The sequence below is a fragment of the Lissotriton helveticus genome, chromosome 4_1, assembly GCF_964261635.1.
Source record: "Lissotriton helveticus chromosome 4_1, aLisHel1.1, whole genome shotgun sequence".
Taxonomy (NCBI): Eukaryota; Metazoa; Chordata; class Amphibia; order Caudata; family Salamandridae; genus Lissotriton; species Lissotriton helveticus.
The window spans coordinates 1,694,251,694-1,694,540,051 of NC_136063.1; the positions used below are offsets into that span (position 1 = coordinate 1,694,251,694).

General features: G+C 43.7%; 2 protein-coding genes across 7 annotated transcripts; one reads left to right on the forward strand and one right to left on the reverse strand.

Moving 5' to 3' along the window:
- Nucleotides 1-1,508: 1,508 nt before the first annotated feature.
- Nucleotides 1,509-129,313, reverse strand: LOC144829332 (uncharacterized). 6 transcript variants are annotated; one of them, XM_078688384.1, is made up of 6 exons: nt 128,933-129,313; nt 116,983-117,113; nt 103,674-103,800; nt 100,998-101,189; nt 68,844-68,954; nt 1,509-3,481 (listed from the first exon to the last, which is right to left on the reverse strand). In XM_078688384.1, exons 2-6 carry the CDS (start codon nt 117,004-117,006, stop codon nt 2,538-2,540), a joined length of 1,398 nt encoding a protein of 465 aa, XP_078544510.1. In that variant the 5' UTR covers nt 117,007-117,113; nt 128,933-129,313; the 3' UTR covers nt 1,509-2,537. The 6 variants fall into 6 exon arrangements, with proteins under 6 accessions (XP_078544510.1, XP_078544508.1, XP_078544507.1 ...); XM_078688381.1 differs by lacking the exon at nt 1,509-3,481 and adding an exon at nt 55,605-58,806; XM_078688380.1 differs by lacking the exon at nt 1,509-3,481 and adding an exon at nt 57,628-58,809.
- A 45-nt stretch (nt 129,314-129,358) lies between these two features.
- Nucleotides 129,359-234,132, forward strand: LOC144829331 (zinc finger protein 777-like). The gene is made up of 9 exons (XM_078688377.1): nt 129,359-129,824; nt 142,697-142,859; nt 148,252-148,378; nt 165,343-165,456; nt 168,539-168,652; nt 171,492-171,596; nt 220,497-220,604; nt 221,398-224,317; nt 233,753-234,132. The coding sequence occupies exons 2-8, from the start codon at nt 142,797-142,799 to the stop codon at nt 222,438-222,440; spliced, it is 1,674 nt and encodes a 557-aa protein (XP_078544503.1). The 5' UTR covers nt 129,359-129,824; nt 142,697-142,796; the 3' UTR covers nt 222,441-224,317; nt 233,753-234,132.
- Nucleotides 234,133-288,358: the final 54,226 nt, after the last annotated feature.

Genomic DNA, 288,358 nt, shown 5'->3' on the forward strand with positions numbered 1-288,358 from the left:
TAGCATCTGAAGGTGTGTTTTTCTTAAATGCACATTAGCAGCTGGTTTTCAATTAAAAGTGCTTTTTCGTGAGGCTCCTAAAAGTGTATTGGGCACCCTTTAGAGATCTTCATGGTAAGCAAAACAATTCATATTTTCCGTCTCTGAACAGAAGAGCCAGCACTTCTTTTTTCAGAGCCATATGCAGTTCAAGTCTCCTCAAGCCAGACACCTAAACTTACAGATGTCAAGAGCTGGGCAACAAATACATACTATTCACAGGACCCACTTAGAACACCTGGGCAAAACATAAATGGATTGTATTCCATAAATCTACGACCAATCAACTTGTAGAAATTAGATTTGATCAAAATTAATAAACATTTTCTCATAACATAGCCCAATTAATGAGGAAATATTTCCAAAGGGCAATGCCGAGACCAGTCACTGGCTCTTTGTCCAAAGATTTTCCACACGTCTTCAATGGTGGAAAAGAGGGAGCAGGTTCATGGGTCATTGGGAGCATTGGCAAAAAGATGGATGGAGACAGAGTAAACTCATTGAAAAAGTACATTTATGCCTAACCACTAGATGGCAAAAGTATTCAAGCTCTGGAATGCATAACTTTGTTCGACTCAAAACCTTTGTGTAAGTGTGGATTATAGTTGGTGAATATTTTAAAGTCCACTCAAAACTTGATCACACTTTTAGTATGGATATTATAATGAATTCTAATACCCACTGCAGTTTAAGAATCCAATATGAAACCTCTTGCAAGAAGATCATTTCAGTGGCATTTGAGAACCTTTTGGAGGCAACTAAAAATTACTTTAACAAAAAGGGTAGTTTTAGCATCACTGCCAGTCAATAGATCATTGGGAACGTTGCTCCCCATACAATTTTGAGTTATGGAAGTTGTGGAGTGAAGGAGAGAAACACACAATGAAAATGTGTTTACGAAGCATATGGTGGTTTTTGGACCGTACAGAAAACTAATTAAGATTCATAATACGATTGATTACCTAACCAAAGACAATTTTTCAGTTGTGTTGTATTGAATTTTTTTTGTGTATTTACTTTTTTCCATCTTTATGTGCTGGCCCAATAGCATACACTTCAACATTAGAATTTTTAAGAGGGGCATTTTTTAAATGAGTCTATGCCCCACTATCGGGACAATTTCAGTAGGAGTAGGTAGTTATGAAATAGTGCTATTAATAGTGTACTAACATCGGTTTACAAGAGGGACTTTGGCTAGTTTGTAAAGTGAAGCCAGGGAATTATGATGGAAGGGATCTTTATCTGCTATTATGAATAATGAGGCATGGCTGTCAGAGAAAACTAACTTGAGTTTAAATGTCAGCAGCCACAAGCCTATACAACGGAAACAATTGTACCACTAATTATGCACATGGAAACATATTTCTAGCGAATATTTGTATAGCATTTTTGATACTAACATTGGAGCCAAGTCCCCTGGAAATGCTCAGTCTGATCTTCATGTTCTTCCAATTTTACCACAAGGTAACTGCAGCAGTTGTTCATTTTTATTTCATTTTACAGAGTTCCATAATATAGATTTAAGGCGAGATTTCATGAACACTAGCTTACAATGGCACAAAACTTTAAGGGACAGTAACTATTCTGGTAAAATGAGGATCTGGGACACTTTGTAAAAACTCTAGCTACCACAAGTAGCACACGCAAAGCTCTATATTTCCATTCTGTCATACATACACAGCCAGTGACACATTTACTTTGAATATCTTACACATAATGCATCAAGAAATGATGTATAGAGAAAGATATTCAAAATAAGTTTGTCTCCACCAGTTCTTCGAACAAAGTAGTAACAAACTGATTGAGTGTATAACTGCCATGCATGATTCTTTCTAAAAAGGGAGTCGAAAAGCAATCCTGCCAGTAGGCATCTGCATGTATCATTATACAACACATGTTCTCTAAACTGGGAAACCAAAATCAAATCACAAGACAAACATGATCAAGGCCCATCAGCCTAAACAGTCAATACAAAAATGATAAAAGATGTTGAATGGGCAAATCTGCATGGCAACAGTTACAGAAACATAATGTGGCTCATGATAGCAGCATCTGTGAAGAAGACCAGGTTTCTATGCCAGACGGAAGAGCAAATCAGTTCTGAGCTCCTGGTTAGTTCTATCCTTGTATACTGTAATAGAAAGAGGAATAGGGGTCCACTGAGTAAATCTTTCTTCTCATAGCAAACTGAGAGTCTACCAGCCATGCTTCATAAGGCCATAAAAACATGGAGGGTTAACTATTATTCTTTTCTTCTTCTTCTTTTTTTAAAGTAAAGTAAATTCTTTCCTTATCCAAAATTGACACCTGGAGCAAGTAGATTAACCCTCGATAATAGTGTATTGCTAAAATATAATAGCCCAAAAATGACAAGGAGGGAACTGTTATTTAACGTTAGCTGTAGTCATTTCCCCTTGTCCTCAGCCAGGATAATGGTATTCAATCAATAGTAGAATGCTAAATACACATAATGACACATACAAAAAAAAATATGGCAATTACAGAACAGATACGTTTGAGTTTTGTAACTGCATTGTACTGCAACTGCTCGGCATTGTGCTTTGCAGATTTTGAGGGAGGCTTTTATTGTAGAGATTATCTGAGTTGTCACAGAAGGCGATGTCACATTCTTTACTTGGGCGTGGACTACCTCCTGTGTGCGTTTGTAGATGAGCATTAAGATCCGACATCTGGCAGAAGCTTTTATCACAAATATTGCAGTCATACTTATTCTCATGCTGTGTTAATGTCTCCAGATTGGGTTTTACGTCATCACTGGAATGATACTGTATCTGGTGTCTTACCAGATTGGATTTCCGACTGAATATTTTCTTACATTCATCACAAGAATATGTCTGGTCTCCTACATGTATTTTCTGATGTTTGTGAAGATCTGCTAACCTATCAAATCTTGACTCACATTCACAGCATTTAAATACTCTCTCTGTTGAGTGTGTTCTTTGGTGTCGAACAAGATTAGACTTCTTATTGAAGGTTTTATCACACAGATTACAACCATAAGGCCTGTCCCCAGTGTGTGTAGTACGATGTCTTATTAGATTTGATTTCTTATTGAAACACTTGAGACATTCAGGGCATGAAAAATATTCTACTGCTCCAGGTGATGCAACTGTAGTGATGCTTTCGCCTTTCTTGCTTGAGTTTTTCTTTGAATCATTTCCTTTGCATGGTTTCTCCCATGACTGGCCATTTTCCTGTTCTTCAGAATCACTATCTTTGGAATCGCCCACTCCATCTCTTGAAGGGGCTTTCTGTTTGTAAGCTGAATTATGCCCTCTACTGTGGCTTTTATCATCAGATACTTTGACAAAATCCCCTTTTACATTTTTTGTAAACTGCTTCAGTTGCTCTTGAGCTTCATTATAGCCTTCCATCACGGCTCCATAATACCAGTCATGATACTGGGTGATAGGTCTGTCATCTGTTTGATTTAAAAGATAATTAAATTACTACAAAAGCATTTTAGGCCTGTGCAATAGCAATGCAATAAATATTTCACTGCTGCAAGATAGTGTTCCACTCAACTCTTAATACTCTCACTTGATGTGCTGATATGTCAGTCATTCTTGTTTTAATCCAGATCACAAAGGATGGACTTTCCTTCAGAAAAAAAAAAAACTGCAAGTTGAAAATCCTAGAATTAGGGGGAAGGAGATAGACTGGGAGCCTATAACTTACCCAATGAGCTGGATTGAACTTTCTGCTTAAGTACATCCATATAATTAATCTTTAACTCTTCGGAACGAGGGCAAGCATTAAAAGTGGATGAAGACTTTTACCTGCTTTACCAATTCCCTTCCATCTTCTCAACATTTGGACATTTTAGGAGTGATTTAACATAAAATTATAGGACATAAGTTGTGGAAGAAGGCTCGTTAAAATTAGAGATTTACTTTAGATGACTAGAGTGGACACCAGGTTGTTTATGCAAAACAAAGAAAAACAATTCTTTCAGGAGTAGTTTAACCATACTATATATTTTATGACTACTAATTAATTTTGCTTCTTGTGGTAAGGAAAGTGGTTGTAAATGATTAGTCTGAGGAGTCAGATTATACGTGTTTGCACGTCACATATAATTAATTGTTCACACTTCTGAGAGAGGACAAGCTTTAAAAGCGAGTGAATCCTGCTTTCTGTTGTAATCATCCCTTTTCCCACCTCACCAATTGAAAGTTGTCAGAGTGCTTTCATATAACATTTTAGAAAATAAGTTGTAGTGGAAGAAAGAACATTAAATTCAGAGGTGAAATTTAGATGTATATGGTGGATAATAGGTTGGTTATATTAAGCATGGTTCAAACAGATAATTCAGGAGTAGGTTACCCACAACACACATGCTTTAGCCATTCATTCATTGTGCTTCTTGAGAAAACAATTTCTATTTAGCATGCTGAGTCACTGCTAATAACTTAATGTTCTAGTGTAGATCCCAAAGTATATTTGTACTGAAATTACAAGCTCTCATAGCTAGCATCACTACCATTCAGGGTGAAAACTGAGTCCACATTAGATATCCTGAGTGGGGCTAACATGAAATAGAAATGAATCACAGCCCACTCTAATACTGAAGAATGGAAAATCTTCCTTTACTGTGTTAAAGTAGTTTATTATTCTTTCTCACTTGGTTGTATGGCTGTTAGAATACCCTATGCACTTAGTGTTAATGTGAAAATGCATTGAAACTGAATTTGCCCCAACTGCAAGAGTGGGATCTGTAGGATACTTTTTTATATTCAGACATTTTATTACAATTTTGGGAAACATAAAGCACAAGGAAAGCTATATAAACGAGAAAGTAAGGACATAACAGAACACAAATCTCTCAGTCCCATCATTGGCCATACAAACAATATCACTGCACAGGGAACTATAACAAAAAAATAAGCACAACAATATGTAGAATGATGAGCATGTGTGTCCTGGTTATAATAAACGCCTTGCAGTCGGATACACAAAGTAAGAAAAAACATCATACTTGCTTAAAACACTTTTTGTATGATTGAGCAAGTTAAAGGAAAGCTGTGATGCGATATAACAGGTATTGTAATGATAAGTATGAAGACCTAGAGTGCGCACGCAGAGTATTTGATAATATTAGAGGAAAGAGGAATTTACTAAGGGGGTCAGAGATCCAACAAAGGGAGAGAAAGATGGGCAATTACTGGAACAGAGGACGATGTACCTAGAATAGTGTAATGGGGTTCAGTAAATTGGGGGTAATTTTACCTCTTAGTGTAATGGGGTTCAGTAAACTGGGGGTCATTTTACCTCTTAGTGTAATGGGGTTCAGTAAACTGGGGGTAATTTTACCTCCTTTCCAAGAATACACACAGCAAAATTAATCTGCACTTTTAATGAGTTTTAGTTGTAGAAAGACCCATCAAGCACGTATAAAGATCTTACCTGTGGACTTGAATACCAAAAGTATGATTTTCACTCCTAAAGCCAAGTAGAGGCCCAGTAAAATTAAATCTATCCCGAGGGAGGTGAGGTTGAGTATGGCATAGTGGTCTAAGCCGGCCACCTTAGGGTTAGGTGAACGGTCAGATTAAACATTTCTTTTATGCAGTTGGTGATTTCAATTCATAATGAATGGATAGACTGCCACTCAAAGATTATGAGAGAAATTTCCACTGGGTTTCTTACAGTTCCGACAGGCATCTATTGAATACTAATGTTAAGAGGAGCATCTGTTGAATACTAATAATTAACGGCTCTTAAGTGAAACTGGTAATTACATTTGAGTTTTTTTCCTTTTGAAGGAAACCTGACTTGCAGCCTTTGCAAAAAGCCTTGCAGGCCGCGTGAAACCCGTGATGCCAGGGCAGGCTGAAGCAGCTTACTTGTGGAAAGAAAAGGAAAGAAATCGGACCTTCGTCAACACCAACAGACGAAGCTGATGGCATTTCAGGACAAGACTGTTGGGTAAGTTAGTAGCATGCTTGTCTCTTCACATTTCTCTTGCTTTTTTCTCTCTATATCCTCGTTTTAAATCCTCTATGCCGCGGTTCACCCCTCCCTTACTGCCTCTTTACCCCCCTTCCTCTCCATTCTCCTTCATTTCTATTTCCCTCTTTCTGTTTCAGCAGCAGGCAATACAAGCACTTGGCATTTGGCAGACTTGCCAATTCTACCTGGCTGAGAAGAAACAAAGGGCCATATGTATCAAGCACTAATGCGTTCGCAAACGCCGAAATTTGCAGAATTTTGGCGTTTGCGAACGCATTAGTGCAAAATGGTATGTATCAAAGAAATCTGCGTGCAAAATAAGGAATCACTAAATTTGCGATTCCTTATTTTGCGATTGCATTTAAGGAATCACAAATTTTGCGATTCTTTAAATGCAATGTATGAAGCATAAAAAAAAAATCAAATTGGCCTTAAGGAATCGCAAATTACCACCAACTTCAAGTTGGTGGTAATTTGCAAATTCCTTGAAAAATGCACTTTTTTGCATTTTTCAAAGTGCAATGTGAGGCACATACATGCCTTTAAGGCATGTATGTGCGCCAGTATTTGCGCCACATGTGCACCCATGCTGATTTCAGGGGTGTACCTGCACCCTTGATATTATTCTCAATTTGCGATTCTCAAATTGCGAATCGCAATTTGAGAATAACTTCCCATTCATTCCTATGGGCCTCCTGACCCATAGAAATGAATGGGAAAGTATTCCTTAATTACGATTCGCAATTTGCTAATCGCAATTAACGAATACTAAGAAATCGCAAAAAAAATTGCGATTTTGTACATACATCCCTATTTGCGATTCTCAAATAGCGATTTCTAAAAAATCGTTATTTGAGAATCGCAAATCAGGTTGATGATACATATGGCCCCAAGACTATATATATATATTAGGCATGTTCTGTGTCTAGAAATCAACTTGCCTAATTAAATTGGCCAACTTTATTTCTAGACTCAGAATGCAAGTCTGGAAGCGAGGTTTCCGAAATGTAATAATTTATCCCAAATGTTTTACAAGTTGCCTAATTAGAACTTACGTATTGGCTATGTTACTACTTTTCAGAAACCTCGGATTTCTTTCTTCTCAGTTTGGCAGAATTTGGAAGGCTGCCTGCTAGCGTGATCACTGCTCTGTCCGCTCTGCTGAGAGGCCAAAGATCGGATGTCCACATAGTCTACACTATTTTGACCTAGGACATGCACTGTGAGAAAAGTGCACTACGTGTAGCATGAACTCCAGAGCTGTATATCATGGCCAATTAAAAAAAACCTTGCGGTGACTCCGTCCAAAATATGCACTATATATACACACACAAGCAATGTGCTACACGAAAAAAGCACAAAAACACCCCATCTTGAAAATAGCTAACACTCTTAGAGAATATAGATTAGGTAAAACGTGAATTAGAAACAGGAACTAAATCCCTGACATGTATTGCCTTAACTTTTTTATTCCTTGTTCAAAAATCAATTAGTGTTTTTTGACTGTAAAGTTAAGCACATGAATATAGGTTCCAACAGGGACCCATTTCACTGTTCGTTTTTAATTTCTCTTGGGCCTGAGACCCATAGGGACCTGGCCCACTTAAATGCCTGCAGAACTACAGCGACCAAATGAAAACAAAGAGCTGGATATTTTAATAGAAAAATAGAAAGCATGCTGTATGACGCAGGATCATTAAATAGCACCAGACTTACGTTCTTCGATGGTAGGAAAAACATAGTGAAATTACCATTCTACACATTTTGAATATTGGCAATGATTGATTGATTCTCTCAAACTAGTAGGATGACGACGAAAAAAAAGGACACAGCCTTGTACACAATTCCTTTATAAATGCCTGTATTTTTGGTCCTTTATCACATAAATAGTGCTGAAAATTACCCCCAAAATACACCAAGTTTTAAAAAAAGTTTCTCAACAGAAGACCCCCTCTCATAATAAATGTGGGCTCGCTCACATGCAAAAACTCATTCATTGCTCTTACGCCCTTACCACTTTCATAGTCCACCAGCCGCCGGTGCTCCTGCCAAGCCCTAGCACACACTGCTCCCCTTCTAGTAAGCAAGAGCAGAACATGCTCACTCACCCATAGAGCCCCTCACACATGCACTTACTAACCCATACAGCCACTGACTCACTCATCCTTACAGACACCCATACACATACTCAGACAACCAATCATTCACCCATACAGCCACTCGCGTACCCACTCACACACCCATACAGCCACTTAAGACACTAACTGATAGAGATATTCACATAAGCAGTCACTCACCCGTACATTCACTAAGACACCTAATCACTCACTTATACAGTCAGTTATGCACCCACTGAGTCATCCATACAGGCACTCATACACTCACTGATTTACCAGTACACCTTGCTTTATATATTTAACACTTATAAACGTTTTAAAAACACTCACAGTCACTGGATGATGTCATCAGTGATGTCATTTGAGATGTATTCAGTGATGTCACAGACCATGTCACGAGTGATGCAATATGTGAGGTCATAAGCAGTGCATTGTGGGGGCGCAAGTTCTAGTTAGCTCAGATAACTAGAGCGGCTGAATTTCACTGGTTTTGTGCGAGTGAAACCTGAGTCTAACTATAACGTCCCTGTAACCTTTGTTTTTTCTGTGAATACATAAAAAAAATATTACACCTACTGGCGGTCACCAGTAGGTAGTTATAGTTAGGACCATGTTTCCTTAGAAAAAAAACGTTTCTTGACTTGCCTATATCTTTCGCGTCTTCACAAATTATCATGAAATTTCCCAGGAAATAGTGTTATAGTGAGTCTTGCTGTGCATGGACAGTTTTGGGGTGATCCGTCAAGTGGGGGCTGGGAAAGGGGGGTGAGGTCAAAAAAGTGCATTTACCATGTTAATTTCCATAGACTCTTTAGACACGCCTGAAATCCGAACCGCTGAATAGAATTACACCAAATTTGCCAGAAAACTAGCTTTTGGGGTGCGGTTTGAGTTTTTTGGTATTTAATGTAAATCCATTCAGTAGTTGTGGAGAAATTTATGGAAATTCAAATGTGCTTATCTGCGATCGCGGCGAATTTGAAAATAATAAAGAGCTTGTGCAGAGATCTGCAGCACTCTGATTGGCTGCCAACACTTCAACCAGGAAGTGTTGCCAGTCATCTTGGGACTCTGCTTCAGCTGAGTCCCCCCCAAAAAGTGGAAAAAAAATAGAAAAGGGGGCAGGGTTGGAATACTTTGTTCCCCAAGCCTTGGTCTTCGGGTCCCAGAGGGACCCGATCATTGCACAAAAAGCATAAAAAAAAAAAAAAACTGCCTACAATTAGCAAAACTCGCAAATTTGTGGCAAAAATAAATAAAACCGTTTTTTTATAAACTAGCTCTGGCTCTTGCACTTGTTTGATAAAGGGTCAGTGGGGCATTTAAAAACAAAGGAGGGGGCGCACAGGGGCCACCCTCCAGGGACCACCACCGACTTAAAAGAAATTAATGTAGCGGGCCACAGACCTCTCCCTCATGGGCTGTTGCAAGGCCCGGAGACCACCTCCTCCCCTTGGCTAATACAATGAGAGAGAGGGGGACCGCACAGACCACCCACATTCCGGGGACCACCACCAACTCCCTAGGGCAATTTAAAAAATAAATAATAGAACAAGCATTGGCATAGCCAATAGGTCTCGCCTTTGGGACCTTATAAGTGTTTAGCCATGCAGCACATTATCTTTCCTGGGTGCTGTGCTGCCAGTGATGGAATAGCCATACAAGTACTACACACTTGCCTCTGCTGTGAGCTTCTTTTTCTTTGGTGGCATTTGGGAATTAAAAGCAACAACGGGGGGCTGAATGGAAAGCAACTAAGAGAGGGTGGAAGAGAACTGAAAGCAACGCTGGGAGGATGAGGGAAATTGAAAGTACCAATGGGTGGGTGGGGTATTATAAAACAACAATGGGGGGGTGGGAAGGGTTGAAAACATGGTTCCCAAAACTAATGGTCACACGTGCATCAGGGCAATCTTGTGATACGTAGGTAGTGCATAGCAATTAGTCCGGATATATATTATTAGCAAATATAGATACAATGCAACATATACACTTTAAAAAGTTTGCGGACTACATGTGAAAATCCTCACACGAAACTGATCCTACTAAGTGTTGATATTTATCTACAGTGACACTTGCCGGTCATTGGAAGGCCGTATGCAAAACTCGAATTGTCACCGTTCAATTACCTGTTTCAGCATTTCAGTGTTAAACTGATTCTAATGAAGTGGATCCTTTGTCGTTCACACAAGCAACCAGTCTTGTGGGAGTCTTGAGTTCATAAGCATAATGAATTTCAAGGCTGTAAGAGGTGGTGCTGTATTATGTTTTGAGGTAGTGATGTCCTGGGATAGAGTCTATATAAATCGAAATTAGGTAGGTGAGCCCTCTCCTATACACTGGTCAGTGTCAATGGAGGATACCATCATGCATGATGGGGCCCGCACTACAGAGGCTTCTAGGCGTGGGGAACAAGGGTTTACACCAGAAAGCAATCCTAAATGGGGTTTGTGGCGCTGCAAAACAGGTGCACATGTAACACAAATGCACCCACCAATACGGGAAATTAAGCCTCAGCACCGTTATCAGGCATCATCCTGTAGCCAAGCAGCAAGCCACGCACACCACTCACAAAGAGCATCCTCTTCTAGACTGACACTAACAGAGTACAAGGAGTGCCGGCGTTCCCTGCAGCTTTCGCATCCCATTCTTTGAGCACCACAGCTGGCACTCACCAAAGGAGGGGGGCATGGATGCTGTACAGTAGGGCACAGAGGCCCAACTGGAGCCACATTACAGGGGGGTGGGGGTTGGCCACACAAAAGTTCGGGGGGGGGTCTTATTCTTCCAGCAAAAGGCAGAGTGGAGATGCAGGGGCCCTAAGAAGGAGTGAAAAACAACAAAGCCTCATTAATAAGCAAATGGTATTTTAAAGACCTGTGAAGTGCTCGGGTGCGGCTTAGTGTGTGCCAGGGAAGCTGTCTCAGCCCGGACTGACACATACAACGGGGGGGGGGCCTGAAGCCCTGCTGGGCAAGAGGGTAGCTACACAAAGAGAGGGCAAAAGAAGGGTGGCGAAGGGATCTTTCCTGGAGCACAAATTGACTCGCTGTGCACCCCAACCCGTGGCTGACAAGCATGTAAAAATAAAGTGCAATGACACTCATCCTGGTGCACAAAAGGTACTTAGGAGGGATAGGAAAATGAATCACTTCGCCTCTGGGGTAGACTGGGATGCATTAAAAATATGTACAGCCCCACCTGAACATCCTGAGATTCTGTGCAAATCACTCAATCTCCCCATACCTAAAAAACATTATTAACTTCCCCTTGTTTAAAGTAAATGGTGACCATATCGAAGTTCCAATTCCTAGGGGCATATAAAACTGGAAAAAAACCTAAAATTTAGCCATCCACTCTAAATGCTGAACAAGACTCTAGGGCTGTTTGGTTATCAGAGTGGTCCATCGCCCCTTCTTAATCACAAATAGCTTCCCACTGGGCGTCAATAATGGGACAAGGAAACAATGAATACTGCAGGGCAAAAACTAACGTCGCTTGAGAGAAGCTGCCCGGGCAAGCCCAGGTCTCAACATCCCAGCAGGCAGCAGAGAGCACGTGCGAGAGGACTACAGGTTTAAGTCTGGTTGTAAAACTACTAGTCCATTCAGACATCAATTATAGTTAAATAGTAAAAGAATTGCACCGTCATGGGAGCCTCACCTCGAAGAACAGACAGCGGGAAGGTTAGCAGAATAAACGCTCGTGAAATAAAGTGCCATTCCTCAGGTTAGGTTAGAGGCACAACAAATTGTTCATGTGAATAAGGCATTGCGCAGGTCAATGAAGGGCTGCACATGACACCACTATGCAATCGCAAAACCTGATCCATTAAACTGACGGTGCGGCATGTGAAGGGAACTAGGCTCGCTCCCAAAACATGAATGGAAACCAGCGTGAGGAACGTGGTAATCAAAAACAGATGGTGGCTAGGGTGAGAGCGGAAGAAACAAGCGCGGCGAACACATTAATTAAAAAAAGATGGCGCCCCTGCTCGTAACCGCCAGCCATAGGCAGTGGGTGGATACATTTTCTGGGGAAGGTGGACATGCACCCGCCTTTGCACCAAATTGCGTGCTGTGTTTGTTAGAAAGACGCACGCAAAGACCTATAGAAAAAATACAAAAAAAAAAGTGTGAAAAGTCCTGAGTTATTCCAAGAGGTCGTATTACTAAAGCAGCGCATGCGTGCTGCGCTAGGCTCGAACTAAAAAGGTCCCCTGGATACTCGTGCCCCGGGGACCACCACCTCCCGGTGCTAATGTGACTATAGTGCGGGGGCTGCATGGACACCCGGGGCCAAAATCAGATTTTGAAGTTGGAGGGAGGCCACGCGGCCCCCTCCCATGCCATTTATAGCCCCAGGGACCACCACCCCCAAGGCCGGCACACTCACATCTGACCGCTCCCGTCAAGCAAAAGCAAACACTCTGGTTCCATCAGGTTGGAGCTATTATTGACCCCCTCCCACCCTTTTAAGTACATATATAGTGAGGCTGGGTCCCAGGGTACAGGGTCCCTAGGGCCGACATAGGCCCGGGGAGAGGGACATGCACCCCCTTCCTCAAATCAATTAAGGACAGGCCCTAGGAGAAGGGGTCCCTGGATCAAAAATCGCCGGGGGGGGGGGGAGGCAAGGCCCCCTTCCTCTAGCTCGTTAAGGCCGGACTCCAGGGGATGTGGTCCCTGGGCTAAAACAGTGCACGGAGGGGGAGCCACATGGCCCCCATCCCCATTCAAATGTAGCTCGACCCAGGATGAGAGAGAGACCAGGGGGCCAAAATCGGTCCAGGAGGGGGGGGGGGTGGCCCTCCCTCCCCATTCAGTCAAGGCTGGGCCCTGGGGGATGGGTTTCCAGAGGGTGAAATAATCCCCGGAGTGGGGCCGCACAGTCCCCCATCCCCATTAAATTTTGATCTGGACACTCACTGAGACACTTATCCACTCAGAGACACTCACACATCACCCACTCACAGACCCACTTAGGCCACACCCACTCAGAGTCTTACGCACCCATTCACAGACATACACAGATACTCACTCATTCACTCATAGACTGACTCACACACACACACATGCAGGCAGGTACAATCCCACTCAGACACTCTCAAACACTTACTCAGAAACGTATGCACTATCTCAGACACTTACACACCCATTCACATACCCAGTGAGACACTTATGCAGCCATTCCCAGGCCCACTCAGACACTCTACACACCCAATCACACACCCATTGAGACACTCATGCAATTACTCACAAGGTTACAGATTACAGTTTGGAAATAAAATTTAAAAATCTTAGAAATTCACTCAAAAAAACATAGGTTACAGGGAAGTTATAGTTAGGAAATAGAATTGAAAAAAACCTTGGAAATTCACTGAACAAACCAAACATAACAGGGACTTTATAGTTAAGCTCAGATTTCACTCATAGAAAACCAGTGAACTTCAGTAGTTATAGTTACCTAAACTAACTGTAACTTATGCCCCAGCAACGAACTGCATATGACCTCACATGTTACATCACTCATCACATCTTGTTGTGGACATGAGGGAGAGAGGTCTTTTGGTCAGAAGTAGTGTATGCCATTCACTGCAATCTTTATTACATAATTTCTTATTTGCAGAATACAGGTTGTCCTGTCTAAACGTGTCTGATTCCAAGAGATGAGCAGCGTCCTTCCTTGCTCCATAATTGTAAGTAATCAAAACCACACTTTCTGGATACAATGACATTTCAAGGGAGGCGTGAGATGAATAAGCAACACATGGCCATGAAGGAGAATACAACTAACAAGTAGGCCTACAGAGTCTAACATTGTAAGCCACATTCTGGAAGAGACACGCACCTCAATCGATATCCTCTTGAAATGTGAGTGCAGGTAAAAAGGCTTGTACTTTACAACTATATATCAAATGTCTATGTTATGTTATGTTATGTTATCTGTACTTATAAAGCGCACTGCTACCCTGGGGTGTCCTGGCGCTGAGTACTGGATTACCAGCGACATCTGTGAGCTGTTATTCAGAGAACAGCCAAGTTTTCAGACCCTTGCGGAAGGAGACTAAATCAGGAGCATTTCTTAGTTGGAACGGAAGTTCGTTCCATGCTTTGGAGGCATAGTGAAAGAAACTTCTGCCTCCCCAATTAGTCTTCTTAAACATAGATGTTTGAACTAGTTTGGAACCAGAGGAGCGCAAGGTTCTGCTAGGGACATATCACGTGAGTCTATGCTTGAGAAACTCCAGGCCAATACCATTCACTGCTTTGAAGACCACACAAAGGGCCTTGAACCGAGATCACAGTGGGATTGGGAGCCAGTGTAGTTTCCTCAGCTCACCGCTAACCGAAGCAAACCTAGCCGTTTCCGACAGCAATCTGACTGCCGCATTCTGGGCCAGTTGCAGCTTGTACATGTGTTGTTTCTGTACATTAAGATAAAGACTGTTGCAATAGTCCAGACGGGACAAAATCAGGGCCGTAACGACCGTCCTAAGGTTGCTGGCTGAGAGGAAGAGCTTGATTTTTTAAATTATTCTGAGGACCATGAAACAGGATGAAGTCACCTGGTTCACTTGGTCCCCCATGGTGAGTTTATTATCCACTAGGACTTCCAGATTCTTGGCTTTCCTGGAAGGTGTTGGGCAGGCCCCCAGCTCTTCCGGCCACCAGTCCGGTGTCTAAACCCGGGGATTATTGCAGAACTTTATCACCTCTGTTTTAGCTGAATTGAGCTTTAGACAGTTGGCTGACATCCAGATGGAAATAGAGCTCATACATTTCTGCACTGGACATGTCAATGTCATGGGCAGGATATGTAGCCAGTAGCTACTCATGTTAAAAGGCAGTCAAAACTGAGTGATACCCATTTTCAGCACATTTACATACACTCCCAATAAGCCACTTATTCTAAAAAAAGAAAACAAATGTGGCAGGACGTTTGTGGCACAAGTCACCTGGGCAGGATAACCAAACGAGTCAGAAATTTTGACATGAGGAGCATGACGGCACATGACCACTACGCCATGGACTCATCATGTACCCCGGATTCCCTGTGCAAACTCTCTGCTTAATGTTTCTGTGTATTCACTTAGCTATACACTTGCATGGTGGAGTTAACTTTACCAGAGCATTTGAATATTTATCAGCAACATGTGACGTGTGCAGTGCCTATTTAGGTTCCATCCCAGCTGGCTGATGTCAGTTTCTTTTCGTGACTTTCCACACAAGCTGAGCCATGAAGAATACTGGCCACTGGTGTGGTAAAGTAGAGACCTAAAAAGGGGAACAGCTCTGTCCCTAGAATACGTTTGTATAGCTGGGAGGATGGGTGGGCCTGTAGGGAGTCTGCAGCTAGATAGAGTCTCTAACACATAAGGTGTTAGCTAAGGTAGGTAACTTGTTCATCTGATAGGGACTTCTAACCACAGATTTCTTAACGTAAAATAGAATACAGAAGCAATACCTTCCTGGAGGTGGGTCCGCGAAACTGTTTCACACTAGTAAGTCTTGCAGGACCAAACTGGTAAAGTGCCTGCCCCGACGGACCCTACTGTCCAGACAGTAATGTTTCCTGAACGTGTATAGAGAATCTCACGTTGCTGCCTCGCAGATCTCCAGGACCGGAACGCCGCATGCTCACGCCGTAGTCGCAGCCTATGCTCTGGTGGAATGAGCACACAAACCCACATGGGGTAGCTTTCTGGCCATCGCATAGCAGATCTTAATGCAGAGCATGACCTATTGGGAGATGGTCTATTTCTGCAGGGTCTTTCCCTTCTTCGTTCCGACATACTCCACAAAGAGTAGGTCGTCCACCCAGATTTCTTCCGTGTGGTCAAGGTAGAACCACAATGCTCTTTTTGAGTCCAGTCGGTTAAGTCACTCCTTATCCTTAGAGATATGTGGCAGAGTATAATAGGTAGGCAGGGTGATGGACTGGCTGACACAAAAAGGAGTGACAACTTTCGGCAGAAAGGAAGCTCTAGTCTGAAGAACCAGCTTGTCTGGATAGAGGTTCTGTAAGGAGGCTTGGATGAAAATGCATCAAGCTCACTGTCCCTCCGAGCAGTGGCTCAAAGAGAGCGCACATCAGAAATGTAAGGATGAGATTGAGGTCTCATGTGGCATAATGAAGGGCGAACGTGGAAATGTGTTGCAAACTTTTCAAAAACCTATCCACTACAGTAGATTTGACCAAAGATGGCTGATCTGGCAACCACAGAAAGGCTGAGATGGCAGAAACATAGCCCTTTAAGGTGCCCAAAGTAGAGCCCTGCTGGTCGAGAGAACTGATAAGGAGAAGGACCTGAGAGAGGGAAGCAAAAAGAGAGTCCACCTGTTTCTCTGCATACTATTCCACAAACTTGCCCCAACAGCAGGCGTATACAGTCTTGGTAAAGGGATGCCTGGCTGCCAAGATAACAATGCAGACATTGGACGGAAGGTTGAAAGCGGTAAACTGTTACTGATCAATCTCCATGCATGAAGGTGAAGCTTTGATAAGTTTGGGTGGAAAACCCTCCCTCGCTGCTGTGACAGAAGAATCTCCCAAGGGGGCAGCTTCATCTGATGGTAATGCTCAACAGTCTAGACCAGTTCGGAGCTACAAGGATGATTTGGCCCAAGTTGTTTCTGATCTTCTTGTGGACTCTGCACAGTAGTGGTATGGGTGGAAAGACATACAGGAGGCCGGAGATCCACATGACATGAAAGGAGTCTCCGTGCAAGAGCTGCCATTTAAACTCCAGCACGCAAACCCGCTGACATTGCGCGCTCTGTGAGGTGGCGAACAGATCTAATCAAGCCTCTCTCCACTGCTGAAAGAGACCTCGAACCACTTCCGGACAGGATAGCATAAATGCAATTCATCCATATGAAATACTCATACATACTCATACATTCTTCCACTTTGCACTTCTCTCATATAAAATAATAAAGGTGAAATAAATTATAATCATATGCTAAACAAAAATAGTTTTTCTTGTACAATGACGGCCTGAGCACATTTGTGGCCTAACCAACGTAGAGATTTCTTTGTATGCGCATTCCGGCTGGTCACCTTCTTCAGGAAGCCACAGAATGAATAAATCAGAATAAAATCTGTAAATAATAAAACAATCTTTAATTCTAGTAGGTGCCTATACACCTATAAATATCTAACCTAATAAGAATGAAAAGTTGAAGCAATAGTTAAAACCGGTTTGTGCACAGGACAACCGCCAAACCCTGCCAGATAGTGTTCAATCAAGAATATTGCCCAGTGAACTAGGTGGCAAGCAGTCCTGTGGGCAAAAGATCACACCATGCCGAAAAGTTGTTAAACAGAACACCCATGTATAAACATGCATAATGTGCAATGGTGTACTGTATGCTCATATTAACAAGCATTGAAAATGCAATAGGTCTCGCCTTTGATTAAGTTAAAGCCATTTGCTTTGCTAATGGTATTATATAGCAAAGCAAATGGCTTTAACTTAATAAAAGGCGAGGCCTATTGCATTTTCAATGCTTGTTTTATTGGTGGGGCCATCACACTCCTGAAATGACGACTGCTCTAGTACTTTGGGAGTTGCGTCCCTGCCAGCCAATCCCTCCACGATCTCAATCAAGTGTCACGGCGACTCACGCCGCACCTCTGGCTCAGGCTATGAGTTATAACTATATGCAGGGCACGAGTCGGGGGTATACGTGGGTGGAGGGCGTCCATCCACTTTTATCACAGGGTGAACGTCGCCCACCCTGCCAAGAATTTTGGCCCCACTGAATATTGTGCTGAACTCGTCCCGGTGTAATTTCCAAATACCGGGACACTTTCAGAAGTGCCTGCACCTTGTCTGCTTTCCATCTGCAACAAGCAACAACGTGCAGGAGGGGACGGGGCTTTCTTATTTAACCCTCCTGCTGGGGTCATTACGAAGGCCTAATTTGAGGGGCCATCAGGCCTCCTTTTGTTCGACTCTCTAGGCTGGGAGCAGTCAGGAACCTCACACCTGATGTAAATGTAGCGGAGGGAAAACAAAGGCTCACACCTTATGAGCACTTCACACATACTTAAGAGAGGCAGCTTTTCACTTTCTTCAGTCCCTGTTTAGGAGATATGCCTGCACTGTAAGAATATCGGGTGTGTTGGTCTTTCCCAGTATTTACACCAAGCAAATTTCATTTATAGCAAGCTTACTTCACCTGAGGAGGCGTTGAAATAATTTAAGTACCACTATTTTTTCTTGTACAGCCCTACTCATTCCAATGCAGGGTATCAGAGCACTTTATATCAACACGTGCATATTACATGTACAATAAATTATGTTTGTAAATGAATGTACAGGATATGTTCCATAAAACCGGGGGATTGCAAGGTGCAGAAGTCACATATCATCTTCCATAGCTCACTGTGCTTTTATTCTCGCAATGCGCTCAAACGTACACATGATAGAACTGCTAAACATATATGTGAGGGCTTTCGATCTGATGTCACTTCGTGTGATGCCACTTCCTGTAAAGTCATGGGTGTGATACCAGTTTCTATGATGTCAATTCCTGTGATGCCATGTGTGATATCATGCGCCGTGATGTTGTGCGCTGTGATGTCATTCTCCGTGATCTCACTTGCATACTGCCTCACTAGGTTAGTCCCCCCACTTCTTCATTCCGGACTTGTGCCCTGACCATATGTAAGTCTCCCCCAAATTGGGGGAGCCTCTACGAATTACTTTGTTAAAGAATCTTGCTTCTGTGCTATCCACTTGGCACAGTTACATAAGCTGGTCCCTCGTGCGCCATTGTGAAGAACACTTGTACTGACTCTGTCCATTTTATATAGTGAAATAATCCACGCACTGGTGCTACCCATGTCCGATAGTGAGAAGCTTGCACTGGTGCTGCCCATGTGCCACAGTGAAGGCGGGGTGGTCAGAGGATGTGGTCTCATGGCTAGATTGCCGACTTTGGAGCTGGGAAACCAAGGCTCATGGCTCGAGCCTCGGGGTCGCGTCCACATCCTGTGATTCTGGGCAAATCACTTAATCTCCCCGTGCCTACAAAAAAAATGAATGTGTCCTTGTGTAACGTAACTGATGCTCATGTAAAGCGCTCCAATACCTTTGGGTGGAGTTTGCGATGGCCATCTGACAATATGATAGATGCTTGCACTAGTGCTGCTCACGTGACACTGAAGGAAACATGCACATGTCCTTCCCATGTGCCACTGTGAAATAAGTTTGCACTTGTGCTACTGTTTTGCGAATGAGAATGAATGTTTCTCTGACGCTGTCACATGATAAGGAATGATGCTCGCAATGCAGCTGCAATGTACCTCTGTAAAAGAAGCCTGCAGTACCACTGAAATGTGCCCTATAAAATAAGCCTGCACTGGTGCTATCCCATGATACAGGAAGCTCGCATTAACACGGCAGGCAACACTTTGCTGCTTGGCTTATCACCTTTCAGGCCTATTGGCTTTACCAATGCCTCTTGGTGATGCCAACAAAAAAGTGGTTGACAAAAAGTATTCCTTGGCGATGCTCTGCAGCATGGCCAAAGGGATAAAAAGGTGCAATGCGGGCAGCTACTATCTGCTTAAGCATGTGACCACGTAATGCGCAAGTGCCATTTTTATTTACAAATCTGAGGTGGATAATTAAATAAACAATTTAACAGAAGTAGTGCAAAAGTGTTCTTGTTTGATGAGCCAATTTGGCAGAGGTGCAGGTTTTGGGGGAATAAAACAAAAAACTATCCGATTGGAGGGGGGAGAGGTGAAAAGCAGCACACAAAGGAGAGAGCAACACGGAGGCAGGGGTGAAGGACAATAGGTCTTTCTCAACCAGGCAGCTAGTGCGTCTCATAGGCAAGAACTAAAAAGAACCTACAAGACTGAGGTAAAGTGACAGGAAATGTAGAGTCCTGGAGGAAAGAAGCATGATAAGGAAGCCCTGTTTTTCGGACATCCCTGTATTCAGCAGTGGAGAGTTGGGATGGCCTCCTAAAAAACTTTGGGCCTTTATTTATTTTAAAAATAAAGCTGTAGTCCCCAACCCCCTTGCATTCTTTCTCAATTCCCCTCAAGTAGTAAACATCCCTTTGATCCTCACACATGGCCACATCTGTCTTAACTATTCGCGGGGAGCAGTTTAACTGCTGGTTTTGTTATTTTACTCGCAAAAACATAACTTTTTTTTGTTCTGACTGAAAGCTGCAGAAAGCATAGAAAACACCCCCAGCGAAACAATTGAAATGACCATTAGTCGGTTGACGCGCAGAAGTGATAACAGGCCGGGGAGCATGGAGACAGGACAACTCCACACGCCAATGCGGTGCTCTCCGGAGTTTGTGTCGCACTGGCCATGATCCAAAACATGATGCAGGGGCGTGGGATTCACTACTCTTCGTCATTGATCTGCTGAGCCGCCCCCTCCCCCATCTGCATTCAGAAAACTATATCTCCATCATAAAGTGCGTTTTGCAATAACACGACGGGTGCCAGCAGGCTTCCCTCAGTCAGGCTGTCTCTGGGTGTGAAAGGTGTGGGCGGGAAACGGGGCACTTTCATTGCTCCCTCTGCCTTGCGGCCTCTTCAAAGAGAGAGCACAGGCCTTGCGCAGGAATCAATAAAGCATTTCCCTCACTTGAAGGCATAGCGCGTGCCTCACCTGCAGTACACAAACTAACTATGAGGACGGGGGGGGGGGAAGTGAAAATGAAAGCGCGCCAATGAGCGCGCAGCTTCAAACGCCAGCCCTACGTGGTGACAGGAGATGAGCTCGCGAACAGAGTGCACATCTCCTGTCCGTGCGCATGCCATCTCCTGTCCCACTTCGCTATCAAAACCGACGACTATAGGTCTCGCCAAGGCGAGCAGCGCGTGCACTACATCACTAGGCAAGACCTAAAAAGTGATAGTCGTGCAGTTCCAGTACTGAGTCCATCACCATGGCGTATATAAATATGATCTAAAAAATTATCTGGGTCTATCCTATTATATACCTGGTGGTGTTTCATATTCTGAGTCCTGGCGATGAAAAGAACACTTTTTTTTTTTACTCTTTATGTGTCAGGTGTTGAAAAAATGAAAAATTGAGAAAAAATTACGCAAAAGAATAGTTGGATTAGAGACATGAATATCCTAACATGTGCTTAACACTCAAGCTGGTGAGGCTAGAAAGGGCTGTACATCTTCAATATAATAATGAGAGCCTGTCTATTGATGCTTATGTTCTAGAAGAATCTATAGAAAGTGAAAAATAATAATAATCTACATTTGTAAAGCGTGAACAATCACTCGTAAGGGTCTCTAGGCGCTGTGGGGACATGGTGCTGGGCTAATCTGCAGCCGGCGCCGGGGATCGAACCGTGATCACCAGATTCCAGCGTCAGTCGCCCTGGCCGTGGCGCCACATCTCTCCCTGAGACAAATACTTAATACAGAAGACTATGAATGACAGAAAAAATGCGCTCACCCTAATGTGATGAAATTCTCAAGTGTCCGACTTAGCATTAGATTTTATTAAGTTTGTCCAAAGTCGAAATACTGTACATTTAGAAAAAAAGAAAAACAGGTTATAAGCGACAAACCAAGATAAAATATGTGTCCATAAAATGAACATATGTGTTCTGCACCTTTGCCTCAATATGATCTGTATATCACATCCTGCTTGGTCTATTGCTCTCTCGATGAAGGCCGCGGGAAATGGATGCAAAATAAGAAGCCGCCGCCGGAGAATATCAACACTCGTGAGGGACGAGTTCCCGCTTTATCGAGGCCAGCGTGGAAGTAAAGGGATCCTGTCACAGGAAATGAACTAAGTATGGTTACAGAACATAACACAGCGTGCGGCACGGTTTACATAAAGATTAAACAGGTGCCATGTTGGAACGGAATATGGAAAAAGACTATAACTATATTTGTTTGTTGGCAAAAAATAATAAAACTGTATAAACCTAGAAACAAAATGAGTAACCCAAGATGTGGTTAAAGCTCATGGACAGTGACCCAAAGGTTATAGAAGGTCATGACGGGGCTAGGAGAACACACTAGCAATGGGATATATAGCAAACTATCCAGGGTTGGTGCAAACCAATAAATGACAAATCCTGCCAATCAGAAGCTAATTTAAAATCTAAGTATTTGGAACTACAGAGTTCCAAAACATGTAAGATAACCATTACAGAACACTTTTGTACATTACAGTAATTGATGAAATGCTGTTTCTAGGCAAGCAACCCCGGTCCAAAGCTTCGTAGCATAAACATGGTGTTCATGGTTGAAGGATGGGTAAGGGAGGCAGCTTTGACGTATAAGCTGGAGTGTTAATATATATGTGTCCTGATTGACTGTTGTTCAAAGAACTTCAATGTAGTGGCATATGGTCAATATTTCAGGACCTGACAGAACGAACTGATAGGTGTGTTCAACAATATCAAGGCAATAAAAAAGAGAGGGAAGTGGTCGAGCAAAGATGTTATCAGGCAAAGAAGTGCTGTAGAAGGCTTCTCTAAATACGACGACGATCTAGAGCAAGGCAGAGTGATGGGTGAAAACAGACTAACTGTATAGAAGAAATCGATGGAAACCTTAACTAAAATAGGGGATCACAGAGGTATTAAAATTAGTTGTGGGGTCTTGTATGTAAATGTCGAACACAGAAACATGAGGTAATATCACATCTAGTTTGAATATCAGAATAAGACAGGGAAGTGTCAATGAATCCCATCAATGGTCTTTATTTCAGTCGAATGACCATAAAAGTGCAACTTGCAATACAGTACTGTACATGATAAAAAAAAGTTAAAATGTCTAATAGAATACATATTTACATGTTACATAATAAGGATGAGTTAAAAAACATAATACAATGTGTATGTTACAAAACACAAGAACAATTATCAAGTATTAAGTTTCAATCCTCCCTCCTAATTGGACAAGTAAAACCAATAGCAGTAAAAACCTCTAAAAAGCCCTAATAGTGGGCTAAAAAGGTTCCCCAGTCCAGCTGTAGATAAAATGGACCCTAATATCATATATATATATATATATATATATATATATATATATATATATATATTCACTGAAAAAACCATAGGTTATAGACCATATATAGTTAGGAATTAGCATTTAAAAAACCTTATTTTACTCACACAAAACCATTGAAATTCCATATATAGTTAGTTGCACTAACTATATATCGCGCACCCGCAATCCACTGCTGATCATGTCACATATTACATCATTCATGACATGGTCAGTGACATCACTGATGACATCACTGATGACATCTCAAATGACATCACTGATGACATCACTGATGACAACATCCAGTGACTGTATGTTTCTGTAAAGTTAAAATATGTCTTACATATTGAAGAATGAGTGGATGTATAAGTGTCTGGATGAAGGATTTAGTAGGTGCGTGACTGACTGTATGAGTGAGTGATTAAATGTGTCTCACTGAATGCATGGGTTAGTGACTAAACTGTCTTAATTTGTGCATCATTATGTCTGTTGTTCTGTAAACTGCTGCATGTGTTGATCATTAGCTATACGAGAGGCTATATGTGTTATTAATTGGTTGCCCAAGTATTTCTATGGGAGATTGAGTTTGTGTGGGGGTGGCTGGAAGGTGTGTGACTCTATGCATAGATGTGTGAGCAGTTTATTCACTAGGTGTATGAGTTCAAGAGTGCATGTGGAAACAGCTACATGGGCAGTTGACTGTGTGCATGAGTGTATTGATGAGTGAAGGGATATCTCAATGCTACATGTCATAGTAAGTACATATCTAAAACACAGTACATGTGAGAGTTGGCATATATAAATAACTGTGCATGAGAGCCACTGAATGAGTGAGTGGTTGTATCGATCATTGTGAACTTGTATCAGGGATTGTATAAGAGAGTAAATATGTGTTAGTATATGTTTCAATAAGTAAGGTGTGTTTAACTGTATAGTTGAAGAAATGGAGGTGAAATTGTTTCTTTGCATGACTGACTGGGTGTGTGAGTAACTCCATGGATGAGTGGCAGTGTGTGAGTGTCTGTATACACTGAGTGTATCTAAGGTTATATTAGAGTCTGAAGAGGTTTATCGTATTAGCACAAGAATGATGTCAAATGAGATGTCATCAGTGATGTCATCAGTGATGTCATTTGAGATGTCATCAGTGATGTCATCAGTGATGTCACTGACCATGTCATGAATGATGTAATATGTGACATGATCAGCAGTGGATTGCGGGTGCGCGATATATAGTTAGTGCAACTAACTATATATGGAATTTCAATGGTTTTGTGTGAGTAAAATAAGGCTTTTTAAATGCTAATTCCTAACTATATATGGTCTATAACCTATGGTTTTTTCAGTGAATTTTCAAGGTTTTGTAAATGCTAATTCCTAACTATATATGGTCTATAACCTATGGTTTTTTCAGTGAATTTCAATGGTTTTTTAATAGCAAATATCATAAGCTGTCGAATGTCAAGTACGTGGTAAGTGAAAACATTTTCGTGTTTATGCACACTGATCTGCTTTGAATGGTGCCCCCCCCCCCCTCATTTCTATTAGGAGTACTCTCTCTTTGCAGATAGTGAAAGGTAGTTAACGCAGGCCTTTGCCCCCGTTGTAATCCGTCGTGCCTGTTTCTCTCTCCATTTGATTGATTGTTATCCAAGTATTTACTGTTTTAGAATTAGTTCTCTTTGGTTCATTCTCTATTTACAAACAAACACAGAGTCGCAATACTCTGTTTAGTCTTTGCAGATAACGAAAAATCGTGTAAAAAAAAAGAAAAGGAATCGAGCAAAATCAGTAGGCCACTAATGGGATCTCTTTTTGACCTCGCTAAAATAGAAACATTAGGAACAACCCCTCATGACAAATACAAAACTAGTGAGATGAACTGAACTCCACACAATGATGGCTGCAAAACAGCTCGGCTCCGCCACCCACCCCGCCCAAAATAACGATAAAGAACGGCTGCCATGATTGGTTGCGGAATGACCACGACGGAGCTACGAAATGGTGCTGCTCTCATGCTAACCCCAGCTTCAGTCTGAAACATCCAGAAACACTGTAGACTACCAATTCGATCAGTTCCGGTAGCGCCCCAATGTAACCCGGTAGAGAAGAACTAGCCCTCCCCTCTTTGACTGATGGTTCTTGTTGCCTGTCCCTTCTGTTGTCATTTAACAGAACTATTTAGCCTGCTGAAAGGGGTTGTGTTCCGACCGCTGGTTGGTGGAGACATTTTGACTATATTCTGTACCTGCGTTGTCGCGTAATGCGTCATATGACGCGCCGCGTTAGCGCATCCGGAAGTCATCCGGGGCGCGCAGCGTGTAACGTAAGCATAACAAGCCATGTGACTTGTTAATAAAACTTTTCATTGGTTCATTTTACTTTTCTTATTGTAATGATGAAAGGCTTGCTCATATGACCTAAAAATTACGCTTTTCATTACTTCCGAACATTATTTTTTCTTAAATATATGTTATAATGTTCCAGGCTAATGTACTTTCCCGGAAATTTTACAACTGTCCTGCAAGTAAAATATATTCTTTTTTCGAGAAAAAGAGCGTTTCTTCGTCCCATGACGGAGCCGTTGAGCAAAAGAGGGTCGACCTGCTGTCTTAGTCGCCGATACGCCTGAATATGAGATTCTTATCGATCACTTTATGTTGCAGGAATAGAAAACACAACAGCCCTTGACCATTTATCTTTACTGCGTTCCTTCGTATTATACCTTTTACCCTTCATGTAATTGGTCTGCTTTATTTCACTTGCCTTTTAATGATTCTAAAACAGTCACTATTATTAAAAACTTTACCAATGTATATACTACTACCATGTTTTCTTTTAAAAACCTTTATTGTGAAAATTTCATTATACAAATACGAGCCTATAACCACGTGGGCCTGCCACAGAGCAAACTGTAATCGTATATGATGAATAGACATTTACACTGTAGAGGAACGTAACGGGCGGGCCATTAGGTTGCAAGAACTAAGGTGTCTAACAGTTACGGAATCGGTGGACGTACATTTTATAATTAAAATACGACAGGGCCAGTTACAATAAAATTATCTAGATATACATTTGCGGGCAAGTACCATGGGTGACGTTAATTCGAACTTTCAACAGTACAGTAATCAATAACACATCAGAACTTAATATCAATAGGGATGTCGAAATATTCAATCAATTCTCGTCCCCGCCCGCCATGTGCTTCAAAACTGCATACGTATCTCGTGATTTCAAGGTTCTGCAACCAGTACACAACAAGGAGTTACGAGTCCCATTTATTCCGGCGCCATTTTGGGCGAGGACGGGCAGGTCCAGGATATAGTCAAAATGTCTCTACCAACCATCGACTATGATGATGTTCATATGCTGTATTTATTAGAGTAACACTCATCTGTCCACATGAAATTAATTTGCCACAATCTAAACATGTCATTTTAATCTTTCCAAAGTTCTTCTAAATATTTGGGACCGTTTCCCTTGCCTCTGAAGCTCTCAGTGCCACTTCTTTGATGAATGTACTAGCAGGTCAGGGGTTCTCCTCCAAATCTCTCTTTTATGCAGCACTATAATTAATTGGTGCCACCTCTCCATATGACGATGCATGGTATAGTTACCACAACTATATTTTTTTTCGGTTCCTCTGGAGAGTCCATCGTGGCAGATGAAGCGTGTAACGTACCGGGCATTTACCTTTTTTTGCATGTACAGGAAAGGAAAAAAAAATCGAGCGTCCGAGTTCTAAGGTGTCCCAGGGCCATTTTAGTGGACCAGGCCCAAATCCAAAGAACAGGCCGCCATTTTGAGAGTCCTCTTGCAGCCGCCTGTCGCTGTAGCATCAAGAGCAGCCGAAACTCAGCTGAATGGCAACTGAAACGGTAAAGGGGCGCCCCACTACAGCAGACGAGCCTCCACCTAGGAAGGCCCATTCACGCCGGCTCCCCCCCCTTCGGGCACCCCACGCCGTTATTCGGAGCAGTATTGTAGGATGGCCACACCAGTGCGGCAACTTGCTAGACATCACCTCGGTGGTAACCGAATCTCAACGCCTTGTGGTGTCTTCTATTCAAAAAACATTGTTATGCTGCCTTCGACCTATTCGCCGCAAGTGCGCACACAACTCAACTGCATAGCTTGCTAGACACCACCTCGGTGCCATCCGGATCTTGGAATGTCAGCACCTTTTGGTGTCTTCTCTTCAGAAAATATTGTTGCGCTGCCTTTGGCCCCATTCGCACATCAGTCCGCTACTGACGCCATCTCACAGGCTAATGGGGCGCCCCACGCCGACTTTCAGCATTGTAGAATGACCACACCAGTACAGCAACTTGCTAGACATCACCTCGGTGCCATCCGGATCTCGGCGCCCCACTGCAGATGAAGTGCCTCTCAACTGTGAAACCACCACGGTGACATCCGGATCTTGGCGCGTTGTGCTGCCTTCGGCCTATTCGCACATCGGTCCGCTACTGACGCCATCTCACAGGCTAATGGGGCGACCCACGCCGAGTTTCAGCATTGTAGGATGACCACACCAGTACAGCAACTTGCTAGACATCACCTCGGTGCCATCCGAATCTTGGCATCTCAACGCCTAGTGGTATCTTCCATACAAAAAATATTGTTACGCTGCCTTTGGCCCCATTCGCACATCAGTCCGCAACTTAGACATCACCTCGGTGCCATCCGGATCTTGGCATCTCAGCGCCTTGTGGTGTCAGTCAGAAAATATTGTTGCGCTGCCTTTGGCCCCATTCGCACATCGGTCCGCTACTGACGCCATCTCACAGGCCAACGGGGCGCCCCACGCCGACTTTCAACATTGTAGGATGGCCACAGAAGTGCGACAACTTACTAGACACCACCTCGGTGCCATCCGGATCTTGGCGCGTTGTGCTGCCTTCGGCCTATTCGCACATCGGTCCGCTACTGACGCAAACTCACAGGCCAACGGGGCGCCCCACGCCGACTTTCAGCATTGTAGGATGGCCACACCAGTGCACCTTACTAGACACCACCTCGGTGCCATCCGGATCTTGGCGCGTTGTGCTGCCTTCGGCCTATTCGCACATCGGTCCGCTACTGACGCCATCTCACAGGCCAACGGGGCGCCCCACGCCGACTTTCAGCATTGTTGGATGGCCACACCAGTGCGGCAACTTACTAGACACCACCTCGGTGCCATCCGGATCTTGACGCGTTGTGCTGCCTTCGGCCTATTCGCACATCGGTCCGCTACTGACGCAAACTCACAGGCCAACGGGGCGCCCCACGCCGACTTTCAGCATTGTAGGATGGCCACACCAGTGCTGCAACTTGCTGGACACCACCTCGGTGCCATCCGGATCTTGGCGCGTTGTATTGCCTTCGGCCTATTCGCACATCGGTCCGCTACTGACGCCGCCTCACGTGCCAACGTATTTTCTCCGCATTTTATACCCTATGCCGCATAACAGGTCATGTGACTTGTTTATAAAACTTTTCATTGGTTCATTTTACTTTTGGTTTCCTAATGATGGAAGGCTTGATCATATGACCTAAAAACAACACTTTTCATTGGATGAAAACTTTTTTTTTTTCCCAAACGATGAAAGCCCCACCTTGTTTCTGGATGTTTCAGACTAAACTGGCGTCAGCATGAGAGCACCACCATCTCGTAGCTCCGTCGTGGTCATTCCGCGAGCAATCATGGCAGCCGCTCCCCACCAGAAGCCTGCAGGAGTCGGGGCCCCCAAAACTTTTGATGAATTCTCAAGGCGGAGGGGACGCTTTCGAGAATGGGGTCCAAGACCTAGCAGACAAGCGTCCGATTTCCAAGGTGTCCCAGGGCCATTTCAGTGGACCAGGCCCAAAAAGGAAAGAGCCTGCCGCCATTTTGAGAGTCCTGTGACAGCCGCCTATCGCTGCACCGCAAGAGTGGGCGCAACTCAGCTGAATTGCGGCTTTTGACACAGTGGACCAAAAACGGACGGAATGGCAACTGAAACGGTAAAGGGGCGCCCCACTACAACAGATGACACTCCACCTGGAGAGGCCCGTTCACGCCGCCTCCCCCGGGGCGCCCCACGCCGTTATTCGGAGCAGCATTGTAGGATACCAAAACCAGTGCGGCAACTTACTGGACATCACCTTGGTGCCATCGTTCTGCTGCCTTGGAACTATTCGCACAACAGTTTGCTACTGATGACCCACCCCCGCGACGCCCCACGCCGTTATTTGCTGGGTGGCAACTTACTAGACATCACTTTCGTGTCATCTAGATTTCGGCGCGTTCTGCTGCCTTGGAACTATTCGCACAACAGTTTGCTACTGATGACCCACCCCCCGCGACGCCCCACGCCGGAAATCTGGACGTTGTGCTGCGTTGGGACTATTCGCACAGCCGACCGCTACTTCGTTGTTTTTCCCTAAAAATGTTTATATGTTATTACTATTTTTGTTTTCTTGTATATATTTATAAATTATTAAAGTTTTATAATCTTACTACTTTGTCGGAGTGCTATATATTTTTAATGTGACACATAATTGTAAAAACTTTGATGTACAAAGAGTCATCCCTGGAATCTTCCGCTTCACGCTCGGTCCCCTCCCCAATCACAATACAGGATGGGTTTCAGATAATAGCAACGCTTCTGCTGTGACGGATCTCATCGAGTGTGGGCCTTGATCTACTATAACTCCTTTGAAGAGGGGTGATTCTTTACAGCTGTGGCCATAAACTACATCTGCAGGGCTAGCTGATAGCCTAGGACCGGCCTGGACAATCGGACACAGAGGAAAAGGAGTGTCAGAGGGTGCGGTAGTGAATAGGGCGAAAGGGAGGTGTCGGGCGGGCACAGGGTGTGATTCTCAGGGAAGAGCAGCGCAGATGGGGGGAGGTTTATTACCCATGCATAAGACAGAGAGCGGGGGTGACCACTGCCTGGGTGAGATGCTTGCGAGGGTGGGGAGCCATGCTAAGGATCGACAGCGTGCACAGAGTGGGTCTGGTCAAGGCATCTAAAATGGCTGCCGTGCACGACAAAAGTGTGGCATTTGAAAAAAGACAAGATGGCGCAGACAATGTTTTTCAACACTTCCTGATTTCCTTCGAATCGAACGTTAACAGACGTTGGGGCATATTACCAAAGTTAAGCGATATTTATCCCTAACGATGCATTGCAAAGATTTTTTTACCGTCAGAAATTATCGCAGATAAACCTTGCTATTATCAAGGTTTATCGCAAATACGATAAAAAACGACCGCAATGCATTAATATCGCTGAAAACTCAGCGATATTCATGCATTACCGAGCTAATGCTCTTAGCCATGTTATCCACCTCCCATTGGATAACATGGCTAAGAACTGCTCAGGGCAGCTGTTACTTTTTGGAGATATTCGCGCTTATCTCGAATATTTCCAAAAGTTGATAATAGGAGATAGCGATGTTAGCGACTGTTTCCAGTCGCTAACATCTTGGCATGCCCACTTTGCATGTCATTAGTGATAAATATCACTCACATGCAAAGTGGGGCCCAAGATGGTCGCTATCTCCTACTAGCCGTCGCTAACTGGTGTTAGCAACAGCTAGGTAATACAGATATAATTTTATCTCCGCGAAGCGGAGCGCTGTTACAGATATATATCTTGTTTTTGAACGTTAATTTCTCAAAATGCACTGAAGCACATATATTGAGACCTAGCAAAGGCACATCGGGCTACCAGTCCCTAATATTTTACCAAGTTTCGTGCAAATCCATTCAGCCTTTCGATTATTATTATTATATTTTTTTTTTTGCCCCGCGGGGCCCTTTTAAAACCTCCACATCAAACCTAGGGGGTCAGCGAGGATCTACTATGCCCCCTTATGGTCATTTGCCCCTTCGCTTTGGCCTCCTCTTGTCTCTCGATCCTACCGAGGGACAAGATGGCGGCCGCTATGTACTGTTTGGAATGTTTACAGACACCGGAGAGCCAATCAGCTTCGCTTCGCAAAGCTCCGTAACGCGAAAAGTACGCGAAGCGGTGCGCTGTTACAGATATATATCTTTTTTTGAACGTTAATTTCTCAAAATCCACTGAAGCACATATATTGAGACCTAGCAAAGGCACATCGGGCTACCAGTCCCTACAATTTTGCCAAGTTTCGTGCAAATCCATTCAGCCGTTCGATTATTATTATTATTTTTTTTTTTGCCCCGCGGGGCCCTTTTAAAACCTCCACATCAAACCTAGGGGGTCAGCGAGGATCTACTATTCCCCCTTATGGTCATTTGCCCCTTCGCATTGGCCTCCTCTTGTCTCTCGATCCTACCGAGAGACAAGATGGCGGCCGCTACGGACTGTTTGGAATGTTGACAGACGCCGGAGAACCAATCAGCTTCGCTTCACAAAGCTCCGTTGCGCGAAAAGTACGCGTCCTGGAGCGCTGCCCGGTCCGCTGTTACAGATATATATCTTTTTTTAAACGTTAATTTCTCAAAATCCACTGTAGCACATATATAGAGACCTACAAAAGGCACATCGGGCTACCAGTCCCTACAATTTTGCCAAGTTTCGTGCAAATCCATTCAGCCGTTCGGGCTAAAAGTGAGGCCAACCGCCCTATGGAAAACTCAATGTTAAAAACACGTTTTGGGACCCCCCTTTTTTCTCGACCCCCCCTGGACGAACCCCCCCCAATTTTCAGGGGCTGCTCAGAAACAAAATGTGCCATTTTCCTGAAAATTTCAGCCAATTCCGTCCACAAACGCCAAAGTTATTAGACATAGAATTTTCAAAAAACCCATAGAGAAAAAATCCTAACTATATATACCTACTGGCGACCGCCAGTAGGTAATATATATATATATATATATATATATATATATATATATATATCTCGTTATAAGCTTGTTACAAAAAGTAAAACATAATACAATCATTACTAGCTTGTGGAAGGACAGTAAATATCAGAATTTGGAAATCCCCGTAGCAACATTATGCATACATTGCAGCACATTTTTGGATGATTAATTGTAAAGGTACAAATTTGTCTTATGAATTTTAATCTCCTGAAGGGGATAGATTATTCTGTGACTCCTAAATGTGAACGTCTACTCAATCAACCACCACATCCCAGTTGTGCACAGGAATTTGAAATAAATACATGCATACACTTTAGGGGTTGGATGTTCACAAGGATTTAGGGGTTCCCCGAAGGCAACCTTTTCGATCCAATGTTCCATGCCCACTGTAGGAAAAGTGCCACTGTGAAGACTATCGATCTCTGTGGATCCCTTTTTATAATTCTTAAAGCCTTCCAGTGGTGCCTTATCTCTTCCAGCCTACAAACTGCAATTATAAATTTCTTACACGGGAGTGAATAGCTGGGGAAAAACAGAAATGGTCTACCGCTGCCTTTTTCTGCGGGCAAAATGGACAGTGATCTGGGGAGCAGCCTGATTTGACAGGGAAGAGTCAACTGTTGAACCGTATAGCCTGATCCCAAGGGATATCATTATTCACACCTTGCGTGAATGGATGGAGAGAAAAAAATCACAAAAACGGGTCTACTTTTCCAGATGTCATCAGTACTAATGCCTGATCTTGATTTTACTTTCCCCAAGATTATCCATCTTATGTCTTCTACTTTATGGTCAAGTTCTAATAAGTGTTTTACCAGAGGTGCTGTAGGTTTCTTGGTGCATATAACTGACCAATGGTCAGTAAGTTTGGTTGAAAATGACTGAGGTTTAACCAACATAGTCCATGTAGCAAGGACAAATAAGAAGATGTATCACGTTTCAGGTTTTGAATTAGTGAAGCTTGTTAACCCTTTCCATGCGGACGGTCCCCTGCCGTCCGACGTCACAGTGGGCGTGTGCGGAGGACAGCCGGGGGAGGCCGAACTCTGCCCACTCATTATTTTGCCCACACCGCGGCGGAATTTGCACCGCGGTCAACGGGTTAAGCTAAGATCGTATCTATTGAAGCTAAATTTAGCTGTTTCCAAAGCAATGTCACTTGCTTTGCACGATGTGCACTTAAAGATGCCAATTATGGGACTGCTGCCATTGATGTTCTTTTTATGAAACCTCTGTGCTGTCATTCTGGACTATACTATATGATCCCTCAAGTTCTTGTTCCTCCAGTGGGCAAACATGGGTCCTGGTATTTATTAATCCTTTTCTCTCTCTGTATTTAGAATATACCAATGTGACCAAATGATTTGGCATATTCCTATACATTTCATATATATTCACAGATTGTGCACAAAGGCAGTATCTCAGGAGGGTCCTCTTAGATTCATCTAAAAGGGATTACAGCGCGACTACAGAGGTCCAAGAAGGATTTTAAAAGACTGTCTACTTTACCACTATTTATTGCCCAGCAACTCTGGCCTTTCTGTACTTTACCAGGATTTCTTATTGACAGGGCTCATGGTGGGCTGGCATCACTCAATTTGATCAATGAAAACCAGTCTGTCCAATGTACTGTTTAGACATGATTCATATTATTTAAAAGGAAAACATAGGATATGTCCAAACCTGTTTGGGATTGTTGTAGTGCATTATGTCTATGGGTGCATGTGCCACAGTACAGTGCTAATCAATTCATCCACACAGGTGCACTACCTCACCTGAGAAGGCTGTTTTCTTGAGAGAGATCATGGTTTGTAAATTATACAGCTTTGATGCAATGCTGTGTGGTTGTGGTCTAGTTATGCTTGTGACCAGGTGGGTACCAAGATGTATGTTAGAGTGAGGAAAGTGATGTGTGCTGAGTGTGGCTTGGGGCCACGCCTGCATGAAAGTGCCAGAAGATCTGTCTAACGGGGTCTGTTGGGGCAAAGCCATCTCTAAATATATAGGGACAGGATTGATTTGTATGCATTGTTGAATGTTAACTGGTAACTGATCTGGGAGTCCTCTGCTGGCCAACATAAATATGTGTTTGGACTATTCTTTCACACGGAGTGCTGATGGAAACCTTTTGATAACGGTCTGAAAGGCAGATCTGTGCTTTTTTAGGTGTATTTTAAATGTTCTTGCTCATGTAATACATTCAAGAACATAGAAGACCGCTAGGTGAGTCTTAAAGTAGTGGAAAATACAATTGTGTCCATGAACAGATGCAAGGCGTGTTAAAACAAGCTCTGTCAAAGCAAATATGCATTTAAGACATAGCTGCAATAATAATTAAGAAGACCAATAAAGTTTTGTTCTAGGAGCGGATTTTTGGATTATTCAATTTGGTCCTGATAAAAAGCCTTAAGGGTAGGCTTGAAACATGTAGACCAGGAGACACACACCCATCACAGTGTGTTACTCCTCTCTCCCCCTTTTTAATAATATCAGCTACAGGAATCAATAAAAGCTATTTTCCACATAGCCAGATATTTTTTTAACTCACAAGTATGACCCTTCCACTCTTATCACTAATCACTTTATAGTCCACACCCTACAAAGAGCTCCCACGTCTCCATTGGTCGCAGCAGACCCCGTCCCGCAGCGGGCGGGAAGGACCAGAGGATGAAGCATGCCATCAAGTGACATTTTGGTGGGTGAAGGTTATTTTAAGAAAACATATCGCTTTTCTTAAATACTATAAATTTCCCTGGCAAGATAGCTAGTTTGTCTTTGCGTACAGGAGGACTCTTTTTTGCTTACTTATATAAGAAAGGAGGTTGAGTCCACATTAGAACCTTACCTCTCTCTTCCTTTTTGATTTGATTAGTAAACCTTTACAAAAGCAGAGTAAGGAAGCTCGATTCCACTGCAGTTAAGGTTAACTCAACAAAACTAAAAGAGAGAATTCTCAAAAATACAAGAGGTTGGAAGGCATACAATTAAGCAAGAGATCTCCTGATAGCTTTAAAAAATGACATAGGATCCGCATTAGTATTTGCCTTTGACAAATCAGATTCTGACGCTGTAAACATTGGTAATGCAGCAAAAACTGTTAAAAGGGACATGATGTAGAAACCTGAAACCTTCAAATGGAACAACTGAGTTTGTCATGGATTGAAAACTGAAAGGTAAATGAACTGCTTCCCATGTCATAAAACAAATAATTATTGTGGTTATTGGTATTTTAGATTGGAACTGTGATTTTCCAAACACAGATTGGCCATGACACATTGATATTATCCTTTCTGAAACTGTCATTGGATAGTGAATTTAGATGACAGATTACTAAAAGAACTGGGTGAAAAGTTTTTTTTTAATTGAGGAGAATAAAGTCAAATATTTAACACATTGTTAAGCAAACGTCTAAAGACTTTTTCATGTCTCAGATACTTGTGGTGGGTGAAAGTCTGGGCCAAAGAGCAAACTGGTGTTTGGACTAATATGCCTACCTCCCTACATAGTTGGATGATAAACTGGGTGGTCTGCAAAACACACAAGATGATGTACGGAATGTCGCACATTGGCAAAACATTCACCCCCAGTCACAGATCTGGGTTTAATCCATTGTTATTCTGCTCATCACGCCACCCCAGTTCAGACATGGCCATATGCAAATCAGCCTTGACCCTGTGCCTCATGGGTACAGTCCAGCTCGAACTGCCAAGCCAAGTCTTCCCTGGACCGGAATCAAGCATCCTAGGACTGGTTTCAGGCTATCAGCTGTCATCAGTCAGGATAGCTTGACTCCAATGGCGTAGTGAGCACGGGACCCACGTCTGGGCATACCCTTCCCACATAGGGCGAACAGCAAAACACACAAGATGATGGACGGAATGTTGCACATTGGCAAAACATTCACCCCAGTCACAGATCTGGGCTTAATCCATCGTTATTTTGCTCAACACACCACCCCAGTTCAGACATGGCCATATGCAAATCAGCCTTGACCCTGTGCCTCATGGGAACAATCCAGCCCGAACTGGGTGGTCTGCACAGGTACGATCGAGGACAGAGAATGAGAGACTCCCTTCGGAAAGTGGCCATGGAAAAGCTTATACAGATTAAGATTTTACACAAGGTATTTTTCCAGACAGCAAAATTGTTCAACAAGGGACTGACTCATAGAGTATATTATCTGTATCCACTGCCATACCAAGGAAGGTACCTTCAACCATACAATCAGGGGATATGTTATATCCACACTGTATTTGGAGACAGTAAAGAAAAAGCTTGCAACATATCTATAGGATATAAGGTGGGCTCATCATATCGTCGTGTTAGCAATATGGGGCAAGGCTGACCTGCCCGAAATAACTGATTCAACTTACAATTGATCTAATGGTAGTTCGAATAGTCTTGCCGTTGATTGGGGCAGAACCTGGGTTTGTAATTTCTATGTACACTTGGAAAAGGAGGTGTATTGGTGTGTCAACATGGAATAGTATAATACAGATGTGGGTGCTTGAAAAAAAATCGGGGAAAATGTGGGTATGGTGTAATGATGTTTTACCCTAGTGATGTATGGTGAACGATACTAGGAAACATGGTTCAGATACAGAAGTCGGGTTGGACCAACACTTTGTTAGAGGAAATCGGGGTCGGCAATCATCTTGATTTGATGTTGCCCATGTTTGCTAGTGTCAAGCACCGCTGCCACTTTTGTTACAGGGGGCCAATATTGCAGCAGTGCTACAAAAACTGCCTCCACGGGTCAAAAATCGCCCCGACCATTCCGGCCCATCAGGAAAATACCTAGTATGACAAGGTAAAGTCTAATACGTCAGTTCCATGTAATGAGCCTACTTTCTTTGTTTGTTCTGATTTTTGTCAATTCTTTAACACCTGCTGGTGCAAGTTTTGTTTCTGGAGTCCAGAAAGCTCAAATTAGTGTGGTGCAACCAAACACTCTTCCACACTTTGAAGGTCAATGCAGAGGAGTTGCGTAATCTGTGGTCTGAGTCTAGGGGCATTCTGCCTCTGATATAGACTGACAAGCTGATTGAAGAACTTAATGTTGCTAGGGAGAGGGAATAACAAGCATATGCAAAGACAATAGGTCTTACCTATGTGAGAGCTATTGGCTTTGGCAATGTGTTTTAGCCATTATGCACACCAGTTTGGCTGGTGTTAAGCATGGCTAAAAGTTAGTGGCATGAAGTGGGATACATTGGAGGTAGTAAATTAGGGTAGAGTGGAATGGGGTAGAGTAGACTGGAGTGTGGTAGATTAGCGTGGCATAGGGTAGAGTGGGGTAGAATGGAGTGGGGTGGATTAGAGTGGGGCAGTTGGGTAGATTACTGTGATAAGATTGGAGTGGGCTAGATTGCATTGGGGTGGAGGGGGGTAGATTGGAGTGCAGTAGATCAGACTGGGGTTAGATAAGAGTAGGGTAGATTGGAGTGGGGTAGGTTGGGAAGGAGTGTAGTGGATTGGGGTAGATTGGAGTGTAGTGGGGTAGATTACAGTGGAGTGGGGTAGACTGGAGCAGAATTGGGTAGATGGGGTGGAATATAGTAGGGTTGAATGGAATTGAGTGGGGTAGATTGGGGTAGTTTGTTGTGGGCAGATTAGACAGAGTGGTGTGAGATAGATTGGAGGGGTGTAGGGTAGATTGTGATGGAGTGGGGTGGAGAGGAGAGGATTAGATAGGAGTGAAGTGAGGTAGATTAGAGTGGGATAGTTTGGGGTGGATTATGGTAGGGTAGATTGGAGTAAACAAGGGTAGGGTAGACTGGGATAGGGTAGTTTGGGGTGGAGTGGGGTAGGATAGATTGGAGTGGGGTGGATTGGGTTAGACCGGACTGGAGTAGGGTAGATTTGGGTGGCATGTGGTAGACTGGAGTGCAGTGGAGTGGAGTAGATTGGGTTGAATGGAATGGATTCTGATTAACTGGGGTAGAGTGGAGTGAGGTAGATTGGAGTGGAGTCGAGAATGGAGTGAAGTGAGATAGATTGGGGAAGAGTGTAGTGGGGTGGATTAGAGTAGAGTGGGTAGGTTGGGTGGATTAGAGTAGGGTACTTTGGACTGGAGTGGGCTAGATTGGATTGGGGTAAATTGGGTAAAGTGGGTTAGACTGGATTGGAGCAGATTTGAGTGAAGTACGGTAGACTGGGGTAAAGTGAAGTGGGGTAGGTTTGGTAGCATGTGGTAGAGTGGAGTGGGTTAGACTAGGTGGATTGAAGTGGGGTAGATTGGAGTGTACTCCATTTGTACTAATTCTGATATATTCTGAAACATCAGCACAGTTCATTCAGATCTAGCCTGGGAAATACATGTGCGGTCTCTTTGAGACATGCTGTATCTACAATACGGCATTGAGCACCGCCCATCATTTTTAAAGTGTTCAACTTACAGTCTGTCGTACATTTTGGCTATTGTTTGATGAAATAGCATACTAGTCCCTTTTTTGAACGTTTATAACATCCCATACTGACTGACTGTTACATGGGTACTTACTCTTCATATTATTTATGATACTTTCAGAGCACTCTTTTTTTGGTAACTTTTCGCATCTTGTTTGCGAACCACAAGAACAACACACTTCCCACTCCTTACATACACACTCACACCAAGATGGATCAACAGCCGCTGTGCATAAAAAACATCAGGTGACCCGCGACCTCCCTGCAACGTGCATACACCTTCAGTCTGAGGCATTTCTTACTTTCCCTCGTATGCTGCTGCTCAGGCGCGTCTCCCTGCCTACAAGTAGGCTCCTCCAGTGGAAAAAAGCGAATCCCAGCCACAGCAAGCCATGGGTGTTAGGAGACCCTTGAGTCACTGCTGCTGTTTAGGTGTCTCTCTCCAAATGCAAGCAGGCTCCTCCAGCGGCATAATGCAAATCCGAGCCCAGGCGAGAAGTTGTGTATATAGCTCGCATGTGCACTTTGTTATCCCCCATGATTACTAATGATATTATAAATAAATGCTTGACACATGACATTCTGTCAGTTTGGCTAGCTTCTCTTTGGTGCTTTCGCTTACTCAAACTGTTTGAAACATAAATGGCAACCGGTATTATGTTTAGCTGTAAAGAAATTTTGCTTTAGGGTTGTGATTTTGTTTTGTCCATTCTGTTTATTCGGTCACTGCTAAATTACTTCAAACGTACATAATAGAGGTGTTGCAGGTTTGTTTTATGTGTACATTCAGATTCTTCAGCTTGTCTGCAATTTACGTTGCATGGACGCTTTGGCATACAGAAATCAATTTTAAACTAAATGGTGATCGGTTACATATGTGATTGTGAAGGCCTGTTATTTTGGATCAATGCAAGACTATTTGGGTAATTTTTGGACATTTGGGGCTCTTTACATACAAATCTATTGTCTTCTCTGCAAGTATGCTCAATTTCTGGCGCATGCCGGTGCTGCTTAAGCGTTATAGAGGCAGCCTCCTTTCCTAGTACATCACAAGTAGTCACTAGCTATGTCATGGACACAACTCAGCATCAGCATGCTTATCAGTCTAAAACGAAAACCTACCAGTTTCACTATTTTGCTAACGTATTTGTCTTTTCAAAACCCAATAAGGAGACATAATATACAGAAATACTACTTGCTGTTGAAACCTATGTTTATGCTGTAAGCCACTAATTTGTGTCAAAACATTTTGGTGTAGTGGATTTCTCAGTGCTTTCAAATCAAAGCACGTAGGGGCTACGCATGGAATTGGAAGACCTAGTATTAACATTTAGATACATTGCTGTTCTGCTACACATGGTACCTGCTTCCAAGAGACTATACTTCCACATAAATGACAGAAATATAGTGCACCTTTGCCTTTTACTGGCGTCACCTTCAGAGGCTACCAATGTCTTTGAGGAGACAAACAACGTTAGCCTTAGAACAGGCTAAATAGTTCATAATTATTTTTAAATCAATTTATAAGCACAAAGCTTCAAGCACACACACTTAAAATGTCCAGCAAACTACCTCTGTTATGCAAAATGCGACCGGTTGCTCCGTCTATTTTCTAACCGATGTAAACCAGCAGCTTATGTGCTGCATGGCTAAGTAATTATAAAGGTCAGAAAGGCGAGACCTAGTGTTTATGCCAATGCTTGGTTTTCTGCTGTCTGCTAGAAAAAAAAACATCCTACACCTTTTGCTCTTACATGGATACTGACCAGAATTGTCACAAATTCTCTCAATTGGAGGTCAAAAAAAGAAAAGCAAACACTGAGCCCCTTCGAAGAGAGAGCTTGACACTTGACCTCTGAATCGTGTTCTTATCTGTTCACATTTGTTGTGCATTCAAAGACAAAGGCATGTTTACAGAAAACGAGTTTGTGGAAGAAGACAGTAAACAAGGTCGAGCAAAGGGAGGGACGAACTGAACTGGACAGCTTAAAGCAAATAAAGCCGGAAAAAAGAAAGGCATAAAATGTGAGTCACAAACTACAAAGCCAATGGTAAGCAACAGGCTGAATGTATTCCTAGGTCAGATTTCTGAATGTCCTTAAGATGTCTTTAGCAAACCAGAAAGCTGCGCTGTTTGGTAGGCTTCGACCTAAAAATATAACATAATACCTTCCCAAAGAATTCAATCGGTCATCTCTTCCGATATACTGTGGTACTCAGTTCTTTTGTGTTGTTCTATTGTTTTTGACATTATGCTTTCATATAGTATTTGACAACTGGGTTGAAGGAGATAAAAGTAGGTGTGCATGCTTGGGGTGCTGAGGAGGTTAGCTTAAATGGTTGCTATCAGTGGCTAGTTTAAAGGAAAATTCTCCCTGAAGTGGGAGGCTTGCTAAGTTAGGGCCACTGTGGCAGTTGGAAAACATTGGAAGGGTAAAAGAGAGGAGTCAAAAAATACAAACATGGTAATTAAGGTGTTTGAGACAGACCATCTGGGAAGATCTATTGATGGCAGATAATGAGAGTAAGAAATGATGGGGGGGGGGGGTGTGTGAAAAAAACAACAGTGATGCACAATAATCTACGCGTTACAGCTTGGCACACTAAAGAGTTAAATGGAGTCATAAACCCTAGAATTAAAGAGGAGCTCTGACACTTTAAAGCTGCTATCACATATATTCAAAAGATACACCTCTGTCAAAAACCAGCGTTTGGAATATTTACTGTATAACCTGTGTTTATAAATCAGACTGGCGCAATGTGGGTGGTTGCAATCCTTATCAGAAGGACTGAGTGGGCAATTACCAAAAAACAGTGTGTGCCTGGTACTACTTGGCTAGTGCCTGACTTAACAAGTATCTGCAATGCAATAGGTCTCGCATTTACGAGAGTTTGAGCTAGTGACATTGTAAATGACAGTGCCTTTTCTATGTGGTGTTTTTAGAACATATAAATAAAAGATAAAAGGCATTGTAATTTACAATAGTTTCAACTCTCGCAAATGTCAGACCTATTGCTATTTGAGAAAATAGTGTTCAAAGGCTATAATTAAAGCCCACCGAGTAACAACACTCGTAAGAGGGGGTGTCGCCAAGGGAGGTTACAAAATGAGAAAAGGCGGTACTAAGGAGGGACTACTAAGCCTATTAACCAATGAACAGCCATAGTTTTACAGGGGATGATTACATAAGCCAATAAAAAATATGGGGGGGGGGGGGGGTTGAGGGGGGGTGGGGAAGTCAGCAGAGCTTCAAGTCCCTAACTGACTGCAGCATGCCTCACAAAGCAGAGCATGCACTGCCCAGGCACGACCTAACAAGGGACTCTAAGATTATTTGTGTGGGCCTTATATTGACATCGCCTCACTGATACATGAGTTTCTTTTACAGCTTCCTAAATGCAGTCATGCCTATTTAGTCTTTGAGGACTTTAATGTACTTCTAGACCACACAGTAAATTCCACCTGTTGTACATCTTGGGCGAGGACAATTCAGAGTAGAAAGGTGGCTATTAATGGTATAGACTCCTTTGGCTAGTTAAATAATAGAGACGTTTGCACTCTGATATTTTAAACATACTCTTCTTTTCCACAAACTCTTTATTACAGAATTGATATGATACAACTCATTAGAAATTACTATCTGGCGCTCAACCCTCCATGTATCCTGATCACACACCCGAATCATGGGAAACTGATTCTAAATCAATTAAAAAAAAATATTGATCTGTGGTCATCAGAGTGGACTGTCTTGAAACAGCACTAATGTATTGCTAAACTCAAATTAGGTTTATTAAAGACAGTGCCACTGTTGAGGCTATGCGTTTGGTAATAGTATAATCATGCTTAGGCGCAGGGACAAATTACCACATACACTACTCGTCTGACCAGTCAACAAGTTAACTACATCAATTCCCTCCCAATCCAATTTGGACTGTTTTAACCCCTTGGGCGCGGCCGCAAATCTGCGCCTGTGCGGCACTTCTGAAGAGTGGGTGGGTTCATGACGGCCCCCAGCCGTCATCAGCACACGCCCACCGTGTTGCATGACGGACAGGGGCTGTCATCAGCATGGAAGGGGTTAAGCCGGAGCATGTAGTAGCTTTATACACTGGTCAAGCGGTACACATAGTAATTACTATTTCTCAAATATCTTTAGTTAGGTCACAGATACAAGGAATATTGATAAATAAGCAGAAACGGTTGCGTTCAAGGAGAGGCAGAATGTTTATACTAAATCTTCCCTAATTTTGAGTCACTTCAAGCAGAAGTGATTAATCATTCGCAGGCCAAAAACTGACGAGTTTACAGCCCATGTTTAATTCGAGATGTATTTTCAACACTGACATCAGCTTTAAAACTAGGGGAGATAGGTGTTGCTACTTAATCTTTGTGGAATAACAAGTCAGCTTTAAAAGGAGCGCTATCATTAGAATTATACAGAGACTGAGATACTGAAGTTGCCACAATACTCCTTGAAAAGATAAAATATGTTAAGAAAGGTGGATCCATACCGAACACTAGAATAGAATTAACACTCTGGTATTGCCACAAAAAGTGAAACTACCTTCAGAGAGCAGATTCTACTGGTCACTCATGACTACATAAAGTTACTAAAATGTCTACTAAGATCCACTGATCCAAAGTGCATTCTCTGCAGGCAAACATGGGCTTGTGTGTGGATGGTACACGATGGACCATTTTAATCAAGACATTAAAATCTTTGCATTTGCTGTTGAAAAAAGTGCTCCTATTGGCTGTGGAAAAAGCAACTGACTAGCTAACATGATCAATGCAAGCTACTTTTCTGCTTTTGGGATAGGGAATATATTTATAGTTGGATTGCGGACACATTTACTGGGAAACAGCTTTACAATTAGGTTTTTACCATGCTGTGCCTTTACCACTTGTTTTTTAACCAGGTATATGCCTTCACAACACATGCCTTTACCACACACTTAAAGTAAGTTGGGAGTGTGGGGGGTCTCCCCCCACATATACATCTGTGTTGCATACTCAGCAATGATGCACATACCCCATGCTGCAGATAGACTGCGGGCATACTATACCGGGTACTGCATGACACAGGTTTTTTTTTCTTACGGTTGGTTATGGTAGTCCTTAAACCTGTACTGCATGGCATTATGCATGAACATATGAAAGCACTGGGCACACTGCAATGAATCGGTAATAACACTGCTGAAACCCCTGTTTTGAATACCATACCCACTTTATGCATGGCGTAAAACCTCCAAAAAGATCGCTTTGATCAGGAACATAGCCAGCCATTGCATGACCCTTTGTCCTCGGGCTCTACTGACCATGGGGGTCCCTGACATGTATGAGTTTCCAATGTTTTCAGGTTGCCTACATAAAATAAACTAGGTGTAGTGCATTATGAAAACTTGGCAAGGAGCTGCAAGGAAAATGGCAGTTTATGCTATGTCTACTGTTTGCAGGCATCACCCCTGAGCAGCACGGAAACATGCCACAAGCATGTGATTTTTAACAACTATACATTGTAAGGTGTTCATAGCTGGGTGCACGACTTCACAATTGTCTGTTGGTTAACATTTTACCCCCGATACATGGCTATGTCATTTAGTCTTCTTCACACAGGAACAAATACTTTCCAAGGCTTGACCCAAATCGGTGTTCCATTAGGGTTTAACATTTTTTTTTTATAAACTTAATTTTTCAGTTTACACCGCACAGTACAAATATCAAACCAACAAATCGGCATCAAATCAGCATATGTAGACATATCATTGACTGACATGCAGGACAGAGGGCAGCAGCCTGGGTGGAGAAGGTACAATGGGGCGAAACAAAATCCATTAGGGCTTTTGAGTGTAGTATGGTTGGGTAGGTTTTCCATTTGCTTGAGCATGGATCACCAAACTAGACACCAGGGAATGTTCTGATGTAGGAGATTCCACTGGGAATGTCTAAAGTAATTGTGTGCAGGGCTGGGAACACCCAGAGTAAGCTACCAACCTCATATATTTCCAAAAACCAGAGACGCAGTGGAATTTGGCTTGCTGAATTCAAACACATATTACCCAGAATCTCCTGCAAATGACAAAGTATGGGTAAAAGAAACCCCAAAATTCATAAAATTTCTGTGACAGAAAACTCCAGCAAACATCCTACCGTCCAACGTTCACACACTTACCCCAAAGGCAAGATATATAGCTTGGGCTTTCGCCTGGGACAGGAATAATATCAAAATGTTAACTGTGTGAAGACAACATTGACACTATTTTGACTACACATGGTCACACACTGACCTATTCCTGTCAGTTATAATAGGCCCACCCATAAGTAAAGTACTGTTTTTATTGATGTTAAACTCAACAGCCATAGGGTGGTCTTCCCCACACATTTTTCCTGTTTGCCTTACCCTTTTGCTGCATTGTTTTTGTTGACCTTATGACTCTTTGCACTTTACCACTGCCAACCAGTGCTAAAGTGCATGTTCTTCTCCCCTAAAACATGGTTTGATTGACTTATCCACAATTGGCATATCTGATTTATCTGGTAGTTCCTAGTAGAGTGTGCTACATGTGCCCAGAGCCAGTACATGAAATGCTACTAGTATGCCTGCAGCACTGATTGTGCCACCCACATAAATAGCACTTTAAACATGCCTCAGGCTTGTGGCTGCAGAGCCTGTGTGTGCAGATTTACTGCCACGTAGACTTGGCATTTGAAACCCCTTGCCAGCCCTAAAAATCCCCACTTATTACATCTAAGTCACCCCTAAGGTAGGCCCTAGGTAGCCCATAGGGCAGGGAGCTGTGTAGTTAAAAGGTAGGACATGTACGGTTAAGGTCTGCTTGTAGTGAAAAACACCCACATTTGTTTTTCACTACTGTAAGGGCTACCTCTCATGGGTTAACATTGGGATTTGCTAATTACACTTATAGGCTGTAATTTCTGATCGAGTAAGAGTAGCTCTGACGCGTTTCATATAATTGGAATGGTAATGATAAATCCTCTTTGCTGGCAAAGTTGTACTTATTTTATTTTAGAAATTATACTTTAAGAAAGATGGCACTTCTCTGATCTTAGCTCTGTGGGCATGCAGCCCATCTCCAATACACGCCTAGGGCGGGTGACAGCTGGACTTTGCGCATTCCCTCTAGACAGCCACACACAAAGGAACAATAGGTGTGACTGAGTGGCCATCCACATCCTGATGGGTCATCCTGGGCAGGATTAGGCAGTATCCTGTCCCCACAAAAAGGACTGCACACCCCTCTGTAGTAAGTTGAGCGCCAGACCTGGGAGAGAGGACCTATGTGCCCTTCAAATCTCGGCATAATTACTGAATCACAGACCCCACCAGATCGGACACTACTGGACCTGTGAAGAAACTCTGCCAGGAGGAAATACTGCTGTGCTGCTATAGAACTACCACTCTGCTGGACTATTGCTTTGAAATAATTGCTTTTCCGCTGTGCTGTCCTGCTGCCTGCTACCCTCTGCCCTGCTGAGGAAGAACTGGACTCTTGCTTGAACCCAGAGTGATCTCCAAAGGCCTGCTGGGTTGCCTGCTGGTCCAAGACTCAGGGATATCAAAGTGTTACCCCCTGCTCCTGTTCCTGGTCCATTGGAAGTAGATCCAGGTGCTTGCTACAGTGAATCTGATGAATACGCTGCTGCATGAGCAGAATCAACGCACTACCACTGTTGCAGGAACAGAACCAGCATATCACACTTGGAAACAGCACATCGTCATCGGAACCGGCGCATTGGAACCACTGCATCTCCGCCGCTGCAGGAGAGATGACCCCTGCATCCCCTCGACTGCGAGGAGAAACCTGGCACATCGCACTCGGAATAAACGCATCTCGGAACGGGCGCTTCATATTCAGAACATGGGCATCGCCTTTGTTGAGCGGAGAAAATTGACGTATCACCTTGTCTGCAGGATCGACACCACTCGGCTGCATCCCGCATCTTGCTTGCCACTAGGATTAAGGTACTTTAGTTCAGCATGCCTTGCTTGGCTCCTGTATCCTTGCCCGCGATCGGCCAGAACTCTTGACTTAGCCCCGGTCCAGCACTACCAAATCACCCCCATAGGCGCCTATTGCTTGTAAGCACTATTTTTACTTTTAATCTTTATAAAAAAAATCAGATCTTGACTTCTACTTATTGGATTGTCGTTGTTTTGGTCTAGTTTTATTGATAAAATAATAATCTATTTTTCTAGATCGATGTGCAGCCTTTTTGTAGTGTTTTCACTGTGTTACTGTTTGATGTGTTGCACAAATACTTTACACATTGTCTCTTAAGTTAAACTTGCTCAGTGCCGAACTACCAGAGGGTGAGCACAGGTGGGCAATGGTATTTTTGCTGTCCCCTATACATTCTGGAACTTTCGGTCACAGAAATCTGAAGTACTTTTTTAGGTTTCGCCTGGGGCACGGAGCTTTAGCTCCGCCCCCAGAGAAATCTATTGTTTACTATATGTGCTTCAGGAACGTCCCCCGGCTCCCATTGGCTAGCTCCATAAATGGAGGCTAGCCATTGGAAGCCAGATCTGTCCGTCAAGGCCGGACCAGATTCGGGGGCGTTCCCGCGATTTTTTCGCTCTCCACCCACTTCTGATCGTCATCGCGGCGGTGGGTGTGTGTTATTTTTTTTTTCCGAGTCGGCCTGTTTTCGTCTTTTTACAAGTGTCTGTTGTTGGAGTTGGCTGCAAGATTCGAGTTCCCACGAGGCGATCAGGTAAGGAGCATTTTGTTTATAAATGTGTTTTCACTTTGTAAGTTTATGCATTTTGTCCTGTGCCCGTTCCCGGCCCACCCCCCCGCTGTCCGTGCGCCATTCCCGCCCTATCCCCCCCTCGCTGTCCTGTGCCCGTTCCCGCCCCCACACACCACACGACACTAGCGGTAAACATGGTCAGCGTTTGCTCCCTGGAACTCTGGCCCCGGGTCGGTGAGTTCCCCACGAGTATTCATTCCGTCCCACCTTTAAGGAGCTCTGTTTGGGTAAGATCCTTGTGACCCCGGTAGTCTGTCTATGCGGGGGTCGGTAAAGTTCCGCGGTGCCCCTCTGTCTCGGGATCGGCCACATGACTATGCCCACCTCTGTTGTGCCCCCTGGTTGCGCCTCTCCTACTCTTCGCCTCGCAGCACTGCACGCCCTCTTCATCCTCCTCTGGCTGTTGCTTGTCCTTGAAGGAACGGCTTTGCTGATAACCCTGGTTACTCTTTAAGTGGTTTTGCCTGATAAGATCCCCCGGCGGCGCCCCCTCCCCCTCCTTACCCGATGCTCCCTCCTCCACACAACTGCCTACAGCAACTACTGTGGCTTCTGCCGGAAAGTTTGCTAGAAGGTGACAGACTATCTTAGAAAAGGTTCAAAAGTCACACACAAGGCTACTCACGAAGGGTTTGTCCTGCGCCGGTCGTATAGGTACTGGCCGTGCTGACCCTGTGCACAGACCATGCAGTCCGTGGAGGATTGGGGGTGGGTGGGGGCTGGTGATGGGAACAACGCATCGACTATTCTGTCCTTATGCACAGCCCCTCCGCTATATGGTGAGCCGAAGTGCCCGGCACCGAAGCAGTACTGCCCCGGTGCACTGGAGGGCGGTACAGAGAGTAGGACACACCCTGACTGTACTGGTAATGTGCAAGAAGTGTTGAAAGACATGCACATGGACAGCCGCCCTACCCCGAAGGTGCACGTGTCACACCCCTTGTGCACAGCCCGCACAGTACACTCTGCGGTGGCTGGGAGATGGGGTATCCAGCGCACCTGGGCAGTGCACGAGCAGTCGGACCCAGTCAACAGTGGTGCAGTCCATCCTCCTGAGGCCGGTGCCCGCCCACAGGGCACCGGGTGCGGCACGCGGCTAGTCTGAGACTACGCCGGCATCTCCCACTGCGGCTCCAGCCACGTGTCCTGAGAAGCCATCCGTCGAGGGCATCTCAAGCAGCCATCCGGCCTGCGGTGTTGGGACCAGCTCACGCCCAGGCAGCAGCCTCGGCGCACTTCAGTATCCCTGCAGCATCCGGCTCCAGAGCGACCCTGAGCACGGTGCTCCTGTGTAGCCTTCCCTGCCTCCCCATGTCTTCCTCGACCAGATCTGCGTGGTACACCTTTAGGCAAAGTTGAAGATTTATTTTTGTTTTTTTCCCCACCATTGTGAAAGTCTTTCAGGAATTTTTGCAGCTTTATATAGTTTGCAAAATGTTACACGCCAAAATGTCCGCGTGAAACTCTGGACTTTTGTGACAATTTGTTCCACATATCCTCTCATTCTCAAAGTGGTTCTAGAAAGGTATACTGAATTCTGCAGTGCAGTTTGTGCATGGAAAGCATCACACTTGACATGTTAAAGGATATTCTTGAAGACCTAAATGATGACATTTCAAACACCTAACTAGAACGTCATTTTGGTATTTGTTTTTCGAATTTCAAGTGTTTTTTAATTTATTTTTTATGTAAGGTAACATATTACCATACCAAACTATAAGGTCACTTCAACCTTCATATTTTTTCTGTGAATTCTTTTAAACATTCATCCCACTCAGAAAAGCTTTTGGACGTTTGTAGAGGTGGGCTCGGTGCTCAGGCACTGTGCGTGGAAGTTCCAGGCCCCTGGCCTGGAACTTCCTGACTGGGTTCAGGGGGAGGGGGCCTTCCACCATGTACTTTGCAGGTGGGTCCCTCAAGTTTCATTACGCCACTGGGTGGACTGAGCGTAGTTTTGGCCACGATCAGACTGGCCTATTTGGGCAATCGGGCAGCGCCCGAAGGGCTGGTGTGACTGGTCAGCATATAGGTTATTTTTGCTGTTTATGGGCCTGTTTTATGGTCTACTGGGTTGGTTTTAACTGTTGATTTTCCTGATTATTAAAACAAACCTTGCCGGTGTCAAGCTTAAATCCATGTAGCCATCGTTACCTTGTAAAGATTTGCAAGGCGTATCTTTACAAGTTCAAAACTCCCCCTATTGGCAAATCGGCTCTGTGTGTGTGTGTGTGTGTGTGTGTGTGTGTGGGGGGGGCTCTGTTTGTGTGTGTCTGTGTGTGTGTGGGTCTGTGTGTTTTTGTGTGTCATTTGCCAGAGATTAAACTATTGGCATTGTAAATGACAATGCCATTTATTTATCTGTTTTCAAAACCAACACATAAATAAAAATGTTGTCATTTACAATGCCAATAGCTCAAATTTTTCGAAAGGCGAAACCATTGCATTGTAAATGCTTGTTTTAATGGGTGTGTGTGTGTGTGGGGGGGGGTTTTCTTAATATCATTCCTCCAAAGCAGGACATAAATACTCAATTGATGGTTCTTATTCCCCTTTCTCTAGACATGCGGTTTAAATAATTAACTCTCTGATCAAGAAGGGCTGCGTATATGCACAATATATGATCAATAGTCTCTTCAGCTAGCTAGCACATAATCAGCATGTGGACGGACCACGGACAGTTTAATGGTAAGTTTTAAATTGCAAAACAGAAGAATAGAACATATTAAAGAAGTGGTTCTTAACCTTTTGACTTCTCAGGATGCCCATAATCATTACAGAAGTCCGGAGACCACTGCTGAATCATTTTTAGGTCGCGCCTAGCATTGCAGCACATGCGTTGCTTGCTCTGCGAGGCATGCTGTAGTAGGGTATGTTTTTAGAAGTGGAGTGGAAGCCCCGCCCATCTTTTTCATTGGCTGGCGTCATCGTCCAAGGTAAATGCTGGCCTCCGATTGATAATGAGTCATCTTAGTCCCTCCTTGTTACCGCCCTGTCTCCTTTTGTGACTGCCCATAAGGACTGGATCTTTTACTTGCGGCATTACACTGTCCCCTTCATTAGTCTTTAAGCACTATTTTTTTTCGTTCTATTTTTTTTCGTTCTGCTTTAGCAATGGCGACATCTTGTTATAATCAGATAATGGTTTTATTATGCCACTGAAGTTGCAATACAAAACTTAAGAGAATGCTCCTAGCTAATCTTTAACAAACTTTGAAGAATGTTTACACCCCAGACTTCTGGGAGGGCTGGAGAGCGCCTGTGGTGGTCTTGCGTACCTGCACTCTGTGACGATCTCTCAGTTAATAAACATGCCTTCATTGCATGGCAGCACGGCAGCTCGTTTATAGATCAGTATTTGTACGCTGGCTTCTATGTGAAATTCATATATCAGCAACGCATGTCCGTCTGCAGAGCGTGCAGTTAGGCTCGTGAAATGCCTGGTGTTAAGGTTCAGGCTCCACATATTTTCCCTAAAAAGGACATCGGCTCGTGAGCACTAAAAGACGGCGTTTTGCTGCCGATATTTACAGGGAGGAAGGGACCCGTTTTCAAGAACATCAATTATCTTGCACCAATTCCATTTGCGTTTCGTTTCAACCTAGAAACGAAATTTTTTTGTGTGTGTGCTGTGACTCCCATCTGGTAGTCAAATGAAGCAAAAACATTTGCGATGCAATAGGTCTTGCATTTATGCAAGTTTGAGCTAATAACATTACAAATAACAATGACCTTTATTTTTGTTTTCGTTTTTAAAACATAAATAAAAGGCATTGTCATTTACAATGCCAATAGCTCAAACTCGCGTAAATGCAAGACCTATTGCATTGCAAATGATTGTTGGAATATGAGAACCCCCACTGAGAGATTGTTGGAATCCAGGTACCGAGGCATAAGCAATTTTGATTATTTGAAAGGCAAAACAAAACACAAAAATCATCCATACTATATTCTGTTCAATAAACTTGCACTGCTCACATGAATCATCTGAGAATATCAACTTCATTTTAGCCTCTAAATTCTAATTCCTTCATTTTTCACAGAACCTTTAAACATTTTCAGCTTTACATTTTACTTCTCTATTGACATTATTTAGTTTTCTAAGCAGACGCGGACAACCCTGAGTAGGCATCCAAGACTCCAGGGGCCCCTGAACCACAGATTCAGAACACCACTGTTCTAAAGCATATAGGTCTGCATTGAGGAGCTTAGTGGTTAGTCAGAGAAGCTGTCGACTTTCTTCATTCTTGTTGTCCTCTGCTGCTCTTCCCTTTCTGCCTAACCCACAGAATCCACTGTAAAGCGAACAGTATGTTTCAGGTTGGAAATAACATTCACTTAAGTGAAACCTCAAGATACATTTTGTGTCCTATGTTACTAAACCGGAGCCTGGTCTGGCAGTCAGCCGGTAGCCTGAAATACTATGAAACTAGAAACACTTTCTCATTTTGATTTTAGGACTGTTTTGAAAGTGCAGCTAGTTTGAAAGATTCATTTTTTACCAGTTCTTTAAAATATACAAAGTGGGTACATCCAGGTGAGTATCACTTTCTCCCCTTATGGTATTAGCTATTTGGCTTATCATTCTGCCTCCTAGAAAGTGCCTACTTACCAATGAAGGAGAGAATGTTTTACACCTGAAAAGTACATTCATTCATTAATCGGTTTGTCACTTTTTATACAGGAAGTAACTATTTTTGCTACTTTTTTTCCCAAGCACTGGTAAAGCCAATAAGGAAGGCTTTAAGGTGATGCGGATGCCTGTATTTACATGGGTTGGCACATTAAAGGCAGGCTGATTTGCTTTGTCTATGCTTACCTACTTTTTAAGGAAACACTTCTAAGTTCAACTTTAGCATCTTCACTAAAGCAAAACTCGAATGTGTAAAATACATATGTAAAAGACCAAATTCTTGTGAATGCAACCGGTCAGTATTTTTTTTTTCCAAACCGTTCTGTACACATTGGAGTCACATTAACTAATAATGAAAAGTGGATAAAATGGTTTTCAGGCCTTAAGTTGCAGCCGTTTTGTTTTTTTAGGCATGCGCCTTTTTCATACACTGAAGTTAAAAAAAAAACTGCTTAAGAGTGGGCTCACAATTAAGAAAAAGAGTTACGCAAGGCCCATAAAGAATTAAACATAGTTCTACACACTGCTTGCAGTTCTCATAACTAATGGGTAAACATCTAGAAACCTGTTAATCCGGACCCTATGCCAGTATGAGTGTGTGGCGTACAGAATTAAAAATTATATGATTAATATGAATAGGCAAAAGCACATTAATTCATCCGATTTTCTATCCTTCCCCTAGCCCACATGAAATCTGGAAGCTGTTTGAGGAAAGTCCTTTACTCATTACACTTCTTAAGTCCCTTTGAAGTCAGCATACATTTAAGAAGTTCAAAGAGTGTGAGAAAAGGCATGGTAAATACTTGTTAATGCTCATGGGTCATATTTTGCATGTGATTACAACAGTCGTACTGCCACCTCCAATGAGCTTTTCTGGCAATATCCACTTCCCATTTTCTAACCACATTTTGTAGAAAGGTCTAGGTAGACATTGTTTATGTATGACTTGAGTGCATGCATAGCATTTACTATGGAACTGAATAATTAAAATGCTTAAAATAAAAGTACATTTCTTCAATTAAAATTCATTTGGAATCAAACTGAGAACAGGTGACCCGATTCTTGGGCAAATAAGTCGTACCGGCCTGGACTAAGAAATCGCCAGCAATCATATTGATAATGTCATATCACTCAACTATCTTAGGTCTTCCAGCACTCTTCTCATATCCTGTGAACTAGATGTCCTATTCCAGGAAATATTTATATGTATATCTATATGTTATTCAGTTGGCAATTGCCTAACTGTTATAAAAAATTTAGCTGCAACAACAAAATACAAAGCATCTGAAATAATCATTAAAATACTGTTTACTTCATTGAACAACACAGCACAAAAACAGAACAGGCAGGAAGTGAACAACAGACCAACAAATAATGGGTCACTAAGCTAACATGGCCATGTATGAAAGTGGTACAGGCAACAGTTTGAAGATAGTCTTCTCATCACAATGAAAAGTTGAAAGGTATTCTTTTTGCAACCGTACTGTACTTAAGTTACGCGTATATACTCTGGTGGATCATGGGAGACTCTGAAGACAAAGCTACTTGATAATTCTACTCTACTTGCTTTGTCTTTAGTTATTTCTGTGCCAATGATCTCAGAACCTCCTTAAGTCTTGAGTGTATCACAGTACAACATTTTTACAAAGAGAATCATACCCATAACATAACATCTTTTTGTGTTTCATTTTTCTTTGACGAAATTAAAATTCAATAGTAAATTCTCTGTTTGTTTGGGCTTTTAGTTTGCGGTCCGTAGAAAAGGCAATAATGTGCCACCAAGCTTCATGTTTCTTTAGGTCAGCAAAGATCGGGACTATTCCATTTTTTACAAGGTGCATTGGTCAATTTAACACCCGCTAAAACACTTACTATCACTTACTCATCAAGATAATATTCCATGCCGGAAGCAGGGTCTGAGGCAAATTATGCTTACAAATGGGGAGGCACTGACAAACTCAGCTTATGCAGAAGAACAGAATAACCACTTTATTTGTACAATAAGCAGCTCCATCAACAAGGGAAACAATATAACTTACAACACAAATACAATTTACATTTGTGGCACAGGGAATAAAACAATGTAAGTACAACCAAGGGTGGGAAAAAATAAAGCTTTCTTCCACAACTAGCTATACAAGACACAACTGATGTCGGGGGAAAGGGGAGAGGATTAAATTGGAGAATTTCAAATCTTGGCACTGTACTTGCTAATCGGAAAGGAGGGTAAGCCCCATATTCAAGGAGAGTAGGAAATGGCCTGGGCATCTAAGAGAATATGTGTCATTTTCTGCGACAAGTCAGCAATGCTTAAAAAAATAGTATTGCACAATGCCAGACTCAGCTTTGTAGTCATGGGTGTTCATCTGAAATAAAGCAGTTGTCATTACCACATTTCATATTGGTTTCTTGGCAAATAAATCACTTTTGCCATGCATCTGTGAAGGTAGCTGGAGTACTTCACAATGGTAATGAAAATGTATACAGAATAAGGTACAGAATGGCATCTATGGTAAAGGCAAAGTCAAGTTGTATGGTTGGAAATAATATCCTCTTCAATGAAGTCTGAAATTTTACATTCAACTTCACTGGTCTTAAGCCAGTTCTCGAGGGTCAACATGTGACCAGATAGAAGAAACATATTAACAGTCTGTGGCCTAGGGCATGCCAAGAGATGCACGCCTACACAAAGAGATGGGCTCCCTGCCCATCCTCCGCACCCAGTGAACAGACTTGCTGAAGAAGCAAGAGACCAGCAACAGTCTCTGACTGGGCAGGTCATCTATTTCCCTATCCACAATCTCTTGAGTGACAACTCTACTTAGTAAGTAGTTGCCATGGAGCCATAGGCACTTTGGAATGATTTCCTCTCTCCAAAAGGTTGAAGTCAATTTTGAATACAAGTGTCCAGTTGGCTGGATATATGTTAGTTGAGGAAGTTCTCTTTAAGAGTTTGCATAGTCTTATCCCCAAAGTGGCAGCATCAAAAGACTTCAGTTTCCCTGTTTTTTGTATGGCATCTTGGGATATTAATATTCAACAGATATACTAAGTCAGTGGATCTAAAGTTAGGAATAGAAGTGAAATAGCACAATGTTGTGCTTGTAAAACACACACAAACACACACACAATTAGAACACAGGATGTGAGAACAATTTCAGTCTAAATATGACTCCTCGGAAAGATACTTATTCTAATCTTGTGAACTAAGGTTATCGAGGAAACAGAAAGAGAGAGTTAATGTTGGGGGTAAAATGAGTAGTAGAACAAGAGAAACAGATTTGTAGTGAGAAAAATCTGCTGGATATCAGCTAGGGTTCATCTTTAAACCTAGTAAGAGGCAAGAAGCAGGGATGTGAAGCCAGTGGTGATATCACTGGCAAAGTATCGGCAATGCCAAGTCAACATGTCCCCAAAGTCCATGACAAGTACAGAATATGCAGAGAATGAATAGTAACCGATTATTAAGGAGAGTGAGACAATCTAAAAACAGCCTTTTTAAAATCCAAGCTACCAAACTCGATACAACCTGGAGCTCCCATACTATTCCAAGAGGGAACTCTTCATTAGCAACTTTTCTAAAATCAAGATAGAAATGGCTAAATAAAACTTGGGTTTTGAGAAAAATGAGCATATCTCTTCCTGCACAGTACATGGTTATGGTACAGACATTTCCACACCGGAGTTGCAGATTCAAACTTTTGATAAAACCAAAAAACATGAATATGCACATTTTACATCTGAGAGAGTGTACAGCTCAGTAATAAGTGGAATCTTTAAGGCTCCCTGACACAACAAAAGCAACTTTCTAGACGTGAGTGAAAAGGGATGAGAATCTACATTTATTTGTAAGTTTGCCAATGGAAAACAAAGATGCACATCAAACAATGTAAAGGTAATATACCTATATTCAGCCTGAAAATAATGTTCATTTAAAATTCGCGCTAGTCTTGATCAAGCATGAAAGGATATTTAAACAATCTATGCGTGTTTAGTAATGGTCATGTCCATATACACTGCCACAGCAAGCAAATAAAAGCCGTCAGAAATGCGCTCAGTGTTTTGAACTAACAATCTCGCTTTTACAAATGCTGTGCTCTACAACAAGTAAGTTGTTTACCATACTTTAAAATCCTGAAAAGGATGCTTTGCCCTAGATGGTAATCTTTCAAATTAACTTTTTCAGGTTTGATGCATTTCTCTTTTCATTGCACAATGTCAAGTTTGTGCTGAGTAGGGCATTTGCAGTTTTCATGCCATTTCAAAATGCCAACAATTAAACCAGCGTTTGAAGGGCACACAATACCTGTCTTGGTATAAAACACATCTGAAATGTGTTCATTAACTGAACTTTCTTAACCATAATTGTAACATATCAACCAAACACAAAACATGACCTGAACACAGCAATGCTTCAATAGCACTCACAGTGCTACTTTGCTACAGAGAAACTGAAATGGCTGCAGACTTTTGGTCGGTGCTTAATTTGTAATAGAATGAATGCCCAAAGCTCTGTTCAGAAATCAGAAGCCACTGCTTTAAAATGTTGGCACACCGAATACCAAGGTTCCATAGCCTTGAATCAACCTCATTGCTTATCCATCCACTATTAGAAACTCCCTGGCCCTTTCTCTCACTCATGCAGGTCCCTGCTTTCTCCATTTGCAACTGTTCTTCTGCCTTTCTCTTCTTACTTCTCTACCCTTTTTGTGTTTTTCTCTGTTCTTGCTTGCGGTCAATGTTTGATGAGGAAAAATAAGTGTTGGTCCCCATAAATGGGTGCTGGTGAGCACCACCGGCAACTACAGGCTCAAATTAAGCACTGCTCCTACTTCAACAAAACCCAACAACCAAATGTATGCTACTACATACTTATAAAACTGTGACCCACAACTTGCATACGGGTAGTAATTTCCTTACTACTGATCACTTACAACACACCTTCAATAACCCAACTAGAATAAAGAGATGGATAATCTCTATCCTATTAGGACTTATTGCAAAATGCATGGATACTCTTTAAGGTAGAATACATTACTTCATGTGTGTTCTTGAGGAGAAAACCAATGTCATGTGAAAAGATGCAGGGATTCTGTGATGTAAAAAGTGTCAAATCAAGATCAATGAAACAAGGCGGTTGGACATTTCTAGTAAAATTAGATTTCATCACAGAGTTAAATAAACATGATTGTCCAGATAATGTTTTTCAGGGCACAGTCACAACACCCGTCTGTGAATACAACTATCCAGGTAATGAGAACAATGAGTATACATCCAAGTTTAAAATCGACTTACACCAGTTGGTAACTAGTAATAAGGAAAAAAGTTATACAAATCTAAAATCTTCGGAAAAATATGAGTAATGATTTGTTTCTTAAAATCCTTCTTGCTACTTGTAGTGATGATACATAATTTATGTATGTGTTGTATTGTGAAGATATCAATTAAAGGGGTGGGCATGACCAGTTATCTAGTCAACTAAAGAAATGCTTTGTCCATCATCAACACTCCTCTGTCCCCATTCTTCTTCTCCATATGCTTCAAAGTCTTTTACAACAGCTACGCTGATGTATAGTCAGTCGTTCGAGCCTTAAAAAATGCCATGCACAGCTTTTTAATATTTTCCTACAGTTGCTGAAACTCGGACTGCAGCATCCAGTATCCTTTTGTGCATAATTACAACTTGTTGCCATTAAGGTTGATTCTCCGACGGTTGGGTAGTGCATGGCTGGAGTGCAAAACTAGTTTTCATCTTGTTGGTCTTTTTTGAAGTAGTTCATACATAAAAAAATTCATATTATACTACTTTGAGATGCGTTACCCTGTTTTGAGAATTTCAAATAATAAATAAATGTATCTCGAGTTAGGGTCTGAAAGAATAATGCTTTGCATTAATAATTTCTCATATTAGCTTCAAGTGCTATTTTCAGCGTATGTGGTGTGCCACACAGCTTCTTCAACTAATCCATCTGTTGTCACAGGTGCTGGATGAGATCTGGGCAACTGTTGAAGTTTTCATCACATTCATTAAATACATCAGTCTTTTTTCTTACATGGGTCTTTTGATGTTGAATGAGACCCGAGCTGTCTTTGAAACTTTTGCCACATTCATTGCAATGATACGGCCTTTCACCTGTATGAATTCTGTGGTGAATTTTGAGATTTTCTTTCACCCTGAATTTTTTTCCACACTCTGTACACTGATAGGGCTTTTCACCAGTATGGACTCTGTAATGATTTGTTAAAAGTTGCTTGTAACTGAATTCTCTGCCACACTCCGCACATTTGTACGGCCTCTCTCCAGTGTGTGTTCGTCTGTGAGCAGTAAGTGCAGACCTTAAAGGGAAACTTTTATCACATTCAGGACATGTGTATGGTTTCTCCCCCGTATGGGTTCTTTGATGCACAATTAAGGAGGAATGGTCATTGAAGCTTCTCTCACAATCTGTACATTTATGTGGTCTGTCACCAGTATGAATTCTCTGATGCCTAATAAGATCTCCATTTTGGCTGAAGCTTTTATCACAGTACGAGCACCTGTAAGGTCTTTCTCCTGTGTGTATTCTCTGGTGTCTGCTAAGATCACCTTTCTGAGTGAAGCATTTGCTGCAAATAACACATTTATATGGCTTCTCTCCAGTGTGAATTCTTTTATGCTTGTTAAGTGCAGAAGTGTAACCAAAGCTTTTTTCACATCCATCGCACTGATAAGGTCTCTCACCAGTGTGTGTTCTCATGTGCCTAATAAGAGATTCTTTCTGATTGAAGAATTTTTCACATTCAGTGCATGGGTACTTGCCCTCGTTTCCTTGGGATGTGTTGCTTAAGGATTTTACAGGTCTATTTGATGGATCTAGAGGGTGTCCAAAACGCTTTTTCCATTTCCGTTTTGAGTTTTCACTTTTACATATTTTTCCCTGAAGAACCTTCTTGGCTTTTTCCAACTGTGCATCACTGTTCAGTTTTTCTGGGCATTCTTCGATAGATGGTTCCCTCTTAATTATATTCACAGGTTCATCCTCTGCTGGATTAGAATGAAAATCCAGTCATTATTCATTACGTGCACTACAGAAAACAAATGATTTAAACATTTGGCTCGTGAAATCCAGTGAAGTTGTGGCTGTCAAATGCATACGTCTGGTAACTTAGCATGTTTGAAGATGTGAAGAACTGAAGTCATGCACGCGCTCTGAATATCTGCAATGATTGCAATGATGATTCTACTCAATGGAAAATAAACTGACTTATTAATAAAGCACAATTTAGTCTTTTAATCTCTAAACCTAAATGAACTGCAGAAACTAAACCACATTCCATGCGCATGAAATAAAGTGATACTTTCCATTTAAAGGTTTAACTAGCCAGCTTCAGAATGACGCATTGATCCCCCCTAAACGTAATCAGGAAACAGACAACCTCAATATGCCCCTACTGACAATATCATAAATTCTCACAATGTAAATAATTGATGAAGAACATGCTAATATCTAAACCCATCATGCAAACTCAGCATTAACAATTGAAAAAGCCCACAAACTAAATTAAATCACAAACAAAACTATGGATCTTAATGAAGTAATGCTGAATAATGAGTTCTAGCTGCTTATGTTTTGAGTCAGCAGGGAAGAGGAAAATGTCTCCCTAATGTGTCATTTTCCATTTCCCTTACACGTTCTGGTCACTGTGGACCTAGACAATGATGAGATAGAACAGTGAGTGATGTGACATGTTAATCTCAAAGCACTGCACAATAGTACTGACCACAACATTTTATCAAGGGCAATGTCACAGAATGTGGGTCTTCATCTGATTTCAAATTTTCAGCATGACTATAAATTATTCACTGTCAATAGATCATGTTCATTGGTGCTTTTGGCAGCCACAGTGTGCCTCCATTATGCCACTCATATTTCTTAATCACTAAAAACTCAAAGTGTGTGCTATTTGCCCTTCACCAATATGCAGTCAAATCTTCTTTCTCCCTGTATTAGGGAATTAACAGAAATTACAAAGAAACACTGGGAAAATGTTTATGTTTAAGCTGGCTTCAGTTACAATCTAAAAGAAACAGTCACTATGCGTGTGGCCAGTGAAAAAAGCAATATTATTAAACGTTTCACTGCAAAGGTCTGAAAGCTATTTTTTGGACATTTACAGTGTAGAGCTAAATAAAAAGGGAGATTAAACAGGACTGTCCTTTACTAGTCATCATGAATAATGGGATCAGGACCCCAACTCATGCATAAGAGTAGTGACTAATTCAGACATCAGCAAACAAGGCATCTGTAGATTAATCATCTGAAAAGATGTTAAATATTACAAATGCCTTCTGTTGAGGTCTCCTTCAGTTACATCATGTTGAAATTCTATTGTGATCAACAGAACCCCAAATATGTTAAAAAATACAGCTTTGAAAATCTTTGACCAAGATTACTACAAGCACTAATTTAATGCAGACCGAATTTGGGGTACTGCTTTTATATTTTATATTTTCGGTAAACTTTTGAGATTAAGGAAATCAGGCACTCGCAGTAGAGAATCATTTCAGCTTTTAATTTTAGCAGTTAAATCCAATTAAGCCAATCCCTAAGGAACAGTAATAAAAGGAATAGACCAGGTTTGGAGGGATGCAAAGGACTTCAAAACCAAAAGAATGTCAGAAACAATGCTGAATGTAGAGATGGAAAAGCAAAGACTGGGAAGGAAAAGAGTGGCCCAAGGGCATCACGTAATGGGAATGGGGGAAGAGATTAAAAATAGGAGAGAAATGTACTAGTGACAGAGGTGGGCTAGTAAACAGGAGAAAGAAGTGAAATGAGGGAAGACTAGAGAGAATGAACGGGTTGAGTAGGAAAAAGCATTGGCAAAGGCAATGCATCTACGTGAGAGATATTGGCTTTCCAGATGTTTTCTAGACATGTTATCCAGCAGCGTGGATTCTACGCAGCATGGCTAAATATTATTAAAAATAAGTGCTATAAGCAATATTTTTTTTACTTTCTCTCATCATAGCGCTTTCTTTTATTATAACTTTTATAACGTTTTTATAACTTTTAACCATGCTGCCCAGCAGTCACGCTGCTCTACTACATGGCTAAAAGATATTGTCAAAGCAAACAGCTCTCACATACATCAGACCTTTTGGTTTTACCAATGCTTGTATCTTTTTAAGCACATGGAGATTAAGTGATCTGGCCAGAATCACAGGTCAGGACTCAAACCTGGTTCCAGAGGCCCCAATTTTCAGCTCAGGACTTCAGGCCACATCTGACTGCAAAGTTGTGGGCTCCTTCCAGTTTTAACAGTTTTTAAGGGAAGGCCCAGTTGATGCTGGTGCAAAAACGAGAGACTCATTATCACTGCATGGACAAAAGCCGATCACTGGTGCCAGAGGAGTACAGAGACAACAGTCCTCAGGATGCACAACAGGTCTCTTCCTGACAGTATCAACCTAAGTTTCAAAGGAAAGATTGGAGTTGAAGGTGACTGAATTTTTTTATTTGGACACAATGCTCCAGGTGAGAACTTGAGAACTCCGCATTCAATACAAGAGCTACGGCACTACTAATGATTTGTATAGCTGTAACACAACGTACTGTTTCCTCGAGGTCTTGCTTGACTTCTGTAGTATTGCTGTATTGGTGGGGATTTTCTGTTGCACACCAGTAGGAGTGTATAGGCACAACAATGCAGTGGCAGTCACTTCAATTAAAGATTTCTTGGAAGACCAATGAATCCCTTTCTCATTCAGGTTGAATTGGCCAACCAGGTTCTGTGCAGTAACTCTTGGCCAACTGAGGCCCTGACACTCTTTAACTGATGGTAGACTCAAGATTTCCAATGGGAGCGGGCTTGGGGCATTTTGTCCTCTTAAAGACACGATTTGCAACAACCATATTTGATATAAAACTGGGCAAAGCTGACACAATAAATCAGAGCGGGGGGGGGGGGGAGTTAAAACATACCATTGCCTCTGGCAGGCTGCACAACACAGGGTAAGAGCATGTCTCATGCCTAGCTAGGGCATCTGAAAATCTGACAATGCTGGGCAGAATTGGTCACACATGAACATCGCCTCTGAATGAACAGTAAGGCTTGGGATGCAATGTGACTGAGGAAAACAAAACATAGTTGTTATGATTAATTCACAAATTCCTTTCTTCACATGTATTGTTCTTCTCAGTGAGTGGCATTGCACCCTGAATGGCATGAGGCTTGAATGCCAGTGTCCTGAGAAAACAGGGTGTTTGAGTAAACACTGCTGCACTGCACAAGTGAGTGACTAATTGAGCCTGATTAAATACCAGCACCAAAATAACAAGCAACAGCGAGGGATGGGTGTTAGATGAAGTGGGGGCAGAGGGGGAGGGGCATCGAGGAGGGAGGGGTGAGTGTGTGTCTAGCAAAATTAAACTAGTTGTTGTCGCTAACAAATGAAAAAAAAAAAAGTAACAAGAGTGCCAACCAATGGCAGGTAATGAGTAGGCTCCAAGGACTTTTTAGTTGTGTATTTTTTTTTATTTTTATTTAAGGTTTTTTTTCCAGCAGAGATCTAAGATGGGGAGAGACAGTGAATTCAGTACAGAGTGCAAACAGGATGAGAGCGAAGAAGACAATACTGATAGCCATGGCATACAAAAGGGCCAGCAAAGTAGAAGAAAAGAACGAGTGTGAGGGAAAAGGAAGGAAGATAAAGGTACACAGAAAGATATTTTCATATTGAAATTAATTCACAAGTTATCCCTTGATTACAACGTGCAGCAGTTATGTATCAACTGCATAGCATACTAAATTACAATCCCCAGCACACGTTTTCTATTTCAAAGACATGACAGCAGTAACATGCGAAAGTACACCCAATTACAGAAAACACAGTATTGAGGTTCTTCCTTTCTTTTATTCTTTTCCTCTTTTTTCTTTTTATTCATACAAGTTCTAAGCCAGCCAACACGTGTTTCATATTCGTATGGTACTCGAGGCACCGGAACTGAAACGTTGATATGGACGTTGCAACAACTCACACGACAACAGACCAGGAAAGTCGGTTATGAAATTGGACGAATATTGAAAGTGAATAGCGTAACATACGAATATCTTCGCCTACATACCCTGTTGGTTGGAATTATCACCACAATTGAAAAAGATCACGACAAGGGACTATTGAGCCTTGAAAAAAATCACAGGTCTATATTCCCAATGTGGCGCCAAAACAAACACATGTTGTACGAATAAAAAAGAAAAAAAAGAGGAAAAGAATAAAAGAAAAGAAGAACCGGATTGCTGTGTTTTTTGTAATTGCATCTGCTTTCGCATGTTACTGCTGTCATGTCTTTGAAATAAAAACGTGTGCTGGGGATTGTATTTTAGTTTATTTGTAGCCTAGGCCACAAGTTTTCGGGAGACCGGTAGCTCACTCAACCTTACAGCACCGTTGAATTTATACAGTCCTATATATTGATATTATGTGACATCACCCTTGTGGTGCCAGTTTTGCTACCATTATGCCACCGACCATTTGTTTTATGCATAGCATACTATGTTCCATTAACCCATATACCGCCCATAGTTTCTTTTAAAATGCATCTGGGATTTGGCAAACATCTAATGTTTTATTTAAAGGATTTATTGTGCAAAACCTAAGAGGATAGACTGGAGTGATTACAGCGCTTTTAAACGAATTGTATTACATCTGGCATCTTATGGTGCAGCTGCTCATATTTAGGTCATTTTAGTCTGTTGCTTGGCGAAAAAAGAAAAGGACAGAGAAATTTAGAGGTACGAGCAGTGATTGATGTGTGAGTGTGTGATGTATATGCTGGCTATTCATCTTGCAGACAGTGCCTGCTATTTCCACCAGCGCAAGACACAGTGCTGTGACTGACCAATGTCAGGATTACGAATTTCTGGAAGAGTGCTGAAACATAAATTCTAGTTAACAAAACAATCATTTGGATTTCTGCAAGAACACCATATGTCAGTACTTTTTCTTATCAAAATTCCCAATCTTTTCTTGCTATGCCCTTTACTCTGGGAGACTTTTTCATGCTTGTAATTGCAAAACATTGAAAAGCCAGTCCTTATTTGGGCTCAAAATGACCAACATTTTTGTCTCATGGAGTTACAGGTCAGGATGCATACAACCTTCTGCAGACTGACTCATCCAAAAACCCAATACTCAGGGTAGCATTGTGAAGTCAATAACGTATTGAGGACCGGTGAAAAAGGTCACACATTTTTTGATGCAGCATCTCTAATTTGACAAACAACTTGTCACAGTTGAAAGAACTTGTCATATCAATAGTGTTGAATAAAAGGGTGGTTTGTCTCAAATAAGGAACACTGGTCTACCCTTCCTCAACTTCTTTTTGAGTGGCATTGTGAAGATCAAATTACTATAGTGCAGATGCAGGCAGATATCGTAAACTTTCAGCCATAATGATGCAGACATGTTTACCTTCCGTGGCAACATTTGTCACATCATGACACTTCTGTGTGAAAGGAGTGATCAAATGATGAGCTACCAGGTAAAGAGTTACTCTTCTGAGGGTTGACTGGTGATACCCTTTGTCAACTGAAAAATGAAATCAAGGGTTGCCAAAATCACAGCTTCAAAGAGACTCACTGTCTTCAATCCACAAGGAGACAAGAAGGTACAGGTTCTTGGTCTGCATTGCTTCATAGAGCTGTCATTCCTTCTTCAAAGTTTCAGGCCTGCAGTTTTTTCAAACTGAAAATCCATGTAGAGAACAAACTAGTGGGCATTTCTGCCACAAACATAATTTATGCTTTCTCACGACTGAGCTCTGTAAGAGGGTGGAGGTACTTAACACACAGCCCACCAAGAGAGTTCTATACTGGCTTTGGAGGTCCTACGCTTTGAGGTCCAAATATAAAATAGTTTGTGCAATTTCTACCATTTACCTACCCTAACTCTCAATATTGTCATACATGGCTGGCTCCATGAAGCCAGGTGTCCCTACCATTCGCAAAAGAACTACTAGCCACTTTATTCATTTATTCATTTTAAATGTGCTTAATGTAAATGTATTGAATGGTACAACAGTGATCACTGATCTCTTCACTCTTCTGAATATAAGCTCATCCACAATCCAATGCCAGAAATCACCTTATGGACACAACGTAATGCAAATTTGCTGTTGCGGCTGATTTAAAGTACCTACCCTACCCAATGTTTTCCGATCATAAGGAAAACACACACAGACACCCAAACCGCTGTACAAAAAAAAGTACATTTCTAAACCTGGCCACTTGGTACAGTTGGAAATTTGTGACAAATTGCAAACAACACAAAAAAGACAGACCTCAACAAAAACATGGCAAACTTGAGTTAAAATTCAGACTATTTTTGATGTATTTGTCCACACCACAGTTACAATTCAACAAAAAATCCAGTTGGTTCATTGTATGCGCCTCTCTAAAAAATAGCAACTCTATTTAGATGGAACTAGCTAGATGTCTGCATCATTGCGAACAACCATTTTTGAATCTGATAGTTCAGTGCACGTTCCTTGATGTGACATAACAAATCACATGGCAGAGTCAAAGTGAAACGAAAAGGGCTCCTGTGCTGATGAAGTGCATCCCATGGACAAGAAAATAAGAAATGCAGCTAAATATCAGAAGATGTTAAGTGAAAAGTTAGGATAGACGCAAATCGGAATACCAATTCATGCATTTCTGAATAAACCAAATGTTCACTTTGGGCGAGCTATGAAAATTTGACTTAATATAACGCAAGGGATCGCCACCCAGCTTACCTTTTAAAATAGTGTGCTTTATTATCTATCATACCACAGAATATGCTTAGTTCCAAAAAAAGGAATTCTTATCGCGGTTTTAAAAAAACAAATACATACTATTAGTTAGATTTTCATAAGGAACTGACAGAGCAGATGAGAATTAATTTGAAGAGTTTCAGAAAGGAAAGGTAGGTGATGAGGGTGAATACTTAACTGGTGATATAAAGGTGATGTACTACTGAGAACTGACATTTTGAAATAGTTTTCAATATAGCTTGACTTCTAATAAAGTAACGCTCATTTTATAAAATAGTTGAGAGTCAAATGATTAATTGTGAGTTGTCCAACTCCGCATTAAGCTGTAAGACTTTACAGTAAACTTAACAGTCTACATTTATTTCTCTCAGGAACAGACTATTGAGCACATCTGCTGACCAATGCTAAGATTGACAGTAAAAAGCGTCCATCATGGAAATCTCTAATGAAGTCAAACACTTAATAATCTTGCCCCCATGCAAGATCGTGGTGCACATTTTATCAAGAGATAATATGGGTCATAAAGGTGTGTTCTTTTATTGAAGGGGAAAATGAGCATTAACAAGTGTTTCTCCGTTTTGAAGGCTCCGCCCCTCTGACTTTCAAACTGTCTATCCAAAATAAAGGGGCAATTATTTTGAAAATACATACAGTTTCTCTGTACCATTTTCTTTGGAAGTATTTTTTATTACTAGACTTTCTTGATTTTCCAACACGCACTCACACATACACCTATATAATAGTTGAGAGCACTGCAGGGGCAGGTCCATGTGACGTGCTGTGGTCGGACGGTGTTTGAAAAACTCAGTGAGTGTTTACCAACACAGTGAGGACTGGTTCCATCCACATTAAAAAACTAGGCATTATAAAAAGCGAACTAGCATTTGAAAATTATGGGTTTGTGTTTAACTTTTTTTTAACCAATGGCCAGTGAGACAAATATTCTGCCACAAGGTTACCATACCACTTCCTCTTAAACGAAAGATTCATTGCAGGATGGGAAAAGATACAATTATGGCTTTTAAAATGGTCCACATTTCTGACATAGGTAAAGTGGTTCATACACATTTACTAGACACTTCTGACTTGTCCAGAACTCTGTGGAGAGACAACTTTCAGAAGGGACATTGAAGAGTGACCAACAGTTGCTTTTAGACACCACTCACACTCATAGGAACCTGCAGGGAACTAATATCAAGGCATCTATGGCACAGTAACTGATGACAGGGATGTAATTTGGAAGTCAACAGAGGTTGCAACTTTGATCCCCACGTAATACCTTTCAGTTTCATGCTATTTTGAAATTATTTTTACTAGTTTTACACTAAATTTGTATCTTTTGTGTCTTCTTCCTGTGATTTCATCAGGTTACTTACTTTCATTTCATTAAGGGAGGAGACACAAAAGTGAATGTGGGGATCACTTTACTATACCTATGAATTTGTTGAAATGACACCAGGGCTCGTACTTCTATTGTTTTGCTATCTTGACTCTCTCAGTTGCTAAACACATCTAAACTGTGGTGAAGGGCCTTTTGTTACTAGCTGGTTGCAGCATACCTATGTCTTAAGTACAAATAACTTTAGTTACTATCTACTTAGGGTACTGTTGGTTTCAGTGGAACATACAACACATAATGGTATTTTAAAGAATGGCCAACGACTTAGTTTTGAAAACAACAAACCTGCAAGTATACTACTGGCTTGCTTTATGCGTTTAAGTGTCAATAAAGAAAACTATGAAAACTAGTAAATTCAATATGTTGAGATTCATTTTACTTTTCTGGACTAGGGTATAGTATGTGCAGTTTTATGACCAATGTCAAATAAAAACTAGAAAAATGTGTATCAAAGTGAGCATAAACATTCAACAAATATGTTAAGGATGTGCTGGACTATATCAGAGCAGTCCACACAATTTTTCTGGGGGAGATACAGGAGCCTAACAACTGTCTGGAGGCATACTTTGCAGGTGTTAAAATGTATCAATAAGTGTTCACGATGTCAGGTATAAGTAGTGATGCAAACTGGATAGCAAGAACGTGATTTAAGTGTATTCCATTTTATTTGCTTCCATATAAAATAGGGTTCTGTATTTCTCTCTTGCAGATTCTATAACTGTAATATGTGCCACTGAGATATTCTGTGGTTCTCTGAGTAAACTTAACATGGGCTAATCTCATTCCTAATGCAATAGTGCAACATGCTTTCTGCTAAAGATTACATACTGTGAGTTGCTCTGCCTAACCACCCAAATGTGAAATCTATACACATGATATTACCATCCTCGGGTGGTATTAATGTAATGCGGTAGGGAGGGTCCTTAAGTGCCAGGGTCCAAGAGGAATAGGCTATTCGGTAAAGCACTGCATACGTCTCACGTCATGCCCTGTGACAGTCACAGTTTTTAGGGGAGCCACATTGTAACTATTATACATTCAACATTTATTTGCAGGCCTAGATGAGGTCAGGTATGCGTTCAGGGTGCAATTCCAAATGTGAATATGCCAATCACATTCACCAAACCTCTATGTAACCATCATGCCACAGATTACTGAATGGGCTGACTGGGTAGTAGGGATAGTATTTCTGGTGCCAACACTTGATTTGTTACATTATTTCAAGATTCAGCACATAGCTCAAACATATTAAAGCACCAGTTTATACAATAGGCCCTTAATTCTGAACTTTCTTAAATGCTTTTCAATGCTCCCTTTATATTTTGCTTTTATTTGAGGGTCAACATTTAAGCTCATACGAGAAGCAAATCAGCAGCTAAATTATGAAGACAGCAAATCAATTCTGTCCTGGTGAAAAAGCTTTGGAGTTACAATGTTTATAACAGAAAGCAAACACGATCAGCACATAACTTTTATAAGGGAGTGACCAGTGTGTGAAAATTGTTAAAAATGTTGTGGCAGTTGTGACATTTCTTTAACAAGACTGCACCAAAACCTGCAGAGATATCAATCACACGATTTGTGCTCCTGCAGTGCTGTGAGTGCTGTGCAATCTATGAAATGATTTTGAAAAAAAAATAGGACAGTGACACTGGCTTTCAAATACATGTTTATGACATGGAATAATGAAATAAAGATTCCATGTACTTTAATTTCATTAAGACAAATGAACACAAATGAATTGAGGTATTCTATTTACCAGAAAACAAGTGAAACAGAGAGTGACACACAATGGTGATGCAGTGATACTAGGCATTTTATACATTTGAAAATGCGTGCGATAAATATGCTGCAAATACTCACTTGTGGGGCTGTCAATACTTTCTACCCCAGTCAACTCCTGATCTTGTACGTAGTATTGATTTTCCTCATGTTTAAGGCTCAAAGTGAAAACTGATGCAACATCTGGATGATCTAGAATTTTAAAAAGGCAATTATACCACGAAGTACAGCAGTAGAAATCACATAACAATTAATACAAATAAATACAAACTAGTACCCATTTAGCTACATTTTTTAAACCAAAAAATGTTTCTATAAATTTTGCATGAAATCTCGCAGGCCACTAGTAAAGGTTTGAAACTTTCTGTGCTGACACCCTTACTCCACTACTATCTTTAAAAGATTTCAATTCGCTGCAAGTACTTAGACTTGGAAAACTTGGTACCTGAAAAAAATATGTATGTTAATTGCCTCTTACCTTTCACAGACAAAGTTGGCAACTATGGCACCATTCACCTCTGCATCCCTTCAAACTCTGCTTTACCCCTCTACCATACCCGATCAAATCCTTCAAACTCAAATGCTACAACTAAGCAGACAACATGCAATTCATTTTAATAAAAGAAAATCCCATGGTTTAAATACATCTAGACCAGACACCTATATCTGTGCTATTGAAAAATGGATGTTGACAAATCACCTGAAACTCAACATCGCAAAAACGGATATCATGACCAACCGACACTGGCACAAACACCAGCCCACAACAATATGGCTCAAAGAACTTGAAGCTCTAACACTGTCTGAAGTAGACTCAGCCCTACAACTGATCCCACATGTTGATTAAGGTGAGCACCTTCCATACAATGGGAACCCTGATGTGCATCTTTCCTTACCTTGTGTACCACTGAAAAAGACCATTATCACCTTCATAATATCGAAGGTTGGTTACGCTAACAACTTGCACCTTGGTGCTCCTTCCTTCCTAATATGCAAATAACAAAGAATTCAGAACATTATAGCAGGAAAAATACTTCACTTACATCCAAGGAAGTGCGCAATACCAGTTCTCCAACTACAAAATTGCTTCCTGTCGCAAGGTGATTGGATTTCAAGACACTGTGCATCCTCCACAGAGACATCCAAGAAAAAGACTCAAAGTAAACTGAATTTCAAACGCTATTCTCAAAACAGAACCTTATGTTCAAGACTATCACCCAGGGTCACAATGCCTTTGTATAAGAAAAAGACCATTAGTCTGCCATCTCAGTACATGCGGCAAAAACATTTGAAATTCTTTGCCAGACAAAAAATGCAATATACACAACACCTAAAATTCAGAAATTATGTAAAAAGCCGGCCATTCTGGAGATAAAACACAATTTACTTGACTTGCTGATGTCAGCATCAAATGAGAGCCATTTGATTATTGAATACATAACCAAAGAAAATGAGACTTGCCTTGATCACTACAACTCACTCTACTCAAGAACGGCTACATATCCCCTGAAACCCATATTAGGATCCTTTCCAGACTGACAAATCGGCGTAGTCCTTTCATCTATAGTGTCCAAACTACCTTAGCAACCACTGCAACAATTAGACTGTTGCAGGCATTTGTAATCGGGGTAATACACAATTACACACCCAGAAACAATTGATACATAATAAATCTGTGACTCGCCACGTATTTATTACACACAGCATAAGAAATATACATACCACGCTGTCCAGACATAACTTTCGTAGCACACAGAACCACTGCAGTACTGGCTTTTATCATCAAAGCTCCATAACGGTCCAACATATCTAAACACTTAGTAGTAAATTAGTTGGCAAGCACTTGTTAAGAAGATCTGCCAGCTAATTTCAACCACAGCTTGTGCACCTATATCTTACACTTTGCTATGCCCCAAAACAAGACAGAGCACTTCAAGGGCCACTTCCCATATGGGCTGACAGGGAAGACAACACCATTGAACTGTACACACCCAGACAATATGGCATGCCACCAGCTGTGGTAATGTGCTTCAGTGTTCTACATTGAGGTGTTCAGTGCTATATAAATGCTGCTATGCTTCTTACCAATGTAGGGTTTCACAGAATGTTAGTTCTGTCTTGTCAATCTAAAAAGCTAATGACTGTCTCTGAAAATAAATATGCGTTAATATAGTTGCGATTTGAGGGCGTGGCTTCAACGCCGGCCAAGATGGCGGCGTAATCCCGGAGCTCCGACGCTGACCTCCATGCAGTGGCGAATTTTGGCAGCATTAAGAGGATTCTTTGGTGTTTTGAAGACTGCTCTGCGGACCGGAGCATGGGGTGAGCTTAATACCCTCATTGTTTCCCGGTTCCGCTACGTTTCCTGACAGACGCTCGTAGGTCCCGGCTCCTGCGACCTCAACCGCCATTTTGTTCGCCGGCCGCGATTCCTGTCGGCGGCCGACCTGCACATTGCCTGATATGCCTGCTTGATATCCCAGAGTTGTGACCAAAGCCCTACACAAGAGGTGAACCTCCCGTCTTCCTTTGGATGCGTTCCTGGTCATTTTTTCTTTATGAATTCAGCACCGTACCCGGAATTTCCGGACTAAGCCGCCATTTTGTGGACTAACCCGGCTCCTCACCACAAGAGCCTCTTTCCTGCATTCCACATTTAAGCTCCCGGTTTGGTGACTAACCTTCATTTAAGCCTGTACTGTCTCTTTTGTTGTCTTCCTGGCTCACAATCATTGGCTGCTGTTTAAATTTACCAGGATTTACCACTCCAGCGATTGTTTCTCAGAGCATACATTACGTTCATTCTTCCTCTCCTCCCTTCTCTTCTCCTTACGCATAGGTGACGCCCAGGAGTGGATCACTGTGCCTCTTTTTGGTCATGCAGTGACCCTGTCCACTTGGTCTCTTTTTCAAGCTCATTCCTTTACAACTACGTCGCAGAGGCTCTCTCCCATCAGTTTGTCATTTGTTTCCTGCGTGACCAGCTCTGCCATGTCACACTATGAGGATGTTCATCCTTTTTGGCTAGCATATTAATGCTATATGGTAGCAGTATTTTATCCTCAGCGTGCTCTTTTGTAAACTTCACTCCTTTGGCCTATAGGAGTATCATGAAGCACGTCTTTTTCAAGACTCCTTATGCTTTCTTTGTTAAGACTTCTTCTTATTAATTGCTGGATTATTGCGTCTCTCTCAATTGCGTTTATGAGATCTTCATGGGGAGACTTCATACTTTGACACTCTCCACTGCTCCTAAAGTGCCTGCTGGTTCAGATTCCGACTCTCCTCCTCTAGATATGGAAGAAAGCATGTCGTCAAAATCTGACTCACCACATGGAGCTATTCCTAAGGCTCACAATGGAAGCAAAACACCTTCAACCTTAGTCTCCTCTAAACGTCAGAAGAAAGATCCTCCATCTCCTGGGAATGCCTCTTCTCCTTCCTCCATAGATCTCATTTTGGAGGAGTTACGCGCTTTCAAACCATTTATGGAAGCTACCACTAAGAACATGCAGGCTATGCAGGATAAGTGGTCGTCTTTGGACTCACGTGTTCTAATCCTAGAACAATCAACTGAATCTCTGCAATCCACTTGTTCCCATATTCCTTCAATGGAGGCGGAGATACTTCTACTTAAGCGGCTGACAGAAGATTTGGAAAACAGGAGCCGTAGGAACAACCTACGCTTGTATGGCCTTCCGGAACCTTCCGGTATTAGAGGTTCGACGTTCGCTCTGGATGTTGTTGGCGTCATCTCCCGTCGCCACCACCCTCGTCTTCGTTTTGCATTTTTTCGTAAGTATGTCTTTCAGTCGTTCGTTTTGGACATGTACTGTCTTCTTGATCTTTTTTGTCTCTGTCTTGTTTCTTCCTCTATTATTCTTGGACCTCTTTCAGCTTCTCTCTTCCCTCTGTTTTCTTTCTTTCTTCTGGTTCTCCCTTTTCTGTCCATCCCTCTTCTTTCCATTTTTTTCTCCTTTCTGGTTCAGTTTCATCTTTGTAATAGTTCCTTCTCTCCTCTCCTTTTTCTTTTTCTCCTCCTCTTTCTACCTTACTTCTAACCTCTTCTCTTCATCACTATGCATACATATTTCTCGTTATTTTTTCTTTTCATTTGAATTTGCATTCAATGAGCATATTGTCCCTAGTTGTTTTTCTCTACAGTTCCATTCCGTGTTACGTCATGGAATGTTAAGGGATTAAATAATCCTATTAAAAGGCAAAGGGCGTTATCACACTTAGCTAGACTCAAAACTGATGTCGCTCTCCTCCAGGAGTCTCATCTCTCAGAAACAGAGGCTTTAAAGCTTAAGCGTTGTTGGGTGGGGCATGTTTTCTGCTCCCCCATTGTTGATAAGAAAAATGGTGTTGTGATTTTGTTGCACAAAATGTTAAATATTTCTTCAGTTTCTCATGAATGTGATGTTAATGGTTGTTGGGTTATTGTTACATTACTTATAGACAATATTCCTCTTACTCTTTTTAATGTGTATGCACCCACCGGAATTGACAGATCTTTTTGGCCCTCTGTTTCTGACAAATTAGCCTCCCTCTCCGGGGAGTACTTACTTTTTGGTGGGGACTGCAATCAAATTATGGACCCCTTCCTTGACCGCCACTCGAAAGTTAAGTTTATGCCCTCCAAGATGCATTCTCAATTTGTCAAGACCTCTCAGAACAACGCATTGGTTGATATCTGGAGATTATGCAATCCCGACCTTAGGGAGTATAGTTTCCCCCCCCCCCTCACCAACCCTAATCCCGTATTGATCATATCTTCCTTAGTAAATCCCTGTCCCAACATGCCATCCGCTCTAAAATAGGCTCCATTCTACTCTCTGACCATGCCCCTGTTTTTGTGGATTTAGACCTGCTTCCATTTTCCCCTCACCCCAGCAGATGGAGATTCAACAATGCTCTACTTCTAGACCCAATTTTTAGGTCTCGTAGCGATAACAGCGCGTAAGCGCTGTCTCGCCAGAGATCTTTTGTTACTGACTGTGCTTCCCAGGAGACAGCCCCTGGCCGCGCGCATCTCGCAAAACGCGATCGGCGCAGGCCACGCGCGCGCGAACGCGCACGCCGTGGCTGTCTCCTGGGAAGCGCAAACATAGACAGGCGCACCTCCCCCTGCACGCATGCGCACACACATACACAAGCACACATACACGCACGGAGAGACTCCCCCCCCACCCCTCCGCCATCGCACACACACACGCACACATACAGGCATCCCCCCCTTCCCCGCTCACCGGCACTCCGGACTTGTGCAGCCTCCGACCGCGGGGCTCTCCCTCGGGCATGGGAGCCCCGCGTCAGCACTGCTCCTCCAGGCACTCCGTGGGCGCGGGCTTCACAAAACGGAAGTCCCGCCCCACGATAGGTTTCGTTTTGCGTGCGCACGTCTTCTTAGGAGTGGGCTTCGTGCACAAGACGGAAGTCCCGCCCCCACCAAAGGTTAGTTTTATGTACATGTATTTCTATTGTAGGGGTTTCTGTTGTACTTGTGAGATCCACATGTATGTCCATTTGGCTTTGTGTTGGAAAGCAAACAGTTTATCACGACTCTGCGCCACTTTCTGTGACTTTGCACGACTGCAAAGTCCCACCAAACTTGCCCCTTGGTGTGCACCGTTACCAGAGGTTTTGCACCAATCTCTCTAGACCCGCCCCAAGAGGATCCAGAGCCTTCCCATGGGGAGGAGGGGGAGGGCGGTGAACCGCCAGCAACACCGTGCGCTAAATTGGCCACTGATGGGCTAAAATGAGATAATTATGACCGAGAAAAGCCCAGGTCCGCGTGCGTGATCCGGCGAGGCCGGGTCGATCGCTGCTGAGATGGACGGGCTGATGGCGCCCCGCTGCGCCTAGCGCCTCGTGCCCTTCACAGCTCAGAGCGCTGCGCGGGGGGGCGCACCAGAGCCACTTAACCCGCATCAATGCCAGCCCTGATGGGGCGAAAATGGGAAAAGAGGCGGCCGCGCCGGCCGGGGCCCCGCTCACTTAACGCGCTGGTTTCATTACAGAGAATCTAAGGGATCAATGAGTGGGGGGGCTGCGGGGGGGCCACGGGGGGCGCCAGGCCTTAACTGGGTGTCAGGAACGGCATTAAATAAAGATTGTCAACTCGCAGGAGCCGGCCTGTTTGCTGACGGCCCAAGATTGAATTGTTAGTTAAAATTGGGTCTGAGCGGCGGCAGAGTCGGGGGCCCCCGGGACCCCCGTATTTGCCGCCGGATCAAAGGCCTCGGCGCAGGACTTGTCAATTTGTAGGTTGTAAATCTTCCAGCCCTAAACAGCCGGTCCGAGGGGCCCCGCCGGGGACGGGGCTATTTATACCGAGAAGGATTGATTTCTGTTTAGCTTCAGTTCCATCTGATGCTGAGCAACATATAAAAGGCGTTTTAGGTCTGTGAGCAACAGCCCTCTTGCACACACTCAAACTGCTCACCAATTCAAAGTATGCTAAAAATGTTATGCAACGCATTGTCATACACAATGCCAATAACTCAAACTTTAATGCTGCGAGACCTATTGCATTGCAAATGCTTGTTTGTTCTGAATTCATTACTTTTGCCACTGAATTTTTTCTTTTTATTCACACCCCTGATTCCTCTTTTGTTATGGTTTGGGACCCCTTCAAAGCAGCCTCTAGGGGTTTTATCATCAATTTTGTGGCTAGACGGAAGAAACTTAGAGAGGCCAAGTCGGATCAAATTCTGGCTGATATTAAGCGTTTAGAACTCGATTATCATTCTTCTAAGTCTGAAGCTTCCCTTAAAAAACTTATTGATGCAAAACTCTCCTTCAATAAATTTACGACTGACGCTGCGTCTAACCTTTTATTAAAATGCAATTCCCGATATTATGGAGGTAAGAATAAAATGGGGAAACTTCTTGCGAACTACCTAAAAATTAGGAAAGAGCGTACAAAGATTGAGTCTATAAGAACTTCCTCCGGTGAATCTCGATTTAAAGACAAAGAAATCCTTACCGAGTTTGTCAAATTTTACGAAACTCTATATACCCCAAAACGGGTCCCAGACTCTACAGACCTTTCTTCCTACTTCCAGTCCATTCCTTCTCTCCCGACGTCCCATATCAATTTCAATTCTTTAGAACTAGACATATCACTTTCCGAAATTTCTCAGGCGGTCTCTAAATTACGACATGGCAAGGCTCCCAGTCCTGATGGCTTCACTATCGAATTTTATAGTCATTTTACCTCTCTCCTCCTTCCAAAACTCCTACTTTTATTTCAATCCTTTCTTTCAGTGGGATCTTCGAGCGGTTCATTCCAACAGGCTCTAATATGCTTAATTCCCCAAAGAGGATAAAGACCATTCCCTTTGCAAGAATTATTGCCCGATTTCCCTGGTGAATACAGATTACAAGATACTAGCGAAGATTCTAGCCTTACTAATGGATCTGCTCTTACCAGACTTGATTGGTCCTGAGCAATCGGGTTTTGTCAAAGGTCGGCTCTCCTCCGACAACTCGCGGGTCTTTCTTAACATTCTCAGTAGAGCTTCGTCTTTAGATCTTCCTTTCGCAGCTATCTCCTTAGATGTGGAGAAAGCTTTTGACAGGATTGGATGTAATTTTATGTTTCGGGCTCACCGTTGGATAGGCATTCCTCCCAAATTCATTTCTATAATCTCCTTACTTTATTCTAACCCCCAGGCATCCATTTTTGTTAATGGTATGTCCTCGGATTATTTCTCTCTTCATAGAGGTGTTCCACAAGGCTGTCCATTATCCCCCTTAATATTTGTTTTAGGCTTAGAGCCCTTTCTTACTAATATTCGTCAGGATGACAATATATCCGGTTTCCACTTTGGTTCAAGTCAGGTTAAACTTTCGGTTTATGTGGACGATATCCTTTTTTACTGCTCCGACCCTCTTTCTTCTTTACCTTCCTTTCTTCAGCAAGTTTCTTCCTTTTCCGCGGTATCTGGCTATCGTCTAAATGCTGATAAATGTGAAATTCTCCCTTTAAACTCTCTTTGTCAGAAACATCTTTTTTCCCAATCCGGTTTCTCATGGCGACCCTCTAAAATCAAATATTTTGGTGTTTGGTTTGCTCCTCTCCTATCTGACACTCTCAAATTGAACTTTGATTATATTTCTAAGAAAATGGAAACAGCCATCACACGTTGGCATCCGCTCTTTTTGTCCTGGTGGGGTCGGCTTAATTCTATAAAGATGATGCTCTCTCCTCTTCTTCTTTATACTATTTCTATGCTCCCATTGCTTATTCCGACTTATCTCTTCAAAAAGATTGGCTCTTTACTATTGAAATTGTTATGGAATGGTAAACGCCCTTGGATAGCTCTTACCTCCTTACAAGAGGACAAAGCACAGGCGGTGTCCGTTTTCCTGATTTTAGAGAATATCATCGAGCTTCTTCTTTGAAACAGTCATCTCGCTGGTTTTCTTCTAATCTTCCTTTTTACCCTCCCGTCTGGCTATCCATGGAATCCTCCTTTATCTCCCCTTTCAATTTCCGTGAACTTATGTCTCACCCAACTCGCCTTCACACTCCTACTATTTCCTATTCTCGTACCCTTTTCCTTCCTTTTTTCCCCGTCGTCTTATCCTTCCTTTCTTTCCATTCACGAACAATCGATCTGGCATAACTCATTACTTAAAATTCATAATCGCACAATTTTTTGGAAGGTTGGGCACTCTAGAGGATTGTGTTGGATCTCTCAATTGCTCTCACATGGCGTCCCTCTTTCGTTTTCGGAACTTCACTCCTCCTTCTCCTTACCCTCTAGTGCTCGTTCACAATATGATGCACTTTATCCAGCTCTAATTCTATATCTCCAATCTTTACCACCTACCAATGATATTCCTCTAGATCGCAAATCCACTTCCTTACTGTTAGACTCCTCTCTTTCTGCTTCTGCCCTTTATAATTCTTTCCGCTATACGGTTGGATAGAGTAAAATCCAAAATTGAGGTCGCATGGGAATCATTTCTACGTACCAGTGAGTTGGTAGGTGCGTGAGTTTAACGCGCCAAAACTGTGATCTGCATTTCAATCCTATTTAATGTGACTTGATAACGTTGTAGGCGTGAAGCCTTTCTGGGGAATATCGAGTACTGTTTCTTTTGTGAGCGGAGCGTAGTGGGGGAAAGCCTACACGTTACCGTTACGAAGGTCATTGACCCAGGATTATTAAGTGCCAAAGCGGAAGGTTGTGGGGCTCTACACCTTGCCGTGTTTGGAGTCACACATGATTGGAACTTGGTTTTATTTCATGAAGAGCGGAAGACTGTAGTAGGATGCTACGTCTTGCCGTTTCTGGATGGTGACTAATTAATTTTGTTAGGGCAAAGGAAATACGGTGCACTGTTCTTTTGTTTTGGATTCACACTGGAACTTCATGGATAGAGGAGAATTTCGATTGTCTTGTGTTGATTCCTACCATAAATAAGGAGGGGTGCGTTACCTTAGATAGGTTATCACGTATATATGTTGCTAATGTGTTTCAAGAGTATAACCTGACTTTTGTATCATTTAGGGACCAGAGGTTCAGATATCTTCTACACCTTGCGCAGGGAAGAGGTGGAACACACACACTATAGAAAGGTGATTCTTAAGGTGCTATTTAGCGAGAATGAAATGAGAGTAGTAATATACTGTGGATGTTTATAACCAGGTGTGTTTCTTTTCTTGCAGCTATCCCTTCCCTGCAGTCCCCTTCCGTTCCCTCCCTGTTTTCTTTCTTTTTTCCCTCACCCTATCACTCGAACACACTGTGTTATACACATCAGTGTGTTGGTGAGGTCGGGAGGTGGAGCCCTATTTCTACAACCGGATCCTGCAGCGTGGTGGCCTGACAGAATCACGAACCCACGAATTGCATTCTGCCTGGTCCGGTTGTTGTTAATATGGCTACCATGGAGGATGTGTTGCACGCTCTGGTTTTGGTACAACAGGAGCTGGCGTCTTCTAAGGCAGAGACGGCTATGCTCAAGGACAAAGTAGAACAGTTATCAAAAAACCCTTTCTCGACAGGTTCGTCACAAATACAAGTCACTGTTCCTCCTCCCATTCCTTTGGCCACCCCAGAAAGGTATGCAGGAGACCCTCGCAAAATACAGGTGTTCCTTACTCAGGTGTTGCTTCATTTTTCCTGTAAACCTGCTTCCTTCCCTACTAACCATTCGAGGGTAGCATTTGCTATTTCCTATTTGGTGGGGGATGCGGCGAACTGGGCTGTGCCGTTGGTTAAGAACAATGATGCTATATTGTCTGATTGGTCTGCTTTCAGGACAGAATTTGAAAAGGTGTTCGACCGGAGGGCCACCACATTTAGCGCTGATAAAGAATTGTTAACATTGAGACAGGGTAGAGGTGAGTTAATTACATATCTCACAGCGTTTAATCGTCTGGTGACGGAGTCTGCGTGGCCAGAAGAAAAGAGAATGTCCCTTTTTTATCAAGGGTTAAAGGACGAACTGAAAGACGTAGTGGCGCAGATTGATCCCCAACCTACTACCTGTGTGGACATGGTGAATTTGGTGTTAAGGCTTGATAGTAGGTTAACAGAGAGGGGTGGAGACAGAAGGAAATGGGACAAAGGTTCAAACCGTTATGTAAGTTACCCTCCCAAAGATATGGGTACCGCTGATTCAGGCTCAGAACCAATGGAAATCGGAGCTATCAGACCCCCGTTAACCAAAGACGAAAGGGAAAGTAGAAGAGTGCAAGGCCTTTGTATGTACTGTGGGAAGAAGGGGCATTATGTGAGAGAGTGCCCTTCAAAGCCCAATACTCCCAATAGTTGGAACCGTAATAAGAGGGTGGCAGTTTCAGCAACAGCTCGAGAGTCAGACAGTTCATTGGGGCCTATAACAGGAGAAGTAGTAACACCCGACTGGAAACTAACTTCCTTATACTCCAAGGGGATAGGGGAGACTGAGTCTCATTTGGTTCTTTCTATGACTTTGGAGTGTGAACAAAAGACCCATCAAGTATTGGTAATGTTGGACTCAGGAGCCACGGGTAGTTTTATAGACAATGGTTTGGTTTCTCGTTTGGCTATACCCAGAGTACCTAGAGATAATCCAGAGGAGGTCTTGGCAGTTGACGGACAGCCCATAAAATCAGGTCTTATAACTGAAAAAACAGCTGAAGTGGTGTTGTCTATCGAGGTGTCGGAAGGGAGACATGTGGAAACATTAGAGTTGAACATCATAGATGCTCCTCAATACGAGATTATATTGGGGATGCCTTGGTTGACTTATCACAACCCTTCCATTGATTGGAAAACCAGAACAGTCCATTTTTTATCGGGATATTGTCAGGAACATCTGGTGCCTTATGTGGCTTCCTCTGTGGCTGTATTGGCTTGCCAGTTCATGGTAGCTACCGCTGCAGAGAAAGAAGTGGTTCTTCCCATAGAGTACGAGGCTTATCAGGATGTGTTTAGCGAAAGTAAGGCAGAAACATTACCACCTCACAGGGAATATGACTGTCGTATAGATTTAATTGATGGTGCTACTATTCCAACATGCAGAGTGTACGCCTTGTCGGTACCTGAAACCAATCATCTAAAAGACTACATAGACCATTATGTCAGTATTGGGTTTATCAGACCATCCCGTTCCCCTGCTGCCTCTCCACTTTTCTTCATAGCGAAAGCCAATGGTGACCTTCGAGCCTGTGTGGACTACCGTGTCTTTAATAAAGCCACCATTCGCAACCGATACCCTCTACCCCTCATCACGGTCTTGATAGACCAAGTGAGGGAAGCGGTAATCTATACCCGCTTGGACTTGCGGGGTGCTTATCACTTGGTCAGGGTTCGTGAGGGGGATGAGTGGAAGACCGCCTTCAAGACGCGGTATGGCCTGTACGAGTATTTGGTCATGCCTTTCGGGCTGTGTAACGCCCCAGCGGCTTTTCAATTCTTGATTAACGATGTTCTGAAGGAATACATTGATCTTTTTGTAGTTGTCTACATAGATGACATTTTGGTGTATTCTATGGAGGAAGATAGTCATGTTGACCAAGTTTGCAAGGTACTGTCCAAGTTAAGGGAGCACAGTTTATTTGTGAAACTCAGTAAATGTGAGTTTGGTGTGTCTAGTGTAGAGTTCCTGGGAGTGATGCTCAGTCCACAAGGCTTGCAAATGTCAGAGCGGAAGGTGAAAGCGGTTCAAGACTGGCCTGTCCCTAAAAATGTGAGAGAGGTCCAGAGTTTTCTGGGCTTCGCGAATTACTATCGTCGCTTTATCTTGCATTTTTCTCAAACAGCAGTTCATATCACCAGGCTATTGAGGAAGGGAGTTCCTTTTGAGTGGACAAGGGAAGCCGGAGAGGCTTTCCAGAGCCTAAAGAGCTTGTTTATTACAGCCCAGGTACTCTCTCACCCTAATTTGGAGCATCCTTTTGTGATCGAGGCCGATGCTTCGGATGAAGCTATAGGTGCGGTGTTGTCACAGAGGGACATAAGTACTGGGCAATTGCACCCTGTGGCATATCTGTCTAAGAAGTTGAGTTCGGCTGAACTCAACTATACTATCGCAGAAAAAGAACTCCTTTCTATAAAAAGGGCTTTTCAGGAGTGGAGGCAGTATTTGTGGGGAGCTCTTCATACCATCACGGTCTACACAGACCATAGGAACCTGCAATACATGTCCTCTGCGAGACACTTGACACAAAGGCAAATGAGATGGATGCTCTTTTTCGCGGAGTATGACTTCGTGGTCACGTTTCGTCCTGGTTCTGAAAACCGAAAGGCGGACGCTTTATCCCGACAGACCATGCCAAATGTGTTGGGAGGGGTTGACAAGCAGGCCATTATACCATCAGGGAAGGTTCTTTGTGTGGTAAGGGCTGAATCCTTTCTGGATGACGTTAAGAGTCATCAGTTTCCTGGAGGCTGGAAGACATGGGCAAACGGATTTGCTGAGAGGAAGGTGAAACAGGGGTTGCCTATCTATCAAGACAGCTATTTTTGCCTACTGTCCCTTTACAGAAAAAGGCGTTCAGTTGGTGCCATGAGGGGGTGCTAGCAGGTCACCCTGGTATCCGTAAGACCGTTTGCACAGTACAGAGACATTTTTGGTGGCCTACTTTGAACAAGGATATAACAGCGTGGGTTGCTCGATGTGACGTTTGAGCACGAGCTAAAGGAGTAACCACTAGAAAAGCGGGGAAGCTCATTCCGATGCCTACTCCGAATCAACCGTGGCAGAACATCAGTCTAGATTTTGTGTCAGGTCTTCCTCTTGATCAGGGCTTCTCGGCCATCTTGGTGGTAGTAGACAGCCTCACCAAAATGGGACACTTTATCCCCTGTAAAAACCTCCCCACTGCAAGCCAAACAGCACAATTACTAGCCAGTAACATCATCTGTTTGCATGGGATACCGAGAGTGATCGTGTCGGATAGGGGGCCTCAGTTTATTGCGCGATTTTGGCGCATTTGGTGTCGCGCCCTGAACATTGAATCCAATCTGCCTACCAGCTTCCATCCCCAAACAGATGGGCAAACGGAAAGACTTAATCAGACTTTGAAAAAATACTTAAGGTGTTATTCTAGAGAAGCTCATGAATCCTGGGTAGAGCTGCTATGGATGGCCGAGTTGGCCTATAACAACGCCTGGCACAGTTCCACCGGAATGTCTCCTTTTAAAGCTACTTATGGGTATGATGCTAATACTTTGCCCATTGATATCCCAGTCGATCTCCAAAATCAGCCTTCTGTCAAGGAAAGGGTGTTGTTACTGAGAAGGGTGCACAAGGGGGTGCAGGTGCACTTGAATAAGGCTAAAGAGGCGTACAAGAAATGGGACGACCGTCACAGACTGGAGAGTCGCCAGTATGCTGTGGGGGATAAGGTGTGGCTGTCAACCCGGAACATCCGTTTCAGGTTGCGCAGTATTTTCCATCGCCGGTACATTGGCCCTTACCCCATTGTGAAACAGGTCAATCCTGTGGCCTACAAACTGAGGCTGCCGGGTTCTTTGCGTATACACCCTGTGTTTCATGTTCAGTTGTTGAAGCCTGCGTTGACAGCCAGGAGGGCGGTTCCGCCTCCAGTGGTGTGTGATGAGGGGCTTGAATACGAGATCAAGAGCATTCGGGACTCTAAATGGCGCAGGGGGGTGCTTATGTACTTGGTGTCCTGGAAGGGTTACACCGCGGAGGACGATTCGTGGGAGGCTTGTTCCGACGTACATGCCCCCAGGGCGGTGAGGTCTTTTCACCGGAGGTTTCCTGCTAAGCCTGGACCTAGGAGGCGCTAGGGACGGGGACCTACTGTCAGGATTTACATGTTTCAGGCGCCTACCAATATTATGAATACACTACATCTCCCAGAATGCAAGCGCTGGGGGAGTAGACTATAAAAGAGGGTGGGGATTTATCTCATTGTTCGTGATTTTGGAAACTACAGGGAGTTTGAACCTTTGCACTTTTGTTTGCCATAGCGCTGGGAGGAGTTTATTCACGGCGAAGCGCTGGCTGTTTATTCTGAGTTTCCGGTGTGTTTGAGGTCCGGAGGGAGCAGCGCCTTTCCCGCTGTTCATTGGAAGTCAGGACGGCAAAGCAGAGCGGCTGGCAGTTGATCCAGAAGAGAAGCAGGGCAGTTTCTTGTTGAGAGCTGACTCAACCGGGACCATTTCTACGTACCAGTGAGTTGGTAGGTGCGTGAGTTTAACGCGCCAAAACTGTGATCTGCATTTCAATCCTATTTAATGTGACTTGATAACGTTGTAGGCGTGAAGCCTTTCTGGGGAATATCGAGTACTGTTTCTTTTGTGAGCGGAGCGTAGTGGGGGAAAGCCTACACGTTACCGTTACGAAGGTCATTGACCCAGGATTATTAAGTGCCAAAGCGGAAGGTTGTGGGGCTCTACACCTTGCCGTGTTTGGAGTCACACATGATTGGAACTTGGTTTTATTTCATGAAGAGCGGAAGACTGTAGTAGGATGCTACGTCTTGCCGTTTCTGGATGGTGACTAATTAATTTTGTTAGGGCAAAGGAAACACGGTGCACTGTTCTTTTGTTTTGGATTCACACTGGAACTTCATGGATAGAGGAGAATTTCGATTGTCTTGTGTTGATTCCTACCATAAATAAGGAGGGGTGCGTTACCTTAGATAGGTTATCACATATATATGTTGCTAATGTGTTTCAAGAGTATAACCTGACTTTTGTATCATTTAGGGACCAGAGGTTCAGATATCTTCTACACCTTGCGACAGGGAAGAGGTGGAACACACACACTATAGAAAGGTGATTCTTAAGGTGCTATTTAGCGAGAATGAAATGAGAGTAGTAATATACTGTGGATGTTTATAACCAGGTGTGTTTCTTTTCTTGCAGCTATCCCTTCCCTGCAGTCCCCTTCCGTTCCCTCCCTGTTTTCTTTCTTTTTTCCCTCACCCTATCACTCGAACACACTGTGTTATACACATCAGTGTGTTGGTGAGGTCGGGAGGTGGAGCCCTATTTCTACAACCGGATCCTGCAGAGTGGGGGCCTGACAGCTTCATCATTGGCCTCTTCCTCCTCGTCAGACTGGCGCTGCAATGCCTGACGGGTGCCTAAAAGGCGCTCTTTGTCAGAGATCTTTAGTTCAAGCCAACGGTTGTGTGCGTGTGAGGGGGAGAATGGGGGGTGTAGTCATGTAGGGAAGGTGATATTAAAAAAGGTGAACCAATTCACAAGGGTTTTTATTCGCGTGACTGATTCCCTTGGTTAAAAGGTGGGAGGGGAGATAGAGGCTGTAAGGGGCACAGTGGAACTACCTCGACCCTCTAATCAGGTCGACATGTTTCTTGCTTAGTATCGCAATTCCTCAGGACCTCAAATACACAGTACTACACAGTGAAAAACCACAAGTGAAGATAACAGATCAATACAACCTCTCTGGGTCTGTAAGGGTGCAGGCCAAGTGGTTCTGCGGTGAGGGGTTGATCTAGAAGAGATATGAGATAACAAGCCGCTTGACTTATAATGGCATCAACACCTCATCCAGTCAGAGGTAACCCTTAATCTCTTAGGGAATATGCACACTCCAAGGAATATTAAAAACAAAGGGTAAAGTAAAAGGCAAGGCCTTTGAACATTAAGGAATAAATAATAACGATGAAGACAACACATAAGAATGAAAGCGTAGGCTAATGCTTACCCTAAAGGAGTCCCTAAAGGGCCTCGCAGTCTGTTCCCGTGGGGCAGCACAAAAAAAGGTATAATAACCTGGAGAGAAAACAATAAATAAATACACACACCCGATTCAAGGTTAAGGTTGAAGGGGGGGGGACTAGAGAGAAGACCAGTGAGAAGGTAATGGCCAAAGGAGCACCACGATATCAGGAGGTCAGGCAGGACAACTGCCAGCACCGGGACCCAACATCCGGAACACCCCAAGCCAGACCCAGCCCACCAGACCCCCCCGTCAGGGTGGCGTGCAGTGCGGCCCCATAGTGTAGGCATGTGGAAACCATGAGCAGCTCATCATGGCACATGTGTTTAAAATATCAACGTATCTAAGCCTCCGACCACCCGGGGTAATGAACGTCAGGGGCAGAAACCAGGAACATCCGGGCTATACACACATCGGAAACCATGAAAAACGCCCCGGTGCACCGCCCCACCGGGGCCGCACGACCCCCCACCAATCTTAGAAGGGGCCAGCGCGGCCGGAAAGTAGGCTCAGGAAGAACGATGGACATTGTGGACCCTGCACTGGCGGTATGGGCGGCCAGAGTCGGTGACGTCAGGGGGCCCCCGTCGGGTAAAGTACAAGCGCAGCTCTTACCTTGTGTCAGTGCAGCCTAAGGCTTGCGAACCTACCCGCACGCGAGGCGCTCACTTGGTAGCGCGGAACAGCTGGTCATGGGAGTTCCGGTGTGTGGGGATTAAAAGCTGTCCGCAGCTCCGCCTCGGCAACCGGGCGGGAGGGGTGTGGTCACAAGGCTAGACCGACTGCGCATGCGTGGGCAGAGTGCACTATCAAGGTCTCAGGGTTGCATGTGAATCAAAGGGAATGTGGCGGCCATCTTAGCATGGTGAAAATAAGGCTCCGTGATAATCAAAAGTAAATATATCTCTCTCGAGGGGAGCTCGGTTACAAATGAATGGATGACCGGGTAGTAACACGCTCAAGACAATATTGGGATTAGTGACAAAAAGGTATAAACCCAGGTCGAGAACGGACGACCATTGTGGACCTGTTATCCTTAAATTGAAATGTTGTCATACATCACCCACGTAGGAGCTGAGGGGTAAAAGGATATTAAGTTAGTATACCCCTCGAGGAAAATTGGATGCTAAGAATTCGTGCCTAATGTGGAATGGCACTTGTCACATGGGGGGGTATGGTGTGGAGAAATTATCCATTGATGGCAGACATAGATCTACCTCGTCAGGGATGACCATGGGACCGAGTCATTAAGGCCAAGGGTATCTAACTGCAAGCGGTGAACCCAACGTTGTTCGATCCTGAATAGGGCCTGTTGCGTGATCGAGGGATGGGATTCAAGTACTACCCACTTGATGCTGTCTGCACGGTGGTCGTGTTGCAGGTAATGTTCATAGAGGCGTGTGTGTGTTTTGGAACACCGGATGTTGCTCTTGTGTTCCATTATTCTTTGCTTGACCTGCCTCATTGTCATGCCGATATACTGTTTTCCACATGGGCAGATGAGCATGTAGATGCAACGGAGACTGTTACAGTTTGTATGTTTGTTCAGGTGCCAGGTGAACGTGTCGGACAGTTTGATTTCTTTACATTGTATTGTCTGAGGACCAGTATAGTGTGCCACAGTGGAAGCCAGGCACTTGCTGGAATGTTCCCTTACCTTTCCACAGAGTGGATGCTTAGCTTTAACATGACAGAAAGAGATGCAGGCTGAGAGCCAAGGAGGTATCCCCTGTTTGGACTGGGCTTGACCTTTTCATAATTGACTAAACAACACAAAGCTGGTGTGATGTGTGTATGTTCTTTGTCTGGTCTATATAGAATTTGAGAAATTAACCGAAGTCCAAAAAATGTAAAAACATTTCTGCTGGTAAAGATGGGTTTGGAAAGAAAGATGTGGGAATACAGGTTCATTAAGGTGAAAGTCAATAAGAATGTTTGGAATTAATTGGGTCTGAGAACTACCCTGTCCTTCATGAAATGGAGAAAATGCTCCCTGATGATGAATGATTGAATATCAAACACTTTACTGGTGGATGTTAGAGCTAGGAGAAGTGCTATTTTCCAAGAAACAAATTTTAAGACTGCTTTATATATAGGCTCAAAAGGAAGTAACATCAGCAGACTGAGAACTGTATTAAGTTCCCATGGAACCGGAGGATGTCGAAGAGATGTAAATGCTCTAAAGAGACCTTTCATAAACTGTTTAATGATCCTTTAGAAAAACAGAGCAGAAGCCGACTGAAGAATATTTGAGTTCACTCCTGGCCAAATACTAAATGAAGTCAATAGATTTTATTTGAAGTGGATGATGACATTACTCCCGTACCAAACACAGAAATGCTGCCTTTTAACATTGTAAGTCTTACAAGTCGTTGAAGCTCATGCCTGTGCCAAAATATGTTAACATTCCTATGGCAAATCTAAATGCCAAATTCTAGGTGGTCAGGTACCATGCTGTTACATTCCCGGGTTAGGCCCATGTAGCAAAGCAGTTCGTTTCTCACATTGTCCTCACAATAACATTTCAGCTGCAAAAGTTTTCACATATTTGCGTGCACAACAATGTTGGATTAGTTTCCCCGAAACTAAACATGTTTACACATCTAGTTTCACACTGCTAGATGTGTACAAGGTCTCTTTTAGCACTATGTACAAATACCATCTCTATATTCACCCACGGGGCGACAGAGCTATCTACATATCCATCACTAATCTATACGCACATCCCAAGGCTGCTTTCTGTTATGAAAGATGAGCATCCAGATATATTAGGAGAGGATGCGCTTCAGCTGAGGGTTGTTGCATGCTGAGACTTCACCACGCAGCTGTCTGACATCTTGTGAGGGGTGTTCAGTTCGTGACCAAGATGGGGACTTTATCCTCACCTATCAGGTAATGGGGTTGGATCGTCCCTTGGAGGGATTCTGGACACTACACCTACACACACTCTAGGTACACTTAGAGTAGGGTTTGTATCATAGTACGCTAAATTACTGCCTTGTTTTATATGTCTGCATATATTCACTGTTTTAGCACCATGGTCAAAATATATCTACTAGTTACACTTTTGGTGCTCGCCATCACCTTTTTCTGCTTCTGTCTATTAATCATCGTAGCATCCGTATTTTATACAAGAATAATGTCCGTTCAATAAAACGTATTAAAAATGTTCCACTGTGTAGTCTCTGTATACTTCTCTGAGAATAAGTGAGCACGAGTGACTGGACAAAAGGTTCTGTACTGTTTACACGAACCCTGAGGGGTCAGGGTTGTCATGTTCAGTGATTGCCAGAAATCATTAACTCCCTGCTAAGGTTAGGGGGGCTTATGGTGGCACTGTGAGCTTGCTGGTCTATAGGCCAACAAATCCTGTGGGTTGTCGGGAATCAGCCTAGGCACCAAGCCCCTAGTTTATGTTGTCCAAACAAATGCGCAGATCCTAGGCATTAGTAGGAACTACATGAGAATACTGCCAACTTCCGTGACTTGGGATTGGGTGAGCGGGGGTGGGGGTGGATCTCTAAATGATGTTGTAAAGTATCCTGGGATGCACCTTCAGAGGAATGGCTGTACATGCTGAAAACTGCAGTGGTTTGTTGTACATGTACTGGAGAGGCCACGCCGGAGCAATGAGGATCAGAGTGCAATGGTCTATCTTCCCCTTCTTCAACATCCTGAGGATCCGAGGAAAAGGAGGACAGGTGTTGGCAAATATCTTGGACCAACTGATCGAAAGAGCATTGCCCATCGCCCATGGATGTTAGAACCTGCATGCAAAGCACAGGCATTTCTTGTGGTTCGGAGTGGCAAACAGATGGATTCTGAGGTGACCACATTATTTGGAAATGTCATCCACCTGTTTCTGTTCTAGTTCCTACTTGTGACAATATGACATTTGCTGACTGAGTGCATCCGCTTGATCGTTCTGGCCCCCTGGCAGATGTTCTACGGGGATATCTATCCTGTGAGAAATGGCCCAGTTCCACAGCAACTGAACCTCTTCTGAAAGGAGTTTGGACTGTGTTCCTCCTTGCTTGGATGTTGTGTTGTCTGTTCTCACTAGGACTGGTTCACCTGCCAAGCTTATAAACCTAGTTGTATGGTGCGGAGTTCCAACACATTGATGTGGAGCCTCTTCTCTGAATCTGACCAGAGGCCTCTGGTTGAAAGTTCTTGCTGGTGAGGTCCCATCCATTAGACGCATCTGTAATGAGTATTAATAGTTCTGTTATTGGCAAAAAAGATCTACATTTAGCTTTGCTGGGATCCTTCACCACATTAAAGCTTGCTTCAAGCGCCTTGTGACATGGACTTTATCTTACCATGAGAATTCTATCGGTTTCCATTACAAATCCAGTTCTTGCTGGACATGTCTCTTACGGAGCCTGCAAAACAGTGTGAGGCCTTTACATGATTTCTGTCAGGCCCAACAGATTGATTGATTGTTGTATATTTGTTGGCCTGCCAACCCCTGTCTGCAGAGTGAACCTGATGGGCTAATGCAGCCTGCTCATCTACTGAAGGATTACGCAAGAGGATGTGCAATTCCACGTTCCCCTTCCTGAGGTGTCATGGGCTTAAACACTACCCTTGGATGATATCCTATTGTATGCAACCACTATGCTATTGTTCTATATGTGCATGCTACAAATACTGCTAAAGTTGACTGTATTGCTGGCTGTTGTTTATCGTTTTAAAATATAACTGAAGAAATGAAAAAATAATTTAAAATAAACACACTTTGTGCAATTGGAGCCGTGGCGTGGCGTGCTCTCTTCATTTTGGTGGCTCTACACAACGGGCTGAAAAGGTGAATTACACAGTTTGTGTGATTGAATTTATACACACACACGCACACACACACACCCCCCCCCCCTATCCTTTACAGGAAAAGCAGGACATAGGTTTCATTTGCTTGTTTCTTATTCAATGGCTTATCTTGTCAATTTTGTTTGTCCCTCCTCTGGAGTATTGCCTCTTTACTTTAGTGCTTCTACCACTCACTTTTAGGGAACTGCGTTTTTACATTTCGCCTGCACATCGCCTTCACGGTGCTTGTAAAATCTCTTGTATTAAAACCTTACTTAAGATTGGCTGGCTCCCACGTCACTCTTGTTTCCTTGCTGGTCAGCGCCTCCTCCTTGCCTCGGCCATCGTGCAGTGGAGCTTGGATGAAATACTGCTTCCGATGGCCAGGGTTCTTCCACTGGCTGCGTGTTTTTGGAGGTACTTTTTTTGTAATTACAGACAGTGAGAGCATTATTGTCTGGAGGTGCTCTTGGTCAAACAGCAATCATGGCAGCTGTGTGACTGGCGCAAAACATATTCAGCCGTAGCATTATATTCTGGCTCTCTCTCCCTCACTTCGCAAGGCACTTGGGCTGTCTCACCCAAATGCTTTATTGGCATTCGACACAGTGACAGGAGAGTTAGAAGGGCCAAACAGCCTCAGCTCTGCAGCTGGTTTCGAAAGCAAGGGCACGGTCGAGAAAAAAACCCAAAGAACTCAATTTTCACAGTGTTTTGGGCTGTGCTCTTGCCATCAGTATTTAGTGTGCTTCTGCCTACATTTAGATGGATAACTGTGCTTTTTTCATAGTTTGTGTTGATATCTTGTTTATGTGTGTTAAGTTAGTAGGCTTGCAATACAATGTTGTCCATGTTTTTGCCCTGCAGATGGGCCTAGTCTTTTGTGTTTGCACCCTTGACAATATAGCCTTTTCCTCAGCTGGAATGCTTGTCTGTGGAATATTCAACTTACAGGGCCTGATCAAGACGTTTTGTCACAAAGAATTGATCTTGACAACTTGTGTGCCCAATCTCTTCACACTGCAGACTGTTCTATAGACCCACATCTCTCTTGGTCAAAGGATCAATGTTTCAATTCAATTCAATTCAATTAATTTATATAGCGCGCTACATACCCAGAGGGTCTCAAGGCGCTTGGAGAAGGGTGGGGAATTACTTGTCGAATATCCAGGTTTTAAGTTGCTTTCTGAATGCTAGGTGGTTCTGAGTGAGGCGTATATGGTGTTTCCGTAGTCCAGGCGGCTTGTCACCAGTGCGTGGGTGACCGTTTTTCTAGTTTCGGTGGGGATCCAGCGAAATGTTTTTTTGAGCATGCGAAGAATGTTGAAGCAGGATGACGAAACGGTCATCGAGAGTGAGGAGTCCAGAATGACGCCCAGGTTCCGTGCGTGGTCTGTCGGGATGGGTGCTTTTCCAAGGGACTCTGGCCACCACGAGTCGTCCCAGGCGGAGGGGGAGGTGCCTAAGATAAGGACCTCTGTCTTGTCGGAATTCAGTTTCAGACGGCTCTGCTTCATCCACTCGGCTACTTCTCTCATTCCTTTATGTAGGTTGGTTTTGGCGGTGTTAGGGTCTTTGGTGAGTGAGAGGATCAGTTGAGTGTCATCAGCGTAGGAGATGATGTTGAGGTTATGTTGGCGGGCGATGGCCGCGAGGGGGCTCATGTATACGTTGAAGAGGGTAGGGCTGAGTGAGGATCCCTGTGGTACGCCGCAAATGACTTCAGTGGCCTCGGATTTGAATGGTGGGAGGCGGACTCTCTGGGTTCTTCCGGTGAGGAACGAAGTGATCCATTCCAGTGCTTTTCCTTGGATTCCGATGTTTCTGAGGCGTTGTAGCAGGGTGCTATGACATACTGTGTCGAAGGCTGCGGAGAGGTCGAGGAGGATTAGGGCGACTGTGTCTCCATTGTCCAGAAGAGTTTGTATGTCGTCTGTTGCTGCGATGAGTGCGGTCTCAGTGCTGTGTTTGGCTCGGAAGCCGGACTGAGAGGAGTCGAGGGATTTGTTTGTTTCGAGGAAGGCGGCGAGCTGGTTGTTGATAGCTTTCTCGATGACTTTGGCCGGGAATGGAAGGAGCGAGATGGGGCGGTAGTTTTTGAGTTCGGTGGGGTCAGCTGTGGGTTTTTTCAGAAGAGCGGTGAGATCGGCGTGTTTCCAGCTGTCCGGGAAGGTGGCGGAGTTGAGGGAGCAGTTGATGACGTCTCGGAGGTGTGGTGCTATGATGGAGTCTGCTTTGTTGAAGATGTGGTGTGGGCATGGGTCTGTGGGGGATCCTGAGTGGATGGAGTTCATCAGGCGGATGGTGTCCTCAGTGGAGATTGTGTTCCAGTCATTAAGGATGCTCAGGGGGGGTGATGGTACGGCATAAGGTTGGGTGGGTTGGCCTCCGGGTTGGTTGTCAAAGCTGTTGTGGATGTCTGCGATTTTGTCGTGGAAGAACAAAGCTAGAGAGTCGCAGAGGGCTTGAGAGGGGGTGATGTCGTTGGAGTTGGCAGTGGGGTTGGTAAACTCTTTAACGATGTTGAATAATTCTTTGCTGTTGTGGGCGTTGTTGTCCAGTCGGTCTTTGAAAGCGGCTTTCTTGGCAGTCCGGATCAGTTGGTGGTGTATGCGGATAGCGTTTTTGAAGGCGTCCCTGGTGCTGGTGTTTGGGTCTTTTTTCCAGGCCTTCTCAAGGGAGCGACAGAGTTTCTTGGATTTCTTAAGATCATCGTTGAACCAGGGGGCGTTTTTGCTGCCTATTTTGATTTGATGTTTTTTCAGGGGAGCTAGGTTGTCGGCGCTGTTGGTTAGCCATTGAGTGAGGTTAATGGCTGCTTGGTTGGGGTTCGAAGAATAGGCAGGGTGGTTTTGAAGAAGCGATGAAGAGATGTGGTCGATGGTGATTTTGTTCCAATTTCTTCGCAGAGTAGGTTGAGGATGGTTGTGGGTTGTGGTCTTTTTGTAGATAAAGTGAACGCAGCTGTGGTCCGTCCAATGGAGAGCTGTGGTGTGACTGAAGGAGATGTGCTTGCTGGAGGTGAAAATAGGGTCGAGTGTGTGGCCTGCGTGGTGAGTGGGGGAGTTGACAAGTTGTTTGAGGCCGAGGTTGGCGAGATTGTCCAGGAGGGCGATGGTGTTGCTCAAATAAAGATTCCTATTGGATGACTGTTCATGTACGAATTAAGTTGCAATCGATACTTGTTTTCTTTCGCCCCAAGTTATCTCTCATGGTTGCATGTATTTTTCATGACTTTCCTGTTGGTTTGCAGAAAGCTTGCTTAGCCATTACATCATGTGTGATCTTAAAACAATGTTTTTGTAATTTTGCACATGACATAATTGTGAATACATGTTTGCACCAATTCAGGAATACATATTGTGGAATCTTTAGTGCACAGTACCAGGTTCTTACAGTAACACCAGAACTTTTGAGTGGTGCTATGAAAACCTATAAACCCTAGTCAAAATATTAGTGGTCTTTAAGGGTGTAAATTCCTCTGTGCTCCCTCTTGAAAATAGCTACAGCTCATCATAGAAGGAACGCAGTTAAATAACTATGCCAAGATAAACAAGTTAACAACATTAAAACAAGCACTGGCGATGTCAATATGTCTGACCTCGGTAGGCCTGTATATATTTTCTTTTCGAAAACACAAGCTTTAAAAAGCTGTAAGCATTAAAAAGTAAAAAACTGCCACCAACTAAAGGTTGTGTGCTTTTGTTTGCAAAGAAAAAAGTAGAACAAGCACTGGGAAAACCTATAGGTTTTACCTATGCAATTTCTATTGGCTTTGTCAATGTTTTTTTTACATAATGCACAACAGTTGAGCTTCTGATGACGCTGAATTGAACGTTACTTTTCTGCCTTGGCTTCACTTTATCCTCATCCTCATCATGGCCTGTTCCTCACTCAATAGCCTGGTTATCTGTGAATCTTTTACACTGCTGCTATCTAACCCTGAGTCACTGGTGTCTCCCCAGTCCCCTTGCTTATGCTGCTGCCTCCAGAGCTGCAGCCAAGCCTCTGACAAGGAGTGCTACATGGAACTGCACCGGCATGTTTGCATTTTTGAAGTGGGAAAGGCCGATAAAGGGGAGTGCATTCGCAGCCAAACCCCCACTCCCACAGCAGCACTAAATAACGGTCTCTGGCCTCAATAGCTCGGACAACACTTCCCCAGATAACAGATACTGCTCTGTTCAAATGCTCTAAGACTACAGTTGTAAGGCCATAAAGCGCACTTTGTGTGAAAAGTTGAAGTAAATCATGCAGGAGTAGTTTCTCAGCATTCCCCAGTTTTCCTCAGCCCCAGACATAAAATGGACCTGTGCATCTTATGTAGGAGCTAAGTTACATCCCTACATAATCCAGTTGATCAGATTATCGTACACACAGCCACACATGCACAATCTCTTATATTCACTTTCAAATATCGTCACAGAATCTTGCTCTTTCTCATGGATACAGACATTCTCTGTCTCTTTCTCAAATACTGTCCCATACACGGCATCTCTCGCTCTGTCGTACACATTTTTATAGTCTGTACAGTGACTTGAAAAGAATCCCGGCCACCCTTCATAAATACAATAGTTTCTCTGCTCCCACAGCCCCCTTCACATGTACATGTGGCATTCTTTTTTGGTTCAAATCAAATCAAATCAAATCAAATCATAGGAATTTGTAGAGCGCGCAACTCACCCGTAAGGGTCTCAAGGAGCTGAGGGGCGGTCGCTACTGCTCGAACAGCCAGGTCTTGAGTTGTTTCCTGAAGGAGAGGTGGTCCCGGGTCAGCCGCAGGGGGGTGGGGAGGGAGTTCCATGTCTTCGCTGCAAGGTAGGAGAAGGATCTTCCTCCTAAGGTGGATTTCCGAAAACGTGGGACGGCAGCGAGGGCGAGGCTGGCGGATCGGAGCTGGCGGGTGGGTGTGTAGAATGTGAGGCGGCTGTTGAGGTACTTCGGGCCCATGTCGTGGAGGGCCTTGTGTGCGTGGGTGAGGAGTCTGAACGTGATCCTCTTGTCGACGGGGAGCCAGTGAAGGTCTTTCAGGTGCGCAGTGATGTGGCTGCGGCGAGGGATGTCCAGGATGAGTCGAGCTGAGGCGTTCTGGATGCGCTGGAGTCTTCTCTGGAGTTTGGCTGTAGTTCCGGCGTAGAGGGTGTTCCCGTAGGCTAGGCGGCTGGTGATGAGGGCCTGGGTGACCGTCTTCCTGGTTTCGGTGGGGATCCATCGGAAGATCTTTCAGAGCATGCGCAGGGTGTTGAAACAGGATGATGAGACGGCGTTGACTTGCTTGGTCATCGTGAGGGAGGAGTCCAGGATGAAGCCCAGGTTGCGTGCGTGGTCCGTAGGCTTGGGTGCGCTGTCCAGGGCAGGGGGCCACCAGGAGTCGTCCCAGGCGGAGGGAGATGGTCCGAGGATGAGGACTTCCGTCTTGTCCGAGTTCAGTTTCAGACGGCTGCTCTTCATCCAATCTGCGACGTCTCTCATTCCTTCCTGGAGGTTGGATCTGGCGGTGGCTGGGTCGTTGGTGAGGGAGAGGATCAGTTGGGTGTCGTCGGCGTAGGAGATGATGTTGAGGTTGTGTTGGCGGGCGATGGCTGCGAGGGGGCTCATGTAGATGTTGAAGAGGGTGGGGCTGAGTGAGGATCCTTGCGGGATGCTGCAGATGACTTCGGTGGCCGCGGATCGGAACGGGGGGAGGCGGACTCTCTGGGTTCTTCCGGCGAGGAATGAGATGGTCCACTTCAATGCCGCTCCTCGGATTCCGGTGTTGCTGAGGCGTTGTGTTAGGGTGCGGTGGCATACGGTGTCGAAGGCTGCTGAGAGGTCAAGGAGGATGAGTGCAGCCGTTTCCCCGTTGTCGTGCAGGGACCTGATGTCGTCGGTGGCTGCGATGAGGGCAGTCTCGGTGCTGTGGTTTGCTCGCAAGCCGGACTGTGAGGGGTCGAGGGATCCGTTGGTTTCGAGGAAGGCGGAGAGTTGTCTGTTGACGTCTTCTCGATGACTTTGGCTGGAAAGGAGAGGAGCGAGATGAGGCGGAAGTTCTTCAGGTCCGTGGGGTTCGCGGTGGGTTTCTTGAGGAGGACGCTCAGCTCGGCATGTTTCCAGCTTTCCGGGAAGGTGGCGGAAGTGAAGGAGCTGTTGATGATGTTCCGGAGCTGGGGTGCGATGATGGAGTCGGCTTTGTTGAAGATGTGGTGCGGGCAGGGGTCGGTAGGGGATCCGGAGTGGATGGTGTTCATCATGCGGGTGGTGTCTTCGGTGCTGACAGGTGTCCAGGTGCAGAGGGTGGTGGTGGGGGCGCTGATTCGGTGGTTGGGTGGGTGGTCGGTGTGCCGAAGCTGTTGTGTATGTCGGCGATCTTTCTGTGAAAAAACGAGGCGAGTGAGTCGCAGAGGTCTTGCGAGGGTGTGATGTCGTCGTTGCAGGCGCTGGGATTGGAGAGCTCTTTGACGATGCTGAAGAGTTCCTTGCTGTTGTGGGTGTTGTTGTCCAGTCTTTCTCTGAATGTTGTCTTCTTGGTGGTGCGGATCAGCTGGTGGTGTTTGCGGGTGGCGTCCTTGAGGGCTGTCATGTTCTCTGCTGTCTGGTCGTGGCGCCAGGCTTTCTCGAGGGTGCGGCAGGTGTTCTTGGAGTTTTTGAGGTCGTTGGTAAACCACGAGGCTTTCCTGTTGTCGGGTCCGCTGGGAGGTTTCTTCAGTGGTGCGAGTTCGTCGGTGCAGTCGGTGAGCCACTGAGTGAGGTTGCGGGCCGCCTCGTCAGGGTCCGTCGTGTTTGTGGGCAGGTTCTGGCTGAGGTAGGCGGTGAGCTGGTCGGCAGTGATTTTGTTCCAGCTTCTGCGGGGAGCCTGTTGCGGGTGGTGGTGCGTCGTGGTTCTCCTGAAGTTGAAGTGGACGCAGCTGTGATCTGTCCAGTGTAGTCCGGTGGAGTGGCTGAAGGAGATGTGCTTGCTGGAGGAGAAGATGGGGTCAAGCGTGTGTCCGGCGTAGTGGGTGGGGGTGTTTACCAATTGCTTGAGTCTGAGGTTGGCGAGGTTGTCCAGCAGGGTGGCGGTGTTGCTGTCATTGTTGTTCTCCAGGTGGAAGTTGAGGTCTCTTAGGAGGATGTAGTCTGTGGAGGTGAGGGCTGACGAAGTCGGCGATGGCTTCGCTAAATTGTGTGCGCGGTCCCGGGGGTCTGTAGATGAGAGTGCCTCTGAGGGTGGTCTTGGGGTCGGTGTGGATCTGGAAGGGAAGGTGTTCGGCGGTGATGAGGGTGTCGTCGGAGTTGGTCGTGACGCGGATGGTGTTTCTGTGGACGATGGCGATGCCTCCTCCGGTTTGGTTGACGCAGTCCTTCCTGGTGATTTTGTAGCCATCCGGTATGGCTATGGCGATGTCGGGGGCTGAGGAGGTGTTCGTCCAGGTTTTCGTGAGGAAGGTGACGTCTGGTGGCACTGTGGCACTGACGAGAAAACTTTCAAGGTTCACAATTTTGAGCCAATACACAATTGTGGGAGTAGGAATGAATACGGCTTCCTCACCCGAATCCACGGCGCCGGAGCGAGACACCTATAACAAAGGGATCCTTGTTACTTACACTAAGAGGTGTTGCCAAGCTTCACGGACACTTCAAGGTGAAATGAAAAATTGGAAACAATACTACTGAACAAACAGGGAGACTAGGAGTAGGATTACGAAACCGCTTGGTCCACTGGGGCACCGACTGAGGAACCCTCACACGCTACGGACAACTGCCCACGGTTATCTCTTTCTCTTTTTTCGTAATTTTGGAGAATCCATTTACGCGTTACCGGATGTACTTTTATCTCGCCCTGAAGAAACTCCCTGGTAGGGAGTGAAACGCGTTGGCTGACTGTTTTGCTAATTACAGTTTGACTGTTTTTAAAAAAAAGAATGAACTATACTAAATAAAGGACTTTTCTTACATATCAAATTCTACATCTTTCTTAGACTTTTTATATGTGCGACCCACACAAGCTAACAAACTACCCGTGATCTGGAAAACACAGCGACGCCAATTAGCAGCTGACGTCGAGGGTGGCTGCACATAAACTTACAAATATCTGGAACTGGGTTCAAGGTGCGGCATCGTAGGGTCCGCTGCTACATTTTTTGTGTACAACCAGCTTTATGGTGTCTCCTCTGGAAAATCAGTGTCTGAGGCACACAAGGGCAAAGGAAAGAAATCTGAAACGGCTGCCAGGATGTCCTGCAGATTATTCTCCCCTTTACATCACCCCACCCTCCCTAGTCTGGGTTAAGCACTCTGCCAAGTGAGACTTATCTGTTAATGAGCGAGCCTCAGTCTTTACCTCCCAGACAGCAGCAGGCCGAGAGTGATTATCGTCCTTTATCAAGACAACACACATGCATTGACCATGCCACATGTTAATGTGCCAGCTATTTCCCCCCAAGACATCCTGTTAACACCATGGCGTTCCTCATCTGTGGCTCACCATCAGGAACTGCCTATCCGGAGGCAATTAGTGGGACAGCTCAGCTGGCTTTTGAGGCAGCGGTGTGGCTCTCAGCATGTAAAAGCTGCATACATATCTAAACATTGGCGTTCCACATTTCTGTAGCCCGATCTCTAATTGTATTGAGAAAACTGGAGCCCATTACAAGTGCATGAATCTTGCTGACCTAAAGTGTCAACCTGTGGGATCTGTCTTTACATTTCTTTTTATTAATCATATGACAATGGGTGTATTCATTAAACAGGAAAGTGGTGGGTGCAGGGAATGGGAGTAGTAGATTTGGAGGGACTTAAACGTTGTGGTCAATTAGCGTTAGTGAGGAGTACAGATAGTGAGCCACCCGTCTTGCCTTGTCATCACTGTTGTGGGAGAAACAGGAAGAAATCAGGAATCTAAGAGCCCTATTTGCGTTCCTTGATATTCACTCAACTTTATTTTCTTAGCGGTACGGAAGGAATTAAGTGACTTCAGTGGGGCTAAGAGTGGGTGTAACCTTGTGATGGCAAAAAGATTGTGATGTCACTTACACTACCCATAGCACTGGGGTAAATTAACATCCATGGATGTGAACATAAATAACCAGTCTCAAGTTACAGGTTTGGCTCACCATCTCATGATTTTCCCAGTGTCTGGAAAAATTAAAATGACCTTGTGTAATCAAACTATTGCTCATGTAAAGCACTACAATACCTTTTGCAAACTCGCACTATAAAAAAAAATGGCAAAAAGTGTGCATTTTCTATTTAAATAAATGTGAAAAAATACTAGCTGCAGCGTCTTTTGCTTTCCACCAAAATAAATGCGGATAAATACAGATACAATTATAAAAAAAGAAAAATGGATAAATACAGACGGAAATGAGAAAAAATCAACACCATAAAACCGGGAGCCCTAATCGTAATGCACGTCTGTAGGAGGAAGTCATCTTGGAATGTTTATTTTTTTTTTAAATACTCTTTATTGCATTTCAACATTATACATGCGACATCCAATGACAGTGGGAGTTACACAGGTTTTTATCAACATATTGGTATGTAATCAGTTCCATGGCAAGTAGATCTACATCGATAATAAGGGGAACAGTGTCATTATCATCTCCACCGCACTTCAGTGTACATTAATAGAACAAGATGTTTACATTTCAAGCTGGTAACACTATATCAATGAGAGTGGAGGTTTTAGTACAGATACACGATTTGTCACCCTTTGCTGGGGCAGCCGTGCGCTATAGAAAACTATATAACATAACATAACACAACATAACAGTATAATGCTGGGAGAGTGCATGTTGATTGTGAGTGTGTGTGGGGTAGGGTCGGACTGTAATGCACCTGTGCAGACATATAAATAAGGAGGATCTATAATACACAAGAGGTGGGCTCCCAGCCAAGGCTTCCGGGTGCATGTTGGAAACTGTGCGGTGGCCCTAGTAAGTAGATTGCTGTCGATGTGGGGTAATTTTAAATTGGATGAGTATTAGGGCCAGACCTGGTAGGCCAGCATTATGTGGGTGTGAGAGGGCAAGAACTTGACAAACTACCAATGCAGGCCCAACACAGTACCCGACATGCAGACTCTGTCAAACCTGCAAGTAAGTTTCACATCAGGTCTTCAAATGTTTGTGGGGGTGATGGAGGGGCCCGCATCAAACCACTGCCAACTGGGAGTCCATCAGAGATGAGGTGTCCTCTTTAGAGCTCTCTCCGTCCGTTCCTGATGCAGAAGGGGGTCGAGATTCAGCATATGTTTCTGCTTATTTCATCGCTTGGGCTCTCGCCCTTGCAACCTGCTCTTTATTAGGACCATGTGGAAGCTGGTTGGTGTGCGTCCTGCGACACCTCTGAGCTTGTCGAAGGGTACGGGCATAGTTGTTGCATCACCACAGGGCGGGATACCGTTTCATTCCATCCAAGACCATGCCTCGTCAGAAGTGGTGCAAAAGGTGGTAGTTCCGGTGTGTTGTATTCTCAGGGTAGCTGGGAATTGAAGGATGTTTATCACAGCATGTTCCCTTAGACACATTTTCACTTCTAGAAAGGAGGATCAGTACTCCTGGACCTCCAAGGTGTAATCTGGATAGATGTGGACTTGTGCATTGTCGACCTGCCACGGCCCGAGACCTTGTTACTTGGAGGATATGGTCTCTGTCGCGATAATTAGGGTAGGGAAGCCCCCACTTACTATGTGCCCTCAAAGGTTACATTTTTAGGGGTCTCATCATACATTTACCTTTAGCTGGATGCTGTTTTAGACCTATAGAATGGTCATAGAGTGGGTTTTGGGTCAGCCCCTTGTTCATGACTGGGGGGGTTAGTGTATCACAGTTTCCTCTTCCTTAATGGATGGTTTTACTCCATGTTCATGGTAAGTCACGCTCAACAGATAGCACAGGCTGTCTGGTTGCAAAAAGACCTATTGTCAGCTTATAGTGGGCTTAAAGCCCAATGATAGCTACAATTGGTTGGCCTTCTTCTCACTCTCATTTACTTCATTTTTATGTTAGCTTATGTGCGCTTTCCTTCCTCTTATTGTTTTTGTCCCTTCAATGGAGCACGGCCTCCTTACTTGTTTCTGGAATTCTCACACTTTCCAAGATGGCAGTTAGCGCCATACAAACCCCAATTACATGCTTAGAAATTTGCAAGTTTACTAGTAACATGTAGGTTCTTCAAATGTGTATTCAGTAATATGATAGCATGTCCTTAGACGGCGGAACTACAAAGACAAAGACTTAGCTTTACATTTCCACAACACAGACTATAAATTAGTCTCCAGTGTTTCTTCCTTACCTGTGCTGGTGATAGTAATACTCTCTTCAGAGTTGTTAGGATCACTTGAATAAGGGGTTTCCTCTTGCTTGATCCTTAACAAAACATCAGGTTTTGGAATTGGATAGCCTTCCACGCACGGGCGATATTTTAGGCACGGCTCTTTTTCTTTTTTAATTCTGAATATAACGTCTGGATTGGCAATTGCATAGCCTGTTGAAGGACAGACATACAAGTGAATGTATAGCATTATTTTTTAGAAAATAAATGTTTTCCACCTAATGAAATTTAACATGCCATGTTGGAGAAGTCCTGGTTTTTTGAACTAGTACTCTGTGATTTTCAAGTTACATTTTCCTGTCATGCCTGTGTTAAGTTCCATTACATTATTTCAGTTACTAAGAAATAGCCTTTGGAAACCAATTCAAATCCCATGCACGTACTTGTTACAATAACACACACAAAAAGTTTTTTTTTTAAATCAACATATGCAAGATTCTCTTTCTTTAGTTCTTGAGTTTCAGGTGGTAGCGAGGTCTACAGTCTGGGTCTACAGTCTGGGTTTACCCTAGAAGGATGGTGTAAAGTAGAACATTTGGTTCAGTTAGCACAAGTATTAATAGTAGACCCTATTTAGGAAATAGGGGCGTGCTTAGGCAGACCGACAGGAGCTACTTCCCACATCCATCGCAGTTAGGATTGTTTTCCTTGGGTGTCCTGGCATCTGCCCTACTATGGCTTCATAAATTGGGCCAAGGAACACATTTCCACACTTGACTCTCAGGGTAGTGATGGCTCAAAGAAGTAGTGTGGGCAGCACCAGTCATTCGGATGCTGAACGGGTGCTGTACAAAGCAACCACAAGGAGATGATGGATGGAGTGCTGAAACTTTGCAAACACCCACCCCGAGTCACAGATCTGGGTTGAATCCATCATCATTCTTTAGCTCACTTCGCTACCCCAGTTCAGGCACAGCTATATGCAAATTAGTCTTGACCCTGTGCCTCATGGGAACAGTCCAGCCCGAACTGCAAAGCTACGTCTTCCCTGGACTGGAAACAAGCGTCCTGGGACAGGTTTGGGGGTAACACCCCTCATCAGCCAGGCTAGCTTGACTCCAGTGGCACAGTGAGCAAGGGACCCACGTCTGGGCATACCCTGCCAACTTAGGGTGAGTAAAGCAAACCTCAAGGAGATGATGCACGGAGTGCTGAAACTTTTTTAACTCTCACCCCCAGTCACAGATCTGGGTTGAATCCATCATCATTCTTTAGCTGGACAGCATGATGTTCTGGCTGATTGCTTCTTTAAAATGTTCAATACAGGAACTGCCTCAGAGATGGGAAGAGCCCTCACAACTTGGTCAGTTTGGCTCCACTCCCACTGGTTGTTAGCTACTTCTGGGTGTTCAAAAATATGCTATGTCTTTCCTACCACAGGGCCAGACACACACCTTCACTTTCTGTAAAGGCAAGCAGACTTCTAGGCACTAAGCAGACCCGTAGCTTCTCCAGCAAGCTGTACAGACTTCAGTGATCCCCCCTCTTACTTCTGGGAAATATTCTAAGGCCCTGGAGCCGATTTTGGGTGGTACCTTTTCAAATGTTTTTTTCTACTTTGTGCTAGGTGGTGGCTCTCACAGCAGGTACTCATGATGCTAACTTCAAACAGGAGTATCCAGAACATTGGAATCATGAAGTGTGAAGCTGTTGCCCCTGGCTGTCAACAACCTTCCTGAAAAGCAATCAGGGACAGACAAAAGAGCAGACCTTACCTAGCAACTTTCCCATCTTTAACAACAGAAATTGTTGTCAAACTCACTCTCACCCTTCCCTACCATCCATCAAATGGCAGGGCTCAGGAAAATCTAATTAGCAGATCCTCACATATTTTTTTTAGGGTATCTCTGTTGCCATCTTTTCTAACTTCAGTGCCTGGGTCGTACCCTCCAGACAGACAAACACAAGCAATACACTTCACCTGTCTTGGGAAGCTTTATCCTTCTTCCATCTTGTGCCATACTAACCCACGGACCATCCAGAAATGGATCCCACTGGTCCAGCAAACATACACACATTGCATTCTCAATGTCATACATGTTCCACACATACACAGTGAAGTCACGCACTCGACCCAAACAAAGAATGTCAGCTCAAGGGACGGGGTGCCACACCAAAGTGGAATCTTTACCTGGGTGCCACATTGAAGGGAACCTTTATAGAGTAGAGCTAGTTGGCAACACTCCTGTGACAGAAAAATGTCTGTTCAGGATTATCAATGCGCAAAAAGCAATATGCTGCCACCACCGCCTCTATTCAACAACCCAGGGCATGCACAGTCGAATCAGTTCTGGGCATTGATGCAACCATGGACAAGGATGTAGCATGCAGAGTCGATTATCTTATTCGGCGGGTTGGTTAAAAGTTGTTATACCAATTCCAAATGCAACTGTGTCACCCGGGCCAGGTGCGCATGCCTAAGTATCAGGAAGGGACCCAACAATTAGTGTGCAGGTAGGTTTTTAAAAGAAAATGGGACAATGGAAATTACCATTATTTTATATTAAGAGTGTCCTATGTAAACAACCAAGTTGCACTTCACTACTACACATTTAAAAAAATAAATTAGATCGTTATCAACTGAAACAAAATCTACAATTTAATCCCAGTAATGAGTGCTGTAAAATGCTTCCTTACCCAGTGAGATCAAGGCTTCGTGAATTTCTTTCAACACAATCTTGTACAGCTCTTTTTGCCATTCTTCCAATCGCTGCCACTCCTCTTCAGAGAAATAGACAGCCACATCATTGAAGGTAACCAGTGCCTGAAAAACACAACGACTATACTAAAAAAAGAAACTTGTAGGCCATTAATCTCACTAGCACCTTCCAATGCACTAAGAGGAGTCTAGAGAAACTATAAGGAACAAGGATGACTTTGCACTGATCATTTAAATAATGTAACATATATAGCCTTGTAGCCCGCCATAGCGGGCTATAGCGGCTATTAAAGGCCTGCTCCCGCGTTAAAGGCCAGAGCCTAAGGCGAGGGACTTTAACAAGGGTGAGGGACTTTAATAGTCAGTATAGCCCTGCTACGAAGTGCTATAAGGCTATTATAACATTCTGCCAGTAGAGGGAAGAATGTTTGAACAAATAAAACTAAGGTTTCTCGATTTAAATCCCCTCGAGCTCCGAGAGGCCTTTGTAAAACATTGGAATGTTGTTCTGCAGGCCTTTACCAGCCAGTAAAAGCAGGGAGCACTCCATTGTCTTTAATGGAGCTCCCAACATTCCAATGTTCTAATAAATGATCCACTTCATTCCAGTTGATAATGCAATAAACAACAAGCGTTATACGTAATACTGAAAGTTTATATTATTTTTTTTAAATACTGCTTACTGTTCTATAAACATATAAAGAAAAAGTTAAAATAAAGGTAAACGAGAAATCGACAACAGGTTAAAAATATTTTGAAAGATGTAATTATTTCCAGGGCTTTTGCAAGTCCTATGTTCTGTTACTGATCATCCATGTATCATTTAATTTTAGGTAGTGAACTGTTCTCATTTCAAATGAAGGAGCTATCTCTGTGGGCCAAGACCAATGCTATCAGGATGAATTAATAATGGCAGAGTTACTCCAGATTATTAACACCATTGATTAAATCAAGAAAAGTTCTAGATTTTTGTTAGGTCCTGGGAACAACACACCAAACCACTGACCCAAAAAGACAGAATCTGAAGGTTGCACCATACAATATGCGAGCAACATCCAGTTTCGCCACAGTAAAATAGGGTCTGGAGAAAATCTACCCTACTATACTTAGGGCCAGATGTAGGTAATTCTATTTTACCGACTCATAAATACCGAATTTTACCGATTCGGTATTTATGAATCGGTAAAATAGAAGGTGGGAGATGTAGCTGAAATCGGTATTTGAAATACCGATTCTGTAAAAATCGGTATTTACCGATTCTGTAATTACAGAATCGGTATTTCCCATTGATTCCTATGTGGCACACATTTCTGTGTGCCACATGGCACACATGCCTGTCTGTGGGGTGCTAGAGGGTGTCAAAGTGACACCCCCTGCACCCTTGCAAAAATCGGTATTTACCGATTCTGTAATTACAGAATCGGTATTTCCCATTGATTCCTGTAGCCCATAGGAATCAATGGGAAATACCGATTCTGTAATTACAGAATTAGTAAATACCGATTTTTGCAAGGGTGCAGGGGGTGTCACTTTGACACCCTCTAGCACCCCACAGACAGGCATGTGGCACACAGAAATGCCCTAAGGGCACGTCTGTCTGTCACATGGCATAGGTGTGCATGCACACATGTGCATGCACACCTGGATTCGGTATTATACCGCCCAATTGAATTGGGTGGTAAAATACCGATTCTGTATGCCCTTTGGGACTCAGAAGAGTCCCACCTACATTTAGATTTACCGAATCAGTAAAATTACCGATTCGGTATTTTACAGATTCGGTAAATTTACTGAATCTGTAAAATAAATGCCCCTACATGCAGATTCTTAAATACCGGTCAGTAACGGCCGAAATCGGCCGTTACCGACCGGTATTTAGGCTCCTACATCTGGCCCTTAGTCCTTTAAAGAAGTAGTAATAATAATGTAGGTCCTAAGGGTAAACAAAACTGCAAACATATCACTGCAACATTCAAGATAATTCATTGGTCCCAGAATTTCTTCCAAGAAACTCTTAAACTGTACAGTAACAAAATGGGCAGCGAAAAGGGAGACGTGGAACAGAATGAAAAGGAGAGGATATGCAGAGAAAAATACAAAACAGACACAGAAGTAAGGCAGTGGAGGTTTCAAAAGTGTGTGAAAGTAATGAGGGAGAGAGACAACATTTAGGAAAAAGCAATTGGATGTAAAGGAGTTGAAGACAGAAGAGAGAAATTGAGGTAAGCATACAGAGGGAGAATAAAAAGTGATACTACAACCCAAATTGAGAAGCTCCTAAAACACACCCACCTCAGAGGCAAAACACACTTGCAAGTCAACCTTTAAAGCCCAGCTTTTAAAGTATGTAATATTTTCTCTGATGTTTTTAATTATTTATCCTTTTCTAAAGGACATTAAAAAAGTCGTACCAGTTGGCAGAATTCTGGTGAGAAAGGGGGAAAACAGTTGATGCACTCCACATGCATTTGGTTGAGGCCCACCTTTTCCCATAAGTTGTAGCCATCTACATCTTCAGGATAAGATTCTGAATAAAGAAAAGTGTAGGCCCGCATGATGGCTGAACAAGGGGAGGACAAGTGAACTGTGGCATCTGGAAGTAGAAGGGCTGGGTTTAGGACAACACATGTACAATTCCTCTGTTATGAAAAGCTGTGCATCCATAAATACCCCTAAAGTGCTTCGAATTATCCCATACATCACGGCTGATACTGCAAATGACACAGTCTATATCACTGGTGAGGAGTATTATATTACCACTCAAGTCTCCAGTGACATCCCTGAAGTAACTAAGCATCATACACCCTGCTACCTCCTTTGGGTACACTACCTGACCTAGAGAAAAAAATGATGAAATATAATGCATGGTTCTTGATCTCCTCAGCTTGCACACTGAACAGGTACAGATTTGATTTTCATAGGGCTAGGTCACCTCAGAACAGTAAAGCAACAAGATAATCATCAAATTCCCACAGGATGACTAGCGTAGGATCGTCATTCGTTTTGTGCCCCTAAGGCTGGGGGTAAATGTAGCCCAGTTATGTACTCCGCATTCAACCTGAAATCAACTGATGAATCTAATAAAATTACAACTTTAACAACAGTAGTACAAATGTGTTAGTCTCAGCTAAATTATACAAACAAATACATAACAGCAAACTAAATGAGCAATAACCTCCAAACTAAAAAGAAGGAGAAACAAGAATTACAACAAATTTCACAAGAAACAACTTTACCAAAGGATATATTGGTAGTACAAGAATCTTCTAAATCCACATGTTATCAACAAGCATTCATTGTCAGAATGTATTAAAGGACAAGTTAGAAAACCCTAATGAAATAATGTCACTGGAACTACAAGAGAGTGAAGTCTTTAAAAATATGGAAGTGAATGTAGGCTCAAGAAAGGGAGGAAATGAAATAGAAAGTCGAAATTCCTATTTAAGACCAGTACTTGACCAATAAATCAGATTTAGAAATATTTGAGGAAGATACATATTGTAAGAAACAACAAAATTTGACTGAGGAAATTTCCTCTGCTACTTCAAATTCAGAAATAAATAACTCTGAGCAACCAATCTATAATAAACACAAAACCAATGCAGTGGAACCAGAGGTAGATTAAAAGGAATTCAGAAGAACTCAATCGACTACTCCCAGAAATAAAACTGAATCAAGAGACAATTAAATTGCTAAAGGTATAAACGAAATAGTATACACATTACAGTACCAAATGATAATTTGTTTTGGACACACAAATAGGACGATGAAGAAAATAATTCAAAACCGACTCTCAAATGATTTTAACTCCTACGCAAATCTGGCCTCTCTAAACCCATGTTCTTGGAATATCATATAGATCGACAAATTAAGCAGACCGATTAGGACTTACACTACTTTATGTTAGTTCAGAAAATGCATGTTGTCAAGAAACAAGGAAAGATACTAATCTTCACCGTTCTAATTTCACTGTAATTGAAAGCTTAGAAGCAAAGACCGCTTTGGGTAGATCATGTGGAGGCCTGGCAATTCTACTAAAAACTTTTCTTGACCTAACGTAACCAGAGTTATTATGGAAAAAAAACAAAACAAACGAAAACAATTTAAAAAAAAGTACTGACAATCTCCATCAAATGTAAAGATTAAACCAAATTTACTGTGATTAGCATCTATATCTCACAACAAATCATAAAGGAAATAAAAGTGGTTTGATCAATTGATTTTGAATCGATTGTGTGGGAGTCAAGCAACAAACATTGATTTTTTTTTATTTAAGCCAGGAAGTCGCAAAGTTATACAAAACCTTCTACAAGGAGCAACAAAGAATTGCCTAGAATATCACATTACATATTAATAGCAAACCTTCCAAATCTATACAGAAGAAAATAAAAAAATCCAGAAAACAAGACAATTGGTTGAAAAGGCCCTGATTCCATGCATAGCCATAGGCCTTGATGCTTGCGGAATAATCCCCATACTGGCCACATAGTAAGATTTCATTTGATCTAGCATCAAGTCCCAGACCCTTTTGCCTAGTTTGCGCTTCATTGGTCCCTTGATGGAATATAGGCTATACTCAAAGTTCCAAGTAGCTTAAAATCTTGCTCTCCACATCTCAAAGGACGGGGGTCCTTCTGCAGCCAAAGTGAGGCTACGCATAGCCGGGCCATCGCGGTTGCAATAAAGATCAAATACCTGCCATGCGGAGCTGGTCGATTAGCCATGGACTCATCTAGCAGACCTAACTGCATCACTGAGGGTGCAATAACAATGTCTATACCAATTGTTTAGGTCAGGAAAGCTTCCATTCCCCCACTTAACTGTCTTAACTTAGGACACATAAAAAACATGTGCAGAATTTCCGCTTGATCAGCCCCACAAGTACATTAACCATCATTTGTCCTCCATTTCAATATTTTAGCTGGGGTATAATAAGAATTTAAAAAAAGTTTTTTTAATGCTGTGCCTTCAAATTAGAAGAAATTCAAATCTTCTCACCTATTGCAATAGATTCCTGCAAAATGTCCCTGTCCTGACTCAATCTGGCATTCCATTTAAGATTCTGAGACTCCAAATCATCAGTCTGGGATACTAAAAGCCAGTTTTATAAACTACTGATTCTATCTCTCTGTCTGATTGCCTTAATTAAACTGTTTTTAGATATTGCGACTTTTTTTGCTATCTCAGCAGAAAGTCCCGGATCTGTAAAAACGTAAAGAAGTCCATCTTTGACAGCGAGTATTTCTCTGCCAGCTCGGAGAATGATATGATATGGTCTTTATCAAAAAATCCCCTAATACCCATATCCCCTTTCGTCTCCATCTTACCATAATGGTGTCCCAGAAGATAGGAAGTAATAATAGTGATGCAGATATAAGGTGTATAATAACAGATCCTACCAAGTGGAAGACATCTACGAACCTACTTCCAAACTTTATAGGCTGCTATGAGAACCTTAAATCGGGCCTTCTTATAATAACTTGTTTCTACATTCTTTAATAGGCACCTCCTTGCCTCAGAGCCAAGTAGCATTTGATACACAGATGGGGCTTCTGCTACATTTATATTCTCCGTCTCTGTAAGATCTTCATATGCTGTAAGAGACAGACCCAGTCATAAAATGTAAAATTGGGAATTGCCCAGCTCCACCCGCCACAACCCGGTTTCTAGGTAAAGTCATGTATTTCATTGCCCGGCTAGGTTTCTCCTGGCTTCAAAGGAAGGTGCAACAGATCGATTGCAATTTCTGCAGCTGAATTTTACTAAGCTCCAATGGTACAGACCGAAAAAAATAAAGTATTTTAGGCAATACATCCATTTTTAAGACATTGCACCCTCCAACCAGCGGGAGATGTAGACATTCAATTCTGCTGAGCTCACTTAATTCTAGCCAGAAGAGGAGCCGAATTGGCAGCTGCCATTTTATCCAAGCAAGTTTGAATATTGATACCACAGTATACTACTTCCTCAGTAATCCATGGATCATTAAAAAGGGCTTGATTCGAGCAGATAATCTGTTTTTTCCGCTATATTTAATTTATACCTGGAACACTGCCCAAATTGATAAGCCAACCGTTGATTTATGGAAAAAAATACTGCTGATTCTGGAGTGACAATGGCCACATCATCAGCATAAGCTAACACCCGATACATTCCCTGTCCATGCTGAACATATTTAATAATAGGACTGCATTCAAGCACAGTTAAAAATGGATTCATATATAGAGCAAACAACAGGGGTGAGCAAGGGCATCCCTGTCTTGTCACCCTGAATATAGGTACTACATCTGATTATAGGCCCAGAGCGCAAATTCGGGCAGAAGGTGTTCTATACATAGCCTTTATTGTTTTAATAAACCCTAACACAAAGCTTTGCAGGCTCATGATTGTCCACAAAAACTCCCAAGAAACACAGTAAATTGCCTTCTCTGCATCAAGTAACACCAACCCCAATGGAGCTTGATGTCATTAGCCAAATCGAATAAGGTGATCACCCTGCTTGTATGATTTACTGTGCTTCTTCCCGGAATAAAGCCATGTTGTCGGTGCGAGACCAAAGGGGTGATAACCCTAGCTAAGTGCTTGGCCAGAATCTTTGTGCACATTTTGTCACCACAATTCAATAGGGAAATAGGTCTATACTACTCTGGAAGTATAGATGATTTATCCCCCCCTTTTTTTTTAAATGTCAATATTCGCCATATCGCACGATGATGGAACCTGCCCCTAACGTGCATCCAGAAAAGTTATCAGGATGTCTTAATGTAATTCCTGAAAAAAGTTTTATAAAATTCTAGAGGTAGCCCGTCGGGACCAACAGCCTTGCCTATAGTTAATGAGTTGATCGCTTCTGAGAGCTCCTCTTGTGTAATAGGGGCATCCAAGAGGTCATGATCCTCGCTACTAACTCTCTTTGTACACAAATCTTGTACCAATGAATCATAGCCAGAGTTCCCATTTGTAACTCTTCATAAAATAACCTGAACACTGAGAGAATCTTGGAAGGTGTCTCAACTAGTCTACCTGAAGAGTCTTGAATACAGGCCATCCCACGCTCAACCTCCTTACACCTAATCAGTTTTGCCAAACATTTGCCCACATTAGACCAGAGGTGTTGGTTAAGATGCAAGTTCCATGTTAAGGAAATCGAGAATCTGTGCTTCGTCAATATTAGGGCCATACACTGATTATACGGAACATTTAGTTAAGCCAGCAACACATTCCATGATAGCCCAATGCCTATATTTATCTGCAAGTATGCTGCCAGCAATACTTCTTGTGTGCTTTGCGAGGATAGCCACACCTCAGGCTGAGGTACCCTATTGTGTGCAAACTAGTAAAGTATATCCCAATTCAGAAATTACTCTGCGCTTCCCCCATGGGATACTAGTTTCTTGATTGCACACCACATCAGGCTGCATTACTTTTAACTCCTGAGCCACTCGTAGTCCTTTACCATATTATTTTTTTTAACTTTATTTATCTTTTTATTATGACAGAGCATTAAAACACGCCTTACATTACAGTTGTTGAAAACACGACCAAAGATTATTACAGTGAGTCATTGGGTAACCTTCGTTTGCTATTGTCTGGCCTTGACACTGTTAGCCATCTCATAATCTTGTATCACATTCAATCGGCCCCTGGATTTATCAGAGTTTGTAGTCTCTCTCCCACCGGGGCCATGCATGGGTTCCCTCTATAAACATTCCATGTGCCCCATATTTTCCTCCTTTTTCTTGGGTGCCCTCTGTTCACATAGACTGACTTTTCCACCACCATACACCAGTCCATATCCCTTTTCAAATCCCGAAGCGTTGGTGGACTATCTGCCCCCTAGTGATGGGCTAGGGTATGTTTCACTATCATTAGACCTAGGGTACTCCAGGTTTGATCCGCTCGTCCCAGATTCGCATCTTTCCATACATTTAGTAGGGAACATTTGGGCGAGAGTGTTAACTCCTCTCCCACTATTCTAGACATGTACGATACTACCGCCTCCCAGTAATCAGGAATTTTTGATCATGTCCACAGTATGTGATAGAACGATCCCTCTTCCCCACAATTTCTGTTACAGGTTGTGTCCGCCTTTCTACCCATTTTAACTAGCGCAACACAGGAAATGGAGGCTCTGTGTAGGATTTTGAGCTGGGCCAGTCTGAAGTGGGCCCTAATGGCTACTTCTCTTGGGGAAGCCAGAGCTGCGGGCCAGTCTCCGTCCAGTAGGTCTGTGATGTCCTGACCCAAACGGTCCCTAAGGGATGTAAGAGTGTCAGGTAAGTTGTTAATGAGTTTTTGGTATGTGAGCGATGTTATCCGTCATGTTAAGTGTTCTTCAAGCAATCTACATTCCAATTGCGACGACTCAGGTAGGTCTGACTCCCGGGGCACCGCTGTCTGTATTGCATGTCAGATCTGTAGATAATGGAAGTACTCTGTCCGGGCCAGTTCATGGGTTTTTTGTAACTGTTCGAACTGTATAATATCTACCCCTGTGTGCATGTGCCCCAGTCGTGACATTCCGATTAAGTCCCATTTGTCAAAGACCTTTCTGGTTCCCATTGCACCCAGTTGTTGGGATTCCCATATGGTCGCAGCTTTGGTGATTTTATTCTTCCATCCTAATTTGGACAGGGTAGAGTGCCATAGCCGAACTGTAAATTCTGTGGGGCCTTCCAACGAGAGTCGCTGTGGTTCAGTATAGAACGCTTAGAGAGACCCTCTTGGCTGGAGAACATGCCAATCCATCTTATAAGCAGGTTCCGATAGTGGTTGGTAAACCCACTGATTTATAGTTACTAGTTGGGCTGCTTTGTAGTAAGTTTGAATGTGGGGCAATGCAATTCCTCCCTCATACCAACCACAAGTCAATTTACTAAGAGCGATTTGTGGGGCCCCCCAGCCCATAAAGAGGAACGGACAGTGCAGACTATTGAACTAAAGTATGAATACGGAACCGGAAATGGTGTGTTTTCCAAAAAGTATAAATATTGCGGTAGCGCCATCATTTTGAACAGTGCTGCTCTACCCAAGAGGGAGAGGGGGAATGCACGCCAGTAAGGGAGTCATTCCAGGGGGCCTTTCAGATTTTTTGTCCCTATTATTAAGACCACAAACTTTGATGGAGCATATGCGGTGCCTAATGGGCATCATTCCACCTCTGGCTTAACAAAGCGTAGACCCTTACTGCTGATAAACGTAGCCTAATTAACGCAAAAACCAGATAAAGCTGTCTTGCTCAAACCTTACAAAAACATGGCTTATTTTCCCCCCTTGAAATACCCAGCACCCCCAGCCACCAATGACCCCAGCACCAAGCCCACTGCCCCCCTTAAACCCACCACTCACTCCTCCCTTCTGTGAGGCCACCCACCCCAAACCCAGCCATCGAGGCAATAGGACCACAAGGTCCATTGTTACGGATAGCCCCCACTCCACCGGTCAACCCCCACCCTGTGCAGTCTTCCATGAACCATTATTTAGAAGCTATTAACAAACAAAACAAAGATAGAGAAAAGAAAGGTAGAGGGAAGGGAGAGGCAAGCTAAAAATATACAACATGGAGATAATCATAAAGTCTAAATATTCCTGCCAGCCCACCGCGCAGCCATATCCATAGGCATGCCCCACCCCAACCGTAAAGTCTCAACTTTGACTATTGATTGACTGCAAAAATTCATTGGCCTTCTGTTCAGAAGTAAAAAAAAATGGGCTTTGTCTTTATATAAGGACCTTAAGTTTTGCGTAATTGAGAAGAAAAACCTGGGCCCCTTTACTCTGAAACATTGGATTAAATTGCCAGAGTTGCCAGTGTTTTTCAACTATCATTTGACAGTAATTTGGCCTGACGAAGAACTAATTTCCCTTCCTGGACCTTTTTCTATCTGGGTGCGCTAAATCATACAAAGCTTGCTGAGCCAAGAAGTTATTCAGAGAAATTTAAATTGCCCTAGGTTTACGTGTTGCTTGTCCTGGGTGGTAGTATTGTTTGAATGGCCACATATGAGCTCTCTGAACATCAATATCACAGGACCATAGCCTAAGCTCGGGCAAAGCTTCTGTGAAGAGTCCCACAATCCATTTTTCGGCCAGCTGATCATTCCGCTCATCTGGTACACCAAGAACTCTGAGATTGTTTCATCGGAGACAATTCTCCAAGTCCGTCAGCTTCCATTGTGCGCCGTTTTTCTGAGACCTTAGCATATCGGTTTAAGTTTTCTGAGTTGCTAGTTCACCTTCTAACGTCGAAATTCGAGTCTCAGGTTTATTGATCCTTTTGGAAAATTCGGAGCTCGACTTGACAACACGCCGGATTGAGTAATGTATTTTACGGCACGCCGTTTGAGTTCTTTTGCTCCCTGCCCTAGTCTTTTCTCTGTGTGCCATGATGATTTGGTAAACGACAGCGAGTGATACTTCCTCTGAGCTCTCGTGTGCAGCTAGAAAAGTCTGCGTTGTCACACTGGGACCAGCCCCATCAGCACAAAGTGCGGAAGAAAATTAATAACCCCACGAGAGTACCCCTGTGTCTTCTCTTTGCCCCTTTTTAGGTCGAGCATTCGAGACCTCTTGTATATACTTAAGTATATACTTATTTGTGTAAATACTTTTTGGGCTCTGGAGATCAGCCCTAGGACTTATCTGCTTCAGCTTAGGGACTTTATTTGTTGTTCAACTGCCTCTACTTAACTGTCTTGATAGAAAACGACCAGTAGAGGTCAGTAAAATACCAGAATTGCTTTCTGCTAAAGGACTTTATTTTTTTTATTTTTCTTGCAACTCCCTCCATTTAACTTTCTTAATAGAAAACGACCAGCAGAGGTCAGTAAAATACCAGAATCACTTTAGCATTCTCTAGATTTCAGTCCATAGAAATGGTCGTCCATGAGCACCCATAGACAATAATATTTTTTTCAAATCTTGTATTTTCAGTGATATGACCACTAAAGGCCCTGATTTTATATTAAAAACTGAGTTTTGGTCTATTAAGTTTCCAGCTGAAAGGCAATATTTCTCTCCATGTGTTCCCATACCTGGTGTGTCACTCAATTTGGTGCTTACTTTCCCTCCATGTTAAAGAACAGTAGATGTTTCAGCACCCAGGCTAATGTGCTGCATAGCTAAATACATATAAGGTCCCAAAGGCGAGACTGATTGCATTGCACATGCTTGTTCCGTACAGTGCTTGATTGAGCATTGTTCTTGCCAATGTCCTATTCCTCCAAATGTAGGCTACTCAATTCACTCCATCCACTACCTGGTGAATCTCCCCCTGAGCACCGCTTTGAGACGTAAGAAACCTCGTCCCCTATAGAGTTGGACGGATCCGAAACGGAGAAGAATTTCTCCCCAGAAATGGTCTCCTTCTTGGCTTCAAGAATGTCAGCTTGCGCCGCCCAGCTGTGGCTTTTGCGATCCCCCTTCCTAGGCTTCTTCAACCTTTTTGTAGAGGTTGCTTTAACGGATGTATCCTTGGTCATGGCTACCTCTAAATGTTCCCATTCATTAATTACATCTTTGCCAAGCATTATTGCAGATACAGAAACAGGCCCCTATACTGCACCAATAGAGCCCCCCCACAGCCCCTCCACTGCCCTTCCAAGCCCAGCACTTTTGTTTGATTAATCACCAGTGGGTTGGCTCACCTCGGTACTTTGAACGGTAGTGCCTGACTCCACCTACTAATTCTCGTCGATACATGTATTGGTATTATTATTGTATTGCATTATTAGCAGCTCCATTTTCCATTAAAGACGGTTGTTTCGATGAATTTTTGACAGAAAAAAAAGATCACCAGTGTAGACTTTTACCGGGACCAGCACAAAGCCTTTTCTCTGAGGCAGGCTCTGCTTTGCTTATGGCTGGTTCTCCAATGCACAGCCCTCCGCTTTCAGCCTTCGTTGATCCGGAAACATCCGCGGACCCACAAACCTTAGATCCTCTTGTGCTCTTTGGCGTCATGAGAGCTTCGTAGGAGGCCGCCCGGCCTCTGGGAGTATCAGATATACAGGGAGACCTACGGGGAGGCACCAGGTGAGTCAGAAGAATGGAAACAGGCGGTGTTGAGAAAAAACGCTAAATGCGGTCCAAATCATATCAAATGAATCTGTAGCCATAAAGCGGACATCCAGTACTAACATCGAGCAAAGAAACGTCAGGAGGGTTGACCAAGTAGAGAGCTTAAATAGCCGCCATCTTTGCCTCCCGTTCCCCCCAACATTGAGGATTTGAATAAAGAATTTAACATTCTTAAATTCCTCAACGGGTCTGCAACACAGTCAAATCTACTGTTGTCACTGAGGAACATGGGTTTTAGACAACTTATTGGTAGATCTCTGAATGATCAACCAGCTAATTATAGGTTTCATGCAGCAGGAAGCAGAGATAGAATTGATTATTCTTTTTTACATACTGAACACTTTGATAAACGCTTGTTTTTAAAATGATTACTCCACCAGGAAGTTTACTATCACTATCCTCATTGCATCTCTTTAATGTGGCAACTGTTCTATTACAACCCTACACAATTATTCAGCAAAGCATTTTGAGGGTGAATAGAATAATTATTTGGAATGGGGACACTGTTCAAACAACCTTCAATTTTTGACTCATTAAGGTTGACACATGATACTCTAAACATCTTCTGAAACTGGATATCCTCATGGGTAACCCATTAAAAAACATTTTACTGAGTTTGTTTGTGAAATCTGCGATAACTATTACTTTGTAAGTAAGTTTGTTGTAAGTGGTTTTAGTTAACTTAAACAATAAATCTTTACCTAGTTACTCTGAATTCAACCAGAAATCAGTTGATGAATGGCAGTCCATCCTATATCGGATCACCTACAACACCACGGTGAAAAAGAGTTCATGTATTTCCACGTAATTTTTTTTTTTTTTTATGTTGATATGTTTAATCTACTTTACTCATACAATAGAATGTCAGCGGTGGAACCACACATTTAGTTCCATATACCCTGGCACATTGCTTGATTGGTAAATTGGCAAACTCAAGGACACAGTCTGAACCCCTGATTCAAATTCAAAATGTTGTCCACCTAGACGAACTAATGAGACTGTAAACATGCAAATCACTCAGAGTTACTAAAAATACTGTATTCTGTAGGAGCAAGGGAAGGAATTTGGTAAAACAAACATATGCGCTAGTACAAGTTTTCATAGTTGCTTCGTTCTTAATGGGTTACTTTACTTTTGATTAAATCTCGGAATGCTTCCTTCAGACTGCTCCAAGTACACAAGTCAAAAAAGATATATAAAATGCTTTACCTGAGAAGAATCCGGCTCAGCCATTTTTTGAATGACACTTTCTTTAAAAAATCTAGTTGGCTAGTAGATCCAACAACATGTATGAGGAAAGAGCATGCAGGCGGGCGTGGTATTAGTACCCTTCCGTTCACCTGGAGAGGAAAAGAACAGAGCTGTTTCATTCAGTCCTTGGAAAAGCTCCCTATTAAAACTCTGCTTAAATGCAGCTCACACTTAACATGCCATGAAATGAAGTTTGGTGCCCAGACCAGATTCTTACAAACTTCATGCCCATACAAGATTAGTGAACATTTCATGCTCAAGAACATCAGAAAAATGATATACCATGGTATGAGTTGTACATAAAATAGCGTATAAGAGACAAACTTATTTTACAAGCTCCATGTTGAGTGTACTATGGTGAGCAGAAATATATTTTCTTGTATATCTTCAAAGAAATCACCATTGTTAACTCTAAAAAAGGTTACTTAAAGGAAGGTTCAAAACATAGGTATTACGGTTTAAATTGTAGCCCTGCAACCCGAGCAGGAAATTAGACAATTTAGGAGCAACACTGCATTCATAGACTATACAAGAAGCAAATTAACAAGAAGAAATTATTTTAATTTGGTGTGTGTCATGTGGCACTGCATAAAATTACAGCACCACTCTTATATTTTTATTGCTGCTACCTCGGAAAGAAAAATGCTGTATTTTAACCGTCATTATTGACCCACAAGCCCTTTTTTAGGTCTCGCCTAGGCAGCGCACATACGCTACTCTAGGAGGGCCTTTAGCCATCGGTCTTCACTTTTCAAGCACTGCACTCGTGCTTGTGGCGGCATCCACCTTGTGGGAGCGAGCAGTGGCACGCCACGAGTGCAGTGCTTGAAAAGTGAAGACTGCGCGCACATGCACGCACCACTCCCGGGCTTGTTTTTCAGTAGGCAGCACTGCAGCTTGCTCCTCATCGGCTGCAATGCGTTGCTGTAGTGCCTGTTGCGGTGGTTCTCACTCCCCTCCGCTCCCGCCTGGTTTTTAATTAGGGTGGCTTTCACTTTCACGGCCGCGCTTGTTTCAATTGTTGCTTTCCGCATGCCCCTGCTTGTTTTGTTTCCCTCAGCACCCACTTTACGCCTTTTATCTGACACTCATTTTAGAGCCCCCTATCTTTCACTATCCCACTTAAAGCCCGGCAGTGCAGTGCACGATGGCTCCATCCTGACTAGAACTTATTATTGGAGAATTGCAGCCAGTGGTCTGTATGAGGTTTCCTACAAATAGAAGCAAAGCTTTTAACAAACACATGCGCCCTTCATTTCAAACCTTTTGTCTGTTGCACTGTCTTTCAACAAACCAAAGAAGAACAAGCATTTACAATGCAATAGGTCTCGCATTAATTAAGTTTGAGCTATTGGCATTGCTAAATATTGCTACACAAATTACAACAAAAGTCTATAAATTGTAGGCCAAAAAAATGTGTATTTATTTTTGTAGCAATGGTGGTATGCTGCGCTTTAGATGAATATGTTTAAAAGTAAAGTGCGCCATACTGCGATTGCTTTAATAGTTAATTGTGGATGCATTAACAATTGATGTGTGCACTGATGGCTGGTGGTGTGTGTGCCTGTAGAAATTGTGCACTGATGGCCGGTGCTGTGTGTGCCTGGTGGAAGTGTGCACTGCCGGCTGGTGGTGTGTGTGGCTGGTGGTGTGTGTGCCTGGTGAAAGCGTGCACTGGTGGCTGGTGGTGTGTACCTAGTGAAAGCGTGCACTGACGGCTGGTGGTGTGTGTGTGCCTGGTGAAAGCGTGCACGGACGGCTGGTGGTGTGTGTGTGCCTGGTGAAAGCGTGCACTGACGGCTGGTGGTATGTGCCTGATGGAAGCGTGCACTGACGGCTGGTGGTGTTTGTGCCCGGTGAAAGCATGCACTGACGGCTGGTGGGGTTTGTGCCCGGTGAAAGCGTGCACTGATGGTGTGGTTGTGTGTGTGGTTGTGTGGGTGGTTGTGAGTGTGGTTGTATGTGTGGTTGTATGGTTGTGCTTGTGTGTGTGGTTGTGGGTGTGTGGTTGTGTGTGTGGTTGTGTGTGTTGTGTTGTGTGTGTGGTTGTGTGTGTGGTTGTGTGTGTGGTTGTGTGTGTGTGTGGTTGTGTGTGTGTGATTCTGTGTGTGTGTGTGGTTGTGTGTGTTGGAGTTGGGGTTCATATCGGTGTGAATCCAGAAACAGAGTGCATGACGAGATGACAGGAGTCCAGGACAGCTCTCGAGAAGGCTCCCTTCAGATTACGGGCTGGTCGTTACGAACAAGACACTTGTAAACTTCCTCTGTGTTTTGCATCATGAACCACTCGCCCAGGTGTATATGTGTCTCTGTATATTTAAAAACGGTGTCCATCCATTGTAGTGGTCAGGCTCGCTCTCTACGCACCGTAGAGGTAGCTGGTCTGATACAAGTTGACAGGGCTGCTTTGGGTTCCCAGTCAGGACCTGTTGTCAATGCTCGCTGAAAACACGTAAGCCATTTTATGGTGCGTTTATGGTGTGGTATATTGGCAATAATCATGCCCATGCTGCCTTGTTTTTCTTCTCACCATATCTCCCTTGCGCAGCGTTCTCCGAGGTCGACGCATCATTCATTGTATGTTGCCCTACGCCTTCACCCTCGCAATAAGCCAAGTTATTCCCGCTAGGCCTTCTGGGTAATATGCAACAGCCCATAGACTTGCGCAGCCTCAAGAGGGGCAGGCCATCTGGGTGAAGCTGGCTCAATGACACTCAACAGATAAAACCAACAGTATCACACATTCCTTCCTCGCGGAGCCAGGCCCAGCCCGTCTAGTTCGTTCGAGGAAGTCGAAGGAATATTTCTTGTTGTCTTAGGAGGACTTTATGAGGCCTGGCCCAGACTTCTCGTGTTACCTCTCATCACGTCCCTGGAAGCCGTTCACGCATCATCACCCAGCCCGAGGAAGGCCCCTGTGACAGAGCCCTTAGGCCTTCTGTTTTACAGCCTTACCTCAAAGTACCAGAGTCCCGATAACGTAAAAAAACAAGCCTCTGCTAGTACCTCGCTGTCACAGCCAACTCATATGGGGGCCTCCAACAGGAGCAGCAAGGCTGTACTCCAGGCATTCAACTTCACGCGGCCGCTTGCTATGGAGACAGCACTTCTCCTCTCTGCGCTGTCCTTCTCCAGAGTGGCTCTTAGTTGGGTCACCCGCCGTGAGCGTGCACATGGGCTGTCCATGCGCCCTCGCTGGCGAAAATTGAAAGCGCAGGGGAGCGCCGCCGTACACGCTTACAGCTCACGTCTCCAAAATCACGCGGTTCACAGATGACGTCACCAAAAGCGCACGTTCACAGCCCATGTTTCCGAAAGCGCGCAGTCACAGCCATTGTCTCCAATGTCTTTTAGAAGCTCGTGCACCTCTCCTGTCCCACTTTGCTAAGCTACCCGGCAACAATACGGCTCGCTTACGCGAGCACCGCGTGGCGCTACATCGCTAGGCAAGACCTTAAAAAAACCTCAGTGATAAATGGTTTCTGCTTGTTTGGCAGTTGCACAGACACAATTCCACCTCGGGCCTTTAATAAGTGACTGGCGCACTTTCTTAGGGGATATGGCCTCGATTTTATGTGAACCATCACTGGAAAGGTTTAATTGGACAAACATCCTTGTAAGCAGATTTTTAATACGTTATTTATTACGCTGCGCTTCATACTGAAGTCTGCGTCAGACACCCAGTTGGAACGTCGAACATATTTTCTTGTGCTTTTGAAATGGCAGGATTCTTGGAAAAAGGAAACCAGTGGTTCAAGCACTGGCGAAGCACTGCCTCAGTGGGGAGTGAGTGCATTGTCTGTCTGTTCACAGTCTGTTCCCGCACATCAGGTCTTCTTCTATATCAGGTCCACGAAGAGCAACTGACCTGAATATATCTGCTCATAACGTGTACGTACAAATTATTCAGTCCAAAGCGCTAAAGAAGTCACCACACTCTTGCCAGTACACTTATTTGATTTTTCTACTGTGAGCCCAGAAAGTGTATATTTGTTTTCTCTTCACTAATATCAAACGAAAATGGCTAGGAATCTCTTCCTATACTGCCCACTTGCTGCAATTTTGTTTGTTGTGATGTTGTAAAAAAAATGAGTGTTCACGCGTGTGAGAGAGCAAGAGTTCGGAAGCCGATCCTGTGACGAAAACTTGCTGTAGTGTTTGTTTGGTAATGGGGAAGAAGGGGCGGCCAATCAGATGATAGTCCTGACTTCCCTACTTATTCTTTTACCCTCCCTAATGTAAATCTCTCCTAATTTTCTCTCTGTCCCCTGGCTCCCAACCTGTTGTGCTCGTCCTTGTGCTTCGCACCACTACCTACATACACCCTCCTCCATGTTGCATTCAGGTTAATCTCCATTCCCTTCTTCGTGTTGCTTTTAGGTTAAATCTCACGCTTACTCCTCCCCACCATCAGCTGCCTCCACCCCCCATTGATTCAGCAACACAGCATTGCTGTTGGAAACAAATTTCGTAAATAGTAAAAGGAAATGTTGGTCTAAAGTAAACTTTTGGCTGCAGGGCATTGCGTTATTCAATCCTTTAAATTAATTACTGCGGAATTATCTTTTTTACTACCTAAAACATGTGCATGTCCTCCAAGAAGATTCACTTACATGTATATTTTGACTTTATTTCTTGTTCAGTCCTTACTACACTTCTGTGAACCCCAGCCGTAATACCGGTTTTGTTACATTCTGGCCTGCTTGTTTCTGCGTCTGTCTCTACCATTCCCTACTGCTGGTGGCTCCAGGGCATGTACCACAATAAAAAGTGAATTTACCACCACAAATGTACCCTGCATCTTACAATAAACATCAAAATAAGGACAACATGAAATGCAAATAAAAACTTGCTGATAACTAAAGCATAACCTACTTTGTCCCACTTCACAATAGGACACAATAGCTCCATGTTTTAATTCATTACAGATGCGTCATTTTAATTCCTTTTTCCATTTGTGTCATTTTTTTCTTTTCCACCTCCCCTCCCTTGTAACCTATTATCCATTTTTTGGTTCTCGAGCGCCGCAAAGCTATACAAATGGCAATAGCACTATAAAAAAAGGATCACTCCACTGCAAACAAAACAAGCATTGGCATAACCAATAGGTCTCGCATTTGGAACCTTATAAGTATTTAGCTATGCAGTACAATATCCTTGGTGCAACAACTTCAACTGTTGCACGTCTAAACACTTATAAGGTCCCAAAGGCGAGACCTATTGGCTATGCCAATGCTTGTTTTTAAAAAAAAATACTTTATTTCTTGTGCCTGTTGTTTACTCGACACGCAATGCCCCTCACAGCATTGGCTTAATAGAGATGGTCCATGGTCTGCTGTTAACCTTTTCTGCTGTCAAGCCACCAGCTAGCACCCCAAACCAGCCCAAAAATGTACTGTTACAAGTGCAGGTAGGCAGAGTGGTGACTCCGGCTGAAGAGCAAACTCCCTCCATTCACCAAATTTGGTTTTCCTTTCACACCCCTAACCCTGCTTTGTAGGCAGAGCTCCAACCCTCAGGTGGCTTGAGCCCTAGCCTGATCCATTAGGGGATAAATGATCATCAACTGTGCCAATTGTATCCTGTTGGCACACATTGTGTCACTTAGCGAGATTGGGGTGTGCTCCTAAATCATTATAGCCACAAAGCGGGAGTCTCTACTACTCCCAGCTAGAAGTGTATACACATTTTGAGAGAACTACTGTGGACAAGATGGCTCAAAGAGTTAGCCCCACTTGTGGATGCCTGCAGGGATCTGAAAATCAGGAACTTGAATCTAGGCAAGGCAGACTCTTGACCTTCCCTCTTTTGGAGTTCAGTAATTTCAGTACCATTAAATTGGATAATAGTAACATCTGGTATTTACAGAAGGAACTCCAACCATTCAAATGTGGGTGTTCTTCAAAATTACTGGTTACTGTGGGGACTTTCTGGAGAACTATGATTCCACTGTAGCTTCACTCACAACACTAATGCCCTGGAAGCAGCTAAAACATTAATTAGACCGTGGACTGTTAGCAGGGCTCTGAACAGCAGAAGGTTTTGTAGAAAAGGCTACAGAGGCAGAATTCTGTCAGCCCTTCTTAGCTCAGACTGACGCCGCCAGTTATGGTATTGCGCAATTCATTCCAAACTTATTGATACTTGAAAACGCCTAGGGACTTTTATTAGCCAGTGAGTTCTATTTAGAGAACATAACTGGGCAGCAACTAAGAAGCAATACTTTGTGATCGTGTGGGCATTGAACAGGCTCTGTCCATATTTATTTGTCATCACATTCACCAACCAGGATACAAGCTCACAGCCAGGGAAATGGATACTCCCAAACTGCTCTGCTGGGTCATATCATTGCAGGGACCCAGAGAGTCCGACTCCCCCCATTCTACTCAGAGCCCACCGAAGTCATCTGCGGCGTTCCTCAAGGTTCCTCACTCAGTCCCACCCTCTTCAACGTCTACATGAGTCCTCTCGCCTCCATCGCACGTCAACACAACCTCAACATCATCTCCTACGCCGACGACACCCAGCTAATCCTTTCACTCACCAAAGACCCCAACACCGCCCAAACCAATCTTCACGAATGTATGAAAGAAGTAGCCGAATGGATGAAACAGAGCCGCCTAAAACTCAACTCAGACAAAACGGAGGTGCTCATCCTAGGATCCTCCCCCTCAGCTTCGGACGACTCATGGTGGCCGTCCGCTTTGGGATCAGCACCCACACCCACAGACCATGCACGTAACCTTGGCTTCATTCTAGACTCCTCTCTCTCAATGTCCAGACAAGTCAACGCCATATCATCCTCCTGCTTTAACGTCCTTCGCATTCTCAAAAAGATCTTCCGCTGGATCCCCCTCGAGACAAGAAAGACTGTCACCCATGCACTGGTCACGAGTCGACTAGACTATGGCAACACACTTTACGCCGGAATTACAACAAAATTGCAGAAAAAGCTCCAGCGTATCCAAAACGCGTCAGCAAGACTCATATTAGACATCCCGCGTCAAGAGCACATCACCGGACACCTAAAAAATCTCCACTGGCTTCCCGTCAACAAGAGAATTACTTTCCGCCTTCTTACCCATGCACACAAGGCCCTTTATAATCTGGGACCCGAATGCCTCAACACCCGACTGTCCTTCTACATTCCCACCCGCCAACTAAGATCATCCAGTCAAGCCCTCGCCGCAGTCCCGCGCATCCGAAAAACCAACATGGGTGGCAGATCATTCTCCTTCCTGGCTGCCAAAACCTGGAACTCACTCCCCACCCACCTCCGCCTTACTCAGAACCACATCTCCTTCAGAAAAGAACTGAAAACCTGGCTATTCGACAAATAATGAACCCCTCCCTCTAGCGCCTTGAGACCCTCTGGGTGAGTAGTGCGCTATATAAATGCCCGAACTTGAACTTGAACTTACTTTACTGTTGAGCGCTAGGCTGGAAATTTTGAGGAAGAAAAACAGATTAGACGAACAGTAGAGTCGTTCGATGGTTAGCATCTAGGCTGGGAAGGAAAATAAGTAATGACGGATGTTATTGACAACCTGTGCAATTTCATTTTCCCCGCCATTTTACCTTTGTCACTAAGACTCCTCTGGTTCAGGAATAAAGAGATAGAGTTCCAGTTCCAAAATACAAAGGCAAACAGATGCCAATAAATAGAGTTGAGTCACCAAATGACACAAACAGTAAGAATACAGAGTAAGAGATGCTTGTGGGGTATCAAGGTATAGAGTAACTCAGTTTTCTATCTATTTAAGTCCCCTGAGCTGAAAGATACGAGTAAAACACTACCATCTGTAGAACGGGAGGAAAATGTAAGAAAATAAACATGAGGGTCCAGGAGCATATATAAACGTGAGAACCAAGTCTTTATATTAAATCCAGATCAGAAAATAAGATTTATTTTCAACAATATCTTAGATTTTCCAAAGCATTACAAATGGTCCCTGGATTGTTATGGTCAGACTGGAGAAACTGAAAATTCTGGGGATATGCTCCACATGGTAGACAATCTCTAAATTTCCAATTGTATAATAACAGGTTCAACATTTTAACAGGGGGATTTCTTTTATATCCAGAATTCTTGCACAGCTAATGGATAAGAGGGGGGTAACAGGCGACTAGTGCAGTGCATTAATTTAACATTGAACTCAAGAGCTTCCATAGACAAATTTTGAAATATAATTAATTAGAATCTATTAGCTCTGTCTGCACCGCCCCTGAATCGATTCCGTGAAATGTTGCATTCCAAATGTATGTATCAGTTTACAATGTTTAAAAATGGATAAATAAATGGTAGCTTAAAACACTGAACCATTAAACGTAGAACCCTTCCCACATCAAAAAATACCAAATATTTGGTAAACTGAGGAAAAACAGATATAACCTTACCCCATCACAAATAAATTGCGGAGGAGACAGCTAAAACAAAGGTTTACGCAAGCTGCACTAATCACAGACTGTCCTTCGAAAAGGTTTTAGGAAAGTGTAAATATCCATCTCGAGTTTGGATCTATGACTGAATGCATTTCCACATTCATAGAGCTGTTAAATCCCTTTAGTTCTAACATCGGTGAGATATATCAAGAGCAGTAAACATCATTCACCACAAATCCTTTCCCCGCAGGCAAATACAACGCAGTTGTTACAACAACCGAGTTGTAACAACGCATACCATTACTCCGCAAGTCGGAACAATGACTTGCGGAGGGGTGAGAAGGTGTTGGATTTGAAATCCAACACCTTCCCTACTGTTACACATACAGGAGATGGAATAGTATAATTTACTATTCCAACTCCAGTATGTGTAACAGTAGGGAAGGTGTTGAATTTTAAATCCAACACCTTCTCACCCCTCAGCAAGTCGTTGTTCCGGCTTGCGGAGTAATGGTATGCGTTGTTACAACTCGGTCGTTTTAACAACCGCGTTGTAATTGCATGCGGGGAAAGAATGTGTAGTAAGGTGTCATATTCATCAAGGGCACTCTAGATGTTCTTAGCAAACAATATGAAATCATAATGTGATGTAAAAAAACGTACACACAAGTATTAAACATGATACTGGCAGGTTTGTAAAAGTTAGTTTTGTGTACATCTGATCAGCCAGCTACCCATAGACTCAGGATACAACCATGATCATTAAGATGACAGGCCCAGTTTTTAAAATATAATCTATACATTTAAAGGCTAAGCATATAAACAAGAATTAGGTACAGCTATGTATACACAACTTGCTTCCTCTTATGCCAACATAACATTAGGTGGTATGAGAGGGAGCACGCCTGGTCAGAGAATTTGAGTCAATAAACCCAATACATTAGACATCAAGGGTGGTTTCAAGATGACATTTTAATAATCTAGAGTGAAAGTGTCAACAAACATCTCAATTACATTTTTCATAATCTAGAGTGGAAGTGTCAACAAACATCTCAATGACATTTCCTCACATCAAACTACCCATACATTAAAATCACAAACCATCACCTTTCTTGACAGGTATTTTTTAGTTCGAAATAATATGCTATAGAGTAACTTTGAAAGAAAACCTCCAGCTGTCTGTGGTAGTTCATATGTTTCTAGTGTACACCTCTATAATTTAACACAAAAAAAATAGTGAATGGCTAATGGGTTAGTAAAAATCCACTGCAGTCTAAAATCTAATTTTTAATGTGAAGTAATCAAATCGGATTCACAATTCATACAAGGAACATAGTACCAGAAGTGCTAATGATGGCTAAAAATTAAGTCAACGAGCTTACTAAAGAATAGTTACACTCTTTCCTTAAGCTAAAGAATCTGCTAAAAACAGAAAATAGACAGGTAAGATGTATCAACCATTAATCTCTGCAGAGAAGTAACATCTTAAATGCTTTGGCACACTTTAGGTTTAGATAAAAACGTATAACAGACAAGCGGGACATGGGTCAGTATCACCTTCCTATAGGGCTCCGAGGTTAACAAACATTAAGCACAACTTAAGCTTCCTGAAAACAAATCCAGTTTCACCATTGATATGGTTAACTACAAATGCTAGCTATACTTTTTGGAGAAAGACAAAGATGAATCTTTCAATACTAGAGATCTGATACTGACTGTCCCCATATGTAAGCCCAGGTACACCCATTAATTATGTGTACAGCATTGATACACACAGAGTGCTGTGTCCACTGGGAATATGGACAGTTGACCATACAAGACCTATTACAAATGGAGACATCAATCACTGAATGCCTGTTCGTTACCTAAACAAATCATGTACCTCTGCATTAAGCAAACTTAAAATTCAAGGATAATGATCATGTCACTGATCAAACGAGGTGGAAACTGCACTTATGTTACAAAATAACCACTGGATCCTCATTCCTGAAGCAACCACAAAAGGTGATAATTTAGATTATGTATAAGAAGTCTTTTGTGTTTCTAACAAAGCATTCACTGTTAGTACCATGGTTTAATTTTGTGACATGGATTAGATTTAACTTAATAATGTTGACACTTTAGATAAACAATTTTCATCTCAAAGAGACACACCACTGTTAAAACTACAACGAATATTTTGATGTCCAGATAAACAAAATATATTTAAACTGTAGGACAATGGCATGTGAATTTCATTATTTAAATAAAATAGTGGCAACATAAACTCAGTGAAAACTGGAAAGAGTGTCTACTATGGTTTTTTCTCTTTATTCATTAAGACTTTGGCCATAATTGAATATATTATTTGAGGTAACTGACATAGCATAAACCCTTGTAGATCACGCAGTTAATGTTTCTGACTGAAAAAGGACACTTCAGTGTGCAACACAGCTCTACCAGAATGCTTTGGGACTTGTTATGGTGAAATGAAGTACAAATGTATGACTGTGAAATAACACAGGACTTCATACCCTCTACTCAGTACAAACGTCCACATCTCCCAAATGTGATGAATTGTGGATATGTCTGGAGGGTACTCATCATAGGTTTCTTACTCCCACTGACCAGCTATCTAGTATATCTACTTGACAACAGGTGCGCAGAAAGCACGCTTTTGTATAACCAGCTTTAGAAGGACACGATAGTGGGAAGAAAAGACAATATCAAAATAATAATTATGCTAGACGTTGTTTTGTTGTTTACACTTTATGTTTCGCAGCAGTACGTTTCATATTTTGTGTGGTTTCCATTCATGCTTTATGCACTAGCTAAGGATTTTAAAATACATATCCTATCTCTTAGTGCCATCTCTGAGTATGTTTCTTATTAACGAAGGAGAGCTTGAAGTTCCACTATGTCCCTGAACTCATCTTGCAGAACAGAACACTTCTTACAACAATATTGCTTAGTAGGTTGTTATGGGTTGCAGTCCATTTGGATTGCTTATTCGTATTGGCATTTTGAACAAGTGCTTGGACCAAGAATCTGACCCCTGCAACTCTGGGGCGGTTGGTACCCCTGTGAATATACCACAAGTGCTGAGAAACAACTTCAAGGAAACATGTTTATCACTATAGGAACACATCGAAAGCCATCAGAAGATAACTGTGTTCGAACTGCGTGCAACTTAATATGAACATTGATCTAGCTTTAGATCAAAGATCGTTTTCCAAAAAATCGATATCCAATGTAAACAAAATACATTGGCCATCAGTTCAGGGTTGAATCAGATCGTAGTAAAAACACAAATACCGATACACAAGGTACTTCCCTCTGCGTGGCTGACTTGCAGGTCTTAAGGCTAAGAAGCACCAACAGTATCAATATGACAACAAAAGAGGGTCCTACTAGAGAATGGAAAACACCCTCCTACTGTGCACTATGAACGTGAAAGGACAAGCATTGAAATGCCAGGACCGAAGGCGCCCTCTTGCACCCCAAGAAGACAGCAGCAGCCATACAGCTCTGACAGAAGCATTCTCACCTGCCCCAGGACCGCAGGGTTCAGATCCCTGCAGGGGATTTAATCACAGGAAGCAAGCGTCCTTTCTTTGCCTTGTCTGAAGATTGACACAGCTCTCCTCTGCTGTGCGCCTGCGCGTCATGAAGTGCTCTCTGAACTGCGCACGCGCATTTCGCTCATCAGGGTAGTTAAGACCTCTTTGCTATGGTCGCCGGTTTGTGCTTCAACGGAAGGATGGTCTGTGTTCGTCCAGCTCACTGCTGGTCCGAACGCGGCGGTCTAGACGCCTCAGTGACCGCCTCCCGACCCTGCGTCTTCTCCTGTTGTGGGCAGCTTTGGCGGCTATGCCACGTCCGCCATGATGGATCACAGTCGCCCCCTCTTGATACAGCCCACCAGCCCGTGGCTTGCTGTTGCATCTGCGCAGTAAAACTGCCTTGTGTACCCCTTTCTGGAGCCATATTAGAACAAGGGTCGGTAGCTGTCCCAATACGCTCCTCTGTCATGAACGGACGAGTGGCACTGTGGCAACGGGGAGCAATAATAAAGGCGGCACCATTTCATTCGTTTTGAGACAAGTGGCTGGCCACACATGTAACACCGTTTGTATTTTTAAATGTTCCTGGAACTTTTCATAAGCGATACGCGCTGACTAGAGAGCGGCTGGGATATAGACTGAAGAGTGCTGTGGCTATTAACCACTGCTGAAGGCTACAGCGTGTGCTCAACCCAGCTGTCATGATGAAGGCTACAGTCTGAGCAGGCGCAAAGGCATTCCCTTCTCTGCGCATGCTCGAAGGTGCAGACATGGAGGCTTGCAGCAGGCTTATAGACTGATGCCGCTCCTACAGGGAAGTGCCCGTTTATCCTGTCTGCAAGAGGAGGACAAGAGACTGGCTCCACCGGACAGCGGGTAAATCTTCTTGCCTGAACCCTATTTCACACTTGGTGATCCATCTTCACGCCGTAGCTTCTAAGAGAGAGGGTCTCCACTCCGTTCCCGATTATAGCTACTTGGTATATAGAATAACTAAAATGAGCGCTAAACAAATAGTAGGAGAAAGCGCCAGGCTTAATTTCTTAAAGATGATACAGTAGGTTACATCCCATGTCCTCGTTGCAGTTTTGTCTCAAGTGTCCCAGCTGGGTGTAATGCATAAGTGTTCAGGCGAGCATACTTTTCTTATGTCTTTTCCTCAATTAAATCCTCACATTTGAAGTGATGGGCAAGGTAGACTGTGTTTAAATTAATCGGAAATGGTTTTAGCAACGTATGCAGAAAATATAGCTAATGTAGTTTGAAAGGGAATTGAGTAACTTGCGCAGTGATGAAGCACATCTCAGTTTCTCCAGGCCTCTGTCGTATCTGAAACGGGCCTACATGTCAACACTTATGTGCATGGAGATTTCACACCCGCTGGCGTTCACGGATTACAGTGTGAAATCTGGTGAACAGACGACGTGACCCTCTACCCAATTCTCTGGCAAAAGTTTCTTGTTACTGCTTAAAAAAAATAAATATGTAAAATAGTTGTGATTGTACGATGACTGACAACATCTATAATGTAACGATCCTTGACAAAATAACAAGATACAAATGTATGCGCATGTTGCAAAATGTTCAATAAGAGTATCTTTTTAAATCATGGAGATTTTAGTGCTTTATTGCGCAAAAAAAATAAGCAATACTTTTGACAGGAGCTGTGTTATGTTCAGATAAACAATAGTGTTGTAGCGTGATTTCTCCCCTTCTTTCTTTGCACCAATATCATTACTTCTGTTCAGCTTGGATGACTGTAGAATGTATAATGATGTCACGGAATGTTTGAGTGCTGGATCTTGGTGAGAGTGCCAGTGGAAGATTGCAAGCTAATAAAGTCACAACTTAACCACTTCGACGCTCATGACGAGCTCAGCTCGTCATGAGTTGCGCCGCTCGCACGCTGATGACGAGCTGAGTTCGTCATGTAACGCGGCTTTTTTCAAAACTCAGCGCGCAGCGGGAAAACCGCTAGCGCGCATGCGGTTAATAAAGGCACTACTTGGAACTTACAACTTGTCTGCATATAGATTGGAGAAAATTTGAGTAATAGGTGTACACATTTTTTTTAGCATTCGTAAATGTTAGTAATGTGACATCTTGTATTGCTTTGTCTTGGAATCTCAGTCTTGTTATGGTTTAAATAGTCGTTTTTAGCAGTTTATTGGAGATTAGATAGTTTGGTTTACCCCTTGTTCTTATAGAGAGTGTATGACAGAGCTTTGGGCCGTGTACTAATAATCAACGGCCACATGTTTAATCTTTTAAGTGTTGTTTGACTGGTAGTCTTTGCATTGGCTGAGTGCAGGTTGATGGTATTGTAATTGCATTTATATAGTGCTTACTACCCCATACGAGGCGTCAAAATGCTTTTTCGGCGAGTAGCACGCTACTCCAGAACCCAGAAAGGATTAGTGGTGAATTAGTATAGTGAAATATGGAAGTAATTTGAGTCGTGTATATGTTGGTCAGTTATTTGGATTCAAAAGGATAGCGGAGGGATAGAAGAGGGAAACATGTTTGCATTTATATAGTGCTTGCTACTCCTGATGGGGTGTTCTGCATATCATAGTAGGTTAAGAAATAATATAAACTCAGCTAAATAGACAACTGACACAAGTACAAGTCAACATTAGTTTTTACCTCTTTGACTTGTTTAATGCATAGTCGTATTGACCAAAATGTATCATGTAACAGGACGTATTTAAAGATTAAAACAACTAGCAAACATGTAAACACTAAGCTAAATTTGACAACCGACTTGAGGGACAGTTGTCACATGATTCTGCCCCTTACCACAAATGATAGTGTTTGAAGCAGGGTTCTATTGATGAACACGACATCTAGCTCTTAGGCTATTGTACTACTGCCAGAGGAAAGAATGGAGTGAAATGTTGAATAAGTGGTTAGACCAAATTTGAGGGTGATAGTGCATAACCGTGAGTTTATTTCATTGTCACTGTTTCTGATAAAGCTAGCTTTTCTGCTATTTACTGTACTTCTACAACCATCAGCCCCTAGACTCAATCTTATGTGGTAGCTCCAAGGTCTTGTAGAAGCACTGACAAAACTGGCAGGTTTAACGTTTGCACTTGAGTGTTGACAAAAGCAATAAAAATGCTTGCTATCGTGCGAAACAATTAAATGTATACAATGAGTGTATGATATAAAGAATTACGTGTGTAATGATAGTATGTACTATTCAGATGTAAACTAGTGCCTCATGCATTCCTGGGTAAGAAGTAGGGTATCAACGTCAATATCCACAAGTATCACTCATACAGATGTACATAGACACCTACCAATAACCTAGAGAAACCGCAAACTGTCTGTCGCTAGAAAAACCCTAGGAAAATAATTTCAAGAGGACGGATTCTCTGCACTCACCATTGGTGACATGCTTCATTATCTGGGTCTCCTTCTAGTGACAAACTTAAGTTTCCACCAATAGGCAGTCATTTGTTGAAAACTGCCTTTGCACTGATTTTAAGCTTGTGCATTGAGAGATGCCGAATAAGTTTTTAGGTCTCATTGTCCAATTTTAACTCACTAGCACTCTTTAGCTTGCACGGCATGTTCCGTTCCCACATAAACTGTTTGCTCCCATCTGTAGAATCATACATAACTGAAAAACAGTAAAAATATCTGTAGGCTCCCCTTCCCTTTTGAGAGGGTTGTAGCCCTTAGTGACACTAGTGTGTCACTAGGAGGAGACCCAGATGATGAAGCATGTCACCAATGGTGAGTGAAGGGAATCCGTCCTTTTTGAAATTATTTTCCTAGGGTTTGTTTAGCGTCAGACAGTTTGCGGTTTCTCTAGGTTATTAGTAGGCGTCTATGTACATCTGTATGAGTGAGACCCGTGGATATTGACGTTGGTATACAGTATTAGATTGGGGAATATGTCCATGCTAGGTCTATAAATATTCCCTGTGACCCTCCTACTTTTTTTTTTTTTTAAGATGTAGGATGCACCTATGCAGCTATTAAAAGGAAGGTAAGACTAAATACTCCTGTAGTAGGATCAAAGATGTGATTGTAAATGTCTTATGTCAATAGCTGAAGGTTCCTGAGGCAAAAAAGCAACTGACTTAAGAATGTTGACCTAATTACAGGTCAAACTTAAAAACATGAATGAGATGCAGAAAAAGAGCGCATACAACAATAAAAAAAAATCCCACACATGTTCACCATGATTATCATACCAAGAGTGTGAGAAACTGTGCACAACCATGTGCTTCACAGTGCACCCTTACCCACTGTGTCGTGTTCCCAAACCAATAGCATACTGGATAAGCCCACATAGCACGACGCACTCCGGCTTATAGAACAGTGTGTTGCCATGCTCAGCACATTCAACTACAACCTGAGGCATATTTCACTACCTCCCGCAGAACAGTGCACCAAAACCTGCAGCAAAGTTCTTTACCACCCTCTGCATAGTGCATCCCCACCAATGGCATAAAGCTCTAACTTAAGGCAAGAGAACACCATCCCCGAAAATGCCATACATTTCTAAGATAATGAAGGGAGAAGTTCTATTTCCATTCTTTCCAGAATTAGCAAAACAGACTGGCCTGGCAGCTTTTAATATAATCTTTTAAAGATGAGGACAGAGTATCTGTTTTTAAATGTAGAATGATTGTGCAGAAGGTTGCATGTATCAAATCTAATTAATTGTAAGTGGTTGTACAGTCTATCACATTATTACAGAGTGCTAGTTGCCCTAATTTTCTAGACCTTTATCAAAATTACTTTTTTGCTCTTGGAGCAAATAACCACTAGCTTACTAACTGAATTGATTTATAAGCTGCAACCTCGTTCTTGATCTCAGCAAACCAACACTTGTTTGTCTAAACCCACTATGTTCACAGACTAGTAAGCTAGGATGGAGGTTGCTAGCACATTGTCAATTATGTGTCTTAACACATTCTTCAAGTTTTCTCATAGGTATGCGTGCATAATCTTTTGAATCAGTAAGTATAATTTAGCTGATAATTGTCCAAAGTTGCTAAGTCTCCTTCCTTATAAAGAGGATGTAGCACCGAGCCTTCCATGAATCTGGGATGGATGGTTGTTTAAAATAGTTATTCAACAAAGGTGAGGACTAATGTCCCACTACAAATGTTAATTTTGCGTAATATGGTGGATAGACCATTAGGGCCAGTGGCATCATATGGTTTTTATCGTACAAAAGTGTTCTCAACCCTCCATATGTCAATGACAGTGGGGAGCAAATTGACTTTATCTATAGCGCTCCGGTGTTCACGTGGCAGCAATCCCTATATAGGAATGAAAGTTTTGTTTTTTTTTTTTTTTTTTTTTAAGTTTGTTTTTATTCACCAGACAGCAGTACAGGGCAAAACATACCATAGTAAATGAAATATAATCACTCATTCGGGAACCCATGTCGACAATATCTGTTATGGACAGCACAGATAGACAATGCAAGGATATATAGTGAGTATTAGCACTGGACATTAATCTTACACAAGGTCAGATACAATCAAATAAGCATACATTTTTACCCCTTCTGGACACTTAAAAAGAAACAGTTTGCCTCATCACGTCTATGGTACTATATCAGCGGGGCCTCTTGTGGCAGCAATCCCACTCCCCAACAATGCATCGCATTCTAATTATGAATCATGCTCATTTTGCTGTAAATAATCAACTAGCGGTTGCCAAAAGTCTTTGGGTCTGGAGGCTTGAGGTATATCCTCTGTGAGGGCACTGAGGGTTTCCTTATAATAGAGTAGATCAGTTATCCAGTTCTTGAATCTGGGTGGGCGCTTGCTGCCCCATTTAATGGCTACCCGCCGCTTCGCAAGCAGCAGTGCCACTGCCAGCAGATTTCGTCTTTTGGCCAGTTTGAGTTTCTAAATACCTAGTAAGCATACTAAGGGTGTATTCGGGATCTGTTCATTTAACATGGCAGTAAGCGCTACTGTTACCTCTTGCCAGTAAGTGTACAAGCCAGGACAAGCCCACGCCATGTGCAGGAAATCGGCTCCTGGTGTGGAGCAGCGTTGGCATTTATCATCAGCTCTTAGGCCGTACCGGTGTAGCCTGACCTGTGTGTAATAAGTTTGGTGCAGAAATTTAAAATGGATGATCTTCAGATTGCAGTTTGATGTGAGTAAATTTAATTGTGCGCAGCTGTAGCCCCAGTCGTCTTCCGATATGGCCTCCCCAGAAGCTCTTCCCATCTCCGCTGGGATCGGTCAGGTCCCAGGTTCTGTTCATTCTGGGAAGCTATGTATAAGCGTGTAACCAGATTCTGCCTCGAGGGAGCTGTCAGCAGTATCTGCAGGGATCGCAACGCCCCAGGCGCAGCCGGGAATGACTCATAGATGTTTTTAAGCACTGCACTTAAACTTAAATAAACAAACATTTTTAGCTGCGTTTGGTGTGCGCATAGGGAAGGGCTGTTAAACAGTATGAAAGCATTGTTCGGGAATAGTGTACCTAGTGTCGTAAATCCCATAGTCTCTAGCACCGATCTCATCTTTGTTTCCTGCATCACCGATATTTTGGGGTGGTGCGCCAGCGGGAGCGCCGGAGCATAGGGGGGGAGCTTTCAGGCTCTCAATGCCAAAGTATGCCAGGCCCTGGATGTGCACTTTACCGGATGTATAGTATCGTTAGGATAACAGCTGATGGGGTCTGATATGTAGTGCATTTTGGGTTTTGGGTGGATCCTGTCCGTTTCCACTGCAATGTGTGGTATATGAGAATGCGGTTGTGTCCAATAGTGTGCATGTTGGGCCTGTGCGCAGTAAAAATACAGCTGTAGGCCGGGGGCCGCAAAACCACCCTGGTGGTACGGTTTCGTGAGTGTCTTCCAACTTACTCTTGGCTGCTTCCCAGCCCATGTGAGACGTTGTAACGCTGTACGGAGTCTAGTAAAGAAGGCTTGTGTGAACCATATTGGGATATTCCAAAAGAGATATAAAAAACGGGGCAGTATGACCATTTTTTGAAGGGCAATCCTGTCTGCTAGCGATAGGGGCAGCTTGATCCATTTCTCAATTTGTTCGTCTAGTTTGGTCATGACCACACCATCATTTTCCCTGATCACTACCTCAGGGTCCCGATGTATCCAGACCCCTAGGTATTTCACTGGGTCAGCCGTGCATTGTAGAGGGTAATCTAAACTGGGCTGCGGGGTCTCAGCAGTGAAGGGTATCACCACGGATTTGTCCCAGTTAATACTAAGTCCCGAGTACTTCTCAAATTTAATGTATTCTCTGATCAGTGGATTCAAGTTCACATCCGGATATCTAGTGTACAATACCATGTCGTCTGCGTAGAGTGAGATACCTACGGGGCGAAGGCTGAATTGTAGTGCCGCCTCTGGGTGCCGTTGTCTAATCTTGCATGCTAGGGGCTCTAGAGTGAGCGCAAAGAGGATAGGGCACAGATGGCATCCCTGTTGTGTGCCTCGACTTATTTCAATAGGTTGTGATGTAATACCGTCGATACGCACTCTGGCTCTGGGATCAGTATATAATAGGGCTATCCATTTCATAAATGGGGGTGGAAATCCTATTTGTGTCAGGACCGTAAACCTAAATTCACACTCCACGGAATCAAACGCCTTTGCTGCGTCTAAAAGTGCAGCTGCAGCAGGTAGTTCCGGGTTAAGGCTATTATATAGGGCAAAGATAGTACGTAAGTTTTGTGTCGTGGATCTAGTGGGTATAAACCCCGCCTGATCTGGTAGGACCAGTGAGCCCAATAGTGGTTGTATCCTCGTCGCAATGATTTTAGCCAAAATCTTAGCGTCCATGTTTATGAGTGACAAAGGGCGATAGGACTCGCATTTCTGGGGATCCTTCCCCGGTTTAGGGAGAGCTATCAGCAGCGCCTCTCGCAGCGACTCTGGAAGAAGTCCGTCTTCGTACGCTTCTTCATACATCTGAGCCAGGTGCGGTATCAACAGATCTTTAAATTCTTTGTAAAATTCGCCCGGCAAACCATCTACTCCCGGGGCTTTATTATTCGGTAGCGAATTAATCGCCTCCCTGAATTCATCCTCCGGGATATGGTGGCTAAGGTATTCCTTATGTGTATCGGAGAGCCATGCCAGTCCGATATCATCTAAATACTCATGTATTGTCAACGGGGAATTTACAGTCTGTGTAGTATATATAATCTAGAGTAGTATTTCCGAAAATTATCCAGTATAGAGGGTGTGTCATATTCCAGTTTGCCCTGTGCATTCGCGATCTGCGTTATATGTGTCATAGCATGTGGAGGTTTTATCTTATTGGACAGGGCTTTGCCTGGTCTGCCCCCTTCACCGTATGTTCTGGCCGTGTGCCGTTTTGAGAGATATTTTATTTCTGAATCCGCAAACTCATGATATGTGTCAACTGTACTTCGTATATCTGCTAGGAGAGATGTATTCAATGTATCATTGTATTCTGCTTCTAGGGTCTTAATGTCTCGTTCTATCATGTCCAACTGTTGTTGGATGTCCTTAAGTATCCCCGCATGTTTGCTAATACAGTGGCCTCATATACTGACTTTAAAAGCCTCCCATAGGGATCTAGTGCTTTCAACTGACCCAACGTACTTTGGAAGAATTCCAGTATTGCTTGCCTCAGTTCACTGCAAAAGACTTGGTCTTTTAATGCAGAGGGTTGGAGTCACCATGTAAACTGCTTGGGGGTGTGATTGGGAATAGCCAACTCTAGTCGAACAGGGGAGTGGTCTGATAACGTTTTCGGTAAGTGTTCCACCCTCGTGACCCAGGTGCTAACCTCTCGTGTAGTCAGCCAATAGTCCAACCGCGACCATGTATTATGTGTCATTGAGGTACAAGTTCCCTCCCGTTGCCCAGGGTGTCTCTCTCGCCATACATCCACTAAGGACCAGTCCTTGATTCCCTCCAACAAGGAGTTAGCTGCTCGTCGGCCATATCTGTACCTGATGATCTATCCAGTGCGGGGTCCAAGCATGTGTTAAAATCTCCACCCCATACGAGGGCTGTGGGCTGGATGTTCCTGAGTGTAGACCAAATATCGTCAAAGAAAAGCGGGTCATCTACATTGGGACCATACACCGAAACAATCGTGAGATCCGTGCCCGCAAACGAGTCCCTTAGAATGGCATTTTTGCCCTGGGCATCAGTGCTTGCATGTGTAAGTGTAAACGGAGTAGTGCGCTTAACCAGCACCAGCACTCCCCGTGCATAATTAGAGTAAGAGGATGCTAACTGGTATTGTGCCCATCTGTATCCTATTTTGGTCTCTCTCTGCGGCGTGAGGTGTGTTTCTTGGAGACATGCTACATCATTTTTGTGTCTGTTGAGATAGGCTATTACTTTGCGTATTTTTTGTGGGTTTTGCAGCCCCCGGACATTCCAGGATAGAAGAGTCAATGTTCTAATGTTCCTTACTTCTGACGCCATTTATCTCGACAACAAAACCTGGTGAACACTTGTGTGAGCATGAGGTTCGCAAACGACAAACATAACCATGTACCATATAACCATCTGCAGCTGCCCGGTGGTTTTCTCAATATTCCCCCCCTACCCTCCCCCACCCACTCCATCAGTTCTGTAACAACGGAGACATTTTCCAGCAACCCCACCATATCCCCACTCCCTCCCCCCCCTACGGAATTCAACAAACCCCAAGGAAAAAAACCAAGTGTGGAGTGCACAAGTGGGCGGGAGGTGCCAAGCTCTGTCCCTTCGCTGACTAGAGCAAAGGGGGAGGCCGTGTTAAACATGGTTTTACACCGCAACAGGTACTGACTCCGTATTTTCCACTTAATAACATAGCATTTCTCAATGAAGCTTATGGAAACTAAACATGTCCATTACAACTTTTCAAAGTAACCCAGTCCCTTTATATAAAGACCGTCCCTTCATCAGGCACTTATGTGTGTGGCTCATCTGCAATTCAGCCTTCAAGTCTCATCTGCAGTGCGGTCTGTGGTTGATCCGCAGGCGGTTCGTCTCACTTCAAGTTGCTCAGAGGGCACAGCTCTACTGAGACTGTATGCAGGACTCAGGATGCTAAGGCGAGCTTGAGAGAGACTGTCACTCATTACTTATTACAAGGTATCCAACATTGGAGAGGTATGTCAATCCACATCCGACAATGTCTCTTGCTCTGCATGTCGATTCCTTGGTGATCTCCTGTATTCTCCTTTCGGCTTACGCTGCTGCAAATACTTCATGGCGTCTTTTGGTTCATTGAAGATTTTCGTGGCTCCGTCATCTGTGATCTTGAGTCTAGCTGGATACAGCATAGCGTAGGGGATTTGTAGGTCGCGAAGTTTCTGTTTTACCTGACCATATTTCTTGCACTGTTTGCGTAAAATCCGGATAGATCGCAATCTCCATACCTTCATGCGGCAATGTGCCCAGTTCTCTTGCCTTACGCAGTGCCGCATCCCTGTAGTTTAGTATTTTAGCTATGATGGGTCTCGGTCTGGTACCTATTGGAGGTTTGGAAGCAAGGGATCGGTGTGCTTTTTCAACCAGGAAAACGGCTGAGAAGGTGTCTCTGCCCATTAGCGTGATCAGAAGCTGCTCCACATATTTTTCCATAGGGCCTGTGTTTGTGGTCTCTGTAATGCCCATCAAGCGGATGTTACTTCTTCGGGATCTGGCTTCTAAGTCCTCAGCCTTCGCAGAAAGTGCAGCTAGTTGTTTATCTATCCCTGATTGTTTGTCCGTAAGCTGATAGTTGGTGTCTTCTACATCTAAGATCCTGCGTTCAGCCATGTCTATTCTTTCGGTGTGTCTGTCCAGTCTCTCAGACATGCGGTCCACTCTGTGTGTGAGAATGTCTATTTTGCCGTCGATGGTTGTCAATGCAGTCTGAATGGTTTGGAACATAGACTGAATATTGTCTGCCGCAATCCCACTTGACTTGGATGTCGTTGGTGGGCTAGCTTGATGCTCTTCTCCGTTCTGTTCCACCTGCTTCCTTGAGTGGTCGAAAGTGAGCTTCGGTTGGTTCTTGTCCGGTTTCCCCATTTCTCCGCCAAGGTTAACCAGATTTTTCCCGTTGCAGGTAGGAGGTCAAACTTCGTGGCCAAAAGAGTTGCGTGTGTGTTTGGCTAGGTAAGGCACTTCGCGGGGTGGGGGGGGAGGGTCCAGCGCGGTCTACTAGGTCACCCAACCTCCAGCCCGTCTCGATAGGCCTCAGGAGCCAACAGTTCTTATAGTTAGGATTTTTCTCTGATCTGGAGTTTAGCGTAGCATCAGCAGTCAGCTTTGCAAAAAAAATTTCGCTAGGACCTGCTTTGGTGGTGCCGTAATATATGTGTCGCTTCCCGCAATGTGAGGTCAGTGTTTTCCCATCCCCTGTTCGCTCCTCACCTGGGGGTTAGTGCGGCTCGCAGATGATCATTTGTTAGGTAACCTCCGTCGCGGTCTCTTGAGCAGAGGGAGAGGGTCCCGCCGCTACGCAGCAGGTGGTGTCCACACTGTCTTCTCCTCCACCTTTATATCGGCAGCAGTTCCAGTTGAGTCCCCCTACGCGCTGTGGTCCCAATCTTCTGCTGTCATCTACGCCCTTTTTCGTGGGGTCCAGGGGGCACCGCTCCCTCCGCCCATTACTTGCCAACCAATTGCACCAGGACACAGTATTTCAGGGCCTTGCGACTGTCCAGTGGCCTTATATCAGGGACTTATTGTGGGCTTAATAAAGAATTGCTGTAAGGCTGGGCTAATCTCCTTTTTGTTTTTTTTCTTTCAGTGTCCCCAGCCTCCAGGTAGTTGCCGCCCGAGTGGGGCCGGTCTCGCCAGCCCGCCCGCCAATTCCTGCCAGCAGGTCATCTATGGGGTGGGGACAGTGCACTCTCCTCACTCACGTACCAGGTAGGCTCCCTCAGCGCGGGCCGTCCGGCGCAGCCGCGTCGACAGCTCGGAGTACCACCTTCCCCCTTCTCCGGCAGGCCGGCCAGCCGCGACCGAGCGTACGTGCTGTGCGTCACGGCCAGAGCTGCATTGTGGGCCGATGCGCACTCGGGCCCAACGTTCCTCAGGCCTCAGCGGCGAAAGTGTTATCTCCGGCGCAACCTCACGTTCTATTGCTCCCAGATTTGCAGCGGAGGCCGGGTGTTTTTGGTGGGTCAGCACCGTGTCGCGTGTGTAGGATTTGGGTGAATATGCTGGTGTCCCGGAGGAGCTCGCTCAAGGCGCCGCCATTCCGTTGCTCGGCTAGTCCCGCCCCCTGGAATGAAAGTTTTTTATTGTGCATAATGGGACTCTATAGAAAATGTGTGCGTCTAATACTAGTAGAGTTTATGCATTTCATAGCGTTGATATATGACTAAAACTTCTTTTTGGCTTTCAGTTTGTACATGTCAAACATAATAACCCATTGTGATTCCGTATCATTTTCTTAGCCCTCCAGACTAATTGTTTATATACCTTTTTTAGCTAGGTGATTATCTTCACAGCCCCTGCCTCTTCCAATCAAATGCTCCCAGCTACAGGTATTAACTTAAATCTTTGTGCCCTCTCTAGCCATTGGTACCCAAGAGCTTACCAGGGATGGATTTAATGCTAGGACAATCTATCATCCATAAACCTACCACCAGCTACCAAATGGAGATGAAACTGGAAATACTGATAGACTGATGCCTCTGGATGATGGACTCATCAACCCATTAATGATACTCACATCAAATCATTGAAACCTAAGATGATTTTGGGAAAGTCTTGAGAGGTGAAAAGCCAGATCACATCCAGCTAATTTATAGCTCACATTAACTTTGTCAGCTACTTGTACATTACATTTTGTACAAACTACATTATCTTTGTTTTCATTACTCCATGAGAATACTTGTGCTTTTATGCTCTCTACCCTGTGTGCTGATTCCCCTTTCACATTCCCCCCCTCCTCGATCTCTGTATTGCTCTCCAACCCCCAGCTCTGCTGTTGTTTTCCCCATCAATCCCTGTCTTGCTCTATTTTATACACCTCTTCTCCTGCCCTCCCCGGCTCCTCCAACTATCCACAGGCTCTCTCTTTCCACTACCGATTATTTGCAGTGTTGACTTGCACTCCTCCTCCCCCTCTTCTTTTACTCCTCCTCAACCTGTTACTTATTTATTTTAAATTCATTTTTCTCAAATTTTTTTGAGAGCTCAGCAGCTGCAATTTGCTACTGACCCGTACCTTCCCTAAAAATGCTTTCACACACTTTTTTAAAAAAAACGGTATTGTCCCAAGATGTGTGTCTGCCATCTTGGAATGCTAAATGTAAAAAATAATGTCCATCAGGATGCCTGCACATGAATGCATACATGTTCATATATCACCCATCTGAGGCGACGGTAGCATTGTTGTTGTTTTTTTGCACAATGTTGTTTAGCATTGATAAAAAGAATATTTGTTTTGCATTTTACTGATGCTGAACAGCATTGGGAAAAGCAGTGACAAAAATAAAAAGCAATATCTATTGGTATTTTCAATGCTTGTTGAATATTCAGTTCACAGAATATGTAGGCTGTTAGGACATCTCCTTTTAAGGAGTTTCAATAAACCTATCTGTTAGCATAAAACTGTAAGTTTAACTGCCCTTCTCTTATCTATTGTGTTCATGGGAATGTGCTCCGCTATATCTAAATGTTTAAGTCACTAAGTATCATCACCTCATTGTACAAATTATGAACCAAATCATTTAGCCTTATAAAGAATAATGCTTGTTGTCTTCCCGGGTTGGTTACAACTAACTGCATTTACATACTGCTGATTTCTACTCTCACACAGGGGCCTGCATTGCAACTCCTCTTCAGTTTGTTGATTCGGCCGTAGGTACAAATCTACAATTTCACCTTTGTCATCACAGTTTCATTGGCCTTATACGTTTATGGAAGCGAACATCGATAAAAGAAAAAAGAAAACGACCATGTTTGAGCAGCATTCTGAACAGGTGCGACAACTTTATTTACACCTGGGTTGTTTATATATAGATTGATAAGATCTTGTAGACATTGGTTAATTTATGGAGAAGCATAGAGCGATATCATACTCCCCTCCATTACACCTTTCAGTGTGTTACAAAGGCATATATGGCTGTATGATGAAAATACAAAGTCATTCCTAATGTAGTTTATTGTGATGCTGCATCCATAAAGGTGATAATATATGCAAAAGCAATGCACGTGATTAGCACAGGAAGAAATTTCGTAGAGGAATGACACATAAGTTACATTAATTGATATATCAGCTCCAGACTTTGGTCCTCAAAACTCAAAAAGTTAATGATTTCAAATGTTTTTTGATTTTAGAAGGGTTTGTGGAGTAGATGAGTGCTATGTTTTTGCTTAGTAAATTTCTTAATAAAGCACCATAAATCTATTTTATAGAAAAAAATAGTTACTGAGAAAATAAAATATAAGCGTCAGCAGTGTGGTCCTTGACTTCGCACTAGTGTGTCGTAATGAATATCATAAGTGTTCCTACGCTCAATTTTCAGTGGCCCCACTGCCTAGAAACCACAATTAATGAGCAACCAACTAAAATGTTTTGAAAAGGAACATCAATTGAATCCCAAAAATATCTTCATGCTCTGCTACAAGCCCAGAATTTAAACAACTACAAGTAAATGTTCAGAAATATATCCAATATGTATAATCTTAACAGGATTCATTTTTCAGGAGTCTTGCGAATGTGTTCAGAATCCAACTTTTATTTGTGTTCAAGATAAACAACTTTTTCCTGTCAGCCCAGCCAATGCGTTTCGTCCCTTAGAACTTCATCAGGGTTGTGTTTTCCATAGAATTTTTGAAAGGTGTGAAGTAGAGCTTCAACTTCAATTTCTTCCACTGCACTCAATTCTTTTTCTTTTCCTCACTTCCTCCCGGGTGGTTTAGTACCTCCTGATTCATCTTGCTCCTTCGTGTCCTGGAGCCAAATACCATGGGATAAGCGCATACCTGTGGCGCTCAGGGACACGAAGGAGCAAGAGGAATTAGGGGGCACAATTCTTTTGTTTATTGAAAAAATTGTTTTACTTATTATATACATGGAGAAAATATTTTTGAAAAACTGATCTTGCTTATGCCTTTTTGTATTTCCCTTCTGCCCAGTTTTGATTTAAGAAGGGACATAGAATGAGTAGACCATTGTACATATATCCTGCCCATTTTTGGTCTGCTTCTAGAACTAACCCATTATTCTCTTGGTGTTCCTTTTATTAGTTTTTGGAATTCAGGCATTCCATTCTAGTCTATTCAAAGTGACTTATAAAGTGCATAGCTGCCCCAAAAGGCCTCCCGGCGCTGAGATAGCACACCTGCAAGACCTAACAAGTCGTGCAGATGTTAGAATAGATGGGTATTTACAAGTTTCCTGAAGTAGATTTCTGGGTGCATTAGTCTTAGTTTGGCAGGGAGGCCATACCACAACTTAGCAGTTAAATAGGCAAGGAATGACCGCCACACCTGACTCTCTTGACCTTAGGGATGGTCAACCGAGAGGAGCTCTCGGAGCGAAGAGATCTCCTTGGCACGTATGGGCAGATTCAATTTCATATCAGGAGGGGACCTTTTTACTGCATTGCTTGGTGGGCCATGCAAAGGTTCTTAAAATGGATCCTTTTTTGTATTGGGAGCCAATGTAGCACAGCAATGGCTGGGGGTGCTGAATGGTGTTTGGGGATCTTGAAGAGTGATTGTGCTACAGCAGTTTGAATGGTCCGTAGGCGTTTAGGACGTATTGAGGGCTTCCCAGGAACAGAACGTTGCCGTAATCAAGCAGGGACTTGATCAGTCCCTGTATGACTACCCTTTTAGATGAAGGAGTGAGCCACTGCATGATTTTTCTTAGTGTGCGCAATTGACCGAAGCAAGTTGCGGACAGTTTTTTGGCTTGCGTTTCCTTAGTGAGTTTGCTATACATCCAAAATCCAAAGCTTTTTGCTGCTGTGGAGGGTACTAGCTGCTCTCCAAAGTATTGGGGCCAGAACGGTTCTTTCCAACTGGATGTATTGTTTCCTACAACCAGCACATCCATCTTCCCACCATTGAGCTTGAGGATGCCGTCTGACATTCATTCAGTTACTTCCTTAAGGTAGGCATTTAGGTCACTGGATACCTGCTGAGAATCAGAGGTAAGTTCAAGGATCAGCTGAGTATCGTCAGTGTAAGAGATAAGTTCTAAGTCGTGTGCTTGCACTATTCTTGCCAGCGGAAGGACATCGACATTAAAAGGAGTTGGGCTTCAAGAGGAGACCTGTGGGACTCCACATTTAATGGGATAGGTAGCTAAGAGAAATGGTTCATCACAAACCTGAAAGCTTCTATTGTTCAGGAAAGCCTTGAGCCATTTAAGAATGAAACCTGTGATGCCAGCGTTTTCCAGTCTTTGGACCAGAGTACCATGGGAGGCAGTGTCGAAAGCAGCACTGATATCAAGCAGAGCCACCTCGATCCAGGATGACCCAAAGCTCTTCAGTAGCCACTAATAATGCGGTCTCAGTTATGTTTCCTGGCAAAAATCCTGGTTGAGTACGATGAAGGATAGAGCCCAGAAAATTAGAGAGATGCATATTAACGTGCTTCTCTAAAATTTTACTGACGATTGGAAGCAAAGAGATTGGACCGTAAATTATCGACTATGAAGGAGTCTGCATGTGGCTTCTTCAGCAGAGGTTTGATTATGGCATGCTTCCATGCAGGGAGAACCGTGCTAAGTGGAATGGAACTGTTAAGAATCTTCATAAGAGTTGGTAGAATAATGTTGCCAGCTTTTAGTAGGACATCAGGAGGAGCTTGATCTAATAGAGAGCCAGATTTTATGGTAGTTAAGATAGTTCCAATGTCTTCTATATTTAGAGACGGAAGGAATGAGAGTTAAGGTGTCATTATTGGTTATTCGAGGGGAATCGGGCCCAGTGATGAGCTTCTTGGGGGAGAGTCTAGGAAATTCTTTACTTTATTTATAAAAGCAGTGGCAAACATGTTGCATCGTTCGATGGAAGGGCTGCTATACGAGAGGATGATGTCATTAGGGTATTGACTATGTTGTATAGCTCCCTAGAAGAGTTGCTGGCATTTTCAATTTTGATGCTGAAATAGGAGACTCTGGCCTGTCTTATTGGCTGCTGGTATTTTTTTTAAATAGCTTGTCTATAGATTATTTTGTTGCCTGGGTCATATCCTTTCCTTCAAATTCTTTTCATTTTCTTTGACTCTTTCTTAAATTGCACCAGCTCTGGAGTATACCATGGAGCACAACTGCTGCGCTGCATTGAAGTCAGATTTGTGAGGGATAGAAGAGGCAAATGACTTTGCTAGCCATTTCTCAAATTTTATGTACATTTCAGTTGTGTAATCCTCTGTGATCGGAGTGAATTCCTTTAGGGCACTGTGGCACTTGCTCATATTGAGTATTTGCATGACCTTCTAATCTTGACCAGAAGGGTTTTTTTTCAGGCTTATTGTGGGAAGGCAAAACCAAAAGGGGATCATGAAGCGATCTGACCATAGGACGGGAAGTGCGTTTTCTGTGTTTAGCTGGGTAATGTTAGAAAAAATTGTGTCCAGTAAATGGCCCTGACTATGTGTTGCAGATCTCGTAATTAGTTTTAGTTGTAGTACCGCGAGATCTTGTGCTAGTCTAGTTGCCATGATGTCTTTGTTGTCCTCAAAATACAGATTGAGGTCACCTAACAGGGTGAAGTTCTCCTCACTTAGAATGCATTATGCTGCAATTTCGCGCAGAGCTAGTGTAAATTGTGTTGCTGACCCCAGTGGGCTAGGGGTGATAAATGAGAATCTCTGAGAATGTGAAATTTGGTGATAATTCACGGGAGAATAGGAGGCATTCACTATCTCTAATATCAAGTGGCGTGCCAGTGCATTTGCACTTATTTTTTAAGATAATGGCTACTCCACTATCTCTCTTGTCTTTCCTATCAAGCCTAGTTATAGAGTACCCCTGGGGGAGAGACATAACAATGTCAGGGGCCGAGCTTTCGTTTAGCCAAGTTTTGGTGAGAAACAAGGCGCCTGGGGATTTATCTTCAAGGAGGAACATTGTTCCTGGGTTAAGCATTCCATGCCACCACTATAACCTTCCATGAGGTAGGTGGCCTCATTGTTGTGAAGACACCTAAAGGTCACACTATGTATAGTCCTTCACAAGCAAAGAGTGTGTTCCTTAGACAAGGCTCCTGTTCTGACTAGACAGCATTATGTGGACCAGAGGTCTCATGCCATTGACTCATCGGTTTATGCAGAGGAAAGCAATACTATTTTGTACGCAGTGGTCCTCGCAGAAAAAATACTTGATGGACATGAGCTATTTAAGTTACAAGGACATATCCTAATCCAGCACTAAGCCTCAAATGCATGCTCCTGATTTTAACTGTGATAGCTTCCCCAGAGAAGAAAGACGCTGTTGGAGATATTTCAATACAGCCAGATATCCATCATCCATCTCTGCTCTAGCGATGGAGCCTGTAGGATTCCCAAAAATGTACCACGGACATGCAAATAACATATTAGATAGAATCTCTTTTATTCTTGTCACGCAGTTGTTAAAAATCATATTCGTTATCCATTTTTAAATGTTTTTCTTTCATTTGCTGATATGGAAAGTTGTATAGAACTTGAACTCGCAAAGTTTCGTAAACAGTCCTTACATTATCATTATTTTTGCTTTTGTTTCATTTGCACTAATTGGCATCAAAATAATTCCATGAAAAGATAACTGCGAAACAAAATGATGGTTACGAGTATGAATTATTTTCCTTCTATTTTAGCAAAATATGATTTTTTATTTTGCTAAAGAACTGTAATGCTCACGTTGAAATCAAATTTGGAATTTAAATGAACACTCCTACTTGCTGGTTTAATCTAATATTTAGAAAATTGTGTGTTTAACGGTTCAACTGTCTTCCCCTGCCCTGAATGGAATTAAACCCATTCACAAATGCTGCAGCCACTAATGGACATTTGGTTTGTCTCTTTCGTTGGATAACCGACACATTTAAATCTATATGACTCTTTCCAATTAACTAATTGTTTGTTGTTTAGCTGCAGTTGCCTCCTTTAACACGTAGCAAAGCTGCATTGGCATGTCATGGGAAGTCCGAATTAATCTGCATATCAAAAAGGGCTGTAGCTGATCAATTAACATCTTCTGTCATATACAAATCGTCTAGTACCCAACCTTCTGTCTCTTTCTATGGGCGCTTCATTCTTTGTTTCACTAAGCTATGGGAAGTCAGGGATGATATGCTACTCCCCCTGTGCTAGTAGGAAGTGACTCGGCCATGAGAGTACTGGTATTGAGGATGTTCATACCCATTGTTTCAGATCGCCGTGACTTTCAAGGACGTCGCCATTTATTTCTCCGAAGACACTTGGCATCTATTAGAAGAATGGCAGAAGGAGCTGTATAGCATTGCAATGAAGGAAATTCATGGAGCTCTGCTTGCTTTGGGTAAATTTCAGTTTCTTGCACTAATTTGAGTTGGCTCTCACACAAGTACAACATACATACACCTTCTTTTCTATAATATGTCAACTAATGAGCGAATGACACATCATCCATTGTTACCCCAGACATTTTTAATTAACAGCAGAGCTCCTGGTCACCAAGCTCGCCGTCTGGAATGAATGCTCTTTTCGTTTTTATTTGACAAAACAAATGCCATGATTTCTCTAGGTATAGTCCTGTCCTTTGCAACATACTTATAGCATTCTTTTATCCATAACAAATGTGATGGTTAATTGCTTTTATACTTTATTTGCTGTTATTGTATGGCATTTTGCCTTTTGTTTTGTATTCATGTGGAAAGGTGCATTGCTCAGTGAGGCAAATGTTCTCACCACCATGCAAAACTAGCTCCTAGTTAGACTAACACATTTTCTCTATGACAGACCGCTTCGTCCACCCCTTTGTAGCGCAGAACCGTGGCAGAAGGCCACCTAGGAAGATGTATGCTTAGAGTTAGAAGTACCAGCACAACACTTGGCTCAAGAAACCACACACTAAAGCTCCCGGATCAATTAAGTACATTCAAAAAGTATTAGTAAATAAGCCCAAAAATTGGAATAGTCACTTCAAAGTTATGGCATTTTAAAGCAACGATTCCATTCCACCAAGCTTCTCCATTCTGCATAGGCAGTCAATGAAAGTTTCAGCACAGTACTCATAAGTGTAAGTGTAAGAGTTGTAAGAATCTTGCTATTTCCTCTTTCACCTCAATATTGTACAGTAAGTACTCATCGAAGCACCAGGTTGTGGGCTTGTCAGGGAGCAAGTGTGTTTTTTATGTTATGTCTGATCAGACAACGCAATTAACAGGTGAACTGACCTATTTTAATGTTTGTTAATGTCCCTCTTAGTCTGACTCCCACCAAAAAGCTTACGAATGCCTCTGTGCTACCATGGCCCAGTGCTCTGCCCCACAAGGCAGAGCACTAGTACTTCTGTAGCCCAGTCTTCTGCCCCTTTTATCTAGGTGACCTCAGTTACCACCCCATCAAATACATGGTTACACAAACTCACCTCCTCCACCCTCTTTGCACCTGCCAAGGACAATATTGTCCAGGAAGAAATCTGGAGCGCATTATATGACAATGTTTGACCAGGAGGAGCATGTACTGTAAAAGGCAAATATCTGCTCCAGTCCTCGTCTGGACATTTAAGACCACTGGTCTCTTTACTGGGGGATTCAAACCCTTTACGTTAAGACTCACTATCATAACCATAGACATTAGCCTCAGCAAGCCTTCTGTTTCTGCCCTCCTAGTGCTGGTCCCCAGTATCACCTTACAAACTAGGGCCACCTCTCTACCCTTACTTCGTACACCACCCTGAATTAAAAAAAGCAGAACAACCAGTATATTCTAGAATAGTGGGCCAGAGCTCACAGTGGTCTTCTTGTTTCAGGTTTTCTAGCCTCAAGGCCACTTCATCTCCCACCCGAATCTAATAGTCAACCATCGCCCTCCCTGGGTGCCCAATTCACTCACTGTTCAGTATGTTCACCCAGGGCGTTCATGGAGGGATCCCTCGCCACTCTTTCCCCTATCTTAGGCGTCATCTTCTCCACTTCTCTATGGGCTGTCTGTTTTGCCTTCTCAGTCTCACTAGGGGGTGGGAGACATACCTTTAGATTCTTCCTCACTGTGTGCAAATTAAAGCGCAGGTCGGCACTGTCCACCTCCCTGGGAGCTCTGCTACCCTGCATATTGTCCTTCGGGAGAATTAGAATCCGTTGAGTCTCTTGGGCCTGTTTTGGGTAATTTCACTAAAAAATCAGACTAATGGGATAACCCCATTACCTTGAAATGTTGGCCTTTCGAAAGTGGTCTGCGATCTATTTCATGTGTCGCCTGCGCAGGAGTGTAGCCCCCACCAAGTCACTGTAGAAAGTCAGTTTTTGTCCCTGGTAGATGATGTGATATGAAGTGCATACGCAGGCCATTATCTCTTCTTTTATGTCAAAATAATGGACGCATGTTAAGGTATGTGAGAGTGCTTCTACTCTGACAACTGGGATATGCGTATGAGCAGGTCACTAAAGCATATCCAGATATGGTGGTGTAATTTCTGAACGTAAGCCTAGATATCGGTTCCTTCTCCTCCTAAAGGAAGACCTCGAATCCTGATGCCCTGAGAAGATCTGTTTTTAAGGTGAATCTGCCTGAAAGCTAGATTTGCAGATTGATTTTTTAGAGCTTAGATTCACATGGCGGACCTCGTTTGACCTCTCAACCATGGTATGTTCAAGATTGTGGACTGTGGAACCGAGGTCCTTTATATCCTGCTGCATGTCGTTTAGAAATTGTCCTTTTAGATTATATGACTCCTGAGAATGAGTGGGTAATTTATCTATCAAAAATTAAGCTGTAGTCTGAACGGTTAACAACTACATAAACCTAGAGAACCATGAAACCAATCTCACTTGTGCCTTTCCACACTTACTAAAAAAGTCTGTTGCTACACTTTAAAGTACCTGGAAGAGCTTTATTCCAGGTTACCATAATAAATTAATTGAGAGCAGACCCTGATGGAGCGAGATAGAAAACAAAATTTTGTTTAAACTCGCAAAGTCACATTTCCATAACATGAATAAAATTATTAATGATTTGTGATATGTTGTGCTAATACAACCTAGATTAAACTTTACACGTGGGGGGACTAACATGTGTGCTCATAAACGTGCATAAATGTTGCATCTTTTTGTTCGTGCAAAATAATAAAATAATTTATTGTTTTCGTTTTTGTCATTACTAACTGCTGCATATTTAAAATAAGCATGTGCTTGTTTTGCTTTTCCTTGTCTGTGTGATGTCATTTCTACTATTCTAGGTGCATATGGGTCTCATAGAAAAACGGAGACTGGTAAATATAAACGCTGCTTTATTTGTTTGCAATGGCTAGGTAACATTTTGATTAATCGGGTGGGTTAATTATTTAGTAAACCATGGGGTGGATACAGAATATACTTTATTTCTTACATTAATACTTTTCTTGTGTTTGTTTTATACTAGAAATCATAAGTTGCCTGCTTTTGAGGCCTAGCTATTTGAGCCGCAAAATAAAAGCTGATCTGTAATTCTGCAGAAAGTCACGAGACGCCCATTCTGAATTAAAACGTTTATTGAAGATGCATTCACAAAGCAAAAACTGATGAGCTGACATCATTCTGTCGGACATGGCCAAGGTCGAAAGTGAACTTTTTGTCAGTCCTTAACTTGGCATCCGCGGAAGTTGCACTGTAAGACTATGGAAGCTGCGAGGATGACTTAAAACAAAGTTGCAATCGCAGGAAGCCTCTGGCTTCACGTGGAAGAGACAATGGTCTTTGTAAGACATGATTTTGTGGAACTTTTTAAGAATCGGGTGACATGTCACTTGTCACTCTCAGCCAATGAGACGTCGAGTATTTCTGAAAACTTTCCTTTGCTAGTTTAGTTAGCGTAGAAAGGTATAAAAAGTCATGCCCTTAGGGTTGGGCTGGCTGCTGCTTTCTGACTTTCCGATGAGGGTGATGTGCTGCTGGACTTTGCGTGGAGCACGTAAGAATCCTCAAAGATCTTTACTTTAATTTCTGTCTATTTAGCTCAGTTAGGGAAATAGGTTTTAGAAATGCTAAACTTTATATAATTCTTTGAAGTTAATTCAATTGCTTAAATTGTATTTTTCTTATTTCTTACCATCATGCTTGCTTTATTGCAAATAAATTTCATTTATAAGACTTACAACATATATACCATAATTTAGAAAATAAAATCTTACTTTTGACAAACAAGCTGGTCTTGGTTATTTAGAAGTATAGGTTACCTTTAGCTAGATCACGTCGCCTATGGTGGTCGTTTAAATGGTTGGGTTTTATTCTAATGACAATATTCTTTCTGCAAATGTATAAATATGTATATAGTGTGTAGATAATGTGTATATAGATTTATTCTGACCACCTGATTCAGTAGGCCCAAAATATATCAGGTTCATAAATGGGTCCATGTTTAGTTTAGAATTTTGTTTATAGGTTATGAAATTGGGTAGCGTAGTTTATGATATATTTTCTATAGCCCGCTGGATCAATTATCTGGTAGCAGAGGATGGTTGCTAAGGAGTAACCAAGGTAACATGTTGGTTGCTAAGGATTGCGTCATGGTATGCAAATAGGATTAATGTTTTAACACTCGTTAAGTTCGTTTTTCGTGCCTATCTGTAAGCTATACCGGTATAGATTGTGTGGCGAGAAATTAGTCACGCAAGCCATCTGTTCGTTTGTAGTGATATCGCCGAGTATCACAAGAGGTATCGCCGTGTACCATAGTGTTGTCGCCGAGCAGCACAGTTTTAGGGCTAGGTCTGATTCTTGTATAGTGAGGATTTTCTAAGAAATCAAAGCAGCATGAGAATAGGGACAAAGCGCCTTCCATAAAACTCACTGTGATGAGAGTATTAGTTATATCCAAGCTTGAGTGAAGGGTAAAATTTAACGTCGGTGCATGATTATCTATAAACAGGTTAGAGTCCTGTACGGGTACATGTTTCATATCTATAAACAGGTGAGAGCCCTGTACGGATAACGTCGTTATTTTGCTAACGGTGCATGATTTCTATAAACAGGTGAGAGTCCTGTACGGATTTCGTGTGTGTTTGAATTTAGGGAATTTTCCGTGTAAAAGTGCGAGTTTGAATTGTATTTTATGTTCAAGTGGAACTCTTAGAACTTTCACTTCGCGGTGGGTTCAGAGCAAAGCGAGTTCATAATTATACGTGTTAGAAGGGTGGGGTAAGGTTACTCTACTGACAATTGAATATTATCCTTAGTGTGAATAGCGCCGTCTATTCCGAAGTGTGGATACTTGAATGTATGTAAACTATCCTAATTAGTGAAACGAACAGATGTTGTCTTTATAAGTCATTGTTAAGAATTAATTTACACTGAAAAGTGTTCTTAAAATGGCGCTGTGAAAAGATTTTGTGAAGGAGGGGTAAGCGCCAGGAGTGAGAAGCGAGAAACCGCAGCTGCTGTGTACGTCACAGAGCCGCGCTGGGATTGGGTGACCTACGTCACAAGCTGTATTCTGATTGGCTCCTGAGTCTCTGACGGCCTGTGAGCTGATTGGTCCTTAGGAAAATCTCCAAATTTATTGGTCGAGCTGAAAAGTGACTCAGCTCAACTGCCATTGGCTTGTTGGTGTGTTTCGCGCACGGATTGGTTGTTTTGCGGAACATCCCGGAAATATTTTACGAACGATTTTGTGAATTAAATTTAACTTTTAAAAATGAGTTATCATTTTAAACATGTTGAGAAAAAGACAACATTATTTCAGAAATTTAAGAATTTATTTTCACCTGACAAGAAAATCGAAACGCGAGGTGGTAAACTACTTCATAAGTATAAAACACCTGCAGCGTACATGGAAGGTGAATACGGATATCATACTGTCTTATGGTTCGACAGTTGGAAACGTTATACTAAAAACGATGGTGTTTTGGCTTGGCCTGATGATGGTTCATTTAATGTAAGAGTTTTAAGAAACTTACGAGAGAAAATGAATGCTCTTATTCCAAAACCGAGACCAACTCAATTTGAAGCTTTAGTTGAGTGGGAAGATGAGATGTATCAGTTACAAAGAGAAGCTAGTGGAATTAAAAGACCTTCTAAAAATCCATCATGGAAAAGAGAAACTCATGAAGATAGATTACGAATGTGGAGACAGGGAAACATGAGTGAAGGATTGTATTTAATTCATGAAATGGTAATGGGTTCTCCTACAGGAAAATCTATGGAAAGTGAATCTGAGGATGCAATTATGGAAGAAATATATACAACTTCTAGAAATAAACAGCCTAATCAGCCTTTGAGACCTCCTAGATCATGGTCTACTCCGGTGGTTTCTACTGAAACTTCACCGAGTGCACCTCCAATTAATGAAGCTCCTAAACTTTATCCAAATAATTGTGAAATCACTGAAACTCCTAGAAGATCAGAATTTGAGAATGCTCGAAATGAGGGTAGACATTTTTCAATGACTCCAAGAGCAAGGGAACCTCCAAAAGAATATACAAGAGAAACAAGAAATGTTGAGGATGATGATTATAATGAATACTTAAGGTCTAAAGAAGAATTAATTAAAAGAATGACAAAAGGCATGGAAGCTGTTACAGTTCCAGTAACAATAGGTCCTGTTCAGCCTGTATTTGATCAAAGAAACACAAACAAAACTGGATTAACTATTCCTTTAAATACAGAAATTCAAAAGCCTGCTGAAAAATTTTATTCAGATTTGACAGAATTAAACACTTCTAGATCGAGAATGCCTGATTTAACCTTTAATGAGGATTTATCTCCAAAAACACCAATGGGTGCTATGTCAGATGTAGGGAGTCCTGAAGTCAGGGTAACTACACCAAAGCTTGATGTGGCCAAATTAAAAGCAAATATAGAAGAATTAATAATTGGAACAATTGGCCCAGATAGTTTAAATTACTATCGGGATGATGAACTACTATTCATTTGCAAAAGTATTCAGTGGAAAACGAAAAATAAATATGATCAATTAGAGGACCTAGCTGCAGAACTTGAAATCGATGTGAGTAAACAAAAGAATTTTGCAAAACATTATAGATTAGATTTCTCAGAAAGCGACATTGAGAGTTTGAACTCAATGGGAAGAATAGTTCACATTAAAGATTTGATTGTCTATATCAAAAAGCTAGGAGAATTGAACAAATGGAGAGTTAAATGGACCAAAAGAAAGGAAGATGAAAGATTAGAAAGAATGTCAAAACAATTTCCAATGAGAGAAGTTGCAGGTGGAGGATATGTTCATGTCCCATGGTCGAGACAGGACATTCTGTTATTCACAAATGACTTTCCGAAATTAAGAGAGAAACCTGTTGAGTGGTACAGGCAAGTCGATAGATTTATCAAAGTGTCAAAAGTTCTGTGGATTGATTTGGATGGATTTTTTGACATTGTTGTTCCATCTGATCTTTGGACAGAATGTAAAATATCTATTAGTTGGCCAAAAACAGAACCTGAGCGAATTAAAGAAACAGGTGCCCCAAATCCACTTGTAATGGATTTTTACGAGAAAGTAATTGTTTGGATGAAAAACAAAATTCCACCCAAAGAAGTTGATTGGGTTAAAATAGAAAGAACAGAGCAGGAAACAAAAGAATCAGTTCATTCTTTTTATGAAAGACTACTGTTAATCTTTAAACAATACAGTGGTTATGAAAAATTAGACGAGAAAGACATGAGTCATTTTATCTATAGATTTGTTTATGGACTAAAGCCTGAAATTGGAGAAATGATCAGAACTAGTATTGTCGGATGGCAAGCACTATCTATTGATGATATTCTGAGAAAAGCAAAATATTGTAGCGATGAATTAGAAGTAAAACAGAAGAAGCTGAAGGAGAAAGCCATGTGGGCACAGGTAAAGGTGGCTGAGCAACAGATTGCCAGCATGGGAAATAAGAACACTAATTTTGTTCAAACTGGAAATACGAACCAGATACAAGGAAAGTTTAAAGGTAATAATTTCCAAAAGAAATTTAGCCCAAAGATAGAAGAGCTGAAACAAAGATTACCTTGTTTTAATTGTGGCGAAATTGGACATTGGAGGGACGAGTGTCCTCATCCTCCTAGAAACTTAAAGAATCCCTTATTGAATCCACAGATGCAGAATGGTGTTAACGTGCAGCAACAGCTACAGATGCAACAGGGGTTAAATGAATTTAATATTCAGCGACAATTACAACAACAGCAACAACAACAGGTGAATAATCGACAGGACCAGTTGCCACAACCACCTTTTCCGAATTGTGGGGGAGTTCAAAAATATAATCCAAACGTGGGATTTCAGGGATGTGAACAGGTAATAAAACCACAAAAACAGCAAAAACAGCAAAGGGTTCAAATGCAAAATGCTTCACAACAGTTTTTATTAACAGAAAGCCAAGACAGTGATTCTGATGATTATTGCTGACGGTGCCCGAGAGAGGAGGAAGAGTGTGTTGTTGGAGCCACTCTTGAGGTTGACCAGTCCGGTCCTTATGTAAATGGGAAAGTTAATGATGTAGACATCACTTTTCTAGTGGACACTGGTGCTACCCGTTCTACTGTTAGATCAGTGGAAATTGAAAACCTACCTCTCTCTGGGGATACCATCCAAGTTGTCGGAGTAAGTAATCAGCAAATTAAAACAGACTTAACTGATCCAGTACCAGTAGAAATTGGAAATTACAGAGACAAACACAGATTTGTGGTTTGTAATAGTAGTCCAGTAAATCTATTAGGTAGAGACATACTATGTAAAATGAATTGCAGAATATATTGTTCTCCTGAAGGAGTTGAATTACAAACAATGGAGGAAGATGGTTTGTACAGAATGACAATGATGATGATGGAAGCAGAAGAAACAAAATTGTTTCCTGCATTTGAAGAAAAAGATTTACCTGAAGAGCTAAAAGAAACAGTGAAATCTGAAATATGGGATTTTACTGGGAATGAGATGGGTCTGATGAAAAACGTAGATCCTGTAAAAATTGCATTGAAACAGGGAATAGAATTTCCAAACACTCCACAGTATAAAATGAAAACAGAGACAATTGAAGGTATTACACCTGTAATTGAAAAATTAATCAAGCAAGGTGTATTGGAAGAAATGAAGAGTAGCTCTTGTAATTCACCGATTATGGGAGTTAAAAAGGCTAACGGAACATTTAGGATCGTACAAGATTTGAGAAAGGTTAATCAAATTGTTATTCCATGTTGTCCTGTGGTTCCAAATCCAGCAGTAATTCTATTTCAGATTCCATATGATGCTGAATGGTACACAGTCATTGACCTTTGCAATGCATTCTTTACTGTTCCTCTACACCCAGACAGTTATGAAATCTTTGCTTTCAGATTCCAAGGTAAGACCCTTGGATGGACAAGAATCCCTCAGGGCTATACAGAAAGTCCTTCAATCTTTAACGAACTGTTAAAAAGATCATTAGAAGATTTAGACTTACCAGGTAGGTCTACGTTGGTGCAGTATATTGATGATTTGTTAATAGCTGCAAAGACAAGAGAAAATTGTGTAACAGACACAATAATTCTGTTAAATCGCCTTGCAGAAGAAGGACATAAAGTGTCCCCAGCAAAATTACAGTTTTGCAAACAGGAAGTGAAATATCTTGGTCACAGAATTGCAAAGGGAAAAAGACAAGTAACAATAGAGAGAATAAAAATGATTCAAGCAATGTTACCGCCAAGAACACAAAGACAGGTCAGAATGTTCCTGGGAATGGTAGGTTACTGTCGACAATGGATAAGTGGATTTTCAGTAATTGCGAAACCACTACAAAGACTGACCAAATCAGATGTAAAAGATCCAATTATTCTCAATGATGTTGAGATGGAATCTTTTGAAAACTTGAAAAAGAGCTTATGCAAAGCTCCTGCTTTGGGTATGCCAAATTATGAGAAAGATTTTGAACTGTATTGCAGTGAGAGAGAAGGATGTGCATTATCTGTGTTAATTCAGAGACATGGAAACCTAAAGAAACCTATTGCATATTTCTCTGCAGTTCTTGATCCAATTGCAAAAGCATTACCAGGTTGTTTAAAAGCAGTTGCAGCTACTAGTATCAGCCTTGAACAAAGTGAAGGAATCATTATGGGATTTCCTGTGAAAGTTTTTGTGCCTCATTCAGTTGAAATATTACTGACAAGAGGTAAGACTCAACATTTAACAAGTAGCAGATTGACAAAGTATGAGAAAATCATACTAGGAGCAGATAATGTTTCGATTTCAAGATGTTTGAATCTGAATCCTTCTACATTACTGCCTGATTCAGAAATCGTTAATGACATTGAGACAGAACATGAATGTTTAGATGTCATGGAATTCTGCACTAAACCAAGAAAAGACATCAAAGACAGACCTTTGCCTGAATCGGATTTTGTCTACTTTGTAGATGGCTCATGCTTAAGATCCGAAGGTGGTGTCTTGAAAGCTTCATACTCAGTTTGTACAGTCGAAAACATTAAAGAAGCATCATGTCTTGAAGGAGTTCGTTCAGCTCAAGTAGCTGAATTGATTGCTTTAATTCGTGCATGTGAAGTATCAAAGGATATAAGAGTTACCATCATTACTGATAGTCAGTATGGGTACGGAGTTGTGCATGATTATGGACAACTCTGGTCACAGAGAGGATACATGACATCAACAGGATCACCAATTAAAAATGCAGTTTTCATTAGAAGATTAATTGAAGCAATACAATTGCCAAAAGAAATTGCCATAGTCAAGTGTGCAGCACACACTAGAGGGACTGATTATATTTCCAAAGGAAATGCCTTCGCAGATGAAACAGCAAAGTACTGCGCAAGGAAAAATTATTCTTACAATCGGAATAGAAGTACAGAAACTGATTCAAATTCATTAATGCTAACAACTATTGTAGAAACATGGAATGAGATTAGAGATTTACAAAACGAAGCAGATGATGAAGAAAAAGACCAGTGGTTAAGATCAGATTGTAGACAACGTGATGAAGATGGAGTGTGGGTTTACAAAGATGGGAGAGTAGTTTTACCAAATTGCATGATTTCTGACATGGCCAGATTATATCATGGTCCTGCACATTTAGGAAGAGATTCTATGGTCAGACTGTTTAAAGAAACATGGTTCAATACCAAATTTAGAACCATTGCAGAATCTTTTTGTCAAAGGTGTTTGTCATGCCAACAAATGAATCCAAACAGAAAATCAGTGGTGGGGACAGGAATAATTGGTCGAGAGGGTGGTCCGTTCACCAGGTTACAAATAGATTTCATTGAAATGCCCTTACACAACTGTTTGAAATATGTACTTGTAATTGTATGCTTATTCTCAAGGTGGGTAGAGGCTTTTCCTACAAGACATTGTGATTCAATTACAGTAGCGAAACTAATGCTCAGAGAAATCATCCCAAGGTACGGTTTTCCAGTCACTATTGAGAGTGATGGAGGAAGCCATTTTGATAACAAACTGTTGAAGTTAATTTGCGAAGCTATGAGTATTGAGCAGAAAATACACTGTGCATACAGACCAGAGGCATCAGGTGTAGTTGAACAAATAAATGGAACTATCAAAAACAGAATTGGAAAAATGTGTCTAGAGACAGGAGTTAAGTGGACTGATGCTCTTCCACTTGTTTTGATGTCAATAAGAAGTACACCAGATAAAAAGACAGGTTTGAGTCCTCATGAAATTTTGATGGGAAGAGTTATGAGGCAAGCTTTTGTACCTGTAGGTAAACTGTTGAGCATAAATGACAGTGCAATTTTGGATTACTGTAAAAGGTTATCTGATATGGTAACTTCTGTGTCTAATCAGGTGGGAACTGAAGCACAATCAAATGACAAAGTTTTGACACATGATCTGAGACCTGGAGACTGGGTCAGAACGAAAGTACATCGGAGGAGGAATTGTCTATCTCCTAGATGGCAGAAACCTAGGCAGGTAATCTTGATCACTACTAATGCTGTAAAGTGCAGAGGATTGAAGCGCTGGATTCATCCAAGTCATACTATTCCAATACCAACTCCTGAGAGTTCTGATGTTGAAAGTGATACCACAGATGACTCTGATTCTGAAGCAGAAGACAGAACAGAAGGTGAAGTAATTCCAGATTCTGAAGATCGACAAGAAAGTCGACATCTGGAAACTGTGCCAGTGAATGGAAATCTGACAAGAAAAGACTTAGAAATAATTGAAATAGATTCTGAAGGTGAAGAGAATCTGCTAAAAGGAAAGATAACTGAGGATTCGGTTGTCTATGTTGAAGACAGAGAAGCTGAACCAAAAGAAGTTTCAGACCAGGAGAGTATCGAAAGGCAGAGAACAAGCTCTGAAGTAAGGAACAAAAATCCGAAATCTGGGAAGCTAGAGGTAATTGAGGAAGAGGAAGAGAACGAATTACCGAGTACCAGTGATGGAAGACAAAGTGAAGTTCCTGAAGGAGTGAAATTGCCGTATAGAGAAGTTCCTGAGTCAATTGAAATTTCAGACTACGAAACTGAGGAAAGTGACGTGGAAGGTGGAAGTGAAAGCAGAAAGAAAAGGACTTGGAAATCTGAATCGAATAATTCTGAACCAAAGAAAAAGTACGTGAGAAAAGCAGACTACTGGCCTGGTGGAAGATTGAGAGTCAGATTGATTAAAAAGCCAATAGAACAAGTTGAAGAAATCAGTAGTCAAAAGAGTCCTGGAAAAGAGGTTGGAGTTGGAAGGAAAATAGAAGTGATATCGAGAAAAGGAAAGAGAATAATTAGACCAAACCAAAAATACAAGTCTCCTGAGTGGACTTACTTAGTAATTCCACCTGTTATTGACATATATGATAGTAGTGAAGAAGAAAACGAAATCCAAGAAATTAGTGACAATGATTGAAGTACAAATTTATTAAATTGGCATAAGGCTGAAGAAATCCTGTTAGTTGACACAAGGTCGAAGAAAACTGTCTAATAGAAGAAAAACTTATGTATGACATAAGGTCGAAGAAATCTTGTTTAGGGTTATAAAAAGAAAAATATTTTAAAAGGGGGGTGTAAAATTTATTTTTATTTTTGAGGCTAAAACTAACCTAAAAATGCCTTACATTAAGGAGAGCACTTCAAAATGCTCTGTTTTTAAAAGATGCTGTAAGATGACTCTGGTGTGTCTGCTCATTTTAGTTCTGCTCTGGTTGGTACTAGCTGTGATTATACCTTTAGAAATGAATAGAGAATTACACAAAGTTAATTTAACAAGCAAAGCTCTGGTTAGCCAAACTAAACATAGTGCATCTGCAAAAGTAATCGATCATCAGCCTAACATTCATCAAGATAAATCAATAGGTGATTTTTCAAGCAATACTTTCACAAAGCTTTTGAGTGAATATGTAAAGGTAATGGATGCAAAGGATTGTTATGTATGCGTTAAGTTGCCCGCTTCTGTTTCTGAGGGAGTAACATATAATATGCTTCCTCTCACTTATGCTGTTACATGTAGTGTATTAACTAGTTTATTTTATCAAACTGGACGTTTAGAATATTACTATTCAAATTATGATGAGATTTTTGCTAATGTTAAGATTGATAATGCTTTAAATAAGCATAAGAAAGCTAAACAATTGAGAGAATATTTCCTTGTTACTAACGAACTCACTTATGAGTATGCTTACAAGAATAATCTAACATGTAAATTGAGTGCTGAAGGAAAGAAATTTCTGAATATGGTTGAGGAGAGAAGAGCAATTTATAAGAGAAATGAATTAGTCAAGCAGACTAAGTCATCATTCTGGCAAAAAGAGGATGAGAAACTAAATGGCAAAATGCTTGAAAATATTGCAATTCACATAGATAAACCTGTTAGTGGAAAGCTTTGCATTAGAAGAGATAACACACTTTTTGATAATTATTTTGTAGGTGCAAGCAACTGTGAAGATACTTATCAGATTTTGGGAGGTTGGGGATTTAAAGGTGGAAAAGATCCTATCTTTCCTGGAATTTATTTTGTTTGTGGTGACAAAGCCTACTACAACCTTCCAGACCATTGGTATGGAACTTGTTATGTGGGAATTGTTTTTCCTAAAGTGTTTCATGTTGACAGAGATTCAGAAGGATTATTTAAAATTCATAATTATGTAAATAGAGCTAAAAGAGAAACTTTTACTGAAGTTCTGGGAGATATTTTTCAAGCTGTAATACCTTTTGTTGGTATAACCCTAAATGCAGGGAGAATCAGAAAATTGTCCACTATAGTTGATAGATTATCAACTGACACTGCTGATGGGTTTCAATTAGTGAATGTTGAAGTTATTGCAATTAGATCCATGGTAATTCAAGACCGTCTTGCTTTAGACATACTCCTAGCAAAAGAGGGAGGAGTCTGTGGCATTTTACATGTCCAACATTGCTGTACATATATACCGGATGAAAGTAAAAATATTGAAATGTATATTAAGAATATTACACAAATGCATTCTGAAATAATTCCTTTAGAAGAAGAAGATTTTACTGGGAAACTTTCAAATAGGTTTCAAGCAATTAAAAACTGGTTTCATAATATCGGAAGTTCAATTCTTGGCAAGATTCTGGCACCTTTGATTATAATTATATTCATTTTTATTTTGACTAAAGTAGGTTGTTTGTTGCATAAAAGAAAGAAGCATTTGAGAGAAAAGAAGAGAATTTATAAACTCAGAAAAGAAGAGGAAAGGGAGATTGAGTTGCAGGAGTTACATAGAGAGCGTCATGTTAATTGCAAGGATTATGCTGAAACAGACTTTTAGGTTTACTAATACAATGAATTTGAATCGATTTCTTATAAAATAAATTTACCAACATTTTGAGTGCTGGTGTGGTGATTTGTTAATCACCAGATGAGGGAGTTGATGGAGCGAGATAGAAAACAAAATTTTGTTTAAACTCGCAAAGTCACATTTCCATAACATGAATAAAATTATTAATGATTTGTGATATGTTGTGCTAATACAACCTAGATTAAACTTTACACGTGGGGGGACTAACATGTGTGCTCATAAACGTGCATAAATGTTGCATCTTTTTGTTCGTGCAAAATAATAAAATAATTTATTGTTTTCGTTTTTGTCATTACTAACTGCTGCATATTTAAAATAAGCATGTGCTTGTTTTGCTTTTCCTTGTCTGTGTGATGTCATTTCTACTATTCTAGGTGCATATGGGTCTCATAGAAAAACGGAGACTGGTAAATATAAACGCTGCTTTATTTGTTTGCAATGGCTAGGTAACATTTTGATTAATCGGGTGGGTTAATTATTTAGTAAACCATGGGGTGGATACAGAATATACTTTATTTCTTACATTAATACTTTTCTTGTGTTTGTTTTATACTAGAAATCATAAGTTGCCTGCTTTTGAGGCCTAGCTATTTGAGCCGCAAAATAAAAGCTGATCTGTAATTCTGCAGAAAGTCACGAGACGCCCATTCTGAATTAAAACGTTTATTGAAGATGCATTCACAAAGCAAAAACTGATGAGCTGACATCATTCTGTCGGACATGGCCAAGGTCGAAAGTGAACTTTTTGTCAGTCCTTAACTTGGCATCCGCGGAAGTTGCACTGTAAGACTATGGAAGCTGCGAGGATGACTTAAAACAAAGTTGCAATCGCAGGAAGCCTCTGGCTTCACGTGGAAGAGACAATGGTCTTTGTAAGACATGATTTTGTGGAACTTTTTAAGAATCGGGTGACATGTCACTTGTCACTCTCAGCCAATGAGACGTCGAGTATTTCTGAAAACTTTCCTTTGCTAGTTTAGTTAGCGTAGAAAGGTATAAAAAGTCATGCCCTTAGGGTTGGGCTGGCTGCTGCTTTCTGACTTTCCGATGAGGGTGATGTGCTGCTGGACTTTGCGTGGAGCACGTAAGAATCCTCAAAGATCTTTACTTTAATTTCTGTCTATTTAGCTCAGTTAGGGAAATAGGTTTTAGAAATGCTAAACTTTATATAATTCTTTGAAGTTAATTCAATTGCTTAAATTGTATTTTTCTTATTTCTTACCATCATGCTTGCTTTATTGCAAATAAATTTCATTTATAAGACTTACAACATATATACCATAATTTAGAAAATAAAATCTTACTTTTGACAAACAAGCTGGTCTTGGTTATTTAGAAGTATAGGTTACCTTTAGCTAGATCACGTCGCCTATGGTGGTCGTTTAAATGGTTGGGTTTTATTCTAATGACAATATTCTTTCTGCAAATGTATAAATATGTATATAGTGTGTAGATAATGTGTATATAGATTTATTCTGACCACCTGATTCAGTAGGCCCAAAATATATCAGGTTCATAAATGGGTCCATGTTTAGTTTAGAATTTTGTTTATAGGTTATGAAATTGGGTAGCGTAGTTTATGATATATTTTCTATAGCCCGCTGGATCAACCCCTACATTTCTCGCCGTCTGTGCCACTCACAAACTGCCTTAACTCAATTTATTTGGAGTCCATAAGTCTTTGTTTAGGGAATCTGCTTCACTCTTTAATAAGTATCCTCTCTTTTGGGCTTATTTTTTATAATTGATTTTCCACATGCCTACAATATATACAAATAAATTAAAGTCACTAATATTTTATGGAAGATAAAGTATACATATAATAAAACCTATTGATAAGCTAATATCCAAAAACGTATAACTGACCAATGTACAAAGCAAAATTCTTTTAATTGAAAAAAGGAAACCATGTATGTGTACACGAATAATACTTTTTTCTAAAGGTAGAAGTAAGCCACAATTAACCCAACCTGTGCCATACATGTCTTCATACAGTAACATAACAATTAAGAACCCCTTGCCTCAGCCCTCTTCAAAATTCTTCAGTTGCCGCCTCGTTGATTAGTTTCATATCCTGTAAATTCAGTTCTGGATTTTACTTTTGTTGATTATTGCTCTGATTAATGATAGGCTTTCATTCTGAGGGAGAACAGGGGTTGGTATCCTCATACGGACATAAAAGCCATCCCGAATTGCATGTGCGTCCTGTACACTCCTCAGATAAGCAGAGGAGCCTTCCTTCGTTTATTGATCTATGTGATGAGAAATGTCATTGGGCTTGCACGTGAACAGCTCTGCTTAAAAGTGTGAACTTTGAACAAGACTTATTGGAACGATATCGAAGGTCTGTGTATTCAAAATGCTTCCCCCCTAAAAATAACCCACTTAGATACTTCTAACGAGTCTCGAGGGCTGGAGTGCGGAAGAGAGCATGGAGTCAGTCCACTGAGCTGTGCTATTCCAACTTTATAGAGCTCCAGGCTCAAGCTAGGTTTACATTGTTAATGGTTTCACCTGCCCGAAGCTGATTTCTGGAAATAATCTGTGCATCTGTTAATATTGAATACTCCGAAATCTCTTTTTAACAGGTTACACAATCACCAATCCGGATGTTTTATTCAGAGTAAAAAAAGAGGCTGAGCCATGCTACCAGAGTGATGAACGCTGGGCAGGAAGAGGACGCAGTTCTGGCAACCCCACAAGTAAGATTTTTGGGGCACTAGATTTCCAGTTTGAAGGTGGGGGAGGGGCTTTCTTTATCGCTTGGATTAAGTTCCCTTCTTTTCGTTGCTTGGATATGTGCCTTCTCAACCACGACTAAGTAGTTCCTTGTTCTGTGTGACCACTTTCAGCCTCTTGTGAATTTTTTGGGCAACTGCAGCATTATTTTTATTTAGAGTATTTGAAGAGCACTAACCAGAAACAAGGAACTGTGATGCTATTCTTGCTACTAGTCAAGACTATGAACAGAGAAGAAGAGAGGGATAAGGTGGATGGGGTCAGTGAAAGGGTAAATTTTATGTATTTGTGAAATATCAAGTCCGTTTCAGTAGAGCGCAAATAGCTTGAGCATTCATATACGATCGCTTATGACATCTCTTTTGATTCTGGGAATGGAGAGTTTCTGAGAGTAGGAGGATGTAAGGAATCTGGAGGGGATGTATGTATTGAATCTTCATCTAATGAAAGTGGGGCTCTTGCTAAAAAATGCCCCCTAGCACTGGCAGATACAAGAACGGGCAGAGCCAATAGTTCTGTCGTTAGTTTGATACCACATGCAAACACAGTAATGCAGAAATGTGCACAGGCGATCTGTGCCACTTCTCTCTGGCCACTCTCTTTCATTGTCTGCTATGTATGTGCCCTGTTTTGTAGTTTAAAAGTTTGCAGTACTTGATTTTTAAAATGTATTTCCAAGCTTGAAGTCCTGGTGGAATGCAGCACCGCAAGCTTGGAGAATAAAACAAGCATTGGCATTGCCAATAGGTCTCGCTTGTGGGACCTTATAAGTATTTAGTTTTGCAGCACAATATCCTTGTTGCACCAAGGATATTGTGCTGCAAAACTAAATACTTATAAGGTCCCACAAGCGAGACCTATTGGCTATGCCAATGCTTGTTTTAGGAGAGCTCTGGAACAGTCTCCCATCTGTGAGGGTCTAGTATGGATACACGAACTTGAGAAGTTCGGATGGCGGAGTATTGCTAAGTTAACTTGTGGTGAAATTGTGCTAAAATAGGTTTTATAAAAAGTTCCGCTTAAACGATACATTTAACATATGTATCCTACCTAAGGTGTGAGTGGTGCTCTGCCCCCTCCCCCAATGTAGGTAGAAAATTCAGTAAGGTAATACCGTCTCCCATGTAAGGCTTCCCTGTGCAGAGTGGATTCTGTCGCCGGTTAGCATTTTAGCTGACCGTGGGTAATGATATGGGGGGGAGGTGGTTACTATAATGTATCCTGGTGGAAGAATCATACGCGAGGTCGGACTAGCTTATAGTGCAATAAGGCAATCCATGTATCAAGTGCTTTTTGTTTTTTTGTTGTCTAATATACAGATTACTTCTATTTTGATGCACAAGCGTAGGTGTTCTCCTCGCCAGATACTCACCTAGTTGCTAACACCACTGCCGCAATCCCTAAAGGGTTGTAGAGGTATGCGGCGTTTTTTTTTTTTTTTTGCCGTGGTAGAGCAATGCGGTAACTGTAATTCGACAAACTTATTAAGCTGTGGTGGTTCCGACTATACACCCCGCCGCTTAATTTATAAAGTGACGTTAGTGGCTGCCATACAGATTGTCCCGTGAGGCAGGAGTGGCTGCTAGCTTGCTTCTCTGCCGTAATACACGCAGGGTCAATGATGCAGCAGTGGCACCGGGGGCCAAGAGAATTACGATAATTGCTATAGTTGATTACTCAGCCCGTAAATGGGGTAACATGTTCATTGTATTTCTTACATTACACTTCACGATTGTGTAAAATGTCCTTTTTCGGAAAACGAGCCTTTTCTAAGCAGGAATTATAATATAATTATAACCTTTGAATAGCAGTACGTCGGGGTTCCATATGTCTTGTTTAAACTTAGTGAAGGTTCAATAATTCTACAGTGCAGTCTTGGTTCATGAATGAAAACACATGGAACGTGTTGTTTAAACTTAGTGAAGCTTCAATAATTCTACAGTGCAGTCTTGGTTCATGAATGAAAACACATGGAACGTGCGCCGGGAAAGGAAGGCAGAGAAGGGGAGGGGGGAGGAGAAATGCGACACGGCGGGCAGGGGAGGGGGCCCGAGTGGGGAGAGCGGCGAAAATGACTAATTAGGGGAGGAGAAGCCAAGAAGCCGCAGAGCGCACGCTGGGCGAAGCCCTTTGATGTGCTGTGCGGCAAATGCAATTAGGAGGGAGGGAGGCTGATGCGCGTTCGTGTTTGATCACGTGGTTCACGTGAACTTCATGAAAACCGCCAGCAAAAAGCTGGTGGTTGCACGAGGATTTTGGCCACTTAAATTCTCGCTCCGCTCGATGCGCTTGCGCGCATCGATAGGTCGCGAGACCTAAAAAATGTGACCTAGACATAGGAAACATTTTTCTGCATGCCTGTGTTCAAACATGGATGCCTGTCACGTTTTAACAAACTAAGCATAACAAAAGACTACACTCACAGGTAAATAGCAGCATCATACTACAAATATATCTCAACAAATGCCTGTATACATATGCCTGTATTTAAGGAAATCTCATCCTGTATTTTAACCCTCCATTCTGTCTGCCTGCTCAGCTGTTGCCTAGAATTCATGAAAAACAGCATGGAGAGATTCTCACAAGAAGCACCATTTTCAATATTTTTCCGCTTTTAACCCCTTCGCTGCGGGGGTAATTCCCACACGGTGCGGGGTGAGCACGGCGCTGCGGTGCTCGTGACGAGCCCAGCTCGTCATGAGTCACAGTGGAGCTTTGCTCATGACGAGCTGGGCTCATCACAACCCCGCCCACTGATTAATTCTCCAGCACAGGCGGGGAATCAATCGCGCTTGGGCGGCGCGCAGCCGTTATGACGAGCCCAGCTCGTCATGAACACAGCTCTACTGTGACTCATGACGAGCTTGGCCCGTCACGAGCATGGAAGAGGTTAAAAATAAATACAGACTGGAAATACATTGTTTTCAGTCTGTATTTATCTGTAAAAATCAGTAAAAACTGAAAACCGGAAGCCCTAATTATGATGTACAACACAGCATGCTGACTGAAAACAAATTCATATTTGTTATTTTTTGTTTTTACCAGGTCATCCAGCTTTTTACCCGGACATCTTTCTGAGAGTTGACATAGATGAACACAGTGGTGTTTCTGGCAGTCCAAATTCAGCAGAGAGTTTAAGTTGCAATATTCCAAACAGAGGTAAGTAGAAAACCTAACATGGATGCATGAACACTCTTAGTATTGATTAGTAATACATGCTTTGAGCATAAGATGCATTACTGAGAAAGAGAATGAGTTTGTTACATGTAGTGTTTTAGTGTGCTGAACCTGCAATCATCCGTTGTAGTGCTTTTCATGTGCAGAACCCCCTTCCAAGCACAAATAGTACATGTAAATGGCACATGTTGGGCATTTCTAGTAGTTTTTGTGAAAATATATCAATGTGAGGGCTTGTTAAATGGAGGGTGCTGAATTAATTGTTGAAAATGTGCATCTTGCACATGAAAGTGAGTTGTAGGTGACAAAAGCAAATCTTATTGAGACTTGTGTAGCCGACATTGTGTCATTAGTATGGCCTCTTATCATTATTGACGTTTGTGTACTTTCTGTCTCTGGTTTAGTGGATTTCACCACTGACTGAAGTCTATTTCCTGATTGTTCCTAAGTTTGATCATCAGCAGTATAGCTGAAGTGAATAGCCTACTTTCATGTGAAATGTATGCTACAGTGGGTAGGGGTGTGTAGCTTAAATTTCCTTGGAAGATGCTGAGCTTTAGATATGAGCGAGGCAAGTGCATCTGACTTTTTTGATTTGGGTGAGGAAGGGTATCGGAAGGGAGGGAAAACGTGGCCAAGTGTGCCTCTTGAGTATGACCAAATTTGCCAGGACTTATGACCACTTGGGCAAGCATATGGTAAGCCATAGCAGGAAATATTTCCAACTGTGTTAGAAAATCCATGTAACTCTTGCAAAGCATGTGACAATCAGTGTTAAAGAAACTCGGTTGACTGTTGAGCCCTGAGCTCTTGCCCCCCACACTACCTCAATAAGAATCCTGTTACCGTTCGCCCTCGTTACGCTGAGAGTCAAATGCACAAATATTTGTACAAGGCCTTGTGTTCAGATCTATAGTAGGATCAACCTCAGGAAACCAGAATATTGCAGAGAGTTCCTGAAAGAAAATTACTTTATGTCCTCCAAAGGAGACGACAGTTATTGCAGGTGAAAGCCGTTATCTTTTCCTTAAGTTAGAATTAATAAACTTTGGTTAGAACATCAGGGGGTGAATTCCTCTGTGCCAAATGAATACAGTGTATGTGTTCTGCCAAGGCCAATCTGCTGTTGGTCGTTTGCACCAAGGACAGCTCCAAACAATTTCCTCAATTATCGTTCGATTCATTTTCCGCCTGCTCCTTCTTGGGAAACCTATCCTCCATTTTTTTTTTATTTGTTTATTCTGTAATACATACACAGCAATGTACACTTTAGTCAAGGTGAGGTCTATACACTTCTTTCTCCACATTCCACATATCGTATACACAGTTGAAGCACTACTCACAAAGTATATACGTTAGTATATATGTATCCACGTCACTTGGTTACGGGTACAATTATAATTTTGACAAGACCTCTAGTCCTCGTATATTGGGTGCAGAGTTATTGTTCAACTAATTCTCATATGCCATATAATCTTTTTTTTTTTTTTTTTTTTAAATGGTATTTACTGTGAGCAGCTCTCTACATCTTCAAGCTTTTCTTAAAGGTATTCTCTTAAAGCAACAAGAAATTACTGTTCTATACACCTCTTCTCACAGAATTTCTCTAGGCTGAATACACGTTCTGCCAATCCATGGTCATCTTTCTTAATAATCTTGAATATATTTAAACAGGTCAGAACCATCCTTTCACAAATCCTTTGTGATTCCTGAGCCTTGTCCGTCTTGCATGTGGGATTGAGGAAGAGTCTCCTGAGAAACAGATCGCTTACATGGTTTCAGTCATTACTGCCCTTGGACAAAGAGGAGTGCTCCTCCCCCAACATTTTGCTTAATATTGTCTGGTGCCATCCTGTCAGCAGGGAATGGTGAGGCGAGCACTTGTATATATCATGGTCCAGAATAGTCTACCAGGTCTTCGTTCCAGCTCAGCCACCTCTCACTTTTCAGGATCAGAGGCCTCAGGTAAAGAAGGGAGGCCCACTATATTGAAATATTCAGAACAAAAAATCGCATCAACGTATCTCTAAAGAAAGGTTTCCTTTACTGCTTGTAAGATCCCTGAGCAGGGCTGCAAACACACCTGCGTCGGCGAGTGTTTACTCATCTTCAGCATCTCCAGACCCGTCTGATCTTTGCTTGTAACACATTACTGCCAGAGTTGTCCAACAGGTAAAGTCCCATATTTCGAGCTGCACGAGGTCAGTTGAACAATCACAGGTAAACCCTTCCCAAGCTTTGCTGCTGTGCTGTGAAGTAACCTCCATGGCTCTCCCTCCCTCTCTGCAGGATCTAGGCAGGCCCTGGTATCTGTAGTTGTCTGTAGCACCTGGTGTATTATCCTGCAACTAGCAACCTGGTCTCCACATTCCCCCAGATTTTCAGATGCTGTCTCAGTCTGGTACAAAGCACCGACAACAGTCTTAAGGTTGGAGCCTCCCCATCCCTGGAACCACAGAAGAGCCAGTGGAGCAGGAATGATGGAGCAAGAAGGGTCGCTGGATTGAGGGATAAAGCGGGGGAGACACATACATGGTTTACTCCATGTACATACTTGTCTTGCCCCCACATCTCTCTAATTTGTCTATTGGACATGTGTGATTTGGCCTAATGTTACATTCAGCTCTATTGCTTTGTTGGCATCGTGTATTTCGAGAGTCCTGCGGATGACCCACCTAGAGATTTTTAATCTGCAGCCTAACACTGAGCAAGAAATGTTAGATGTTCTTTGTGATGACAAGGTTGTGCATATTGTGTAATCACTGTAGGACTTACGTTTAAGAAACTTGCATCTTATTCCTCATGCATTAATGTATTACAGGATATCCAGTTATATCTGCTGATAAACCTCCAAGATGTAAGCGGGAGGATCTGCCATATCCTATTGATCACTTGGACCCCCAGGAAAGAAGAAGCGTATTAACAGGTATGTACCGGTATTTTAAGAGTAAAACATTTATAGTGTTAACATTGTTAAATCTCTGTCTACTGCACTCTAACATACACAATCATAAACATGTTATTGTCTGCAATTTAAACAATTTCTATACAGTCTACTGAAGTCTGTGATGTGCTTCTGGTTCTTCTTTTGAGATATAATGAATTAATGCAAATTATTTCCCTATTACTAATGTTGGTTAATGTAATGCAGGCAGCATAGTACTTAAATTTTGATTTCTGCTGTTTCTGCTAAAAACTGTAAACGTTTTTTCAGCTATTATTACTTATGTTTGCACTCTGATAAAATTATAATCTGGTCATGGCTCGTTATCTCAGGACAAAACATGCTTTTGTGGGGACGACATTTTATAATATTGTAAGTAAGTAATCTTTATAATCTTTTATAATTTTGTGCTATGTTCTTGCTGTGTGATTTTTTTTTTTTATTTTTTTTTTCCCCCGTCAAGTTCTCTTGTTCGGAAGGGTGTAGTGCGGCTAAGGAAAAAAGGGCAGGGATTGTAGAGGAGGTACGTTCGGAGAGGGACCTTACCCTATGCCAATTATTTCCTTGTGACCTAGCCCCCTAATGGCCCTTCATGGTCCCTCATGGGGCTTTTGCTCAGTTTTTTGCAGCAGTAGCTACAACAAGGAGTTGACCTTTAATATACCTCGAGAGGTCAGAGGTTTCTCCACTGGGCATACTTTAATGTTATGGGCTAGCCAATGACGACAACTTGGTTGACATTGAAACCTTTTTAATGCGGTTTATCTCACTGTACATTGAAAATATATTTATCACTGGCGTTTGTACATGCACTGTAGAGGCTTCAGGCCCCCAGCATTGAGAATGTGCCTAAAAAGGCACGGTTGGCACCTATACCTTACAGTACAAGATTTCCCATCCTTGAAGACATGCCTTTACATGTTGTCTAAAATGTATCCTTTCCAAACCATATGTACATGTTCCTAAGGAGTAGGCACCTCAGTCGAAGACGGTCTGAATAGTTGGCAGCGTGCGTCTTTGGTTAGTGCAGTGGTCCCAGAAACCATGAAGTGAAGACTTGAAAAAATGTGCCAGAAACAGTATTAGGGAACAGGGACTTCCACCACCTTTGTTGGTACTAGGAAGTTCCATCTGACTACAGGGTTTTTACTTCGATAGTTGACATGTAGTAGTTCTGAAAACTACCATTGTATCTTACTGAACTGTATTGACTTAGGAAACATGCTTCTCGTGTTTTGTGAATTTAAGAAGAACTACTATAGAAACATTACGTTTCCACTGTTGCAAAGACACCACTGGCACATATTCAATGTTTTAACTGCAGATCTCAAACATAACATGCAATAATGCATGACGAAGTCCCTGTGCACCAACTGAGAGCTTCTCAAGGAGCCTAGCTAGGGACAACTGTGCTTGATGAGACACTTCATACACCTGTGAAAACTGTCTGGACTTTTTGCACTCAAACACACAGATAATACTATGTTGATCTAGGGCCATCACCTCCTTTTTCATATCGGTAATTACCTGGAAGACGGTCCGAATTGAGAAATCTTTACTTCACAAAGTCACCCACAAAAGAGCTGAGTGGAAAAGCCTGCAGCATCATCCTGAGGATGTCGGATCCTGAGTATTTACCTTTTCATGTTTTTCGCTGTAAGTATTTGTCATGATAATTCGAGGGCATGACTTCTGCCGTGGGCATTCATTTCAACCTTTTCAATGAGAACTGAATTCTGTGTGTCAGTGTGAGTTAAATAACTTTCTTCAGCGAGCTACATCACAATTGCATACAATTCTGACCCTGCTCTACGGCGAGGCCCTAAATCCTGTCCAGCAAAATGGATCCTTTTAAACACATTCAACGTTTTTTAATGGCATAGACTGTATTAGACCCTGAAGCGAAATCAATTCCTCTGTTCTGCTGTTCTTCCTCCTCCCCCATTTTTTGTCCTGGAATTATAGTTTTTTGGCTCATGTACACTGCTTAAGTGGATATACATTTTCCTATAAATTTCCATTATTTTACTTTAGTAAATCAACTCTCTGTCAAGGCTGACTTCTCTAATTAACATTCCTACCAGCCTACCGGGTAGGTAAAAATCAGTTCACTAACTACTCACATCAACACACACCTTAACCCACAGTCATGGAGGCCTACATGCTGGTTTAGGGATTATACACCTTCCTTTAATCTCATAGTGGGATATAGCTGGTTCTCCATTGACCCTATAGATCACTCCTCATTTCAACAGCTTTTTTCAAATCTCATGGTTGGTTTCACTGCATGTGCACAAAAATTGAGAAACCTCGGACCCCTTTCATAACCTAATGTGAAAGGGGTCCTGGGTAGTTTCTAATATGAAAACTCTCCCCTGGGACTATCTCCATGACAGCTTTTCTGAGTAGCTCAAGGTATTTTGTTTTGTCTTTCTTCTTTAGTTAGCAGACTACTATCAACTTTCTAATTTTACGACTTTTTGTTCAACCAGTTCTAACATTCATGGATGTCCATAATATTTCTTTTAACCATAATCATTCATTCAAAACACATTTTGAGTATTCATTCCCCATGCACTACCCCTCTGTGTGTTATAATATGCTATAATGGTTCGTATCTTCTGATCCTCATGCTAAAAAAAAGTAAATCCTCTAATACTACCACAGGATAACTACACCCTGCATAATTTACTAGATTGATACCTGACACTAGGATATGTGTATCATCTGTCAATACAGAACCTGACCTTGTAGACACGTAGTGTTCTCTTCATATTACATAAAAGTTAGAGGTCTTTGAGAATAGTGATTACCATTATAACCATTGTATGTCACCACATTAACCTTTCTTGCTAAATGTGCTACTCTACAACCTTTATATGAGGTTTACATTGAACAGAATAAATCAAATAGTCTTCATGTCATCATTCTATTTGTTGCATAAATCAAATTAATTGATTTTTATGTGTATATATTATACAAGGAGAACATTGCTGATCATCATATGATTTTAAAAGTTCCAAAAAGCTGTTGGGACTCTCTGATAGGTCGCAAGGTGGTTTTTGGTGGGTTGTGAATGTCCTGGTCTACACACAAGTAATTAAGATGATTTGCCTTGTTGGTGCTCAAGTGCAAAGGTGCTGAAGAATGCCGCAAAGCCCAGTTTTAATACAACCGCTTGGAAGTATTCCCAAGCAAGTCTCCAGGTGTACCTTCCAATATTTGTTGCTGCTGTTATTTTATTTCACAAATCCATTTTAACAGAGAATGTGCTCACTATACAGATCATCCGCAAGACAGCCACTTGTGTATGACTTTCACACCAAAAGTAAGAAATATGGATGTGGCCTAACGGCCGGAGCTGCCAACTTTGCATCTGGAGAACTAGGTTCTGGTCCCAGAGCTGGCTGAACATCCTTTTATTGTTGGCAAATCACTTAACCTCCTGTGCTTATAAAAAAAAAAAAGAATCTGACCCTGTGTAATGTAATCTGATGCCTATGTTAATACTATATATATATATCTCCTACTGACCACCCTGACCCTCTAGGCCTGCCGAGGGTGTCCCGCAGGGACCCCCAGGGCACAAAAAAGTATTTTTTTGTGTTATCGGCAGGATTCGGGTTGGGTCCGCAAACCCGGACGGGATAAAACCGAAGATTGGGCTCCCACGCTTTGTTTAATTAGATCCCTAGGTGGCCCAAGTCCCGGGGGCCAAAATACATGCGTGGGCCCGCGCAGCTCCGGGGACCGCCACCTCCCCAAAGCTATGTTCATTAAATGCGAGGGGGCAACGTGGGCCCCTCACAGCCCCGGGGACCACTACCTCCCAGGGGCATTTATCTTTTAAATAAATGCACCGGGGTGTTCCTGACCCCCCCGCAGCCTCGAGGACTGTCGTCTCCCAGGGCATTTATTTTTAAAATAAATGCGTCTGAGGTTCTTGCCTCCCCATGCAGCCCGGGGACCAACACCCCCCGGAGCTAAGTTCATTAATGCGAGGGGGCCAGGGGGGGCCCCAAACCCCTGGGGGTCGCCACCTCCCTGGGGCATTTATTTTTAAAGAAATATGTTGGGGTGCTCCTGCCTCCCCACACAGCCCCGGGGACCGCCACCTCCCCGGAGCTATATTAAAGAGTAGAGTATGGGAGGCTTGAGCCCCCCACAGCCCCGGGGACCATCACCTCCCTGGGGCTTTGGACTTGTTGGAGAGGGCCACCCTATTGGAGCTGTAAATGGCCCTGGGGACTGCCCCCTCCTAGGGCCAGCAGCAACAATGTCCCGGGGCCCACCCCCGGGACATTGCAGTTTGCTATGTCATGGCGGCAGCACTGCTCCCGCCTTGCCATAGCAAACTGCTTTGCTTCATGGAAGAAAGAGCAGAAAAACTGGTCTAGCTTCCATGAAGCAAAACAGAATTGTTTTTGTACAGAGGGAGCTGCATGTTTGCAGCTCTCTCTGCACAAAAGCAATGCCGTCTCCCGCAGGAGGCTGGCAGATGGCAGGGACAACTACCCCTCCAGTAAGTCCCACACTGTGGGATTGCTAAGAGGTCTTCAAAGGCCACAGCCCCCTTTCTACACCACTCTGCAAACGCGCCTCCTGGCGCACTACTGGTTGGGGGAAGAAGTCCACTTTACTCCTGACGTCCCTTGTGGGCCAAGAACTCCTCCTGTTACTTCCTGTAAGTCTTACACAGCGGAATTCCTGAGGGCTGGTTGGAGGCCCAGTTCCCTTTCTTCACCACTCTACAAATGCGATTGCTAGTTAAACAAGCATTGGCATTTTTTTTTTTTGCAGAGTTTTATATAGCGCGAACTAGAACCGAACCGAATCAGTTATCAGAGCGCTTTACATAGCACCAGTTACGTTACATGAGGACACACTTTCATTTTTTTTAGGCACAGGGAGATTAAGTGATTTGCCCAGAATCACAGGGGGTTTTTGGCGTCGTTACCGAGACTCGAACCCAGATCCCCAGGTCCGAGGTCGAGCGCCTTAGCCGTTAGGCCAATAGGTCTCGCTTGTGGGACCTTATAAGTATTTAGTTTTGCAGCACAATATCCTTGTTGCATAATCGGATATTGTGCTGCAAAACTAAATACTTATAAGGTCCCACAAGCGAGACCTATTGGCAATGCCAATGCTTGTTATTTATCCAATACATTAAGTGCTCTCACGCCGTGGATCAGGTTTAGGCTAAGACCGCGCTACATAACAATTAAATACATAAAAAGCTCTACAAAACAGCCTTTGAGAGGCATCTACGGCTATGGACTTTTCGCCATGGCAGCCGCCCCAGGCAGCCTGGACTTGGTGGCATAAATCTTTTTTACGGATACCGCGCTGTTTCACAATGTGCTCACAGGTCTCGTGCTGACACTTCCTCCGCGCGGCGAAGCGTTACGTCACCAGGACACAGCTGCAGGACAGGACACTGAAGAGGAGGCGCGCGGGAGAAACGAAGATGGCACAGAGAGAAGTAGAACCGGGGACAATAAAAGCAACAGATGTGAGGTAAAGAGGGGGTGCCAGATAAAAGTGTGGGATGAGCAAGTAAGTGAGAGGGTAGAACGCAGATTAACATACAAACGAGAGCCAGAGTGAAGAGTTAGAGAACAAGAGGCATGGGAACGACAACATATCTAGACAGACGGAAAAGGAGAAAATACACCAAAGGGAGTACTGGTGTTAAGGAAAATAAGAGTGTTATAGACGATAAAGTACAAACATGAATAACTAGAGAAATCAGAAGAGATGGGTAGAATATTGAATACATGGGGAAGCATGGAGACTAAGAAAAGGAGACCAAGAAGCAAGGAAATGGAAATTGAAATAAGAAGAATGAAACTAAAAGGGGAGGAGGAGAAGAAAAAGGTGGAACCGATGAAAAAGAAGAATCTGGGAAAATGGAAACAGGAGAAAGAACAGGCAAGTAAGAAAATAAATATATGCACACTTTGGCAGTCCCCACAAAAACGCAATTAAAAGCTGACACGAGAGAGCAACAACAAAAAAGAGCGGGAAACTGAAAGTGCGGCCGGCCATGATTCAATTAGGGGAGGAGAAGCTAAATGCAGAGCGGGAAACTGAAAGTACGGCCGGCCATGATTCAATTAGGGGAGGAGAAGCCGCAGAGCACACGCTGGGCGAAGCCCTTTGATGTGCTGTGCGGCAAATGGAGGGAGGCTGATGCGCGTTCATGTTTGAACACGTGGTTCACATGAACTGCATGAAAACGCCAGCAAAAGGCTGGTGGTTTCATGATGTTTTCGCCACTTGAATTCTCGCTCCGCTCGATGCGCATGCGCGCATCGATAGGTCGCGAGACCTAAAAACTATAGACAATCACTGAAAAAAACACAGGTTTCAAGGACGTTATAGTTATAAGTTAGCATTTAAAAAACCTTAAATATTCACTGAAAAAAAATAGGTTAGAGTGACGTTATAGTTAGTCTGACCTTTCACTTGTACAAACCCAGAGAAATTCAGCCGATATAGCTAGCTGGGCTAAGTATAACTCATTCCCGCAATGCACTGCTTATGACGTCAAATATTACATCACTCATGACATGGTCAGTGACATCACTGATGACATCTAAAATGTCCCTCTAACCTTTGGTTTTTTCGGGGAATTTTTAAGGTGTTTTCAATGCTAATTCCTAACTGTAACGTCCCTGAAACCTGTGTTTTTTTTCATTGAAAATATATATATTCATACCAAACCTCCCTCTTTGATCTAGTATCAGCAGATTTTAAAAAAAAACTCCAATACAATATGCAAAATCAGAAGAACTATCGGCATTTCACAAGAGTATTATATGACAAAAAAAGTTACAGAATGACATTAATCTAATAGTATGCAATGCTGATAAGGGCGGAAATGTAGTCTATGACCAATACAACTATATTTGAATGAAGCACTGCAACAACCTAATGATACTGACTGCTATATCAAAGTTAATATCTCTGAAGTCAATCAAGCACAAGAACACTATTTAAACAAACTTAAGGACCTGCAAAGAATGTGTCTAGTATCTAAATAATAATATGATTTTTTAAGAAATAAACATCAGACGATTCTTGTCATGCATTTAATCCCAAAAATTCACAGGAATCCTACAGTTCCACCAGGTCGCCCAATAATTTCAGCACAGTACAGCATGATGGAAAATACTTCAAAACATGTACATTATTATTTTTTACAGGAACATGTGAACAATTTGCCATCTTACATCCAAGACCCTGGTAACTTATTAAAACTAATCTTTGATATTGGATGGTAAAAAGGTTATTTGCTGATTTCTATGGATGTCATCTCCTTGTACACGAGCATAAGACCTAGGGGTGGCTTAAGAGCTCGAAAACATTTTCTTGGAACAAGATCATTGTCTTCATTTCAACACAGTAACAGGTTACTTGAAATGGCAGAAACATGTCTTGAAAGTAATTACATTTTGTTCGAAAAACAACTTTACAAACAAAAGAGGGGTACAGCTATGGGCACCTGCTTTGCCCCCAGTTATGCTAATATGCATTTGGGCTGGTGGGAGGAGCAGGTGCTCAGGCATGAATATCCCGAAATTTGAATGAAAAAGTGGTTTAATGGTCTAGGTTTATTGATGACCTGTTTATAATTTGGAAATGTTCTGAAGCCAGTGCTCAAAAGTTTATCAATGATATTAATATCAATCATTTGAACTTACATTTCACAAGCACAGTAAGTAAACATGAGGTAGTCTTTTTGGACCAGACAATTTTTGTGAAAGATAAAAAACTACATTGTAATATAAATATATCAGCAAAAGACAGAGCCCAACTCCGAATTGCATGCAAGAGGACTTTAATGTGTCATTTTCTCAGCAACATTAAAACACTCTTTTAAACCCGACCGGTTTCGGCGCCCTCGCCTTGCTCACAGGTGAGTGTGATCTGTAGCCTCCCAGTGGTCATGTGGCCCCCAGTTCGATACTGCAGGACCCAGAATGCACCAAAATGTAAAAAATAATGTCTCAGTGGCAAATGTTAATTTCAAGTGCAAACATAATTAAAAATACATCACAGGCACAATGCCCTTCGTTGCCAAGCACAGTTTAGTTTACTTGCAATGCGGTGTCCAGAGAGAGAAACGTCTCTCTCATTTCCCTTTCTCCTTTCCCAATGCCAAAATATCCTCGGAAATCCAATGGTCGGCATGTTGAGGAGCGGGTCATTCCCCCCTCAATAGTGGAACCAGTATTTATAGTTCAGTTTCTAGTTGAATCTAGTTTAATTTAATCTGTTCTAATGAACTGGCCTTCACACAAACTGTAGATTCATAAAATAATATATTTGTTTACTTTTCAGGTGTTTGCCAGTTTGTTGATACAGCTGAATAGTTCTAATAATAATTTTCATTGAGTTGTATTTACTTCAGATATTTTTTTCATTATTGAAAAATTCTTTGTTTAAGGACTGCAATTATTTCTGATGCAATATTTAATTAGCCCACTTAGGCAACATTTTATAGAAATTTAATATATTATCGGTAGGGATGAATTAATTGGAAGATGACATCCACATAAGTCCACATGGACACATGCAATACAAAAAACACCTTGATACACAAGGGATGTTTTCAAGGTGTTTGAGGAGAATGTTTGCATTAGCAAATTCAGGATAGTATTACTTAATGGAAAAAGAAAAACAAACCACTAAGAAAATATTGCAAATATCAAGAAGTAAACAAAAACATACAGTTACTGGATGATGTCATCAGTGATGTCACTGACCATATCATGATTAATGTAATATGTGAGGTCATAAGCAGTGCATTGCGGGGGCGCAAGTTCTAGTTAGCTGCTGAATATTTCTGGTTTTGTGTGTATGAAATCTGAGCCTAACTATAACGTCCCTGTAACCTTTGATTTTTTTCAGTGATTTTCTGAAGGTTTTTTAAATTCAATTTCCTAACTATAATGTCCCTGCAACCTTTGTTTTTTTCAGTGAATTCCAAGGTTTTTAATGCTAATTCCTGACTATAAGATCCCTATAACATTTGTTTTTTTTTTCAATTAATTTCGATGGTTTTTAAAGTAGCAAAGCTGTTTGCAGAGTAGTGGGGCAAGAGGTCGGGCCTCTGACCAGCTCTCAGGAATCCTGCAGGGTAGGACTCAAAAAAGTACCAGGAGAGCTTCTTGGTTCCCTAGCATCCAAGAGAACTTCATTCCCCTACCAGTAGCATGCCAGGAGACACATTTGATGAGTGGCGCAGAAAGGGGGCGTAGCCTCCGAAGACCTCTTAGCAAACATACTGTGTCGGACTTGCTGGAGGTAACAGAAGGGGTAGTTGGCCCCAATGACCCTTAATAGCCAAGCAGACTTCATCCCCCAACTATTTCTGTGCCAGGAGGCACGTTTGTAGAGTGGTGGAGAAAGGCCGTCTTCATGATTGCACAGGTAGTGCCTTTGTGATTCTATGAGTGCCATTTCCAAGGACACGCTGAATACCAGGTGTTTTTGACAAAGTGCTTTATATAAAGTTTCAGTGTAGGTATTTAGTAAAATACTAATTTAACTTTCCCCTTTTTATACATTTGTTGAAATAACCACATCATACATGTGTTTTCTTTCCTCACAGCTACACTGAATGTCGCAATGACATCAGAAGTCACAAATACAAATGACAAAAAGTAAACAGATATTTAAACATATTTTACACAAAGTTTGAGTCTAGCTGTTTAGTAACATAATTGTTTAACTTTATTTTAACAACACATTTAACAAAAACAATTTCAGAAAATAACTTTCAACAGCTCAACTCACCAATAGAACATAACTACAAAACACATATAAAACTACCCATTCTTACCCAAACTCAACAGGAATCAAAAACTGCTCCAAAACTATTACTATGCACAATCTGTGAAAAGATCCACTCTAGACGGACAAACAAAAAATATTCATGTGGGATGACGTCAATAGACTATCATCTTAAAACCTAATATAGAAAACATCTCTAACTGGCAATCAAGTAGAGGGAAGCTGGATGACGATCTACATCAGTGGCACCAGCAACAATTCCCTCCCTGCAAGTCCTTTGAGAGTTGCAGACTACTGCAACAGATGTGGCTCCAGACTTTTCAAGAATGGCCACGTACAAAACCACAAACAAAAATTCAAAACGTAAACAGAAAATCATGTCGCTGGGAAACAAAAGGAAAATCATTGGATAATACACTTTTCAATTAAAAAAAATAGACAGAGCACACCCATTTATCTACCTTGAACATTCTTAAAGAGGAGTTCATAGTGAGCAGATGTGCACAATGCACAATATGTCACAAGACATTGTCAAGGGGATACAAATGAAACAATGTTTGCAGTGCTACGTGCATGCTTCACCATCTAAAAACATACCAAAGCAATAGTGTAAAAGCAGCAAGAAGGCAACTCAAGGCTGAACTTCAATACCAGCCACAACAACACTGGGGCAGAGTCCCTTCAGAGGTTCAATCTCAACTTCAGATTTAACTCCATAGTTTTCTCGGATGGAATCATACTGTATGGATTGTAGAGTTGTAGTGAGTGCTGGAGAGCAGCCCATACGAGCCATTTACAATTCTGTCAAGAATCATAAATGTGAATGTGTTGGCCCTTCGTAGGTTTTCTACATAAGCAGGCATTGTATTATCTTACAAAATGAGTATCTAATAGCTATGCTTTTGTGTTGTTCATTTTATTAACTTCTAGTTTGTTGTTAACATTAGTTACATATAACTTGCCATATGGATAAGTCAAAGCATTCCTCTACAAATAAATACACAGCTAACTTTTGCCAGTTATCATTATTTACTTTTTCACTTTTTAAAAATGTGTTTAAGTCTTCCTTCTAGTTCGTGCGTCGACAACATATATAAACATACTCTGGTTTTTTAGACCACACTATGTAAAATGTTGTAATCTCTTCTTCAAAACTATCAACTGTAATATCTATGTGCTGTTCTACAACTCCTCCAAAGAAACAACACATCATCACACACCTTGTTTTACATCTGCTACAATACCATACAAAAGTGCTCTATTCATTGCTCCTAAACATAAAGTGGGAGTTTTCACATAGTAGAGCCTCCTAACTAAAGTTTGCATTGTTGAGTGGTGTACAACTAACATCCTGAAATGATGAAAAGTGCTTTGGCACACTTTGTTTCATAAACAAGCCAATGAGTCCCCCTGCAAAAGTACTTCACATTGGTAAGATATATATAAATGTCCTTAATATATCAATGAATTGCTGTTGAATACTATAAATATTACTACAATTCCATTTCTATACAGGCGCATAACTCTGCCTTTCTTCTACCTGTTCTCCAGTAACTTGTTGTACATTTGTAGGTACCATCACCTCTTTTTCTATAGGAGTGCCATTTTTCATTTCATAGCATTGTCCTCTGTAATCAATAGCATAAACTAATCTATTATCCTGAAGATAGCATTCTTCATTAAAGAAAGATTCTGTACTAGAAGTATGTATGCATTCTCCACTAAAAAGCGTACAAAAGTTACTTCTATTCACTAATCTTTTTTTCTGGTTTTGTCTCCTCAAGTACAACACCATTTTGTCAATAGTCTTCATTCGATTTATAACCAAAATAATAACCTTCAACTTCAGAGCAAAGGCCTATCAACTACTCTCTCAACTAGTTCTTTCTGTTTCGCTACATGTCTCCTTCTTTACATTGTAATATTTCTCAGTAGATTTTTAACTACTCCTCTATAAAACATCCTAGCTTTGATTTCCTTAAACTGCTTCTGTCTCCTGGTTAAGGTGTATACATCTTTGTTAGTAACAACAGAGAAAAACTAGGAGGTCTATTGGGTGAAAGAGAAGTGACCAACGAGAAACTGACACACACCACTGTCACGACTAACGGTGAGGGTCCATCAGTGATGAAAGAGTCCTATCAGCCCACCCATTTGGCGGAACCTCGTCATCTAGGACCTTATCAGCAGGTGCTCATATGGCCAAGCTCAAATGTACTCGCTTGGTACCAACAGTTCCCATACTGAAAGAAGATGAGTCCTCACTGCGAGTGGTACTGATAGGGTGCAGTGCTCAAGAAAAAGTGCGTGGTTAAAATGGCGGTCAAGGTAGAATTTTTTTTTTTTATTGGTATCTCCCTGGACGTCAGATTAAAACAGATGTGACAACAGTGTGAAAATATCACTGTCAGGTAAGCATCTAAGAATTAGGCCAACATGTTTCTGCCTTAAGTGTATAATTTTACAGGCATTCGTCAGGGCCAAGCTGTAAAAAACGGCTACTGCAACATCTATTGTATTCACTATGTGAAAAAATTAGGAAATCAAAACAAACTATATGGCATGGTTTTTGAGGTAAGTTGAGTCATGTGGCTAGGTCAGCCACCCTACCGTATCTGGTAGATAAACCATGCAGAGACCAATCCTTTCCCGTGGAAGATAAAGAAAGAAAGAAAAGGCTGATATTGCATACATTGTACAAACTTCTGTATCAAAAAGGTGTGGAGATCAAGTACTCGTGGTGTTGGTACACTTCAAGCGACAGCTCAATGAGAGCCAGTCAGAAACGTGACTTAGATGAAGTAAAAATCAGGTAATCTGAGTGATACAATATTTAAAGAGAAGAACAACTCACCCAGCGCTGTGTGGGAGTCAAGCCTCACCTCACCCGGCAACGGCTCGGATAGAGAGGCCCCGCTCTGTGAGACATACGGAGAAAGACAGATTCAACATTGATAAATGTCAGACTCTGTGTATGTAATGATATCTTAAAGACAATCATAAAACTTGGTTTTTAATTTACAGGCTCCATGTCCCAACTCAGCGAAGGCATGAAGAAGGTAGGGTCACCCTCGACTATGGTATATGATATTCATTACCTCGGATCAACATGCTGGTAGACAGCGACTTAAGATAGAGTTTGTGGACAAGTGTATAATCCAGAACAACGGGGCTAACATATTTCAAAAGATGCTCCTGGCCCTGTTGTGATATCAGCCAAGGGGAGGGAGGGACATGCAGTGCCCTAGACCCTCCGCCTGATAATTATGCAGCGCAAGAAGTATGCTATTCTCAGTCATCTCTAACTGGAAAAAGAGTGTCAATAAAGAAAACGTGACCACATATAGAAAGCACACGAGTAGAGCCCTGCACTAGGAACAGCATTCTTGATGATTTACCCACGACATCCACCACTACCGAGGATGACTGGGTTACTATGCTTAATTTGAAAAAGAACCACTCCCGCATCTCTCTACATGGAGTGATAATGAACGAATACCTGCAGGGTAAGTGTGCACCGTCGGGCTTAATTGTGACCAACACACCGAGACTTTTTCTCACTGACAAAGAGTTCCTACGGAACTGGTCACTAATAGCCTGGCGCTGCACGCGAGATTGGTTGATCTTAATAATTAAGACGGCTAAAAAAGCAGCCGATGCGGTGCTGATTGAAATCCAAGTTCTTGAAGGCCAGATCAATGCCGCAATCAGACCCGTGATTTTCAAGAAGCACATGGATGAGACCAACAAAACCAACAAGGATTACAGAGATAACATCTTAATGAGTAAAATTGATAAATTCAAGAAGGATTTGGCTCGTTTCTCCATGGAAGCAGCCTATCCTTATACTAGTGACTCTTATGTGGCTCCAGATTTCAACCCTAGAGGCAAAAGATATGGCTCCAACTATTCCTCTTCTGGTACAGACTCAGATTCGAGTGATGCAAACAACACAAACACAGGGACACCTGGTAGAGGGAGAGGAAGGAGTAACCAAAGGAGATCTAACAGAGGGCGAGGGATGAACACGTTTGTCCCAAATGCCGGCCAATGGTGGCCCCCTGCCCCTTGGGGTTATCAGCAACCCCCCATGGGTCCACCCCCAATGGGTTATCCCATGCCCAATTTCCCACAATTCTACCCAGATCAGTCTTTTTTATGGCAGGGCCGTGGCAGGACCCGCGGGAGAAGGAGAGGACAACAGGGAGTACATTGGGCACCAGAAACCAATCCAGCACACACAGGACAACCACAGACAAACACATCGAGAACAGGGACAGCAACCTAGTGGTCAATTTGAGTACTTGTATCCTAACAACCGATGAGAAATCCGTCCTCAACAAAGGGTTAGGTTTTGTTCCCACCAACAATTGTGACCCATTTACATTGAGACGAGAATTGGAGTACTTCTACAGGAAGATACGTCTCCACTTCTTTTTCAACACCGATCAAGAGGCGGAGAACATGGAACCCTCGGATCGCAACACTGGCCTTAGACCCAAATCCACATATACACCGATGAGTCATCAAGTTCCAGCACGAGTGATTGCTTTTGAACAAGCAGTAACTCATGACATCAATAACCTTAATCAACAGAAGCGGAGCATCTATCAGAATGTTACGAAAGCTGAAAAAATTGCCCTGATGGATTTGGCCAAAGATGCATCCTTGACAGTAAAACCTGCCGACAAGGGTGGGGCAATTGTACTGATGGACACAGATGCCTATCGAACTGAGTGTCGCAGACAGCTTAATGATACAAGAGCTTACCGCCGACTCACTGAGGATCCTACGACAAGGTTATCCAATGAGATCAAATGTCTCATTGAAGAAGCATCGAGTGAAGGCTGGGTCACACCCTTAGAGGCGAGATATTTGAATACCCCACATCCTGTAATACCTTATTTCTACTGCCTACCGAAAATACACAAAGACAAGAGGCCACCCCCAGGACGAACAATTATATCAGGAATAGGCTCCCTTCTAGAGCCTTTATCCACCTTTGTGGATTTCTTTCTGAAACCAATCGTCGCAGAGACTCCGACCTATCTGAAGGACACTAGTGACGTTTTGAGATTACTGTCAGAAGTGGAATTCGACATTGAGACTGACCTCCTAGTCAGTTTCGATGTCGAGTCTTTGTATACATGCATCCCGCAGCAGGAGACACTAGATTGCATAAGGGCACTTCTTGAATCGAGAGAACTGAACACAATCACACCAGTGGGTTTTATCATGGAATGCGCCAGGTTGGCAATGACGGAATTTTTTTTCCAATATGAAGATGAACTTTTTCTACAGGTCTCTGGGACCTCGATGGGGAGTGTGTTTGCCCCCAGTTTAGCCAACCTATATATGCACCAGTTCGAGCAAGATTATGTTCTCCACCAGAGCAACCCTTTTCGCCATCATGTATTACTTTGGAAAAGATACATCGATGACGTTTTAGTCATCTGGAGAGGCTCAACCGATGAAGTGGGACTTTTCCACACGTGGCTCAACTCACGGAATCAATTTCTGAATTTTACAATGGATTCAAGCAATGTAAAACTTCCATTTTTGGACATTTTGATCCAGGCAGGAATAGGAGGCCTGCATAGTGAACTTTACCGTAAACCTATGTCACGTAACTCTTTGCTGTCCTACCACAGTTTCCACCCTCAGGCACTCCGAGACAACCTCCCAGTAGGCCAGTTTTTAAGAGTCAGGAGGAACTGTTCCTCTAAGACCTTGTACGAACAGCATGCTAAGGATCTGACAGCCCAGCTAAGAGAACGACACTACCCCAACCACCTTGTCCGGCGTGCCTGTAAAAGAGCTGCCAACAATAATCGAGAGGCGCTGTTAGAACCCAAGAGTATACAGACACCCACCGACCGTATGACCATGGTACATACGTTCAATACCCGTTCCAATGAAGTGAAGAAAATCATCCTCAGACATTCGAAGATACTGAATACAGCAACGGGGGCCATTCCGCGCCCTCTCTTTGCCTTCAAACGAGGCTCTAACATCCGGGATAACGTCGTACATACGAGGCCTAGGCACTATCCGAAAAAAGATGCAAATACTCTGTGGAATACCGAACCAGTACGAGGTCATTACCCGTGCGGAGGATGCGCAGTCTGTCCCCAAACTTGCAAAACTTTGATAGTAGACATAGGGACAGCAAGACCGTGGCGCTTAAACACCCACACTAACTGTAACTCAGATAAATTGATTTACATGATAACATGCCCCTGTAAACTGATTTACATCGGACACACCACCAGGAAGATCAAGCTCCGTATAAGTGAGCATAAGAGCACCATCCGGTGCAATAAACAATCTACTCGCCTAACGAATCATTTCCTGGAACACAAACATAAGGCTGATGAAATGAAATGGGTTGTCCTGGAGCGACCATTCATTCCACCACACGTGACGGATGTGTCACATTTCCTGTTCTTCAGAGAGCAACGTTGGATTTACAAACTCAAGACAGATGTCTTGGGTCTGAATGATAACATACCCTGGGTCTCACTATGAATTACACCTATCCAGCCACACTGATGGCAGTGTTGAGATACCATACTGAACCGGCATTTGGTCATTAGGAGATGAATTACACTATCTGCTTGGGTCCATCCCATATACCCTGTCTACTTTCTTATAAACCCTTCTACATATTAAGCATAATCCTGGAGCCTATTGGCACATTGTTATGATGTACACAACACCTTGTAGACACCATTTTTTTGAGTCTAACTAAGTGTAGGTGCATTCTAAAGAAGTTTGCACAGAGATTTCTCCATAAAATATCATCTTGGTTAGTTATTTTGGGGTGCTTCAGTCTAAATAAGATTAAAGATGGTTTTTATCTGAAACATAATGCCAACAGATCAATAGTGTATATATATCCTAGATATAACAACACTTTAGGCAGTTACACGCCTGGTCAGAGTATATATAATAGCACTGGTTGTGTTAGTCTACTTTTGCACTCACTTGACTCCTAACGGGTGTACGAAGGAATACATTTAATTTATTACCATCACGCCTCTGGTTCCCTTATCTAGTAAGCAAGCTTGCCTCTATCACCTTCCAAGCGCGACTGGGCACGGCCCCGGCTTTCATCTCATCTGAGATTGTGCCCTATGTCCCCGCTAGGGAACTGCGGTCTTCCACCCAATCCCTCCTTACGGTCCCACGGTTCCGGAGAAAGAAATGGGGAGGCTCCAAATTTGCGACCCTCGCCCCGATCTTTTGGAACTCACTACCTCCGCAGCTCAGAGCTTCTACCTCCTACCTACTGTTTCGGAAACAGCTCAAGGCATATCTCTTTGCTAAATCTTTCTAACCAATAATCTGAGCTTTCCCCTCATGTTTAGCTCGTTGTCAGTCTAGCGCCATGAAACCGCTGGTGTACGTGCGCTGTATAAATAATTTTAAATAGAAAATAAATAGAAATAGCCACATTAGAGTCTTTTTACGTAGGCGTTTGGGAGTCTGCATTTGTTTTTCAAGAGACGAAGATCGGCCGAGACTGGTTCTGGCAGTGTCTCTGGACTCGCGCAAGCGCGGTTTTCCCTCTCTTTAGAGATTCGTAGTGTAGTGCATTACGTCCGTCACGCATGCGTCAGAGTTTGTACGCTTCAATACATACTCACGCAGGCGTGAAGCCTCGTCAGCTTGGTGCTCCGGGCATGACGGTTCCGGCCCTTGATCCTAGGGCGCATGCGCGAGTCAGTGATACTCCTCTCTCGCGTCATGCGTTACAACGCCAGATACGCACTGCGCCGACGCTCTGATTGTCTCGCAGGTGTGTTGTATTAGCGTCTTATTCCCCAATTAACGTGGGTATTTAAGTTCCGTGTTTCCTGTCCGTCGGCGCCTCCCCTTCGGTTCCGGTCACACTTGGAGGTACCGACGGACAGGTAAGGACATCCCCTTGTGGCTCTGTTCCTAGTGCAGGGCTCTACTCGTGTGCTTTCTATATGTGGTCACGTTTTCTTTATTGACACTCTTTTTCCAGTTAGAGATGACTGAGAATAGCATACTTCTTGCGCTGCATAATTATCAGGCGGAGGGTCTAGGGCACTGCATGTCCCTCCCTCCCCTTGGCTGATATCACAACAGGGCCAGGAGCATCTTTTGAAATATGTTAGCCCCGTTGTTCTGGATTATACACTTGTCCACAAACTCTATCTTAAGTCGCTGTCTACCAGCATGTTGATCCGAGGTAATGAATATCATATACCATAGTCGAGGGTGACCCTACCTTCTTCATGCCTTCGCTGAGTTGGGACATGGAGCCTGTAAATTAAAAACCAAGTTTTATGATTGTCTTTAAGATATCATTACATACACAGAGTCTGACATTTATCAATGTTGAATCTGTCTTTCTCCGTATGTCTCACAGAGCGGGGCCTCTCTATCCGAGCCGTTGCCGGGTGAGGTGAGGCTTGACTCCCACACAGCGCTGGGTGAGTTGTTCTTCTCTTTAAATATTGTATCACTCAGATTACCTGATTTTGACTTCATCTAAGTCACGTTTCTGACTGGCTCTCATTGAGCTGTCGCTTGAAGTGTACCAACACCACGAGTACTTTATCTCCACACCTTTTTGATACAGAAGTTTGTACAATGTATGCAATATCAGCCTTTTCTTTCTTTCTTTATCTTCCACAGGAAAGGATTGGTCTCTGCATGGTTTATCTACCAGATACGGTAGGGTGGCTGACCTAGCCACATGACTCAACTTACCTCAAAAACCATGCCATATAGTTTGTTTTGATTTCCTAATTTTTTCACATAGTGAATACAATAGATGTTGCAGTAGCCGTTTTTTACAGCTTGGCCCTGACGAATGCCTGTAAAATTATACACTTAAGGCAGAAACATGTTGGCCTAATTCTTAGATGCTTACCTGACAGTGATATTTTCACACTGTTGTCACATCTGTTTTAATCTGACGTCCAGGGAGATACCAATAAAAAAAAAAAAATTCTACCTTGACCGCCATTTTAACCACGCACTTTTTCTTGAGCACTGCACCCTATCAGTACCACTCGCAGTGAGGACTCATCTTCTTTCAGTATGGGAACTGTTGGTACCAAGCGAGTACATTTGAGCTTGGCCATATGAGCACCTGCTGATAAGGTCCTAGATGACGAGGTTCCGCCAAATGGGTGGGCTGATAGGATTCTTTCATCACTGATGGACCCTCACCGTTAGTCGTGACAGTGGTGTGTGTCAGTTTCTCGTTGGTCACTTCTCTTTCACCCAATAGACCTCCTAGTTTTTCTCTGTTGTTACTAATGATTCAGTTGGGGGTGTGGACTTGAGAGGTCGGTAAAAATTGTCCCCTTGACCCTTTTATAACAGTTGTTTTTCCAGTATACATCTTTGTTACATTCTTTCCTGTTCTCGCTATATAGATTTAGTCTATCATTATTTTTTTTCATAGTTTGAATATTATTTTCATTATTTCATAATCGTTGGAAATATCCACATATATTTTTAGGAAATGAGTTTGTGCTCTTAACAATAGCTCTTCTTTCGTTCACCACTTTTTCTTCATTTTGCCCCTTTTGAGTCTCAGATACTGTGCTTGCTTCTGTTCCTTTTCCCTCCTAGCTTTTATGTGCAATCTGTCTGTATTTATGCACATATAGTGTTCTGTAAAAAAAAACTATATCTACTTCAGTACTGGCTTACACATATTACAAAAATATTTTTTATGTTATGTTGCAGTTTTAAATCTACAAATCCACCTACCTACATAACTACAAGCATTTACTTCAATGTACAAATCGCAAACCAAAACACAAAACTTAATTTATTACTTACCTTTTAATATTATAGCACCTTCTCCTACAACACAGCTGCACCATATCTCGGTTCCCACTTATACACACGAAAACAACACTTTATCCCGTATGTACTTAATTTTAAAATAAATATCAAGCAAAGCTTAAAAGTACATACAGTGTCTCAATACTGTAAATACAAAAACACAACATGACCTATTTCTGTGCCTCTCTACAACTGTGTCACTGGTACATTTAGTGTTTCAATACTTCTCTACTTATATGTGCCAGATTTACATTTTGAGAAACACTCCACATACAAATCTGCACATTAATGTCTCTATCACAGCATATAGCCCACTAATTCTTAAGTAACACACAAACAGTGTGTGACAGGTTACATATATAATTCACCAGATGGTTCTAAAGGAGTACATATTCCTCAAAAAACTTGTAAATACAGGTGTTTCTGGTTGAGTACAACACTACTCCCTGGATGATTGGATGAGTGCATTGATAGTGCCTACATAATTCACTCAGAATATAGGTAGTGGCTGCATGATTCCCAGAGTATAAAGGAACTACATCAGTGGTTCCATGTCTGCATAGGTAGTGCCTGTGTATTCACATAACTACATTGCTACTATCTGGGTGATTGGATGGACGCATGGGTGTTGCCTGCGTAGTTCAATGAGTGCATAATTAGTGCCTAGGTGATTGGAAGAGTGTATGTGTAGTACCTGAGTAAATGAATAAGTCTAGATATCACACTTGACATATAATTGCATACATGGCTTTCGAAGACTATACAGTGTTCTGTTACTCAGCATCCACAAGCATCAGTAAGCTTCTAAAACTGAAAACAACCATTCTCAACTTTTGAAAGCACAAAACCTTTACCTAATGGCATACCTACATCATTTCTCAAATATTTCTTGTGTCTTCAAATATATAGTCAGAATCTCTCAAAGAAAAGTTACATGCCAAGTGAAGCTATCACACAAACTCTCAAAAGACATTTTGCACTATTACCCCTCCCCAATTTTAAACAGAAAATTTTGAAAGAAATGCACCACTCTCATTATATACATGACATTTTCAACATCCTTGAATAATATAGATCACCATTTAAACATATATGTGATTTTATAAAAGATACACACCTTCAGGCTATCTTTCCTTAAATATATAGTTCTCTGCATCTTTAGGTAAACTCGAGTCTCATCGTACATTGACCTATCTGCAACCACAAAAAACATATTTCACCATGTAAACCTATGTAAACTGGTCATATTAGTTAAAAACCACATCCTAATGCTTATCTTAGAAGTATTACTACTTCATAATTTATATACAGGCACAACACGTTTTCTTATGATGTATTAACATCCTAATTTCAGAACGCCAGGAAAGACTTTGATTCACAGCTATTCTATTGCAAGCTGCTTTATTTAATGCGCTTTTGAATCGTCCCGTTTTGCCGATTTAATTTATCTTTTTATTTACTCTTTTTTTCCTTGCTTTTATTACAGGCCACTCGCAGACTTGCACTGCTGCCATCTTACCCTCACTCTAATTGTTAAGAGCACCGCGTAATCGCGGGTCCCTGTCCACTGTCTAGTTGTGGTGGCCATTTTGGGAGGGGGTATACTGCCGGCGGCGCGGTTAGCGCTCTAGTTTGCAGACGCTGGGCGAACATTAAGCCAGCTATGCTGACGCGCAGCGTCATCACGCAGCGTCGTCGCCGGAACGTCGCCGGAGTTTCGCCAGAGTCAAGCCCGTCTGGGCCCAGACGGGCACAGGGCATGTCACTCTGCCCAACCCTGCTGGACTTACGGATTCAACTTGCAGGTACTCTAGTGATACTTTATTGTCGCTACGCGCACCCAGACATCCTAGTTGTATCTACCGATGGGCAGAAGGTACCTCTTATAAACACTGCCTTCTATGTGGCTCTGGTAGCCCACCCACAGATCGATTCCAGATTTCTATGGCTTTGCCTAATTGCAGGTCATTACCTTGTCATGCCACCGAAATAAACTCGTTGATTGTAGACCATAGTTTGGATGCCCTCCTCCTTACGGAAACTTGGCTGACCTCTTGCTCAGGACCTGATATTGTTAAAGCCCTCCCTCCGGGATATCTCATGTTTCATCTAGATAGGCCGGAGGGGAGAGGGGGAGGAGTGGCCATTTTGTACAGAGACAAATATGTATGTAAAGCGGTAGATTGCGGTATTGATAACTCTGAAGGCAGTCAATTCTCGCTACGCATATTGTCCACCATCTCAATCTCGGGCCTTCTCGTCTATCGACCTCCTGCAGCGATAGGAAATTTCATAGACTCCTTCCTTGAGGTGGTGATACAACTAGCGGCCGCCTCCTCCAAATTTATAGTGTTGGGGGATCTCAACCTGCATTTCGATGATCCCTGTGATACAGTGGCGAGAGAGCTACAAAGTATGTTGGGTGCACTTGATTTGCATCTTGTTAACGTCGGAGCTACCCATATTAAAGGTCATCAGCTGGATGTGGCTTTCACGAACTCAGAGAATCTTCAAGCCCTTCAGCCTCTGCCTCTTCCCTGGACAGACCATTGTCTAGTCCCCCTCATATGGCAGTTGGGGAAGGGGAGAGATCCTGTACCAAGACGGTATTCAGTTGAACGGCTCTGGTCTAGGCTGCCGGTGGGTAACTGGGCGGCTGAGTTAGCGAGCACCTGTCCTCCTTTGGTCCCTGACCCTATCACTGCTGATCAGCATGTGGGAAATTGGCTGATCAATTCCCTTGACTTGTTAATTCCGGAAAAGAAAAGGCCCATTAGGGAAAGAAGAGCCGGTTCCGCTCCCTGGTACACCCCTGAACTTAGGGAGCTCAAAACACCCTGTAAAAGATTAGAAAGGGCATGGAGGAGAAAGCTGACGGAAGAAAGTCGAGAACACTACAAGGCATCGATGAGGAAGTATAAAGCTGCCTTGAAAGATGCCAAAAGAAGCTATTTCAGTGATAGGATTGATAGGGCGAGACTCATCAGGGGAATCTTTAAAGATTTTTAAGGAACTGCTAAAGTCTCCGGTTCCTCCAGTCGTGCACGACAACCCCCAAGAAAAATGTGAAGAGCTGGCAGACTTCTTTCATTCCAAAATAGAGAAGATTCTGTCTTCATTGCCTGCGACATCTCAGAATTTGGAGATGGACTCTAGCCCAGGAATATGTCCCTTTGAGTTGTCCTCTTTTGGCCCGTTTTCGGAGGAGGAGGTCGTAAAAGTTCTGAAAGGGATGAAGAGTGGGTCTCCGAGTGACCCGGTGCCCATGAAATGGCTCAAACAAGTGGCAAATACTCTTTCTGCCCCGCTTACAGATCTTATCAACCTTTCCCTCTCCCAGGGTACGGTGCCGCAGAGATGGGAAAAAAGCAGTTGTTAAAGCACTGCTGAAAAAACCTGGCTTAGATCCCTCGAATCTGGCCAATTTTAGGCCTATTTCTCTTTTGCCCGGCTTCTCAAAAATCGCAGAAAAAATGGTTAATCGCCAGCTCTCGTACCACCTAGAATCCCATCATTTGCTGGGAGACTCCCAGACGGGCTTTCGCCCTGGTCAGGGGACGGACACGGCCTTATTGGCAGTGGTGGAGGAAGCAAGGAGCATTCTTGATACGGGGGGGTCAGTGGCAGTGATCCTCCTGGACCTGAGTGCTGCCTTTGACACCGTGAGTCATCAGGTGCTCCTCCAACCACTGTCAGAGGTGGGTGTCACGGGGATGGCCCTCAAATGGCTTGAGTCATTCCTTTCTGACCGCTTCTATCAAGTCTGGGAAGGGGCAGATCAGTCGACCCTGTTCCCTCTTCAATGTGGAGTCCCGCAGGGCTCATCATTGAGCCCTACCTTATTTAACGTCTATATGACTCCACTTGAGAGAGTGGTCTCCCCTTCAGGAGTGAAGATCATCAGCTATGCTGATGATACTCAGCTGGTTGTAGGTCTTACCCAGCTGGCGGAACAGCCAGAGGTTCTTCATGACTGCCTTGCCAACGTTCATCGTTGGATGTCCCACTCTGCCCTTAAGCTCAACGGAGAGAAAACTGAGCTTATGTTGCTAGGCAAATCTAGGCCTTCGCTTATCGCCAGTTGCTGGCCTCAGTCTCTGGGTGACCCACCTTCTCCTAAGAAGGAGATTAAGAGCCTAGGAGTATGGCTGGAGGAAGACCTGTCCTTTAGGACACATGCCAAGAAGATCGCAGGGGTGTGTTTTGGCCTGTTGCGGTCAGCGCGCAAGGTGCTACCACTGCTTCCCAATCCATCCAGGAAGCTTCTGATTCGTGGTCTAATCTTGTCGAGACTTGACTATGGGAACGCACTGTTCCTTGGCGCTCCGGAAGCGACCTTTAGGATCCTTCAACAGGTGCAGAATGCAGCCGCTAGACTGCTGATGGAGGTTCCTAGAAGACACTCAGCTGCTCCGGCCCTGAAAACGCTTCACTGGCTCCCGGTTAAGGAGCGGGTGAAATTTAAAGCGTTATGCACGGCCCATAAAATCTTGCATGGTAGGGGCCCTTCTATCTTGTCCAATATGGCACGCCCCTATAAACCCACACGGCCACTGCGATCGGACCAAGGATGTCTTCTGCAGTTAACCAGAGTAAAAAGAGCTTGCTCTGGGGGCCGGCGTTTTTCAGTGCAAGTGGCGGCACTGTGGAACTCCCTGCCCTTTAAGATTCGTTCGGAGCCTAACATTCTGCACTTTAGGAAACTCCTGAAGACGTATTTGTTTCCTGTGTAGTGACTGAGTCTGAGCTTTCCCTTCCTTGTTCTGTTCTGCGCCGGGATGCCCCTGGGTAACTGAGCGCGCTACAAATTTCATATAATAATAATAATAATAATTCACGACTACAGTACTCCTGTTTAATAATGTGACTAAAACTACCACAACTTCCAGAAGGCAAATAATATTGATGCATCTATTCTGCACAGAATGCATAGACATTTAAAACATTGTCATTGTTAAAGGTATTGCTCATGGTCATTTTCAACAGTACTAACATCTTAAACACATATCCTCTGCCAGATACACTTCATCTGATATTTTATTTTTCACATCACTGTGATGCTCTTTTTAATCAAGCTCCCATATACATCTTCACTTCTAATCTACATGTTTTAGATAATTAAAATGTTATATACAAACCACAGGTCTCGAAAAATCCTAAAAATGTTACTAGACCTGCAGGACTAGTGACTAAATTAATCTACTCGACCTAATTATAATGTGCCTGACTCATAAACTGGTTTCAAATTATATGATCCTGGGCAAGTATTTTAATTCACTGAGACTCCATTTTCTTCTTTATCACATATAAGAGCACGTTCAAATATGTGAGTTCCTCATGTCTGCTGTATAGAAAACTCTTGTTTGGTTTAATAGACTAAACTTTTGCTCCACATGTCATACAAATCTAGCCACATATAGGATACACATGACTGCTGACTTTCCTCAGTTCATTAACCACATTGTCTTCATTGCAGGGTGCAGGAATGTTCCTAAACTCATGTTTAAAACCTGTGACTTTTAAAACATACATAACTAAAAGCATGAAGTAGCAGCTCACTGACATTTGCAATCAGCAGATTTTACATTGAAATGTCCAAAGAATTTCCACTGACATGTGGTTTTAAAACTATATAGTGCACAATGTCTGGAAATCGAGTTTCTGCAAATATTTGTCATTTGCACATTACTAAGTGTTTATTTTGCTCCTATGTAAATCTTTGTTTACATCACACTTCTGAATTAAAAAAAAAAATCTTTCATAGTTCCTGATATATTTTTAAATAACTACTATTCATTTACAAGCTGTTTAAATATTGTTAGAAAAAAACCTGGCATTTTACAGCATTTTGTTTGACAAATATTGTCAGATAATTCACTTGACACAAAGCACTAACTATAGTAAGAGCAAGAAAAGTAAAAAACATTTTCCAGGAGCAGATAGCAACAACTAGTAAAAAGACAAACTGACATTTGACCACTGTCCTTGAACAGACATTAAATGTGTCAAGACAAAAACAAGATTTAAAGGACTCTTTATTGCTCTTTAACTTTCTGAAGGAACAGAACACCTGTTCCTTCCAGTTTAAATTAACTCGCCAGCAAGGTCGCGTAAAGGCTAAAAATAGCTCGACCTGATAAACTTTCACACAACATTGCTAGTGGGCGAGTGGATTTTTTTAGGCCTGTACCAGTGAATTGAGCTCGTAGATTATATTGTTCTTTTAGCTCTTCCTTGATAGTTTTGACACTTTTAAGATTTGTAAAAACTAACCACAAGAATGGTGCACCACTCTCATAGCAACTTTAAAATGGCAACCTCTTTAGCTTTCCACTCTATCATCTGGAGAAAGGTAGCAAATTAAATCATGTCTTTCATTTCAGACTACTCTAGCTCCACTTGTGAATGGTTAGCATCTGTTAACCCTTTCCCTGTCTTTCAAAACGAGGTTTCTGTTGGCGTGTTTTTGCAATCATCGCTGAGTAATTGCGAAAAAAAGGAGTTCAAACCTATAGCTTCATTAAAAAAAAAATTAAATGCTACACAACAATTTATTCCTGAGTTGGAAATTAAAGCTTGCCATTACTCAAATTCTGTCTTTACTCATCAACTTAAAAAAAATGTTCTGTCTCTTTAACACACTTCCCCACTCTTAGCTCAGTGTACCTAAAACCCAGTGGAACCAGTAGGTCACAAGTTAACAGCACATTCTAGAAGGAACGTGCTACTTCCAAATGAGATACAGCAGGTGTGGTTTACTCGACACATTCAAAAGCATATCCATGTATGTATTACAGCATCCAATGAAATATACTTATAAATATATATATATATTCACTGAAAAAAACAAAGATTTCAGGCACGTTATAGTTAGAAATTAGGATTAAAAAAACCTTAAGAATTCGTGAAAAAAACAGAGGTTTCAGGGACATTATAGTTTGTTGGACATTTCACTCGTACAAAACCATAGAAATTCCCCTGTTATAGTTAGTTCAGCTAACTATAACTCGGGCCCCGCAAAGCACTGCTGATGACATCACATATTACATCATTCATGGAGTTACTCACACATTTACACCATTTAATAAAAAAGGTCGCTTTCTGAACCAAGCGCTACCTTTTTGCAAAATGTGGTGTAATTCCGTTCAGCAGTTCGGGCTGTAGCCTGGGCTAAAATTTCCAATGGAAATGAACATGGAGAAAACACTTTTTGGGACCCCCCTATTTTTCTCAGCCCCCAACTTAACGAATCATACTCAAACTTTCAGGATAGGAGCTGACCTGGATAGACTTTTGTTTGGGAGAATTTCGTGAAGATTCCTCAAATGACGCCAAAAACATCCAAAAATGCTTTTCCTATGGAAACCAGGTTCTAACTATAACTACCTACTGGCGACCGCCAGTAGGTCATATATATATATATATATATATATATATATATATATATATATATATATATATATATTGGTGGAGAGGTGTGGCTCACTGGTTAGAGGCGGTAGACCTGTAAGCAGAGAATGGCCCGGGACCAGGGTTCAATTCCCGACGCGGTAGGGTCTTGGACCAGGGTCAACGGACTCGATAATTCTCGCCTCAGTGCCTACTCTAACCAGGGAACACACTCAGTAACTCTGGGCATTAAGCTTGCCTCATCTCTACAACGGCCCCCCACAGACGCCGGGGATGCCTGGTCTCACCCTGGAGATACCCAGAAAGGGACCATCTCACAGGGAAAACCAGGACGGGTTCCCCAGCGGTCTACAGCGCCAGGATACTCGGGTAGAGTAACCGTGTGCTTTACAAGTATCCAACATTTACATTTACATTTACATATATATAATTTAACTGATTTTTTCTCAAAAAAACTATCTCGTTCATCTCCAGCCTTCTGACTACTGTTGCTCCTTCGAGTATGGAATGTGGGCCACAGCTATATCTATTGGGCTAAAGAGGCTGCAAAAAATATAGGTATTAACAGGGACTTGGGTTTGCCAAATGTGTATATTATTTGATTTGGCCAGAGAGGGTTTCAGTTTCATCAGTTGCTGGCTTTGGTTAAATCCATTGTGGATTCCCAAGCTCCTCACCCAATGATTCTGCACTGTGGTGGCAATGACCTAGGCACATTGACTGTGGTAGGGCTGGTAATCTTAATGAAAGAAACATTCGCAAAACTGATGTCGCTTTTCCCTCATACTGTCTTGGTGTACTCTACTATATGCCAAAGATAGAAATGGAAGCGGTCAAATCAATTCTGTCCACAGATTGACAAAGTCAGGAAACATGTTAATAAAACTGTTTTTGCATTCTTCACAAACAATCGCATGGGCTGTATCTATAACAACAATCTGCGTTTTGACATGCAAGGAATTTATAGAAATTATGAAGTGCACTTTACAGATGAAGGCAACTGGATGTATCTAAGTAACCTGAGACTGCATCAAGTCTTATGTGTAGCAGCCATATACACACAATCAATGCAACAGCTCTTGTCAGAGCCACCCTTGTACCCGAAATATTGTAAAGGTATTTTCTAAATGTTTTTGACATTCTTCGCTAAGACTTTGCGATTATCGAGGATATGGACTACTACATACATTTTTCTTTTAAAGCATGCATAAAATCAATTTTTATTAAGTTTCTTTAAAAACTCTGTTTGAGGCATGTGAGCTGTAGATCACATGCTTTGCACAAGTGGTGTTAGTTCCAGTTTTGCACTTTGTTTTTCTTCAAAGAAGTCTTTTCCAGTCACAAGGTAGGTGACCCCTCCTTTCGATGATAGTGCGTATGGGCATCAACTCCATTGTTAGATTTTTTTTTCCACCATCGGGTTTGGACGAGAATTGCTGCGCTCCGGTTTGACACCGTTTCTTGGGCTCCCCTTGGCGCGCAATCCACTACCCTTGACGGTATTTTTCTGAATCACGTTTCCTCATTCTCTGCGTATCGTTCACAAAATATTCCATCTGAAAACTCGTGGTCGCCCGTTGGGCCTACCCTCGTCGGGTCAGCTCGCAGTCGATGGAACGGACTCCATTTAAATTCTGTCCCGGGTGTCGTGCTAAATATTCGTGCAGCGATTTGCACGAAGTGTGCAACCTGTGTGTCTCCCCGGAACACAACGAACAGGACTGTGACACATGCTGATTTTTTCAATCAAAGAAGACGACCGTGATTGTCGGGCTTGACGTCACGAAATGTGCCAACGAAGCGGCTTCGCTTCGGATCTTTTTGGAGAAGATTCCAATTAAATCTTCGACGCCCAAGGAGCGGAAGAAGAGGAACACATTTCCTTGTGAGATGCTGAATCGGGCATGGAAGAAGATGTTCCGCAGGGTCAATGGACCGTGATTACTGATACTCCCCTGCCCCAAACCATGCCCAAGAAAAAGGCTCCAGGCCCCTCTGTGCCTTCGGGCCAAGGTCGGCACCTTGAACATTTTTCCAATGCAGCGCCTTCGGGCTTGGCACCGAAACACCAACCAAAGCCTTCCGAGTCGGCCGAGTCTGCCCCATTCAGACACCAAACCGAAATCCAAGCATGTCCTCATGACCATTTCTTCGATGCCAAAAGAATCTTTGGATCCGAACACTTCGGCACCGAAACATTCCGCACCGAAAACATCAGCACCAAAGACAAAGCCCTGTGCGTTTGCGAAATGCGCCTTCCTGCTGCTAATCCCCAGGGACCAGCCCGCAGTCAATAGAGCACAAAATATTTTCCGCTTCCCTCGTCGCTCTCACCGTGCAACCGATGCGCAGCATATGTCGTCGGAGGATCTCCTAGAGGCGGGACCTCTCGTTCTCGACCACACCGCTTGACAGCTCATGGGGCAGCAGGACCAATCCTCGGCTCGCGCTTCTCCCGCTCCTCAGTCGCCACAGACACCACAGTCAGCTCAATTTTCAGCACCGCTATGGCTCTAGAGTTAGTGGATTGTCACCCCACACTTTACTGCTCATATTGTGGACGAGGAGCTGGATAAATGACAGATTTTCTTGCCGGTCTGCGGGAGCCTCACTCCATGGCGGCCATTCCGCTCGTGCGCCCCCCAGGTATGACAGGATTCATTACGATGAATTGGAACAATTGCTCCAGTTCTTGCCAGACTAACAGAAATCAAAGGCATATGATTTAATTCAGGAAAGGAAAACTAATTTACAACACTTCCATTTGATGGGCTTTAGACGCAGCTGACAGAGCCGCTTGCGCTATCAACACCAGTGTCCTTTGGACGACACGCCTGGCTACGCATTTCTGGGTTTAAACCCGAAGTCCAAACTTCTATTTTAAACGTGCCATTCGATAAGCAACACCTCTTTGGTCCTGTGGTGGATACTTATTTAGAAAAGATGAAAAAAGACACGGAGGTCACAAAAGCCATGGGTGCTTTGCAGACCCCAGCTGGTCGGGGTTCCTGTTGCTGCTCCTTTTACAGAGGGGGCTCACAAAATATTTCCACAGACACCTCCTCTTCCTATAAAGGTAACAATCAGTCCAGAGGTTACTTTAGAGGAGGATTTCGAGGCAATAATAGCAATGGAGGGGGCAAATGCAACACACCCCATACTTCCCCTGCAGCAGACAAACAGTGACTTGCCTCCACTTTCCCCCAATCATACCACACCCTTTGGGGCATGTCTCTCTTAATTTCTTGATTAAATCAAAAAGAGACTAGCTCAAGTTACTTTAGGGGAGGGGGAAGACTCTGATATGTTTTGTCACGGAGTGTGAACACCCAGAAGACCCATAGTATCAGGGATCAACTCCCTATTGGAACCACTGTCACGCTACTGCGACTTTTTCTTAAACCCCCTGGTACAGTCGACCCCGACATACATCAAGGACACCAAGCATCTCTTACAAGTCCTCAACAACAAGGAATTCAACCCTACCACGCAACTGCTGGTGGGTCTAGACGTGGAGAGCCTCTACACCAGCCTCCCACAAGATGCCACTCTCCAAGTACTCCATGACATCCTTATGGCTACTAACTGGGAACACCACACGCCAAGAGCCTTTATACTGTCATGCGCAACCTTAGCACTCAAAGAAAACTTCTTTGAGTACGACGGCACTCTCTACTTACAGACCAACGGGACATCGATGGGCAGTGTCTTCGCTCCAAGCGTGGCGGGACTATACGTCCACCACTTTGAAGAGTGCCATATAACTACAGACACCAACCCCTACATCAACCACATCCTGAGTTGGCGCAGGTATATAGATGATATTCTGGTGGTCTGGCAAGGTTCCCACTCCGACCTGGACGAATTCATGACATGGCTTAACAACAGGGACCCCTACCTCAAGTTCACCAGCACGGCCAGCAACAGCCATCTCCCCTTCCTAGACCTGGATATCAGAGCCAAAGATGGCACTCTGACCACTACCACGTACTACAAACCGACAGCAAGGAACTCATTGCTTGACTTTACCAGTTTCCACCCACGCCCCCTCAGAGAGAACCTGCCCTATGGACAGTTCTTGCGTATACGCAGGAACTGCACGAACATCTCTGACTATAAAAAACAGGCTATGGACTTGACCAACAAGCTGTCACAACGGGGCTATCCAAGACCAATCATCAACAAAACACAGAAAAGAGCAAGAAACCAAAATCGGGAGGCCCTCCTTGAGACTGTCACCAAAGTCCAAGATAACCCACCCATCACCTGCGTTACGACCTATAACACAGCATCGAATGAGGTGTCGAAAATAATAAAAAAACATTGGAAAATCATCACTTCAGGACAGAGGAAATGGGACCTTCCAAGATTCGCATACAAGCGAAACTCCAATCTAAAAGACCGCCTTGTCAATACCCGTCCCAGACCACCACCCCCACCTGCCACCAACACCCTCCGCAACATATGGGGCCTCCCCAATGTCAGCGGGCACTATCCGTGCAATGACTGCAGCGTGTGCCACCTCACCTCTCACACCAAAACCTTGGATTTGGAACCAAACAAGATGTGGACCCAGCGTAGCCACACTAACTGCAACTCCCGTAATGTCATCTACTTAATTACATGTAGATGTGGACTCCGGTACATTGGGATGACCACACGGAAAATAAAAACCCGCATAACCGAACACCGCAGTACCATCAGATGCAAAAAGAACATAAGCAAGATGACCAACCATTTCATCACCGAAGGCCACACACCAAATGACCTATCATGGACGGTGATAGAGCAGATCACCTCAGGCGCTGTGGACAATGACCAAAAACTACTGCAGGCAGAACAACGGTGGATCTACCGCCTTTCCACATCCACCCAGGGATTGAATGATGCCATCCCGTGGAATTCCCTGACCCGCCAGTGATCACACTACCCCCATCATCAAACTACATATGTTTGGGCGCAGTATCACTGGAACGACTACGTCCTCTAAGCAGTCTATCTCCTGAAATTGCTAAAGATTGTCCCCCATTTATTCACAATGCATTTGTTTAAATGTTTTTTATATGCCCCACGTCCACTCAATGGACGAAACGAAATAATTTACATGCCTCAGGTCCACTCAATGGACAAAATCTAATGTGCCCGGTGAACAACACACCGCGCATGCGCGGGCGATCACCCGTCACACGCCGCACATGCGCAGACCAGCCCGGTCACAATGCGCATGCGCGAACAACTAACGCTACGCTCCAGGCTGTTCCCCTGAGGAGCATGCACTTGGACCTATTGCGCATGCGCTAAATATAGACGCGAGCGCCTGGGTGGTTCACTAGTGGCCCATAACGATGCCTCCCAGCGCGACAGGGCGCTAAAGCGCGCGCGCACCTAAGGCGCCCATACTTACTCCAGGCAGCATGACTCAGGCTTGTGAGTCTTTTCACCATTGCCCTCCACATCACAGGTGCACTTAATTAGACCAATTAACAAGACTACTTAAGACCTGGGAAAACACTCATTCCCCACCGGTATGCGAAGGAGGCACTACAGGTCCAGAGCAGGCTCAACCCAGAAGTACTGTGAGTATGAGAAACCACCATCACGACTCCTGGTAAGCGCTATTTTCTTTCCTAACAGGTCTCCCTAATCAGCATGGTAAATGTTTGTCCCCCCAGGGTCAAGCCTTTGCCACCTCCCAACCTTGAGGTCAGACTGAGCAAATAACTTGCGTAAGAATCCCTCCTTGCGCCGCATTTCACTAATGCACCCTGTTTTACTCCGTCTCTTAAATCACCTCACTCTCGAGTTATCAGTGCGATTCCCACTGTGATGGTACCACCAATACCATCACACCATAGCCGCCTATAGCCCACCAGCACTCGCTATAGTGACGGCATCAGATGTGCGTAAAACTGTACATCCTAATGACTCTACCTTCTCCCTGTGTGTTTTGTTTTGTCCTTCCATGTTATGTGTACAGGTGGTCTTGAGAAGGGAATCCCCCTCTCACACGTAGATACACTTTAGGGCGTGTAGACACATAGTCTCCCCTACACCCCCACTAGGTAATTTGCACTCACTTATTTTAGGTCCTGAAGAAAGCCAGTCTAGTCATAAGGCACTGGCTGAAACATGTTGACCCATTGGATGTGAGAGGTCGTAACTCGCCCCTTACATCCCCTTGCCTTATTTTTAACCACTGACGGAGGCCCAGGTATTAAAGTCTAATTTTACCTTCGGGTACTGGGACCACCGTTCAGCCGTTTTAACATCACTTCCTTAACTATCTTCACCGCACACTCAGTAAAATACCAGCTCCGCTGTAGTCAGGCGTTGAAGCACACCCGGGGCACGCTAGGTGCCACTGGGTGGGCCCGATGATGAAGCATGCCACCAACTAGGTTGGTGGGTGAGGGCTTTTTGAACACACCTGCTGGGTGTTCACACTCCGTGACAAAACATATCAGAGTCTTCCCCCTCCCCTAAAGTAACTTGAGCTAGTCTCTTTTTGATTTAATCATATATTAACCGGGGACATGGACTAGCTTTCTGGTCCTACCTCTCTCTCTTGATTACGCATCTCTTAATTTCTTACCATCTGGAATACAAGCACTTCAGACAGATGTGTTCTACAAATTATCCAATCTGGTTATTGCCTGGAGCTTACCAACAATCCCCCAAACATTCCTCCCCAAACACACAAAATGTCACCTGAGCATTTGGAGCTTCTCAAACAAGAGGTTCACTCTCTACTGCAAAAGAGAGCTATAGAGCCCATTCCATTACAATATCAAGAGCTTGGGGTGAACTCCCTATACTTTCTCAGACCCAAAAAAGACTGATCTCTCAGGCCTATATTAGACCTCAGAGACCTAAATCTCTACATTCAATCGGACCACTTTCACATGCTAACCCTTCATCAAGTGCTCCCACTCCTTCAGCAAAGCGACTTTCTGTCTACTCTAGACTTAAAGGACGCATATTTCAATATCCAATACATCCTGCTCACCGCAAATTCCTCATGTTTGTGGAAGTGGGTAAGCATTACCAGTTCAAAGTGCTCCCATTCGGAGTGACCACTGTTCCCAGAATATTCACCAAATGCCTGGCAGTCGTCGTTGCACATCTGCGAAGACAACATATTCACAACTTCCCATACTTAGACGACTGGTTCATCAAAGCCAGCACTCTCAGAAAGTGTCTACAGCACACTCAAAGAACAGTACACTCACTGCACAACCTCGGATTCACAGTAAATCTGTTGAAGTCCCATCTCCAATCCTCCAACACGCAAACGTACTTGGGAGCCACTCTAGATGCACAAAAAGCTCTAGCCTGTCCCACTCCAGCCAGACTCACAATATTCAGGCTCCAATTTCAAAGTTTCAACCCAACCACTCATTACCAGCTCAGGTGTTTATGCAGCTCCTCGGAATAATGGCATCTTGCATCATGATAATTCCCTATGCAAGACTTCAAATGGGTCCCCTTCAAGAATGTTTAGCACGTCAGTGGACTCAGTCTCATGGTCAATTGACAGATCTAGTGTTGGTGGATGGCCGTACTTATCGCTCTCTGCAGTGGTGGAATCTACAGAGACTTTCCAAAGGGCGCCCTTTCATTGACTCAGTTCCCCAGATAGTGCTAAAAGCGGAAGCATCCCTCAATGGTTTGGGAGCTCATCTCCAAACTTACACAATTCAGGGTTTGTGGAGTCACAAGCAAAAGCAACTCCAAGTAAGTCATCTAGAGCTGCTAGCAGTCTTATTAGCCCTCAAAGCCTTTCAGCCTCACTTTGTAGGCAAAGCTATACTGATATGCACAGAAAACATGACAGCCATGTATTACGTACAAAAGCAAGGAGGGACACACTTTCTCCAACTGTCACACCTTGCACAAGCCATTTGGAAGTGGACCATTCCTCGCAAGATTTATCTCCTAGAGGAACACCTTCCAGGAGTAAAAAAACAGATTGCACAGCTGCTCAGCAGACAAACAAAACAGATCCATGATTGGGAACTTCTCCCTCAAGTTCTCCTCCCGTTCTTCCAGATCTGGGGCTTCCCAGACATAGATCTGTTCGCCACACACCAAAATGCAATATGCCCAAACTTCGCCTCTAGGTATCCATACCCATTATTCGAAGGCAATGCTCTATGGATGAATTGGTCAGGGATATTTGCCTACCCTTTTCCCCCTCTCCCACTCATTCCACTAGTGGTTCGGAAACTCAGGCAAACATCCCTCACACTAATTCTGGTAGCTCCCACATGGGCCCATCAGCCTTGGTTCACCACCACGTTGGAACTCTCAGTAGTTCCTCATCAAAAACTCCATCTCACATCCAGTCTCCTCACGCAGAGCCATGGAGAGATAAGACATCCAGATCCCAAGCCTCTCAACCTTGCGATCTGGCACCTGAAATGGCACCTGAAATCATAGAGTTTGGTTATCTCAATCTTCCACCAGATTGTATGAATATCATTAAAGAGGCCAGACGGCCTACTACAAGAGCTTGCTCTGCAGCAAAAATGGAAGCGGTTTGTTATTTGTTGTAAGAACAACCATATCAAACCACTTGATGCTTCAGTTCAAAATATCATCTGTTATTTATTGCACTTGCAGCGCTCAAATTTAGTATATACATCTATTCGCTTACATCTCGCTGCAATAGTTGCATATCTTCAGAATAGACAACATCTGTCTCTTTTTAGAGTGCCTGTTATCAAGGCTTTTATGGAAGGACTTAAAAGAGTTATTTCACGAGACTTCCACCTGCCCCAGCGTGGAATCTTAATATTGTCCATAGCAGACTAATGGGTCCACGCTTTGAACCACTGCATACATGTGAACTGCAGTTTCTCACTTGGAAAGTTGCTTTCCTCATTGATATCACATCACTAAGGAGAGTGGGTGAGCTTCAGGCACTAACCATTGAAGAACCATTTTTACAAGCACACCACAACAAAGTGGTTCTTCGCACTAACCCTAAATGTCTACCCAAAGTAGTATCTGCCTTCCACATCAACAAATCTGTTGATTTGCCTCTCTTCTTTCATCAACCGGATTCAGTGGCAGAACGAGCTCTACACACGTTAGATGTTAAACAAGCATTACTCTATTTCATAGAAAGGACCAAATCTTTTCGTAAAACTAACCAACTCTTTGTTTTTTTGCTCTACCACACAAAGGCTATCCCATTTCTAAATCAGGTATTTCCAGGTGGATAGTTAAATGTATTCAGACATGCTATGCAAAAGCAAAGAGGACTTTACCAATTCCCCACTAGAGCGAATTCCACTTGCAAACTAGGGGCTTCTATGGCTTTCTTAGGAAACATTCCCATAACTGACATCTTTAAAGCTGCAACATGGTCTATCTATACCACACACATTTACAAAACACTATTGTTTAGATGTGTTAGCCAGACAACAAGCTAATGTAGGCCAGGTAGTTCTACGTGTACTCTTTCAAACAACTGCAACAGCTACAGGTTAGCCACCGCTTTGGGAGATTACAGCTGTATAGTGTATGCAAAGCATGTGCTCTACAGCTCACCTGCCTCGAACGGAAAATGCGACTTACCCAGTATGCATCTGTTCTTGGCATGTAGAGCTGTAGATTCACATGTGCCCACCCGCCTCCCTGGGAACCTTTACCTGTTCCGGTACCTTCTTACTTAAATACATACGCATGGACCTCTCTTTTCTACTCTTACTAATTCCATTCTCACCATCTGCGGGAAAACAATCTAAGAGTGGAGTCGATGCCCAAGCACACTATCACAGAAAGAAGGAGTTACCTACCTCGTGACTGGAAAAGACTTCTTTGAAGAAAAATAAAGTGCAAACATCCGGACCCAACACTAGATGGCAGACTTATGCAACGCGTGTGAATGTACTGCTCTGCATGCCAAGAACAGATGCATACTGGGTAAGTAGCATTTTCCTTCATACCTATTTTCCTTTTTCGCGGTTATTAGATATGTTGCAATTACATCATTAACCGCAATGATCGCTTCTTTTTTATAAAGTCTAAAACGCATATATCCACAAATATTACAGTATTTTACACATTAGCGGTTTCTTACAGTATTGTCTAATGTCATGTTTTTCTAGCGAGTTTCTATGAAAACCATCTCTAAAGCCTATTTTCTGTGACTCCGGAGATCGCAATGATGTCGGTCTTCGCGATACCTGCAGATATGTTGTGAAAATGCAAAGTGATGTAATATGTGAGATGATTAGCAGTGCACTGGGGGTGCGAGTTATAGTTAGCCCAGCTAAATATAACTGCTGAATTTCTCTGGTTTTATACGAGTGAAAGGTCAGCCTAACTATAACGTCCCTTAATGTTTTTTTCAGTAAATGTTTAAGGTTTTTTAAAATTCTATTTATTAATTGTAACACCCATTTTTTTAAGTGAGCCTGAAACATTTTTGTATTTTCTTTCTATAACCTTTGTTTTTTCTTTCTTCGCCCTAAGTTGGCAGGGTATGCTCAGACGTGAGTCCCTTGCTCACTTTGCCACTGGAGTCAAGCAAGTCCGGCTGAAGACGGCTGTAATGCCAGAAACCGGTCCTGGGAAGCTTGATTCCGGTCCAGGGAAGACATGGCTTGGCAGTTCGGACTGGACTGTTCCCATGAGGCTCAGGGTCAGACTTATTTGCATATGGCCATGTCTGAACTGGGGTAGCGGAGTGAGCTAAAGAACGGTGATGGATTAAACCCAGACCAGTTGACTGAGGGTGAGTGTTTGTATTGTCAACGCTCCGTCCATCATCACCTTTGGTTTTTCTTTCTTCGCCCTAAGTTGGCAGGGTATGCTCCGACGTGAGTCCCTTGCTCACTTTGCCACTGGAGTCAAGCAAGCCCGGCTGAAGACGGCTGTAATGCCAGAAACCGGTCATGGGAAGCTTGATTCCGGTCCAGGGAAGACATGGCTTGGCAGTTTGGGCTGGACTATTCCCATGAGGCTCAGGGTCAGACTTATTTGCATATGGCCATGTCTGAACTGGGGTGGCGGAGTGAGCTAAAGAACGGTGATGGATTAAACCCAGATCAGTTGACTGGGGGTGAGTGTTTGTATTGTCAACGCTCCGTCCATCATCACCTTTGGTTTTTCTTTCTTCGCCCTAAGTTGGCAGGGTATGCTCCGACGTGAGTCCCTTGCTCACTTTGCCACTGGAGTCAAGCAAGCCCGGCTGAAGACGGCTGTAATGCCAGAAACCGGTCCTGGGAAGCTTGATTCCGGTCCAGGGAAGACATGGCTTGGCAGTTTGGGCTGGACTGTTCCCATGAGGCTCAGGGTCAGACTTATTTGCATATGGCCATGTCTGAACTGGGGTGGCGGAGTGAGCTAAAGAACGGTGATGGATTAAACCCAGATCAGTTGACTGGGGGTGAGTGTTTGTATTGTCAACGCTCCGTCCATCATCACCTTTGGTTTTTCTTTCTTCGCCCTAAGTTGGCAGGGTATGCTCAGACGTGAGTCCCTTGCTCACTTTGCCACTGGAGTCGAGCAAGCCCGGCTGAAGACGGCTGTAATGCCAGAAACCGGTCCTGGGAAGCTTGATTCCGGTCCAGGGAAGACATGGCTTGGCTGTTCGGGCTGGACTGTTCCCATGAGGCTCAGGGTCAGACTTATTTGCATATGGCCATGTCTGAACTGGGGTGGCGGAGTGAGCTAAAGAACGGTGATGCATTAAACCCAGATCAGTTGACTGGGGGTGAGTGTTTGTATTGTCAACGCTCTGTCCATCATCACCTTTGGTTTTTCTGTATAGTATATGCAAAGCATGTGCTCTACAGCTCACCTGCCTCGAACAGAAAATGCGACTTACCCAGTATGCATCTGTTCTTGGCATGTAGAGCTGTAGATTCACATGTGCCCACCCGCCTCCCTGGGAACCTTTACCTGTTCCAGTACTTTCTTACTGAAATACATACGCATGGACCTCTCTTTTCTACTCTTACTAATTCCATTCTCACCATCTGCGGGAAAACAATCTAAGAGTGGAGTCGATGCCCAAGCACACTATCGCAGAAAGAAGGAGTTACCTACCTCGTGACTGGAAAAGACTTCTTTGAAGAAAAACAAAGTGCAAACATCCGGACCCAACACTAGATGGCAGACTTCTGCAACGCGTGTAAATCTACAGCTCTACATGCCAAGAACAGATGCATACTGGGTAAGTAGCATTTTCCTTCATACCTATTTTCCTTTTTCGCGGTTATTAGATATGTTGCAATTACGTCATTAACCGCGACGATCGCTTCTTTTTCATAAAGTCTAAAACGCATATATCCACACATATTACAGTATTTTACACATTAGCGGTTTCTTACAGTATTGTCTAATGTCCTGTTTTCCTAGCGAGTTTCTATGAAAACCATCTCTAAAGCCTATTTTCTGTGACTCCGGAGATCGCAATGATGTCGGTCTTCGCGATACCTGCAGATATGTTGTGAAAATGCAAAGTGATGTAATATGTGAGATAATGAGCAGTGCACTGGTGGTGCGAGTTATAGTTAGCCCAGCTAAATATAACTGCTGAATTTCTCTGGTTTTATACGAGTGAAATGTCAGCCTAACTATAACGTCCCTTATTGTTTTTTTCAGTAAATGTTTAAGGTTTTTTAAAATTCTATTTATTAATTGTAACATCCATGTTTTTTAAGTGAGCCTGAAACATTTTTGTATTTTCTTTCTATAACTGGATATTGTATATTAAATGGATATTATATACCACTCATTTTTGTATGTGGTATGTGTTTATCAGAATGTACATTATTAACTGGTTTTTGAGTCGGCACAACATTGTCTCATTTACTGTGGAGAATCTCTGATCAGCAAGTGGATGTATGAGTGTCTCAGTGGATCTGCAAGTAGGTGTGAGTGTCTCTGGGTCTGTGAGTGAGAGCATAACTCTGAGTGGGTGAGTGAATGGGTGCATGCAAGAGTGTCTGAGTGGGTCTGTGACTGGGAGGCTGAGTGGCTGGTTGGCTCTGTGAGTTGATGCATACGCCTTGACTAGGTGAGTGACTGTATATATCTAAGTGAGTTTGTAAGTGGGTGTATGAGTGAGTGACTGACTGAGTCCATTAGTCTCTTAGAGGGTCTGTTACTGAATGTGTGAGTGGCTGTATGGGTGTGTGAGTGGGTGTATGAGTGTCTGAGTGTATCTGTGAGTGGCTGTATGAGTGGCTCAGTGGGTCTGTGAGGACATAAGCAAGTGTGAGTGGGTCTGTAAGTGGGTGCAGGAGTATCTGAGTGGGTCTGTGAGTGGGTATATGAATGCCCAGGTGGAACTGTGAGTGGGTGTAAGAGTCTCTAAGTGGGTATGAGACTTTACGCATGAGTCTATGAGTGAGTCTCTAAGTAGGAACATGAGTCTGAGTGGGTCTGTACATGGGTGCGTGACTCTGAGTGAGTCTGTAAGTGGGTGAATGAGTACCTGAATGGGTATGTGAGTGGGTGCATGAGTATTTGAGTGGGCATGTGACTGAATGTAAAAGTATGTGAGTGGGTATGTGAATGGCTGTATAACTGGTGTGTGACAGTGACCAGCGAGTCTGTAAATATATATTTTTTAATATATTTCACCAATATTCGCAACAACATCGCTATAGTCACGACGTCGGGATCTGGTGATCTCTGATCCACCTCGAGCTTCAGACTGACGCCTGTAGCCTCTACCTGAGAGGTCGTCCCGACCACGACCGCAGCTTGTAAGAAGATCCGACGCCTAAAGATACCCCTTTAACCCGTTGCCCCACGGCCTTGGGTGGCCCAACCGACGGTGTCCAGGCAACCCCCAAGAACCCAACCTACTTCTCCTTCCGGTGGTCGCCTTCAGCAAACGTTGCCTGAGCCTGCTGCTTTTCTTCCAAACTGGAGATCCCCATTGAAAACCACAGGGCTCCCGACGTCTTCTTGGCACTCTACATCCGGTGGCCTCTGTGCCACTGGTGGTGCAGCTCCTGTGCTGTTTGGTGGCCCGGCAGTGCTGATCTTAACCCCAGGAGCTTTGCTCTCACAACTGAGTGGCCTGCTTATAAGCAGCCCTGTATCGAAGGCCCCCTAGCCCCAATGGCTAACATTGGGTCCTTGCTCTCTGCACCCGGCCGCCATAGTGTCGCTAGTGGTACGATTTTAAAGCCAAACTGAACCTTGGTTCTAAACCCCAGAAGCTATCCTTGCAGGTCATTGGCTTACCTGTAAACCGATAACCTTCTTTTCTCCCATAGGAACTAATGTTATGGTTTTCCTCCCAAAAATGTTTTAACTGTCAAACTGTTTTTGCATGAAAGAAAAGTGCTTTGAACCAAAAACTATACTTACCTGTGTTTTGTAAGATCCACAAGGGGATATCTAGGCATATCACCCCGAGTCCAAGTAATGAGAAAGTAATCAAAAGTAATCTTCAATGTATTCTGGACTGTTTTTTAGTAAATACAAACCAGTAACTACTTCAATTCCATTCAAAATTGCATTTCCTTGTAAAGTCCTGTGTATTTTTAGAAATAAAATCGAAGTATATTTTTCTTTCATACTTACCTAATTGATCTGGATTCTGTCTGAGTGTGTGCTATCATTTCTTGCCTGAGTGAATGCAATAAATGCTTAACACACCCTCCTGATCAGCCTAACTGCCCGACCACACTACCACGAAGAGAGCTGTTAGTGATTATCTAATTTAGCCTCTGCTATACGTCTGGAGGCCCACTAGACTCTGCACACTATACCTCTTTTTGGTATAGCATATACAGACCCAGCTTCCTACATTAACCAAATTACATTTTGTACCATCATACAAGGGGATCTGGCTTACTTGAACTCTGCTCTCTTACTTTCTTGTATAATCAAAGAATCCTTGTAGTACTACTTGATTACATCTGTATCTAACTTTGTTTTTGTAGATGGATTGGCCAATAATCCTGTTATAATTGGTGTGGATAATGAGGAAAATTAAGTTAAACAGTGGTCAAGTCAGTGCTGGACTTACCTTTCTCTTTCACATGATCTTCTTCCTGCTTTTTCACCAAAATAGATTGATATTGTTCTACTATATTCATTGGCTATGTTAGAACCCAAGGATATGTGATGCTCAGTAACTCTGAAAGTCTCTTCTGGACTATCCATCACCATCTGTCATTTCCGGGGTAGTACAGAGTCACTGCAAAGCCATGCGGCTTTTCCCACCAATGCGTAGGAGCATAGCTGGAAAAATTCACCTGATCCAGTCTGGCCCCTGAGAGTATTCTAAAGGAAAGTAATCTGTGGTTAGATTTAGTATCCACCAGAAAGAGCGTTACTAAAGGCAAGTAACATGCTCATCTTGGTCAATTTTTCCAACAATTTTGATGTTATTTCTTTTGGTTTGGTGTCTCCTCATCAGTACTGTGGATACAGTGTAAAATGGTGAATAACATCAGCAGTTCTGAGCTGGAAGGAGGTAAAGGTAGTTTATGCACTTTCATAGTCCTATTCAAAAGTATTGTGTTGCTGTGTTTTTCGTATTAAATGATCCAGTACTAACTTTTTGTTCCTTCTAATGTAACAGGTTGTTCACCAAAATCTTCCAAGGCAAAAGTCAGAAATGAACACTCTACATGTCATTTATCTAACGTTCTGATCATGGAGAATGCAGAATACTGCTCTGTTTTCTCCTCCCAAACTGTACGTCTCTCGGTTTATTTTTCCAAAATCGTATTTTCCTGATACATGACTCTCACTTTTGTCTTTTTCTTTATGATCTGCTAGTCTTCTTCTGTCAATTCCAAATTATTGGAATAGGTAGACTTTTGAGTTCCGGTTTAAGAAACATGTAAATGTACTAGTCTTCATAATCAAAATTGGGTAGATGGCTAGAATACTAAGGGACAGCAGCCTGTCAATGATGCTAGAAACAACTCTGCCTTTACTATTCATCTACCTTTGTGCTTTTCCTTCTTCATCCTACACTGTTTGCATATCTGTTCTTTAACCTCGAATTCCCTTGAGGGTTATCATGGAACATAAATGCTACCTCCCCCCACAATGATAACAGCTTTCATTAGGCTGCATGCATACCAGGCGCTACATGGATAGAGGTGCAAAAGTAAAGGAAATAATTTCTCAATTGCACTTTAAAACAATATGCGCTTTTGGAATGTTTGATACCTGCATCCAGACTGAATGACATGTCCTCAATGGATAATAAGAGTTATAACCCTAATTCTCTTATGTTAAATTGGAAAGTAGCCTCAAAACCAAATTCACAGCTTGTAAGCAATTAGGTTTGAAAAGTCCATTTGTATGATTGGGTTACTATGACCTATATTGTTTTCACTACTTGCCTAAGCTCAGTTGAGGACTTAAGAAAAGGCATTAACTTCTGTTCTTGTAACGTAATGGCTAGTTCGCCCCTCTGCTCAGCTTGAGCTATCAGCTGATAGAACAAGGAAAAGCAACATAAAAGCAATGATGGGAGAGAAGATTAAGTTTTAGAGCAGGGATTTAATATGGGAACCCGACTGGGCATGCAGCCTGGAATAGATGAGAACTGAAGAGTAGATTTTTCCATTGTTGTTCAACATGCTGGACTTGGAGGACCAAGTTTGGAGTTGGGGGAAGGGGGTCAGAAAGGTTATCACAGTGGACCAAACATTGAATACAACATATTTACCAACTTGCTCCACCAAGGAGTTCCTGCCTGACCCACAGCAGGAAGAATGTGGATAAAAGCCTACAGCTGTCTTGAATCTCCTGGCCCAGAAATGCTCCCAAGGCTAGTGTCACTAGACCTTTCCAGACCCACACTGCTAAAGAAATCCTTTTCCTGCCAGTGAAGCCAGCATGCCTTTATGGACCTTACCTCCTGTGGCTTGAGGATACATAAGGCATAGTCATGTAAGATTTCCTTTGTGGAAGAAAACTAGGGAACCAATTACACTAAGACATGTCCTTGTTCATGTGCAACATCTCTCCTGTGGTTGGAGAATGTAGAATACCCTGTCGCTAAAGAAAGCTGTTGCTGCTTCAAGGAAATCCAGAGGACTGGTGGGAAGTGGACATTTTGATGTGGATCTTAAGTAGGATTGTGGCAAGTCTTCTGTCTTAAAATCGCGTGTAAAAAACAATTCCTGAATATTTGGAGACTTTTTTTTATCAATATACTTTTAGTAAGAACATTTCCTGCAAAGATTCTGCAAGTAAGCAGAATTTAGAACAATATTGTAAAAGCTGCTGGTGGACTTACTGCTTTCTAGAGTCAACATCCTGATCTCTGTTGCCTTTTAGGTCGAGCTGGTGTAAGCAGTGCGAAGCACTGCGTCCAGCGAAGCATCTTTTGTTACTCACTTCCTGGGAATGTGAGACAGGGGATGGGCACGCGCAGGCGAATCTCCCATGTGAGCGCGCACGTTCACCCACACGTCGTGCACATCTCCTGTTCTACATTGCCAGGAAGTGGATAACACATACACACAGACACAGGCACACACACACACACACACACACACACACACACACACACACACACACACACACACCCACACACACACACACGCACACTCACTCACTCACTCATGTGCACAGACAGACACACGCACACAGACACACTCGCACACAGACACACGCGCGCACACATTCCCCCACCCCCCCTCACTTCCGCGTGTCCCTCTCTCCCTCGGCAGCCAGCGGGTCAGTCTCGGCATGGGAGCCCCGCACTGCTATCCGCTGGTCTTCACCCGGCCCCCCTCCTGGGACCCGGGACTTCAGCTGCCGCACTTTGCTTTAGCGCTGGGGCTCCCTCTTCATAACAAATAGCGCGCATGTGCGGGCAGCCCCCGCCCTCTCAGTCACAGCCTAGGTACTGAGCTGCTTTCTGTTTCTCTGTCTACCGTGTTCGCTGCGGTGGCTGCTGAACCAGTGTGCTTTGTGATGCGCCTCATATAAGATAGGGGTGGACGTGCGCCAAACAGATGATGGGCGGATGTCACAACAGGCTTGTTATTATTAGAGAAAGATGGTTATTTAGGCCCAGCCTGGCGAGTATCTGACAGCACCGGTCGCCTCCAAGCTCACCCGAGGTTTACTGCAGATGTAGGGCTCGCACTGGCGGAAAGGACATTTTATATTTTAATAGCTATGTTAAAAATGGTTTCGTGGTAATCAATTTATCGCTTGCGGAAGGATTAATAGCGGACCAAACTGGTAACCTGCCACCTGGACACATCTCTAGTATTTGAATCAACACTTAAAAATTCTAAAACTTGCTTTAAATAAACAGCAAAATATACCTTTCCTGGCGCTTTGTTTCTCCCCGTAACACAAAATTCCTAACGTAAATCCCATCGTTGTAAAATGGCACAGCGAGGACTTGGCACCGACCGCACGACAATACTTGACACACTGACCCTGCGCTGGAAATAGTTTACTAAGGGGCGTGTGTGTGTGTGTGTGTGTGTGTGTGTGTGTGTGTGTGTGTGTGTGTGTGTGTGTGTGTGTGTGTGTGTGTGTGTGTGTGTTTTTGTGTGTGTGTGTGTTTTTGTGTGTGTTTTTGTGGGTTTGTGTGTGTGTGTGTTTTTGTGTGTGTTTTTGTGGGTTTGTGTGTGTGTGTGTGTGTGTGTGTGTGTGTGTGTGTGTGTGTGTGTGTGTGTGTGTGTGTGTGTGTGTGTTTTGTTTTTTTTTTTCAAACGGCGGCAAACAGAATAATGAGGGTAGAATCAGGCGGGCGGACTCATCAAAAAACTGAAGTCTGACGGTCAAAACTTGCACAAATATAATGTATAAAAACTCTGCCCCAAGGACAAATGTGATGGCAAGTCCGTCTGGTTTACGTATTTGCTCAGAGAATGGCTTTTGAATATTTATCGAGTAAGGCACCTGCTGCAAGTGTACCTAGCAATTTCCAGGGTGTAATAACAAAGAGAACTCGGATGGTAACTAAAGTTCCTGAAGAATATGTGTAGAGTGTAGTCCGAGGTTTTTGCTTCATCATAAAATATCACGGAGGATTAACGTGCCAGTTGTAAACTAAAAGGTGGAACGTGCAGTTCACAGATTTTACTTTATGTAGATTTTCTCAGAGGGTAACTGCCTTTGCAGCAGAGATACACCTTTGACAAAAGTCGCAAGTTAATAACCTTATAAGACCGCGCTGAGAGAAATGAAGCACAGAGCTGCGTACAAACTGCAGACAATAAGTGAAGAAAATAGTTTTTTCCCCTCAAACATTCATTATACTAAAGTTGAAAAAAATGGTTCATATTGGTAGCAATAAATAATCATTTGGTTGTTAGCGTAGTTACTCACATAGGCACATACAGGCACCACCACAGCATCACCCTACACCACCACAGCATCACTCAGCACCACCACAGCATCACTCAGCACCACCACAGCATTACTCAGCATGCAACAATATGACTCAGGGCCACCACAGAATCACTCAGGGCCACCACAGCATCACTCAGGGCCACCACAGCATCACTCAGGGCCACCACAGCATCACTCAGGGCCACCACAGCATCACTCAGCACCACCACAGCATCACTCAGCACCACCACAGCATCACTCAGCACCACCACAGCATCACTCAGCACCACCACAGCATCACTCAGCACCACCACAGCAACACTCACCACTACCACATTATCACTCAGCACCACCACAGCATCACTCAGCATCACCACAGCATCACTTAGCACCACTACAGTATCACTTAGCACCACCACAGTATCACTCAGCAACACCACATTATCACTAAGGGCCAAGAATGCATCACTCAGCACAACCACAGCATCACTCAGCAACACCACAGCATCACTCAGCAGCACCACAGCATCACTCAGCAACACCACAGCTTCACTCAGCAACACCACATCATCACTCAGCAACACCACATCATCACTCAGGGCCAAGAATGCATCCCTCAGTACCACCACAGCGTCACTCAGCGCCACCACAGCATCACTCAGCGCCACCACAGCATCACTCAGCGCCACCACAGCATCACTCAGCGCCACCACAGCATCACTCAGCGCAACCACAGCATCACTCAGCGCAACCACAGCATCACTCAGCGCAACCACAGCATCACTGGTTCAAATATGCTCTCTCAATGTTTCAAGCTTTATTACAAATGTCACAAAAAGATGTTAATATTTCACTTCTGTTCTTGGATTTTCGTCACAATAAAATACACTGAACATAATCTTCACAAAAGTTATTTACAAAAGTTGAAGCTAATGCCATTATAAATTACAATAACTTTTATTTAAGTATTAATTATTTTAAAAAAAATTAAAAGCCATTGTTATTTGTAATAGCAATACATGTAAGTCACGTAAATACAACACATATTGCATTACAAATGCTATAGGTGTCAAATTTGCTAAAGTTATAACTATTGGCATTGTAAATGACAAAGCTATTAATTTAGCTATTTTCAAAACCAACACATAAATAAAAAATGTGTCATTTACAATACCAATAGCTCAAACTTTCCTAATGCGAGACCTATTGCATTGCAAATGCTTGTTTAGGAAGGAACTCAGATCTCGCTGTATGAGACTGACATTACCAATAAGTATTCCCATTTTATCTATGCTAGAACATTTGATTCCTGCATCAGATTTATTTAATTTTCTTGGTAATTTACTTTAATATAAATTCATCACTTACAAATTAACACAAATTAAATTGCTTTGAAGCTTTTATGTTCTTTATTTTATAATTATAATGGTATCATGAACTTTTGCCTGATGTACCACATGCATTTTCTCTAGAGAAGGACTGTCTCCTTGTGTCATATTACAAGGCATGAGCTCAATGCAAACAGAATTCAGTTTACTTTTACAATTTAGGTTAGTTGCGATTTTCTATAGGGAAGCATTTTTGCAGACTAAGAGCATCAGTAAGAGTTTGACTGAGCAGTAGAACTGCGAATATCAGTGGTTTCTCTGCTCCGCATAGAGTCAAAGGAATTGCTATGTTTACATCATGGCATCTCTGCCAACTACACCAGTGTAAACCTCTGACCTTGTGGCTCGTTTCTCAAAGGACCACAAGGTCACAGTGACTACCTTGTATTTAAATTAGAGAAGCACTCCTCCTGTTTTTTGCAAAAGAATATATGGTGAATATTTTTTAACTTTCTAATTTAAAAAAATATATATATATATATATATATATATATTTTTTTAAACCAAGTGTGCTACGGGGTGGCACGTTTGTCCAAACCGTGCCTAACTTAAACCATGTATCTTAAGTGAACGAACCACTTAAGTGACTACCTTCCCACCGTAGTTGGGCAGGGGGGAAGAAGTGAGCTTCTATCATTTTCGTTTCTTGTGTAAAAGCAGAAGTGATGACAGGCCCACCCCAGGGTCTGAATGACCGGCTAAGGCTCCTAAAGTTCATGAAACATACTTGTTTGTGGCTGGAAGGGGACACATTCAGGATTAACACTAACACACATTTTATCATTAAAAGAGGTCTTGCATGGCCAGCTAAAACCACCCTTAGTGCGACGGTAGCTGAATCAAAAATAGTAAATGATTTTAAAAGGTTCTGATGCAAAATTAGGGAGACAGTTGTACTTGGTAACAGTTATGAACTGGATGTTAAGAGAAAAGAAAAGGCTGGCTTGATTTAATTGCAAGTCCCTATTTGTTGTCAAAAGGGAAATAATTAAACATGTTGTGTTATGGGTTAGGTTAGCATTATGCTATTTATGAAGCATTATTTGAGTTCTACAAATTTGCCCAGGAATTAAACGCAGTCTTCGTTTATATGATCATTGTATTGGTTTACATTACGATTGTTGCTTTTTTTCATGTTTTTGTGTAGACTCAATAAGCAGCAATCCTGAAGTTATATTACTAGTTAAAGAAGAAGAGCCCTACTCTAGAGGTAACCATGGTTTGGAGAGGGGGAAAATGGCAACTGCCCATACAAGTGAGTAACCACTGTTTATATATCCATCTAGGCATGTCAGAAACAAAACACTTGTGAAATTCTTGCTTTTGACGGATAGAAAGGCAAACCTGATCAGTAAATTAAGATCGATTGGCAAATGTCTGAATTTTCTGCATACCAGTTAGTCAGAATCTGTGTTCATACGTCTCAGGGTTGAAAATAATAGACTAGCTAGGCTATGACCGGAGAGACAGCTAAGCTATTGTATCGCTATTTATCAATACATTAAGCTGGTGTACGCATACTCTGTTTCCTTTGGTAATATCTGTGTATGTTTCTGGTTTGTAAAAACTAAAACTAAAAAGAAAATGTGGGACACATAGCATCCGTGTTTCTCAAGTGTTAAATGGCATCTTTTAATTTCTGATAATCTTTCAACCAGTGTCTGAAATTCAATTCAACAGTATGTAGCCCTAAGTAAAAACGTGAATTAGTGGTCGATTATAAGACCCTGAGTAAAAAGTAACATAGTAGTCAAGCTTAAGGAATATTTGATTCCTCTAATTAGTATTGACATATGGGTTTGCTTGTAGATTTTTGTGTGGGCTGATTTTTATCTCATACAGCTGTTATTGTCTGTATATCTAAATATCATCTGAAACGGACTTCAAAGAGGTTAACTTAACATTCCATATCGTGGGTGTGAATTGATATCAATTTTAAATGCATCTGAAATGTTAATGGTCTTGAATGACTTGATTATTTAACAAATGTACTTATTTAATCCTAGCTGTATTCATTTAAACTGAATATTGTGCTTTTTTTTTTACAGAAGATGTCATTGCAATTTCAAAAAAGAAAGAAATGTACACTAAGGAACTTACTGCAAAGCGTACATTACGTATGATGCCATCAGGCAAACATAGGGAGAGTTTCTTCTGGAGTTCTGACAAACAAATTAGTAGTCGGCAAATTAATTCCAAATTAAATCATAGTTTAAAACCATATAAAACTATAATTGATGTCCAATGCTCCAGTGGAGCACAAAATCCCATTTTTCAAAATCAGTACCACATGAAAGCAAGGCAATCTCCCCCACATGAGATTGGAGAAATACTAAGTGATAATTCAATTGGAACACCTCGCCAACGAATACGTATAGGACCTAAATCTTTTCAGTGTGATGAGTGTGGGAAAACCTTTGCTAAAAGCTTAAACTTTTCCAGACATCAAAGAAGCCACCCGGGGGACAGACCATTAAAATGTACTCAATGTGGAAAATATTTCAGCAGCGCTTGTAGTTTGTTCAAACATCAGAGGGTCCACTTTGGAGAAATACGATATAAATGTACAGACTGTGAAAAAAGCTTTGGTTTTCTTAAACAACTGCAGTTTCATTTCCATCAGACTCATATAAGACAAGAGACACATCCTTGCACGGATTATGACCGAAAACTCAAAAGCATAGAAAGCTTGCCACTTAGAAAAAAGTCAGGCGAGAAGCCATACTTGCTTGTTGACCATAAGAAGATTGGAACTGCTGAAGTAGGTATTATTCAACACCAGGGAATCCCAGCACGAAATCTACAACATAAATGCACATACTGTGGAAAAGGTTTTCAACAGAGGTCCAATCTAACCCGACATATGAGAATTCACACAGGAGAGAAACCTTACACATGTACTGAATGCGAGAAGAGTTTCAATCAAAGTTCAACTCTAAGAAGCCACCAAAGATGTCACACAGGGGAAAAACCATACAGATGTCCTGAATGTGGAAAATGTTACAGCCGTCTATCATATCTCTCCCAACACAAAAAAACTCACAAACGTGTTCAGACAATGGCACAGTCACTCATAGCCAAACTTGAGTGAATTATTTATTATTATTTACATCCAAATGCCTTCAAATGATTATCTGAGTGATTACAAAATGCATAGTTTTATTGGCTAACGTATAGCCAATACAATAGTATAGGAATTAAAAGATATTTGTTTATAATTTTAAATGATGCTTTTAAACAATTTTACAAGCTGAAAAGAATAACATAAAGAGAACAACTAAGTGAAGATAAGAAGAGGAAATGGCTAATAAACGTTTTGCTTTAAAAAAGTGTGGATGGTAGCAATAAGATATAGAGTTGATCTAGAGTTGAACATAAAAGCAAACATTTGAATGTGGGATTGATGTGGAAAAACAAACCACTTCTTAATACTGGTGAGCAGTTGCTAATTGTTCAAAATAGTAACTGTGCTATTTAGAAATGCAAAATTCCTTAGCATCTGTTTAAAAAACAAAACTCAAAAGTTGTCAAACGAAATAATACAAAGAAATTCACTAATTTATGCTCAAATATCTCAACTGCATGAGGCTACTGTAACAAAGGTACAGAAGATGAGTTGCAATTTATTTTTAAATGGCTATATTGTTTTGATTTTCGAACTTCTATGCCAGACTATCCTTTTGCAAATGTATGTTGTACTCCTAGGGGTACACAATGTAGGTATGGATAAAGTTTGCATACCCTGTATAAACAAGAAAATGTACAAAATCCCCTAGAGCCAATTACTGCTGTGAATCATGAGAAAAATGTGAACTTCAGTGACCGTATTACATCAAAGCCTTCTAGAGAAATGGGGCTAATTTACAGATTAATCTGTGTTTTTTCCGCTGTAATTGAAAACATATATTCCAAGTTAATAAAATTGAAAACCTCAGTCATCTAATAGGATTTAATGGATGCCTTGCAACTCATGGTATCGTTCTGGAATTACTCTTAAAAATGTATTTCTAATAGATACATCTGCTTGCAAATTCCTCACCTGTTGAATATCCCCAGGTAGTGTACTGGATCTGTAAACTTTTCATTACTTTTCTAGGCTGGTTGGGGCTTTTGCTCCATTCCTGCGCTGGAAGCGGCACCCGCATGACGTCACTGGAGCCAGATAGTGGCAACTCAACACTCCGTCAGTTCGCTTTTTTTCGTGTGTTTCAACTAGGATCTGGAGCTGCTCATTGTGATTTTTTTTTCATGTTTCTAGTGTGTTGCTTCAACTTTTTTCAAAATGTCATCAGTACTGTATGTAGGGATGTTATTGCTACAGATGTCTGGCTTTAATCCCTTTTGTACTTGTAATGGATAAATGTTCATTTCAAACCCACACAGAGTATGCCTGTGGTCCTTGGAATCAAAGCATTACTCTAGGCTGTGCCCTTGGCAAGAGTGGGTCTCCATGCCGATGAAGGCGGAGGTCTCCCTTAAAGTCACACTCCTCTCCCTCATCTAAGTCATCCTTAGAGGAGAAAGAAAAGCAAGATGATGACTCCACTTGGGGCCGACAAAAGTCAAGAAATAGGCCGCCTTAAAGCACTCAATCTCCTGTTGTATCTTCCTCAGAGCTGGAACTTGTAGGCATCACTCTGCCTGAGGAGCCTTCTCTAGCAGTGCTGCCTGCTCTGGTGCCTGCCACAGGTCCCATCCCCGGGCCCTCCACTACCATTCCCATTCATGGTTCATAAACAAGCTCCGGTTTATTTGGACATACTTCCATAATGGCACTGTTCAGGTCGGCTGTGGTCCCCATCTTGTTTGTCTCCATACCTTATGGGTCTGTTTGGGACTCCATTTGTATTTCCACTGGCATCTCTCCTCTCCATGCCTTTTGACCCCCAAGGATCCCAATCAGAGAATACCTCTGGTGCTGGCTGGAGCAATTTCAGCTCCAGTTTCTTCACCAGTAATCTTCCACTGGTTAGGTTTAAGACAGTGAAGGCCACTGCCCATTTCTGGCCTAGAACTATGAACAGTTCTGGAATCATTTTTGGGGCTTTTCAGACGGCTTCCCCTTTTGGCAGAGTGAGCCCTCAAATCTGGTTCAAGAGTGGATGCAGCTGCTGAGCTAATGGAAAGGATTGTCAGAACCAGCAGCCCTACTTCTCATCCTAGAGGAGTCCACGCAGCCGGTTGAAGGGTGGATATCCTCCTTGTTGCAGGCATGCAAGGCCATAACCTTTAAGCAGCAGGTCTTACAAATATTAGAAAGGGGGTATGCTTCACCCTTTAAACGGGCTCCTCCCTAGTCCATTCAATTGAAGGATTACATTTTGATTCTGCGGCAGGAAATGGCAACTGTGCTGCAGAAAGAACCAGTGCAGTTAGTCCCATACGTGAAAATTGGCCCTGGTGCTACTCTCAGTACTTCTGTGTCTTCGTCACAACATAGACCTTAGGGTCTTGAACTTTTTCCTTCACAGGAAATTGCCATGATGCTGTCTCTAGTTCTGGTTTACTTGCACTGGAAACAGAAAATTGGATGGTGTCCTTTGGTGACACATATCTCCATATACCGATCCTGCAGTTGCACAGGAAGTACCTGCATTTTGTTGCAGGATCCACACTCTACCAGTTTGCGGTCTGCCCGTTAGGACTAACATCGGCACCTCGGCTATTCACCAATAGCCAGCCATCAAGTTGATGGCTCGCTTCCTGCATACTATTGGTCACTCACACTTGCTTGCATATAAGGGCTCACCAGTGGTGCCTTCATCTGTACTGGTTCCTGCAGAGGCGTGATCTGACAGACACCATCTTGATCTCTCGGGACACTGTGGTGGACAGGGTTGGTTGTTGGTGGAATGGCACCTTTGAAAGGGTGTATCCAATTACCCTGCTTCAGCCACAGTGGTGAAAGATGCTTCCTTCCTAGGGTGAAGTGCAAATCTGGAGGAAGTGGAGATGAGGCACCTGTGGTCTGCAGTCAAGCAGGTACTTCATATCAATCTGCTCGTACTGCAGGCAATTGACCTGTCACTGAAAATCTTTCTCCCATCCCTTTGCAGACCGTTCTCCCATCACTTTAAAAAAAAAAAATGTGTTTATTCAAAGTTGCACAGTAAATACATTACAGTGGCATATGCAATCGAAACTGCTGGAAAACATACCAATTCAGGAGTTTACACTGTAGCAAAGGACATATAGGATGTGCACTTTTCTTTTTTCTCCCCCAGTCTTCTCCCCATGTCAACAGTTAAACAAAACCAATACAGGCAAAACTCAGTGCTGTAAGTAACAAGGAGGTAAATCCACGCGTGCAATCATTACATATCCAGTATGTGCAGCCAACATTGTCATTATTTCAGGGCATGTGGCGCTAATCCAATCTAGCAAGCGAAGGGACACACAATCACATATCTAGGCATAAGTGGAGGCAGTTACATGAAGAAATACACATAATGTTCGGAAACAAAAAGAACACTGAGACATCTCAGTCATATATAGTCTTATATAATAAGCAGCAAAAGGGGCTACCCCATTCAGCCAACGTCACAAAGATCACAACTTCTCAGCTGGCAGCATCGCCTATCGCCCCAGAGGGAGACTGCACAGAGCTGGGGGTGCTAGCTCCAGCACGTGACCACTGTAGAAACGGTTCCCAAATGTCTTTGGGCCGGGAAGCAGAGGGCATGAGTTCCCTAGTTGCGTATGTCACGTCCGCCAACCATGCATCAAATTTAGGCAAAGCCCTACGACCCCAATGTATAGCCAAAGAAGTAGTATGGCATGAAGTTTTCGATTATTAGGAGCAGTATCCCTCACATATCCCAATGGCCCAAGGGTCGGGGAAGGGTCATCTGTTCTGAGGAGGATCTGATTAATTGCAGAAAAAATGGCGTTCCAATACTCAGCAAGCATTGGGCAGCTCCAGGCAACATGTAAAAAAGAAGCCTTTTCAACGCCACACTTCCAACAGTTAGTGTCATCCTTTAGACCCATGCGATGCAGCGATATCGGTGTGGGGTAAAACCTGTGCAAAACTTTGAAATGAATTTGCCGGAGTTTATAGTTAGGCGATAATTCAGTTAGTTGTCTGCAGCAAAAGGACCACTGATCTTCTGTCAGAGGCTCCTCCAGTTCCGCATTCCACGCCTGCATGGATTTCGGCACTATGATAGGGGCTTGCTCCTGCATACCGTTGTACAATCTAGATACTAGTTTCTTGGGGGATGCTCTAGCAAGCACGTTTTGGAGCGCCTGCAATTGTGGAGGTTCTTCAGGAAACTGACCCCAGAGCGCCCTACAGGACATTTTCAGCTTATGATAGGTAAATAGATCAATGAAAGTTAGGGGCTCGTCATCACCACCCGGTTGGGGGTCCTGAAACGTGCCATTCGGGTATAAGTCAGCAAATGTACGTAATGGCGCGCAACGTATGGAGATATCACCTCCACTTACGGCCAAACATGGCATCATAGGGTTGCATCTTAAAGCGATTGCCGGTGCGTATAGGAGCGGAAGGCGAGCTCTCTTCTGGAGTTCCCGCCACACCCACCGAAGCATGTTTGCTGTATCGATGTCCAGGGAGGGTCGTGGTGCCTCGCCATATAGCGCCACATTGAGTGGTAATGGAGCCACGGAGTCTAATTACACTGCAACGTGTGGTTGGTATAGCGTCGGATACACCCAAAAATGAACAAATTGGGCTTGCGCACACAGGGCGTAAAGCTGCATATCAGGAGCGCCCAATCCCCCCTATCGGAGCGGTAGCGTCAAGAGTGCCCAAGATCTCTGGCCTGACCCCCAGCCCATATCAGTGATAATAAGGTAGATCTTAAACAAGTGTAAAAATGTTTCGTTAATGGGATGGGGATATTCACAAATAAGTAGAGGAACTTTGGCAACACCACCATTTTTGCCAGTGCGATCCTCCCTACCAAAGACAGACGGCGTTTGTTCCAAATAGCTACTTTGGTTTCCAACCAGTGCGCCGCTTTTCCAAAGTTAAGGGCCCATATATCCAGTATGTTACGACTGATCCAGATGCCTAAATATTTAACAGAGTCCGCCTCCCAGCGCAGGGGATAATCAGACCGCACTTCAGGGGTAGTATCTGTTAGCGGGAACGCAACCGACTTCGTCCAGTTAATCGACACACAAGCCAGGCCTTCAAATCGTACAAATTCACGAAGCAGAGGATTAAGATTTACGGTGGGGTTTATGACATATAGAGTAACATCATCTGCGTATAGAGAGATCAATAGGCTACGGGAGCTAAAACTTATGCCTCTCGCCATGTGGTGTTGTCTAACTCTTGCAGCAAGGGGTTCCATGGCAATGGCGAAGAGCAGCGGAGGCGGGGCAACCCTGTCTCGTGCCTCGTGAGATGTCAATGGGCTCGGATAACAATCCATTCACCTGCACTCTTGCTTTAGGGGAGGTATATAATAGGCGTATTAGATTAATGAATAAGGGACTGAAGCCCATCCTGCTTAGAATCCTGAATAAAGAAGGCCATTCTAGCGAGTCGAAGGCTTTTGTAGCGTCTAAAAACACGACTGCTGCTTGTACAGTTGGGTGAAGGTAGTGCAATACCGAAAATATAGTTCTTAAGTTATGGGATGTTGCACGCCCCGGTATGAAGCCGGATTGGTCCGGCAGGGCCACCATCGGTAGTAACGGCTGTAATCTATCGGCAATTATTTTTGCGTAGATTTTCACATCAACGTTTAGGAGGGAAAGAGGTCTATAAGAATCTAATGACTGGCTGTCTTTATCTGGTTTTAAAAGCGTTATGATCAGGGCTTCGCGCATGGACTCGGGTAGAATTCCAGTTTCGAGGGCCTCAGCAAAAACTGCGTGCAACCGCGGAGCTAGTTCATCCGCATAGGTCTTCTAAAAGGCAGTTGTGAGGCCATCAGGACCAGGGGCCTTGTTTAACGGCATACTCTTTATTACCTTGGTTATGTCTTGAGCTGTGATCGGGATGTCCATATATTCGCGGTGTGCGTTGTTAAACCACACCAAGGCTATGGTGTCTAAATAGGCATCGAGGGAATCTGGAGTCATATTTTGTTTGGATTTATAGAGATCAGAGTACAACTCCGTGAAAGTGTGAAGAACTGCTTCCTGACCCACCGCCACCCCCCCCCCCCGTCTGGGGTCATAATGGAGTGTATGTATGTGGACTGCGGTCTGGTGGAGATGAGGCGAGCCAGTGTCCTGCTGGGTCTAACCCCCTCCCCGTATCTACGGGCCTCTGCCTGCTTGCCCAAGAACTTCACTTCTTAGCCTTCAGTTGAACCGCTAGGTCAGGCGTGGGATTGTCGCAAAGCGTGATTCCATCTCCTTCAGCTCTCCCTCAATCTTGCTTAGCGTATTTCTAATGGCTTTTAGTACCGCTGCCTTACGCGCAATACACTGCCCCCTGATCACCACTTCAAATGCGTCCCACAGGACAGACTCCGTTGACACTGAGCCCGCATTTGTTTCAAAGTATTGAATTATGTCTGCTCTTATTTCTTCAGTAAATGCCGTATCTAACAATGCATGTGGCAGTAAGCGCCAGGTGAAGGCACGAGTGGGAGCATCTGGCACTTTTATTTCCAACAAGCACGGAGCATGATCAGAGAGCGATCTGGCCTGATTACACACATGCACTGTCCATGTAGCCACATCCTGCGATACCAGCCAGTAATCTAACCTCGACCAAGCAGCATGGTGACTCGAAATACAGGTGCCCTCCCTGACAGTCGGGTGCCTAGATCTCCATATGTCTAGCAAGAAACCCTCTTGGAGAATATCTAGCAATGCCTGCCTGGCATTGGCGTGCAGCGGCCTCGATGCCCCCTTACGATCCAAATCATCATTCAGTACAACGTTAAAATCTCCACCCCAAATGACAGTGGGGCAGTCCATCAATGCTATTTGTGCCCATACAGATCTAAAAAAGTCTGGGTCGTCGACATTTGGGCCATATACCGCTGCCAATACCTATGGCTTCCCCAGTAGGGTGCCGTATACCACAATAAATCTGCCCTCCGGGTCACAGTGCACATTATATTCCTTCCAATCTAGTCCTCTTCGTACAAGGATGGCCACCCCCGGGAATAATTAAAGTAAATGGCAGAATAAATCGAGCCCCATCTTGAGTGTTTTAGTCTGGGGGACGATGTGGAGTTGATATGTGTCTCCTGCAAGAAGCAGATGTCTATTTTGTGTGAGATACCCAGGCATTAATCTCGCCTTTCTGCCGTCACTAAGCCCGCGGATGTTCCAAGTTAAAACCCTGGTCATCTCCATTGCAATGTTGATGCTGCATTCCCACTATATAATAATTGTCTAGTCACATATCCAAGTTCAATGATCGCACAGCGCAAACGAGAAAAGTACATAGCACTCGCCAACAAACCCAACAACCCCCCCCCTCCCACCACCCACAGCAACCCCCCGAATAGGTTGTGTCATAGCCTCCCCTAACCTACGCATAGCGTAAACATAATAAAAGGGTACAAACATTGGGAATCACCCCTTGAGGGCGTGGTATCCTGAGCATACACCCCTGTTTGCACAGGGTGGCTGTGCATTTCAACCTAGTTGCTAGTGTCTGAACTTGATATATCAAATCTATACAGTAGCCAACGCGCAGGGCGCACAGTGGAGTTCAGCATGAGAACATAGCAAGCCCAAAGGCATAATATAGCAAACTTTGTAAACTTGTAGTGCTCCATAGCACATGAGCGGAACATGTAAACAGCATAACCTGTGAACGGAGGCAAAATCCCTCTACCTCGGAGCAGACGACCCTGAAAGCAAGTCCAGTTGAATCCATCATTGTCACTTAGATGACCTCCTTCCTCCCCCAGCTGTGCATGTTTCCTCTTTGGCCTAGTACTGCAAACATGCTTTGCGAATTTCAAAGCAGACTTAGCGTCTGTGAAATAATGGGTAGTACCATCATGTGCTACTCGCAGTTTCGCTGGGTACAAAAGGGAGTACTTTGTCTGCCTGCATCAAGAGCTTTTTAGCTGGGATGAATTCCTTTCTGGCCGCCTGCACTAGCGGGGTAAAATCAGGGTAGAACGAAATGGAATTGCCTTTATGTGTTATTTTGCCCTTCTCTCGAGCAAGACGCAGTATCAGATCCCTGTCCTGATAGTTAAGTAGCTTAACAAGAATGGGTCTCGGCGGCGCACCCACAGGCGGTTTCTGGCCCAGCGCCCTATGTGCACGTTCAACTGTGAAGACCGGAGACAAGTTCGGATCAAATAGTTCATGCAGGAGGTCCGCGACAAAGGTCTCCATCTTGCCAATGGCGGTGGTTTCCGGAATACCAGTTATGCGCACATTGCATCTACGGGAACGCGCTTCTAAGTCATCCGCCTTTACGCGCAAGAATTCAACCTCCTTCTCCAAGTTGGTCATTTGCTGTTTGGACTCCTGCCTGAACTCGCAGCATTCTGTGTGTCTGTTTTCGAGGCAGTCGAGGCGTGTTTCGTGTGCTCCAACCTGAGTCTTAACCGACTCGAGTTGAGACGTCATGCTGTCGAGCTTAGAGTCAATACTCCGAAGACTAGATCTCACTTCCAGCATTAGCGCCCTAACATCAATGTCTTGATCAGCGTCCGGCGTATAATGTTCTTCGGCCACGCGATCGTGTTCATGTTGCTTTGCGTGGCGTCTCTGCTCAAACGTGAGCTTAGGTTGTTTTGGGTCGCCCTTACCCATCTTAAGTAATACAGTGGGGTACTGGCCAAGAGAGTCGTATGGTGGGAGGAGGAGCTACAAGCAGCCGTATGGTCGCGCCTGCAGGCGCCTACGAACTGTGGTCAACCAATGTGCAAGACTAATGTCCACTCCTCCAATGTCTCTGCAACAGACTGGGTTCGGGACTTACTGCGCACAGCACGCTACTTATTACCGTCCTGGAGGTCAGTGCTTCTCAGCCAGTCTCTCTTCGCAATAAGTATGGGGCGAGATCCGCCTTTCAAATGGCCGTTTTGGCGTATCCCGCAGACTGAGCACCAGCGGCGAGTAAATGCCCCAGTCGTAGAAGGGTGACTAGCAAAATCCCCTGATGTGTCGAGAGTAACTCGTTCTGCAGCTGCAGGTGGCGCGGATCAACGGCGGTTTCTACCCCCACTCAGAGGTCCATCAGCCAAACGGAGGGTAGTACAGGGCTCACACCAGGTGGATGTCAGCGCAGTTACCAATGCACCGCACGGGTCAGGTCACTTAACGCACGCATTGGAAAGCGCGTGAAATGGCGGTGTGTTGCAATGCAGCCAAATAGCTCGATCACGGTATACCAGGTACAGCCCAATCCCTGAAGTGTCTGTGCGACAAGGCTCCCCCGGCGAACAATGCAATTATCGCCCTGAGCACGTATAGTTCGAGCTTGCTTACCGGGGCTCCCCGACCGCCACTCCGATTTTAAAATGGCAGCCCGCCAGGCTTCACGAAAGTTAGGCAAACACCTCAAAATATAGCCCCTGCTTCACACTTGCTCGCGTAGATGAGTTCCTCCGCTCACGTATGTGCCCATCTCGCATCTGTTGGAGTACCTCGCTCACCTTCACGATGACAGGAATACAAACGCTGAGTACTGACCCACGTAGGCGGGCCGGCACAACACCGGGCTGCAGTAGGATGCAACTTCCGATCAGGGCTCCACACCAGGCGGGCTCCACACCCGCGGCTCACCGGCAGATCTCACGGAGCCAGTATCTTTACGGCGGATCGCACCAGGATCAGCAAACTTTTTCCACTGCCGCCCGACGCCCTCAGCCACCTCAGTCAGGAGATGTAGGCGAACTTTACAGTTTGTGCAGGATTTTTGGCAGGATTAATAGCGCAGCCGGCAGAGCTCGCTCAGAAAGCGGCCATGTCGCTGCTCGGCTAGCCACGCCCTCTTCTCCCATCACTTTGCAGACCGTTCTGCCCAGATCTTGACAAGCGATGTGATATGTAAACAAGCAAGGAGTGGGGTCTCATCTTCTCTGTTTGAAAGCACTGAAGCCCAGGGCTTCCACACTCAAGCACAGACTCCGACTGATGACCTACCACCTGACTGGCCACTCTGAACACCAGAGTGGGTAGGCTGAGTCTGCTTACTATGGCAACCAGAAGGGGTGCTTTCAACAATTGGTGGTCCAGACCATCTTTGCCCTGTGGGCACCTCTCAGTGGAACTTTTTACTACTTGTGCAAATATGGATCTTTCTTATCTACTGCGCTTTGCCATCTCCCTTGTCCAGCAGGATAGTGCAGGGATCTTGGTCAGGGGTTACATTGCAAACAAAATGAAATCTATGCCGCTGACCAGTCATCTTTAATCAAGATTTCTTTAGTGGACTGACATATGTGCCCTCGTACATCTTTTGTTATGTCCCAAGTGGATTTGACTTTGGTCTCAACTTTTTTGAAAGAGGCTCCCTTTGAATCCCTACCTAGTTACCAGTTGCGTTTCTTTGCCCCTTTCAACAGTTTTTCTTGTGGCCATTACCTCACCGAGGCACATCAGTGAGCTGCTGGTTCTGTGTGTCTATCCACTTTTCACTTGCTGCTACTGAAAAAAACTTGTTTAAGGACTTTAGTGACTTTCCTGCCAAAAGTGGTAACCCTGTTCCATCTGGGTCAGTCAGTCACTCTTCCTTCTACCCTCTGCTGCATTCCAACAGTGAGTAGGAGAAACTACAATGGCTAAGCAACTGGAGGACTGTCAGTCACTATATTGACTGCATAAAGTAGATCCGGTATGAAGACCAGTGTTTGTGTTGTGCTTGAAGTGGAACAAGAAGGGCAATGTAGTCTAGAAGAGGACGTTATCACGCTAGATCATTTTGTGCATCATAATGTGTTATGCCCTTGCCAATAAGGAATCACCAGAGGAAATCTGCACCCATTTCACCAGGACAAAGACTTCAACATCTGAGCTTACCACAGTATCGCTGTAGCTGCAATTAGTCAGTCTGTCACTATGCTTTCACTATGTACTTTTGCTTGGACTTTGATGTGACAAGGGTTGGACATTTCGCACATTCTCTGCTCCAGGATTTCCTTGTCCTCTTATTCCTATGGACCCAACTCGCGGGATGAGGTACTGCTTTGAAATCTATTTACTAGATGAGGAATATGAAGTTAGAAGTATCCATCATAAGAAAAAGTTACTTTACTACAGTAATGATCTTTCTGATGGATACCCTTTTTTGAAAGATGGTTATTGGCAACCATTTTGAAAAGGTTCCAATCTAGTGGTTGCCCTGTACTGTCACAATTAACATGTTGCTTCTTTGTCTGTTCTAACAGCATGGAAAAAATGGACAGGTAACTAGTGCTCCAGCTTGTGCGCTGTATGACCATGCCGACAACATGCAGGTGGTGCAAATTGGGCGTGTGCCCCCTACCCACATAGGAGATCTGTGAAAAGTTTCTGGATCCAGTCTGGCGCCTGGGCATATTCAGAAGGTGAGGAATCCACTGGAAGATAGTGTATCAGCCAGTAAGATAGTAACTGAAGGTAAGTACAGGCAAATCTTGGTTGGCAAATATTTTAAAAGTGACTTGCCGCTTATTTACTTGATTCCTTTGCAAGTATGCATACGGTAGAAAATCTAATCCGCTAAATGCAGAAATCAAGATATATATATGTGTGTGTGTGTGTGTGTGCGCATGTGTATTTCACAGAAAAATGGTCTTCACTTGGAAATATTTTCCTTAATTCACAGTGCTGACTTCATTTGTAGGAAATTCGACTGTCCTAAAACATTTTGATAAAGTGAAATTGATGGTTTAGACCGCATTCCTCCTATCTTTCGGTGCTGGTAAAAAAAACACTTGACAATGAGAGTGCTGCTCACAGAGCAGTATTAAGCACACATGATAAGCTTACCCTTGCAGGCTGAACCTCTATGCAAGTATGTACCAATGTATTCTCCGCATGTATAAAAATGAACATTGTAAAGAATGCTGTCATCCAAAAGTTATATAAACTGTACCAATTTGCATTTTATTTCCACATTTTCATTCTTGTTAAACCTACAAGACTGAAAATTGCTTATAATGCTTGTTTTCATTTAAAATTTCACTTATAATCATGCAAAGCCTTTCAATAAAACACATTTGAATATCAGCATATTATATATTCCCCCCAAAAAACAAACCGTCTCAAAACATTGACAGGCATTCCTGCAGTCTCAAGCATGCAAAATAAAACTGAGGATGACACTTAAATCCTACAAATATTTTTTAAAGTGTACTAAAATCATCATCATATAATATAAACAGTGAACAATTAGCATTTTTAGTTTTTTTTGGGTATGGTAGGGTTTGTGTTGATCTTTCGGGGACGGGGGTGCAAAGTAAAAAAACGGGCCAAACATATTTTAAGTGATAATAAGCTTGTTGTTTTTTTAATGACATACGGCAGGCTGTCAGCACATTAATACCAGTGCATGGATCTCCGGTTTCATTTAGATCCTATAAGGAGAGGGGCACACATTGTTCATTTCAGGTCTACGGTCCCTACGTTGTGCCAATGAACCTTAAAACAGGGATTGCAAACCCTTAAAGATATTTTTTTAAATACAATGCTGTGCCACACGCTAGGTCCTATGTTCAACCCATGGCCAGAGAACATGTACAGCAGGGTTTGAACTTCTGCAGAGGGTAGATGACCTGCCAATCTTTCACAGTGTGTGAAGGAGATGGAGCCTTGGAAAGGGCTGATCCTCGTTCCCAGAGCCACCTGGGATGCTCTCTGTACTTCACCAAGCCCACTACCCCCCCCCCCCCCTACTGTCCAAGAATAATAAGAGTTGCTGAGGCTGTTGCTGATGTCCTGGGGTGCTTATCACCTTTTAATGGACTTCGGCTGCTTACAGCCACAAAATATGTGTAGTAAAGCCTTTTTTGTGCAGTGGGTTCCAGCTCACCTTCCCTGCCACTGTGTGATTTTGGCACCCCACCGGGTGTCAGTGTGAAGGAAGCCAAAATCATCTGACACCGGGTGGCACTGTGTGAGTTAAAAGGTCTTCGGTAGATGAAGGGCAATGGGTCAGCCACAGGGCCTGGTTTTAGGCCACATCCGAGGCTATGCCCAACTATGCAAAGCCTTTGAAAACGTGGGGGAGGCCAACTATTGCTGCGCATGGCCCCTTTACCTTCTCCCCAGTTATCAAAACTTGTTGAAACTCAAGATTCTTGTAACACCCTTAACTTTCCAACAACTTGCCATTTACCATGCAGATTCATTAATCATCACCAAAGTTATTAGCAAAAGATCACCTCCCCCTTAACTGTATCCAAGCTTGACCGATTGGCATGTAACTCGGGGTATTAAGCGCATGGTAAGCAAGCTAAGAGTTTACCATATTTGGGCCAGATCTTAGCAAATCAATTATATTTTTTGACCTTCACTCTTTAAATTTGCTTCTTCTTGAATGATCTGCAAACAAAACTGAACATGCCAACAGAAAAATACCAGCACTACAGGTTTCTCACATTTCATGCAGATTCATGAAACAATAGCCCAGTGTTTTATAAATGAACCCCCCCCCCCCATTATCCATGGCTCAGCACAAATGTGAAAATACCAAGGCCCTCATTATGAATGGCTTGGATTTTGCCCACCATCAGAGTTACAGATCTTGGGGGCAGTAGTAGTTCCAGAGGTGGTGACAATCTAAGCCATTACAATTTAGACCCCAAGAGTCTCCTTGGAGACAAGAAATTACTGCGGAATCAGTAATTCCAGGTCCGCGTCCCACAGGAATTCCTCATTTTAACCCATACTTTCACACAGTTGTTTTCAACATTCAAAATCTCCACTTGGAGCTGGTAACTGCTGTTATTCGCACCATCAGAATTAAGAGGCCACTCAAGTGAGTGCCTCAGAGTCAGCGGAACATGCTAAATGTGTGTCCAATTTTGTGAACGCTTGGTAAGCCATACTAAAGATATAAGCTAATAAAAAAACGATATATTACGAGATAAATATTTATATTTATTTATTTTTTGTGGAGTTTTATATTGCGCGAACTCGCTTGGAAGGCATCCGAGCGCTTTACATGAGCACCAGTAGCATTACAGACACATTAATTTTATTAGGCAAGGGGGAGATTAAGCGAATCACAGGATGTAATAGGATGTTGAGCGTCCCTGCCGAGACTCGAACCCTGTTCCCCAGCTTCAAGATATATATATATATATATATATATATATATATATATATATATATATTCACTGAAAAAACCCTAGGTTTCAGGGGCTTTATAGATAATTGGACATTTCACTCATACAAAACCAAGGAAATTCCCCCGTTATAGTTAGTTCAGCTAACTATAACTCGCGGCCCCGCAATGCACTGCTGATGACGTCACATATTACATCACTCATGACCTTGTCAGTGACATCACTGATGACATCTCAAATGACATCTCAAATGACATCACTAATAACATCATCCATGTGATAATTTGATGCATCTTCTCACACCCTAATATAACTTTTGATACACTCACTCTAAATTACAGACTGCCATTCCCAAAACTGTAGACACTTCAACACCACTGGTAAACGGAATTACACCAAATTTGGCAAAAAGATAGCCCTTGGTTCAGAAAGAACTCTTTTTGTTAAATGGTCAAGCCCCTTTTTACACCACTCTGCAACGCAGCTCTTTGGCGCGTGGTAAGTGGTAGGTTAGTTGGCCCCCAGGGACCCTCAGGATTCAAGGGGACTTAATTCCCCAACTTAAAACGCGCTTCAGGGTGCGTTTCCACACTTGTGACATCAGGCCATGCCCCCTCCCTGCACCTCTGTGCAAACGCACCCCCTGGTGCGTTGTAAATTGGGGCATTAAGTCCACTTGAGTCCTGAGGGTCCCTAGGGGCCAACTAGCCCACCACTTTCCTCCAGTAAGCGTCAAAGAGCTGCATTGCAGTGTGGTGTAAAAAGGGGCATGGCCTGGGCCAACTCTCTGCAGCGCAGTGGCGCTTACTGGAGGTAAGTGGTGGGCTAGTTGGCTCCCAGGGACCATCAGGATTAAAGAGGAATTAATTCCCCAACTTAAAACGCTCCACAGGGTGTGTTTGCACACGTCACCTCATGCCCACCCACTCCCTTCACCAATGTGCAAACGCACCCCGTTGTGTGTTTTGAGTTGGGGGATAAAGTCCTCTTGAATCCTGAGGGTCCGTGGGTTCCAACTAGCTCACCAGGTACCTCTAGTAAGCTCCACAGAGCTGTGTTGCAGAGAGGTGTAAAAAGGGTCTTGGCCTCTGAAAACCTCTCTGCAACGCAGCTCCCTGGCACATATTGGAGGTACCTGGTAGGCTAGTTGGCCCCCAGGGACCCTCGGTATTCAAGGGGAATTAATTCCCCAGCTAACAACTCGCCAGGGGGCGCGTTTGCACAGTGGTGAAGGAAAGGAGCAGGGCCTGTTGACGTGGGCAAACACACCCTGTGGCACGTTTTAGGTTGGGGAATTATTTCCGCTTTAATCCTGAGGGTCCCTGGGGGGGATTTTGTTATCCCGGACACGTTGACCACCGTCCTGCCCACGGAGGATACCTAGAGACTCCAAAGACATTCAGCTGGTCTCAACCACCAGTTGGGCATGGGCTAAGCTGGGTCGTATCACAAACACTCAGACAGTCTACTCCTCAGCACTTCCACTCCCTAATGCTAGATGGCTCCCCTTCACTGCTGAAAAACTGGTACAGAGAACTTGCACTAAATGTCACATTGCAAAAATGTGTGATTTATATCCAGGGGGCCACATCTTTGACCCTGACGATGAGTCCATGTTTCCTAACATGATTTGTCCTTTTGAGGCTACGATCCGCACTATGGGCTAAACTCCCGTAATATCCATTTGAGCCTTCATCCTTCCCTCCCCGCTCGATAGTGATAGACAGTAGTAAAGGGGTCTTTATTATGTCCCAACTCTACAAGGCGTGTACTGATATTATTCCAGTAAATGACGACAAGATACGCAGCGCCTGGGAGACGGATCTGGGCAACTCTATAACAGACGACCAATGGGCGACCTGTTGCGCAGTCACGGACAATGTCTCCCTTAACAGCCGCCACAAACTGATTCATTTCAAGTTCCTACGAAGAATGTACATCACCCCTTCCAAAATGCACTGGATAGACCCCACTAGATCACATCGTTGTCAGAGATGTACTTCCCCACATACCGACTTTGCCCACCTCGCTTGGACATGCCCAGGCATACAGGCTTTCTGGACAAGCATACATGAGACGCTCAGCAGTATGATTAAGATGCCAATAGTTCCTTTACCAGAGATTGCCTTGTTGGGATATGTAGTCCAGTTTCCTTGTAAAATCCGTAGGTTTGTTGCTATCTGCCTACTGTTGTCTAAAAGAGAAGTTGCCTTACACTGGGGAAGCAGGCATTCTCCTAAGGTTAAAAGTTGGCTCCATAGCTTGGCATCCTGCTTTATGAAGAGTGAGCTATATGCCAATACCATCCCTCCCTCCCTCCTCGAGACCTAAAGACATCTGGGGTCCCTTCAGAGCCTTCCTAGCCTCGCAGCAGACAGATCCCTCCACACAACAAGAGCAAGGCATTGTCCCGACAGGAGTAGGGTAGACGGGCTAGGGGAAAAACGCACCAATTAAGGCCCTAAATATATTATGAAGTCTCCCGAATCGAGTGGTTATCCCGAGGTGGGTGGACGGGTTGAGGGGACTGTCGATGATATGCTGATCTATGCGGAAAATGCGCTTGAGTCGGGCCGTACACAACTTACTGCATTAATGTATGTTTTATCTTGAGACCTTAGCTGTGTTTATGAGTCAATCATGTCAACTTACCCATGTGCTCATGCAAATGTCAAAATGTGAACGTTCTCAGTGCATCGCTTTTGTTTACTAAGAAAATTCTAAATAAAGTTTCCTATGGGTATTAACATGAAGAAAACACGTTTTGGTACCCCCTTCTTTCTCGCCACCCTGCATTCCGAATCACCCCGAAACTTTCAGGATAGGAGCTGACCGGAGCGGGCCATACGTTTTGAAAATTTTACGAAGATTCGTCAACCGGTGCCAAAGTTATTGGTAAAAGAAAAAATGCTTTTCCTATGGATAATAGGTCCTAACTATAACCACCTACTGGCGACCCCCAGTGTGTAATATATATATATATATATATATATATATATATATATATATATATATATATTCATTCACTGAAAAAACCATAGGTTTCACACCAGTTATAGTTAGGAATTAGCATTTAAAAAAACCTATTAAATTCACTGAAAAAACCATAGGTTTGACACCAGTTATAGTTAGCTGGAAATTTTACTGACATAAAACCATTGAAATTCCCACGCTATAGGTAGTTGGACTCACTATAACTTGCGCGCCTGCAATGCACTGCTGATGACGTCACATATTACATCACTCATGACATGGTCAGTGACATCACTCATGACAGCCGCGTGATGCGTCTTATGACGCACGGCGTAAGCGCCCCCGGGCGTTCCCCGACGCGCTTACGCTACGCGCCCCGGGGCAGCGCCCCGTTGCGCACCCCCGGGCGCGTAGCGTAAGCGCATCGGGTCATGTGACCTGAAAATAACACTTTTCATTGGTTCAGAACAGTTTTGTTTTCCAAATGATGAAAGCCCCCACCTTTTTTCCTCATTCTCACTTTGTTCTTTGACTGAGGAAGACCTGTTTCTATTCATTGAGAAATGGCTACAGTAGCAGCAGCAGCAGGCGCATCTGCACCACCACCACCACAAGGACCACCACAACACCACATTGGTGGTGAAGAAGAAGAGGAGGAGGAGGAGGAGGAGGAGGAGGAGGAGGAGGAGGAGAGGCAGTTCCTGCCTGAAGATAATACCCCATATAAACCGAAGGAGCACATTGTGTGGGAGTTTTTTAAAATCCCAAGGGGCCTAAAGAAAGTCAATGCGCCAAAAGTGACATGTCTGATCTGTGGCACTGTACTTTCCAGGGGGAACCCTGCCAAAAAGTATTGTTTTGGCAATAATACCATGATTCGCCACATGCAACGCAGGCATCCAAACAACTATTCTGCGGCAGAGGTCAGAGAACTGACCAGAAATCCTCCCCAATCTTCTCCCAGCACCTCCAAAAGCACACAACCCACTCCATCGGGTCAAGAGGCAAGGGAGATGGTCCCAAACATCCAAACCCGGTTTGGAGATTTTAAAATAATTTGTATATATTGCGGGACTACAATTTCCTATGGAGAGCAAAGCATCAAATTGATCAACCGTGCTGGAGACAACCACAAGTGCAAAAAGAAACCTTAATTTTTTCCTGATTTTTTTTTTGCTCCAGTTGAGCCGTTTACAATTCCCTTTTTTTATTTGTCCCCATAACAAATACAAAAAAAATATAAAATTGTTCATAAAAGCTAAAAAAAGTAAAAAACAATAAAAAAATATAAAATAACAAAAAGAATAAAAAAAACAGTTCTTTTTAGAACTACCTCCAACTTATAAAAAAAATGCTACATTTAAAAAAAAAACAAAAAAAAAAAACAATAAGTGCGGTGCACAGCGGGTAAGTTTCTTAGAATCTGTTTGTAAAGGGTGTGGTATGAATTCTTTTCTATGCGGGTGCTCCTGCTGGTAGCGTAACCGTCCGTTTGCGCCAATATGTGAAATCAACAACGTGTGCACACAGCTTGTGTGCACATCCCAGCTGTGGGCACTCCCTTTGGTTCCCTTTGGTTCGTCTTATATGACAGACTCCTTTGTATCTGTTGATCAATTCATTCTTTTATTTCTTTAGAATTTCAATGAATATCAATTCAGTTCATTACATTCATTTCTAGTTGCATATAATTCAAGTCTTTTCAACAACTATGCGCTGTTGACAACGATGCTCCAATGCATTTCGGGCTGGAATCTAAAGAAATAAAAGAATGAATTGATCAACAGATACAAAGGAGTCTGTCATATAAGACAAACCAAAGGGAGTGCCCACAGCTGGGATGTGCACACAAGCTGTGTGCACACGTTGTTGATTTCACATTTTTTTAAAACTCTGTCATTCTATTTTTTTCATGGAACGTTCCCCCGGTGCGCGTACCGGGCGCTCCCCCCCGCGAAAATCGAAAAAAAATAAAAAAATATTTTGCCCCGCGGGGCCCTTTTATGGCCCCCACATCAAACCTACGGGGTCAGGGGGGTCTACCCTGCCCCCTTTTGGTCATTTCCCCCTTTGTTTTTGCCACCTCTTGTGTCTCGATCCTACCGAGACGTACCGGGGCGCGCTTATAGATATATATATTTTTTTGAAACTAAATTACTCAAAATCCACTGGAGCACATATCTTGAGACATAGCAAAGGCACATCGGGCTACCAGTCCCTACAATTTTGGCAAGTTTGGTGGAAATCCATTCACCCCCTATGGAAATTAAAATGGGGAAAACATGTTTTGGGACCCCCCTTTTATCTCGGCCCCCGCTTCACGAAACCCCCCCCAAACTTTCAGGGAAGGAGCGGAGCGGAGCTAGCCATTTTCTTGGAGAAATTCAGCCAATTCCGTCCATCAACGCCAAAGTTATTCCCAATAGAATGTTGCGGATTTCCTATGGAAACTAGGTCCTAACTATAACTACCTACTGGCGACCGCCAGTAGGTAATATATATATATATATATTTATATATAAATATACATATATTACCAACTGGCGATCGCAGTAGGTCATTATAGTTAGGACCTTGTTCCCGGAGGAAACGTTTTTTTGTTTTCTAATAACTTTGGCGCAGTTTGACGAAATTTTAAAAACTATTTTGCCACTCACTTCATCTGCTGTCTTTAAAGTTTCAGGGTGATCTGTCCAAGGGAGGGCTTAGAAAACGGGAGGGGGGGGTCCCAAAACATGTTTTCCCTCGCTGTTCTGCCTTGTCAGGATTCACTCGCCCTGCTTGGCAGCTCGGCACTGTTTTCTGCGCTGCGTGTGTAGCACGCTTGGCTTTTAATTACCCGTTTTCCATTTGTGTTTATTTTTCTTTGCATTTCCCCTGTTTTTAGCGCGGTAGCTGTCCCCATACCTGCATATAATTGTACTGCCCACCGCTGTTCTAGCGGGTCCGGTTCTGGGGGTTTTGGGGCTCTGCTTCGTTTGCTGATTGGGCGCCATCTTTGGAGGGGCAGTGACGCTTTCTCAGCGCCATATTGAGCGTCCTAGTGGGGCGGATCTCACTTCACCTGGCGGCCCTACTTAAACCAGTCCTCCTCGCGCAGCGGGATCGCGCAGCGGGTGCGCCCTCGCTTTGCCTGAGTCTTGCCTGAGTCTTGCCGGAGTCTTGCCAGAGTCTTGCCAGAGTCTTGCCAGAGTCTTGCCAGAGTCTTGCCAGAGTCTTGCCAGAGTCTTGCCAGAGTCTTGCCTGAGTCTTGCCGGAGTCTTGCCGGAGTATTGCCAGAGTATTGCCAGAGTATTGCCAGAGTATTGCCAGAGTCTTGCCAGAGTCTTGCCAGAGTCTTGCCAGAGTCTTGCCAGAGTCTTGCCAGAGTCTTGCCTGTCTGCGCCCGTCAGCGACCCGGAGGCGTCGGAGCGGGGCTGGCTTTATGGGCTTATAAGCTGCTGTCGTGAGGATGGTATATTATTCGTCGTTGGAACTTCGCTCTTTGCAAAAGGTATCTTGCGCCTGCCACACAGTCTTTCCTGGTCGCTATAGGGGGAAGAGGCAATGTCCTGGTTGTGGCTGGTCACCAGGTTATGTCCCGGCCACTCTATTGAAGAGGGGAGTGGGCAATGTGAAGCATCTCTGCCTGCTTTTAAACACCAGATCAGTGCGCAGACATGCTCAGGAGATCTTTGATCTCCTTGTTACGGAAAAACCATTATGTCTGATGCTGACAGAGACATGGCTAGGCGATCTGTCCAATCCTGATATCGCCTCAGCAATCCCTCCTGAATACAATATTTTTAGGCAAGATAGATTGGAGGGGAGGGGAGGAGGGGTGGCACTTGTGGTGAATAAACTCGCCGCCTGTTCTATCATCCCCATGGATACTATTATAGGTTCGGAAAACCTTGCCTTCTCCATTGTATTGGCCCCCCATCAAGCTCTTAAAGGGCTGCTTGTCTATAGACCCCCCGGACCGGCTGGTTCCTTTTTTGATGAGCTGCAGTCAGCAATTTCGGGGTTGGCCTTGAGAGCGGAACACTGTGTGTTGGCTGGGGATTTTAATTTCCATATGGATGAGGGAGACGACCCTGATGCGATCAAGTTGATCGATATCACGGCCCCCCTTTGCTTTGTCCCTTACCTCTCTGGCCCTACACAGGACAGGGGCCACACCCTGGATCAGGTCTTCTCTACCTCCCCTTTAGAGGGGCTAGAACTTTTACCGGTGCTCTGGTCTGATCACAGGCTGGCCAAATTTTATGTGCTGGGCTCGGAGAAACCATCTAGCACTGCTTTCAGACAGCAGGGACCTGTATCTAGGGCATTCCATCGGGTGACTCCAGAGATGCTAGCTCAGGCATCTCTTGACCATCCTTGCCCCCTTTCGGGGGACCTGGATCGGGATTTAGAGTCTCTGCAGGTGTCGCTGACGGACAGGCTGAATGATTAGCCCCTGTGAGGGCCCCCCGGTTAACATCGAAGCGGGTTTCTGCCCCTTGGTTTACGGAAGCACTGTCTGCCTCTCGCCGGCAGTGCAAGGTGGCCGAGAGGGCGTGGCGCTCACAGTATGACCCGGTGGCCAGGTTGGCCTACAGGACTGCAATTAAAGTATACAATCGTGATATCCTCCTTGAGAAAAAAGGTTACTTTGCCAGGAGGATAGAGGCTACCTCCAATTCATGCAAGGAGATCTTCACCATTGTGAGGGAGTTCACGGCCCCACGGTCTAATTTAACCCAGGCCGCTCCTTCTGAGTCGTGGGTCTGTGCTCTTGCCAACTTTTTTTACTGCCAAGATAAAGTTGATTCAGGACTCTTTTCCCTTGAGGATGGTCGAAGTTTGTCCTAGTTCTGGGGACGGGTCAGCTCCACTGGCCCCCCTGGATTCCGTCTTGGCAGACTTTCTGCCTATTTCTATCTCTTCATCATTGGCTCTTTTGGCCAACCTTAAATCTGGGTCACCTCTTGACCCATGCCCGGCCAAATTCCTGGCGAAAATGGCGGCTGTTGTAAATCCGTTGGCAAACCCACTTTTGAATCTCTCCCTGAGTGAGGGGGTGGTCCCGCAGGCTTGGAAGCAGGGGATGGTGATCCCCCTTCTTAAGAAGCCTGGCCTAGATCCTGAGGCGTTGGCCAATTATAGGCCTATCTCTCTCCTTCCAGCGTTGGCCAAGATCGTGGAGAAGCACGTGCATGTCGTGCTCTCCGATTTTTTGGAAACCAACAATCTGCTTCATCCCACTCAATCTGGCTTCCGCCCCAACTTAAGCACCGAGACGGCGCTTCTGGAGGTGTCTGAAGCCATTAAGGAGGTACTGGATTCAGGAGGCAAAGCTATGCTTGTCATGCTTGATTTGTCGGCGGCTTTTGACACCGTCCCCCACGAGGGGCTCCTCGTCAGACTCCATGAGATCGGTCTGAGGGGGACGGTGTTCAGCTGGTTTAGATCATTTTTAGCTGACCGTCGACAAACGATCTGGGCCTCTCCTAGCTCTGCCGTGATGCCGCCTCTGGGAGTCGGAGTCCCGCAGGGCTCTGTGCTGAGCCCGACTCTCTTCAACATCTTTATGACTCCCTTGGCGGCACTGGTGGAGTCTTTTGGGGTCCAGATCGTATCCTATGCCGACGATACCCAGCTCCTCTTTACGTGTGGGAAAGGAGAGGATTTTGACGGAGAGAGTATTCGTGAGTGCCTTGGGGCTGTTTTTAAATGGTTCCAGCTGAACAGCCTCAAATGTAACTCAGACAAGTCTGAGGTACTCTTTTTCGGCTGTACTTCTGACCCTGACTGGCAGGAATGGTGGCCGATTAACATGTTCCCTCCAGCGCACTCGTCCCAGCTGGCAAAAAACCTGGGAATCAAGATCGACAATGGTCTGACGTTGAGATCTCAGATCCTTGGTCTGACGGGAACATGTTTCGGCCTCCTTAAGATGCTCCGGAAGTTTCTTCCTCTGCTCTCAGAAGAGCACAGGAGGATCACGGTGCAGGCCTTAATTGGCTCCAGATTGGACTACTCCAACGTCCTATATCTGGGCCTACCGGAGTATCTTTTACAACGGCTGCAGGTGGTGCAGAACTCAGCCGCACGTGCCATCTTTGGCCTTCACAGGCGAGCCAGAGCGTCCGGCCTTCTGCAGTCACTTCATTGGCTGCCTATCCGGAAGCGGATAGTCTTCAAGGCTTTGACTTTGGCCCATAAGGCTCTCTATGCCTCGGGAGCAAAATACCTTCACCGTAGGCTTGCTTTTTATCGCCCGGCTCGATCTCTGCGATCCGAATCTCTGTTCCTTGCGGTGGTCCCTCGAGTAAAGAGGGCCCGCATCGGGGGTCGCTCTTTTAGGCTGAAGGCACCGCAGCTCTGGAATGCTTTGCAATTGGCATTACGCAGAACCTCTAATTTCTTGACCTTTAGGAAGAGCCTTAAAACCTGGCTTTTCACCCTCTAGCTTGCTTTCTTCTCTGTCTGCTGATGTCCTTTTATTTTATTGTGTTATGTTTTTCTTTTTATGAGCTGCCAATAAAAGCGCCGGGACACTCCAATGGAGTAGCCGTGCGCTATAGAAATTAAAATTAACATAGCATAACATAACATAACATTTCCCACAGGGATTTTGAACATGACTACAGACCAAACAGTTGGATGGAATTAACACCAAATTTGGCAGAAAGGTTCTTGGTCCAGAAAGCCCTTTTTATTTGCTGTAAATCCATTCAATTGTTTTCGTGATAGAAGAGAAAAAACAAATTTATATATCTAGGGACGTGGATCCAACAGTCCCCGTGCTGAAATCTGATTTTTGGACTCTGACTCAACCAAAATAAAACTCTAAAAATTAAGAAAAGGGGGCAGGGTAGGAATGACCTGACCTCCTAGGTCTGGTGGTGAGGACCCAGGGTTAAATACATTGGCACAAAATCACAGGTGGAGCCGAGAATTCGCAGTAAAATGTTTTTTAAAAAAGTAAAGCACATTCTCCTGTGCTTGTTTTGTTCATGCTAACCAGGTGAGCCAGGTCCTAGGGGTGTATTAATTAGTTAATTAACCCACCCAGGGAGTGTTTTGCTGCTGTGGGCCCAGTGGCAGTGTGTGTCTGGTGTGAATGGTTTATAACAGCTCAGCTGCACCTCTGTAAATGTAGACTGATGCTGGTAGCCATGTCGCTTGCAGCCAATACATCCGCTTCTTAGATCTCAAGTGCGAGCCATCAGCAGCATACATGGTCCTGCTGAGTGGGTGGTAGCTTGTAATTGGGAGGAGGTCTGGGGCTTTCAATGAGGTGCACAAAGGAGTTTTCAATGAGGCATCTCTGAACCACACTCATTGCAATAACAGCTCTGAATACAATTTAGCGCGTAGATGAAATTCCAAAACTCACTTTTTGGTTTACATGGTGAGTGACAAGGGTGTGTTTTAGAATGCTTCCCTGTGAACTAAACATCCTATCAGCACGTTTAGGTTAAAAAGAAAGAGAGTGCAGTGTCCTAAAATGTGCATTGCTCATTGCTGCGTTCAAGCCTAGGCACTCCCTGTTTTGTCAGCTACGGTAAACCGGCAGATAAGTGGTCTTCTCACAAACACACAATTTGGTCGCATGAGAAGAGCGGCTTTATTACCCAAACTCCGGATTGCGACACACTAGCAGTTGCTAAAAAAAATGGAACAAATGCATTTGCACTATTTGTGCTGACTGGCCATATTACCCGAAGGTTTTTTACAATAGTGCAGGCAACATCTTTTAAACCATACTTAAAATGTCTGTTATGCCTTTGATATTAATGCATCATTTAATTTGTCAAAAATGGTTTAAATAACTTAAACCTATTTTTTTACATATCTTTGTAGGAAAGTGGGTACTGAAGAGGGTCCTCTAGGGCTGCAGCACTGGTTCTGCCATTCCAAAGACTCCCCACCAAGGCTATGCACCCTGCCATTGCAGGCTACGTGTCTTGGTGCAGAGAAATCCGAAGAGTCGATATGGCACACAGACCTGTGTGCCATGCTTCCCATATTTTGCATGGGATATAGGTATGTCACCTCTACCACACGCCTTTAGCTCTAAGGCAGGGTACACTATATCCTATGTGTGGGCATATCAGCATGAGCAGATATGCCTCTACAATGTCCAGTCCTTTCTGAGATGTTGTAAGTGCCCAGGGAAGCCACAAAGAGTACATGGACTGGATACCTGTCAGCACGAGTTTCCTAGCTCCATGGTGGCTTCACTGATTCCTAAGGTGGTTGGTACCAAACAGCTTGTCTTAACAAGTCCTCACTGATGCCAGTGCTGGGTTTATTAATAAAGTCACCCAAGAGACAATTTTAGAGGGTCCTCTGAGACCTACCAAGCATTGGTGTAGGTCCTGACTTGTTTTCACCAGCCCGCCACTACCAAACATGTGTCTGACTTCAGAGGGCAGAGACCAAGCTTGCTCTGGGCATAGCTGGTTCACACCTCCTCCAGGACAGGATGGCCCTCCTGGGCAGGAAGCTTTAAAGGCAATGGTGCGTTTAAAATCCAACCCAGGAACCTCCAGATAGTGGGTGAGGCCAGGCTGCTCCACTTTTGGCAGGGGGAAAGGTGTAAAAAAGAGTTTGATTGGGGGAGGGACCCCATTTAGCCTACACCACCCCTAGGGTGGGGCATCTCTCCTCAAATTCCACCAAGTTATAATGTTTATAACAAAGGTAATGTTTGGAACCAGGAATATTTTAGAGTATTTTGAAGTATTTTACAATATTTGAGTGTTCCAGGTTTTGAACAAACGTTTAGGGTGATAAAAAGTGGAATGTATACAAGAAGCTGTATTTTGGTAAGACTGCTGGGTGTGCTGATTACCATCTAGCGCGGCCAATCTTCTTAAAAGTGAAATACTAAGCTGCACTTAGCTTGTTTTTAAAATTGAAATACTTTGCGGTACTGAGATTGTTTAGATTTGAAATACTAAGTCGCACTAAGCTGCATTTTTTTACTTTTAACGGCGATAGTTGCACAATTTACACTTTCATTGGCGAGATTTGCACAATTCTCACCTGTTTACCCGTCCCATCGCAGCTGAATGCCGTTTGTGTGGAGGGCGGGTGTAGGTAGCTTCTAGGCCACTCAAGAAGCACTTCTGGTCTAGGAGGCGGCGGAGGATCTTTCCTGCTCGCTATCCTACATTAGACCGATGTGCCAGCGTACGCGCAGTGGTATTTTGGTAAGACTGATGGCTGTGCTGATTCCCATCTAGCGCTGCTAACGTTAGAAATCTCCAATCTTTTTAAAAGTGAAATACTAAGCTGCACTAAGCTGGTTTTTAAAATTGAAAAACTTTGCTGTACGGATATTGTTTAAAATTGAAATACTAAGTCGCACTAAGCTGCATTTGCACAATTTACACTTTTATCGTCGAGATTTGCACAATTCTCACCTGTTTACCCGTCTCGGTCCATCGCGGCTGAGTGACGTTTGTGTGGAGGGCGGGTGTAGGCAGCTACTAGGTCACTCAAGATGCACTTTCTGTCTAGGAGGGGGCAGAGGATCTTTCCTGCCCGCTCTCCTACATTAGACCTACGGGCGTGCCATTGGCGCGCCTAAGGCAAGCTTGTCTGCGACCAGGCCGTGGCCAGTGCCAGCCATGCTGCCCGTCTCAGCCAGAATTGTCTGGTCTAAGGAGCAGTTACTCGCTCTTTCCCCACTGGGCTGCTCCGGGCCTCCATGTCTCGATCTCTGCTTGGTGGGGACAAGAGGGGCAAGGTCAGGAGTTACATTGTAAATCATGCTCCTTTACTCTTGATAAAGAGCTGATGGAGGGAGGTAGAAACAATGGCACCTTTGCGACAACATCTCCTGCAGCAGGCATTAAAACACCCAGGTCCAATATTAGGGCCTGTTTAATTTACTGCAGATCCCTCCCCAGACATGCGGATGATATCCGGCTCTCTTTCGAGTTAAACTCTTGGGATCTTATGTTCCTAACTGAAATCTGAGAGAGTACTAACCCTGCTATACTACTGGCAATTCCAAAAGGCTTTAGGATAACTATGGCTAATCGGGCAGACAACAGCCTGGTGGCAGGCTTGCTGTGATCCTGAGAGATGGTTGGGAGATTACATACAAGAAAATTGAGAGTACAGGGCTGATTGAGACGTTGTCGTTCTGTATTAAAATCTGACCTGTCTCCTCCATTGCCGGATTGTTGGTCTATAGACCTCCAGACTCCTTGTCCGCTCACTTGTTGGAGTTATATGATATTATTGCAGATCTTTCATTGAGGCACACTAATTGTATAGTCCTTGGTGATTTTAATGTCCATATGGACAATGATAATTGCCCCCTAGCCTCCCAAATGGCCGATGCGCTCAAGGTGTTAAACCTGATTCAGAAAGTAGCTGTGCCCACTCATGTGGCTGGTCACACGCTGGACCTCATCTTTACTAATGATCACACTTAAAATGTGGAGGATCCATTACCTCTAACCTGGTCGGATCACCGATTAGTTCCTTTCAATTTTACCAGCACCCTTTGTAATAACCAGGCTGAGTCAGTGTATGAGGACAGGAGAAACTGGAGGAAGGTCTCACTAGGGTCCATGGGTCCAGAGCTACAGAAGGCTCCTCCTTTGCTCATAGGAGAACCCAGCCATGACGCCTTTGTCTTCAACTGCTGGGTCATCTCTGCCCTCGACAGAATAGCCCCAATCAAGACCATGAAATTGGCTAGGAATAAACCCTCTGCCCCTTGGTTTACGACTGAACTCCGTTTGGACAAAAGCCTATGGAAGAAGTTGAGTGTGCTTGGCAGAAAACTTATAAATCAGAGGCTAACTGCGCATACAGAGCAGAGCTAAAAAAAAGTCCACAAGCTAAAATGTTATACCATTATGGATTACGTTGCCAATCAAATTAAGTCCTCTGACAACTCTACGAAAGACGTTTTTAAGATTGTCCCAGGGCTTTATTAAGCCACAGGCTTTGAAGAGTACTATTGCTCCTTCAGCTACCTTCTGCAAAGAGTTATCTACTTTTTTTCCAGAACAAAATTCAGACTATTTACTCTTCCTTTCCTGTGACAGGAGCACAATTTATGCCATCACATAATCCCTATCACTGTGGCAGGTAGGCTGAATTACGCCTTTTCTGCCCTGATGCGTCCCTGTCAGAATTGAATCAAATTAAATCTGGCTCTCCAGCTGACCCCTGTCCAGCCAGGTTTTATATGTTGCTGACCCCCTGGTTCAATTCTTTATTATACTCTATTTGAAACTCTTCTCTGACATCGGGCGCTTATCCAATTATTTGGAAAATGGCATTTGTTCAGCCAATCCTCAAGAAAGAGGACGCGGACCCGGCAGATCTCAAGACTTTTAGGACTATTTCTCTCCTTCCAGCGCCCGCCAAAATCCTTGAGATGGAAGTTCAGAAACAATTATCAGAGCTCCTGGAGTCTAATAACTATCTTCATGAATCCCAGGTAGGCTTTAGATCAGGCTATAGAACGGAAACAGCTCTGCTAGAAGGGGAAGAGACTATACGTGAAACTTTAGACCAGGGTAACTGTGCAATGCTGGTGCTGTTGGACTTGTCCGCAGCTTTTGACACAGTGTTGTACCGGATTCTTCTAGAAAGACTAGAGCTCTTGGGAGTGTCAAGAACTATACTAGCTTGATTCCGCTCCATTCTTGAGGGCCGGTCGCAGCAAGTATTTCTCCGCCCCCATTTTTCCTTCTCTAGTCCTCTTATGTGCGGAGTCCCCCAGGGCTTGGCCTTGAGCCCTACTCTTTTTAATGTTTACCTCACCCCCATCGCCTCGCTAGTCGAGCAAAGTGAGGTGAAAGTTGTCTTGTATGCTGACGATACTCAGCTGGTGTTCTCTTCTAGGGAACACTCCGAGGCAGCTTTCACTAACTTTGAGCAGTGTCTGCTCAATAGCTGGACCTGGATGTCAGACAGCTGTTTGAAATTGAATTCAGGTAAAACCATGGTCCTGTTCTTTAATAAGTCTCCCCTCCTCGGTCAGAACTATGGTGGCCGTCCGAGTTAAACCCTTCTCCTCTTCCAGTTGTCTCAGCTAGAAACCTGGGGTTCAAGTTTGATTCCAACCTTACAAGCAAGGCCCAGATTTGTCAAGTCTCCCCATCGTGCTTTTGGAAACTAAAAGCCTTGCGGAGATTCCTACATTTCCTGCTATGGACTGTAGAAAATCTGTGGTCCACGCATTAGTAACGTCTCAGCTTGACTATGCCAACAGTCTGTACTTGGGTCTCCCAGCCTAGTGTTTCATAAAGGTTTGTGAAACTTGAAGGTATATACTAAGTTACTTCTTAAGTTAAATTAATATTCTTTTTGTACTACTGAGTATTGCTATTGCTAACATATGTCATCTGATCTATAACCCCATCTTTAAATTGGGTGTACTATTTATCAGTGTACGAGCCTCTATACTGACACATGTTCCTTGCTGATGTATGTGTATGGTACTGCTGTGGGACAGTCTAAGCTGTTTTTTTAGACTTCACTCCACATTGATGGCTGAGTATAGTTCTGTTTTATGACATACTGACCAGTGTCCTTAGATCTCTTTCCTTTGTGATGAATGACTGTACTAGTACATTGCAATGAATTCAGCTGTTCACTAAGACCTTTCTCTAGAGCGATGGCTCCGTGTTGTAGACATGTACAACAGACTCACCTCACTGCTCACACCTTTCTTCAGTGTGAAGAATAATATTCCTAGTGGTTTGTCACACAGTGGCCTGTGCACTAAGACCTCCGTAATGGTTGTATGTTGTAGTGGTTTGTGTAAATCTGATATTTGCACTAAAACCTCTTTCCAGGTTCACTGATGGTGGTGTTGTGGTTTGCAATGAACTGTCCTATACAGATAGATGTTTTACTTTGGTCATTAGTGTTTAGAGTAGTGTTTTAGAAAAGACAGGACAATCTGCTGAGAACTCTCTCTTACGTGATAAGTGAGTGTAGTATTTGATGAGGTTACAATGAGCTCTGTGCTGTACGTCTCTCACCTGTGTCAACTTATTTAAAACAAAAATTTTATTTTATGATATATATTGATTTTACTTTGCTGGATGATGTCACTAGTGATGTCACTGATCATGTCTTGAGTGTTGTAATATGTGAGGTCATAAGCAGTGCGTTGGGTGGGGGGATGTACGTTTTAGTTAACTCAGGTAACTATTACTGCTGACTTTCTATGGTTTTATGTTTTAAAATCTGAGCCTAACTATATGACCCTGTAACCGTTGTTTTTTTCTGTGAAATTCTAAGGTTTTTTCACTTCTGTTTCCTAATTATAACATCCTTGTAGCCTTTGGTTTATTCAGTGAATTTCTATGTTTTTATGCTATTTCCTAACTATAACATCCCTGTAACCGGTGTTTTTTTAACTCGGTTTCATAGTTTTTTGTACTACAATTTCACTCATAACTTCAGTTTAGTAATATACATTTTACAAGATTATAAATATATTTTATTAACATATTTATTCTTATTATACATTTTAAAAGTAACAATTAACAAATTAACGTAACTTATGTAAAGGCAATACAGCAACTCTTTCTTGTTTTTGAATTCATTTTCTGTATCTGCTGCGATGCACCACAAATCTCTCCATCCACCCAGATTGCAAACGGTACCCTAAATCAGTTATTTTGGGTTCACATATTTATAGAAACAGTCTCAAAAGCTGAGCTCCAACTTATTTTTGTCTCTCCTTCAAAAGAAAAGAGTTTCAAAGTTAAGATATCTTCTGCTGGAGATGGACGAGAACGGAATGAGCAGGATAAAGAAGAAGACTTACTACCTCCACAGAAATCCTCCGACATTTGGAAATATTTCTCTATCCCTTCAGAAGGAAAGAATGTTGTTATAAAATTTGTCCAATGCAATCTATGCAGCACAAAACTTTCAAGCGGTACAGAGAAGAAGTATTCACATGGCACATCTATTTCGAAACAGCTGAAAAGCATACATACTAGGACAAATCAGAGGATGATAAGAGGAAGGGAAGGTGGTGCAACATCATCAGCAACTGGACCATTGATGTGGCTGAGTGTGTCAGTCACTGTGTGACTATATGAGAAGTGGGTATATAAGTGCTTTTTACCAGCAGAACAGATACTTACGATCCCGGCTGTTTCAACAAAACTGCAAGACATTGTCCCTCATTGTGACAAATGCCATATGCCAGTTGCACTAAATATGTCTGTTGCCCAGTTTGTGGATGCAAAATTCGTTAAAAAAATTCACCACACCGTTCCATCTTCCATTCCTCTTTCAACCCAAGTAGATATCTGAAGAAAAAATATAGAATACTTTTAACCTGAGATTGTATACAATAAGCAAGTGAGTAGCTACCTATGCAGTTTTGTCAGTATGTAAGAGTTTTGTAGGAGTGTGTACGTGTGTGTGTGTAACTGACAGAGTGCTGGGTACATGAATGGGTGTATAGGCGTGCGAGTGGCTGTGACAGCGCCTGTATGGATGTGTGAACGCCGCAGCCAGACTCATCCTCGGAACACCACATCACGAACAGATGGCCCAACACCTACGAGACCTCCACTGGCTCCCAGTCGAGAAGAGTGTCACCTTCAAACTCCTCACCCACGCCTACAAATCACTCAACAACATTGGACCCAAATACCTGAACGAGAAATTATCCTTCCACGCACCCAAGAGGACCCTCTGTCCGCCGACCTCGCCCTGGCTGAGGTCCCCCGCATCCGCAGAAACAGAACAGGCGGCAGAGCCTTCTCCCACATCGCATCCAAGACCTGGAACGAGCTCCCTGTGAACATCAGATGCTCCCCGACCCTGCACACGTTCAGGAAGGACCTCAAGACCTGGCTCTTCAACTGATCCGGAGCTGCACCTGCCCCCCCCCACCCACTCCTCCCCGAGCCTTGAGACCCTGACGGGTGAGTAGTGCGCTATATAAAACCGTGAATTACTTGAATTACTATGTAAGTGAATGTATAATTAGTAAATGGGTGTGAATAGTTTTATGGGTGTGTGACCAGGTGTGTCAGACACTGTCTGGCTAAATGAGTGGTGGGTACATAACTGCTTTTATTGGAGTGTAACTGGATGTGTAAGTGATTAAATTACATACTACAAGCAAGCACCTTCAACTAATTTCTAACATATTTATTTAAACTGGCTAAATAAAATAACTATATTTTCAGTATAGCAATTCCTTTCCTTCCTTTACTGCTCACTATATTTTTAGTTAATGTTCTCATCTAAACTCCCTTCTATTTTGCCTTTTACTGTAGTGTCTAGAAGCTACACATTTTCTTTCAGCTTATATACACTAACTGTTTTTACATACTTTCTGTAGTACAACCTAATTAACATACCTGTAAAATCTCTTTGCTGCTGTCCAGCATTTATTTTAATATCTGTTAACATGTGTTTTCCACTGCAAATCTCAAGTCAGAAATATGGCAATGCTCCTCCACTCTCAGTAGAAAAGTACCTAAAATCAGACCCTCCGGGATTTCGCGATTTCGCGGTTTGCCGCGAAATCGGCACTTTTGTTAAAATGCCACGATTTTTACAAAAGTGCCCGCGAAATCGGCACTTTTGTAAAAAAAAAAGGCGCGATTTTTACAAAAGTGCCAGCGAAATTACTCATTATTATCGTTATAATGAAGAAGGGGCAGAAAAGAAGGAGGGAGAATCCCCAAAGCTCATAATGAAGAGTTGCACCTGGGTTCAAGGGAAGATTGCTATTCCTCTAACCAGGCTATGAGGAGGCAGATCATCTGTGGCAGTCAGTGGAGTTGTAGGAGTAGGGGCTGTCATATAGTTATGCTTTGCCTATATGCTGTGTTAAGTTAGCATTAGCTTATTAGGAGTTTAAATGCCATTTTTCCTTTCTGCTGCTTCTGCACACGACACATAACTGTTATTGTAGCTTTGAGCCTAGTAGAGTGTTTTGATTCACACACGAATATTATGTTATTACTCTGATATCAGCTTTGCTTAGTGAGCCGTGTCTGTACAGTGAGTGCTGAAGCCTTCAAGGATATCTCGTCACAGTTGTTGTGAGGTCTGATCTTCGCACCTTCCTAGACATAACATAAGTGTAGCTGCGGCCAAATTCAGGCACTAGGCACGTTTTATATTGCTTTGCACAGAGCATACATACACACTTGATGGTGCTTCGCATGCAGAGAGCTGGTGGAAGATGATGTGATCCCTTACCACTAAGATCTGAGGCATGGGCCCGCCCTGCTAAAACCCAAAGAGACCTTCTTAGATATAATATATTATGCTAGATGGGGAGGGTGAGAATTAGGTGTTGTTTAAACCTATTCATTTTAGCATTCTAATATGGTTTCACCTTTTGTTTTCTATGGACTAGTAACTATGCTGATTACTTTGTTTCTTATAATATGTTTGCTTGTATTAGCTAAGATACTGCGTTTGAGAACACTGCATTAGTAAATAAACATTTCAAATGTGCACGCGTCCTCTTTTACTCCTTGTTCTGGAGTGAACTGATTGTATAACTAAAGAGTGTTCATGTGTTCCATGTTACCTGAGGTATTCTAAGTCCATGTTCTGGTTTGTCTAAGCATTGGGAGTTTCTAATGACCAATGAGACACTGTAACTAGTCTGGTAGGGGATTTTGGGTACTAAGGTGAGTTTTGGCACACCCTAACTCACTGAGGTTCCAAGTCTCTATGCACAGTTCTGTAGGAGAACGGAATCCCTGCGACAGGGCCCTTTTTATCTGGGATCACGGGTGACAAAAAACTACTGTTTCTTTGTAGCAAATTATCTCTATGCCTTGTAACTGGGTCCCTCACTCTCCATGAGCTATGCGTGAATGTTGGTGTTTCTTTGTGCATGAGAAAATGTGGTACCTTTTCTGGGTATACTGTGTTTTTTCACTATCAGTTGTTACGTGTTCTTTCCATCTCCACCTGCAAGTATTTTTCTTGACCTCTTCCTATTCACTTCCATGACCAAGAGTATCAAGATTACATACAGTAACAATGGGATAGGAAGTAAGCCTTTGTGACTCTCTATACCAGTTTTAACATGGAATGCCTCGTGGGGCGTTATTTTATAACATACTGGGTTTGGCTATCTCCCTACAGCAGCCCAAAAGGTAGCGATGTTTTGCTACTTGCGCATCCGAATACTATCCCTCCAATCTTTGTCTGTCAATTTATGATCACTTCTGTGCAAAAAGGCACCAATCTTTGGGATCCTAATCCTAAATAAAATATGCATCAGAGGTCGCAAAGGCATTGCAAGAAGTCGCAAGAGGCAGGTATGACCCCTGGCAACCACTAAGTAACATCCATGACAACATAGACCTGCAGCAAAAACATATTTTAATTTTACATAATTATTATTTCCTTAAACAAGTTAATAAATAAAAAGTGATTCTTGAGTGGAGGTACTTATCGAAACACAAACGGTTCCCCAGACACGTCCTCATTAACTCATGCCTCAGAAGCAAAATATACTATTTGAGCTCAGATGTGCATCATACCTAATTTCTTCATATAGAACGTCAATCTCATCCTCTCGTCTCTCAAAGGGGCGTGGCCGATGTAATTAAGGGCGTGGCTTTAAAACACTTATGCTAAAAATCTGTGCTTAGCATAGTATGCCGCCCGACTTGTATTTTGCTGTTTCTGTCATTTCATCCAGATATGTGATAAAGCAAGTCAGGACTATTGGCTTTGTCAATGGTTATTAGTTGATAAATAATTTGCAACTATGGTTTGTTACATATAATATTGAAAAAGCTTCCACTTAAAGCCCCGGTGACACCACAATGTTGCTGCTCTTGCATTTCAAGAAGAGAAGGGAAATCCAGAAACAAAAGGACTCTTTAAAGGATTTCCCTCCCCCACAACGCTCACCTGGCATGACGTCAGTAACTTCCCAACTAGTCAGACCCTCCAGGATTTTGCGGTTTGCCGCGAAATCTGCACTTTTGTAAAAATGCCGCGATTTTTACAAAAGTGCCCACTAAGATATCTGTTTGTTGTAGGAAAAACTGCCAAATAAAATGCCGCAAAATTGCCGATAAATTTCCATTTTTGTGCCGCTAAATTTGCTAATTCATGCCGCTATATCCTGGGGTGTCTGTAAAATGGCTACCCTTCCCAATGTGCTCTTAGTCATACTCCTGTACTTTTAGCAAATCACAGACTTCCTTTAATCTTTTATTTTGTTATACCACTTCTAAATGGTCACTCATTTTTAACTCTTTCCATGTTTCCTGTAAAGAAGCCCAATTTGGTAGGTTTTTCACGGATCCGCGGGTCTTCTGCAGTGCTCAGTACAGCCCCAATGTGAATCTGCACCAGATCCGCTATCCACACGAAAGCCCTTAAGAGCATTCAGCAATCTGCTGTTAATGAGTTTCATTTTATTTTATTGTCAATTACTCTACACACACACTCCCTACTGAGCAATTTTTTTTACACTGCTCTGCTTTTCAGTTTCACACTGCAGTCTATTTTGTTCCCTTCCCCACAAATTGTATGCTTCATTTATATAGTACCCTTGTTTCCAATAGTCTCTGTCTAACAAAAGGTCAGAAGTTCACAAGACATTCTCTCAACAGCATACCAGCTTCACATTAACTGTAGCAGGTTTGGATTAACTGTTAATAATTCCAAGCATATCCCAAACAACATACATTTCTTTTATTTTGTTCAAAGCCAATCACAGAGTTAGTTACTTTTTTTCCTTCAAGTCACTACCTTATTTTAGTTGCCTGCACATCTCCACCATCCAATCAAATATGTTATTTTATATTTTACTTGCTCTCCTCCATTTTAGCTGCCTTTTCATCATCAAAACTGCCTCATTCTTTGAAGCCTTTTCCAGAGGGTTATTCCTGCTTCTCTCCAAAATTATCAGAGTCTATATTGTGGGCCATAGTTTTGTGTTTTGAGTGAGAGAGAATGCTGGAAGGAGTGGTAATGACAGGGAACTAGGTTATGCTAATGTAGACATTACTTGGGCTGACCAGAGAGGGTTATAGTGGCGTCAATTGCTGCCTTTGGTTGAAAGCATTGTGGATTGCCATCATACAGACCTCATGGTTGTGCTCAGTGCTGGCAATGACCTTGGCACAATTACTGGGGTAGGACGGGAAATCCTCATGAAGGATACCTTTTCTGGGCGGCGTGGCCGAGCTGAGCTGCAAAATGGCAGCTCACTAAGAGGGCTCTGCCGGCCGAGCCCTTGATCCGTCATTTATCCTGGCACATCCTGTTGATTCTCTGCATCAAAAATGACCAGATGCTATTTTACCAGCCGGGCAGCAAGAAACGCGACATTCCAGAGTCCTGGGAGCCTCGGATTCCTGCTTGTGTGGTTATGCGGCCTTCTACATGGGGCGCTGGTGGCAGCCCGGGATTGATGTGGGCGGAGCTGACGCCGACCCTGTGATCATGCCGACCTGAGGACATCAGACGCGCCCGCGCTGAGGAGCGGGTAGAAGAGCGTCTGAGGACCCGTCCGTGTTGGCTGAACCCCCGGTGCCGGAGGGAGCCGAGAAACCGTGTTAGCGGAATTGGTGAGTTGCGGGTGGGGGTCTGGGCTAGGGCGGGGGCGCTGCGCACTGGAGCGGGGGACCTGCACTGGGCTTCTGCAATCACGCGGAGGGCTGTGTGGTTTTTACTGCTCTGCCAGGGGGACAACTCTCATTCGGCCTGGGCCCTGCTATGCACAGCACCGGCTGACCTGGTTTAGCAGAGCGCTGGCATCGGTGTGTGAGCCGGGAGCAGACAGGCGATGCGACACCACAGAAACAAGACACACAAAGGAAATGAAATAGCAAACAGGGTGAAAAGATATTGAGGGTATTAGATGCTGCGCTGGTGGCAGCGCTCACAAGGGCAGCGCACTACTTAAGGCCTGTGGACCGCACCTCCAGAAATGCAGCCATAAGATCTTGTACAACATTATGTGCTTGGGGCCAGACCAGTGAGGACCACTCAAGAAACACACCCCAGACGACACATGCAAAGCATGTGGGCCTAGTGTACCAGGGCAGTAAACAGAGGCTGAAGGTGAGCCACGAAATTAACACTCTGGAAAGACACCCCCCCCCCCTGCAAGGACATTTATGCGGCGACAGTTCCAAACGGCTGCTGCTAAGCAACGGGCTCCCCATTGAGCCAAGAAATGGGGAAACCTGATAGGAAACAGCCCAAATTAACCTTCAACAAAAGGGTGACGAAACAGCACAAAGGCTGCTCCACACAGCCAATTAAAATGGCTTGGGCCACCATGGATGCCACACAGGAAGATTTGCGGTCTATTCTGAATGTGGTGCAGGCAAGCTTACAGACCATTGACTCCAAGTTAGACTCATTGGCTGCACGCTTGGATAATGTCACACAGAAAGTCGACAAGCACGAAGCCCGATTGGACTCATTAGAAACCAGAGTGTCAGATACGGATGATCGCCAGACAGAAACGCATGAACAATTGCTGCGCATGAACAAAGTTCTCCATTTAATTAAAACAAAGAATGAAGATTTGTAGGCGAGGTCCCGCCACAATACCGTTCGCGTTATTCAAATTCCTGAGTCCACACACATTACCAGCATGGAAAAATATGTGGAAAATATGCTGAAGGGCCTTTTTGGGCATGACCTCTCGGACATGTTTTTAGTTGAATGGGCGCACCACACACTGGGCTCAAGACCACCGCCGGGCGTGCCAGCACGCCCAATCCTTGCTCGTCTCCTGAATTATTGGGATAGAGACACAGTTCTGCGGCTTGCCTGAGAGAAGGATGTGCTCCAGAATCAGGGCAATACAATAACTATATACCCAGACTTCACACAAGTGCAGGCAGCGCGCCAGGAGTTCATACAGGCCAAGAAAGGCTGACATTAAATATGCACTACTCTACCCTGCAAAGCTGCGTGTGCAAACTGATGGCAAACCCCTCATATTCACAGTGCCAGTGCTGCATGTAAGTTTGCCGAACAGGAGCTGGAAAAACGACAGGTGGCGACTTGCGACAGGGATGGATCACCAAGCAGCAGAGTGAGCGAAAATGACTGAGTGCGCTGATATGGACTTAGGATCACCTGATCCGTTCTTACAATCAATGTACCATTGTTATAGATATTTGTTGCTCATGCTTTATTCCCTCCCATTCAGCAACGTCTGAAAGACTGGGAAGCCTGTCCACCAAGTCAGCATAAGAACTGATCCAGATATAAGTACTACACCATGGAAGTCAAGCTGTGATGTGCTCGGCCAACCTGCTAGACAAGGCAGGGGTGTATGCCGGCAACTCCACTTCCCCTGGGAGAATTCTCACCAGCTCTAGGCTCGCCTAGGTTGTTCTAATAAGAGTTGGGTTGGATAAGGGGATGAATACATAACCTGAATTGGGGGTTGGTATGGGTGGGGGGTGGAAGGGGAAGTTAATTGTTTTTATGTATTGCCGTCTATTATATTGCTAATGTCTACATGAGCTAAAACTCGTTGCACGCCACACTCACACGGGGCCAGACACCTCACTCAAGGGGGGCAACACTAGACAGGGATCAGTATGGCGTACACAATGCACAGTAAATACACACACTAAAATGTCCACATTAAAATGTATCTTGTGCACGGTCTTAACAAACACAGAAAATACAGATTAAAACATTCCTCCTTCGCAGGACATGGGGCGGATATTTGCCTCTTGCAGGAAATGCACCTGACAGAAACAACTCGAACGCGGCTCACCTCAAATAGATGGGGTGAGATATGGCTGTCTAACTACTTCAACTACTCCCGGGGGGGTGGTGATTTTAATAAGAAAAGGGGTTCCCTGGCAAACACAGCAGACTGTGATAGACCTTGAAGGGCGCTACATAACACTACACGGCGCACTCTATGGCCAGCAGGTTACCATTGTCAGCACATACGGACCCAATATAGACGACCCAGAATTGTTTCACCAGTTATGGCACATGATTCAAGTGTTGGGGGCAGCTGCGCTACTGTGGGGACAGGACTTCAATCTCGTCCTGTCGCGGCAGGATGACCGAATAGGCACTTCACACACACACCACCCTAGGGCGGCTGCGGCATTGCACAACATAATCGAAGACCATTACTTGTTAGAATCCTGGTGGGTGTTACATCCAAGGGCTCGTGAAGGAACTTGCATCACCCAACAACACGTGGTCAGACTCAATTTCTGGTTAACATCAAGAGATATGCATTCTTGGACATCTGATGTCTCGCATCCCTCGCGCACACTCTCTGATCATGCACCTGTCATGATTCAGCTCCACATTTCAAAACAATGCATACAACCTTTTACATGGCGTCTTCCCCCAAACGCACTATACGATTTGATGTTCAGGGAGGAGGTCCGGGCTAAGATCACAGAATATTTTGAACTGAATATGGGCACGGTCGATTCAATGGGCACATTATAGGAGGCATTCAAGGTGGTGACGCACTGGACCTCCATAGCCCTACAGTCCGGGGTACTCAAAGATATTAGAAACAGTCTTGAAAGACTAGAAGGTGAGATTCGTGCGTTAGAGCAACAATATGTCCATGTCCCCGCCCCGGACTATCAGCACAGATCTGTGTCAAATTAACGGTATTTCAGGAAGAGACAGAGAGGGAAACAACATTTTAAAATGAATACACACAAGCAAGACGGTACGGAGAAGGGGACAGACCAGGGAAAACATCGCGAATCTCCTGAGAACCCCAAGAAGCGGTACTCACATTATAGAACTCAATAACCCTGGGACGACCCCTTCCAGAACAGCGACAAAAGTCCTAGCCACCATGAAAAACTTCTATTCACAACTCCACACTACACAAACAGACCCAGAAGACTCTGTAAAAATAGAATATTTAGATACACTAGAACTGTATGGCAAGGGAGAGCTCAACGTGAATACCTCAACAAACTGTTTAGTGTTGAAGAGGTAAAACAAGTGATTCAGAGCCTCCCAGCGGAGAAGGCTCCAGGTGCCGACGTCCTTACAGCCAAGTTTTACAAGGAATATGCGGAGATCCTGGAGCCTCGCCTTCTTGAGGTGCATCAAGAGGCCTTGCTAGATGGGATTCTATCACAGACCATAAGGGAAGCTGTTATAATTACATTATTGAAACCAGGTAAAGAACCCACAAACTGCAATTCAAACAAACCACTCGCCTTAATTAATCTTGATGCAAAAACTATTGGTCAATAGGCTACAGCCCATTGCTGCCAATGCTAGTAATCCGATCAATGCAGGTTTGTGCCAAGACGGTTTACCTCACATAATATCCGCACATTATTCGCACTGCTGCACTACCTAGCCCCCCAAGTTCCTGCAATAGACACACTGCTGGATGCTACAAAGCATTTGATTCTTTAGAATGGAAGTTCCTCTGCACTTTGCTAACTCGACTGGGTCTAAGGCCCATCTTCATACAGCAAATAAAGCTGTTCTACACCTTACCCACTGCCAGGATTAAAGTGAATGGGTTAATCTCAGAGCCTATAAAAATTACGCACAGCACATGCCAGGGGTGCCCGTTATCGCCTTTATTATTTGCTATAGCAACTGCGCCATTAGCAGCTAAGCTCAGACAACATCACACCAACCGGGGTATCTGCTTTACTACTAGGGGTCTGATCATGTCCATGTATGCGGACGACAACACTCTTTACCTAACTGATCCGGCTGTAAATGTCACACCCGTCAACAGGGAACTAGTGAGATATGGAGGCTTATCAGGCATTCATGTCAACTGGAAAAAATCCACCATAATCCCACTAACTACAGGAACATCTTCTTTCAATACTGACTATCCAATCTCCTGGGCTGATGGCCCAATTTGCTATTTGGAGATTTGGATCAGCGGCAATTTTCAAGAAATATGGTCTGCGAACTATGGTAGAATGATAGTCTGGATCGAGAACAAGATAAAGAGGTGGAAAAACCTACAGCTATCCCTGGCGGGTTGCATTGCTATCACCAAAATGATTATCCTCCCCAAACTACTATATTTATTTGCTAACATTCCAATACCATTACCCACACATTTCTTCAGGTGTCTCAGGTCAAATATGATTGAGCTAGTGTGGGCTGGTAAACAGCCAAGGATAGCCTGGGAAATACTCACACTACCTCTGGAACAAGGGAAGTTTAGGGCTCCAGACTTGGCGCTTTACGCATATAGTACACAGGCCCACTTATTACAGTTCTGGCAGTACCCAATACCATTCCAACCGCATGTGGCCATTGAAATAGATAAGGTAGCACACCTTGCCCTAAATACTTCGCTATATCAGGAGTACAAACGCCTGGGATGAGATTGACACCACAAAAACGTTGAGGTGGGCTTGGCACAGGTTATGCAGACGTGCGAAAATACCCAGCCTATATGCACCGGCCATGCCGTTAGCTAATAATCCACTGATCTCCCTGCTGCAGGACAGGAATGCCCAGCATAGGGCTAGAATAAACAAGATAGTAACTGGCACAGACCTATACCCAGTAGGGCAATTCTAACGCTTCAACAAATGTGCAATACACCACAACCATCAGCACTAGATACACTAATGTTCTTTCAAATTCGTGCAGCATGTCGTGCTAGATATACCACATTACCTGGAGCCCCCCCACCACTGCCTGCATTAGAACATATGCTAATGGTAAACTCCGCTCGCAAGTTGGTGACACGTATATACACTATCACTCAGAGAAAGAATCCCCAATTATTGTCCCCGTATCCCGCACAGCGTGGGAGGCAGACATAGGAGAGCCAATCATGGATGAGCAGTGGAAGTTCTCTTGTGGACAGCTAGCGCAGCTATCCCCAAATTATAGACTACAACTAATAAACTTTAAATACATACAACGTTTGTATCGTACTCCTACACAATTACACCGTATGGGACAGAGGTTGGATGCGTCTTGCTGGCGCTGCAGAAACCTGGGGGCGAATTTCATACATATAGCCTAGGAGTGAAAGACCATGGCCAATTTTTAGACTAAAACACTCAACCATATTGAGTCCATCATTGTGCAGACACTACCGAGGATTCCCATAGTAACGCTGCTGGGCTATGTCCGCGATATCCCGCCCTCAGTGAGAAAGCTAACAGCACCACTATTATTGCTGGCCAAATGGCAGGTGGCATTGCACTAGGGAGCAAAACCCCCCCATCAATATAGGCCTAGATAAGGGACATAACATACTGCAGGGACCAGCTGACCTGCTATTGGGAGGTACTATCAGTCAGATCCCGACCCAAAGACATATGGGTCCCATTCACAAGCTGGCTTCAGCACATAGACAGAGACGAGATATAGAAGAACTATGTTTTACACAGAGAGCGGATGGTCCCCCCCATGTCGATAGATAAAGTGTAAAGTTAAAATTTAATTTTTGACAAAATAGAAAAGGTGGTGTGTACAATTAAGTCTGGATGCCCTCCCCAAACTACAATGTTGGATAACGCTGTAAAAGTGAGACTGGCAATGCATTGAAATGATGATAATAATATGAACATTGCAGCTTTGTTTCTCTAAATTGTTATTTTTTTTATGTTTAATGAAGCAAAAACCTCAATTTTTTTTTTAAAAGAATACCTTTTGTAAATTAATGAAATTTTTCCCACATACTGCCTTGGTGTTATCCAACATTTGCCAAAGACAAAAGTAACAATAGTCAACCGAATTTTCTCAACAGATAGAGAAAATCAGGAAACATGTCAATTAAGCTGTTTCTGTATTTCTCTGAGACCACTAGATGGGCTCTATGTACCATAACAACTTACGCTTCGACATGGACGGAATATATCGAAAAGAAAGAGTCCATTTCACAGGCGACAGGGTGTTCCTCAACAACTTAAAAGACTGCATTCTATTCTATGTTTAGTTATCATCTACACACCATAAAAACACAGGCTCTTTTCAGAGCCAACCCTTTTCCCAAACACTGGTTCTTTTTGTTTTAAAATACTTTTTTCCAATTTCTTATGCCGGCTATGTTGCATGCGGATCATCGACAGATCAACGAATCAGTCCCCAACCGAAAGCAGACATTCAATACAAAGCAACACATTTAATACAGTGGGTTTGAGAGTGAGCATGTGAATGAGTGTATGGGTGTGTGAGTGGTTAAGTGGGTGTGTGAGTGGTCAAGGGGGTGTGTGAGTAGGTATCAGTGGTTCTCTGAGTGGATGTATCAATGACTGTAGGGGTGTGTGACGGGGTGTGTGAGTGGCTGTATGGATGTGTGACTGGGTGTGTGAGGGGTTTTCTGGGTCTCTGAGTGGGTGTTTGAGTGGCTGTATGGGTATGTGAGTGGGGGTGAGTGGCTGTGTGAGTGTGTGATGGGTGGGTATTTCAGTGGCTGTGTAGGTGGCTGTGTGGGTCTTTGATTGGTATGTGAGTGCCTGTCTCGGTGTGTCTGTGATATTGCTGTGTGGGTTTGTGAGTGGGTATGTAAGTGACTGTGGGTCTGTGAGTTGATGTATCGGTGACTATGGGTGTGTGTGAGTGACTGTATGAGTTTGTGAGAGTGGGTGTATGAATGTGTGAATGTGTGTGTGAGTGGGTATGTGAGTGGAAGTATGTGCTATTTTAATTGGGGTCTGGATCTGCAAATCCGCTGTGATTCAATTTACATGGGCCGCGATGAGTGCCATAGTGGATCAGTAAACGCTTGTGCACTTAAACAACAAAAAAAAAGAATTTCCCACAAATTCTTCCCCATAAGGGGTACCTCACAGACCCCTCCATCAGTCCATGGGGTCACGATAACTCTACCCAGACACCTTCTATCCTATATATAGCTCCTAGTGTAAGCCACCACAGGGAAGTTACAGTCAGGGGCACTGGAATTATGGCATGGTGTGGCCGCAGCAGTTTTCACATCATTATAGACTTGCCACTTTTGCCACATAATCCATAATCTGCTACATAATCTGCAGAATCTGACAAAAAAAATGGTTTTTAGCTGAACTTGTTCAAATGTTACTAAAAACGCCACAACACATGTTGCTGTGCACTGGAAGGCCCTTTGCAAACTTTGAACGGTCACCTTTCTATAGCTTATTGCTATATTTGGGTGTTATACTGGTACTAAAGAGGTGCAACTAATGCCCATACAGTTAACAGGTTTAAAAAATAGAAAATAATGAAGAAATCCTATCACAAAATGTGCTGCATAATTTTCCTTTTCTTGCTGCATAATTTACTCAACCCAGCTGCATAACTTGGCCCTCTCGTGCCGCATTATTCCAGTGGCCCTGGTTATAGTTAGAATCATATTTCCATAGGAAATGTATTTTTTGGTTTGCTTATATCTTTGGCGCCATTTAACGAATTTTCACAAAACGTCCCCCCTCCGAAACATTTTTTCCCTTACTTCCTAACTGGAAACCTCCCGTGGGATCAGTCAGGTGGGGGCCGAGTAAAAGGGAGTCCAACACACATATTTTCCCCATTCATTTATCCATAGGTAATTTAGACACAGCTATAGCCCAAACCACTAAACTGATTTACACCAAATGTGGCAGAAAGCTAGATCCTGGTCCAGAAAGAATGCTTTTTGTGATATGGTGTGAATCCATGAATTAGTTTTGAGCAATTAAGGCTCAAAACTTTGTATATTTCACAGCATTTTTAAATCCCCCACCAGCCAACCCTCCGCCACACACGGCCAAAGGTTGGCTTAACGTATGGTAACATATGATAACCAAAGGTTAAAATAACGTTATAGTTAGGTGAAAATATCAGTTGCAACATAAGTTTTTTACCATACAGTGTATCCCCTCCCCTGTTTATGACTTCGTCCCCAGTGGATGGGGTCTCTGGGGCCTATTAAGGCTTTAGAAGGTGGGTTGTGCACCCTTCTCCCCTGTATTTAAGTAATTGCCCTAGCTGATGGGTTCCTCAGGGCCACTGTTGTCTTGGGGAGGGAGGCTGTGTGTCCTCTCTCCTTACAGGCCCCAGGGGTTGGATTCACAGGGGCCCCTTGTGGCTCAGGAGGAGAGAGACCTGCTCCCTCCCCTTAAAAAATATCATTTTGTGCCAGGAGGATGGGGACCCCTGGGTCCGAAGTGACTCAGGGAGATGGTCCACATGTCCTAACCCGTTAAAAATAAGGCATCAGGGAATAGGGTCCCTTGGGCCCTAAGTGATTTTAGAGAGGGCTGCACTAATGGTTTGGATGCTGCGCCTGGCCAAAAGCCATGTGTGGGATGGGGTTGACTGTCTGCATGGCTGAGATGCAGGGCCCAACCCCCGCCACATGCGGCCTTTGGCTGTGCACGGTGGGCAGTTGGCTTTACGTATGGTGTCAAAATATTACTCTCAAAGAGCCCAGCCACAGCGTGCTGGAATTCCTTTATGGTGTCCACAGTTCTGTTACTCACTGTTGCTGCGTCATAGTATTCAGTTTCTGGATTTAGAATCCAGTCTTTCACTCTATTGATACATATTGAATTATTATAGATAGGTAACTCTGAATTACGGGAATATTCCCCCCCCCCGGGCTTCTGAGCGATATCAAGTAGCCAAACCGAGAGAAAAACTAGAGTTGTCTATGTTGCCACTCAGAACCCAGAGGTAAAAAATCTACCCCTAATTCACTTTTTACCCATCTACAATTCTATGTTATATATGTCCCTCAAATTCAGCAGGTGTAGAGGAGTAATGGGAGAGCCATACATAATATGGCCTCTCCTTCCTGACCCAAAATATGAAATAAAATACCTTACCTGACAATCTTTAAATAAACCTCATCATCATCCACGCATTCCTTCCCCCTACTGTAACTGTGCTTTCTTCTGTCAGTCAAAGGAGACCAGCATCGCCGCACTGCCAGGCTCTCAGAGAGCTCTGGAAGCCCTTTGACTCTCTGTGACCGTCTGACTCTCTGTGAAGCGGTCGCTCCCCACGCTCCCTGCCTGGATCTCATAGCGCTTTGCTAGCACTGCCTCTCTGCCTCTAAGAATTGTGCCTGGGTATCTTAGCGCTTTGTTGCATCATATCGTAGCGCTTTGTTAATTGCTGCCTGCTAGTGCTCACTGCATCACATTGTAGCGCTTTGTTAATTGCTGCCTGCTAGTGCTCACTGCTGCGTAGAAGAATTATTGTGCCCTCTGCTCTCGCATTGCGTAATTTAATATTTTCAATTATTGCCTGATTGTGCCGGTGCCTTTGTGCCCCAATCTCGTCCTGGTTTCGGTTTTGCTCTCGCTGCCATTTTGCTTGTTGGGCCTCGTAGCCAGCCTCTCCACCCCGCTCCCGCCTCCCAGCTGCTCCCCCCTCCCACTGACTGATAAGGCTCGTCCTGGTTACTGTAGCGCTGTGACCGTCTGACTCTCTGTGAAGCGGTCGCTCCCCACGCTCCCTGCCTGGATCTCATAGCGCTTTGCTAGCACTGCCTCTCTGCCTCTAAGAATTGTGTCTGGGTATTCTAGCGCTTTGTTGCATCATATCGTAGCGCTTTGTTAATTGCTGCCTGCTAGTGCTCACTGCATCATATTGTAGCGCTTTGTTAATTGCTGCCTGCTAGTGCTCACTGCTGCGTAGAAGAATTATTGTGGCCTCTGCTCTCGCATTGCGTAATTTAATATTTTCAATTATTGCCTGATTGTGCCGGTGCCTTTGTGCCCCAATCTCGTCCTGGTTTCGGTTTTGCTCTCGCTGCCATTTTGCTTGTTGGGCCTCGTAGCCAGCCTCTCCACCCCGCTCCCGCCTCCCAGCTGCTCCCCCCTCCCACTGACTGATAAGGTTCGTCCTGGTTACTGTAGCGCTGTGACCGTCTGACTCTCTGTGAAGCGGTCGCTCCCCACGCTCCCTGCCTGGATCTCATAGCGCTTTGCTAGCACTGCCTCTCTGCCTCTAAGAATTGTGCTTGGGTATCGTAGCGCTTTGTTGCATCATATCGTAGCGCTTTGTTAATTGCTGCCTGCTAGTGCTCACTGCATCATATTGTAGCGCTTTAATTGCTGCCTGCTAGTGTTCACTGCTGCGTAGAAGAATTATTGTGCCCTCTGCTCTCGCATTGCGTAATTTAATATTTTCAATTATTGCCTGATTGTGCCGGTGCCTTTGTGCGCGCCAATCTCGTCCTGGTTTCGGTTTTGCTCTCGCTGCCATTTTGCTTGTTGGGCCTCGTAGCCAGCCTCTCCACCCCGCTCCCGCCTCCCAGCTGCTCCCCCCTCGCTCCGCCCCCTCCACTATCCACTTATGACAGATGCCTTTGAGCGCAGCGTTAACGCGCAGCGGAAGTGCCCCAAAGGTGCGCCAAAGGTAAGCCCGTCTACGCCCGTCCACGCCTGGACCGCGCCCAGCGCCAAACCACCTGGTCCCTGCAAAATCCCCTCCGCCCGCATAACGTACGGCACCGCAACCCTCTCAGCAATCAACCCCGGCGGACTTCCAGACTGCTTCCAAGCCGCACCAGGACACACCCATGGACCCTTCACCTGCCACTCCTGCAAGTTCGAATGCATCAAGATCCACACCAAATCCACAAACTCCAAACAGAACTCCGACAACAACCACCTAAAATGCATTCTGCTCAACACCCGCTCGGTCCATAAACACGCCATTGACCTTTGGAACCTACTCGACACCACATCGCCGGACGTCGCCTTCCTTACAGAAACCTGGATGAATGCCTCATCAGCTCCCGACATCGCCATAGCCATCCCGGACGGCTACAAGATTATCCGAAAGGACCGCACCAACCAAACAGGAGGAGGCATCGCCATCGTCCATAAAAACACCATCCGCGTCACGACCAGTTCTGACGATCACCTCTCAGCCGCCGAACACCTTCACTTCCAGATCCACACCGACCCCAAGACCACACTCAGAGGCACCCTCATCTACAGGCCACCAGGACCCCGCACACAATTCAGCGAAGACATCACTGACTTCATCAGCCCACACGCCCTCCCCTCCGAGGACTACATTCTACTGGGAGACCTCAACTTCCACCTGGAAAAGAACAACGACAGCAACACCACCACCCTTCTGGACAACCTCGCCAACCTCGGACTCAAACAACTTGTTGACACCCCCACCCACTATGCTGGGCACACACTCGACCCAATCTTCACCTCTAGCAAGCACATCTCCTTCAATCACACCACTGCTCTTCATTGGACGGACCACAGCTGCGTTCACTTTAACTACAAAAATGACCACGACCCACAACCACCCACAACCAATTCCCCGAAGAAACTGGAACAAAATTACCACCGACCAGCTCTTCACATCACTTCACCAAAACCCTCCTGCCAAATCTTCGGACCCAAGCCAGGCAGCCACCAACTTCACACAATGGATCACCCACAGCGCCGACGAATTAGCACCCTTGAAAAACCATCAAACCAAGCAAGGTAGCAAAAAAGCCCCCTGGTTCAACGATGACCTTAAGAAATCCAAGAAGTTCTGTCGTACCCTCGAGAAAACCTGGAGAAAAAACCCAACCACTGACAACCTGACCACCTTCAAGAACGCCACCCGCATCCGATCCACCAAGAAATCAGCATTCAAGGATCGATTTGACAACAACGCCCACAACAGCAAGGAACTATTCAACATCGTCAAAGAATTTACCAACCCCACCGCCGGCACCAATGACATCACTCCCTCCCAAGACCTCTGCGATTCCCTAGCCTCATTCTTCCACAACAAAATCGCCGACATACACAACAGCTTTGGAAACCATTCCGGAGACCAGTCCACTCCACCCACCTCAAAACCTAAACCCCCCTCTAACAACCTTTACGCCTGGAACCCAATCACCACTTAAGACACCATCCGCCTTATGAACTCCATCCACTCAGGATCACCAACCGACCCTTGTCCCCACAACATTTTCAACAAAGCAGACTCCATTATCGCACCCCCTTTTAGATCTGAAGCCACCGAAGTCATCTGCGGCGTACCACAAGGATCATCACTCAGTCCCACCCTCTTCAACGTATACATGAGTCCCCTCGCAACCATCGCAGGCCAACACAACCTCAACATCATCTCCTACGCAGACGACACCCAGCTGATCCTCTCCCTCACCAAAGACCCAAACACCGCCAAAACCAACCTACACGAAGGAATGAAAGAAGTAGCCGATTGGATGAAGAACAGCCGTCTAAAACTAAACTCGGACAAAACGGAAGTTCTCATCTTAGGTTCATCCCCCTCTGCTGGGACGACTCATGGTGGCCACCGGCCCTAGGAACCACACCCATACCTACGAACCACGCTCGTAACCTGGGCTTCATCCTGGACTCCTCCCTCCCGATGACCAGACAAGTCAACGCCGTATCATCATCATGCTTCAACATCCTACGCATGCTCAAAAAAATCTTCCGTTGGATCCCCACCGAAACAAGGAAGACGGTCACCCACGCACTGGTCACAAGCCGACTGGATTACGGAAACACCCTTTACGCCGGAACCACAGCCAAACTACAGAATAAACTCCAACGCATCCAAAACGCCTCAGCCAGACTCATACTAGACATCCCCCGCCAAGCTCACATTTCCGGTCACCTGAAAGACCTCCACTGGCTCCCCGTCAACAAGAGAATAACGTTCCGTTTCCTCACCCACGCACATAAAGCCCTCTACGACCTAGGACCCGAATGCCTCAACACGCGCCTGTCCTTTTACACCCCCACCCGCCAACTACGATCGTCCAATCAAGCCCTCGCCGCAATTCCGCGCATCCATAGATCCACCATGGGAGGAAGATCCTTCTCCTACTTAGCGGCCAAAACCTGGAATTCTCTCCCCACCTACCTCCACCTTACACAGAACCACCTCTCCTTCAGAAAACAACTAAAAACTTGGATATTCGATAGATAAATTACCCCCTCTCCCTCAAGCGCCTTGAGACCCTCTGGGTGAGTAGTGCGCTATACAAATGTTAAACTTGACTTGACTTGACTTTATGACATAGCAACAGCAGGTAACGAATTTTGTTGTTAACTGTTGCTAGAGCATACTAATGTGTTACCAGATTAACAATCTGGTGTAAAAGATAGAGGCTTCCTATGGAGATATAAATATATCTGTGCCAACATAACCTTTTAAACCAAAAATAAACCACAGAAATTCACCAGTTATAGTTAGCAGACCTAAGTTAACTATAACTTGCGCCCCACCATGCACTGCTAATGACTTTACATATTACATCACTCTTTACATTATAGGTGGGTGTCCCAGTGCTGTCGTGGAGTTCATACTAATCCGTAGGATCTGCTCATTGTTTGGGCAACATAAACTAAGGATTTGGGGCTAGATGTAGGTAAATAGGATTTACCGATTTCTAAAATACCGAATTTTACCGATTCGGTATTTTAGAATCTGTAAATCCTATGTAGCTAATAATTAGGTGAAAATTACCAAATCGTTAAGATTCGGTATTTACCGAATCGGTATTTACCGATTCGGTAATTGCCATTCATTCTTATGGGCCTGGAGGCCCATAGGAATAAATGTCAATTACCGAATCGGTAATTACCGATTCAGTAAAATAGGGAAAGAGTCAAGGGTGGCATGGTGTCACTTTGTCACCCTGTTGCACCCCTGAATAGTGCTTGTGTGCACATGTGGCACACATACACATGTGGCACACATACATGCCCTAATGAAATGTATGTCTGTCACATGGCACAGGTGTAAATGCACAGATTTGCATTTACAGAGGTATTCGTTATTTACCACCAACTAATAGTTGGTGGTAAATAACAAATCCTTAAAGCACAGAAGCACTCTTCAAAGTGCTTCCTACATGTCATTTACCGATTCGGTAAATACCGAATCGGTAAATGATGATTCGGTAAATACCGATTATTATTTACCGAATACTCCCCTACATCCCAAATGCCCAATACCGTCCGGTAACGGCCGAAAATTCGGTAATTTCATCCGTTACTGACCAGTATTGGGCCACCTACATCTGGCCCTTGGTGCCTAGACTGGTTTCGGACACCCCGTAGAATATGTTGCCTACACACCAGCTAGCTCACAGTGCCACTGTAAGCCCCCTAACCTACCAGCAAGCAAACAGGTTCTGGCAACCACTGAACACGTAACCCTGATCACTCAGGGATCACGGAAATAGTACAGAATCTTTTGCTCAGTCACTCGTGCTTACTTTCTCCTAGAGAAGTAAACAGAATACACAGTGAGACTTTTTCAATATATTTATTGAAACGTTATTCTTGTGCTGCAATGATTAGGAGACAGAAGCAAATCAAGGAGAATACAAGCAACAAGAGAGGGAACAGTAGATACAGTTCTACCATGGTGCTGAAGCAATATATATATGCAGTATGGTAATCTAATGTACTCCTACGATGCAAGCTCAACACTAAGTGTACCTAGAGTGTAGGGTGTAGAGCCAAAAATCCCCCCAAGCGATATTCCAACCCCGTTACCTGATAGGAGATAGTGAAGGAGCCCATCTTGGTCTAGAGTTGGGCATCCCTCACTGAATATCAGACCAGTGCATGGTGATTTCTCAGCATGCAGGGACCTTCAGTGTCAGCAGAAGTGCCTCCTCTACCAATCTATCGGGATTCCTATTATTTATAATAAAAGGCCGCTTTCACAATGTGCGCGCTAGGTTAGTGATGTAATGGATATGTAGATAGCGCTTTCGCCCCGTGGAAGAAGATAGGACGACTTTCGTACCTGGTGCATAGCGAGGCCTAGTACATGATGTTTAAGGCATTGTGATAATGTTGTGTGAAGCTGGCTGTGTAAACAAAGTAGTTTCAGAGAAACAAATCCAACAATGTCAGGCATGCAAATGTGGCAAAAAGTTCACAGCTGAAATTGTATTTTTTAGGACAATGTAAGGAATATAACAGTGCGACACCCACTAAGCAAAACTTGCATTAAGGAGAGAGGGGCATATGGCCCCCCCTCCATGAGCCTTCATAGGCCCCAGGATACCATTTCCTGGGGCCACATGTAATTAAAAAGGGGCAGGGGGCCACATGGCCCTCCTCCCTCAGCCTTATTTGGCCCCAGCATCCCATCCCCTGGGACTAAAATGCATTATTAAGGGGAGGGGTGTGTGGGGCACCCCTCCTGAGCCTTCTTGGGTCCTGGGGATGCCATTCCCAGGGGCCAAAGGTTGGGGCCCTTGGTGCTCACCAAAGGAACCCACATACCACAAGTTGGGGCCACAGGGAGCCCGAGGCCTCAACCGTCTCCCCGCATTGCGTTGGAGCCAGAGTTGCTCCTACATGATGGGTGCAGCTAATTATGCATGCTCCCTCGGGCAGGAATAATATCTGTTCTGTTTCTCTGCCCTTCTTGCAGGAGATTTAAAAATGCTCCCACAAGGTGGGAGAAAACATATGTTTCCCTGCCCGCGCTAGTGCGCACATGGAAACTACTCTGTCTTGGGATCACTGAGACATAGTACTTGAGCCGGCCCTGGGGAAAGGGGTCCCCAAGGCCTTTTAAGGCTCAGGGAGTGCCCCATCCTTTTAAAGTTAAGTGTGGCCCCTGGGGATGGGCTCCCAGGGCCTACAAAGGCTCGGTAAGGGTACCTCATGGCCTCCTCCCGAATTGTATTAAATTTGGCGCTGAGGATGGGTTCCGTGGGCCCTATAATGGCTGAGGAGGGGGGGTGCTCGCCCTTCCCCTTAATTAAGGAATATGGCCACAGGCGATGGGCTCCCCAGGGCCTATAATGGCTCAGGAGGCAGCCACTCAGGCCCCATTGCATTTTTTTGCACCTTTTAGCCCCAGGGAATAGGATTTCTAGGGCCTGCAAAGGCTCGGGTAGAGAGAACCGCATGCCCCCTCATTTTCTTTGCACATTTTGGCCCTGAGGGATGGGGTCCCTGGGGCCTATAAAGGCTCAGGGTGGGGGGCTGTGCGGCCCACCTCCCCTTTTTTTTTTGCACGTTTTGGCTCCAGGGGGGATGGACTCGGAGAGAGGGCCCTACTGACGCCCCCTCTCAATTTTTTTTTTTTTAAATGACTGGCCGCCATTTCTTTTCCCCGGGATCCCACAGGGTTCCTGCAGAAACATGAAAAAACTGCAGATTTTATATATTTTTGCTCCAAGGGTTTCCCTCTGGGTCCTCCCTACAGAACCTGAGGGGCAGGCTATCCCTACCCTGCTCCCGATTATATTTATATATATATATATATATATATATATATATATATATATATATATATATATATATTTTAATATTTTTTTTTAAACAGCAAGACAGGGCACTAATCCCCTGAGTCCTATAATGGCTGCCAGCAGCATTTTTCCCCATCATCCCACGTGAGCGAATTGGCCCAAGGAGAAAAAGCTCCCTGGGGCAATATTAACGCTCCATTTTTTAAATTGGCACTCAAGAGACTCCAGATATGCAATTATTTCTGAACCCTTACATTTTTCAAAAGCTACTGAACAGACTTACAAAAACAGCACTATATGGTCTAAGACGTACCTTCCAGCCACATTTTGTGTAATTCCATTCACCAGTTTTATGGTAGTGCTTTTTGACAAGTCTATGGAAAATGCTGGGTGATTTTGTGTTTTGGGACCTCCCTTTTTTCTCAGACCCCGCTTGACGAATCACCCTGAAACTTACCATACACAAACTAGACAACAAATTGAAACGTTTTGAAAGGTTTTGTGGGGATTTATCAAATGGAGCCAAAGTTATTAGCAAAACAAAAATATATTTCCTATGGAATATATGGACATAGAACACTCCTGAGGCACAGCCGGGAGTAGCGCTCACTATTTGCTTTTAAAAATCACTGAATTTGCTGAAATTTTATCTGATTTGTCACTTACTTCTGGGCACTTTCCCCCTGCATTTCCTGCCAAAATTCCCCTGCGCAGCGGATCTTAGCGCTGCTGCGGGTTGAGGAAGCCTTCGCCGCCATTTCGCGCCAAGCCCTTGGCCACGCCCACTCACGTGAGGCCACGCCCACTCCGCCCCAGCCTACATAAGCCGCGCTGACAACTAGTGCGCATTAGGACATAGAACACTCCTGAGGCACAGCCGGGAGTAGCGCTCGCTATTTGCTTTTAAAAATCACTGTATTTGCTGAAATTTTATCTGATTTGTCACTTACTTCTGGGCACTTTCCCCCAGCATTTCCTGCCAAAATTCCCCCGCGCAGCGGATCTTAGCGCTGCTGCGGGTTGAGGAAGCCTTCGCCGCCATTTCGCGCCAAGCCCTTGGCCACGCCCACTCACGTGAGGCCACGCCCCCACACCCTACATCAATGTGCATTCCCAGGACGCGCAGCGGGCGAGCGCAGTGGGCGCGCCAAAGGTAAGCCCGTCTGCGTCTGTCCGCGCCAGACCGGGCCCAGGGGCCAGTCACGCTGGCAGTTCCATCTCATACTCAGCTGACTCGCTCAGAGAATTACAACTCCCTCACCATCCACCCTCCCCTACCACCTCTAGACGTATTACTACAGCAGGTCTTGCACGCTCAGACCTCTGCCACTCCCGTCAGTGCACCGCCCCGGGTACACCGGCCAGAAGTAATACTATCATCCGGGTGCTGTATCTGAACACCCGTTCCCTAGTAAAACACCAAGCCGACATCTATATTCTCCTGTCCACCGAGAAGCCTGATATCTTGCTGCTCACAGAAACCTGGCTGACCACAGATTCTCTCCCTGACATCTTGGCGGCCCTCCCCCCAGACTACTACATCCTTCACACCGATCCCCCTGGAGATCGCCCTGGGGGTAGGGTGGCCGCCATAATATCAAAACATCTCAACTCTACCTCCATCCCTTCCCTTGTCCTCCCGGAAGTAGACAATTTAATTCTTAGCCTGAAAACGGACGTAGGAGCCCTAACCCTCCTTCTCCTATATCGGCCCCCTCACTCTATGCCATCCTTTACTGTCACCCTGCTCGAACAGCTGTCTGACCTACTTACACTACATCCCAGATTAGCCCTTTTTGGTGACCTCAACTATTGGTACAACGATGCTAACGCCGGACCCCACGCCACAGAACTTTTTGAAGCCCTCAATAGTCTTAATATGACTCAACAAATCTCCTTGCCCACCCACATCAAGGGCCACATCCTGGACCAGATCTGGACCCAGAATCTGACACTCTCCCAGCCATCTGTAAGTCCCTGCGTTTGGTCAGACCATCATCTAGTCGACACCTCCCTTACTGTCATTGGCCGAACCCCTGGCCCTCTAATGGCCGGTGGCCTCTCACGTAAATGGAGTTCCTATGACCCCCAAGGCGTCCTTTCGACCTTATCAGACACCCGGCCAACCATCAACCTGCCAACTAACATCGATAGGCTTAGCGCCGAGACGCCTACGGGCATTTGTTCGCGCTCAATAAATGTCATTAATAAATAAATAAATAAATAAAGTGACATCGGCATGTGGCTCAAATCTGCCAGCGACCAATTCGCTCCCCTCACCAAATTTCCCCCTACCCAACACCCCAACTCCCGCAGATGGTTTTCTGGCGACCTTAAGCAACACAAACTGAAGGTACGCCAGTTGGAACGGATATGGAGACACAACTATTCCGTATCTAACAGACTACAATATATCACAGCCCACAGGGAATACAAAAAGGCAATCTCCTTAGCTAAAGCAGAACACTTCTCTAAAAGAATCTCGTCCGCGGACAACAAATCAAAAGAGGTCTTCAAAATCGTGAACGAACTCACCTCAGACGATAGAACTCTTCCAGGTCAGACCCCCACTCAAGAGACTTGCGATGCTCTGAACCTCTTCTTTGTTGAGAAAATTAATAAAATCAAGGATTCCATTCCCCACCTTCCCCAGACACCTTCCTTAGACACTCCTCTGCCTAACTCACTGATCTTCTCCCACTTCCCCTCCCTCAACCCCAACTCACTAGCCGAACTCGCGAACCGGGTAAAATCAGGCTCTCCAAATGACTGCTGTCCTCCATCAGTCTTACGGTCCATCTGCCTTAACCTGCCCGATTGCATCATACCTCTGCTGAATGGTTCCGTTAGCACGGGTATTGTCCCCAACTCCTTCAAGGAGGCCATTCTAGTGCCCCTCCTGAAGAAACCTGGCGCCGACCCGGCGGAACTCACCAACTACCGCCCCATCTCTCTCCTGCCATATTTCTCTAAATTAATAGAGGCACATGTCACCCGGTGTCTTTCCAACTTTATCGAGACCTCCCGCCACCTGTAACCTAACCAGGCTGGTTTCAGGCCAGCCCATTCCACTGAGGCGGTCATCCTGGCAGTCTTCGATACGCTCAGGAGGAACGCTGACACTGGAATCCCCCAGGCCATCGTACTCCTGGATTTGTCGGCCGCGTTCGACACGGTTGATCACAACATCCTTCTTCACCGTGTCGAGCAGGCCGGCATCCAGGGCTCTGCCCTCAAATGGATTCAATCCTTCTTGACCGTCTGTCTGGGCCCTTACACAGCTTCCAAAACCCCTACCACCTGTGGAGTCCCTCAGGGCTCCTCCCTGTCAACCCTACTGTTTAACCTCTATCTCCGACACCTGATCCACTCACTTCAAAAATGGGACATCACAGTGTACAACTACGCTGATGATCTGCAGATCATCTTTCCACTCCACTCTTCGAATGCTGTGTCCAACTTTCATTCTACCATGACACACATTCAGGAGTGGATGAACTGTAATCAGCTAAAACTAAATCCGGGAAAAACTGAGCTCCTTCTTCCCGGATCCAGCCCTTCTCACTGGGGCCCGCAGTTCTGGCCCAACAAACTAGGCCCTCCCCCAATTCCTGCGAAATCTGTAAAGAGTCTCGGTGTGACCATAGATGCCGAACTCTCCCTCAGACCCCAAGTTGGCTCCGTTGTCTCAGCCTGCACATTCCAGCTTCGGAAAATCCGTAAAAAACAGTAATCTACTCACACCAGCGGCTCTGATTCAGGTAATCATCGCCCTGGTGTTATCCCGTCTGGATTTTTCCAATACCCTGTATCACGGACTTCCAAAATCACTATTACACCGCCTTCAGGTTGTGCAGAACCAAGCAGCACGTCTCATCCACAAAACCCCCAAATGGCAGTCGGCTAAACCCCTACTGCATAAGCTGCATTGGTTGCCCATTGAACAAAGGGCGGCCTTCAAGTCAGGCTGCCTCACGTTCAAAACCCTTCACTGCACCAGCCCCACTTTTCTGACCTCCCTCATCCACCAATATCGCCCCACTCGCAACCTCCGCTCAGCTCACTTCCATCTGCTTGTTGTCCCCAAATTCAAAACCAACAAATTTGGCGGTCGTCGCTTTGCCGTCCTGGCACCTAAATTTTGGAACCCCCTTCCCCTAACCATTAAATCCAGCAGCTCCCTCTTTCACTTCAGGAAATTACTCAAAACATTCCTGTTTCCCCCACCTTGCTAAATCCCCCGCTTCTCCCTTCCCCAGCCTCTTCTCTGTCCTCCAGCGCCAGGAAACCCATGGTGTCAGTGCGCTTTACAAATCCCACCTAACATAACATAACAATAGTTGACCTAACTATATCTACCCAGTGGCAACTGCTGCACACAGCCAACGTTTATGATGTCATCAATAATGTAAAATGTTCCCTGTGAGGTTATTTAATGTCATCACCCATATGTGTGGCTATGAGCAGTGTATGACTAGGATTGAGCTGTGGTTAGTTTATCCATAAGTGACATTCCAGCGTTTTTTTAGTTTTAGTTTTAATACAATTACTGCATTTTAACCTGGTTTTTTTTCAGGACCCTATTTAAAAATAACGGGCCGGATTTAGATCTCGGCGGACTTCTTACTCCATCACAACTGTGACGGATATCCCGTCCACTGACATAAATCCCATTATGTCTTATGGGATTTATATTTCGGCGGAGGGGATATCCATCACCATTATGATCGGAGTAACCCGTCCACTGAGATCTAAATAAGGCCAGAGTGTTCTGATTGGCCATGGGAGCTTTTTTTCCCTTGGCCCATCTCACACCTGTGGAAGACAGACTCCCAGAGAAGCGAGCGAATAGATTGGCTGGCAGGAACATGAGAACAATGTTGCTGGCAGCCATTACAGCAAAACAAACAAGATGATGGACGGAATGTTGCACAATGGCAAAACATTCAACACCAGTCACAGATCTGGGTTTAATCCATCGTTATTTTGCTCACCAAGCTACCCCAGTTCAGACATGGCAATATGCAAATCAGTCTTGACCCTGTGTCTCATGGGAACAGTCCAGCCCGACCTGCCAAGCCATGTCTTCCCTGGACCGGAATCAAGCATCCTAGGACCGGTTTCTGGCTATCAGCCGTCTTCAGCCAGGATAGCTTGACTCCAGTGGCGCAGTGAGCAAGGGACCCACATCTGGGCATACCCTTCCCACATAGGGTGAACAGCAAAACAAACAAGATGATGGGCGGAATGTTGCGCAATGGCAAAACATTCACCCCCAGTCACAGATCTGGGTTTAATCCATCGTTATTTTGCTCACCAAGCCACCCCAGTTCAGACATGGCCATATGCAAATTAGTCTTGACCCTGTGCCTCATGAGAACAGTCCAGCCCGAACTGCCAAGCCATGTCTTCCCTGGTCCGGAATCAAGCGTCCTAGGACTGGTTTCTGGCTATCAGCCGTCTTCAGCCAGGATAGCTTGACTCCAGTGGCGTAGTGAGCAAGGGACCCACGTCTGGGCATACCCTTCCCACATAGGGTGAACAGGAAAACAAACAAGATGAAGGACGGAATGTTGCACAATGGCAAAACATTCACCCCCAGTGACAGATCTGGGTTTAATCCATTGTTATTTTGCTCTCCAAGCCACCCCAGTTCAGACATGGCCATATGCAAATCAGTCTTGACCCTGTGCCTCATGGGAACAGTCCAGCCCGAACTGCTAAGCCATGTCTTCCCTGGACCGGAATCAAGCATCCTAGGACCAGTTTCTGGCTATCAGCCGTCTTCAGCCAGGATAGCTTGACTCCAGTGGCGTAGTGAGCAAGGGACCCACGTCTGGGCATACCCTTCCCACATAGGGTGAACAGCAAAACAAACAAGATGATGGACGGAATGTTGCACAAAAGCAAAACATTCACCCCCAGTCACAGATCTGGGTTTAATCCATCGTTATTTTGCTCACCGAGCCACCCCAGTTCAGACATGGCCATATGCAAATCAGTCTTGACCCTGTGCCTCATGGGAACAGTCCAGCCCGAACTGCCAAGCCATGTCTTCCCTGGACCGGAATCAAGCATCCTAGGACCGGTTTCTGGCTATCAGCCGTCTTCAGCCAGGATAGCTTGTTCTTAGTACCCTGTCCTGAACATTTCGAAAAGAAATGATATAAGGGGCAGAAGAGGGATACCGTGTCCCTTGAGGCCCCATGGGAGAGACCCAGAGGGACCTCCCCCCCCAGCAAAAATAAAAAAAAGAATTGCCAGTTTTTGCCATGATCCCACCATTTTTTTAGGTATATAGGGAGGAGGGCGTGATTAGGGCCACCGTACACAGCCCATTTTTGGCCCGAAGATCCTATCCCTTGCGGTAGTGTATATTATTTAAGGGGAGGAGGGTGCACAACCCCCTCCCCAACACCTTTTTGGCCCCGGCTACCTGTTCTCGAGGGCCAAATGCTATAATTAAGGGTAGGGGTGCTTGGCCCCCTCCCCTAGCCGTTTTGGGCCTTGGGGGCCCTATTAAATGGGCCTACTGTAGGTCTGAATGGAAGGGTGGTGCTCAGCTCCCCTCTCTGAGGTCTTTATGTCCCTAGGGGCCATATCCCGCAGGCCCCTATGCATTTATGAAGGGGAGGGGGCATGCGGCCCCCCGCCCGAGCCATATTGGCCCCAGAGAGTCCATCTCCTGGAGCTGACCTTCTTTAAAAGCAAAAGGTAGGTGCGGCCCCCTCCCTCCCTTGGGCCAACTTAGGTGCCGGGGACCCCATCCTCAGAGCTGAAATGTACGCTAAAGGAGAGGGGGCCACGATGCCCCTCTCCCTGAGCCTTAGAAAGAGCCCAGGGCCGCAACGTAGGCTAAAAGGGAGGAGGTCGCCCTCCCTGAGCTTCTAATAGCCCAGGTGACCCCATTCTCTAGGGCCAGCTCACTTGCTTTTTCCCAGGGAGTCCACCCCCAGGACACAGTAGTTTCCATGCCCGCACTGGTGCAGGCAGGAAAACATGTGTTTGCTCCCATCTGACGTGAGCGTTTTCAAATCTCCTGTCAAAGTGGAGCAAACACTAAGTCTGCTCCCAGCTGATGGGAGCTTTTAAAAAGGCTCCTACCTGTGGCAGCAGACTTGTGTTCAGGGAAACAGAACAACAGATTGCTCCTGCCTGGAGGGAACAACATAAATATCTGCTCCCTCCGGGCAGGAGCATTGTTGGCTCCCACAACATATGGGCAGCTGGCTAGGGCTGCCAGGTCTCCCACTGCTGCCCCTGGTGTGCACCAGGGTACCCTCCTAATTAAAATAGAAGCTCCTGGAGACAGGGTCCACAGGCCAAAACAGGCTCAGAGGGGGGCTTCGTGGACCGTTCCCTTTTTAAAAAAAACAGATGGCCCAGAGGATAGAGTCACCAAGGCCTAGGAAGGCTTGTGGAGTGGGACAGCACAACCCTCCTCCCCTTTAGAAAAGCACATGACCCCGGGGGATAGGATTCTCTAGGCCTAATCAGACTCGGGGAGGGGGCCGCATGGCTCGCTCCCCTTTTAAATAAGGCACTAACCCAGGCGATGGGGTCTACAGGGACTATAAAGGCTTAGGGAGGGGGGCTGCATGGCCCCCCTCACCTTTTATTTACATTTTGGCCCCAGGAAAATGGGGTCCCTGGGCATGATTAGGCTCCAGGAGTGGGGCTGCACTCCCCACTCTTTTATTAATTATTCTGTCCCGGAGGATCGGGTCCCTGTAGTCTATGAAGGCTCGGGCTGGGACGGGGGGGGGGGGCTTACAGCCCCCTTTCCATTTGTTATTATATTTGGCCCCAGGTAATGTGGTTGAAGACTAACCCTATGCTGTGCATGCCAAAGGCAGCACACAGTGTGGGGTTGGCATCCTGCTGAGGGTTTGCCACAGGGCCTAGTGGCAGGCCTAGCCCTGTGCCCATCCCCCACTGCGCACCGCCAAATGGTCTGCAATATTGTCTGTCCTCCTGATAGAACTTGAATTGATATTCAACATTATTGTGAAAAGTATACAACTGGGTACATGATTCGGGCAAGAACTCCTTTCTCGCAAAATTTATATCAAACATATGGGGGCACATGCATCAATATAGCCTTTTGCGATTCCTTAATTGCGATTATTAAGGGATCGCAATTAAGGAATTGCAAAAGCCTATGCATGTAGGAATCGCTTTAAAATTAGCGATTCACAAACATTCCTTAATTGCGACTCGCAAATTGCGAGTCACAATTAAGGAATGCCTTCCCATTGAATTCCTATGGTTCTTCAGGCTCCTAGGAATGAATGGGAAATTGCATGCGCAATTTGCGAATACCCAATAGGTCTCGCAAATTGCACATGCAATTTAAGGGTACAAGGGTGTGAAAAGGACACTATGTTGCACGCCTGAAATCGACCTGTGCACACATGTTGCGCACACACATGCCCCAAGGGCATGTGTGTGTGTAACCTACAACTTAGAAAAATGCACTTCAGTGTATTTTTCAAAGTTTTTGCAAATTACCATAAAGTTCAAATTGATGGTAATTTGCTACCCTTATTAGCGAAATCGCTATTTGCGATTTCATCATGCATTGCATTTAAGGAATCGCAATTTGCGATTCCTTAAATGCAATCGCAATTTAAGAAATCGCAATTAATTGAGAAAGCCTTACAGTTTGCTGCATCGCAGAATCTCTTTTTGCAGGCGCAAACCGACGATTTTTGCGAATTTCACAGTTTGCAAAAAAGATTGATGCATGTGCCTGATGATCTTTTAATAGCAATATATTTAGAACACATAAACAGCTATGTTCCCACAAATTAAACAAAAACAATTGTAAATTTCCTAAATGTAAAGGGAAAGGTTGTTGTCTATAAGATGCAAAGTTATTCTTGATAGTAATTTTGTATCTATATTACTAAATCAACTTTTTAAACTGTTCTTTGTGAGAGCCATATTTAATCAATCTGAGTTTATCTTAGTTGTTCCCACTTTCAACTGTTCAGTAGATCATTTTTTTCCAACTATATACAGAGTTAGATTTGAGATCAAAAATCCTACAGATCCACACTGTGGTTACCTGTTCATATAACCCACTCTTTTGTAAAACGAGTTAGCCAACTTGTATTTCGCTGGTGTCACTTCCTGCTCCCTCAGGGCTGAGGGGAAATGCAATCTGAGCAAGCATTACTTCTAGTCAGGTGAGTGATGAGGAAGGAGTGAGGGTAAATTAAGGGAGTCTAGGTTGAGATTCTAAGCCTCAGACACAATCTACAAGGGTACATATTGAAACCCAGGCCGACTGAGCAGGGAGATGGGATGACTGACAGAGAGTTGCAATTGGTCGTTAACATCAAGAAAGGAAAAACATAAAGTGATTGTTTGGTTTATTTTATCTGGGACATTTGTTTTCTTAGGAGAATTACAAACTTACAATTGCAAGGGAAAGGCAACCCAACACAACAGAATTCGGCTGCTGGTAATGCTTCCGGATTGCTGTGACTCCAGAGGAGGAAATCTCGTGATGTCAGACGCTGCCGAGCCGGGGTCGTAGGAGTCAGGCGAGCAACGTGTTTGGTGAGGAGCCTCGAAATCGAGCACTGGTTTCACCCTGTGGTAAAACCCTCCTGCGACCTGAGGACAGCCTGAGCACAGTGAGGGAGCACAGTAAAGCCCCAATTATGACCTTACTTCCAAACACGGTCCCATCCCAGGCCGGCTGTGCCGGCTCCCCCTGAAACCCCTGGCACCAGATAGCCCTTCCCCCTCTCACCGATCCACGAGCTTCCCTGTGCCATTTCAGCTTCTCTGGCTGTAGTAGCTCCGCAAGTTCAGTGGATCTACTGACAACTTCAGGGTCAGTCTTCCACTGGTAGCCAGGGGCAGGGAACTCAGGATCTCACTTAGCAAAAGGGAGAGGTGAGCAATGGGGAGGAAGTGAGTATTCTCTAGAGGAGACTGAGAAGGGAGCAGTAGTGGTAGAGCCACTGAACAGGTTGAAAGGATTACCCCCATTGATTGCTCTATCTTCAGCCCTGTGTCTCTCCACTGTCTAACTTCTCTCTTGATCTCCTTTTTCCTCCTTTAATATTTTCTGCTTTTCTGTCACTTACTTTTACTGTCTGCATTTTTCCACTTTTTCCTCTGGTCACTTATTGCACCTTTTCCTTGCTGTGTCCCTGCCGCTGCTCATCACCCGCAGCCCGGCCCCTCCAGCGCCGCCTTCCTGCTCTTCCCACCCTGCACCTCCTGCTACTCAATGGTGGCCACTGCACAGTGCACCGAAGGCGCCTGGACTGCACCAAGCACCACGGACCCTGGTAATCCGACCATCCCCCATTACAACGCCATCACCCTCCACACCCTCAACATAGGACACCACACCGCCTGATGCTGGTCATCGCTGAATGACACCCAGGGCCCTTTTTCCTGCCAATACTGAAGCCGCACCTTCGCCTGCCACCGCACAAACACCGGACCACACCGCCTCAGCTGTATCTTGCTCAACACACGCTCCCTCCACAAACATGCCGTGGAGATCTGGTACCTATTCAACTCTGTCTATCCCGAGATCACTTTCCTCACAGAAATCTGGATAAACATTACTGCTGCCCCGTACATCACCACAGCCATCCCGGATGGCTACAAGATCATCCACAAGGACCGCATCAATAAGCCGGGTGAGGCATCACCATCGTACACAAAAGCACCCTCCATCCCACAACCTACTCAGAGGACCACTCGACCAACATGGAGCACCTCCACTTCCAGGTCCAGGCCAACCCGAACATGACCCTCTGCGGCACCCTCATCTATAGACCGCCTGGAACCTGTCCACCCTTCAGCGACTCCATCATCAACTTCATTGCTTCCCACGCTCTTGCATCTTCAGACTACATCTTCTTCGGCAACCTCAACTTTCACCTGGACAACCCCAATGACAAGAACACATCTTCCCTTCTGGAGAACTTTGCCACTGTCGGACTCAAACAATGGGTCACCTCCCCAACCCAACCCACATCACCTTCAGCCACACCACCTAGCTGCTTTGGACTGACCACTTCTGCTTCCACTTCTCCTTCACCAAACCCACCATACACCACCACGCCTACAGCTACCCTTGGGGAAGTTGGAACAAGGTCACCGAAGAACAGCCGACCACGTCCCTCAGCAAAACCCCACCTCTGAATTCCGCGAACGCCAAAACCTCAGCACACAAATTCCTCTGATGGGTCTCCAACTGCGCGACACACTGGCTCCCCTTAAGAAAGCACCAGGCAAGTGACACTCCAAAAAAGCTAGCTGGTTCTCTCTCGCCTTCATGAGTCCAGACACACCTGTAGATGACTCAAGAGATGGAAGAGCAGCAAGACCCCGGAAGACCACTCAGCCTTCAAAACCGATGTCACCGCCCATCACCTCTTTATTAGAACAACCAAGAAAGCAGCCCTACAAAAAAGTATCAACTCCAACGCACTCAATAGCCAAAAACTTTTCACCGTGGTCAAAGAATTCACCTAACCCAACACAGAGACAACAGACATCATACCCCTCCAAGACCTCTGCAACCACCTCAGCACCTTCTTCCTCCACAAGATTAAGGAGATTTACAAAAGCTTTAACTGGCTCGACTCCCTAGACCCTCTCAACCCACTCACCACCACCGCACCCAACGGCACCAGAGCCTAGCAGACCCTAGCCCACTGAACTCCCCTCACTGCTGATGACACCCTCAAGATCATGAAGAGCATCCACTCCGGAGCACCCTCGGACCCCTGGCCGTACCACTTCTTCAATAAAGCCGGCACCTCCATCGCCCCCGACCTCTGCCACACCATCAACTGCTCCATTAACTCTGCCACCTGCCGGAAGACTGAAACCATGCAGAGATCAACCCCTTGCTGAAGAAAACCTCTGCCTACCTCAAAGACCTCAATGACTTCAGGCCCATCTCTCTGTTCCCCTTCTCAGCCAAGGTCATTAAGAAGGCCATCAACACCCAACTTTCTGAGTGCATCGAAGCTAACCACAACCTGGACCTCTCCCAATCTGGTTTCCGAACCAACCACTAAGTATGGGCGAATTTTGCGAATTCGCAATCCGCGAAATTGCGTATTTATGGATTCGCAATCCTTAAAATTCGCGAACTCTCGAGAATTTTGTGGGGGTTTTTTTGTGTTCGCAAGTGTTTCTGCCATTTCGCAAGGGTTTTTTAACCAGTTTGCAAACGCGAACTTACTTGTCGGGTAGCAACGGTCGCGACCATGTTGTTTCTACGTCTGGTTCATCACAGCACCCTCTGTTTCACCACTGCCACCCTCTGTTTCACCACTGCCACCCTCTGGCTCACCCATGCCACCCTCTGGTTCATCACTGTAGATCATGGGGGGAAAGCACACCTGCCCTGCCTCAACTGACATGAATTAATTTGGGGCTGATGAATGTGTCACTGAATTTGAGCTGGCACCTGCTTCCTTAGCTGTAAGTGCTTCCTCATTACTGATGAGCTTGAACTTTTGCACCTGCTAAGTGCTTTCCGTTTTGTAAAATTCGTTAGCACACCTGCCCTGCCTCAACTGACATAAATGAATTAGGGGCTGATTAATGTGTCACTGAATTTGAACTTCCAGTCTGGCACCTGCTTCCTTATCTGTAATTGCTTTCTGTTGCAGTGTAATTTTTTTTTAACAGGACCTTTGAGGCATACTTGTAGCTATTCTCTGAGCCTGC

Coding starts and splice junctions, on each gene's coding strand:
- LOC144829332 (XM_078688378.1), bottom strand. CDS start 106,250: ATGCGGGCCTACACTTTTCTTTATTCAGAATCTTATCCTGAAGATGTA. Junction 101,190..103,673: donor CGAAGCCTTGATCTCACTGG/GTAAGGAAGCAT, acceptor GTCCTTCAACAG/GCTATGCAATTGCCAATCCA. Junction 58,810..68,843: donor AAGTATTGACAGCCCCACAA/GTGAGTATTTGC, acceptor ATTCTAATCCAG/CAGAGGATGAACCTGTGAAT.
- LOC144829331 (XM_078688377.1), top strand. CDS start 142,797: ATGGAAGCGAACATCGATAAAAGAAAAAAGAAAACGACCATGTTTGAG. Junction 142,860..148,251: donor TTGAGCAGCATTCTGAACAG/GTGCGACAACTT, acceptor CCATTGTTTCAG/ATCGCCGTGACTTTCAAGGA. Junction 168,653..171,491: donor TTGCAATATTCCAAACAGAG/GTAAGTAGAAAA, acceptor AATGTATTACAG/GATATCCAGTTATATCTGCT.